Source organism: Mustela erminea, chromosome 5 (assembly GCF_009829155.1).
Source record: "Mustela erminea isolate mMusErm1 chromosome 5, mMusErm1.Pri, whole genome shotgun sequence".
NCBI classification, from domain to species: Eukaryota; Metazoa; Chordata; class Mammalia; order Carnivora; family Mustelidae; genus Mustela; species Mustela erminea.
The window spans coordinates 103,479,851-103,768,208 of NC_045618.1; the positions used below are offsets into that span (position 1 = coordinate 103,479,851).

General features: G+C 40.4%; 3 protein-coding genes and 1 pseudogene across 8 annotated transcripts; 1 reads left to right on the forward strand and 3 right to left on the reverse strand.

The window, feature by feature from the left end:
* Nucleotides 1-3,410: 3,410 nt before the first annotated feature.
* FBXO34 (F-box protein 34) lies at nucleotides 3,411-138,476 on the forward strand. Of its 6 annotated transcripts, XM_032344293.1 has the most exons (3): nucleotides 110,848-110,864; nucleotides 128,111-128,115; nucleotides 135,231-138,476. In XM_032344293.1, the coding sequence occupies exon 3, from the start codon at nucleotides 135,241-135,243 to the stop codon at nucleotides 137,377-137,379; it is 2,139 nt and encodes a 712-aa protein (XP_032200184.1). In that variant the 5' UTR covers nucleotides 110,848-110,864; nucleotides 128,111-128,115; nucleotides 135,231-135,240; the 3' UTR covers nucleotides 137,380-138,476. The 6 variants fall into 6 exon arrangements, with proteins under 6 accessions (XP_032200181.1, XP_032200180.1, XP_032200185.1 ...); XM_032344290.1 differs by lacking the exons at nucleotides 110,848-110,864; nucleotides 128,111-128,115 and adding an exon at nucleotides 3,411-3,466; XM_032344289.1 differs by lacking the exons at nucleotides 110,848-110,864; nucleotides 128,111-128,115 and adding an exon at nucleotides 54,584-54,736.
* A 7,453-nt stretch (nucleotides 138,477-145,929) lies between these two features.
* ATG14 (autophagy related 14) lies at nucleotides 145,930-182,780 on the reverse strand. Its single transcript, XM_032344295.1, has 10 exons — nucleotides 182,505-182,780; nucleotides 169,596-169,658; nucleotides 168,142-168,184; nucleotides 165,612-165,693; nucleotides 162,354-162,591; nucleotides 159,435-159,664; nucleotides 157,582-157,699; nucleotides 155,888-155,978; nucleotides 155,724-155,809; nucleotides 145,930-148,889 (listed from the first exon to the last, which is right to left on the reverse strand). The coding sequence occupies exons 1-10, from the start codon at nucleotides 182,777-182,779 to the stop codon at nucleotides 148,583-148,585; spliced, it is 1,533 nt and encodes a 510-aa protein (XP_032200186.1). The 5' UTR covers nucleotide 182,780; the 3' UTR covers nucleotides 145,930-148,582.
* LOC116592288 lies at nucleotides 153,976-154,093 on the reverse strand (annotated as a pseudogene).
* A 1,856-nt stretch (nucleotides 182,781-184,636) lies between the features above and the next one.
* TBPL2 (TATA-box binding protein like 2) lies at nucleotides 184,637-214,050 on the reverse strand. Its single transcript, XM_032341713.1, has 7 exons — nucleotides 213,997-214,050; nucleotides 209,838-210,298; nucleotides 208,925-209,012; nucleotides 206,812-206,903; nucleotides 199,151-199,318; nucleotides 194,022-194,116; nucleotides 184,637-184,713 (listed from the first exon to the last, which is right to left on the reverse strand). The coding sequence occupies exons 1-7, from the start codon at nucleotides 214,048-214,050 to the stop codon at nucleotides 184,637-184,639; spliced, it is 1,035 nt and encodes a 344-aa protein (XP_032197604.1).
* Between the last annotated feature and the right edge of the window lie 74,308 nt (nucleotides 214,051-288,358).

A 288,358-nucleotide genomic window follows, 5' to 3' on the forward strand; every position in this document is an offset into this window, starting at 1 on the left:
GTTCAACTGACTGAACCACCCAAGGGCCCCTAGAAGTTCTTTAATATGTTATAGTAAACATTTTTCTTTAATGAATACTATCTCAATTAGATACTGGTGAACTGTCCTCCATAAAAATCTCAAAACCATTTTTCCAAGAAGAGGATTCTGCTGCTACCGTGAGCAATAGTTTTATCAATGAGGCCTTAAAAAAAAAATATGGGAAAGTACTGTTAAAATAACAAAAAGTTTTTTTTAAAAAAGCAGAATCCAAAACCATATAGTTTTAATCCAGTTTTGGAAAGTAAAATATCTATAATTATAGTGGCAGTCACTGTTTTGAAAGAGTTTTACCCATTTAGTCCTCACAAGAACCTTAGGAGGTAGCTAGGGTTAGGAAACTGAGCTACAGACAGGTAAGTGATGCGCCTTAAGGTTACCTGCCCTGGGTCACTCAGAGAAAGTGGACAAAGGGAAAAGGAAATGTCAGAATTCCAATAATTCTTAGATCTAGAGGGTATAATAAGAGGTAGTTCTCATTTCCTATTTTTGGTTACACAATTTCCTAATTTTTCTACAATGAACCTAAATTGTTTGGTAATCATAAAATTGTTTAAAAATAAAATATTCAAGTTTTATGGTCAATAAAATTGCTCAGTAAAGTAGCAAATAGGGTGCCGTAAGCCAAGTCATCGCAATCATTTCAATGAGCATGCAAAGAGCATTTTTGTTTTTAAGAGAGTGAGCAAACATGAGAGTGGGGGCACATGGTGGGGGGAGGGGCAGTGGGAAGAAAGAGAGAGAGAGAGAGAGGAGAGAAGAGAAGATCTTAAGCAGGCTCCAAGCTCAGTGCAGAGCCTGTTTCAGGCTCCATCTCATGACCCTGAGATCATGACTAGAGCATAAACCAAGAGTCGGTCACTAAACTGTCGGAGCCAAGTGCCCTGCAAAGAACATTTGTATTGACTCTGATGACATTTTCTTATGGTTTAAGTGGGGACATGAAATGATGTCAGAATGTTCCCTACAGTGACTGTAAAAATCCTTAGGTTTGCATTTTGAGTCTATTGCCTGGTGCACACATACTATATACAATGTAACTTTATACAAAACTTTTTCAGGATAAATCTAATACATATTAATTGAATTCTGACCTAAAGAAACAGAGAATTGCAGACTCAGCAGGACTGCTCCTATCTGGTTTTTGACTCCAAGTCCCCTTGAAAGCCATACTGCTGAGCCATGTTAAAGGGATAGCACTTCTTCATGCCTTGATTACTTGACAGATTTGAATCTACACCTCTGACCTCAATGTTTATGCTCTTTCTAGAATACCAGGCTGCCTCTCAAAATGATCTTACCAGTGTTTCTCTTTGGTTTCTTGTATTCTGAAAACAAAAGATGTTCATGCAATATTGAAGCAAATATCAGAGTATACCTCAGAAAACCTGCTGATTAAAATTATTTACCAATGTTTCATAATTAGCCAAGGACAGAACTGGAACATGAATGTGGGTATACTTTCCCCCCATTAAGTCATCATGAGTTACACAAATGTCTGATCTCTGAGGCCCTATCTGCACAGATGGAAGTAGATAGGAGGGCTGCCCACAGTCTGGCAAAACTCTTCAATGCTGACTCAAGGCACTTTTAATCATTTCTGTCCCAAAGAACCTAAAGTGTATCTTACTTGTAATGGCATCTAATTTCAGGAAGAGCTTTGAAAAACTTCATAATTCCTTTATGCTCTTAGGGACGCACTTGGAAGAAGTAAGAGATAATGCTCCTAGTTAACAACGATGAGGGAATCCCTGCAAAGGGGAGGGAACAGGGCTGATCAGGAGCCCTGAGATTAAATTTAAGGTGACCTAGCCTGCCCTGCAGCAGAAAAGAAAAACTGGAATCTAAGAAAATTGAGTTCCTTTAGTGTGGCAGAGCATTTGTGAATACAAAAAAGAAGGGATTAGTGTGGGGTCTCCTGATGGGATGGGGGCCACCAAATGTAGGGCAAACCTAGGTCTGGAGCTACTCCATTCCAACACGGTGGAGTGGAGGCCAGCAGCACAGAAGGAGAAAGAATTCACCCAAGGCAGAACAAAAGGAGATGGAAGTTTATTGAAAATACCTTAAGGAAGCAGCAGGCAGGATAGCAAAGTTGACACTGTCAAGAGGTGGTGGGGGAGTATGGGAACCTTTGGAATTTTTCTTTTTTGGTACCTGTATCTGGTGTAAGTAGACCATTGGTCAGCTAGGACTGCCCCCCAATGGGCCTGTTTGGATTCAGCCCAGTGGTCATGGGGGGGGGGGTGGCGACAGGAGGGGGGACACTGTGGGAGTATGGGGCTAGGGGTGGGGGGCTGACTTCTACTTTATTCAGGACTCCATTGTTCAAATTCATTGCCTAAAAGAGGCCTCTAAAAATAGGAGAAAAAAAGAACTAAGGATAATGGTGAACCTGTAAAATCTGCTTTTGTTAGTTATTGTCAAGGGCTTGGTGATGAGAAAATGTATTCTCTAAAAGCATACATACACCTGAGCTGTCCAAAGTGGTTGCCACCAACCACCTGTGGCTACTGAGCACCTGAAATGTACCTACGGTGACTAAGGACAAAATTTTTTAATTTTACTTAATCTCCAGTAGTTTAAATTTGATTCAGTTGTTGGGAAGCTTTTAGGTATATTTGTAACAACCTGGGTAGGTGGATATACTTTGCAACTCTAGATTTTATGATCTCTAAATACAGATCAAGCTTTCCCATGAAAATCTAAGTCCAAATTGAGATCCGCTGTACTGGATTTGGGAGCCATGTTACCAAAAAAATAAAATATATAATATAATATTTCTTTATATTCTGTGTTTAAATATTTTAGACAAATTGTGGATATATTGAGTTAAAACCCATTACTAAAATGAATTTCACTTATTTTTCTTTTAATGTGGCTATTAGAAAACTTTAAATCACCTGTGTGGCTTGCATTACCTCTCTGTTGGGAAATGCTATCATCGTTATGAGAAACATTGCCATTTGAAATATCAGTGACAATGGAATGTCTCATTCCTACTCAGAAGGTCTGAGCCCTGTGGGTTACTTTAATACAGGGAAACAGAATCCATTTCTAACCAAGAGCTTCAGATAAGAGGTTCTTCAACTGCAGTTTCCAAGGAAACAGGTAATCAGAGTAGAATATTCCTAGGAGAACTTCTAAAATGTTTCCAATGTAAGGCCAAGGCCATGTAAACAATGTTTCTCCCCTGGCTATACAGACCCTGTCCTTTGGAATGATTACTGACTTTTCTTTTCTTCTTCCCCCACCTTTATCAGTGATATCTGTTGTTCTGCTCTGTTCCTGTTGCCTCCAGAACAAAAACTGCAAAGAAACCTCAGTTGCTAAACTGCTCCTGCTTCATGACATCACCATTTCAGAGCCGATCCCCACTTGTCCCAGGCCCTTTTCAGAATCCTTCGGCACAGGCTCCAACTTTGAGGTAAGTCCCTTTCAAGTCTCTGATGCCCAGACATCCAGGGTGCTGGAGAGACCTTACGCTCTCTCTCTTGCAGCAGCAGGTAAGTAGCCCCAACTTTAACTACGAGTGTGTTCCTGGTGGTCTTCATCTGATGGACTTCATCTAGGGACATCTGAAATGAAGTCTTAAAATCTTGAAATTGGATTACCAAAAAGGAGAAAGAGGAATTATTCATTGATTCCAGAAAAATTTGAAATGTAAACAGTGGAAAGCAGTTGTAGAGTCTAACCAACCTGGGTTCTAGGCCTGGAGCTACTCAATTTCTATTTTTAGACTTCATTAAACATCAAAACATCAAAACATCTATTTCAGGGGCGCCTGGGGAGCTCAGTCTGTTAAGCGTCTGCCTTTAGCTCATGTCATGATCCCAGGGTCCGGGGACTGAGTCCTGCATCTGGCTCCCTGTTTAGTGGGGAGTCTGCTTCTCCCTCTGCCTCTCTCTCCCCCCCTGCTCATTCTCTCTCTTGCTCTCTCAAATAAATAAATGACCTTTTTAAAAAAATCTATTTCATAAGGTGGTAAGAATTTAAGGAAATACCCTACTTAAATTGCAGCTGGCACAGTGAACACTTTAAAATGGTAATTACCATTAGCTGCCCACAAAGGGGAAAGTTAGCAGGAGGACAGAATCCTGTGGGCATTTCTGTGTTCTCTGGACCAGCCCGGTTTCTGGCAAAGCAGGAAATGGGTGTGTGTGTGTGTGTGTGTGTGTGTGTGTGTGTGTGTATGGAACTTAATTCATTAATTAATCAATTTTCCTAAACAGTTAAAGCTAAAGGAAGGTAAAAGGAGCTCTAAACTTTCCTTTGGAATCAAAAGATGAAGGAATTGCTGATAAAAAAGATTCTCCTTTTCAGAAATTTGTTCTGCCTTTGCGTGTTTTATTTTTAATTTTTAAAGATTCATTTGAGACAGAATGAGAGAGAGAAAGAGAGAGAGAGCGAGCATGCACCAGCAGGAGGAAGGGACAGAGGGAGTGGGAAAGAGAATCCTCAAGCAGACGCCCCAGTGAGCGTGGAGCCTGATGCAGGGTTCACTCATAGGACCCGTTATTAGGACCTGAGCTGAAATCAAGAGTTGGATGCTTAACCAACTAAGCTACCCAGGTGCCCCTGCTTTCCCTTGTTTTAAAGATGCTTTTATTTTATATGCCTAATAAACTTTTAATGTTTAGTGGCTCCAGAGTCCCTGTAAACCAAGCCTTGGATTAACAGGCTACCACAATGAGAATAGGATAGTAGTAAAAAGAGAGTGGGCTTTGGCCTCATAGAGACATGGGTTTAAATTCCGGTTCTGCCACTTTTTCAATCCATAGGTACAAGGCTACATATGGCCTCAGTCAAGAGATTTACTTCTTCCTCAGCTTCCCTTTGATAACAATACTTTCCTCATGGAATTTTAAGATAGATTAAAGGATTTGACAAATATAATAACAATATCCTTGGATCTACCAACAGAAACTATGTGCATATCTGATTAAAGTATTGAGAAATGAAGAGCAAAGAGATAATGCTGTCAAAAGTTAGTGAAAATGGGGGCGCCTGGGTGGCTCAGTGGGTAAAAGCCTCTGCCTTCGGCTCAGGTCATGATTCCAAGGTCCTGGGATTGAGCCCCGCATCAAGCTCTCTGCTCAGTGGGGAGCCTGCTTCCCTCTCTCTTTCTCTGCCTGCCTCTCTGCCTACTTGTGATCTCTGTCAAATAAATAAATAAAATCTAAAAAAAAAGTTAGTGAAAATGGGAAAATTTACTGTTAATTGGTGACAACTATAAACTGATAGAGCTTTCTAGAAAACAAGCATTGAAGCTGTTTTCCAATCAGTCTCACTTGTGGTAAAGTGGGTAAGATTTTCCTCAATCCACAGCACTGTAAGCTTTGGAGCAGCATATCCCCCCCCCAACCCCCTAAGTCCATTTTGAAATTTAAAGAAAGTCAAACTCATTCAGATGTCTTTTCTCCTCCACTTATGGCTGCTTTCTTTCACCGATCATTAAAGGCTGTTGATTCTTCCCTCAGAACTAGTCTTAGAAAACATAGCAGAAATGTAAGAAATATTGATTGACATTTTTATTATGCAGATGTTCTATATAAAGTGACAAGACTTCATTTTTTATGCTGCTCTGAACTCATTTCAAAGTGATTGAAACCCCTTCTCATAATTTTCTGTAAAATCTAAGCACACACCTGCAAAATTATCTGTAAAAATATATAAATACAGAGTTGACAGATTGCAATTATTTAAAAGTTACATACATATTTTGACAAATCCTGGGTGGAACTGTGCAATATGGTGAGATTGGGTGGAGCTTTCTTGTATTTTAATTCCTACCATATTGTATTGATAGTTTTTGTACAATAAATTATAGCTTAAAAATTCCTGCAAATAGTTCAATCTAATTATATGTCCTTAAAGATCTAATTTAATGTTAAAATCTTCAGTTATTTTTAAAAAACACATCTATCTTAAAAACCCCACATCTTTCTTTAAAAGAAAATGCTTGCTGAATAATGTATTATATTTTATATACGTTATAAATATCAAATTAATCATTCTCTTCTTATTAGCTAGCTAAGCTATTTTTAATTTCCCTATTATACATAATCTTTCAATTAACACCTTTTAAAATGTCAAGTGTTGTTCAAGCTTTTCTTTTATATCTCAACATTTTTTCTTTATTTGCCTCGTCTTTACAATGGGAGAAAGAGCAACATAATTTTTAAAAACTATTTTTAAAAACTGAAGGAAGTAAAAATACCTGTTAAAGCAAAATGTATATATTTACATCACCATCTGTCATTTCCCACTAGTGGCACCTCCTTCTTTTTTTTTGTTTTTTAAGATTTTATTCATTTTGTGGGGGGAAGGGGCAGAGGGACAGACTCTCAAGCAGACTCCTAGCTAACTGTGGAGCCTGACACAGAGCTCAGTCCAGGGCTCAATGAGGGGCTTGATCTCCCAACTCTGAGATCATGACCTGAGCTGAAACCAAGAGTCAGAGGTAAGCCTCTGGCCAACTGAGCCACCTAGGTGGGCCCCACTGCTACCTCCTTCTGAGTGTGATCTCTTTCAGTGTGAAAGGGATCTTTAAAAAAAATATATATATATTTATTTATTTATTTATTTATTTGAGAAAAGGAGAAAGAGTGCAGGGGAGGGGGAGGGACAGAGGAAGAAGAAGAGAGAGAATCTCCAGCAGACTCCCTCCTGAGCACAGAGTCCTGCATGGGGCTCAATCCTGACCTCAGTTAAAAGCAAGAGTTGGACTTGTGGGGTGCCTGGGTGGCTCAGTGGGTTAAAGCCTCTGCCTTTGGCTCAGGTCATGATCCCAGAGTCCTTGGATCGAGCCCCGCATTTGGAATGGGAGCCTGCTTCCCCTTCTCTCTCTGCCTACCTCTCTGCCTATTTGTGATCTCTGTCTGTCAAATAAATAAATAAAATCTTAAAAAAAAAAAAAGGAGTTGGACTCGCTTAATTGACTCAGCCACCCAGGCGACCCGGTTTCTGATTATTTCTTAGGAGAGAATCCCAGATGGCGGTGCTTACTAAGTAACAAAGGCTTCAAGAATTTGGAAATTACAGAAACATTAAAGGAAATTGTTTGTGACAAGATAGAAAAATTCAAATACTGTCTATGTAAAGTGAGAAACATTTGTACAAAAGAAGACAAAGTCAAAAGGAAAAACAATGGAGTGGCAAAATGTTTGTAATTAATATGTTAGATGGAAATTTGTGATCTAAAAGGGAACTGATGATAAATTTCTCTGGACAATAACTAGCATCCCTTGGGTAAGTAAATATTTTTTAAAAATGAGAGCTAGGAATAAAGGAATTTTCCCAGTTCCTGAAGGAATTTGTACTCTGATACCTGTGTGAAGTCCAGTTTCTTAGTGACTCAGTATAAACTTTCTCATATTCAGGACCGATGTGTATGTGTTATACATACACATGAGATTTCGTGACTAAATATATAATGTAATTTATATTGATTGAGAGTATAGATAGGAACTGTCGTTTAATTTAACAGTGCTAGAATAGATTATTAGAAATAGTTTTACTGGATGATTTTTTTGTGACTCTGATAATGAAATGTTTGCATGATTTCTTCTTTTGAGAGCCTGTGTACTCATTAATACTGCTTTGTTCTCTTGTTAATTTTTATTAGTGTTTTTCCTTCCAGTTGTTTTCTAAGTGTTTCTTTTTGGGTAAACTATTTGTGCATCCATATAAAAACAAGATTTGTTTTATAGTGTGGATTACTTTTAGCAGGTGTTTATGAGAAGGAATTAACCAGCGAATTTTTAAAATAAAGGCCTAGTGTCCATAGGCAAATTTTAATGTGTGAGCTCTTTATTAAATATATCATAAATATTAATGAGACAGTGTGTTTAAAATAGCTTCATGTCTTTATTTTTAATTAATCTGTTTTTTTTTTTTTTTGGTTAGAAAAGAATTGCCTGCACATAATAAAGAAGTTAGAATAAAAAAGCTTAAAATGAAAAAAAAAGTCTCCCTCCTCTCCCCAACTCTACCCTCTCCACCAGAGTCCCTAATTCATTTCCTAGGAATCACTCTTGTTAATAGCTTCTGCTTTTAGTTTATCAATTTCATGTCTTATCAAATCTACATAGGATCTATCGATATTCTGTTATGAAAGATTAATTTGTCATGAACCAACTACTCTTCTACCTCTGGATTTTATTGCTTATATTTTCATATTTCTAAATGTCTTCTAGTGGCTGCCTTATTTACTTATTTACTTTAAGAACACATTTAAATGTTTAATTCTGGATTTCTCAAGTTTAATGTGGCTTGAAGACCCATAATGAAAAATGAGAATATTACCCATCTTTCTACTTCTATCTACCTCCTAATTTTTCTTAGCTTTTATTAATGTGTCTGAGTATTATTGTATACTATTAATTAATATTTTCTCTTTTCCATTTCTCCATTCAAGCAAGTAAAGGGCTCTGCATTCTATCCCTTCAGGGGAGACTTTGGACAGGAAGGAAAGCAGAATTAACTTGTACAATTTTCCCTGGCTTTTGTGTTCCATAAGCCTAAACTCACTGAGTTGCATTGGAGTTGGAGAAAGGGAGTGTGATGCCTTACAGAAGCAAGAGACGGGGAGAGGCTTCTCCTGGAGATTTCATGAGGGTGGTGGTGAGAAGCTGTGTGAGACTCAATGGTGCTGCATGGTGAAGCCCTTTGAAGGGGGGCAAGCTCAAAAGGGAGCCGTGTCAGGTATCTGGGAAGCACACTGGCACAAGCTTCCCAACCTCAGCTAGGACTCCCATATCACATGTGGAACCCCAAAAGAGCAGAGATCTGCTGCAGTGGAAACAATCATTTGTTGAGGCTCTCAGTGAACTGAGCACAGATTACTGATGACTGGAGGCCCCCCCTTCTCTCTGATGTTTTGGTAACTGTGTGCTTTGGGACCCAGGGAGGGCAGAGAAATCCCAATAATGTTTGTGTTTATGTTTCCCATCAAGCTGGTCTTAGAAGAGAGGTAGAGGGATAAAGGGACTATTCCCCAGAGGCAGACATTAAATTGAAGAGTAGAAGATAAAGTGATATTTCTTACATACTTGAATTTGTTGGCTGAGGTTTATATCCTGCCACATAATTTTTAAATTGCCAAGGTTTATGACCTCCATGCTACCCTGTAATAGAAATCTCCTACACTTTGGGCATTATTTGATACCCCAAAGTGAAGCCAATAAACCGCATGTATGATATTATGATTACATAAGTATTATTTACTATAAAGCAAATATTATGATTGGACTAATTTAGAAAGAAACCAAATCTTATGACATTAAAAATTTGTTGCTTAAGTGTGCCTGGGTAACCCAGTTGGTTAAGCATCTGCCTTTGGCTCCAGTTATGATTTCCCAGTCTGGGGATCAGGCTCCTTGCTCAGCAGAGAATCTGCTGCTCCCTCTCCTCTGCCCTCTCACTCTTGCTTGCTTTCTCTTTCTCAAGTAAATAAATAAATCTTGTTTTAAAAAAAATTGCTGCTTAAATCTTCCCTTTATTTTTTCCCCATTCTATTTAGTTGTCACCATTATTGTATAACCTGATGACTTGGGTTCCTATTTCTGTGCTGAAGTACTTCCTGTAGTAATTTTTTTCAGGTAGGGAGTATGAATGGTAAATGTTTTATTCCCAGATGTCTTTATTTTACCCTCATGCTTAATCAGCAATAAGGCTAAGTTAAAAAAAAAAAAACTCCCTTTGGACCTTTGAAGTAATTAGTCTACTTTCTTCTATATTCTTACTTTTTATCCACTTGCTCTAACAGATTAAGGGAAGTGAATTGAAGTCTGTATCTTTTAGTGTTTCTATTGTTTCCTTGTATCTTCTACAGTTTTTTTGCCTTATGACTATTGATGCTATGTTATTTGGTGCATAGATTTTATATTTTCCTTGTGAATTCTGCCTTTAATATTTTCTTTCCTGTATCTTATATAAAGTATTATATAGTATTAAAAAGTATCTTGTTTATAAAGTATCTTGTTTATAGTATTATAAAGTATCTTGTTTAATGCTTTTATATATTAAGTATTATAAAGTATCTTGTTTAATGCTTTTTTGGCACAAATTCTTTTTTTTTTTTTAAGATTTATCTATTTATTTATTTATTTGAGAGAGAGATAGTGAGAGAGAGCATGAGAGGTGAGAAGGTCAGAGGGAGAAGCAGACTCCCTGTGGAGCTGGGAGCCTGATGCGGGACTCGATACCGGGACCCCGAACCGTGACCTGAGCCGAAGGCATTTGCTCAACCAACTGAGCCACTCAGGTGCCCACAAATTCTTTTTTTTTTAAAAGATCTTATTTGTCAGAGAGATAAAGAGAGGGAGATCACAAGCAGGGGGAGCAGCCAGCAGAGGAAGAAGCAAGTGCTCTACTGAGCAAGGAGCCTGTAGCAGGACTAGATCCTAGGACCCTGGGATCATGACCAGAGCTGAAGTCAGATGCTTAACTGAGACTGAGTCACCCATGTGCTCTGGCACAAATTCTTAAGTTACTACAAGTCTGGCTTTGATTTTTCTCTCAGGCCCCAATAGTCTCACCAGGAAGCATCTTGAATAAATGACACTGAGAGTTGTTGTACAGCCAACTTTTCTCTTTGAATTTGCTGATGCTGACCCTGGATCTTGTCTGAGGCTTTTTAGAAAGAAGTGGTTGGCCTATGGTATCCTGAGATGCAATTTCTTATTTATTGATTTTTTTTTCAGGAAATTCAAACCCATTTGCTTTCTATTTTCTAAGTAGTTCTCAAAATTTCTGATATACTGATGATACTCTAATTGTTTTCTACTGATCAGGTTTTGTGCTTTTAAAATGATTTGTCTTTGGAATTTCAGTGGGCTGTGGGAGGGGGCAGGAGGAATCACGTGTCACAGTCTATACTTTGGTATGAAATCTTTCTTGTAACAGAATCTTAATCTCCACATTTATTGGAATAAAACACTTTTTAGTGCCCATCTATTTTCTTCTTCCCTCTCTTATTCTTCAACCTTCATTTGCATGCTGAAATTATTTAATCATTTAATTTATCATCTGTACACTTTTCCTTAATATTTACTAAAAATCTCAGTGCTGGATTTCTGTTTTTTCCCCCATCCTGAATATTTAAAACACTAAAAAGACCCATTTGACTGATGGGTATCTAGCAAGCATTCAAAAATTTCAGCGTACATTTTAAGGTGTTAGTGTTAGGTAGCCATGATAGAATGGTATAATTTTAAAGGGAATTATAGCAACTTGTAGTCAGAATATAGTACAATAATAAAAATATATATCACTAAATTCAAGAGCTTGAATAAATTACTTGCATGTAATTTTATTCTTTTTTTTTAAGATTTTATTTATTTGACAGAGAGAGAGACAGCAAGAGAAGGAACACAAGCAGGGGGAGTGGGAGAGGGAGAGGGAGAAGCAGGTTTTCCTCCAAGCAGAGAGCCCAATGTGTGGCTGGATCCCAGGACCCTGGGATCATAACCTGAGCCAAAGGCAGACACTTAACGACTAGTCACCTAGGTGCCCTATTCTTTTTTTTTTTTTTTTTAAATAACACTTTTATTTGCCCCAGAAACAAACTTCTTATGACAAGAAATCCTTAATCTCTAGATCACAATTTCCCAGTGGCACTTGAGAGGACCCAGGCTGTGTGTGATTAAGTGTTAAAATGAGTGATACCAAAAATGAGGGCTCTAGGGATTCAGAGACAGTGGTGCAGTGGATTCTAGAGCCTTCAGCTGGACCTTACAAGGGAAAAGACACAGAGGGCCAGAAGGAAGACAAAAAACATACACAGGCCACATGAGGGTAGCGAGGTGACAAATTCTAAGTTCAGGAGAATCAGTACAGCATCATTGCCCAAGTCCAGCCATGGCATCTGTATAATGATACAGGCACTCCTCTGAGATAGTGAAGGCTCCATTCCAGACCATAGTCACTTCCCTTTATGGAAATTGGCAAGAGGCAGAGCACAGGAGTCAGGCCTGACATGGGTCAGCAGGAAAGGACTACACGGTCTGGCTGGAGACAGAAGACTCTGAGATCATTCTCCCTCATGCTAGGACAGGGACCAACTCAGATCAGGCTCTTGTAAACAAATGATCAGATCAGGCCAGCAAAATCCTCTCTAGATACACCCAGGGTCAAAGAGGTCACGTCTTCCTCATCTTTGGATCCTAGTGTTGTGCTTTGAAGGACTGGGATGGGGGAGTCAGGGAGGAGGGTTGTAATTTTATTCTCATCCTTTCTACGCATTACCACCTTCAAGGCATTTCATAACTAGTGGCTAAAAGTATTTGTAGTAAGTCATTTTTTTCTTTATATGGTAAATATTCAAGCAGAAAGTTATATACTCAGTTTAGCTATAAATGATGTCATTATCTATATGATATTAAATCCTCCTTTTTGAAGATGAATCTTTTTTTTTTCTTTAATAGAAACATTAGCTCACCTACTTTAATGGTTGGCCTCATCAGAATCTGTGTAATTACTTTTCATTTTAGGAATCTAATTGCTTGAGTCCTTGTTTGAAAGAATCAAATAGCAGTAAACAGACTCACCACATGGTGGCAGCCAAAAGCCCGGAAACCAACATCAGGCAGGCTTGTATTAGGCTTGTGTCCAAAAACTTAGGCAGACAGCTGCCTTGTGGGAATGTAAGACAGTCCTATTAAAAGGCTGCTGGAGGGGCACCTGGGTGTCTCAGTTGAGCCTTCAGCTCAGGTCATGATCCCAGAGTCCTGGGATGGAGTCCCGCATTGGGCTCCCAGCTCCACAGGGAGTCTGCTTCTCCCTCTGACCTCCTCTCTCATGCTCTCTCTCACTCTCTCTCTCTCAAATGGATAAATAAAATCTTTAAAAAAAAAAAAAGGCTACTGGAAATGTTCTCTACCTTGATCTGGACAGTGGTTCCATAGGTATATTCATATGTAGAAATTCATCAAACTATTTTTTTCATCAAACTAGTTTTTCAAACTATATTTAAGGTCAGTGCATTTTCCTATATCTATACCTTAAAACAAAATTTAAGAGACCATTAATGACAACCATTTTACATAGGTCATCTTCAACTTCACCCTAGTACTGAACTCAACAATAAATTTCAGAGGGGAGTACTCGGTATGAGAAATTCCCCTAACCAGTAGAAAACTATTTTGTGACAGTTATTTTAACTTATAACAATAAATTTAAAGGATTCCAAGATTGTTAATTTAAGTGAAAACAGCACCATTAAGAAAATAGCACAGGGGTGCCTGGGTGGCTCAGTGGGTTAAAGCCTCTGCCTTTGGCTCAGGTCATGATCTCAGGGTCCTGGGATTGAGCCCCACATTGGGCTCTTTGCTCAGCAGGGAGCCTGCTTCCCCCTTTCTCTCTCTGCCTTCCTGTCTGCCTGCTTGTGATCTCTGTCTGTCAAATAAATACATAAAATCTAAAAAAAAAAAAAAGAAAGAAAACAGTGCAATGGATGGATAACTCGTGGGCATAATCACATTTTGAAACATTATTTAGCAAGGAGGATTAAGCATAGCTGCATAGATAAATCTCACACGCACGGTGTTGGGTGAAAGAAATCACAAAGAGCATTGCCTGGGTGGCTCAGTCGGTTAAATGTCTGCCTTCAGCTCAGGTCATTATCCCAGGGCCCTGGGATCGAGTCCCACATGTCCCATGTTTGGTTCCCTGCTTAGTGGGGAGTCTGTTTCTCCCTCTCCCTTCGCTTGTGTTTTCGCTCTCTCAAATAAATATATAAAATCTTAAGAGAAGTCACAAAGATAACGGATACATACATTTTTATATAAAGTTCAAAAGCAGTCAATATATATTGCTTATTGATGCATACAAAGGTAGCAAACCTAAAGAAACACTAGAGACTGATAATAAAAGGGATAATGGTTTCCCTCGAGGGGCAGGAGAAGGAAGCCGTAAGAGGAGAAGAACAGAGATGGCTTCTAAGGTACTGGCATTGTTCTGTTCTATTTCTTTTTTTTTTTTTTTTTAAGATTTTATTTATTTGACAGACAGAGATCACAAGTAGGCAGAGAAGCAGGCAGAGAGAGAGAGAGAGGAGGAAGCAGGCTCCCTGCAGAACAGAGAGCCCGATGCGGGGCTCGATCCCAGAACCCTGGGATCATGACCCGAGCCGAAGGCAGAGGCTTTAACCCACTGAGCCACCCAGGCGCCTGGGTGATACTTACACAGGAGTTTACTTTGTAATTGCTTTTTAAATGTAAAAGAGGCAGATTAAAAAGTGAAAATCGAGCTATCAGATATTTTATTCTCCAGGAATTCCAGTGATTTACCCTTTGGCAAACTAAAGTAGTCACCCGCACTTGGTATTACGCGTAGGGGTACCAGATTTAACAAATAAAAACAAGAAACTATAGCAAATAAAAGTATAGAATGCTTAGTTTGTGAATTTCTGAGAACAAATGACTTTCAGTGTAAATGTATCCCCATGGGGTATTTCGTCCCATGCACTATCTGGGACATACTTAGACTGAAAAATAATTCATTGTTTATCTGAAATTACATGTAACTGAGCATCCTGTATTTTGTCTGGCAACCCTAATTATGTGGCCAATTGCTCAGGCAGAAGCTGTTCTCTTAGTGGAGTATCCAGAAGAGGGTCAAAGGAAGAGGAGGAAGAAGGCTTTTTTATTCTTTGGATGAATTAATTTTAATTTTTTTTATTTTTTGGAAGAAGTATTAAAATAAACTTGTCTGACCCTAAACCCCTGTTTGAAGAACAGAGTAATTAAATTTGCTGAGTTTACCCATTATTGCAGTAGTTTAGGAATAATGAATCCACATGATATATTGCATAATTTCTATTAACAAAAAACAGCATCAGCAAATGTTTAAAAGAGGCATCAGTGTTTCCCGTAAAACTTGTGTGTCTCTCGCCGAATCAGTCCTTCTTCTGATCACTTTAGTTAAAGATACTGTGAAAGACACCTGAAAATGTTCATTCTGTGGCTAATGTTTTTCTAGTTAGTAGCCAATGATTAGGAGTGAAGTTGAAAGGCAGGTTGCTTGGTTTTGTTTTTATTTTCAAACATTCTGACAACCTACCATGGGCCAGGAAACCATCTTAGACTCAGAGAAGAGAATAATGAATGACACAGACATAGTCCCTTTTTGTGAAGCTCAAAGTCTAGGCCCTAGGGGATGATAGATTAGATAGATGGATAGATGATAGATAGATAGATGATAGATAGATAGATAGATAGATAGATAGATAGATAGATAGATAATGTGCACTTGGTAAAACGTTACCCAGCAATAGTGGGTACTTGCTCTTTGCTGACCAGCATTCCTCTTTATTTGGGGAATTCAGCCAGACCCCCTTCAGTATTATACGGTTTGGGTAGAATTGACCCCAAGTCAATTGCCAAAATGACAATACTTGAATAAAGGATGGGCATATAATCCAATTAGAATTGATGACCCCAGTATGTAGAAGCTTCTGGAAAAGAGAAGCATTCAGTCTTGCCTTAAGTTATGGTCACCACGTTGCTAACATGAAGGGAGCCATCCAGATGACCAATGCATCAGGTATGTTGCAGGGATGTCTGGGTGGCTTAGTTGTTAAGCATCTGTCTTCAGCCCAGGTCATGATCCCAGGGTCCTGGGATCAAATCCCCCAACAGGCTCCCAGCTCAGTGGGAAGCCTGTTTCTCCCTCTCCCTTTGCTCCTGCTTGTGTTCCCTCTCTTGTCGTCTCTGTGTGTCAAATAAATGAATAAAATCTTTTAAAAAAAGTTACAGATTAATTGCAGCTTCTTCTATACTGCCACTAATCCCATTCCTGTCTATCTTTCCCCAGAGGTAACAACTACCTTGAAGGTGATGTGCTTGTTTTTGGAGACTAGAAACCTGAAAACTCCTCATATGCATCGAAGGTTTAAATATTTTCTTGTCTCCCAGAAAGAAAAATAAAAGGCAGCAATAACAAATGGACTGTTAACAGTTGTTCTCAACTAAGTCTTCTCAACTAAGAAACTGCAGGCATATTTCTAAGAGATGTTAATTTCACATTATTGCAATAGGAAGGTTTGCAAAGTTCCCATGAGAAGCTGTTCACAAACTGTGCCAGCCTTCTGATTAATGTTGCTAATAAAGAACAGAGGAGAATCTGCCCATCAAACTTGCTTCAAATGAGGTCACTGCATTTTTGACAGGGTGTGCTAATACTATAATTTATTTTTAGCCCAGAAGAGGTTATTTTTAAAAAGGCCATCATACCTCTTTCTGCTCACTTTGGAGCAGACATTGTTGGGGTCAAAGACCTTGTGTCCATTTCCATAACAAGTGAGCTTGTGGCAGTGAGTGTGTTCAGATCCCCTTGGACATATGAAAAATGAAGAAATTTCATAAGTAGAGTGATGAAATCAATGTGGTTATGCCTGAACATTGTTGCAGAAAGAAAAGACTGTTAAACATTCTTTGAGTAATCTCTAGTCTTTTGACTGAAACTTATATCTTCACTGTTAATTTTTAAAAGGACTCAAATTAAGCTTTGCCTAAACAAGGGAGTCACCTGTGATTTTGACAAGCACCTTAAATAGTATACTTTTATGGTTTTTACATTTTTTTAAACAGATCTATATTTCTTTAAAAATTGTCTATAATATAATTTTGTAAAATTGCAAAGTTTATATAAATTTCATGATACTGTGCATAGCATTCTGCAATTTGCCATAGTTGTTCCAGTGTGACTTCCAAATTTATCCATGTTGATACATATAGATTGATTTTTTCATTTTAGCTAGTGCATACTATTCCCTTTCATGAATGTGTCTATTTTAAAATTAACAAACATGTAGATTATGCACCTTTATTTCCTCTAGTAAAAATAATGCTGCATTGAAGGTTTCTCCTTGTGCACACGTCTGAGAATTTCTCTAGTGTATCTGTCTAAAGGGGACATTGCTCGACTCTGAGTCCTGCGTACCTTTTAACTGCATGTTGCCAAATTGCTCTTCAAAACAGTGTATCATACAAGTTAGACTTTCCCCAGCAGTAAATGACTGTTCCTCTTAGGAGGATTCTCATATCCTTTCTGTCTCTGGTATTTTTGCTTTGGGTTTGTATGAATTTGAGTAATAGCATAATGTACCAAACTCTTGCCTTGTGGCCTCTGTGTGGGATGAGTGTGTTCTCATGTTTAGAGGGTGTTGGGGTTATGATTAGTTGGGGCAATGAATGGTAATTGTTGCTTACCTTGGAAACACGGTGATGCTGTTCATTTTGTTTCAAAATGGTAAAGCTGAAACAGAAGAGCACTGATAGTCCAGGAACCTAGCAATCCTGCAGCACGATTCTACCCAGATCATACAACACTTTGCCTTCTGCATATTAAGAGGGGCTAACAGTAAAGTTATGTAAATTTTAAAAAATTGTGTTGGGGAAACCGTGCTGATCACTGTGTGTAATAGACAGGTGTTTGTTCATTGAGAGGTTTTCCCTCACTGCACAGAACTGGGTTATGTAATTGTAGTGTTAATAACTGTATCAGTCCAGGGGCACCTGGGTGGCTCAGTCGTTAAGCATCTGCCTTTGGCTCATGTCATGATCCCAGGATCCTGGGATCAAGCCCCACATCAGGACTCCCTCTCCCACGCCCTCTGCTTGTGTTCCCTCTCTCACTGTCTCCATCAAACAAGTAAAGTCTTTAAAAATAAAAAATAGAATACATTTTTTAAAAATAACTGTATCAGTACAGGGTGAATTGTTAATCTGGAGAATTCCAGGGTTAATGTTTCTCTTTCCCCATCTCCCTCGTCCTACTTCTGAATAGTATTCACATTCCCTTCCTTATCAGATCAAATCTTAAAGTTTCAGGGAAGTCCTAGATATAACAAAGTTCAGGCTAAAAATTTTTGTGGCCTGAGCTTATCCATGGTATTAAACTTTCTTATACCATCCCAGCTAAAAATAAACAAAAACTCCAAACCAGTAGGATAACCAGATGTGACATCTGCTGAGCTGTCCTGTATAAATAAGCTATAAATTACAGAGTGAACAAGGAATTTGGCAGGTGTGGTAAATCAGGAATGGCTTTGTGACATAAACTGGTATTTTTCCTTCTGGAACAATTGGAGGCATTTTCTTATTTTACATGTTCAATCTTATTTTTTTTTTTTATAAAACACATTATTTCATAGCAGTATAAAACCCAACAACAGTTTTTGATACTATCTCTGGGTGTGTGGGGATTTTTTTCCTTTCACCATCTAAATGTCCCTAAATGGAAAATTCTTGCCTCAAGATGTACATTCTTCCAATTACATGTGAAATTTTTTTTTGAAAAGAGCCCAGCTGCTTTAGGAAAGTTTAAATTCTATGTAAGCAAAATCATTTTTAAAATTTATTTTTATATTTTTTTAACTTAAACAAAATTTTTTTTAAAGATCTTATTTATTTGAGAAAGAGAGAGTGAGAGAGAGCATGAGAGGGGAGATTGTCAGAGCGAGAAGTAGACTCCCCATGGAGCTGGGACCCTGACGCAGGACTCAATCTGGGATTCTGGGATCATGACCTGAGCTGAAGGCAGTTGCTTAACTAATTGAGCCACCCAGGTGCCCTAACTTTTAAAAAATTTTTAAGTTATCTCTATATCCAATGTGGGGCTCAAACTCACAACCCTGAGATCAAGAGTTGCGTGCTCCACCAACTAAGCCAGCCAGGCACTCCTTGTTTTGTTTTTTTTAATATTTCACAATTTTTAGGGGGTGAGAAAATCCTTAATCCCCTTTGGCCATATCTGAGGGTTTTTTTTTTAAGATTTTATTTATTTATTTGACAGAGAGAGAGAGAGAGTGCAAGTAGGCAGAGGGGCAGGCAGAGGGAGAGGGAGGAGGAGGCTCTCTGCTGAGCAGGGAGCCCAATGTGTGGCTTGATCCCACCACCCTGGGATCATGACCCAAGCCAAAGGCAGCCGCCCCACATACCTGGGTTTTTAATGAGAGTTTAAGGAACTCAAATAAATCTTCACTCAAGACACATGGAAAGACATTCCTAGTTTACAAAACCTTCTCAGGCTCTTAGGGTGCTGTATTTGTAATGTCAGTTCTCTCCACAGCTATGTGTTGACAACAATTGTGTTATAGTATCTCCCATTTATTATTACTTTAGGCTATTTAATTATTGGAGGTCACTGTTTCATAAATCTGTACCTGCCATTCACCTACCATCTGACTCCCTGATTGCTGACTCCTACCTTCCACTTACATCAGCTCTCAAGTGAAATGGGTAAACTCAGACTCAAAGAGGGAAATGTCTGTTGCCTTAGATGATAGAGATGCCGGGTTTAGAGCAGCCTCTGGGGAAGCAGGAATTTGTTTTGAGAAAGAAGGCCAAAGTTCCTTAAGGCAACTACTGTCACGGCCTGCGAGTAACATTCCATGGGACACTTAGATTGGTTCAAGATTGACTTTAATAACTATTTTTTTCCTGAATGTTCAGACTCCATCATTATTAACCCATTGTCTTTTGTCCCCTTTATTACATTCTTTTTTTTTAAAGATTTTATTTATTTATCTGACAGAGATCACAAGCAGGCAGAGAGGCAGGCAGAGAGAGAGGGGGAAGCAGGCTCCCTGCCGAACAGAGAGCCCAATGATCCTAGGACCCTGGGATCATGACCTGAGCCAAAGGCAGAGGCTTAAACCACTGAGCCACCCAGGCATCCCCCCCTTTATTACATTCTTATGGAACTAGTCAAAGATTTAAAAAATCTTTTTAGAGAAGATGAAGTTACCTATAATTATTAATTCAGTTGCTTAATGACTACTTCGAAGAATACTACTGGACAAGTCCTGAAGCCTAGAGCAAAGATCTGGATTCAAAGAGTAACAACTGGTATAGCAGTGTTTCTTCTTTGTAGTTCCTACTAGATGCCAAGTAGCCAATTTATTAGCTTAAGAAAGTACTTTCCTGCATTGTAACTGTCAAGGGGTGAAAATGTTGGCTAGAAGCATTGGCTGAGCGGTGTGCCTGCTGTGAACTCTTCTATGTATGAAACGTAAGTGAATGATCCTATTATATCAAAAAGGCACAAAGTCTTTTATGCAGTCAGTAGCGATCAAAGGCAAAAATTTAAGAAAAAAAAAAAAAAAGGGCGGCTCACTCAGTTGAATGTCTGTCTTCCGCTCAGGTCATGATTTCAGGATTCTGGAATCAAGTCCCGAGTTGGGCTCCCTGCTCATCCGGGCGTCTGCTTCTCCCTCTGCCTCTCCCCCTGGCTTGTCTCTCTCTCTTTTGCTCATTCTCTCTCTCAAATAAAGAAAAAGAAGAATTTTAAAAAGACAAAAATCATTTAATGTGACAATATATGTATTAAGATACAAACTGAATTAATTACTTGTTCCTCTTTTGGATACTGCCCTGAGTAATTTTTTTTTAATTTTTAGATGCATAGTAACTATATTTTGAAGGAAAAGGAGTGTAACATAAACTTTTGAGTCCTGAAAAGAACAAACTCAGTCAATACATTTAATTCCTTAAGCTGCTTGTAACATCATCTTCAGTGGTATAAGAAAAAATCCTCTTTTTCACATCTGGAACTTACACATCAAACTTTTTCAGTAGTATGTGTCTCTCTGTACTCACTAGGAGCTCCTAGCAGCTGGTGCTTGGTATTAATCTCTTCTAATTAGAGAAGCATATGCTATAAATTTATCATTCCGAATGAGAGCAAAATGTTTCATCAGTTTCTCTGATCCTTCTTGCTTTACTGTCCGTTAAGCACTGCCTGACGATCATGCAGCTTGTCATACAGGGTATGGGGTGATAGAATAACATGGGAATGGAAGGTTTATTGCTTTGATTGGAGTCTAGGCTTCTAACTAGCTGTGTAACTTCTGACATATTACCTAATCTCGCTGAGCCTCAGATTCTTTATCTGTAAATAGAATTATTCCGGTTATCTCACAAGACAGTTTCGATGATTAGATGAGATAATACGTGGGAAAGTGCCACAAAAATATCTTTTTTTTTTTTAAAAAGATTTATTTATTTATTTATTTGACAGACAGAGATTCCAAGTAGGCAGAGAGGCAGGCAGAGAGAGAGAGAGAGAGAGGAGGAAGCAGGCTTCCCACTGAGCAGAAATCCCGACACGGGGCTTGATCCCAGGACCCCAGGATCATGACCTGAGCCAAAGGCAGAGGCTTTAACCCACTGAGCCACCCAGGTGCCCCACAAAAATATCTTTTAAAAACTTTAATTATTGAAAATTTCAAATGTATGTATGTATGTATGTATGCATTTATTTATTTATTTTTAAAGATTTTATTTATTTATTTGACAGAGAGAGATCACAAGTAGACAGAGGCAAGCAGAGAGAGAGAGAGAGAGGGGAAAGCAGGCTCCCCGCTGAGCAGAGAGCCCAACTTGGGGCTTGATCCCAGGACCCTGAGATCATGACCTGAGCCAAAGGCGGAGGCTTAACCAACTGAGCCACCCAGGCACCCTATTTTTTTATTTTTTTTTAAGATTTTATTTATTTATTTGACAGACAGAGATCACAAGTAGGCAGAGAGACAGGCAAAGAGGAGGAAGTAGGCTCCCCGCTGAGCAGAGCGCCTGATATGGGGCTTGAACCTAGGACCCTGGGATCATGGCCTGAGCTGAAGGCAGGCTTTAACCCACTGAGCCACCCAGGTACCCCTCAAGTGTATTTAACGACTGAGAGAAAGGTTGTACCCTTATTACCTAAGACTCAACTTCAACAATCATCTGCTCATGGTCAATGATGTTCATATATACTCCAGTTGGTGCTCCCCCATCCCCAAAAGGAATGGTGAAAAACAAATTCCAGATATCATATCTTTTCCGTCCTTGAATATTTAAGAACGTGTCTCTAAAAGATAAGTTATTTTTTTATGTTTTAATTTTTTTATTCTTTTAAGGATTTTATTTATTTACTTGAGAGAAAGTGAGAGAGAGAGCAAGAGAGGGGGTGGCTCAGAGGGAGAAGCAGGCTTCCAGCTGAGCAGGGAGTCTGATGTGGGACTTGATCCCAGGACTCTGGGATCATGACCCAAGCCAAAGGCAGACACCTAACTGACTGAGCCACTCAGGTGCCCCCAAAAACATTTCTTTTTTGTTTTTTTTTTTAATTTGAGAGAGAGAGAGAAAGTCAGCATGAGCAAGGAGAGGGCCAAAGGGAGAAGCAGACTCCCTGCTAAGCAAGGGGCCTGATGCAGGGCTTGATCCCAGGATCCTGGGATCGTGACCTGAGCCAAAGGCCGACGCTTAACAGAATGAGCCACCCAGGTGCCCCTTAAGCTTTTATTTATTTAATCATTTAAATAATCTCTGCACCCAGCATGGGCCTTGAACTCTCAACCCTGAGACAAGAGTCACATGCTCTTCTAACTAGCCAGCCAAGAACCCTAAAAATGTTTAAATTATTTTTTAAAACATGACTGTCAAATCATTATCATATTTAAAAATGGACAAATATCCAGTCAGTGTCCATTTCCCCAATATGTCATTAATTTTTTTTTACAATTATTTTGTTTGACTCAGGATCTACATAAGTCTCCATATAGCATTTGGGTGATCTTTTTGTCTAATCTACAATTGCCCTGTTTGATATGGTAGTCACTAGCTACATGTGACTCACTTTAAGCATAAACTAATTAAAAGTGAATAAAATTAAAAATTCAGTTCCTCAGTTACAAATAGCCACTTGGAGAGTGTAGATATAGAACATTTCCACCATTGCACACAGTATTATGGGATAGTACTGATCTACAAGTCTCTTTTCCCTCTGTTTTATTCTTTAAAATTTAATTGTTGAAAAAAAAACAAGTCATTTGTCTTACAGAATTTCCCACATTCTGGATTTTTAAGTTGAATTCCCATGGTGTCATTTCACATGTTCCTCCATCCTCTGTATATAATTGATGGTTAGAGCTAGTGACTGAAATGTTGTTCACCTGGCTTGTGAGCTCAAGTTCAACTGTGTGACCTTGAGCACATAATCTGACCTATGTAAATATCAGTTCCCTCATATGTAAAATGTGAACAATAACAGTCCCGATACTGAAGGGCAGTTGTGAAGACTAAACAAGATCATTGATATAAAGTGCTCAGCCTGGCGCATGGTACATAGTATGGATTAAGTATATATTAGTTATTACTTGTGTTATTATACTTATTTTTAATCAGTGATTCTCAAATAGTAGTCCATGCCTTGGCTGCATCAAAATACTCTATAAACTTAAAAAAAAGTTCTAGAGATTTTAGTTCAGGAGGTTTCAGTGTGGTCCAAGAAAAATCTGTATTTGTAATAAGTTCTTGATGATTCTGATGAAGTTATGACTTTAAAAACTGATGGTTTTGTGATATGTTGACTTGACCAGGCAGAATTTCAGTCCCCAGAATTTCTGTTCTAGTATGCTGCCTGTTAGAGTGGATGACAAGAGATCATCTCTTGCAAGAATTGGAGGAGGGCAGGGAGGCAGCAGTCATTTTGTAGCATGCACATATCTTCTCCTAGTTATTCAGTCCAACATACTTTAGGTGCTACTGTAAAGAGATTGTGTCATTGTAATTAAAACCCCTAATTAGTTGACCTTAAATTAATCAAAATGGAGATTATCCTTGTTAACCCTGACTTAAATCAATTGGAAAGCTCTTATAAGAGGGTTTAGGGCATAGTCCAGACCAAGCTGGCTTCACTGGTGAATTCTAGCAAATATTTTTTTTAAAAGATTTTATTTATTTATTTGACAGACAGAGATCACAAGTAGGCAGAGAGGCAGGCAGAGAGAAAGAGGGGGAAGCAGGCTTCCCGCTGAGCAGAGATCCTGATGCGGGGCCTGATCCCAGGACCCTGAGATCATGACCTGAGCCGAAGGCAGAAGCTTAACCCACTGAGCCACCTAGGTGCCTCTCTAGCAAACATTTAAAGAAAAATTAATACTGATTCTGCACAAACTCTTCTAAAATATGGAAGAGGAGGGAATACTTTGCAATTTATTCTATAAAGCCAGAGTTAACATGCCAAAATAAACACATCACAAGAAAGCAAAATTAGAAAACAGTATCTTTAATGCGTATAGATGGAAAAATCCTTAATAAAATACCAGCATACTGAATCTAGCAACATATAAAAAGGATTATATACCATGACCAAGAGAGCTTTCTCCCAGAAATACTAGGTCACTTTAATAAGTGAAATGAATGTATCATTAATAGAATAAAGGGCAAAACCACCTAACTATTTCAATAGATGCAGGGAAAGCATTTGATAGAAATCACTGATTTATCCTAAAAGCAATCAATAAACCAGAAATAGAAGGGAACTTCCTCAGCCCGGCAGAAGACATCTACAAAAAACTTTCTCTGGGGAACTCATGCTTTCCCAGAAGGGAAGGTGGGGAGGTTTGGGATAGCCAAGTATCTGGGTCTAGGCAGGGAGACTGTCTTCTCAGTGGGGTTCAGTTTTAAGAAGTCCACCTGCTCACAGGTGTATGAAATATTATCCACTGTAGTCTTTATTAATAACAAAGGTGATACTTTGCTGGCTCAGTTGGTGGAGCTTACAACTCTTAATCTCGGTCATGAGTTCAAGTCCCATGTTGGGTGTAAAGCTTACATAAAAAAATAAAATATAGGGCACCTGGGTGCCTCCGTCTGCTGGGCATCTGACTCTAGGTTTCAGCTCAGGTCATGATCTCATGGGTGTGGAATCGGGCCCCACAATGGGCTCTGTACTCCGCGGGGAGCCTGCTTGAGATTCTCTCCTTTTTGCCCCCGCCTCCCGCTCCGGCACTCACTCTCTCTAAAGTAAATAAATAAATCTTAAAAAAAAAATAAAAAATTAGAAATAAAAATAAAAATATTTAAAGGTGACACTTTGCCTCCCGCCAGTCCTTAATGTTTTAAACTTTATATTCTCAGCTGATTCAGAATTAGGGCACGAGAGAGGGATGGTAGTTGTTGACGCCCTCAAAGACTCCAGCATGAAACAATGGAAGAAATAATTTATTGAAGTTTTAGACATGCACAATAGTAATCCCTGTAGTAATGATTAGAGTCTTAGACTTATTTTAAAAGTTGGAAAAGATCTAGAGATCATTTAGCAGCTAGATTCTAACCCCAGAGATTAAGAAATGTGTACAAGACTACCTAGTCCTCTAGTGACATATCAGAACTAGTATCCAAATTTCCTTCAACCTGCCACACTTGCCACCACACCCTGTTGCTTCCTTAATATGTGGAGATAAAACGTTTTTATCATCTGCTTCCCCGAAGATCAGAATTTTGTCATTGCTATAAATGAAGAAATAAATGCAATTAAGTTAAACAATTTTCCCGTGATAATGGGACTTATCAAAGTAGCCCTGGAAATGAGAAATACTCCTCTAATTTTAGTTCAAGGCTGTGCCGATGAGATCATTTTCTCTGTCAAAATGCCAAAGTGGAATAAATGGATGAGTGGTACATCGTGGAAACACAATTGCTATGGCAGAGTTTCCGGTTCACATGTTAATTCAACTGGTGATCTCTGGTTCCTTTTCCAGCATGATGTCATAGTATGTTATGGTATTAAAATTTCCTCCTGAAAGAATAGAAGGAAGTGAGTAGAATGGGGTGTTACTGCCTAACTCCAAAGCCTGTGATCTTAATTAACCATGATGTTTACTGCCTCCCCAGATCTGTAAGGTACAAAGGTAAGTGTTTGGACAGTAAGATGAAAGTTTAGGTGAATTCTAAATGTAGGTAATTTGTGGTATGTGTGAAAGTAATAGAACCAAGCACTTGGCTCTTAGAGCTTTCTTTAAATAATCGTCCCTGCAGTTCTATTGGTGGAAATGCAATCACGTGAAAGATACGCATTAAACCACCAAAATAACAGCGTATGTGCTTTATTAATCAGGCCATTACTGTTTAATTTTCTACAAAATCTACAAATGAATTTGACTTTGCTTTTCTACAACAATATCTTTAATCTTATATGCTTTCCACATTGAGAAATCATTCATTCATTCATCAAGTAGTTTTTGAGTGTCTATTGTGTATCAGGCACTGTTTTAGGTACTGGCGGGTAGAGTTATAAATAGAACTAGGTTCCTGATCTCACTGAGCAGAGGGCATTATAAAACAGTAACATCCTTTATTTGTTGCTGTTAGAGATAGGCATAATTCTACTTAATAAAGTTGTTATATTAGTGTTTTTAGAAAAGAAAAAATCAGTTTAGAAAATAAGCAATGATAACCTCTTCTTAATGCTTGAAATTACACACACTGATTAAAGGTCCAAGGATATTAGACAATAAAAATTTCTGCTTAACACTGTTTTCCTGACTTGACCATTTAAACTTTTCTTCCTTTCTCTTTCTCTCTTTTTTTCTTTTTTTCCATTTCTGGAATAGTACCTATTAACCTCTAGTGGAATTAATATTCCAAAGAAGACAGTTTTAGAAAATGACAGACTGTAAGCGCTCTTTGTGTTGTTTCGTTTTTATATATGTTCTACATTTCTGTGTCAGTTGTAGTTCTTATTTTATATGGTTACATTTTGGAAGACACAAATGGACCTGAACTAGCTTAAATACATAATAATGATCAACTCTGTTATAAGGGTGTATCTACTGCATGTACTTCTTTCTTACCATTTTCAGGTTGATTTGTCTCCTAAACCACTGTAACTTTTTAATACTTTTAAATTTTGGTTTTTTTTTTTTTTTTTGACAGAGAGATAGAGAGCACAAGTAGGCAGAGCAACAGGCAGAGAGAGAGGGAGAAGCAGGCTCTCTGCTGAGCAGGGAGCCCGACGTGGGGCTTGATCCCAGGACCCCAGGGTCACGATCCGAGCCAAAGGCAGATGCCTAACCAACTGAGCCACTAGGTGCCCCACTTTTTAACACTTTTAAATTAAAAAATAAATAGAAACACATAGAAACAGGAAACTAAACAAATGTAGAGCTTAGTGAATAATTGTACGGTGAATACCCTTGTAGCCACAACCCATGTCAAGTAACAGAACTTTTCCAGTCATCTCGGGAGCCCCCCAAAAGCCCTAGACAATGCACAGCCATCCCTCTTCCTCCAAAATAACCTTGATCCTGACTACTAGCAATCACTCTCTCACATTTACTTACACTACAGTTTAGTCTTGCCTGTTGAAAAGAAAACACCTTGTTATTTTTTCACATTTCCTTTGATCGTCACATTCTCCTCTACTGTTTCTTTTCCTTATACTTTATATGTGGTGGAACTCCCCTGTGACACAGAGAATTTCTTGCAGTCTGGGTTTTGCTGAGTGCACCCTCGTGATACGGCTCAACATGATCCTGTGTCTTTCGTGTGTCTTAGGAATTGGCAGGTGGAGCCAGAGTCCCATCAGGTTTAGATTTGATTCCTTTGTGTTCTTTTTTCAGAAGTCTGGTTTTCACTCCTTTTCTTTTTCTTTCTTTTTCATGCTAGCAGCCATTGATCCTCAATATTTAGATTTATTAACTGAAGCTTGCAAAAAGATGATATTCTGTTTCTACCATTTTGCTTTCATGTATTACTTTCAGATGCATCCCATGCATCCCAATGAAACAGTTTACTACAGAAAAGGCAGGAAAGATGTTTGAGTTTTTCCCTTTTATTTCCCCAGGTTTTAAAAAGATGTATTTATTTGAAAAAGAGAGAGAGAGTGTGCACAGGGCAGAGGGGCAGAGAGGCAGAGGGAGAGAGAGAATCTCAAGCAGACTCCGCACTGAGCATCGAGCTGAAGGCAGGGCTCAATTTCACAACCCTGAGATCATGACCTGAACCAAAACCCAGATTCTGACCCTCAACTGACTGTGCCACCCAGACACCACTCCCCAATTTTTTTTAAAGATTTTATTTATTTATTTGACAGACAGAGATCACAAGTAGGCAGAGAAGCAGGCAGAGAGAGAGGAGGAAGCAGGCTCCCTGCTGAGCAGAGAGCCCGATGCAGGGCTCTATCCCAGGACCCTGGGATCATGACCTGAGCCGAAGGCAGAGGCTTTAATCCACTGAGCCACCCAGGCGCCCTGTTCCCCTGTTTTTGATGCAACAAATTGATTCCCTGTCATCTTTCACAGATTTAGATTTTTAAACTATTACAATGAACTTAAGGACTTAAACATATTTGGGGAATTTCAATCCACTGCAGTTCTTATCTTTCTTTTTTTAACATTTTATTTATTTATTTGACAGAAAGAGACAGCACAAGCAGGGGGACTGGCAGGCAGAAGAGGAGGGAGAAGCAGATGCCCCGCTGAGCAGGGAGCCAGATGTGGGACTTGATCCCAGGACCCTGGGGTCACCAATTCTTATCTTTCTTGAAGCTCCAACTGTCCCGTCTTTGGCTGTTGGTACTCTCCAAATTACCTCCTTGGATGTGATCCTAATAGTTTTTTTAAAATAGCTTTCTTGATAGCTGATATGTTGAGATATTCCATTTTCCTTCCAGACCTCAGTTCCTGGAATCAACCACTTCTCCAAGGACCCCGATCTCTTTCGATGGCATGTATTTCAAGATCACAATGTAATTGCTGTTTCTAAGCCTCTTTAGTGGAAGTGGATATATATATTACATGATGAGTTCATACTAATATTTCTGTTTTAAATTCAGAACTACCAGGTTTGTACTTAACCTCTTTTGTGTTATATCTTTATCTCCTGTCTTTCATACCAACAACCCTGTTTCCCAAGGTAACAGGGAATGGTAGAGTTAGAATAGTCCCTATTTTTCATTTACTTCTTTCCATATGATACCAACAATAGTCCAGAATTATAACACTAATACTACTACTGATGGTTAATATTACTAATATCACCACCAATTACTAAAAAAATTAAAATATGTGTATGCTATCTCCATTTCTCTCCATTTTAAAAATGGTTGTGTTGTGTTTGTACCATGCTGTATATGATTTACTTGGTGAGAACATCTAGCCATTGTACACTGTAATCTCCTCCTTTTTCAACTGTTGTCTAACTTCTGCAAACAGCTATATGTTTAATAATCACCTCTTGTCCTTATATTAATAATTCTGTAGTCATTTTGGTTGGCTGAAACTCTCTATTCAATTTCTTAGGAAGAGCACAGATGAACAATATTTTTTGAGATTTAGCAAAAATAATTTGTACCTTTTATACATGCAGGTCAGCTTTGCAGGATATAAAATGTTTGGCTGATAATTTATTTTTCTGAATCTTGTAAAAACAGCCCTTACCTTTCTTCTGGCGTAATGGTTGCTGTTGAAAAGTTTGATGACAACCTAGTTATTTCTCCTTCGTAAGTCAAATGCTCTTTTTGCCTCAGTACCCAAAACTTTATTTTTTTAAAGTCCAGTAATTTTAGGGGCGCCTGGGTGGCTCAGATGGTTAAGCCTCTGCCTTTGGCTCAGGGTCCTGGGATCTGGTCCTGCATTAGGCTCTCTGCTCAGCTGGAAGCCTGTTTCCCTCTCTTTCTGCCTGCTGCTCTGCGTACTTGTAATCTCTCTCTGTCTCTCTCTCTCTGTCAAATAAATAAAATAAAATCTTAAAAGAAAATAAAAAATAAAGTCCAGTAATTTTAGTAGAATATATCTTGGTCTTGGTTGTTCTGATCAATATTCTCAGGTACATAAACTGCTATTTCAATATTAATTTCAAATCTTTTTTTTATTCCAGAAAACTTGTTGTGAATTACAGTATTTGTTTTGTTCTTTCTGTTGGTTTTCTTCTTTGGACCCCTTTTGTCTGCATGTTGATCTTCTTTGACAATCTTCCATATTGTCAACTTTTGAATCCCTTTTTAGTCTCTTTAATTTAAAAAACATTAATTTTGTTTTAGTTTTAAAATTGTCCTTTTTATCTTTTATTTCTTATAAGGCATTATTTGTCAGTGTGTGTGTGAGTGTGTGTTTTGTTTTTATTTCTTCTAGTTTAGCATTTATTTCTAAAATGATTTTTTATTTTCAAATTCTCCTTTGAGAATTATTACCTAATTTGTAAATTTTTCTAATTATGATTTATGTTGTTTTCTCATGTCTTGTATTGTTTATTAAAATTCATTTTTAAATACTACAATTTGTACTACCATATTTATCTGTTTCTTGAGTATAGCCTTCTAATGTGCTTTTGTTTCTTTATAAGGATGCTATTCTTCTCCTTATTTTACTTATTTTGGGGGGGGCAGTAACAGTGAGATTTGACCTTGATACTTCTCTATTGCTTGCTCTTAAGTAAAATTAGTTTTCCTGAACTTTCTGCAGGAGGCTTGGTTCAGTCAGATAGCTTTTTAAAACTTGACAGTGATGCTACTTCATGTTTTTGTATAATATTTTAAAAATAGGACTGTTTGCTTTTTTGAGATTTTCTTTTTTTTTAATCTTTAACTTTTTTTGGAGATTTTTTAAAAAAAGATTTTATTTGTTTAATTGAAATAAAGCAAGACCAAGAGAGTGAGAGAGTGAGAGCACAGAAAGAGAGGGAGAAGCAGACTCTCTGCTGAACAGAGAGCCCAACTTGGGGCTCGATCTCAGGACCCCAAGATCATGACCTGAGCAGAAGACAGCCACTTAACTGACTAAGCCACCAAGGTGCCCCTCTTTCTGAGATTTTTCTGACCATTTCCCTCAACCACTCCCCCCTCAACCATTTTTGGTATGGATCTTCTCTTTACTTCTATGTTGTCCCTGCCCTGTTCAATTTTTATTACATGGCCAGTAGTTTCTTCTCAGAGCTACGTCCTAGAAGGGCATTTTGGTTGGTCAGTATTGATAATTCATAGGGACGAGCCTATTCCTACCCCTTTGGGTCTTATCAGGGCTCCCTTGCCCTTATCTGTTATAGGAATGGGCAAAATCATCCCAGGTATAGTCGTTATTCTCAGATTGACCTAATGGGCTTTCTAGTAAATATCTGTTTCTTTTTGGGAATCTTCTGTTCTCAGGTCCATCAAACATCCCATTGATTCTCTCTCTTCTGCCTTTCATAAACTCTAGTATCATGGCCTTGTGGTTGTTAGTGATTTTCCTCCACCTGCTTATATTTGTGATTTGTGGAGACACCTTACTATCTTGTTTTGTTGTAAATGTTATCCATGAGTTTTTAACTTTACTTTCTAATTTATTTGTTTATATGTTTATTTGTTTATATGTAGGGATTTGAGAAGATCCAAACCTTATGTTGTCACTTTCTAGATGCTGACTATAATCTTCAATGAACTGAGAAATGATTATTTTTATATTATATATTACTTTTTAAAAAAATACAATTTTATTTATTTATTTTTAAGATTTTATTTATTTATTGACAAAGACAGAGAAAGCACAAACAGGGGGAGAAGCAGGCAGAGGGAGAGGGAAAAACAGGCTTCTCGAGAGCAGGGAGCCTGATGTGGGGCTCAACCCCAGGACCCTGGGATCATGACCTGAACCTAAGGCAGATGCTGAACTGACTGAACCACTCAGGCACCCCAAAAATACGCTTTTAAAAATTGTTCCAACCTTACAGAAAATTGCAAGAACAATATAAAGGATTTTAGTTTACCCTTTACCCAGATTCTCTAATCAGTTATTAGCATTTTACCATATTTGACTTATCATTCTTTCTGTCTCTTTCTCTCTCTAAATTATTTTGTATAGCATATAGTAAAATCATTAAAGTCAAGTAATTGGCAAAATATTAAAATAAAAAAATTAAGATTGTTACAATACTACCATCCAATCCATTGGCTGCATTTACATTTATCTAATAATATGCTATGTAATCACTCTTTGCTTTTTAATGCAGGATCCAATTAAGGATCATGTGTTGTATTTAGTTGTTACATGTCTTTAGTCTCTTTGGAGCAGCTCCTTGGTTTTTCCCTGTTTCTAATGACACTGACTTTTTTTGGAAGACAACAGGCTAGTTACTTTGGAGAAGTTCTCAATCTGAGTTTACTTATTCTGACTAGGTTCATGTTATTCATTGTTTGGGAGGGATACCATAGACATGATGCTATGTTCTTCTCAGTGTATCATCAGGGAGCAAATTAACAAATGTTAATTTGTCCCATTTCTGTCAGTGTTGACTTCTATCACTTTGGTAAGGTGTAAAATTAATTGTAAAATTTGTAAGTATTACATTGTTATTAATCAATGAGTTATTAATATGTTTTTTTTGAGAACTACTTCGATATTTTGTTAATATTTTGTTTCTCAATACATTTTCACTCACTGTTTTAGTGTCCATTGTTGGTTCTGCTTGGAGTCAGCTATTACTGTAACGGCTGACAAATGGTGGTATTCTAAGTCCACCATTCATTCCTCAGTCATTAGTCGGCATTGTACTATGAGGTAAAGCTTTCTATCTTTCTTCTTATTTATTTATTCACATATATTTATATCAAGATGGATTCATGAATTCCTATTTTATTCAATGGGTCATAATTTGTTATAATTTTTCATTTTATGTTTAATTGTCCCAGAGTTAGCCAATGGGAGTCCTTCAATCTGGCTCTTGTCCTTCTAACATGTCCTTATTGTTCCTTGAGTACTTCCTTTCATACTCAACAAGATGTTCCAGGAACATGTTGTACTTTCCTTGTCCCAGTTCTAAATTCAACTATTTCTCCAAGGAATTCTAGATCCTTTTAGTGGAGAATGATATTCAGAAGCTACCATCTGGGTGTAGGTGTACTCATTGCTACTAGGGGATCACTTCCTGTGGGTCTAGTTTTCTCCCTTTCCACATTGATAATTGGCAGTGAGAAGTCTGGCTCCCATTATCTTTTTTTTTTTTTAAGATTTTATTTATTTATTTGACAGAGATCACAAGTAGGCAAAGAAGCAGGCAGAGAGGTGGTGAGAAGCAGCCTCCCCACCAAGCAGAGTGGCTCGCATAACTACATTAATGTAGTTACTTCATCTTCCTATATGTAACCAATCCCCTGACCTACTAGCTGCCTTGCAGATCAAGACCCCCACCCTCCTACTTCTCCCCATTGAGGCTACTGTGTGGTGGAAATGAAGACTTTCTCAATGGGTCAGGTCCATTACTCTTCCCATTATAACTTATAAATTGCATCATCCAAGCAGATGAGACACTTAAAAAACTCATTTCTACTCTTTACAAAAAAAAAGAGTATATATGAAATTTGAGACTCTGTGTATGTAATTTATTACAATTCTAAATATTTTACTTTGCTGTAGAAATTAATGCCATAAATATTACAACTGGAATCTTTATGTGAAATTTCTGTCTTTGTGTTTAGGAGTTTGTTATGGCACAGTGGGAATATTTGCTCAGCTACTTTCTGGATGCACATCTAACAATTTGATAAATAAGACCTGCCTAGCAGGGAAGAAAACAGTGAGAATTTTTTAAAAAATTCAATTAACCACAAAACTCAGTTTCTTGTGTTTAAAAAGTGTTCTTAAAAAACTAATGAAAGTCTCACATATCATTTTTACCTCAATAAGTGTATTTTACAAAATTAACCATGTTACCGTAAGCCTCATTATAATTAATAACAGTTTCATCTGAAGGAACATTATTGCTCACAAAGCACTTACCAACGATTATTTCAGGTCATCTTTTTCCAGTTTGGTGAAGTAGTTGATTTTTATCTCAATTTACAGATATCATCACAGTCTTCTAGAAGTTAGGCAATGTGTCAAAGATTGTGCAACTCTTAGATGGCCAAAATGGGGTGTAAACACTGTTCTTTTAATGCATAATTTATTGTTTCCTTTTCACTATTTCAATCCTCTGAATTGGGATTTTTCCCCCTTCTCACCCCTGTCCTGTTTGCCAGATTACACATGGATAATTACTTTCCCAAATAATTTATTCATTAGTCATGTAGCCTGAGATCATTCAGTCAACTCCAACAGATCTTATTTCTTCAGAGTAGCAGAGAGTTCTTGTCCTCAATATTCATTTTCCCTTTATTCCACAGTAATGGAATGGTTAGCCTGGAAAATAGTCACCCAGGATAAAGTTAATTCTTGTTATAGATGTGTTCCTTTGCCCCTTCTTTGTCACTTCCTCCATCTTGCTCCCTGGAGCAGAGATCCTCCCTTGGATAATGAAAATTAGGGCCTGCACCCAAGAAATGTCCCCAGGGTGGTGGGCTAGAAGGAGACTCCTGGGTCCCAAGGACTTTCTTTGCTCACTTCTTCACTTCCTGAAATGCCTTGCCCTTCTTAACATAGTTTAATCTCATTTCTCCCTTAAAGCTAAGCTCAATTTCTACTTCCTTAAAGAAGTAGTTTATAAGGTGGTGGATGGAGGTCTCCTTTCCACCTTCTTTCTTTTCCCTCCTTCCTCTTCCTTCCTTCCTTTCTCTCTCTCTCTCTCTTCTTTCTTTCTTTCTTTCTTTCTTTCTTTCTTTCTTTCTTGTTTCCCAGAGTCAGATACATGTCTGGCCAGCTAAACAGAGGACACCTAGTCTTTAGCAAACCTTTCAGCAAGTTCAGCAAACACCTATAAGATGTTTAGCCTTATCCCCGCACAATCTAATTACTGTACAGAGACCACAACCTGAGGGCAGGCCACTAAAAAGGACTCTTTTTTCTCTTCCCATCTCGAGTCTCCAGGTTTAAACCCCAACCCCATCTGGCAAGAAACCTGACCATGTCAAAACACTGGCATTTGGGATGCCTGGATGGCTCAGTCGGTTAAGCGTCTGCTTTCTGCTCAGGTCACGATCCTGGAGTCCTGGGATCGAGTCCCGCATCGGGCTCCCTGCTCAGCAGGGAGTCTGCTTCTCTCTCTGCCCGCTGCTCTCTCTCTCTCTCTCTGTCTGACAAATAAATAAATAAAATCTTAAAAAAAAAAAAAAGAGAGAGAATGAGAACAGGGGAGTCACTCTGTATCTCCAATTCTAGAAGCAAATATTCCATATATTCTTTCAGAATGTGTGAACTTGACCTGTCTCCAAGTGGTAAGACTTTTTGGAGACAACTACAGTACCATCTCCTTTCTAGAATTTGAGTATGATGTATCAGAGTCCTGGTTGGAAATAAAAAGCACACTCAATGGGCTTAACTGAGGAGTTTAAAAAGGGACTATTCCCAGTGGAAACCCATAGGATAAGGGAGTAAAGGGCATGGACGTCATTTTTCTAAGACACAGAAAACAGGATGGAGAATAATAGACAATAGATCTGTGGTGAGGGGACAAACCCAGAATACCTAGCACAATGGAGCTGTAACTGTTCTCTCTTCCAAATCCCATAGCATTTACTGCTTATACTCTCATTTCAATTTCCAACAAACATTTCCTGGGTGCTTTGGGATGATATACAAATTAACCAAACATGGGGTCCCTTTAGAAACTGAAATCTGGTGGACAAGCACTGGACACAGAATTCACTATAGTTTTGGTGGGTGCTGCATGTTTTCACACTGCAGGTGCAGAGATGTGTTCAGGTTCTTTCTTATGATGTGAGTTTTGTATCAGGTTCTGTATAAAAATAGAAGGTTGGTCCAGACACTGTGGCAAATTCTAGTGACGACGCAATGGGTTTTGCAAGAGTTGTCTCGGAACCAGGTGGTTGTGGCTCTTGGTTCCCTGCTCTTGTTCCTTTCCATTCTTGTAGCCCCACTTTCTCTGCTAACTGTTGACCTCTCTGTATGTTTCACTCTCAGATTGTATTGTCTGAGAGGATTAAATTGGGGCAGTTTGTCCCTCTCTGTCCCTATTAGAAAGGGTTCATCTATAAGCCACTTCCAAGGGTACCTATTTTTAATATGCTCCATAATAGATGATAAGTTATGCCTGAATAGCCAGGTCATGTGACACAAGTATGGGAACTGTAATGAGTATCCATCATTCATGGCTGTTCAAAATTTTCTGAGCATTCTCTCCCCATAATTGTAGTTCTTCACGGAGGAAATCCTGCCTTCCCCACGTAGAACCGTTTCCCTTCCTCAGCTTTCCTTCTGGTTAGGGTGCAGACATGTGATGTGGATTCTGCTCATCAGATTTAAGACTTTCAGAATGGAGGGGAAGAGGGAGAATTTAGAGTATATATTTTGCAGGTGCAGATCCTGGCAAAGATGCTATGGTTGGAGCTTGTGAGTGAACCAGAGAAACAGAAGAAAAGAGCATCTGTATCTGCTCTTACTCTATGTCCCAGTTCCAAACAGCCTTTTGTCTCTCTGAGGATGAGAACTTCATAGGAAGAAAAGAGAAGGCCATCAAGGCAGTTGTGGACATCTAATAGCCAAGGCAAACTTTATAAAATGTAAAAGGTCTCTTGTGCCTCTCCCATTGCCAAGGGATGACATGACTGAGCTTTTCTGCTGTCATGGGAGGAAGATGAGAGATGGATAGGGCGAGCTAGTGCACAGCTGGGTCCAATCTTCATCAGCTGATTCCCAGCTGACCCTTCGATACTTTGAGCTTGTCTAACCCAGCTCAGTCTACATCAGCTGACCCCAAAGCACATGAGCAAATCTAGGCAAGATCAGTAGCCCTGCCCAGATCAGCTGACCCCTAGGTAACCTTGAGACATGTGAACAAAGGCAGCTGAGGTCAGCAGACCTACTCATTGCCTCCCTTTTAAAAAATCAGCCAATTCCCAACCGACTTACAGTTTAATTGTCAACAAGATTCAGCTGGACAAGGCCGGCATTCCCCACGCACCCGTTATGCTCAAGGACCAGGCTCTACGTTGAAGAGATGTTCACATGGCCCAATACTCCTGCCACAGGGAGGAAAGCTCCATCCAGCACCCAACATCCCCTAAGATTCTCATTCTGAATAACAGCACCTTGAAGGGCCTCTGTGTTATCCAACATTTCACCACTATGTGCAGGAGTAGTTTGAATGTCATACATTCGTTGCTCACAGGTGGACTGCACAGTCTTGAAATGTGAAGACCTTGAAAATACCACTTGCTTCTTCCTTAGTTTTTAAAGGTAAAGTTAACAAAGTTAAGTTGAAACCCATTGTGGGTTCAGTAACCCCTATAGTATCCCTTCTCTCCCCCACCCACCCCTACCCACCCCCACTGCCACACACATGCAGAGGCCAATCAGGTATAAACCATGAGGGGAGCTGAGAATGGTTTTTTGTGACCTTTGTGGGCAGGACAAGGCCTCTAGGTTCTCAGAATTAAATATTTATTTAAGAAAGGGAGCATGATTGACCAGGGTCTTACGGTCTCCCTTCCCCACCTCCATTGAGGTCTGTGCCTGTTGCTAACAACTGTTTGGTTCTGGGCTGTATGCTCACCAGTGTTCCCTGTCCTCCCAGCAGTGGCCTGGCATATTTTTTTCTTTAAATAAGATTTCATTTATTTATTTGAGAGTTAGACATAGTGACAGAGATAGCAAGAGAGAGAGCACAAGCAGGAAGCAGAGGAAGAAGCAGTCTCCCCGCCAAGCAGGAAGCCTGATTCAGGGCTCGATCCTAGGACCCTGGGATCATGACCTGAGCTGAAGGCAGAGGCTTAACTAACTGAGCCACCCAGGTGCCCCAGAGTCTCAGCATCCTGAACGGGTCAAAGTAATAGCCATGATGCTCCATGTTACGTTGGTCCTGGAGACACTGTGCCAAGTGGTGGCAGCACAGACAGGAGACAGCAGATCAGACCCAGATCTTCATGGATTGTTGTGGGAAATGATGTATTTATATTCATAGTCATATTTTTAACTATTAAAATTTAACTTTAGGGGCACCTGGGTGGCTCAGTGGGTTAAAGTCTCTGCCTTCGGCTCAGGTCATGATCCCAGCATCCTGGGATCGAGCCCTGCATTGGGCTCTCTGCTCAGCAGGGAGCCTGCTTCCCCCTCTCTCTCTGCCTCTCTGCCTGCTTGTGATCTCTGTCAAATGAATAGATAAAATCTTAAAAAAAAAATAAAAGCTTACTTTAGATAAAGAAAAAGAATTGGCCACTGGAGTTTGTGCCCTTCTGTAGAAAGATAAACCAAGTTTTTGACAAGCTTAGCTTGGTTCAGTAAGAATAGAAAAGGCTACGTGCTGTATGATTTCAGCCACAGGACATTCTGGAAAAGGCAAAACTGTGGATACAATGACGAGATCAGTGATTGCTAGGGGCTGGGGGGAGGGATGGATAGGTGGAGCACAGAGGATTTTAGAGCTATGTATTCTGTATATACTACAATGGTGGATACATGTTATTATACTTTGTCAAAACCCATAGAACGTATAACATCAAGAGTGAACCCTGAGTGAACTGTGGACTCTGGGTGATAGGTCCATGGAAGTTTATCACTTGTAATAAATGTATCACTTTGGCGTTCCATGTTAATAATGAGGCTGTTGTATATGTGTGAGAACATGGGCTATATGGGAGCTTTCTGTACTTTCTGTTTGATTTTGCTGTGAACCTAAAACTGATCTAGAAAACAAAGTTTATTAATTAAAAAAAATCTTTAAACTACAGAGAAGTTGCAAGTACAATGCAGATAACATTTGATCTTGAACTATTTAGGAGTAAGTTCTTTTTTTAAAAATTTTTATTTTTTATAAACATATATTATTAGCCCCAGGGGTACAAGTCTGTGAATTGCCAGGTTTACATACTTCACAGCACTCACCATAGCACATACCTTCCCCAGTGTCCATAACCCCACCCCCCTTCTCCTAACCCCCCTCCCCCCAGCAACCCTCAGTTTGTTTTGTGAGATTAAGAGTCACTTATGGTTTGTCTCCTTCCCAATCCCATCTTGTTTAATTTATTCTTTTCCTACCCCCTTAACCCCCCATGTTGCATCTCCACTTCCTCATATCAGGGAGATCATATGATAGTTGTCTTTCTAGGAGCAAGTTCTTAACCTGTTGCCCCACACCCACAAATACTTAGGGGGTATATGGAGGACATTCTACTACATAATCCAGATATCACCTTCAAAATCAAGAAATTAACATTGATAATACTACCTAATCCTGAGACTCCATGAAATTTTATCATTTGTCCCTATAATATCCTTTATAATTCAGGAAAAGAAAAAAAAAAGGATTTAGAGGCCTTGAATCAACTTTGAAGGATGTCACATTTGAGGAAAAATAATCAGAAATATAAAAAATGGAGACCACTAATAAAGGACTGAAAATTTCCATCTCTCTTCTTGGGCTTAAAATAAAGATTCTGAGAAAGGAACTAAATGAAGAAAAAACTGTTTAAAAGAAGTCAAGCTGATGATTGACATTATAAGAAAGATTCATTCTTTAGAAGATGCATCAGAACACATAAGATTGCAAGTAGCTACAACCAAAACAGCCTTCAGAATACATGACAAGAGTGAAAATCAACTTCAGAAACACTAAAAGATGCGTTGAATGAGAGATCTGATATTCGGGGAAGCTTAAAACTGTACTCACACAAACCCCTGAAGAATAGAAGGGAGAGTAACCAAATGAATCCAACAGAAAGAAAAAGTCAGAAAATGCTCAAGTGCACATGGGACAGGTGCTAAATCGTAAAGAATGTTGCAGCAAGCCTCTGGTGAGTATGTGCTGAAGATGGGACATGGGGCTGCCCTTCTTGGAGAAGAGAGCAGAGATGGTGGGAACTTGAATCTGGATATAGCGACTGCATTAGAAAATGACCACCTCCTAGAAGATGAATGAAAGGAGAAGATGAATGAAGAAATGAATTGAAACAGCTGAGTCAAATATTTATTTAAAATCTCTCAAGGAAAAAAAAAACCCAAATGTCACTAAATTAACTAAAGGGGATAATTAATGCATTGAAAGATCATATTAGAAGTCTCCAAATGAGTGTCATTGCATTTAGGGGGGAAAAAAAAAAACTGAAAGGGAGAGGTCAGAGCTCTGGCAGAAATTTCTTCCTGAGTTGCATCAAGAAAATGAAATAAATTTTCACCAAATAACCAATGTGGAGAGAATTTACCCTGTGAAGATAGAGGAGAACCTTTTAAAACAGAGATGTGAAGATCACCCATGAGTATGGAGAGTGGAACACCTATAAAATAGAAACAAAAATTCTTCCAGAAAAATTCAAGAGAATTTCTGATTTACAAAAGCTAGTTTACTTCCCCATGAAAGAAAGGCTCATACTAATGGTTGTTGAGAGCTCAGCTGGCAGAGATTAAACCTTGATAATATAAGAAGAGAAATATATGCATTGAGAAATTTGGGGGGAAATCCTTATGTTCCTTACATTCCAAATGAGATGTTTGGAGAGGCCTGAGATCACTAGGGAATCCTTTTGATGACCAGATTCCTTAGGAAGAAGAACCATTTGTGATGTTGTGGAGATCCACAGTCCCAAGTTCTATATGGACTTGATGCCATTCTCATGGAGTCAGGATTCCAGAAAAAGGATCCTTCCATCAGATCAATTCCATCAACACAGATCCCTTAAAGGAGAAAGACAGAGCTTGTCCTCGTACTCCTCACACTGACAGAAGCTCAAGATCTTTTTTATTGTTGTTCAGTATCCACCTGAACTGGGAGACTCTGACCCAGGTAATTTCTCTCTTATCCTCCTGTTAGGGGTGGGTTGTTGTAGACGGGACAGAGGGAAATTCTTGTGAAGTAGGTTCCCCGCTTTTCCCCTTATTCTGGAAAGTGAGGCTGAAGGTTCTCAGGAATCCCTTCTACCCTCCTCCTAGGGACTTCTGACCCCAGGACATCTTCTGTTGGCAACAAGGCTAGACTCAGTCTCTTGTCCATGTAGCCTAAAAACAATGTGAATCACCTTCTGAAATGAACCTCCATTCCTTAACCCTACTTCTGAAGACCCAAGACTACAGCTTGGTGCTTTTTTTCACTCAACTACAGTAAATCAGATTTTTTTTCTTTTAAGTGATTATACAGTGACTCAAATGGAAACTTGATAGGATTATAAATTCTTGGGATAATGTATGACAGTTATAGATTTTTTAAATGTGATCTTGAAAATTAGTTGCCTAGTTAGTAGTCCAGTGTTTTTGTTTTTATTAATAAGTTCAGTAAAATAAATCAGAAACACATGATGTTTTATCTTCTAAAATAAACTTTTTTGGGGACACCTGGGTGACTCAGTTGGTTGGGCATCAAACTCTTGGTTTCAGTTCAGGTCATGATCTCGAGGTTGTGAGATCCCATCTGCCTAGGGCTCCCTGCTCAGTTTGAATCTGCTTGATTCTTGCCCCCCTCCCACTCCCTCCTCCTCTGCTCCTTTCCTGGCTTGTACATATGCTCTCACTCTCTCTCCCTTGCTCTCAAATACATAAATAAATAAAATCTTTAAAGAAAACAAAATAAACCTTTTCCCTCTTTTGGTTTTGTTGTTTACTTGATTAAACAGTAGCTTGAATGAAACTTAATAGGAGTATAATTCTTAGATAGCTTTTTTAAACACACACTACATAAGGTGCGAACCTTGTTGTGGCGCTTCTTAGGCTCCTTTGGTTAAGCCTCTGACTCTTGATTTCAATTAAGGTCATGACCTCAGTGTTGTGAGATTGAGTGCCACATCTGGCTTGCACTAGGCAGGGAGTCTACTTAACAGTCTCTCTTTCCCCTTTCCTCTGCCCCTACCCCTCTAAAAAAAGGTGTGTATCTTGTTAGTAAACTATTTCCATCTTCTTTGATTTCTAGATAATGTATCATGTTTTGTGTTGCTAGTTAAGTGATACTGAATTTTCGCTCATTTATCTTCTCTGCTATATGTTCAGTGATTATACAATTGCTCAGATATAAGCTCAGTAGGATTATAATTCAAAGGATAGTGTTTTTTAAATGTAGTTTATTTAAAAATGACTTTTACAAGTGAATTTTTTTCTTTCTCTTCTATTTCTAGAGGATATTAGGATAATATTTCAGCTGTTTCTGTTTGAAAAGTCTCCCGTAACATGTACTCTTCTGACAGTGGTCACAACCAGAGACCAGCAATAAACTCAAAGTTTATTTCTATATACCGAACACTGAAGTTACTCTCGTTATAAGACTGATATGTCTAAGTAAATTTTTATTTCAAAAATGAGCTAATTTTAAGTATTATTGGTAAAGTAGAAAAAAATAATAATTCTATTTATGAGACTGATATTTTAAAATAAATTTTGGTTTTTAAGAACAGTGGAACAAGCGAAAGCTGATGAATGATAAATCACTGATGTTAGTTTTTCCTTATATTCTCTGAGGAATTGAATCTGTGATGTGTAAAAAGACTAGGAATATAATGTATTGCTTTCTTACCCCTTCACTATAACTTCCTCACCCCAAAGGTGGTTCTGGAATGGGCACCCAGAAGCTCCTGAGAGCTGACTGCACACACCTCTTCCCATTAGCTCCACATTAGCTAAACTTGGCTTTGGTGGGAGTATTTGAGCCACAACAAAGGCACACACACTAGCTAGTCAGAGCTCCAGGAGTAATCCAACCTCATCCCCAAGAGTCAGTTTGCCGACATATCCCTGGCTCTAGGGCAGTAATTCTTAACCTTCCCTGTGCAACAAGATCACAAATGCCTCGGGTCCTCTTCCCAGAGACTACGATTCAGTGGGTCTGGGCTAGTACCTAGACATCCAACTGTTCAAAAGCTTTCTAAATAATTTTAATGTGTGCCAAGCTTCAGAACCACTGCCTGTAAATACTTTCAATCAGACTTTGATCTGTTTATTGTGGAAGAGACCTTTAGATGTTACCTTCATAATGATTCAAGGAAAAATAAATCGACCTCATTAAGTTCTGAGTTCTTATCTTCTGGGGCTTCTCTCCCCCCAGGCAGTAAACAATAGTAAGTAAAAAAGATTATAGACTGTCTGGCACAGAGCTACAGGCATTTCATAGCTGGAAATCCCTCCTGAGTATATTTGGGTGTTAATAGCTCTTCTTACCATGGGGTACTTAATAATGATCACAGAATGGTCTCTTTAGATTGGATGCTGCTTTTGACATAGGTCTCTGGCACTAACTCATTTGAAATAAGTGGCGGGACTTCTTTTTCTCATAAGATTTTTATATCTAGGCAAAATAAAATGTTTGAATTATTATTCAGCTTTTTGTTTAGAGCTTTGCTGAGTAAACAGAGAGGAACAACATATTTGAAATTTATATGAAGCATAGGGGTCAAGAATTGGGTACTTGATGTGGTGACCAAAGACAATGGCTTTGCCACAGCTCCATTAAAGACACATAATGGAATCATGTTGGTTTCTCTATATGTATGCCTTGGCTTCTAGCATTCTCCACTGCGCTGGGTCATTGAGTGGTACTGCTCTGTAACAGTTTAGCCATATATTTCTGTGCCTTCTTTGTGTACAGATCTGGAGGGTATGGAACCAACCACAAATTCATTAATGCAATTTAGTAATTTTCTAGAAGATTCACATCATTTATCTCAGACATCGGTGTGCCAAATTGCAGTCCAGTTCAGGATAAAGTCGAATGTGTTAACTTGGGCCATCAAGGTCTCTAGAGAGAACCTGTAAGTCATTTCACGTGAACCTTTGGAAAGACCAGCAAGATCCATTCCAACAGCATCCCGGCCACAAAGACTAGTTCTAAACAACTCATAAAAGGATCACAGAGCTGTGACTGTTGGAGAGTGTCATGTGTTTTAAATTAGTTTCACTTATTAAAGTTGACAAGTTTGGTCATTCAAATATCATTGCACTTGATGAAAAGGTAACTTTCCCTCTGAATGTTTTGACATAGTCACCAAACTGTTCTCAGAGATCATCTATTCACTGATTCACTAAATCTTTAGCATGGGTCCTTAAAGAGCTCACAAAGAAAGAAAGTAAGGCCTGTATATAAATCACATTAAAATGTCTAAAGTGCGAGATGGCTGGCTGGTTCAGTAGGTGAAACTTTTTTTTATTTTTTATTTTTTTAAGATATATTTATTTGAGAGAGAAACAGCAAGAGCAGGGGTAGGGGTTATGGGAGAGGGAGAAGAGTCTTTAAGCAGACTCCCCACTGAGCACAGAGCCAGCCAATGTGGGACTCATTCTCATGACTGAGATCACAACCTAAGCTGAAACCAAGAGTCAGATTTTTAACCAACTTTACCACCCAGGCACCCAAAGGAACATGTGACTTTTGATCTCGAGACTGTGAGTTCGAGCCCCATGTTGGGTGTAGAAATTACTTAAAAACAAAATCTTTAAAAAATAAAGGAGGGATGCCTGGTGACTCACTGTTACGCATCTAACTTTGGCTCCAGTCATGATCTTAGGGTCCTGGAATGGAGCCCCTCTTCCGGCTCTGCATTCAGCGGGGAGTCCGCTTGTCTCTCTCCTGCTACCGCTGCCCCTGTTCAAGCTCTCTCTCAAATGAATAAAATCTTTAAAAATAAAATGTCAATTTAATAGCAAAAGTGCAGCAAAGTACCATGAGATGATATGCGATAGGGGTGAGTAATTCTGTTTACTTTTAGGGAAGAATATTATAATATTCTGATGATATTGTGGTAGGTGGATAACCTGTTTGTGTGGACTATGGTGTTCACCTCTTCTCTGGACAGCTTGATAGCTACCCATGTATAAGAACAAGCGTGGAAGCATAAAAAATGAAAATGACCAATTTCATTCGTTTTATGGTTTGTGTAGCTTTTTGAAGGAAGGAAGCCTCAGCCGATAATTTTGGAGCTTGAAAAACATCTCTTTTTCTGTGATGTTCCAACAGGGCTTCTATTATCAGAGCACAACTTCCTCCTCAAAGCAGGAGACTGGGAATCAGAAATGACAATAACACATATGTAAAAACACAGTGAGGACATGTTTGAGACGTGTTTAGTGAACTTAACTGTTACCACACGTATGAATCACACGTGGGTTTTATTCAGAGTTGAGGCTGAGAGCCTCGCTGAGCCTAGAAATGTAAAAAAAAGGCAATGCACGCTGCCATGTGAAAGTAGCCTCTGAGTAGCAGAGAATGAAGGAAATGACTTAAGGGGAGAGGGCTCAGACGTGCACTCAGGATGCGGAGGCTTGAGTGGGAGTACGTGAGGATCAGGAGAGCCTCACCGAGAGGAGTCCGTGATCTTCAGCTAGTGATGCCTGTCAAAGTCAAGCTGTTTGCTAAGAAAGTCAAGATATATGGGAGGAGGAGACACAGAGAGGAGAGAAGGAACGCCTACAAAAGCTAGAGAGGTGTAGCAACAGCAAAACCAACATATGGTAAAAGCCGTGGGAGCAATGAAGCCTTAAGGAGCTTGGAATCAGAGTGTGGAAATGCTGACTTTAGAGTAGCTCTGAACAAGGAGGAACAGTCAGATGCCCCTTCCTTTTACAGGGTCATCACTCTACCACCTTGAAGGCACACTTTGGCTTTGTTGAGGGGAGGGACATTAAGAAAAAGGACAAAACAGGTTTATTTTTTTAAAAGGAGAATTTATTTGAGAGAGAGCGAGCATGAGAGAGAGAGAGAGAGAAAGAGAGCATGAGTAGGGGGGAGGGGCAGAGGGAGAAGCAGGCTCTCCACTGAGCAGGGAGCTCCCTGTGGAGCTTGATCCCAGGACCCTGGGATCATGACCTGAGCCAAAAGCAGCTACTTAACTGCCTAAACCACCCAGGTGTCCCAATGTACTTTAATAATACATACATGTATTACTTTTCAGATCTTGCCGGAGGTGTCTTGCTGGAGGCACGCATACACACAAAAATTACACATAGCTCAGCAGTCTCAGAAGGGGGCAAGAGGGGAGGTGTGGTGAGAAATCAGTGGGATTCCGTTAGAGCAACAGTAAACTATAGAGTGGAGGGATAGAAAGCATGCGGTGGGCATTCAAAAGAAGCCCAACCACTGTACACGTTTCCAGGGAAAATCCAGTTTGAATACACTACTTAATTGATAAATGATTTTTGTAAGGAAATGCTGGTAACTGAGCTCTGTACTTTTTGATAAGCATCTTTGGTATTTCAGAGCAAGACTGGGCATGAAAAGCATAGCTATACTTGGTAGAAAATGTCAGCAAATCATAAAACTGCAGAAAAAGTTACTGGCTTTCTTAAGAAACTCAATTCTGAGCAAAATCGATCCCCTGGACCAGGTTAGCAAAGCTGATATAACTAGGTTATTTTAGCCTGGCTGTCTCTCCTCTGCTATAGCAGGAGCCTGTGAATTAGGTATATAGAACTTAGGAAAAATAAGGACAGACTGGCTAGTCCTAGGAAGACAAGCTCCCTCAAATTAAATTTCAGTGGTTGGAAAATGTCATTTTCTTAAAGATTTCAAGGTGTCATAAAAGTTCTCTTCCTTTATTTAAAGAATACAAATATATTCATTGACAAAGATTTTGTTCCCACTGATTTTTACTTACTTCTGATATCATTAGTTTGATTACTCTGAGAGCATGGTAAAATAAAATTATTTTATAACAGACTATTGTAAAGCTTGTTCCCAAAGAAGTAGGTTAATGTCTTCACCTGCCCATTTTATTTCCTATACAGGCTCCCCAAATTTATATGTGTGTGCATGTATAGTGATGAAGATGTTTTCAGTTACTTTCCTATAAAATAAATGACTTAGATGGTTACAACATTGATTATCTCACATAACAAGGGGACTCAAGGGTAAGTCAGAGGTGCAGTGATGACCTCAAGGATGTGGGTTACTTACACCTTTCTGCTTGGCCATTCTTTTATGCTCTCTTCAGCTAACAACTCTCATGGTCCCCAGACAGAAACTGTAGTTCTAGACACTGCACACAGACATAATGACATCTAGCCGCACAGAAGGGACTCTTTCTTTTTGTACGTTTCTCTGTCCCATTCTTGGTAAATATGGTTCTACTTAGGAAAGTAATGCATTGCAACAGAAAATGAGTATCTTCCTTTAATGGTAAGAAAAACCTTTCCAGAAGTATATCAGTCGATTTCTCACTGCATTTTATTAGCTAGATTTGCATCACACCCCCTGAACCAATCCCTGAGAAGGAGATTGGGACCACACTGATTACCTTAGAGCAAGGTCTCTGAACCTTGGCACTATTGGCGTTTTGGAACAAATAATTCTTTGTTGTGGGGGACCAGCTGAACTGTATATTATGGGATATTGAGGAGCACCTCTGGTCTTTTCCTACTAGATCCAATAGCATTTCTCCCAAGATGTGACAATCAGCAATGTCTCCAGATGTTGCTGAATGTACCCTGGGAAAAAAAGTCATCAATCACCCTATTGAGAACTACTGGTTTAGGTCAATCATAATTCACTCCATGAGTCTGGGCTCTCTTCCCCTGAAGCACAGAGAAGGCCTGAGATCAGGATTCTGTTAACAAAGAAGAAAAAGGGACTTGTTATTTGAGAGGTAGTCAGTGGTCAGGGACACCCTACCCCACCCTTTTCCTTTCTTGCCATTTTTCAACAAACAGATCAAGGACTTATTGAAAATATGAAAGATAGAAGGATGAGTTATCTGGTATTACCCAGAGAATGCTCATTCCTGTCTAAATGCCAAGAGATAATACAAATATCCTTATAACCAATTGGTAATCTAGAAAATATAATCAAGGATAGTGTGTGTTGAAGCACCCAAATCGTGACTGGTAGGTTGGTTGGGTTCTATAGGTCTCTGACGTTCTTACTTTTGGTTCTGTTCTTAAAGCACCACCTTCGATTCTCCCTTAACTCAGGTCCTGTTTATGATGTGTAAGACTTTCTACTCTTGTAATTTTTGTCATCCACTGATGTTAAACACTTGCATCCTGAGTTAATTGTTTGGGGAGAAATAGTATGAATATTTTGATTAATTCAACAGCCATCTATTGAGTACCTTTTTTTTTTTTTTTTAAAGATTTTATTTATTTGACAGACAGATCACAAGTAGGTAGAGAGGCAGGCAGAGAGAGGAAGGGAAGCAGGCTCCCCGCTGAGCAGAGAGCCTGATTCAGGGCTTGATGATCATGACCTGAGCCGAAGGCAGAGGCTTAACCCACTGAGCCACACAGGCACCCCTAATAAGTACCTTTCATCAGGCATAAGCACTATGAAGGAAAGTGACAAAGCTGAAATACCATAGTTAGAAAGCTGAGGAAGCAACATCTCAGCCAAGAAAAGGGGGAGAATGGAGAGAGATTGAGGGAGGGGACATGTCTGATTATATAATGGGGTGTAGGAAGGAGTTCTGATTTTATGCTAAGGTCAGCCAGAAGAACTGATGGACTTGGGGATGCTGTGTGTGTGTGTGTGTGTGTGATGAATTGTTTTCCTTTTGCTTGTTGTGTTTTTGTACTTGGAATGTAGCATAATTCTTGGCTAGGTTTAATTTCTTCTGTGCTATAATAATTTGTGGGATATGCAAACCTTCATTCTCTTTTTGTGATTCCCCCCCCCCCCCCTTTCTCTTTCTTAAGGCAGCATTGTTATTCGGCTTTCAATCTCCCAAGCGGAGTTTAGACCTCGTTCTCTCAGAAGCCCCGCCTCTAGCTTTAGACCTGATGTAGCTTTAGACCTGATGTTCCCACATGAGTGGCTTCAGGCTATAGGTCTATAGCCTTATCTGGATATAAGACTTTTGGTCTTACTCCACTGGCTACGGAGAGAACATCTCCTGGGGAAAATTTCACTAGGAAAACTCTTCTAGGAGCAGTGAGATACTCTATTTTTTTCTGCCCCACTTTCAAAAACGTCTTCTAGCTCTCATAACTGCTGGAATTAAACCATTCTTAATATAGATCACTGCTGTCCTTGCAGAAAATTAGTTCTAGGATTTAAAAGAGATCATTGAACCATTACTTATTGAGTAACTTCTGTCAGACACTGGGCTTAGCATTAGGATATGGTAATGAATAAAGTCCAGTCTCCATTCTTTTGAAGCTGCCCGTCTGCAGGGGATTATAATAATAATTATTTTAAAAAATAGTGTAAATTGTGTAACACAATTTTTGAAAGGATGGCTAGGGACATCCTGGTTTGAAGAGGCTCTACCCACTTCCTCATGTCACCCCAAAGGAAAATAAAATCTAAGGAAAAATTAGACTTGATAGGGAAATGATTCCCCAGCTTACCTCCTTCTTTCCCTCAAGACCCTCCTGAATATAAATTCCAGTGTTTCCAGTGTTCTGTGGAGACTTCAAGCCAATACCTAAGATTGTGTCAGGGCTAAGCAATTGCATAGAGAGGAGAAGAACCTTCTAGGCTGAGGGACTAGCAGGCCCAAAGTCCTTGAGATGGAACAGAGATTGCCTGATTTGATAGAGCTAACAAAATGCTTTCATTGTCTCTTGCTGAACTGCATTACTTGGATTCTACAGACTACATGGAGTTTAAATAGAGGAGCATCTAGAATATACTGTTTATGTATAGATTTCTAGTAAAAAGTCAAACGTTAAGAAGGGACTTGGAATCCCTTATGGCCGGGTATCAAATCTACCCACGTGTTAATTATGAATATGAAGAGTTTGGCGGGGGAATTGCCTCTTTTATATGCTTCAGGAAGTGGGATACACAGAAATTGCTGTGGACCATAGGGTTGGTGGTATAGAAACCGTCATCTGAAATGTCAAGGGTACTGAAAACAAGGAGAGCTTCTAAGGGCAATAGCACAGGGGAAGGAGAACTTGGGACCTTGACTGGGTTTTGCCATGGCATTTCACTGGAGGAGACTGTCAGTCACCACCCTGCATTTCTTTTACTTCCTTTCATAAGCATGCAGGGCATCATAAAGTAAGCTATTCTAAAGGACTTTTTTGGAGAAATTAAAATTATTTAAAAAATCATCTGTGTATCTATCAATATGGCTCCCCCTCAGCCCTGCCCCATAAAGAGTCTCTTGGTTTTTAGCTTTTATCAGATTTTCATGGGGCCACAGACCTCCCCCACAAAAAAGGATAAGTAATAGGGTTTTCTGATTTCAATATTCAACTTTATGTATATCTCTCACAATCTACAACTCAATTGTGAGATATATTCATCTGTTGGCAGCTGCCTTTGTTCTTCTGGTTCTCCTTAGTTGTTCTTCAATGTATCATGAATGAAGTCATCCCTCATGACTGAGTAGCCTCTGCCCAGCTTCCCAGTACCACCTCCATGCTTCATACATGCATATGGGCTCAGAGCTTTAAGCATGCTCCAGTGACTTTTCCTTAGGCCTGTTTAAGTGCATGCCTTAGCTTGGTGAACTTGAAAGCACTTTCCCTTTTTTTTCTTTTTTTGACAGAGAGCGAGGGAGAGAGAATGGGAGTAGGGGGAAGGGGCAGGGGTAGAGGAAGAACGGAGAGAGAGAATCTTAAGCAAGTTGCATGCCTAGCATGGAACCCGACACTGGGCTTGATCTCACGACCCTGAAGCCATGACCTGAGCTGAAATCAAGGGTCAGATGCTTAACCACTGAGCCTCCCAGACAACCTTCTTTTTTCTAATTTAAACTTCATAATAATGCAGTTAAGTAGGCAGGGAAAGGCATTCTAACACCCAGTGACCTAGTTCTATAGTGAAGATGGACCTAGAAGCAAAGTCTAATGGAGTCTGTCTCTGGCTTTCTTTTTTACTGCAGTGGAGGCTGTAGATTCGGTTAAGGATGAAGAATTTGGGGGAATGGAGGGAGATGAGATGGTGTTTTTCTTTTAGAGGTAAGAGTGAGCTTGTTAAGGAATGGGTGGAAGGTTCTGAGTTTTATTTTGTTTTGTTTTTTGTTTTTTTATCTGAGCAGAGAGGAATAATGAAACCAAATGAAACCAAATAATGAAACCAAAAATAATGAAACCAAATGGGGCTACAAACAGCCCCATTTGATTTAATATGTTTGATGGCTTGAGATAATTGTTTTAATCATTGCTAGAATAAACAAAGTTGTATACAACATATTTAGGACTTTTCTGCCACTCTGCCATCTCAGGCCAACTTCATCTTGTTCCTCTTTCAGCTTCTTATCACTCACTGTGGCCTCACCGTGCCACACTGTTGCCTTTTTTGGGGAACTCCCTTAGGAGAGTGTATCATAGGGTCTGTCACCTGATGTACTGCACTGGCTCTGGTAGCTGTGTTTTTGGGGATCATTCCCACTGTGTAAATGGAGAAAGAGAATCAAGGGAGCAACTAGCCTAAAATGGTTTCACTGCCCTCTGACTTAATCTTATTTCCCCCAAACTAGTCCTATTCGAAGTGTGGCCCACTGGCCAGCTTTAGGATGAGTCTGTGATAAGAACAGAAATTAAGGGGGTGCCTGGGTGGCTCAGTGGGTTAAAGCCTCTGCCTTTGGCTCAGGTCATGATCCCAAGGTCCTGGGATCGAGCTCCGCATTCGGGCTCTCTGCTCAGTCGGGAGCCTGCTTCCCTTCCTCTCTCTGCCTGCCTTTCTGCCTACCTGTCTGTCAAATAAATAAATAAATAAGATCTTAAAAAAAAAAAAGAAAAAGAACAGAAATTAAGAATGGGTGCCTGGATGGCTCAGTCAGTTAAATGTCTGACTCTTGATCTCAGCTCAGGTCTTGATCTCAGGGTTTCGAGTTCCAGCCCCATGTTGAGCTCCATGCTAGTTATGGACATACTGAAAAAACAACAACAATAACAACAAAACTTTGAAGAACAGAAATGGAAAATAAGAGTTTTAGAAATTTTACTGGCAATTTGACAGAGTAATTTTCCATGTGCTGAGTTTAATAATAAAGAATTTGGACTTTTATTTTGTCTTTTTTAATTTTCATTTTTTAGTAGTTTTATTATATTTTACAAAACAGTTCACAGTGTATTAAGAAAAAACGCAAGCTGGTCATTAACCACAGACAGTTTGAGAAATTAGACCACAGAGTCTCTAATAGGACTTTTGAAAATGAAGGTGTGCTCTCCACATACAAACCATTGTCATTTTAGTTTGATGATCTCTCTGTAATGCTTTGTCATTTCATTGTTTTTAACTCATCTGAAATTCCCCCAAACAGTACAGTGACATGGTGAAAATGCTGGAGTCTTTACTAAATTTGGCTCTATGCCACCTACAATCCTGGGCAAATGGTTTAAGTTTTCCAACCCTGGCCTCCTCATCTGTAATATGAAACCTCAGAGAGGTGTTTTTCAGATTAAACAAAAGAATGTATGTAATACACAGAATAGTGTGGATCAAACATTGTCAATGCAATAAATGTTGGGTATTAATTAGCTGTAGTAAATACTATTATAAAGTGGTGATCATACTTATCTACCATCATGAGAAAAGTACAGATTAACATATTATAATTACTCATTAAACATGAAACCATATCAAGTACAAGATCTTTTGTTGGAATGAGGATATAATCTTTGTCCTCTAGCAGCTTAGAGTGCTGTGAAGTGTGTAAACCTGGCGATTCACAGACCTGTACCCCTGGGGATAAAAATATATGTTTATAAAAAATTAAAAAAAAAAAGAATCTAGCAGAGGATATTAAATACACACATTGAAGATGTGTGTGGAGTAAAATCAAGGCCATCAGAGGAAAAAATGAAGGAAATCAATTTTTTTGATTCCTCCAAGGAAGCAAAATGTTTAAACAGGACAGTATTTGCGATGAACCTGAAAGGATGGATTTACATTTTAGAACTTTGAATCAAATATAACACAGAGGGCGCCTGGGTGGCTCAGTGGGTTAAGCCGCTGCCTTCAGCTCAGGTCAAATATAACACAGAGTAGTTTCAAATGATCATGATATATTAAGCTAATACTGATCAGATATTAAATCAGACATTAAGTTTGATGTCAATATGTACAGTATGATTCCTTCCCAATTTAAAAAAAAAATTATTTGTACAGGGATGCCTGGGTGGCTCAGTGGGTTGGGCCTCTGCCTTTGGCTTGGATCATGATCTCAGGGTCCTGGGATTGAGTCCTGCGTGGGGCTATTTGCTGGGTCGGGAGCCTGCTTCCCCTCTCTCTGCCTGTCTCTCTGCCTACCTGTGTTCTCTGTCAAATAAGTAAATAAAAATCTTAAAAAAATTATTTTACAGATAAAGGCCTAGGTGAAGAAATTAAATGATTATTTCTTGGAGGTGAGATTATGGGAAAATATGTTTTCTTTATTCTCTTAATTAAAAAAATTTTTTTGATATTTAAGTTTTTTTTTTAAAGATTTTTATTTATTTGTCAGAGAGAGAGAGAGAGAGAGCACACAAGCAGGCAGAGTGGTAGGCAGAGGCAGAGAGAGAAGCAGTCGCCCTGCTAAGCAAGGAGCCTGATGCAGTACTAGATCCCAGGACCCTGAGATCATGACCTGAACCAAAGGCGGTGGCTTAACCCACTGACCATGCAGGCGTCCTGATATTTAAGATTTTATACATATGTATTTTATCAGAGTAGTTTTATAATTGGACAAAACCACTTTTTTATTTTTTATTTTATATTTTACAAAACTACTTTTTAAAGGGCTGGCTCAAATCAAAGCCGCTAGTTTAAGTATAACTTGGTACAACCTTTAAAAAATCATTTTGGCAGTTTGTATTAGTAACTATAAATGTATGGATACACTTTTACCTAATGATTCCATTTCTGACATTACTCTTAAAAAATCTACATTCATGAATGTCTTGTGATTTCTTTGTAATGGCAAAGAGAGGGGAATAAGTTATGTCCAAGAATAGAGAATTCAGTAAATTTTTCATGTCCAATTAATTTTATTCAGCTGTTAAAATGCTTATGAAGCTTACATAAAATATGAAAAACACTTATACATGTGAAAAAAGAGGACTCCCCAAATTGTGTGCACTTTATGATAACATTGTAAAATAAATACACACAGGACAAAAAGTCTAAGAGAAGATACACCAGATGCTGAGAGTGGCCATGTTTATATGAAAGGAATTTTTCTTTATTATCCTCATGTTCTTTTTGTGTGTGTGTGTGTGGGGGGGTTCTGTTGTTGTTGTTGTCCTCATGTTCTACTATGCAGTTAAAATTATTTTTACAATGAAGGCAATGATCATTTTTTAAAAAATGATTTTATTTATTTGACAAACAGAGATCACAAGTAGGCAGAGAGGCAGGCAGAGAGAGAGGGGGGAAGCAGGCTCGCCGCTGAGCAGAGAGCACTATGCCGGGCTCAATCCCACGACCCTGGGATCATAACCTGAGCTGAAGGCAGAGGCTTTAATCCACTGAGCTACCCAGGCGTCCCAAGGCAATGATCATTTTAAAGCCTGGGTATAAAAAGTTTCCTCACTGGCACTCTGATTTGAAAGTACTAAATTAATTTAGTATTACCTATTCTACATATTCCTTTATAATTTCGTGAGCTTCTACAGACCACATTTCGAGGTTGTCAATCTCAAAAGTTTATCTATGTGCGGTAGTCCTGCCATGATGAAATCCAGCCTTCCAAGCTGGTAGCAGAACCAAAATTGGAACCCGAGTCTACGAGGATATCTTATAGCATTTAATACCATTTGTAGCTCCAGATCCACCCATGAGTGCTAATAAACGGGTCCTGGCTGCAGACTGAACACTAGCCATTGCTACCTTTCTGGCTCGCCTGCGGGTTTGATTCCTTTCGCTACAGCACGTCCCCGAGCTTTCGCTCTTCTCCACCACTTGGGGGCCCGCAGTACTTCACGGTTTTTAAGTCCCTCAGTCTTTCCGTCCCCAGCGGCCGAAGTACCGCAGAATGCCCGGCAGAAGTCGCTGCAACCCACCCCCCCGGTACGGAGGCCCCTCCCCTGGCCAACCGTCGATTGGGCCGGCGCGTGACGTCACGCCGTTTTAGCCAAACAAATGGGTTTCGGGGCGAGCGTTGGGCTCCGCCGCGCCGCGCTGGGCGCTCGGTCCGCCTCAGCTGTGGGGAGCGAGCCAGGCCTGCAGCTGCCGCCGCCGCATCGGGGTGTGCAGCCCCGGGCCAGGCCCCGGCCGGGGCAGGAGCGCAGGTGGGTTGGGGCCGCGGTGGGGCGTGGCGTGAGGGCAGCGCGGTCGGGGTCCTGCGGCGGCGGCCACGGTGGCCGCTCCCCGCCCCCTCCCGCCTGCCTGCGCTCCCGGGGCGCGGGGCGGGTGGGGGCGGGGGCGCCGCCCGCGGGTCCCGGGCTCGCGGCGCGCTCGGCGCGTCTGGGGCAGGGGCGGAGCGGCCCGCGCCTTCTCCCGGGCCGGCCTCAGCCAGCGCTCTGGCCCGGCGCTAAACGCCCCCACGGGCCACGGAAGGTCGAGCGGGCCGGCGGGCGACAGCCGGGTCCCCGGTCCAGGCTGAAACCCCGGAGATCACGGATAGGCCGTGAGGAGGCGCTGGACCTGCTCTCTCAACCTCCGTGACCCGTGGTGGGTGAGAAAGTCGGGCTCTGGGTGGGGGTCGCGTCGCCCGGTCGCGCCCGCCTGGGCTAGCCACCCTGTCGGTTCCGCCCCGGCGCAGGTGAGCTGACGCCTGCCCTTAACCTTCCTCCGGGATTGGGCCGGACGGGGGCTCGGGAGCTTCTCTGGCCTCGGAGCAAGCGCGAGTCGACTGCGGGTCGGCCCCAGTCAGCCATGAGGTCATAGTGCTCTGGGTCCTCGTGTCTGTGACGTCAGAGGTTTCCAAGAGATGGGCTGTGATGTCACAGCAGGCCCCGGCTTGGACCTTGGCGCGCGGAAGGGCGGGGAAGACCGGGAGGGGAGAAGAAGGAAGTTCAGTCTTCTGTCGACGCCTGGAATCGCCGTGGATTTGAATCAAAAGTGGTTCGATACCAACATTTCATAGTTGTAATAGTTGTCAAGTTCTTTAACATCATTTCAAGCAAGTATTCTTGGTACAGTTCAATATAAGACACATTTGATATAGAAAAATCTAAGTCCGGAGGTTGGGGGGCGGGGGTTGAGTGTGCATCTGCCTTTCAGAAAGCTGAACTTAGAGTTTGATGGTTTGTGATTGGAATTGCTTTAAAAATGGAACCAGTTGGAGTGCTGATAATGCAGTTCGCCTCTCTCTCTTTAGCTTGGAATTATATCCGATATCTGCTTGTTTGCATTTTTGTTACAGTGGCTGGGAAAAGGGGGAGCAGATCCTAAATGAACTTTTTCTGTTGCGGAGGAGCGGGGAGGGAGATTTGATTAATCCAGTATTATTTTTAAGTAGCCATTACCTGACGATTTAATTGATCTAAGTTGGGTTTGTCCTGTGCTATCATGGATAATTGAGGGTTTCCTATGGTTTTAACTCAACAAGCCGTTTTCTTGCTTTCCTACTAACACTGGGCTATGACAATAACATATCCCAGGATGGCTTGTCTGGACAAGTAACTAAAATTTTGTGTTTATTGCTTTCAAATATGAAACTAACAATTTCATTAAAGTTCCTTGTCTGTGAATACTGTGAGTCGCTTGCCATTACTAACCCTTTTCAGGTATTTCAACATATCAATATAATTTTTTCCTCTCTGTAGGATCATTTAAATAGAATCTAGTTTGAAAGGTAGTTGCCTTAAAATTGAAACATAATTACAATTTAGGGTGGTTAGCAGGAAGTTTGGGTAGGAGTCCTCAGTCCTTCCTTGTTGACTTTGACTTGAAATGGTAGTTTTTCGTTGCTAATACTTCCTCTTCTCCATTTGCTCTTTAAAAGTGATCGATAAGAGATTGTCTCTATGTATTTTGCACCAGCATGCTGGTGGAAGTTATGCTGTGTCCATTGACACAGGAAATGAAAGCAAAAATTTACCCTCATTAATTACTGTTGGATTTGACTGAAAGTTCACCAAAGAAGGCTTTTTTTTTTTTTTTTTAAGATTTTATTTATTTGACAGAGATCATAAGTAGGCAGAGAGGCAGGCAGAGAGAGAGGAGGAAGATGCGGGGCTCGATCCCAGGATCCTGAGATCATGATCTGAGCTGAAGGCAGAGGCTTTAACCGACTGAGACACCCAGGCGCCCCGAAGGCTTTCTTTTAAATCTCATTTTGATCCTCACTCACTATACCTTGGAAATTTGACAGCATTGTGTGTACCACTGAAAGTTGTTATTTTTTTCTTTTAAGAAATTAGGAATTATATGTTAATATGTTGTTTGAAGGCTCTGAAGACAAAATTTGAGTGTTTGGATCCTCATAACTGATAGTTACAGATTTAAAGCAAAACTGCTGATAGTGAGGGCTTTAGTCAGCCTACTCTAAGAGGAAAGGATCATGGCAAGATACTATGTAATGAAATTGAAGGAGGTTCAGAAGGACACTTGCTTGTGTCTTTTCCAAGTAACCTTTCTGGGGCAGGCTATGTGGCTCTGTGTAAATTAAATGTACTTGTGTATATGGGAAGGGATGAAAGTCCAACTAAATGTGAGTTGAAAGACATATAAATGATGATAATAAAATAACCACTCCCTGGCAGTGCTTTTTTCCCCTCTATTGTGTTTAGTAGTTATGAATTTTTTTTCCCTAATGGAAAATGAGATAATAGGTGGAGAATAATGTCTTTAGTGTATTCTGATGTGACTGAGGAACAATAACAGGTTTTTAAAAGCCAGCTTATGTATACAGTTTTATAACTACTTAACGAGCCATAATTCTTCTGAAACATTTTTTTACAGCTTGTTTCCATCTTTGGCAGGATGTCTAGGAAGTAGCTTTTACTTCTTATAAATGGGAATTTATTTGAAATTGGGTTTATTATTATTTTAAAATGTTTCATTATCATATTCGGTTACTGCATTTGAAAGGACTAAATCATTCATTAGTGTCTATGGCATCTTTCAGACAGGTAAAGCAAATATGAGGAATGAAAGTGCTGTATTTTTTGAATTTTCCAAGTTCTTTGGAAATTCTATTAATTTAAATTCCTGTGCAAAATTTCCTTTTTCCTATGCAAAATTTTTACATTATTTTCTAAACTTAAATTTATGCTCAGTTTAATTTGGACAGTTTGGTTAATCTAGTAATCTAGTAATCTTGTTTTAATATTTGTTGGGGGAGAACATACTAATAGTTAGAGACATCATTTCGTGTTACCTTCCAAAATTTGCAGCTGTTTAGAACCAGATACTTGAGGGATGCTACTATGGTATAATGAATGCCTTCCTTGTTAAGTCATGTGTGACAAAGGCAAAATTCAGTAAATGCATAATCTACAGTCCTTTGGAAACAACAACAAGACAGAGCAAATTAACTCCAAATGCATTTAAGTTATCTGGAAATTGAATTCCTGCCATTCCTTGTCTTTGTATAATTGAACTTCTCTTTAGGTGATGTTTATGGTATTTTGAAGCTGATGAATGTATTGTATTATCTAGGAGAGTACTAATGATTAAGATGTAGGTGTCTCTTAACATTAGCTGAAAGAGTTTATCAACCTGTCATTTCCAACTCCCATCTTCTAGTTAGCTCTCTCCACAGAGGAAACTCCAGATCTTCTCCTTTTAAATATTCAGCTTCAGAATCCTAGCACATACATTTCCCACCCTCAGGACAATGTGGGTACAAATATGAAACTAAGCATTAATATGTGAGATTAAATATTATCATGAGGCGTGGGTTTCATTCATCTAACAGACATTTTTTGAGTACCTCTGTACCAGGTACTTAGCCAGGGACTGTGACGTGCCATTTTGTCCTTGCTGCAAGGGTTCTTGACCTTGTTTTAATATTCCTTTGCCATGGAGGGCCATGGGTTTGAGGAGCCAGAATTGGGCCAAGAAGGTGAACCATTAACGTTATGCTAGGTTGGCCAAAGGTCTCATCTAAAGGTCAGTCTAAGGAGGTATTTAGGGGGTGGCTGGGCGGCTCAGTTGTTAAGCATTTGCCTTCAACTGAGGTCATGATCCCAGGGTTCTAGGATCTAGCCCCGCATAGGGCTCCCTGCTCCGCAGGAAGCCTGTTTTTCCCTCTCCCATTACCCCTGCTTGTGTTCCCTCTCTCGCTGTGTCTCCCCCTCTGTCAAATAAAATCTTTAAAAAAAAAAAAGGTTTTTAGAAACTCAGGTGAAAAGAATGGGAACAGATTGTCATACAGGCAAAGGGTCTAGATGCCACGGATTTTGATTATTCTAAAATGAACGGAACTTAGTGAGTGAGCACTTTGTTTCAGTGAAGAACGAGCACTCAAGGCCAGAACTAGTCTGTGTAGGCAGTCTAAAATTAGAGCTAGAGTGAAAGGGTAGAATCCAGACTTCCCACTCTGAAGCATGTATATGTGTTTTCTTTCTTCTCTAAGGTTGTTCCTTTGTCTTTTGTTTTCATTCCTGTCCTTGACAAAACTGCAAAATATATGAGCCTCTCGCAGCCTTCATTTCCACTTTATTTTTATTTTTTTAAAGATCTTATTTATTTATTAGAGTGAGCAAGTGAGAGAACACAAGCAGGGAGAGTGGCAGAGGGAAGAAAAGCAGGCTCCCTGCTCAGCAGGGCTTGATCCCGGGACCCTGGAATCATCACCTGAGCCCAAGGCGGACACTTAATGACTGAACACCCAGGTGTCCCTTCCCTGACATTTTATTATGAAAAATTTTAATCACAGAAAAGTTTCAAGAATTTGTTGAACAGTTGATTCTATAATTTATAGATTCTATAATTTATAATTCATATTTTGCCATATGTACTTATCCATCCATCCTACCCTGCCTCTCTCTACCTCTGTCCTTTCATCAGTCCATCTTCTGTTTAGTTGTATTTTTACCCCCAAATACTTAAGTGTGCCCATCCTGAACTATTTGTTTACTGAATCTTTTTTTTTTTTTTTTAAAAGATTTAGACCACAAGTAGGCAGAGAGGCAGGCAAAGAGAGAAGGGGAAGCAGGCTCCTTGCTGAGCAGAGAGCCTGATGTGGTGCTTGATCCCAGGACCCTGAGATCATGACCTAGGCCAAAGGCAGAGGCTTAACCCACTGAGCCACCCAGGCGCCCCAATTTTTGTTTTTTTTTTTTTAAGAGAGTGCATGAGCAGGGGCGGAGGGTGCAGGCAGAGAATGAGTGAGAATCTTTTTTTTTTTTTTTTTTAAAGATTTTATTTATTTATCACAAGTAGACAGAGAGGCAGGCAGAGAGAGAGGAAGGGAAGCAGGTTCCCCACTGAACTGAGAGCCTGACGTGGGGCTCGATCCCAGGACCCTGGGATCATGACCTGAGCTGAAGGCAGAAGCTTTAACCCACTGAGCCACCCAAGCGCCCCACGAGTGAGAATCTTAAGCCCCACACAGGGCTGATCTCAAGACCCTTAGATATGACCTGAGCTTATATCAAGCGTCGAATGCTTAATTGACTGAGCCACCCAGGCGCCCCTCTTAATTGTTTTTAAGGTAAAATTTATATTAAGTGAAATGTACAGATCTTTCGTATACCATACCTCTAGCTTGGATGAGTTCATCTTTGTGACATATAACCCTGTCAAGGTATTAAACATTACTGTCACTAGAGAAAGTTCCTTCATGTACCTTCCAAGTGTTACTTACACCACTTTATTCTGAAACTACCTCTTCAAAGGTCCTACTTTGTTAGGTGGCATTGTTCTAGGTGTTCAGAATATAAAGAAATGAAGAACACAGTTTCTGTTTTCTTTAAGCTTATTATTCATTTTGGGTTTTAGTTAGGTGTCAGTCTCTGAAAAGGGATAAGTAAATGTTACATGTATTTAGAGGAGGCAACTGGGATTGCCAGAGAAAGCTTCCAAGGTGTGGGTCTTGAGTGGGGCCTTTATTTTAGCATCCAGAGAAGAGTTGGGTTTTGGCTTGTGTTTTATTTAAATAGAGCATATGATTTGAAGTTAGAAGTTACTGTATTAAGGAACAGTAGCACTCAAGTGTGGTTGGGGCCTATTTTGGAGTGAGTATAAACAGTATTTTATACCCAATGATAATTTTTGAAGAAGGAAGTAATGTTTAAAAAAAACAAAAAACAAAAAACCCAACAGATTAGGGGCACCTGGGTGGCTCAGTTGGTTAAGTATCTGCCTTCAGCTCAGGTCATGATCCCAGAGTCCTGGGATCAAGCCCTGCGTTAGGCTCCCTGCTCAGTGGGGAGTCAGCTTCTCCCTCTTCGTCTGCCCTTCCTCCCACTCATGCTCTCTCCTTCTCAAATGAATAAATAAAAATCTTTTAAAAAGACAGATTTAATTCTTATCTTGTTTGTTATCTCTGGTATTTAATTGTGTAGATGACTTCTTCATTTTTTGAGTTCTCTCCTTTCTTGGTTACTTGCCTATCTGGCTTCTCAGCAATGCTGGCACTTCTTTCTCTTCCAGATTTAAACTGTTGAAAGCTTTTTCTTGGCTCTATATTGTGCTCTTTGTTATCTGACCCTTAGCTGTTAGGGCTTCTCAATTATAATTCTTTCCAGGTCATGGATACTTCCATATCCATAAGCTGTTAACTCTTGTTAGGTTTCTGAATGCTGCTTTTTGTATATCCCAGTTTACTTTGTACTTGTTCAGGAGTCTGTAGCAACAGTATTTATTTAAGTAGTTGTAGTAGATAGGATTTATTGAGAAAGATATATTCTTTGGCTGAATGAACAGACTAGGTAGAGCTTCTAGGAATAAACCCCAGAATGACACTACAGACTTCCTGCTGAGGGAGCCACTGCAAGCCAACACTGCCTTGTTGAATCAGAAAGCTTCTGCCACCATACTTGGTGGAAGTTTAACTTCCTGGAAAAAAACATAGTTTAACTTTCTTGGCCAGAACTATCATTACATCTTATTTTTTGCCTTATGTTTCTTATGCAGGTATGTCTGCTTAGCTGCACTTAGGACAAATGTGAAATCTTTGTTTTAAGGGCATCTGGAAAATGTAGTTTTTAGTTGTTCAGTCTCTGTAAAACAGGAAATCTATGTGAGAATGGATTAGGGTAAGTACTGAGTGACACTCAGTTTGTGGAAATCTAAACTCATTTTCCCCAGATTCCCTCAATGTAACAAAGTCAAGTTTTCTATAATTTTGCTGTTTCAGTGCAAAGACCATGCATATTGTTCTAGTTTCCTGAGATAGAAGCTATTGAAATCAAGTGTACCATTTAGATTTTCATGTTCTGGATATAACAGGAAAACCAGCTCAAGTTTGCTAGCTCACAATATTGAAAAGTTCAGAGGTGAAGCTTGATACACTTGTATACTTGTTTGTGATCAGAATCTATTTTTCTCTTTTTTCCTTTATTTAATGAGCTATGCTTCTGATGTGTTTGTCCCTTTGTGGTCCCAGCATGTTTGTCAGCAGCTCAAGCTCTAGATCCAGAGGGGGGAGGGATGAATGCTTCAGAAGCTGTAGGGGCAGGGGTCTTGATATTCGTTCCTTCCTCCACTTTTTTGGCAGTCTGAATCCTATAGGACTCCTTTCATATGTTATTTTATTTTGTTTTATTTTTATTAAAAAACCAAATGGTTAAGAGTAACAGTATTTCATTGGTGGCCTTCAAGGCTGGCCAACCTCATCCCACCTTGTGGAGGGGATGGGGCACCAGTGGCCTCCCACTCATTCTGCACCTCTTATGTCACTTTACCATGCCAGACTGGAGTCAAGTTCAACAGGGTCATCTTTCCATGTTCCCTTGGCTGTGGTTTTACTGTATAGTAGATAGGGACATTGGGACTCTTGTTCCTGAACATCACTAATTATTAGATGGTGAGGCATCTGGCTACCTTGAGAGAGTCATAGTTACTCCCATGATTTACCCAGGCTTCACTGAATTTCTTCATTTTGACATTTAGAACATTGGCCAGAAATCACAACATGTCAATAGCTGCCAAAGGCCTTCACTTAAATTAAGTACATAGGTCTAATAAAGAGCAGTTATATTAAAATACTGTTATCAAATTATTTTTTAAAAACTGAAAGCTAGTATGTACTTCTTTGTTAAATAGTAAGATTTATTGAGTCTAATAATTTCCAGGTAGTGATGAACATTGTCACTATTTGTGGGTGTCTGCAACCAATGATAATGTAAGGAAGCTGTTATTTCTGCTGGTGACAGAGTGACTGGTGTTACTGATATTATGGTCTGTTGACTGGATTCACAAAAGAAGGACATGGTAAATTTCAGTTAAATTCAGTGAAGTTGAAGATACCTTTCATCCCTTTATCTGAGTTTACAGACACCTTGAGTTCTAGAACCTAAACCTTTTAGGGGATCTGTCCACTTGAGTTTAAGAATTGTAGCTAAGAAGAGACTTTCTCTTCCCAGGAGCCCCAGCAAATGTTTTATGCATTTCATTGACTTTGGGTTAAATTGACATTTCTGAACTAACCACGAAGGCCAGATAAGATTTGGTTTAGCCAGCCTGGACCTACCCCTGGAGCTGAGGTTGGGGTCATTGCTACCTAAACAACATGATGGCTTAGCTTTTTTGTTCTGAGGAAAATTCAGGGGCTACTGAATGCTGAGTAGCAAATAGTAGTTATCCATTATGTCATCTTAATTCATCCCCTCTCCTTTGCTCCCATAGTCAACAAATAATTAAATTTTAGTGAATCTTTTAGTTGGATTTGTCTTTCCCTTGATCGGTCCCTCTGCTAACATCCTAAACTACCAGAATGGGGCATATGGGATAGTCCACTGGGTTGCAAAAAGAAAAGTACTAGAACCTCCAGTTAATTTTTCATCCTTTTAGTATTTATTTTTGTGTTTGTTTTATACTGTATGTAAAATACAGAAGTTTGGTAGTACATATATATATATATGTAAAATTTAGAAGTATGTACATTTATGTGGGTGCATGTTAAAATTTTTCAAATCATGGGAGTGGTCAGAAAAGTTGAGATAACCATAGAGCAGTGCTGTTCAGTAGAAATATAATGTGAGCCACATGTAATTTAAAATTTTCTAGATTACCACATTAAAAATGGTAAAAAGAAACAGCTGAAAAGAATTTTAATAATGCTGTTTAACATAATATATTTCATACAGCATGATTTCAACAGGTAGTTAATTATAAAAAATTACTGAGATAGTTTGCATTCTTTTTTTCATGCAAAGTCTGAAATTTGATGTTCATACTACATGTAAATATCATCTCAGTTAAGGCAGGTGATAATTTCAGATGCTCAAAAACCAAATGTCTCTAGTGGCTTCTGTACTGGATAGCACAGATTTAGACCAGTGATCATTCTAGGTTTAGATTTCTATAATAGTCTCTGTAGTTTTCGTAAATTCATTATTTACTCTCTTCAGTCTTTTTGTACACTTGTTGGGTTAATTGAACAAAAATCCCATTGGAATTTTACTTTTCTGCATCACATTTAAAAGTAGCTTTTGAGACTTTTCATAAGGTGATTCATCCCATCTTTCTTCTTCACATGTTTCTAGGAGTGCCTGCAACAAACCTGGGGTTCAGTTAGGTAGTTTCCTGAGCTGTGCCTTCTCTTCCCATTTCTGCAGATGTCCTCATCCATTATGAGGATCCCGTTTCCAGAAAACCGTGGACTGTCCAGTCCCTCTGCAGTCTGTCCGGAACTCCGCTGTGTGTAATGAGTGCTCAGGCGCACCTTAGCTCTTCATCATGTACTGGCATTTCTTGCTTTTGTTTCATGAGTATTATTTGTCTTATCTCCCTTACTAAATACTAAGCTTCAGATCTTATGTCTTCAAATTGTAGACACATAGTTAAAGGCTTAGCTTTTCCCCCTCATCCCCCCACCGCCCGTTTATTTATTTATATCTACACCCACTGCAGGGCTCAAACTCACAATCCTGAGATCAAGAGTCACATGTTCCTCTGACTGAGCCAGCCAGGTGCCCCATTTCCTCTCATCTTTAAGGGGGATTTAAATTTGTAGCTTTAAATTTTTTGAAATTCTGTTTTGTTTTCTACTCTGCTGGTTAACTTGGACACCTTCTAGCAAATTCAGTTGTAGGAGTTTGTGTATTGAAGTACTCATTTGGTTTTTAAAAATTAGTTAATTAATTAATTTTGGTTATAAAGTAGTCTACTTGAAGCTGTAAGATCACTCTTGGAGCTACAGTAAGGAATTATTGATTAGCTGGAGTTTCTGGAGATGAAATTTTGAGTTTAATAAGGAAGTTTGAAAGGACACATTTGCTCTATTGTCCAGGAACCAAGAGTGGCAAACTTGTTTCCTAAGTAGGCCAAGAGATTTTATTTCAAGTTCAGTCATCAGGATTATTCTCTGGAGGTTTGTGGTACTTTCTGCACAGTAGTCACTTTAGCCCTAGGAGATAGGTTTCTCTAGTTCAGGCAGTCTTCTGGTTGAAGAGCCCTACCATTCATTACAATGCTTTAGCTCATTTGGAATACTACAAAAAGAATGACTAAAATGGATCCTGAAAATAATTCTGAAGATCATATGTAGCTTTATGTTTTATGAATCCTGTCTTTCATTTGATATTTTGCCTGTGTTATATTTAACATGTTATATGGTTATCTTGGTAAAATAGCTATAAACCAACATTTTTAACTTTTAACAAGACCTATTTGTTTACTATTCATTTACTAAGAAAAGGGCAGTATGTTTAAGATGCCAGGCATTATGTTAAGCACATTAGTTAACTTCTGTCACTTTTTCTTTTAGCCTCTTTTACGAATCTTGTATATACTCTTTGGCAAATAGCCAAAAAATGGTCTTGTCTTGTCTTTTTTTTTTTTTCCTTAAGATTTTATTTATTTGTCAGAGAGGGAGTACAGGCAGCAGAAGAAGCAGGCTCCCCATTGAACAAGGAGCCTGGGATCAGGACCTGAGCTCTAGGCAGATGCTTAACCAACTGAGCCACCCAGGTGTCCATGGCAAGTAGGAGTCTTTTTAAGAATATATTCTTTTGTCTTATTTAACACCTTGTAGGTTTTCCTGTCTTTTTGGCAAATATTAAGTAAAATTGTTTTTGTTTGGATATTTATTTATTAAAATATATTAACTTCTAGAAAGTTCACATTTTTTTTTAAATTAGCAGGAGGATATGTTTTCCTCAAAATATAACTTTACATATAAGTTGCATATATCTGTAAGACTGTAGTATAAAATATTTTTACCTTTAAAAATTACACTTAAAACATTTTAGAGCTACTAATTTTCTAAAAAAAATTGATGGTCTTGAAATTTAAAAGAAAACTTAAGCTATGTTATTAGTAACTGTTGTATTTCTGAATTGAAAAAATGAATTGTTTCCCCCCTTCTTTACTTGATCTAGGGGCTTAGCTTTTGCATTACAGATCTTCTAAGTAACCCAAAATATCCTTGGGTATATTACAAAAAAAAATTACGTGATTCTTAACTGTAGTTATCTTTTTTTGTGAATCTACCTTGTCTATCCTGCTTAAATTTTTATTATCCTCTTTTAGGAGAGAATGAGGAGTTGTAAAGCTTTTAAGAATTGTTGCTTTATGAATATCTCATGGATTTCCCCTCTTTTAAGGGGCATTAAAAACAAGGGCAGCCTGCTTCTTTAAAAGATATAATTAATTTTGAAGATTAAAATCTGCTTGCCAGCTCATTTGTTGTACTACTTAAATATTATGATTTTATGTTATTAAAGGTCTGTGCCCCCCCCCCCCCAGTGTTTCTAAGGATTTCTTTTACCAAACACTTGCTAAATTTTTCTCTTGTTTAATGGCTTAATGGCTGTGGTTTAAATACATGTTACCTCTTGACCACAGTCCTGTAATTCAGTGGGAATTCCTTTAAAAGTCTTAATTGGTTTCTTCAGTAAATACCTTTAGGACTAGTTTGACAATTACTAATCTTTTTTCTGTAGAATCAGGTAAAAATTTTTTACATTGCTAATACCAAGAAAAAGGTAACAGGATTAAAATACGCAAATTTTCAAAGTGTTGAGAAAAGAAAACCAGGGAAGGTCAGTTTGATAAATTTCTCAGAAATCCTCATTTTATTTCAATTTCTAATCTGATTCACAGACTTTCACAGTTACTATTTGTAACTCTTCGTAATCTATACTTGCCCAGTAAGAAAGAACCTTTTGTATGATTGTTACAGTTAGTCAGAGGAAAAAGCCTGTTGGCCTTTTTGATTTTGCTAGCTGCTTTTGTTTGTTCTTACTGAAAGTAGATAATGAGAAATTAAAAGATAAATAATATATTTCCAGCAGTAGAATGACCCCAAGGCCTCCCTTTTGGCTTAAAATGTTTTCTTGTCTTTTTTCTTTTTTCCCTCGAAAGAAGAGTAGTCTCCTTGCCTTTTTCCTCCTCCTAACATATTCTTTTCTCATTTTTGTGTCTAGTGGTTTCCTGATTTAGTCCAGTGTGAGATCTTTTTGAAGCTAAAGTTAATAAAAGTTCAAATAAAGTCTGCATATACCAAAATTTCAAAAAATTTAAATGGAATATTTAATAGGATTAATGAGCATTAGTTTTTTGGATAGGTAATGTGTTCATATGGTTCAAAATAATAAAAGGTGCAAAAACTTGAGTTTTCTCCTCTCTCCTATCTGTTGGGCACACCTTTCCCCTCCCTACTTTTTAAAAAAACGTTAAGTTGTAGAAGATTCTGTATACTATTACCTTGCCTTTTTCACTTGATTTTTGTCTTTTATGTATTGTTATATGAAGAGTGTATTAGTGATAGAAAATCTTAACTAGCAGTGGGTTAAACAACAAAGTACTTCTCTTATTAAAGTTCAGATATGGGATTTACTGCTGATAAAGCACTCATGCTATTTCTTGCTCTTGTTTTGAGACATGATGAATACTGTAAAATGCACAGATATTAAGCAGACGATTTGATGAGTTTTGACAATTGTATATAACCAACCCTGCAGTTGAGAGCCAGCCCCTGCCCTCTAGCCTATCCTCATTCCTTACTCTACCCCTTGGGTCTTTCCATACTATTACTACTCCACTGTTTGTTGTCCATGCCTTAATTGTCCTGGTGGATCTTCAGCTATTGGAGCCTCTTCCACACTACAAGATACAAGAAGGGGCAAAGATTACATGCCAGCCTTTTTATTTGTTATTTCTTTCTTTCTTTATTTTTTAAAGATTTATTTATTTGACAGACAGAGATCACAATTAGGCAGAGAGGCAGGCAGAGAGAGAGGAGGAAGCAGGCTCCCCAGTGAGCAGAGAGCCCGATGTGGGGCTTGATCCTGGGACCCCGGGACCACGGCCTGAGCCAAAGGCAGAGGCCTAAACCCACTGAGCCACCCAGGCACCCCACATGCCAGCCTTTTTATAGGAAGATTTTAAGAAGCTGCTACTTCACTACGTTTCCAATCACGTTTCAGTAGCCATACTCATAAATACAGGCATGCCTTGTTTAATTGTGCTTCACTTTATTGCACTTTGCAGATTTTGCATTTTTTACAAAGTGAATGTTTGTGGTACCCAGTGTTGAACAAGTCTGTCAGTGCCATTTTTCCATCAGCATTTGGTCAGTTTGTGTGTTTGTGTAACATTTTGGTAATTCTTCAATATTTCAGACTTTTTTTATTATTCTGTTTGGGTAATTTGCAGTGAGTGATCTTTGATTGTAATTGCTTTGGGGTGCCATGAACTGTGCCCATATAGGATGGTGCCCTCAGTAACTGTTGTGTATTCTGACTGCTCCACTGAGCAGCTAGCTGTTCCTCTTTCTGTCCTACTACTTGGGCCTCTCCCTATTGCCCGAGATATAAGGTAGTAGAATTAGGCCAGTTAATAAACCTACAGTGGCCTTTCAGTGTTCAAGTTAAGGGAAGAATTACATATCTCTCACTTTGAAATCAAAGCTAGAGGGGTGCCTGGGTGGCTTAGTGGGTTAAAGCCTCTAACTTTGGCTCAGGTCATGATCTCAGGGTCCTGGGATCGAGCCCCACGTTGGGCTCTCTGCTCAGCGTGGAGCCTACTCCCCCCCCGCCCCCCGCCTGCCTCTCTGCCTACTTGTGATCTCTGTCTGTCAAATAAATTAAAAAAAAAAAAAAAGTTTGAAATCAAAGCTAGAAATGATTACGCTTAATGAAGAAGACATGTCCAAAGCTGAGACAGGCTGAAAACTAGGCCTCTTGTGTCACACAGCCAAGCTATGAATGCAAAGGAAAAGTTCTTGAAGGAAGTTAAAAGTGCTACTCCAGTGAACATACGAATGAAGAGAAGACAAACCAGCCTTACTGCTGATACGAAGGAATTTTTAGTGGTCTGGATAGAAGATCAAACCAGCTACCACTTTAAGCCTAATCCAGAGCAAGGCACTCATTTCTCTTCAATCTGTAAAGTCTGAAGGAGGTGAGGAAACTGCAGAAGAAAAGTTTGAAACTAGCAGAGGTTGGTTTATGAGCTTTTGAAGCCATCTCAGTAACCTAAAAGTGCGAAGTAGAGCAACAAATGCTGGTGTAAAAGCTGCAGTAAGTACTCAGATGACAGAGCTAAAATGATTAATGAAGGTGGCTTACACTCAATAACAGATTTTCATTGAAAATGAAAAAGCCCTATATTGGAAGAAGATGCCTTTTAGTGTTTTCGTAGCTAGAGAGAAGTCCATGCCTGGTTTCAGGTCTTCAAAGGACAGGTTGACTTATTAAGGGGCTAATGCTAATGATGACTTTATTATTTTTAAAAAGATTATTGATTTATTGATAATAATATATAAATTTATTTATTTGTTAATGAATAAATATATATATAGAGATATCACAAGTAGGCAGAGAGGCAGGCAGAGAGAGAGGGAAGCAGGCTCCCTGCTGAGCAGAGAGCCCCCCTCATCTTTTTTTTTTTTTTTTAAAGGTTTTATTTATTTATTTGACAGATCACAAGTAGGCAGACAGGCAGGGGAGAGAGAGGGGGAAGTAGGCTCCTTGCTGAGCAGAGAGCCTGATGTGGGGCCCTATCCCAGGACCCTGAGATCATGACCTGAGCCGAAGGCAGAGGCTTTAACCCACTGAGCCACCCAGGTGCCCCCAGCCCTCTCCATCTTGATCCCAGGACCCTGAGACCATGACCTGAGCCAAAGGCAGAAGCTTAACCCACAGAGGCTTAACCCCTGTGCCAAAAACCAAGAGTTGGATGGTCAACTGACTGAGCCACCCGGGCGCCCCCTAATGATGGCTTTAAAGATTTTATTTATTTATTTATTTGACAGAGAGAGATCACAAGCAGGCAGAGAGGCAGGCAGAGAGAGAGAGAGAGAGAGAGGAGGAAGCAGGCTCCCTGCTGAGCAGAGAGTCCGATGGGGGACTCCATCCCAGGAACCTGAGATCATGACCTGATCCGAAGGCAGCGGCTTAACCCACTGAGCCACCCAGGCGCCCCTAATGATGGCTTTAAATTGAAGCCAGGGCCTATGTACTATTCCAAAAATCTCAGGGTCTTTAAAAATTATGCTAACTCTATTCTGCCTGTGCTCTATTAAATGGAATGACAAAGCCTGGGTGACATGACAGCGCCTCTGTTCATGACATGGTTTACCCAATAATTTTAAGCTCACATATTGAGTGAAACCTACTTCTCAGATATTGAAATAGCACCTCTCATTGGCCACTGGAGAGCTGTGATGGGGATGTTGTTTTCGTGACTGCTAACACAACATCCATTCTGTGGCCCATGGATCAAGGAGTCGTTTTGATTTTCAAGTCTTTTATTTAAGAAATTCATTTTGTAAGGCTGTAGCTGCCATTCCTGGGCAACATAAATTGAAAACCCCCTGGAAAGGAGTCCCCAGGACCCTGGGATCATGACCTCAGCTGAAGGCAGGTGCTTAGCTGGCTGAGCCACCCAGGTATCCCTCTGCTTTGCTTTTTAGACCTAACACTATTGCATACTTAATAGACTATAGTATAGTGTAAACGTAACTTTTGTATATACCAGAAAAGCAAAAAACTCAATTGATTTGCTTTGTTGTGGTATTTACTTTACTGTGGTGGTCTGAACTGAACCCGCAGTATCTCTCAGATATGCCCCTATTTCAAAGTAAACTGACAGGAAGATAAGTGAGTAATGTGTTTTTCAGGAGTTCCTCTTTTAAAATGTAGATTAGGACACAGGGTTAAAGTGCGGTAATTTTTTTTCCCCCTCTTTCTCATATCACATTCCTTAGCGTGTAGAAACATGTTCCAGCTAATCTTTAAGTACCCATTAACTTAATTGGGGACAAAGAAAGTAATCAACCAGTATATTCAATTCAGTTCCTTTTTTATAATATTCCTGTGTTTCTCTTTCTAACCTTTTATTCTCCAGTTGCTGTGTGGGCTCAGATAAATTAGGTAAAATATACTCTGCTAAATTGTAATTTTTCATAGAATAATAAGTGTTTTTTTTTTTTTAAGATTTTATTTATTTGTTAGAGAGTGTGCTGGGGGTGGGGGCAGATTATGGAGGGGTAGGGAGAGAATCTCCAGCAGATTTCCTGCTGAGCACAGAGCCGAGGAGGGGGTCTGTCCTACACACTGAGATGGTGACCTGAGCCAAAAACCAAGAGTTGGATGGTCAACTGACTGAGCCACCCAGATGCCCCAGAATAATAAGTGTTTTTAAAATATGTTTTTATCTCTATAAAATAAACTTCTGGTTGTAACTCGAGGAAAAAAAATCATAGTAATTTTCCATACAACCAGGTGGTATTATGAGCTAGCTGTACTTAATTTTGAAGTAGGAAGTAGCAGGATGCCTGGGTGGTTCAGTCGGTTAAGCAGCTGCCTTCAGCTCAGGACAGGATCCCTGGGTCCTGGGATCAAGCTCATATCGGGCTCCCTGCTCAGCGGAGAGCCTGCTTTTCTCTCTCCCTGTGCCTGTCACTCTTGCCTACTGGTGCTCTTTAGCTCTCTGTCAAATAAATAAATAAAATCTTTAAAAAAAAAAAAAGCCCACACAAGGTGGGTTTTATATTAAAAAAAAAAAAAGGGAAATAACATTCAAAAAAGGATTGTATACATATGTTTTCCCAAACTACATGATCTTTTTTTTTTACTTTTTTAAAAAAAATATTTTATTTATTTGACAGAGATCACAAGCAGGCAGAGAGAGAGAGGAGGAAGCAGGGTCCCCGCTGAGCAGAAAGCCCGATGTGGAGCTCGATCCCAGGACCCTGGGATCATGACCTGAGCCAAAGGCAGAGGCTTTAACCCACTGAGCCACCCAGGCGCCCTCATTTCCATATACTTAATGTAGATATCCAATTTCACTGGTTTCTGGCTTAACTTTTTTTTTTTTTTTTTTTTTAACCAGTACTCTACTTTTTTGGGGGGGGGGAGGGGGGTTGGGAGAAGGGGGTGGGATTATGGACATTGGGGAGGGTATGTGCTTTGGTGAGTGCTGTGAAGTGTGTAAACCTGGTGATTCACAGACCTGTACCCCTGGGGATAAAAATATATGTTTATAAAAAATAAAAAATTAAAAAAAAAAAACTACATGATCTCTTAAGAGAGCAGAGACCTTTTACTCAGCTATGGTAGCATACAGCATTTGCATTTTTTTCTCTAATTGAAGTGTATCTTGGGAAAGTGGCAGAAAAATGATTAGATTCCCAGTAGCAATGTATTGGTCCTTCAGGGGCAGGGGGAAGAAACTATTTATCTAATATCATTTTTTAAAAAAGATTTTTAAAATTTATTTGAGAGAGAGGGAGTGAGAAAAAGAGCACACAAGCAGAGGCAGAGGGAGAGGGAGAAGCAGACTCCCCTGCTGAGCAGAGCCTGATGTGGGCTTGATTCCTAGGATCCTGGGATCAGGACTTGAGCCAAAGGCAGACACTTAACCAACTGAGCCACCCAGGAGCCCTATATAATGTTGTTAGTACTTTTGAAATTTTCATCTATTTAGGTAAAGAAATTTAATGGGCTAATATCTATGTTCTAAAGATAGAGACTTTAAAGAGACTTTCAGTATAATATCCCATTTTATCTGGAGGTAAGTTTTTGTGAATCTTTTTTTGAGCAATGAAGCCCTAAGAAGTTAAAGAACAGGAAAAAAAAGATTTCCTTTACTTGATAAGCGGCATTTGTAGTCTTCCTTTTTGTAGTCTTCCTGTAGTCTTTAGTAGTCTTCCTCAGGCCCCTTCCTGAGGTCTTCATACTTAATTAATTAATTAATTTTTAAAAAAGATTAAAAAAATTTATTTGACAGAGAGAGATCACAAGTAGGCAGAGAGGCAAGCAGAGAGAGAGAGAGAGAAGGAAGCAGGCTCCCTACCGAGCAGAGAGCCCAATGTGGGACTTTATCCCAGAACCCTGAGATCACGACCCAAGCCGACGGCAGAGGCTTAACCCACTGAGCCACCCAGGTGCCCCAGGTCTTCATAATTTAGAACAGAAAGTGGTGTGTCTTGTTTTTTCCTGTGTCCTTAGCATAAAAGTAGTGTCTAGTACATGGCTGGTGTTCAGTAAACATTTGTTGAATGAATATTTATGAATTGATTTCTTTCTTTTGGTTTTGCTAGCACACATTTTTTGGGCAGAGAGGGAGATACTGTTCAGAGACTAAATTATAATAGCGGACGCTTTTGCTTATTTGTTAGGTAGTGGTGGTGGTAATCAGGTATGCATGTGCTTGCCTTAGGACTTGTATTGGCTTTTTCCTGTGTCTAGAACACTGTTCTCTTAGATATTCATGCCTAACTTCCTCCCCTCCTCTGAATCTCTTACATTTTGCCTTCTCAAGAAGCCCATATTGACCACTCCGTTTAAAATGGCAACTGCTCCCCTCTCACTGTACTTCCAACTTTCCTTATCCTAGTCTGTTTCTTCCCATAACAATTCTCTCCTTGAAACATATACTGTATAATTTACCTAAGATTATTACTCTCTCTCTCACCACCAGTGTTCTTGTGCCGTTAGGGGCTTTAGATTATTTAGAGTATTTCAAGTGTATCACAGGTGCTCAGCAAGCATTTTTTGAATGAATGAAGGTAGGACAAAGGTATTTAAAAGTACTATTCCCATTACTTAAATGTTTTGCTTTTGGGGGCGCCTGGGTGGCTCAGTGGGTTGAAGCCTCTGCCCTTGGCTCAGGTCATGATCCCTTGGCTCAGGTCATGATCCCTTGGCTCAGGGTCCTGGGATCGAGCCCCGCGTCGGGCTCTCTGCTCAGCAGGGAGCCTGCTTCCCTTCCTCTCTCTCTGTCTGTCTGCCTCTCTGCCTACTTGTGATCTCTGTCAAATAAAGAAAGAAAGAAAGTTTTGCTTTTGAAGACCACTGTGTTCCATTATGATACCAAGGCAAAACCTGTGTAGGTTTAAGAACTATATTCTCTAGGTGGAAAAGGGACCGAGTTTTAGCTTTGCTGAAATACATCACCTGCTTCAAGCCTCTACCATCATTTTTGGTGAAGTTGTCATGGCCTTTAGTGGTGATTCAGTTAAGACAGAATCTCTAGGTTTGAGTGTGTTCCACTGTGTGGGCTTGGAGCATCTATTTCCTACTGGAGGTGGCTTTCCACAAAGTGAGGAATGACAATAGTAATACTTTCCTTCCTTCCTTTCTTTGGAGTAGGCCTTCTATTAAACATTTTATGTGAATTTTGTCTTTATTAAGACCCTGTGACGAATGTCTTCTTGTCCCCCTTTACTTGGGAAAACTTCAGAGGTTTTAGAGGTCAAGAGGTTTGCTTAGCCATAAGTTTGTTGAAGTTGGAATTCAAATCTGAACAGTACAACGTGTAGAGAAACTTCACTACCCAAAATGTTTTCCTGGTGAAGAGGACCTTGTAGTGAAGAAGAAATTAGAAACAACTTAGTGGAACCCTGATGTCCCAGAGACCTTTATCTTTATTTGCTCCAGCTTCGCATGACTTCAGTTGATTGAATGAGGCCACTGTGATTGAAACAGTAGTATTATGTTAAAGTTAATTAATGCAACTTAAATAAAGTGTATTTTAAATAAAACCAGGATTGACTCCTAATCAGATCTTCTGTTCTTTGAATTTGGTTTGGCTTAGGAACAATTAATTTTAATTTGCCTTAAAAACAACAGTGATTTGTGGAGGGTGAATTAGAATCTACAGTTGCAGGAAATTATGGTTAAGGATACATATTCATATGCTGAAGCCAGTAATGTGCTTCAAGTTGTAAGACACTATTGTGTAGGTAAAATCATTTTATTTAAAAAAAATGCTCCAGAGCAAGACATGAACTACTACTTTTGGAGATACATTGAGACATTTTTGACCTGAGATGATCACTGGGGTGATATTTCCTTTTTAGGTTTCTAAAACTGTGATGAGAACGTCCTGCTGAATGAGGTGCTTTTCTTGATGCTTAGTGGGATAAAATACTGACAAAAGCTTTTTCTTTTTCTTTCTTTCTTTTTTTTAAAAGACTTTATTTATTTATTTGACAGAAAGAGAGATCACAAGTAGGCAGAGCAGCAGGCAGAGAGAGAGGGCGGGAAGCAGGCTCCCTGGTGAGCAGAGACCCTGATGTGGGGCTTGATCCCAGGACCCGAGACCACAACCTGAGCTGAAGGCAGAGGCTTAACCCACTGAGCCAGCCAGGTGCCCCTCAAAAGCTTTTTCTTAATACTTCTCTTTGCCCCTTTGAAGTAGCCAGCAGAGGCTCCTTTTTTGAATGCATGTTCATGGTGGGGAAAAAAATACAAGGGTTCAGAAGAGTTTATGATGAAAGCAGTAATCCCCTTTCCTTACCCCCTCCTTGCCCCAGTTCCCCCTCCAGTGGAACCACTTCAGTTGTTTCTATGATTGATTTATAATTCCCCTTGTTAATAGGCTTTTTCCATTTCTTGCTTTACCAATTTTAAGCATTATTTGTTGATGTTCTTCAGTGATCGTCAAGATGTAGCTCTCATATACCACCTGTCAAGAATTACTAGGGATCTGAGATTTTACCCTACTTGAAGCTAACAAGTTAGCCTACTGCCACAGTTTCATGGATGCTGGTGGAAGATTCTACAGAGTTAGAGATGAAGTACAGTTTATTATTCATAACAGTAACCAGTAGCCAGAGTATCAGCATTCATTTGTGCCCATGTCCTGAGCCTCAGTTCCCATAGGGTGCTGCAGAGAGGAGCACATAATACCTATTCACATAGTGGGTTTTGTTACTGGAGAAAACTCAGCTTAGAGATTTCAGATATTTTATTATAGACAGTCAGCATGTTTGCTCTTTGTTCCAGAGGGAGACTAAGCATGCCAGCTTTTTGTTCTTGAAGAAAACACTTCCTGTCTTGCAAGGCTGTATGTTATATGAACAGCCTTGAAAATCCAGTCCAGAACGATGAGCAGACAGTGTCTTGCCTGAAAGATACAGAGACCCATTACAGATTATTTCCCAACACCTCTATCCTATTTCCCATCTTCTTTCTGCTGTAGCTCTGTCATCATTTTTAGCTCTCTTGTTACCTTGGTAAATACTATGTATTTATTTTTATTATACTAATAGTAGGCGATATCTTTTGACTTCCTGCTTTGAAAGAGGAGTATTTAAGAGACCTTGTGTGTGTTAGAAAACCAGTGCAGTCATAACTGTGAAAGAGAAAATTGGTTCCCAGAACTGAGAGTCCTGGAGGATAGAGTTGAAGAGCTGCTCTCTTGCTGTTACCAGTCTGATTTTCTCCTTTTAACTTTATTTTCAAGACCCTCCACACTGTCTACCACTTACCCACCTGTACAGATTCTAGGCTTTGTGTTTATTTCCAGACAAGTTGCAGCAAAGCAGAGAAAATGGATTAGAATAGTTAAGAGCCTGGTAAATGTGTGTACTCTTACAGATTGGTATGGGGTCAGCCCTGTATGTGTCATGTGTATTAGGGGTGGGGAGAAGGTAATTCTCCAAAGAGAAAACAGAATGTCCTCCCCATATCAGAATTCTCAGTTGTATTCTTTTGTTGGGGCAGGTATTACTTACTTTTATAGCTTCCTTAATTTTTTCCATTTTTTAAAGATAGTGTCAAATTTCTAGTATGTCTCTTTTTCTTAGTTAACTTCCTTGATACCCACTATCCTCCTGCTCTGTTCTGTGTGCTTTGTTTAGAATTGCTGCTCAACTGACATTTTGTGGCCTGCCTTCATTATACTCCTATTTCCCTTATAGTCCTCTTTCTTGGTTTTATTGCCTGTTTTGCTAGGGTACATACTAAGGTAAGATGTGTGGGAGGTAAATTTTGAACAATTCCTTGTCTGAAAAAGTTTTTATTCTTAAACTGTTGTTAGTGTGTCTGGGAATGGAAGTCTAGGTTGAACATAATTTTCTGTCACAATTTTAAAGCATTGCTCTCAGTTGTTAGTATCCTTCATTATTGATGAAAAGTCCTAGGCCAGTTTAATTCTTGTTTCTTTGTAGATGAGCTGTCTTTTCTCTGAAAGCTTGTAGTATTTTTTTAAATCTCTGTTGTCTCAAATTCTCCAGTACTATGTCTTGGTTTGGGCTTCTATTCATTTGAGCACTGAGTGGACCCTATTAAGGATGTTATGAAGACTTCTATAAATCTATGAACTTATTCATCTTTTGTGGAAAATTTATATTTCTTCAGAGGAAGCTTCTGAATTCCTTTCTCCTTTCATTCTGGAATTCTTTTTTTAATTTTTATGTTTTTTTAATTGAAGCATAGGGGACACACAGTGTTACATTAGTTTCAAGTTTAGAACATGGTGATGCAACATCTCTGTGTTAAGCTGTGTTTCCTACTAGTGCACCTGCCGTCTGTCTCCATGCAGCACTGTTACAGTACCATTGACTGTGTTCCCTGTTCTTTCTGGAACTCTTGCTAATCATGTGCTGACCTCCTGGACTGATGCTGTGTTTCCTTTGATCATTTTTTGTCTCTGTTTTTGTCTACTTTTAAAATTTCATCTTCACAACTTCAAACCTTCTGTTGCCTTTTTAAATTGTTTTTTATTTCCAACAGTCTTCTCTCAATCTTTTTTGCCTTTTCATAGCATCCTGTCTTGCTTCATGGATGCAAAATTTCGACTATTTCTGAGGATCTAAGTTAGAAGGCTTTAAACAAGATCTATTCTGTTTTATGAATTCTGTTTCTTCCTTTGTCACATTTCTTTAGCTTTGTGTTTCCTTATCTCTTTCATGATACAGATATTTGATTCTGATTTAACCAAGCAAGCGGAAGAATGAAACAGTATAAAATGGTTGGGATCTCTGTACCTACCTAGGGTCTGTCAACTGGTGAGCTTTGCATTAGGGTAAGCAGTTATGGGGCTTCATTATTCTTGATGAGTGGTGCTAAGGCCTATAATAGCTGCTGTTAATTCTCTTCAGTCGGTTTAATTTTATTGAAGGATCTGCCAGTTAAATTATTTTTTAATAATGTAAATCTCAAAAGATTATTAGGATTATGAAGAGAGTCAATGATTCAGGGTCTAGAAATATTCAAATAGTCATCTTTCCTATGTTTTAAAGTGAAAAGTTTTGAGATATATAGTAGTATAGCAGAGAGCAGCCCAGATGTTGGAGCTAGACTGGTTGGGTTCAAATCTAGTTCTGCCACTTAGTTATAAGTTACTTAGTGTCTCAGTGCCCCACTTTTCTCATCTGTAATATTCAAACAATACTAATACTCACCTGGAGCACCTGGGTGGCTCAGTTGATTGAGTGGCTGACTTGGTTTTCAGCTCAGGTCATGATCTTGGGGTCTTGAGGTTGAGCCCTGTGTTGGGCTCCGTGCTCTATGAGGAGTTGGCTTGGGGATTCTCTCCCTCTCTCTCTGCCCTTCCCCAACCCTGAATTAAATAAATCTTAAAAAAAAAAAAATACTACAGGGGGACACCTGGGTGGCTCAGTCAGTTACTTTGTCAGTTACAGAACATCTGCCTTCGGCTTGGGTCATGATCCCTGGATCCTGGGATCTAGTCCCACAATGGGCTTTTTGCTCAGTGGTGAGCCTGCTTCTTCTGCCTGTAGCTTCTCTGCTTATGCATGCATGCTCTCTCTCTCTTTCTTTCTCTCAAATAAATAAAATCTTAAAAAAAAATACTAGGGTGTAGTTATGAGGATTTATTTAAAAATACATGTTAAATACTTGGCATATAGTGAATTCTCAGAAGGTGTTTATTTTCCTTTTCACTCTGCCAGTAATAATTATGTAATTTAGGTATGGTGGTGATTGCCCACAGCAGAAATTTTGGTAGGATTAGGTGATTTTAGAATCTGTTTTTCTCTTAAGAACCTCAAAAAACACTTGGTATCATTACTTAAGTGCTGAAATGTGTATGTGCAAATGTTTTCATAAAAGTCTTTGAAAGGTCCCCCAAGGATCTTGCTAAAGATAACTTGATAAGAGAAGTAGTCTTGGAGCACAGCCAGAAAACTAGGAATGAAAAAACACTATTTTCATGCCCAGAAACCTCTCTGTACAATCAGAATCATATGTGCTCAGGATGTTAGGGAAGCTTTGTTCCCATACAAAACACACTGACAATCCTACTTCTTGGACTTCAGAAAATATTGAAAGGTTTTTTATAAATGGATGTCTAGGGCAGGACTGGTAGGAGGAAATAATTCTTGAAAAAAAATTGTTTTTCTTCGACTATGCCCCCATTATGTTGGAACACTGTGAGACTTTCCTCACCACACTCTGCTGACTGTTTGTGAAATTTGGATGAATTAAATAAGAGAAAAACTCTTATGTGGTGGTTTCTGTCTCCCTACCCCCTCCAAACTTGACCCTTATTTGAACTGGGGGAGCTTTAGTTTGAAATATTTATCTTGGTTTTTTTTTTTTTTTTCCTCTCACTTCATGGAGGAAGTTCTTGGAATCTATTATTATTCCTGTTGTTATTTACTTTTTAAAATGCTAACACATAAGGAGAGTCAGTGAGCCCCTATATATTTACCAGTTAGTTTCAACATTTTGTCCCCATTTAAAAACAATTTTAAAACAAATTCTAGACATCATGTCATGTCTATCATATACTTAGGACATGTCATGTCCTAAGTATATTATGTGTCTTTTGAAGAGATATTTTTCCCCATAATGACAATGTCATTATGTTACCTAACAAATTGCTGTGATGCTTAACTTCTGAATTTTACTCTCCATATTAGTATCATCAAATTCCTTATATCATCTAAAACCCAGTTATATTCAAGTTACTGGTATCATTTTTAAGTGACCCGTTTTTTTTTTTTTAAATTTACATAAACATTTGTTTTTGCAAATGCTTGACTTTAACTTAACATAGAAATTTTAAAACACGTAAAAGTAGATGAAATCCATGTAATAAACCCCCATGCACTATGACCCAGCTTTGACAATTATCAATTCAGTGCCCAGTTTTCTTGCATCTTTTCTTCTACTTTCTTCCTCCTGGGTTATTTTCAGACACATCCCAGATATTATTTCATTTGTACTCTAGATAGTGTATCTCTAAAAGATAATGACTCTTGGGGCACCTGGGTGTTTCCATAGGTTAAGCATCTGCTTTCGGCTCAGGTCATGATCCCAGGATCATGTTGGGCTTCCTGCTCAGTGGGGAGCCTGCTTTTCCCTCTCCTTCTACCCAGGGCTCCTCTTGTTTGTGCCCTCTGTCTCTCTCTCTGTCTAATAAATAAGTAAATAAAAATCTTTTTAAAAAAAAGATAATGACTCTTAAAATATATGTATGTATATATGTATTTACCTCCTCCAATTCCTTAATATCATCAGCTATCCAATATTCAAATTTCCAGTTATCTCAGATGTCATAGTTTATTTATTTTTCAAATGTCATAGTTTTAATCAGGATCCACATAAAGTCACTACCTTCCTGCTGGTTGGTAATAATTTTTAAGTCTTTTTTAATCTAGAGGTTCCCCCTCACTAACACTCTTTTTTTCCCTCTCCTTTGCAATTTTATGTATCAAAGACACCAGGTTATTGGTCCTTTAGAGTTTTTGAGTCTGGATTTTAATGGTTACATCAATGTGGCTTAATTTAACATGTTTTTATGTCCTCTCTATTAAGCTGGTACATCACCATTGAGCATACTAAATATTCTTGTAATCTGAAGATAACAAAGGTTATTATTTTGTAATCTTAGAATTTGATTTAATTACTATATATAATACCACTCACCATTTAAAGTGTGGCCTTTTCTGTTTGGTGAAACAGTATTTGTAAGGTGAGTTGATAGCTAATTAGAAGTTGTAAGCCAGATTCCTTAGCACTGCAGTGGACTACTCTTCACATAATGAACAACATGAGAAGAAGCCCTGTAAGCAACATTAAAAAGAGTTTTGTTTCCTACTGTTACGCAATATCTCATATACTTCGCCTTCTTAAATGTGCAGATACTTAACTTACAGTAGTTCCTCATAAAATGAGGGCAGCATGTTTATCAGTGGCCTTTGGTGGATCTTGAGAGAGAAAGCATCTAGCATAGTACTAAGTATGGAAGAGACCTTTGAATGTTTATTTTCTTTTCTTTAAGTGTGGCCGTAATTGTGAGACTCTTCTGTCTTCTGTAGAAAGTTTTAGGTATAAGACTGGTGCCAGGAAAATCATACTTGGTCTAAAGGGTTAAGTTGGGTCAAGAATAGGTTTGTCAGAGTGAACCAGGGTGTACAGTCTGAGCCACTTAGTTACGTATGTATGTGTGTGTGTGTGGTGTGTTTATTAATAAGACAAACGAATTTGTTCAACTAAAGCAAACAACCGAATAAAAAGAACCTTTGTCCTTTATTCCAGTTGCAATTTTTGGTAGCTTTTGTTCTTTGATTTTCTGACCTATTCCAGGCTATTTTCGAGCTATCCTGTTATGCTCAGGTTATAAGAAATTGACCATCTTAGGTGAAAATGGCAGAATTCTGTAGCCTTAAATGAACTTACTGACTCATCATTTGCCTAGTGCAGCACCTCTTTTCAAGAAAAAGTAATTTGTTAAGATTACTGGGCTAGGGATACAAGCAAAGCATTATACTTTGGAAGATAGCGGCTGTTTTAAATCTTCGTCATTCTCTTTTGAAAATACTCAAAAGTACAAAATAGCACCAAAGATGAAAGGTGCAAGGTTGCTTTGATATCACTGCAGAATTGAGTGTCTCATTTGCAAACACTTGTAAGTAACATTATATCATATAATGGGCTTTTCTTATTAACTTGTTTGAATATATTGGTGTTTTCTTTTTTTCCATCTATGACTGGTTCACCAGTGTCTCTGTGAATGGCTCTGTGAACAATAGACCTCACTCACTGGTTTGTGTTGTCTTATCCGTGGGCCAAATTTGAACTACGGATCCATGATTCCAGTGATAGACCTATTTAACAACTTACACTCTTCCCTTTAGGAATCAGCTATAAGGATCTATATCAAGGGATATTTGGCAAAAGTAGGAATATAACTTTGAACCTAATTTTTGTAAGTTTACATTAGAGAGACTTAAAATTAAAAAAAACTTTTTGTTAATAAAACAGCTTAAAGTGTTGATTCTGTTCAGAAAAGACCTCAGATGAGCTGAAATTCAAGTGTTTATAAAGATAGTTCCCTGTTTTTGAGTGTTCAGAGCATTTTTTTTGCTAAGCATTTTACATGCCTATGTGTTAAGGACACAAAATTATTGTTGTCTAATTATTATTAGACCTATAGTGAGGTGTTTAAAAAACAACAACAACACAAAAACAGAACTCCCCAGGAGGTTCTAATCTGCAGTTAAAGTTGTGAACAAGTACTTCAGGAAGATTCACAGGGAGCTGGCTTTGGTCTCTGGGTGGATGGTTATGCTTCTTGGAGAGAAAATATGGAAAGAAGGGGGCTTAGTTTATAAACGTCTGATTGGGCTGGCAGTTGGAAATAGGATCGGAAGCCTAGAGGCAGTCAGTTCTAGAGTTGAGGTGTGGGAGAATTATTGGCAACAAGATGATGTTCAGAGTTACAGAATTAGGCAAAATTGCCCTGGGAGAGTTTGCATGATGAAGAGAAGACCCAGAATCCTGGAGAATCTTGAAATGTTTTGAGTGGGTGGAAGGAGAGGAACAGGCAAACAGATACGTAGGTATTCAGAAAAGAAGCAGAAACAGTAACGGAGTGAGTGGTATTGCAGAGGCCAAGATAGAAGATAGGGTCAGGTTATAGGGAGCAGAGGTGCCTGGTATTTTGTGGGTGCTCATTAAATACTTGTTGCAAGTAGAATTTAGTTTTAGAAGTCATAAATTTCCACTGAATCATCAGTAAGCAGGTTACTGGTGACCTTGGTAATTAATTGTAGTAGCATTTCTCCTCATCTGTAGGCTCCTCTCGTACTCCTTTGTAAGTTCCTTATTCTCTGCTTAACTATCAGAGTTTTGTAGGGTTTTGATGTAGGCCGTTGGTTCTCCAGTTATGGTTCCCCAGACCAGAAACATCAGCATCACCTGGGAACTTGTTAGACATGAAAATCCTCAGTCCCTTCCCAGTCCTACTGAATCAGAAACTCTGGGGATGACTCCCAGCCATTTGTACGTCAACAAGCCAACAAGCCTTCCATGTGATTGTGATGCTTGCTCATATTTGAAAACCAGTATCTTAAGACCTTTTCTCTGTCTATGCTTTCTTCTTAGGCATTTAGTTTATTATATTATCATAGCTTAAGTTACCGTGCTTTGTGCCCAGACTTCCAAATTTACCTCCTTGGTTAGTTCTTCTGAGGACCAGGTCCGCAGATCCAGTTGTGTGTTACTCATTTTGACTTGGCTGTCTCACAGTTTTTCCAGCTCAACTTGTTGAAAAACGAACTCAGAATTTTTCTTCTAACCATTTTTTTAAATTAAATTTTTTTTATTAACATATAATGTATTATTCCTGGACTCAGTAATAGGTACTGTCATCCATGCATGTATTTATCCTAGAAACTTAAGCTTGATTCACTTTCTTACACAAATACTAACAAGTTCTAAGCACATTTCACTATACTGGTTTAGGAGTCATACACACAGACAAATGAAATGGCGATAATGAGTAAGTGCCCTCCAAGTTAAGTCCAAGATTTAGGAAGTGTCAATTCTCAGAGCTGCTAATAAGTGATCGGTCAGCCTGCCTTAATGACTGATTCCAGAGTTTAACGGTTAGTTATTATTATAAAACATGGTCTCTAAACTCAAGCATTCATCTCCTGTTCAACCAAGTAAACGTGTATAAAAGTATAATATATGTGGTTACTGTTACGGGATTGAATATACTGTTGCAGGATTGAAAGCTATGTCTATTGTAATCCGTAGACAATTTCCAGGAAAAGATGGGTTATGAAGTGTTAGTGTGTAGGACTCTGGGGCATGAATGTTTTGATTCAAGTCATGGTAGCACCATTTGCTGTGACCTTGGGCAAGTTAACTTTCCTACCCAGTGCCTCCATTTTCCTATCTGTAAAATGGGGATAATAACATCCATACCTCAGAGTTATTAAGATAAAGTGTATTTGAGACTTTGGAGTATGCAGTGCCTGGCACTTAGGTAAAGGTTCAGTAAATCTAAGCCATGTTACTGCTGTCTCTTCTACTTCATTACTCGACTCCAGCCATTTTTGTACTATTTTAGCTACTAGTAGCTATTTAGACATACCATGCACTTGGATGCTTTAAAATGGTTATGTGGGGGTACCTGGGTGGCTCAGTCGATTAGTGTCTGCCATTAGCTCAGGTTGTGATCCCAGAGTCCTGGGACTGAATCCTGTGATCCAGAGAGCTCCCTCTCTGCTCTGCAGAGATCCTGCTTCTCCCTCTCCCTCTGGCCCCCAGGCCACACCCCACTGCTCATGCTCGTGCCCTTTCTCTATCTCAAATAAATAAAATCTTTTAAATTAATTAATTAATTAAATTGTGGAGAGGGGGTGGAGAGAACAAGCAGGGGGAGCGGCAGGCAGAGGGAGAAGCAGTCTCTCCACTGAGCAAGGAGCCTGATGTGGGACTTGATCCCAGGACCCTGGGATCATGACCTGAGCTGAAGGCAGGTGCTTCACTGACTGAGCCACCCAGGTGCCCCATCAACTGAATAAGTGAAATCTTTGAAATGCTTATGCATTCAGATGTCCATTTAATCTTCCTCTGATTCCTCAGATTAGATTAGGGATCCTTTTATATGTTTCTTTAATACTCTGTGCTTCTTGGAGCACCCAATTGGCACAGTTGGTTAAGCTTCTGACTCTTGGTTTTAGTTCAGGTCCTGATCTCAGAGTCATGAAATCAAGCCCTGCCTCGGCCTCTGTGCTCAATAGATTCTGCTTGAGATTCTGTCTCTCCCATTGTTCTCTCCCACCCAATGGGCACTCTGTCTCTCAAATAAATTAAATCTTTTTTTTTTTTTTTTAAGATTTTATTTATTTATTTGAGAGAGAGAGACAGTGAGAGAGAGCATGAGCGAGGAGAAAGTCAGAGGGAGAAGCAGACTCCCCATGGAGCTGGGAGCCCGATGCGGGACTCGATCCCGGGACTCCAGGATCATGACCTGAGCCGAAGGCAGTCGTCCAACCAACTGAGCCACCCAGGCACCCCTCAAATAAATGAAATCTTAAAGAAAAATACTATGTCGTCTTCACAGTGCTTTGCAAGCATTTTTCGTAACAGCTTTATTGAAATACAATTCACATACCACACAATCCATTTAAAGTGTATAGTTCAGTGCTCTTCACAGAGTTGTGTAACTGTCACCAAAATCAATTTTAGAGCATTTGATTGAAGTCGTGAGAGTACCACTTGCTATTATGAAGATAGCAGAAAGATCCCCTGTACTCAGCAGCAAGGACTTCACATACTCTTCACTCCTTCCAGGAACTGCCAGCCACTAAATCTATTTTCAGCCTCTCTAGTTTTGCTTTTCTGGACATTTCATATAAATAGAATTATATATGTGGTCTTTTGTGTATGGTTTCTTTAACTTAGCATAATGTTTTCAGGGTTCACCCATGTTTTGGTATATACCAGTACACCATTTCTTTCTATAGCTGAATAAAATTCCATTATATGGATGTAAACAGGTGGTTTATATTCATTCATCAATAGATGGACATTTAGATTGTTTCTACTTTTTGGTGGTTAGGAATAACGCTGTTGTGAATGTCCATGTACAGTTTTTATGTGGATGTACGTTTTCATTTCTCTGGAGTATATATGTATCTAGGAGTGGAATTGCTGGATCATGTGGTAACTCTGTGTTTAACCTTTTTGAAGAACTGCCAAATTGTCTTCCAAAGTTGCTGCGTGTTTTACATGTCTAACAACAGTGTCTGACAATTCCAGTTTATCCATATCCTTGTCGATACTTCTCATCTCTTTGAGATTCTGGCCGTCCTAGAGGTGTGAAGTGGTAATCTCATTGTAGTTCTGATTTGCATTTTCCAGATGGCCAGGGATGTTGGGCACCTTTTCTTTTTAGAATTAATTAATTAATTAATTTGAGAGAGAGTAAAGAGAGCACAAGCAGGGGGAGCAGCAGAGGGAGAGGGAGGAGCAGATTCCCCACTGAACAGGGATCCCAATATGGGGCTCCATCTCCAGACCTGAAGATCATGACCCTAGTGGAAGGCAGCTAAAGTTTAACTGATTGAGCCACCCACGCACCCTTGTTGGGCATCTTTTCATGTGTTTATTAGTTATTAGTAGATCTTTGGAGAAATTATTCATAATCTTTTCTCATTTTTTAATTGGGTTGTCTTTTTATTATGGAGTTACAAGAATCCATTATATATTTTAGATACTAATCCCTTATCACATATATCATTTGCAGGTATTTTCTCCCCTTGTGGGAGGTTGTGTTTTTCACTTTCTTGATAGTGAAAATACAGAGTTTTTCATTTTGTCTGTTTTTTCTTCTGTTGCTTGTACTTTGGGGTGTCCTATCTAAGAAACCATTGCCTAATCCAAGGTTTATTGCCTAGTTTTTTCCAAGAGTTTTATAGTTTTAGCTCTCAGATGTTATGTAACTATTTTTCTGTCTTCTGTCTTAGAATGTCAGCATCATTGGAAGGCTGGGGTAGTATTTGTCTTATTTATTTGTTCCTTGGGTCTCATTTAAGGTTTAGAAAATACTAGGTGTACAGTGATGATTGTTAATGATTTTGGAAGGTCAGACTTTAAGGAGCTATTATCAAAATGTTTTAAAACATCTAACTTGAAACAGTGTTTAGTTTTTTGTTTTTCTTTTAAAGCTGGGAACTGAAATATTTTGTTAATGTTGCCAGGAGTTAAATTAATACCTCAGATTGGGTTTAGAAGACTTTAAATAGTGTGTTTATTATGATTGCCTTCCCTAGTTCTCAGAACTTGCTTGTTTAGCATTACAAAACTGGGCTTTGTAGCAGAGTATTTAATGCATTTGCTTTTAGATTTGGAGAATTTTGTTTACTCTACTTGAAAACATCATTATTGATTCCTAAAGAATAAACCAATGAACAAGACCTGTGTTTCTAAACTTCTGTGTTTCCTTGGGATAAACAAAAATTTTATGCCACATTTTGAGAATCTGACACCACCCTCAGTAGGGGCTGATGAAAAACAGAACTTTTTTTTTTTTTTTTTTTTTTTGGTTATTTCCACAGTGAAGAGGATTTTGTGAAGTTTTCCTAACAAGTGATATTCCCCTTCCTGTAATACTAGTTTGGAGTTAAGGTGGCATCTGAAATGAGGGCTTTGACATATATTAAATTCAACTACTGTGACTTCCCTGAATAACATAGACTTTGTCACTGTAAAACTGAATACTTAAATCTTTTGAGGGGAAGAATGGGCATTTTGTTAATGAGTGATTTTGTACCTGACTAGAGTCATTTTTTTGTTTTTGTTTAGTGGATTGATGCTGTAATTTCAATATGAGAAGTGTATAAGATAGTGCAATAACCAGATGTAGGTACCTTGCTAGATTTCAGACAGAATCCTGGAGGTGAATGTTTAGGAGTAAGCTAAATCATGGGAGGGAAATACCACCTCATTTAACATTTTTTAAAAACTGTGAATGTAAGAAGACCTCAGGAACAGGTATTTATAAAGAATATGTACATCGGGGCGCCTAGGTGGCTCAGTGGGTTAAAGCCTCTGCCTTCGGCTTAGGTCATGATCCCAGGGTCCTGGGATCGAGCCCCACATCGGGCTCTCTGCTCAGTGGGGAGCCTGCTTCCTCCTCTCTCTCTCTGCCTGCCTCTCCACCTACTTGTGATCTCTGTCAAATAAATAAATAAAATCTTAAAAAAAAAAAAAGAATGTGTATATGTTTGTATATATTAAACAAACTTAGAATTTTACATCAGAAAAATAAGTCAACCAATCTGATTCTTGTAAGGATACACAAAGGAAAAAATAATATTTGGATTTATTGATGAGGTTACAGTGACACTTCTGTTGCTAAAGTTATGAAATTGTTTAATATAAGTTAGTATATGTCTCAGTTCTGATGAAATTGCCTTTAAGTCTGTGTTTATGCTTGTGAATTGAGTTTTTACAATGGTAGTCTCATTCTATTATTTGAAACTTAAAAAAAAAAAAAATCTGCCAGCATTGAGTGCTGTATTTTTTATGTTAGGAATAGATTATCTCTAATACTTGAAGCACTAGCCCCAGTCTCATCAACACTACCACTGTCAATCTTGTCCATGAAAAGATCTTTCAGAATATGTAAGTTTGGGTACTGATTAGACATAATTCTAAATCATTGGGTGGTGGGAGGTGGTGGTGTGGAAAATTTCAGTGAATTTTCTATAGTTCAGTCTCCTCAATTCTCACCCACCAGTTCATTTTATTGTGAAGTTGACTAATTTTTTTTGAAGGATTTTTTTCTTTCATCCATAGCAATTAATTTCGAAACAAAAGCAACAGGCAGAGTATGCCAAACTGCAGCTTCTACAAATGTCAAGGGAATAGCCGAGTTCCTGTACTTCAAAGTAGTGAGGGTGGGTGAGGTGTGGGGGTTTGATTGAAATGAATGATTTATTAGTCTTCTATGTTCTGTTCAGTTAAGCTCTTTTTCTTTTGACCTTTAAGTATGTTCCAAATTCTTAAAACAGATTAAATTTTCTCATTTATATTTTATTTTGTTTTAAGAATAATTTATTACTTATATAATTTAGAAAAGGTTTATAGTACTGTACATGTTTTTCCTTATTGTGTATGACCATATCCTCCCCCACCCCCAGAAGGGGCGCTATTACACAATCCTTTTTTAGAGATGAAGAGAAAAATGGGAGCCAATTTACAAAAATTTGATTTGGGCATGCTATTTTGAGACATGAGATATGCCTCTCTCTCTCTCTCTTTTTTTTTTTTTTTGTAGTGCTTTCTTGCCTCACGCTCACCTAATTTGCCAGATATGTTTAAAAGTATGGCCTCAGAAATTAAAGAGTATACTTGCGATGAGCACAGGGTGATTCATGGAACTGTTGAATTACTATACTGTAAAAAACCTGAAACTAATATAACACTATTATGTTACTGACTAGAATTAACTTAACAAAAATAAAATAAAATAAAATAAAATAAAATAAAATAAAATAAAATAAAATACGGCCTCAGTCTTAATAATGATAAACCATTTTGTTTAAACTCACGATAAACTGCAAATAATTTAGATGGCCAACCCATTTTTATTGTTATCTTTCTAGGTTCGGAGCTCTCTGTGAGACTGGTTTTTCAAAATACATTTTTAAGATTTATTAAAAATATGGGTTTTACCTACTTTGTTCTTTGTAGCAAAAGTGATCATGAATGGTTCCTAGCACACTAAGGCAGTGGATGCTCTACCCACTGAGGAAGTGCCCAAGAGGAGCTTAAATCTTTGGGATTCTTTTAAGAACAGCTGGTCTGAGAAGACACTCTCCTTTCAGCTCCCCTTTCGTTTTAGTTTGAGCAATAGATATCTCTACATTAGCAATTAATTGACCTAAAATATAAGTTCTAATTAATGTATTAGAATTGCATGTGGAAAATAGTTTTCAAAAATAGAACTTTTAAAAACAAGCTATTAAAATTGTTTTGTAAAAATTTTCATTGAATTAGCTCAGTAGTGGAATTTCTCCCAAGACCTGAATTTTATCCACCATTTTTTCTCCACCTGAATAAAAGTACTGTGTGTATGTAAAGGCCATGTTGATGTGATTATAAAATCATGTCAGACTGATGTCTTTTTCATACCTTTTCTGATTTTTGCCTTGAAGTCAGTTCATAAAGGATTAATGTAATTAATGTAGATTGAATAAAATATTGATAAACGATAATGACAGATCAAGTGCACATTTTAAACCTGTATAAGAGCAAGAGAATACTCCTACAAACCAAGGGGTTTTTTTTGCTACTTATTGCCAACAGTGTATTTCCATTTCTCTTAAATGTTTGTGAAGCACATGGTTTTCCCTAGAGTTGCAGGGCTTATATTTAAAGGTTTCTACTTAGTTGTTTCTACACAACATCCTTTTAAAAATTATATTAGGTCACATCTAGGATTCAGTGCATATATTTTAAGTTTATAGATTATGGAAGGAAATAATCATTGTGCTTAAAAAGAGTCCATATTTAGGTGCACACTTGGGTGGCTCAGTCAGTTGGGCTTCTGCCTTTAGCTTAGGTCATGATCCCCAGGTCCTGGGATGGAGCCCTATGTCAGGCTCCGGGCTTAGTGGGGAGTCTGCTTCTCCCTCTCCCTCTACCCCTCACCCCCACCTTGTGTGCTCTTTCTCTTTCCATCTCAAGTAAATAAATAAAATCTTAAAAAAAAAAAATCCAGTCCATAGTTAGGACTTACTAAATGGAACCTTCTTCCCCTAGGCTTTTCAGATAATAAAAATTTTTATTGTGTAAAGGAGGAAGAGAATTTAGCATCTGCATTAGGATCATTTTTTCCTATATCCTATTAGCTAATTCCAAGATTGTTTAATATGGTATCCACCCATTTCATTTGGCTGCAACTTTTGCTTTCATGAAAGTAAGACTGATTGTTCTGAATTGCTGTGTATATGTGCTTTGGCACAGCATGAAGGTACCCTTAATAACATTGCCATTGTCTTTAAAACAGCTTGCAGTTATGACTACAAATAAAAGGGTGCGACAGGAGGGCATAGCAGATAATGGTTCTTTTTTCCGCCCTGAGTGTTTAACAAATCTGCTTTGTACTATGAGCCTTTTGTGTGCCCTTGGACTACCTACTGTATTTTCTGTATATTGTTCCTAGTCAACTAAAGTGTTTGCATATTTGTCACTGTAACTTTGACATGTCTACAGTTGATTTCTTTTGTGGAGGCAAGCAAAACAAAATGTGTGGAAAGAAGTGGGTGGCCTTGCCTCTCTTAGCATTTATTTTTTCACCTGCATGTTTAAGTTACCTGTCTGAATTATTTTGGGTGACTCTTGTCCTCCTAACGTTTGTTTATGTTGGTCTGTTTAGAAATTTGGGAATGGTCTTTAGTTTTAATCCTTTTCCTTTTTCAGTGCATAGTAATACTATCTGCTGTGTGTAATTTATTTTTAAACAAGAATTTTCTGTTGAAAAAGTTGCTGGCTATTTGAATAGCTCTGTCTTAGATTGCTGAGAGATTCTGTACTGACCATTAAGGAAGGGTATTATTTCTGTTCTGCTTTATCTTTTGTTAGGGAACTATGAAGTGACGAAGGAGGAGAAAACAAATATCCATAATGTAGAAATCAGAAAAGCTTGCTTACTGCTTTGCAAGGTTATCTTTGAATCTTCTTCTTTTTTTTTTTTAAGATTTTATTTATATATTTTATAGAGATACAGTGAGACAGGGAACACAAGCAGAGGGAGTGGGAGAGGGAGAAGCAGGCTTCACACCGAGCAGGGAGCCCCATGCAGGGCTCCATCCCAGGACCTTGGGATCATGAGCTGAGCCAAAGGCAGCCACTTAACAACTGAGCCATCCAGGTACCCCTATCTTTGAATCTTTTATTCCTCATTGGCCCCTTTAAGAGAAGAAGACTGACATTTAATGGCTTTCATGGCAGTCATATATGGTTGTTAGCATTTATTCCTGTTTTGCTGATTCAGAAATGGAGGATCAGAGAAATAAGTATTCACCTAGAATTGCAGGCATATAACTTCTAATAGTGCGACTCCAAAGCCAAAACTTTTTTTTCTAAGCGTATCATTTTATACTTGAAGTGGCTTATTTTTAGGATCAGTTTTACCCTTTGGGTGATCCACTTAGTAGCATAAAATATTTAATGCATAAAATAAATCAGAATTCAGTGATGCTTAAGGTATACTAAGAAACAAGAATAACTTGTCTTTGATTTCTTATGGAATTCACTGGTAATAGCCTTACCTTTAAAGGTACTGCTGCTGTAGTACTTTAGCATGGATTTTTACATTTGATTTTCACATTAAGGTTTTTTCATGTTTGGATTATAATTTTCATTTTATAGATGCTGAAACTGAGATTCAAGCTTGAGGTAAGTGCTAAGTATTGCTAGATGTGAAGTTCAGGTTTCAGAAGAAACAGTGATTTACTATAAACAGAACCCAGTGATTTGGAATCAAGATACTTCAGGCAGTAGTCACAGTTCCTCCTTAGTTTCCTATCTTTAAAATGAAGAGGTTGAACCAGGTGATCTGTAAATGCCTCTTGAAATGCTCCAGAATGATTATGTTTTAAAAGCCATAGGGTCCATGAACTTGAACGAGAAAAATGCTAGATACTTGTTTTTACTAATCTCTAACTGAAATTTACATTTCCTTTAAACCACAGCAAATAGGCAAGCAGTCCCTGTGGCTTTGTGAAATCACAGATACTTTTATCATCCTGCTGTTGTTGCAGATATCTTGAAAATATCATTTATGTTGATTGTAATTTGGAAGCTATGGTAGTTAATAGACTTGCCATTAGAACTTGTTTTTTTAATATATTACAAAAGTAAGAATGTATTTTATACTATATGAATTTTTTAAAAAAAATGATAACTGTATTTTAATGTAATTGGATTTCTTGAGATGGGGTCCGTGATCAAAGGAGCGAGACTGATACAAAGCAAAGGTCAAGCAAAGCTTTATTTCGCCCCAGCACCAAGAATCAAACTGACCAGTCTGGGCCGTCTCTTACGGAGAGAGCAAACCCTCCTAGCCTCACAGACTTTCATAGAGCAAAGGCCATGTGGTTGAGCCTGGCCCCACACAGGAGGTCAGTGAAAGAGAAAGTTGCATAGTCATGCTAGGTCACACCCGGGTGGCCAATTGAATTACAATTCACCCTATAGTAGCTATTTGAGCTAACCTTTCACCTTGGTCAGAATTGGCACCCAGGTTTGGCGCCCAAAAGGCGGGGCCCACATTCTTTGGTAGTTAGGGAGATAGTATGTGCGCTTTACTGATTGGATGTCTCCACCTGGCCTGACTCATCCTCGTATTTGGGCTCTGTTATCAGGGACTGGTGGACCATATTTTACTGGTTTCCCAGACTTGCTTTTAAGTAAGTTCTTTGGGGGAGGGGGGGCAGCGTCAGTTTAAGTTTTACTGCACAAACAACAAAATGTCTCTTTAACCGAGATGGAGTCGCTCAGGCTAAGTAGTCCCCTACACTTGGTGTGTATATGTTTGTGTGTTTTTGCTTTAAAAAAGTTAACAGGGGTACCTGGGTGTCTTGAGTCAGCTGAGTGTATGCCTTGGGCTCAGGTCATGATCCCAGGGTCCTGGGATTGAGCCCCACATCGGGCTTCCTGTTCAGTGAGGAGCCTGCTTCCCCCTCTTTCTCCCCTCCACCCCACCCTTGTGCTCTTTCACTCTCTTAAATAAATAAATAAGCAAAATCTTAAAAAAAAAGTTTATAGTTTTCATATACTGCCAAGGGAGTTTATGGCATGAAAAGGGTTAAGTACGCTTGAACTGCATGTTCTCCTCAGTGACTGCAGGAGTTACATGGTTGATGTGAAAGAACTTTTGGATACTTATGGGAGAGACTGTATTTGGCGGGGGGGATCATCTCTATATCACTCTCTCAGGTTTCCGGATTGATGGATTATGTGATTTTTTTTTCAGTAACACAGGGAAGCTAGATAGAACCAAAATGTCAATGATAGAAATAAACTTAAGATCATCTCTATTTTGGGTATTCATTTTGCAGTAATTAAGTTTCTAAGTAGTTGTTCCATTTGAGGGATATAGGAAAAGACCTCTTCTTTGAGTTTATCTGCTCTTGATATTCCAAGCAAGGACTAGCTTGCCAAGAACAAAAGTTACCCACACAACACATGTACTGCACAAAATAGTTTTGAAACAGAAGGTGAGTTCAAGTCTGTATTACCTTAGAAACATTAGGATTATTAGGACATTTGCTGTTGAGTTTTTGTGGGTGAGAGAGAGTGCATTTGTATTTTGCTCGCCTTGTTTGTTTTGCTTGTTGGGCTCTTAGTAATGTATGTATTAGTATGAGGAAGGAAATTCTTCATGTTAGTAAGAATCAGGAATATGCACAAAATTCAGTACTGTAATTGGAACACAAAGCCTGCTGGAGTTCTGTCCTGGAGTCTGTTTTTCCATTTGAAATGCATTTATCTTTGGGTAGGGTGGGATATGCATTCTCGAAGTTACAATGAGTTTCCAGATCCTTATCAGTCAGTATTAGGAGTGACTGTTTTTAATAGTGATAATGAGGCAGCTATTCCCAGGGGGAGACTTAGTCACTGACAAAATTGTCAGGACCCTGAAATAGTTTGGGAAAACTCGGGATGGAAATAGCAAGCTGTCTCAAAAACAAAACAAAAGACTCAAGCTTCTTTTTTTGGGGACAGTGAGCTGGGGTAGGTGGAGGTAGCAAGAAACTAGATGAACTTCCCTAAGTCTGCAGGCAATCTAGAAGCCAGAGGAGATTAGTATTATTTACCTAAAGCACTCTAGTGTGAACAAGAAGTTTTGAACATCATAAGATTAAAGTGGTTAACAGCCATTAATCTGAAATTTTTTCTGTGTACATTGGCAAACTTTAATTTGACTTTGAAGAAAAAAATTCTCCTGGTAGCAGCTTGTTCTAGTTGCCAGTTTGAGAAAAATTTGGTATTTTATGCCTGATATTTTACTGGTGTTAGGTGGGGTGTGTGTGAGGGGAGTCTGCATGATCCTGAGGCCACACTGACATGCCAGCGTTTACTAATTAATAATGAAGACAAGATAATCTTTGTCATGATTAGGCAGGATGAAGATGAGAAATGTAGAACAGGTCTTTATATATGTCTAGCCTACCTTAATTTTAAGTGCAAAAGGAATCTTTTTCAGATTCAGATTTCTCCATGGCTCCCTGCCTGCCAACATAACAAGCTGTAAAACCTTGTTTAGTTTTCCTTAAATCCAGAAATGGTTCTATACCAAATCCAAACAAACCAAATCACTCTTAAGGGAATAAGTGAAAACATGTGTAGCTAGCTGCCTTGGCTGGCCTACATACGTTTGCAGATTGGCTTAGTTCTCTGTGCTAAGCAAATTCCTTCTTAAACATCCTGCGATGACCATGACCATCCGCGGCATTCATTGTGAAGGTGAACAGAGGATGTGACATTTATTTACCTGAACTGTGTTTCGCAAACTCTGACCATAATAACTTTTCTAGCTAGCTAGACAGCTGACAGCTAGCTAATAGCTGACCTGACAGCTATGTAAGACAGAATAAAATCAAATGCTCTCCAGTTGTGTTCAAATAAAACATATGGTATATTACAATTTCTGTGTACTGAAAACTTTTTAATTTAGTGTCAGGCATAGTAAAGGTATGAAAGAAATTGAATTTGTTGCCACCTTAAAGTCACATTCTAGAGTTAATTATGTTTATTTGAATTTTTCACAGAGTTAAGTGGAAAATCTCTTTCTGGTGTTTGGAAAGAATGTAGGCTTGCCTAGGGAAACCCACTGTGAGATATGGGGTCATTTGGTATCAACTGCTGAGCTAACTACCTTCTGGAAGGTAAACCACCACCTTTTCCTGAGTTGTGCCAGATTAGGTATCATGTGACCCAGCAGTATCCTTAACTAGTAGTTAGAGTTACAGATGATTTTGAATATTAGGTGGTGTGGGAAAACAAAGGCAAAAGAAAAATTAAATTTCTGTAGCTCTTACAGCCCATAGACAGGTTCTTGAAACAGGCAGAGTGATACTCCTGTAGGAACTCAGCTGCCTTGATGTTATTATTTTGCTAAAGGGCAAAAAGGATTCTTAATGATGTATTTTTTTTTTTAAAGATTTTATTTATTTGTCAGACGGAGATCACAAGTAGGCCAAGAAGCAGGCAGAGAGGAGCAACCAGGCTGAGCAGAGAGCCCTATGTGGGGCTTGATCCCAGGACCCTGGGATCATGACCTGAGCCAAAGGCAGAGGCTTTAACCCACTGAGCCACCCAGGCGCCCTGGCAAAAGTGATTCTTAATCTTAGCCTGACCCCCCAGGATCCTTTAAGTCTACTTTAACATATAAAAATTCCTTTGGAAACTTCCTTTATCTCTACCTCCCAAGATATATTTTTGCAGGCATCCCCCAAGCATATGACCCACTGATAAAAATCTGAAGGGTCTCATGACTAAGGTTTTATTAGATAGCAATAGATGACCTTTTCCTAACAACAGCTAGCCCCTTCAAGGTCCAGGAAACCTTACTTCCAAAATTCCTTAGAGACTTAAGCTATCCCTATCCCTCTCCGAACTTCAAAGTATATAATCAGCCTCTCCTCATGACCCCAGTGCAGCTCTTCCTGCACATGGATCCTGTCCCCATACTTTAATAAAACCGCCTTTTTGCTCCAAAGACATTTCAAGGATTCCTTCTTGGCCATTGGTTTCAAACCTTAACATCTTTCCTACATCATTAGACAGTAGTAAGATGCTTAACTTTTTACATTTTTTGTAGAAAATTTGGAAAAACTACAACAAATGGAAGGAGAAATTTGTTGAGAATACTTGTAATATGAAAGGGGAGTCATGATCTAAAACATTCTGAAGTTTTTCTGCTTGTTTTTCTCATGTTTTTATTTTGTATTTTTTATTAAAGTTTTAAATGTGCATAATGATGTAATAGCTTTATAAGATGTGTTTTGAAAGGCAGCAGTTCTCCCCCCACTTCATCTCCCACTCTCCCTCTCTAGAGGCATACGTTTTAATTTCTTGCCGTGGATTCTTTTTGTATTTATCTCTGTGTTCCTGTAGAGGAGGAAGATTTTTTTTCCTACTACCCTTCTAGGTTCTCCAACTGGGGCCCTGTAAGTTGAACTGACAAAAGACAGATTAACAAGAGAAAAGCATACAAATTTATTTAATAAAAGGTTTATATGACACAGGAGGCTTCATAAGGAAATGAAGACCTAAAGAAATAGTTAAGCCTGAGTATTTTTATACTACATTTGATGGAAGAGTGGAATGTCATAAAAATGTGATCGTATTAAAGAATATAAACTAAGGGTATTAAACTGGAGAAACTTAGCAAAGCCATTTCCTTTGGCTTTCTGTCTGTATCCCTCCATCTTCACAGAAAGGGATGTTTCTTTCCTCCAGGTATAGGAAGGATATCTCTTACTTGAAGATCTTAGGCCCTGCTTCAGGAGAGAAGGGAAGGTCAGAAAGTCCTTGCTGCACCTGCTGTTTCTCACATTTCTTCAGTTTAAAATACTCAGTATGCCAAGGCATCATATTTGGGGGTAGCAGGTTCTGAATACTGTCATTCAAAACAGCATGTTTGTATTCTGATTTCTTGATTTCTCAGCTTTAGACAGTATTTCTTGATTTCCCATTCTGCCAGGGTTTAGTTCTTCTTTGACTTCCCCAGATACCCTTTTTACTTTTTCTTCTCTGGTCCTAATGTAGTTGTTTATAACTTGGGTTAAATTGATATTCAGTGTGTACACAGTTAAGACAGAACATGTGGGGTGCTGGGGTGGCTCAGTTCATTAAGTGTCTGCCTTTGGCTGGGTTCATGATCTTAGCATCCTAGGAGCTTAGCCCCTCATTAGGGTGGGGGGTGGTCCCTGCTCAGCATGGAGTCTATTTCTCCCTCCCCCTTTGCTCCTGCCCTCCCCCGCCCCCGGCTCATGCACACATGCACACACCACACACTGTCTCTCTCAAATAAATAAAATCTTAAAAAACAAAAAACTGAACATGCTATTCACAGTTAAGCCACAGAGTAATCTATGAAAATTTGTACTTTTCTATACAACTTTTGGGTTTCCCTGAAATTTTAATTTTTTTTTGGTTATTATTTACATTTAATTTGAAACTACTCACTAATGTAGTTCAGATTGTATCTTGTCCATATTTCCTTTCAGGAAGTTCTGACACTTCAGATATTCACTTAGTTTCCCGTATTCTTAAAGATGTGCTTCCATCTGGAGTGGTTGCCACTATTTTTATGCACAGCTCTTATCCTGGGACTTCCTCACCAGCGTCTTGGGGTTACATTTTACCTCTTTGTGTTGGATTTCTTGTTTTCTAGATCTCCTGTTTTCCTGTTTATTGGTTTATGCTTTTATTTTGGCAGAATATATTCTGATATATTAGGTTCCTGATAATTTATGTGATTGGTTCTTTTCTTTGTTTCTCAGTGTTGGAAATTGCACAGTAAGGTGACTTAGTGTGAGTTTGGTTCTGTCCATTGTGCTGAGTACTGGATGAACCCTTTAAATCAGGGAACTACTTTGTTCATGACTTTCTCCCCACTCTCTTTATTTAAATTCATTTAATTACTCTCTACACCCAGCGTGGGGCTCAGACTTATGACCTCCAGATCAAGAATTGCATGCATGCTCGGGTGCGTGGGTGGCGTACTGGGTTAAGCTTCTGCCTTCGGCTCAGGTCATGATCTCAGGCTCCTGGGATCAAGCCCCCCATCTGGCCCTCTGCTCAACAGGGAGCCTGCTTCCCCTCTCTCTCTGCCTGCCTCTGCCTACTTGTGATCTCTCTCTCTGTCAGATTAGTAAAAAAAAAATCTTAAAAAAAAAAAAAGAAAAGAATTGCATGCTCATGGGACGCATGAGTGGCTCAGTCCATTAAGCATCTGCCTTTGGCTCAGGTCATGATCCCAGAGTCCTGCGATCGAGTCCTGCATTGGGCTTCTTGCTAAGTGGAGAGCCTGCTTCTCTCTAGGCCTGCCACTTGTGCTCACTGTTATGCACTTGCACTCTCTCTCTCTGACAAATAAATAAATAATATCTTAAAAAAAAAGAATTGCATGTTCTTCCAGCTGAGCTAGCCAGGCACCCCAATTTTCTCCCCTACTTTTTCCTTTTTTTCCCTCTTATTTTCTCTTGAACTCTGTTACTCAGGTATTGGACTTGCTGAATTGATCTTCCAGTCTTGTTTTGCTATTCTAATGAGTTTTTCATTTTGGCTGTTGCATTTTTTAATTACCAAGAAGGCATGGTTTTGCTCACTTTCGCTTAGTTTTTTTCTTTTCTTTTTAAAGCTTACTGTTCTTTACATTTGTGATACTTTCTTTTATGTTTCTGAAAATGTTCATGCTGTCTTTTTCCCCAGAGTTTTCTTCTGTTTGCATAAACTCTGTAAGGACTAGCTCTGTAATTTGCAGGGCCAAGTACAGAGGGACTGTGTCGGTCATTTACTGAAGAATTTCAAGACAATAACAGTAAAGAATTAAACCTAACACAGAGCTCTTCTAAGTGCGGGGCACTCTGACTGTGTAGGTCACACACCTATGAAGCTGACCCTGCTCTCCCTTCTAACTTGGTTTTTCTGTTTCATCTTTTTTATGCCAGAGAGGCCTTACAGTTCTTGGCTTTTGCTGATATTTAGTAGTGGGATCTTAGAAAGCCGATTGGAAGCTCTGAATATGTAGTAGGACTTAGCAGTTGTCAGCTTCACCATAGGAAGATCTGGCCAAACAAATTTTTTTTTTTTTTTTTAAGATTTTATGTATTGGGGCGCCTGGGTGGCTCAGTGGATTAAGCCGCTGCCTTCGGCTCAGTTCATGATCTCAGGGTCGTGGGATCGAGTTCCGCATCCGGCTCTCTGCTCAGCAGGGAGCCTGCTTTCTCCTCTCTCTCTCTGCCTGCCGCTCTGCCTACTTGTGATCTCTCTCTGTCAAATAAATACATAAAATCTTAAAAAAAAAAGATTTTATGTATTTATTTGTCAGAGAAGGAGAACAAAAGCGAGAGTGAGAGAGGGAGAGAAGAGAGAAAGCGCGAGTGCGCATGCAAGTAGGGGGAGTGGCAGGCAGAGGAAGAAACAGGTTCCCACTGAGCAGGGAGCCCAAAGTAGGACTGGATCCCAGGACCCTGGGATCATGATCTGAGCCAAAGCAGATGCTTAACTGACTGAACCACCCATCAAAATTCCCCTGAACGAATTTTGATTGAGAATTTGTCATTTTCTTTAAATTTTTCCTAGACTAATTGGTAATATTCCCCTGACAAGTCTCTCCTAATCTCCCATGCCTGAAGATGAAGGCCTGACTGTCAGCCTTTTGGGAAAGGGTATTGATGGGGAGCTAGGGTTGGTGACTAGTATTGGCACATCAGAGACAATTCTTAAATTTTTAGGAACTTTGTGAGTCATTTGCTAAATGTAACAGTTACTAAAGATTAAACAAACTTAAAATGAAATATTATATTAATCACATCAGTAATACTAAAAATTCACCACCTCCTAATTATTTTTTTACATTTTGTTATTACGGAAGCTCTTGGTGTTATTTACATCTAATTTATATGGTGGAAATACTGTTTAATGATAGGTTACCATGCATGTCTTCTGAACTCTGCCTATAGCGGTATTTTTTAGCTTGAAGCAGCCATGGTAAGAGTATTTATACCATAAAAATTTTAGCAGATATTACAAATAACTCCCCTTGTTCCTCCCCTGACACCCCTGCTCCCCCCAGGTAGTTGTTAAACATTTACTTTTACCAACACAGCGTGGAAAGGGATCTAGTACATATATTAACTTAAACTGCCTTCATCTTATCTGGTGATTCCTTAGTCCATATAACTCTTTGTTTTAACTCTCTTTAGATTACCTTCAGCCTATTTTAAGAGTGAGGGAAGGGCATTTGCCTGCCTGTCTGAAAGACTGCATCTGGGAATTTCATTTTAGGAAGATTTTCTGTTAACCCTTCCCATTTTATCTTGCTTATCCTTTTGGGGGAGTGTTCCCTGATGCTTACCTTAGGATTCAGTTTTCTTGGGTCTTTGAGTCCTTTACCTTTTAGCCATTTATATTTCAGCTTTCCAAAATGTGTGGCTATAATCTCTAGTACTCTTTGTACCTTTGGGTTTGTATCTTAAAAAAAACCAAACAAACAATACACTACACTACACTACAATACAATACATAGGTGTTTGGGGAAGGATCAGCAAATAGTGTTGTGTGTTTAGTCCACCATCTGGTATTACCCAGAAGTCTGGGATATAATTCTTGAAATAAATAGGTACATAACCTTAGCAATTTAAGGGTGTTCTGAATAGGCTTAGCCAATCCCCTGCTGGTTTGCAAGTCCTATAAATACAGTCAGGAAATAATTCTTCTGATTCTAGGAGATTTTTTCTTTTCATAAAACAGGAAGTAACTATAAGTAGGTATTAAATCAGATGACTTGCTGTTAGGTTTTTATGTGGATGTGTGGGGGCGTAAGGAAACACATAGTGCAGTATCAGGTCACATAGTTTGGTTTGAGGGTACTTAATCATCCTACGTCTATAGCGATTCCGGTTGTCCTTCAGTGGCTGGATCTGGTGACCTGGTCATCTAATCCACTCTGAAGCAGGCAGACGTTGATTACTCCATCATCTAGTGAGTCTTCTAATCTTAAGACTCTGTCTCCACTTGTAACCTCTTCTGCTCAAATTCAGTGCCCTTTCCCCACATTAGATTTGATGTAATTGGGTTGGTTGGACTCTCCTTTCCTTTAATTTCATACCAGGCCACTTCATAGTCCATTGAGATCCCCCCTTGTCTACTGATGGTTACCTGAAAAAAAAAAAAGCCCTGGCTTTTTCTTTTTGTTTGGTTGGATTTTTAAAAATCGTTTGTAGGGGCACCTGGGTGGCTCAGTGGGTTAAAGCCCCTGCCTTCGTCTCAGGTCATGATTCCAGAGTCCTGGGATCAAGCCCCACATCGGGCTCTCTACTCCGCAGGGAGCCTGCTTCCTCCTCTCTGCCTGCCTCTCTGCCTACTTGTGATCTCTATCTGTCAAATAAATAAAATCTTAAAAAAAAAAAATCGTTTGTAATTTCTGATCTCCTGCCTAGGAAGAAATGCATCTCTTTCTCAGGATTGGTCGAGAGGATTAGGTTAGGTTTTTTTCCATATGTTATGTGCTCAGGACCAAAATTCTATGGAGAGCCTGAAAAGGTTTTTTTCCATGTTTTGAACTTTATTCACTTAAAAAAACTTACATGAGTCTAACTATTAAATCATCATCACGTTTTTAACAAATCACCGTAGGGGAAAACAATAGAATACTGTGAAATTGGGACTGTCTTGAGATACTTAGGTCCTGTGACTAGCATGCATACCATACTTACCACACCATAAATGCAAGCCCTCAGAAATGGACTTGGATTTACCTTGGTGTTGCCCACATCATGCATGTGAAATAGGAAATCTATAAATGAGGGACCTTGTCTGCATGGTGTGGGGAGAATTATGGTAGCACTGTGGTAGATTTAAGAAAAACTCAGTCGGCAGTAGGCTTTGTCAAGATGACAGTGATTGCCTGCTGACCAGCAACCTCAGAAGAGCTCCTTTCCTCAGCCGTAGATGGTAAAGCAGCGAGCCTTAAGGTATAACTGAGCTGCTCCCACACCACTCAGGTTTTGAAATGTCCTAAGCCAAGTGGTAGGGTGAACTTTTCACCAAATTTATCAGCAATTTCTTTTTTCTGCCTCCTTTCACTTAGGGGACACTTAAGTAAGTTTTAAGGTGAGAAAGTTTAAAAAATTTTTATGTACAGTCATGGTCTTTATTAAAACTTGTTAAAACTGGCTTGCTGTGGAAATAGCAGATGGCTGTGATAAAATGGGAACACGTCTAAAAAGAAACCAGTGCAGATTAAGGCATAATTAAAAATATCTTTTATATGATTCACTAAAATGTTTTTCTTTTGGGCTGTTAATATTGTGTCCTCTTTTTATTCATCTTTGACAAAACCACGGAATTTTTAGAAGGACAGAAAATGACTAGTGAAGGCTTTGAAATTTCTTCTTTTAGAGATTTTTAGGACTTGGACTTTCTAAAGTCAAAGAATCTTGAAAATAAGACAGTTACTTGTAAGAGCAAGGCTGATACTGTTTTTTTTTTTTTTTTTTTTTTGCTTTTTTTCTTCAGTGAGTTGTCAAAATATGGGTTACTTATCAGGAATACCTGGTCCTCTTGTAATACAAAGAATATCAGAAGGATTTTATCTACCGATGTCTTAAAATGACAAAAGTTTTACATATATCCCTCACTTCTCCTCCCACTAAAAAGAAGAATAGGTATTTTCCTTTATTTCCTTTGCACCATTGCCCAAAGTAGGTATATATGACCTTTTGGAGGGATAACTTGTGACATTTCTAACTGGTCCCAGTGCTTACCTCAGTGCCAAGACCCAGTAGGTGTTTAACATTCATTGAATGAAATGAAGCAATACTGATTCCAATCTGGTGTGTTTCCTATCCATTCTCTATAAAGCTGCACCAGGGATCTGTCAAAAATACTGAACCAACCATGCTACTTCCCCCTAAAAATCCTTTAGTGTCCCTCAGCTACTTAAAGTTTGCCTCTCAGACTTTTTTCCTTCTTAAATTGTTTTTGGTATTATAAAATCAATGTATATACTGTGGTCAGAAACCCAAACATTGAAAATAGATTAAAAAAAAAAAAAAAGTCCCTAACTCTCCTCCCAACTGACCAGTTTGCTGGACATTAGTGTATTTTTCTGTGTATTTGCAAATTACATATAGTCTTTTCAGTTTTGTTTTACACCAATAGTATTATACGAAAATACTGTCCCCTCTTTCCTTTTTCCTTTCCATTGGTTGGGTGAAGTTTTTAATATCATGGAAATTAATCCTTTGTATATATTACAAATACTGTTCTCCTAGTCTTTTGCTTATGTTTTAACTTTATGGTGTCTTCTCCACAAATAGATATTTAGAATTTGTATTTAGTCAGATATGTCAGTATTTGTATATTTAAGGAAGGAGGAGTTACTTCCCACTAAGAATTTAGAATAATTCATATTTGTCAGAATTGGATTTTACTTTTTTTTAAAGTAGGCTCCACTTTTTAAAGTAGGATGTGAACTCACAACCCTGAGATGGAGACCGGGGCTGAGATCAAGAATTGGACACTTAACTGAACCACCTAGGCACCCTTGGATTTTATATTTTACTCATTCTGGCACTTTTAAGTTTTTATGATGAAGTAGGCATCTACCTTTCACTCAGATAATCCAATTTTCTCAGTTTATTCAAACATCCTGCTTTAATCATTTAGAATGTTGTTTTCTTGATCTATTTATTTCTGATCTCTATGCTGTTTTGATTACTCTAGCTTTTATGTATGTTTTGGGAATTTTATTTTTCCCACCACAAATCTTATTGACTGTTCTCTTTTAAAATTTAGATATAAATTCCATGCCATAAGATTCGCCTTTTAAGAGTATACAGTTCACTGGTGTTTAGTATAGTCACAAAGTTGTGGAACCATCACCTAATTTTCATAACCCCTTAGAAGAAACTTCACACCTGTCACTCCCTACACTCCGACCCCTTGTCCCCACTTTCCAACAAGCCCCTAGGCAACCATTAATCTACTTTCTGTCTCTGTAGGTTTCCTATTCTGGACATTTCCTGCATATGGATCATAAGATATGGGATCTTTTGTGTCCGGATTCTTTCACTTAACATACTATTTTCAAAGTTCATCCATGTCTTAGTATTGTGATGAGCATGCTGTGAAGGTGCCCTCAGAAGCTGTGTCTTTCCACAGTGTCGGCTTTATTCACTCAGGAAGCAGGGTTAACATAATTATAAAGCAGGTTCAGGATTCCAAACTCAATGACATTTCATCACATGATTCACTTGGCTTCTTACAGGGCGCACAAAGCAGAACACAGGTCACACAACAAACATGATAACACAGGGGGCAGAGAGTTAACAAACCAAATGAGAAGTCTGCCTGAGCAGTCAGTCCGTGAGCACACAGTTGAGGTAAGTAAGGCCTCTGTCCTGTCTGGGTCAGCCCTTGGCACTTACTGCTTACAGTGTTCAAGGAGTGAATGATCTTAGTTTGAAGGTCAGTCAGGCAGAGCCTTTGGTGGCAAATGCCTTTTTTAAGTGATCAGACATAGAAGGGTCCATGTTTGAAGAATCTGACAGTTTGCTGCAAAAATTCTCTCTTTTTAAAGGGATTTAATCAATTTTGGACCCTGCAGATCTCCTCTGCTTCTGCTCGTTATCAGTTCTGGGGTGTTGTTAACTGGTACTTTTCTTGGTGATACCTCATAGCTATAGTACCCTTATCTGCTTGTGACGTTGCTTGACACAGTCCCCTGGTTGATACAAGTGACTCCATCTTGCTTTCTCCTGAGGGGTGGGCAGAGGGAGAGAGAGAGAATCTCAAGCAGACTCCCTGCTGAATGCAGGGCCCAACACGTGCCTTGCTCTCATGACCCTGTGATCATGACCTGTGCCAGAATCAAGAGTTGGATGATTAAATGACTGAGCCACCCAGGTGCTCCCATCTTGCTCTCTACAAGTGCTTGTACCATCACTTTATTAATCTGTCGTATGCAGATACCGTAGTTTATCCAGTCGTCCACTGATGGACATCTGGTTTGTTTTCACCTTTCACTTTTTACCTGTTTTAAATAGTGCTGCTATAAAATTTGTGTACAACTGTTTGAGTGTCTTGTCTTCAGTTCTTTGGAGGTATATCCCTAGGAAGAGAGTTGTTGGGACGTGGTAATTCTTTGTTTAGTGTTTTTTGTTTGATTTTATATTTTGATCTTTTGTCTGTAAGTTTTTGAACTATTAGACCAAGTAATATTTAATTTGATTTTTAATAGGAAAACCCCATAGCCTGTAGTTTGCAAGTAAGGAGAGATTTTTGTCTCTTCCCTTTGAATATTTTAGTTTCTGTTTTTTGGTAATGTGCTGGCTGGCATCTTTGTTTTGTTCCTGGATATAGGATGGGAATCTTTTTAATATTTTGCTATTGGATATGCTGTGTTCTATAAATTTATGTTAGTTTCCTTTTATTAAGGTCAAGTTTTCCTGTTTGGTAAGAATTTTTTGAAAATCAGGAATAGGCGCTGCATTGTTTCCTTTTAGGAATTTTATTGCACTGTGGCATCTTTCCTTCAAACTGCTAATGGGTCAGGAGCATTGGGCTTGTACTACTTGGTTGACACGTGGTCAAGTGGATTTTTCTTCCCTTCCAAACTGATGGTTGTTACACATACACAAAACTCATTGTAGGAGATTAGTAGGAGACTAATGCAAGTGAGAAAACTAATGTGTTTTGTGTATGTGTGACCAATCCGAAAACCAGTCTAAGAACCTCAGTTCTGGAAAATCTGTAGCAGCGGCAAGTTCAGCAATGGTATAGAGCTGTTCATGTTAGAATATAGTCCAACATTTATTTCCTTCAGTCCATTTATTTCGCTCATTTTTTCCTGTAAACTAAACAGTTTAAAATCTTGCTATTCAGAATCAAGAAACACACTCCTTTTAAGTGTTTATAAATATATTCCATAATTGGTTCTATTCTCCTCTCACCTTGTTCCTGATAAAAAATAAACCTACAAAATGCTTTGAATTTTAAGCAAGTGGCAAATTGTCTCTGTTCACAGGGTGCTCATCACCATAGTAACAAGAAGCCAACTCATTTTTGAAGTGGGGCAGGATGCTGGTCCATCGCTTTTCAGAAGGACCTAAGACACTCCAAATACCTTTTTTGTAGATTAAACAACGGGCCTGCTCAAGGTGTGTCTAAATATCTTCAGCAAACACAAGTCACAGATGAAATAGTTTGTAGAGGAAGTAAAATCCCCATTTAAGGTTCTGTCACATTGCAAAGACTCCAAAACAAATCTAGATGGGCTTTACTTTCTGCCTGAAAATTATCAAGTGGCTTCCTCTTAAGGCTTATTAATGCACCCTTCACCTCCATGTCATACATGTTGAAGACAGCTGGTAGGGAAAGTCAGGGGGACTTAGGGAATTAAATGAGGCAAAGGTAAAAAGTGAGTTTTAGATTGGCCCAAATTGTGTGGGCAAGGGTCACAGATGTAATCTTTGATTTAATTTACGTGGTTAGATTTTGAATTGCCTTGTGTTAGATCTTGCTATGGAGAAAGGTTGTTTGGGATCTAAATCTCAGAGATTTTCCTTAAGTGTGTTTAAAGCTGTATTTAAAGCTTAGTTCTGGGGAGAGGGTTGGTGGAGAGAGAAAAATAGATCAGGATTTGAGATTGGTCACCTGAAACATCTACCATGACTTTTGGAGGGTGTCAGAAAACAAATCCACATTTTCAGGTAGCTAGTAAAATATAGAGGGCTATGTAATCCTTTAGATTATGAATAGAATTAGAGAGTTCAGGTAAATCAAAATATGATCTATTGAAGGGAGTCTGGCTGGTTCAGTTGGTATAGCATGCGACTCGATCTTTGGGGTTATGAGTTTGAGCTTCACGTTGGGTGTAGAGATTACTTAAGGATAAAATCTTAAAAAAAAAAATCCATTTTGGACTAGCCAAATAATATGGATAGTGATGGCAAATAAAGCATTTTTTAAAAAGTAAACCACTGCACCCATCATGGGGCTCGACGTCTTTACTCCAAGATCAACAATCACATGCTCTACTGACTGAGCCAGTCAGGTGCCCCTAAAAAAGCATAAGTTTAATAAATTGCTATCAGGAAAAACGGCAAGTTTGACATTCAGGATCGAAACACTCCTACTTATACAAACTCTGGGGACATTTTGACGTTTAGAACATTGAAGTTCTCCTGAAACAATTGGTGAGATTTTTATTCAACAAGTTTTGTCTATAATATACTCTTTTAGGCCTCATAAAGCAGTGAACAGAAGTCTTCTTGAGCTGATACTCAGTCAGAGGAAGATGCACCAACATGGATACATGTCAGGAGGGAGGGAGCAGTTGTTGCAGAGAATGTAAAGAAAGGATAAAAGGAATAGGAATGTGGGGACTAGCACTTCTTTATGTGGATATTCAAGGGGTGCCTCTCTGAGAAGATGACCCTTGAGAAAAGATGGAAATAGTCAGTGATACAGTAAATACCTGGGTGTTAAAAAACAAAATTCATCCAAATAAATTTGAAGATCTAATTGGCTTTATTAAGTGATTCATGAATCTACAGCATCCTACCTAGCAAGTAAAGGAGAGCTCCAAGGATATGTACAAAATGGAAGGTTTTTGTAGGAAGAAGGGTGGAGCAAGAAGGTTATTAGGAAAACAAACAAAAAAAAAGGTTTTGGGCTAGATCTCCTTCCCTTAAAGGGAAGGGCAAGGGGTCTGATTATGCTGATTACTCCATCTTCCATTGGGGGACTGGAGTGGGTCCTTGTGACAGATTACTTCATTTCTCCTAATCAGAAAATTCCTGACTGACTGGATAAGACTGCATTTCTAGGAGAGGTCAATACTGCAATTAGGTCAGTTATTACTTCATTTGGTGACTTCGCCTAGCCCAAGTGATGCCATTTTGGGCCTGTGGTTTTATTTTTAACAGGGGTTTGGTGCAGAAGAAAATGATAGATGGAATTTCCCTTTTCCTTTATGGGATTACACTGGCTGCTGGGTTTGAGAGTGGACCAGCAGGAGTAGAATTGAGAAAACTAGTGCAGGCAAGAAACCATGGTGGCTTAGAACAGAATGGTAGTGGAGGTGGTGGCTGGTACAAGTTGACCTTTGAACAACATGGGTTTGAACTGCATGGGTCTGCTTATCTTATTTTTATAGTACAGTACTGTAGATGTATTTTCCCAATATTTTCTTTTCTCTAGCTTTATTCTAAGAATACAGTATGTAATACATACACAAAATATGTGTTAAACAGCTGTTTGTTATTGGTAAGGCTTCTGGTCAACAGTAAGCTGCTAAGTTTTGGAGGAGTCAAAAGTTATACTTAGATTTTTGACTGTATAGAGAGGGGAGGTTGTGCCCCTAATCTCCCTCATTGTTAAAGGGTCAGCTGTAGTTGGAGTCTGAGTATATTTTAGAAGGAAGAGCCAATGGGAATTCCTGGTGTGGTTTGTGAGAGAAAAATGCGGTCAGGGATGACTCAAGGATTTTGGCTTTGGAAATTGGAAAAATAGGGTTGCTGTTTACCAAAATGGGGAGGACCGAGGAAGGGTGGTGGTGGAATGTGCACAGGGAATCAGGATTTTGATTTTGGACATGTCAAGTTTGAGACATCCAGGTGGAGATTTAATAATGTACAAACCTGGAGGTCTGGCCTCTTGGGCTGGCCCCTTGGTGCACATTTAGGTTGTATTTAGAGCCATTAGACTTGGATGGAACACTTTGCCGTTTCTGGTCTGTCTGAGGAGCCCTGGAACATCTTAGTGAATTCACATGTGTTGCTGCAAAGTATTCTAAAATTTCTAAGGGAACAGTATGGATGGTGTGTAGACTTGACATGTATTTAAAAAAATTTTTTTAAAAGATGTTTGACATGTGTGCTTGTGTTTTTTATATTTCTGTATTTCAATATAAGCTGAGTGCAATTTTTTTTTAAGATTTTATTTACTTATTTGAGAGAGCAAGTGAGCACAAGTGAGGGGAGGGGCAGAGGGAGAAGGAGAAGCAGACTCCCCACTCATCCGGGAGCCAATGTGGGGCTTGATCCCAGTAGCCCCCAGATCATGACATGTGCTGAAGTCAGATGCCTAACCAACTGAGCCACCCAGGTACCCTCTGAGTGCAGTTTTGAATGTACACTTAGTGTTTCTAATAAAGGCAAACACAAAATTCACATTTTATTAAAATTATTTCCCAATCAATCAGCCCCATATAGGGGAACTGATCGTACTTAATTAGAAATTTCGGGAGGGTGGGGTAGAGATTTTGCCCTAAAAACTATAGAGAATCACTGCATGGCAGCCTAGGAAAGGGCTGTTGGAGATTTGTGCAAAGGGTCTTTAAGAAGCAGTTTATTTCTAAAATTGATGCATATTTTGAATTTTCTCTTGTATTCTCTTCCCATTCTTAACATTAGAAATGTTTTTAAAATTAATTCCATGGAATAACATTTACTGCAAGAATGAATGTTCCAGTATGTTCTTCTCTTTAAAGTCAGTATACTATTCAGTTTTAAAATGTGAAGACTCAAAATTTGGGAGAGCTGGATGGTAATGGATGTAGTCAGGCATCTTTAGAAGGAACCTTGATCTAGGGGTGCCTAGGTGGCTTGGTCGGTTAAGTGTCTGAGCTCTTGGTTTTGGCTTATGTCATGATCTCAGCCCCATTGGGCTGTGTGCTTGAGATTCTCTTTCTCCCTTTCCACTGCCTCTCCTGTCCCCTCGCTCTCAAATAAATAAATCTTTTTTTTTTTAAAGATTTTTTTTTTTTAAATTTTTGTTTGAGAGAGAGACAGTGAGAGAGAGCATGAGCAAGGAGAAGATCAGAGGGAGAAGCAGCCTCCCCATGGAGCTGGGAACCCGATGTGGGACTCGATCCCTGGACTCCAGGATCATGACCTGAGCTGAAGGCAGTCGTCCAACCAAGGACGAGCCACCCAGGCGTCCCCAAATAAATAAATCTTAAAAAAAAGAAAAGAACATGGTCTCATTAAATTAGCAGCTGAAGAGATTTAGAACAATTAAGGGAATTAGCTCAAGCTCAGAAGATTATGAATACCTAGGAAGTTAAAATCCATTTGACCGTATTACAAGAAAGTATTTAATAAACCGAAGTTGATGAGGCTTTAAGGAGGAGCTTAAAAAAATTGTAAGCTATGCTTGTTCTGCCTTTAGGAAGGCGTGGAGGTCCTGAATTTTCTTGTGTTGAGGAAGTTCTTTTTAAAAATTTTTTTTAAATTTTATTTATTTGTCAGAGAGAGAGGGCACAGGTGAGAGCGCAGGCAGAGGGAGAAGGAGACTCCCTGCTGAGCAAGGAGATGGATGCGTGACTCATCCCACCTGGGATCCTGACCTGAGCTGAAGGCAGACATCTGACTAAGCACCCAGGCGTCCCAAGTTCTTTGGTTCTTTTTTTTTTTTTTTTTAAAGAATTTATTTTATTCATTTGACAGAGAGAGATCACAAACAAGTAGGCAGAGAGGCAGAGAGAGAGGAGGAAGCAGGCTCCCTGCTGAGCAGAGAGCCCGATGCGGGACTCGATCCCAGGACCCTGAGATCATGACCTGAGCCGAAGGCAGCGGCTTAACCCACTGAGCCACCCAGGCGCCCCTCAAGTTCTTTGGTTCTTAAGGGGGTATAATTAGTCATGAGTCAAAAACTGTATGTACATAAGGATTCATCATAACTTGGTTGAACTATTCCTTAGGTTATTTTTCTTTCTTTGCTTTTTTCACTTGTAACCCAAATCTTCTGATTTAATAATATTGGTACCAGAAGAGGAGACAAATATGAATGAAGGACTCAGGTACTCCAATTTCTGAAATTGGAATTTTGATCCCCATTATGACTTAATAAATCTACACTAATTTTTAGTATAAGCTAACCTTTAGAGCCTTGTCAGCTCAAGAGTTCGGTGATAAAATTGGGTTTTCTGGTCCTGTCTAAAGACATGGCTAGATGGTCATCTCATGGTTCTTTGATTGATAATTCCCACAGTAAGGAGGATTCTTTTCAGGAAACCAAATAAACATTACACTTTCTTTGTTTCTATTTTATTTTGAGCACGAAATAACAAGATCGGATGATCTTAAAGGATGTTTAATCAAGTTTTAAATTTCTTGATGCCTTTGAATTGCTTCCTTTCTAAAATTTTAACATAATTCTATTCAGTATTATTTTGGATACTCACTGAATTTTTCTGTTACTGGATTTGTGGGATATGGGTAGAAATGTGATAGTGGAATAAGATTAAAATACCTGTGCAACTTTTATTTAGAAAAGGCATTTTGGGACTTAAGTCTTTGTTTAAGACCAAAAAGAAAGTTTACAATAATTTGATTTTCTGATAAAATTTGCCTTTTGAGCCTTCCCATTTCCTTTTTTCTAGGGCCATGCTAGGAAAAATGTTAATTTTAATACTGCCTTTTTTTTTTTTAACTTTATAGCTAGCCTTTATTTTTGTGTTACATTCAAAGATAATGCTTTTCCTGTTTGATTTGCCTGTTTTTTGTTCCTCTACTGATGTTTCTCTTTCCCCTTGCCATCTTCCCAAATAGGAACCTATAAGAAGGCACTTATCTGTAGTTTTGATTTGTATGTTTCCTGTAATCATGCAAGAAATTTAGAGCTGAATTGTATCAGATAGCTATGATATTAGTCTTCTCTTTCCATCAAATTTAATTTTAGTGTTTAAAACTTAGGAAATACTGTACTCGTATGCTACCAGTGAGTGACCTAAAGAATAATGTCTTGATTTTTAGTGTGATTCCTAGGTGTTCTTCCTTTCCCTTATATTGTCTCAAAATCTCTTTGAAGTTTCTTTGTGTCTCTTCATAAATCTTCTAAAATTCGTTTCAAATTTATGAGTATTTCAGGAATGGTGTGAGCACACACCAGGATCCGATTCAGTTCCAAAAGAGACCTTGCTTAATGTGCCATTTTGTTTCTATTATACTGATGTTCTTTTTTTTTTTTTTTAAGATTTTATTTATGTATTTGACAGCGAGATCACAAGTAGGCAGAGAGGCAGGCAGAGAGAGAGGGGGAAGCAGGCTCCCTGCTGAGCAGAGAGCCTGATGTGGGGCTGAATTCCAGGACCCTGGGATCAGACCTGAGCCAGAGGATAAGCCTTCAACCCACTGAGCCACCCAGGTGCCCCTATACTGATGTTTTTATCCCATTTCTAGATTTGTCATGTAAATGGACACTCATATTCTTTCTAATGAGTCCCTATTTATTAAGAATTTTTTTCACTTTATTATGTGGTTGACTGTAAAACAGCTTTCCAAATCTTTTGCATCAAATATATTATTTATGTATGATACATATGCTCAGTACTTCCTTTTCTCTCTATAAAGAGCTTTTATGTACATATGCTTTATTGTCTATTTTCCAGCTAGAACGTTTATTTAATGAGGATGAGAATTTTTATATTTTTTCACTACTGTATCCCTGGTCTTTGGAAGAGTACCTGGTACATAGTAGATGCTCAGTAAATAATGAGTGAGTGAATGAAAGATCGAATTAGTATCTTAGCTCCCAAACTGAGATTTGAATAGAAGGAGAAATGATTGCTTGAATGTTCAAATTAGAGAGTGGACATTATTTTATACTTGTGATGTGAAATGCAAGAAAATTTACCAACTTAAAGGATTGGTGAAAACTCCCAGGAATAAGAAAGGCCTGATCTCTTTAGGCCCCACAGATAGTTGCAAATTTTTTTTTTTTTAATTAAGTAGGCTCTGTGGCTTGAGCTCATATGGCTTGAGCTCATAACCCTGAGATCAAGAATTGCATGCTTGGGTTGCCTAGGTGGCTCAATTGAGTAAGCATCTGACTTTTCGACTTAGGTCATAAGCCTAGGACACTGGGTTCGAGTCCCACTTTGGGCTCCTTGTGCAGCAGGATGCCTGCTTCTCCTTCTGCCTGCTGCTCCCATTGCTTGTGCGTTCTCTCTCTCTGACAAATAAATAAATCTTAAAAAAGAGAGAGAGAGAGAGAGAGAGAGAGAGAGAATTGCATGCTCTCCTGAGCCAGCAGGTGCCCCAATAGTTGCAGTTTGAGTGCAGTGTTAGTGTTGCGGATTTGAATGAGGGTAGGTTTAGAGATCTCTACCTTCTGTGTTTTAATCAAATCTCTGTTGCATACACTCATAAATATATTAATAGTTTTTCTTACGCTACTCTCATCTTCTTTTGCACTGAATAATTTCAGATCTGGAGCAGTATTTTAAAAATTTGAATAACATGTGAATCCCATCCAAAGGAAATTTATTGAAACCCTTTAATATAGATAGAATTATAACGTTTTTACGTTGCATTATTATGTAGTTACTAGTAAACCCTGTATGCTTCTAAATCTTATACAACTCCAAAGAGAAAACAAATACATAGCATATATAATACTTGAGTATTATTTTGACACTATTTTGAAGTCTGAAAAAACTTGGGTGGCTCAGTGGGTTAAGCCGCTGCCTTCGGCTCAGGTCATGATCTCAGGGTCCTGGGATCAAGTGCCGCATCGGGCTCTCTGCTCAGCAGGGAGCCTGCTTCCCTCTCTCTCTCTCTGCCTGCCTCTCCGTCTACTTGTGATTTCTCTCTGTCAAATAAATAAATAAAATCTTGAAAGTTTGAAAAATTAAATTGATTACAGTATAAATGCTGACATTCACTCTGCAAATTCTTTTGTGTCTGTCATATTTTATTTATTTATTTATTTATTTATTTATTTATTTATTTATTTATATGACAGAGAGATCACAAGTAGGCAGAGAGGCAGGAAGAGGGAGAGGGAGAAGCAGGCCTCCCACCAAGTAAAGAGCCCGATGTGGCCTCAGGAAGCTGGGATCTTGACTTGAGCCGAAGGCTGAAGCCCAACAACTGGGCCACTCTGGTGCCCCACATATTTTAAAGATACTATGATAACTCATCTCTACTTTTCTCCTTTGGGTTCCTGCTAAAACCTTTGTTCACATACCGGCTTTCATTTTGCCTTCATTAAATCAGGGTTTCAAGCACATTGGAGTATATTTGTAGGTGTTAAATAATTATTTTCCAATTGAATTCAGGAACTGAAGAATTTCCTGTTTGACTATCCTTGGGTATTTAGTATTTTTCTCACCTATACATTTTACTCAGAGCAGAAGAATTATAGTAAATGTTATTCTCCTGGAGGGCATTGGTATATGAAATACTGAATGAACTGATATAAAGGGTCTGACTTATGCATGAACCTGGGGTTAGCACTGTCACCTCTCCATTAGATTCCAGTTAGGAATCTAAATTCCATACAGGTTAGCTTCTGGTTTGCCTCTGGGTGATATTTAGTTCTTTACTAATGACCGTAGAAGGCTTTTTGGATACAAAGCTCTTTCTCAGGTTGTCTTTTCCTTTGCTTTCTAAAAGTTGGAGGGAAATGTTTTAGATGGGACTCAGTTCCTAAAGTAAGACATGTTACAGAGTATTTTCATAGGGAGAATTTGGTGTACCTCTTTATTTGAATCTTTTATAACTTAAGATGTAGTGTTTTGAGTTTGTAGCATATCAGAAAATGCTGACCTTTGAAGTTACGGCTGCATCACTGCTTGATTTTGAGCAAGTTTCAGTTTCTGGCTTTTATCTTCTCTTCTGACCGTGGTTACAGACTGCAATACAAAAACACTGAAGGTTATAGGTTTGTGGTGATATGTGGACCACAGCGGGGGAGGCGTAAAGAGACTGGGGAGAAAGGAAAGAAGGAGCAGCTGGTACAAAGGACCCAAGATGCAAATGATGTGAGGAACAGAGAGAGGGCCATATGAAATGTTTGCAAAAGTGCTTTGTTAGGTACAAAACATTCCTTACAGCTAAGGTGCTGGTATGTTTAGGGAAGATATTTGTTTTCTTTTTCCAGTGGGCTACTGTTTGTTCGCTTGTAAGACCATCTTGCCTAGGGCGTAGGATCCTGTTTTGGGGCTGGCAAGAGCTGGACCCATGAGTCACAAATTCAGCAGTCTGTGAATTACAATTAGTTATTTATACTAACAGTCTGTTTCTATAAGATTAGCAGTAGGAGAGAGAGGAATAGGCTTACTACTAAATATTTGGGGGTGAAGGAGTTTTGTATCATTTCTAATTCTTACTAAGTTTGGCTATGCTATTTGGTATGTATAATTTTGCCACCTATTAGCCCAGCAGTGAAATCTGATCTTGGGTACCAGGTTCTTCTCTGTGGTTTGGTTTGTTTATAATTGAAGTACCTAAAGATTCTGGGTATGAACTCTGCATACTTGATAATTAATTTAGAAACAGAGAATTTAGGATTTTCTGTTGATGTAATTAATAACAAATTGTGGCTTTACAATTAATGTATGTATAACTGTTACACCAAAATAACCAAAACATGATAATAGGACATAGTTTATGTTTTTAGTGCCCTTTAAAGATGAACGTATTTTTAAACTTCTTGGTGTCCTTATTCTTTCAGGTTTGGGTGTGTACGAGTCTATTTATCAGAAATATTTTAGCACTAATGTTGGTTTGGCATTTTAAAAAATATATATGTAAACATGGCCCTAGACAGCTGTGTTTAATATAGTAAAGAATCATGGGGAGACTTTACGGTGTTTCTTGTTGGGACTCAGTGTATGTGTATTTTGGTATTTAAAGGATGTGGTTTGGGGCTTTGAAAATGAGAGGGAGGTTGCCTAACTCATACCTGAATGCGTGGATATCTCAGTTGTTCTGTCTTAGAGGTTATTAGCAACGTGAAAGTTATTTGTACCCTGGTGAAACTGACAGAACTAAGTTAGAAACCTTTTGTGAGAGTATTTGCACATGCCTGGTGAGCAGGATTTTCTTTAAAATCTGACATTGCATCAGAATGTTTTAGGTAACTAGGGTGCTGGAAAAAGGCTGCTGTTTAAGCCAAACTACTTTTTGCTTTGCAGAAAGGTAACCAAGATTAAGAGTGACCATGACCTGGAGAGTAGCCTCTATCTTTCCACCTCATCCACCTCCCGTTTCTGAGCTAGCAGTGCACTAGATCAGGAAACAGTGGGTGGAGTTGCTTAATTGCGTCAACTTCCTGGGCTGCCCAACTACTCATGTTCCATTTAAAAGATTGTTGCTGATTGGCTGGTTTCTTTTAAATCTTTAGGTTTGACATTGATTCACTCTAATGAATGCTTTCCAAGCACAAGGCACTGCGCTGCATGCTCTGTGAGAGCTACAGAAAGGAATATGATTACTCATACCTTTCACTTTACAGTATAGTAGGGAGAGGAAGACAAGATAGACAATGTTAAGTGTCCCAGGGGAGGCATATAGCAGCCATTCTGTAATATTGATGGGTGAGGGTGGGGCAGGGGATGAGACCTGGGCAGGGTGGGCCCCAGCTGAGTGAGCAGTTTTCAGTAGTTCCAGTGGGTAAAGAATGAAAAAGATGGTGGTAATGGGTAGGGAAAAAAGGCCAAATAGCCACTGTGAGGATGAAGGGAAAAATACAAGGAAGAACTAAGGCAGCAGCTGTTAATTAGAAGCCCTGAGATTTCCCAAAATTCTGTGCGGAATTTTTTGTTTGCTCTGGCCTTTTTTCTTGGGCAGAGAACTTTGACTTTTTCTCAGATACTGAAGTGTCCAGAATCAAAAAAGATGGAGAACCACTGCTAAGTTATCAGCCTTTGATGACAGAAGATACTGAGGCTTTGTAGAGAAATTAAGTCATGGGGTGTACAGTTTTTTTCTTGCAAGAGGTAGGATTTGGAGGAACGAGTTTATGAAATTGTTTCTGGAGCAGGGCAGGGATTGCTTTGTCCAACTGGGTGTCCCACCCAGCATGTCTGGTGGATCCATTAGATTGTGTGACAGTGAAGGATAGGTGTTTTGAGTTAAAGGAGTTTCCTAAGTCATTATTTCCCCCTTTATTTGGAGACCAGATGGATGTAGATGTGGGCTGCCCAGATGCTGTTACAGAACAATTCCAAGTGTTTACTTTTCATGGAGCTCCTCTTATGTGTAAAGCGTTCTGTGCTTATCCCGTTTGGGGGGGGGTGATGTATAAAATACCGTACAGGCATCCTTCCCTTAAGGAGTTGATGGTATGCAGTGCTTATCTTTTGGCTTTTTGTTCAGCTTGGATCTATGTTTGTTCAGTTAATCTTTGAGTCTGATCATTTCCTGGGCAAAAAAAAAAACAAACAAACCAAAAAACTGATTTCTATTAAAATGGACTCAAAATGACTTTGGTCTGTGACTTAATTTTCCTTTTAAAGAATGGAGAACAACTGGGATTTGAGGGTTTAGAAAATACCACCATAAATACACTGTACTCATAATTGGGAAGCTCTGCACAGCTGATTTGGTGACTTTGGGCAAATCATTGGACTCTTCTTACTGTTGATTTTATATCAATATGTGCGTATACACACACAGCTTTAAAATGTTATAAAGTGCATTTTATTTGTTTTAATTTTTATTTTTTAAAGATTTTATTTATTCATTTGAGAAAGAGAGAGAGACAGACAGACAGACAGAACACAAACAGGGGGAGAGGCAGATGGAGAGGGAGAGGGAGAAGCAGACTCCCGGCTGAGCTGGGAGCCAAACATGGGGCTCAGTCCTAGGCCCTGAGATCATGACCTGAGCCAAAGGCAGATGCTTAACTGGCTGAGCCACCCAGGTGTCCCAGACTTAGTTTTTATTTATTTATTTTTAAAAATATTTTATTTGTTTATTTGACAGACTGAGAGAGAGGGAACACAAGCAGGGAAAGGGGAAGAGGGACAGGCTTCCCGCTGAGCAAGGAGCATGATGTGGGGCTCGATCCCGTAACCCTGGGATCATGACCTAAGCTGAAGGCAGATGCTTAACAACTGAGCCACCCAGGCGCCCCCCAGAGTTAGTTTTTCATTTAAATAAATAAATGGTCCTTTAGGTCAGTGCTCTTTAACCTGAGTCCATGGACCCTGCTGAGCTTTAGGGAGGTGGTTTGTGAATCTCCTAAAACAGCAATCATGCCAGACTTTGTGGATATATGCCCCTTTTTCCAGGAAGATTCCTTTGCTTTCATCAGAATTTTAAAGGTCTTATAGTGCCTGCAAAAAAGATTAAAAACTGTATTTTGTACAGATGAGATTTTAATTAATAAGAGTGGTAACATTTTTTTCCCTTCTAGACATATTTTGCAGGAAGACAATTTTCCAGGAGTTAATTATTAGAGCAGTGAATATTCTTGAATGATTTGAAGGGTTCTCTTAAAAAACTTGGATTGTATGAAGATAGGATCAGAATAGTATATTTTTCTGTTCTTTTTTTAAAAGATTGTATTTATTTATTTGACAGAAAGAGATCACAAGTAGGCAGAGGGGTAGGGGGAAGCAGGCTCCCTGGGATCATGACCTGAGCCGAAGACAGAAGCTTAATCCACTGAGCCACCTAGGTGCCCCTGTTATTTTTCTTTTATGTGATCTTAAAACATCAAGCCTTAACCCCTGAGTTTCTTACATTTACCCCATTGTTATGGGCTGAATTGCAAGCTGCTCCCCTCTTCACATGTTGAAGTGTTACCTGGGAATGTGATTGAATTTGCCAAGAGGGCGTGTGTGTGTGTGTGTGTGTGTGTGTGTGTGTGTGTGTTTAAAAGATCTTATTTATTTGAGAGAAAGAGAGAAAGCAGGAGCAGGTGGAGGGGCAGAAGGAGAAGCAGGCTCCCCACCAAGCAGGGAGCCCAGATATATATACAATACTGGGCTTGATCCCAGGATTCTGGGATCATGATCTGAGACGAATGAAGGCAGAAGCTTAACCAACTGAGCCACCCAAGTGCCCCAGGAGAGAGGTTTTTTACAGAAGTGATCAAGGGGACGCCTGGGTGGCCCAGTCATTTATGCGTCTGATTTTTTTTATCTCAGCTCGGGTCTTGATCTCTGGGCTTGTGAGTTCAAGCCTGCTGTTGGGCTCCTCACTGTGTGTGGACCGTATTTTTTTTTTTTTTTTTTTAAGTGAGTAAGTTAAAAGAAGTAGACAGGTTGGGCCTTAGTCTAATTTAACTGGTGTCTTTAGAGAAAAGAGGAATTTTGAACATAAGAGAAAGACACCAGAGGCATGTGTACCCAGAGGAAAGATCCTACGAGGATACAGTGAAAAGGTAGCCATCTACAAGCAAAGAAGAAAGGACTTAGGAAAAAAACAAAACAAAACAAAACAAAACCCACTGTCACCTTGATCTTGGGCTTTTAGCCTCCAGAACTGTGAAAAGTAACTTTTCTGTTGTTTAAGCCATGCAGTCCATGGCTTTTGTATCACAGCTCAAGCAAACTGACACACTCATGATGAGGTGGTAGTTCAGTGTCAATAAGAAATGCAGCAAGGTTACTATTTCTTTTTGCCCCAGTGCATTTATGGGGTAATGATGAGATGTTGTGTATAGCTTCACATAATCTAGTACTGGAAAGAGATGGTAGGATCTATGAAGTCTAAATATAATCGATATTAATATTCTTTTGGCCTTATTCTTGATCATTTTGTAGTTTCCCATATGCCTGTGGTTATATTTTAATGTCATATCTTCTGTTCTCTACCACTTCTCATTCGTTGGAACTAATTTTTTTTTTTTTAAGATTTTATTTATTTATTTGACAGAGAGAAATCACAAGTAGATGGAGAGGCAGGCAGAGAGAGAGAGAGGGAAGCAGGCTCCCTGCTGAGCAGAGAGCCCGATGCGGGACTCCATCCCAGGACCCCGAGATCATGACCTGAGCCGAAGGCAGCGGCTTAACCCACTGAGCCACCCAGGCGCCCGGAACTAATTTTTATAATTAAGTCTATTATAAATCAATATGAGAGTAGTGCTGTATGTATTCTCCTGTGTGTTTTCTGTACAGTCATTCCAGCTCAGCCTTATTCTCTGGTAATATCATCTGTACTACAGCCTCTGTTCCAGACTGTTGTATTTGCATTCACTTTTTGAAGTTTCTCTTTGCCAGAAATAGAATTTGAGTGCTCCTAGTGATGTCTGCCTTTATTCTGCACATTTTTAAATTTGCAAATTAATCAAAAGCAAAGGGATCCATATATATTTCTCGAGTTTGCCAGGAGGTCAGGAATTCTGTCAGTTGTCTTCATGCTGAAGCCCCAAGGTCTAGTCTAACACTTAAAGGGAAGTTAAGTATTTTAATAAATGAATAGTTTTATTTTAGGTAGGTTATCAAATTTGGGCACCCAGAACTGAACCCATAACCCAAATTCTTCTTCCTCTCACAGTTGGACTTCAGTCTTCATGTCTGACATTGAGAATAAGCTTAGTGGTAGGGAGTGCCCCATCCCTGTGTTCCTCATTGGCTTCCCGTCCTCATTTCATAATGTGGTAGGTAAGAGCATACTTTGACTCCTAACTTCGAACATCCAGACTTCTTGATGTGCTTGCTGCAAGCTTCTTAACCTCCCTCTGCTTTAGTTTTTTCATGTACAATGAGAGATAATAAGGGTATGCACTTGTTAGGTTTTTAGGGGGATTGTGAGCTTTGAACAGTGTTTGGCACAGTAAACATTTTAGAGCTGTTAAAGCTATTATTATTTTAGAAGTGAAAACAGATTTTTCGCATCTCACTTATTTGTATCTTTTATCTCTATGTCTACATTTCTTTCTTTCGCTTTAAACAACAGAACTTTTGCCCATAAAACTGGCATGATTTTCCCTGGTAGTGGCAGTGTAAATTAGCTCTACTAGAAAGTGGTTGGGCAAGGTATACCCAGTCATAAAAATAGTCACACTCTGACTCAGGAATTCCACTTCTGGGAATCTTCTGTGCCTAAGAGAGTGCATCTGTGAAGTTTACATTATAACCTCCAGGGTTGGGTGGAATAGTTTATTAAATTCTGGCACTTAGACATTTACAGTTGATTGGTTTCCAGACCATGTAGTAACATGGAAAATATTCGTGATGAAAAGTATAACATTTTATGTATAATATGATTACAGCCATGTTAAGTAAATACATACTTCCAGGAATTTCAGAGGATAAGACATAGAAGAGCCCTTTTAACCCTCTTGACTTGTCGGATTCCAGATTTATGTAAAGCTGGTCCTGAAGGCCCAAAGTTTACCCTGTAATTGAGAGTTCTATATACCTTGTTTGTAAACCACTATCTTTCCTGTTTGGCTTTAGCAATTCCAGGCTTAATCAAATTCTGCAGAACTGAATGGACATGGGGATATAAAGGTGAAGACAGACCCTCTGTATACTCAAGGGATAGTTTATATGAGATTTAAGACAAGTGCATAAACTCTGGTATGTGATTTTTTTGTCCAATAATAAGACAGTTTGGGCTCCTGATGCCTAATGATTTGTGCATGTGTGTTTGTGTAGTGTGTGTGTGTGTGTGTGTGTGGGGTATAGTATAGATTTGTCACATTTACTTTTTGGGAATACTCATTTTTAACACCAGGATTTAAGTTGGCTTTGGTAAACTCAAAAAACAGGCCGTAGAACAGCAACTTTTCCAGTTTTCTTTTGACCATAAGCCTCATTTCTTTGTAAAGTGTACTTAGAACAGCCAGTGCATAGACTGCCATTTCAGTCTGGGTTCAACAGATCCTAGGGGAATGTGATAGAAAGAAAAATAATTCCTAAACAGTTGGGCACAGGGCTGTGGCTTAGGCTTTATTTCTTCTGTAAATACCATGGGCCCTGTTTCTGAAGTAAGTCACCCAGGATTGCTGACAGAAGTCTTTATTTTATTTTATTTTATTTTATTTATTTTAATTTAATTTAATTTTACTTTTTTGGTGTCCCAAGATTCATTGTTTATGCACCACACCCAGTGCTCCATGAAATATATGCTTTTCACATATTTTGTCTGCATTGATACTGCAAACAGTTTTGGTTGGTGCATTAATATTTGTTACCCTGAATTTTTACTTTTTTGCCTCTTTTTTTATTTCCTGAGGGATAAGCCATTTTTAAATTCATTTACACATCAGGGGCCAGCCTGTGCCCAATAGGCTGTCGTGGTACTTTGCTCAAGATCAAGGCCCAGCACAGGGTATATGTATGTTGGCAGACTTGTGGTGTGCTGTTGCATATACACTTTAGATTTTGTGCTGTTCTCTGATTTTTCATATCAAACTTTATTTGGCATCTGATGGATTGTTGAAATGTGTTTGTGGTTGGCCTTAAAACCTTTAAAATTTATTTCCTAGGAGAGTTGACGTCTTTACGTCCAACTTATATTTGGTCAAGTAGGATATATGTTAAAGCTCTGTTCAGTTCTTTGAAAGGACTGCATTACTTTCAAAGAAAGTATTGCCTTAAAAATATGTTAAATTTATATAAAATGTATATATGGAAGAATGCTTTCAAAGTAAAAAGTATCAGGTCACTCAAGGAATAAAATTTTGCTATGTGAGAGGGTAGAGATTTTCTTTTCCAATGTTTTCTTTAAGAACTATTAGAATAGGAAAATAAGGTTTTAACAGGAAAGCTAAATATCTGAAAATCTATGGAGGTGAAATTTTTATGGTAATGCTCAATTTACTTTTCAGTATATAATCAGTGATTGGGGGGCACTAAACTTTATTGGGTTTCATTGGATTTTGATGTTCATTCTAGTGGGAGCTACCAAATTGTAAATTTCTCATCAGTTCAGGTAACAATGAATTATGATACACCAGGGTTAGGTGTTTGGCATTATGTCACAGGAGCAATAGGAAATAACTTTGTAAACCATTAACTGGATTAATATAAACATGGTAAGCTTAATAAAACGTAATATTTCAGTTTGTCTCTATCCGCAGCTGTTACTTAGTAAATGAGAATAGCCTGAGCAAGCGTTCTTTCCTCTAGCCTCCTCTCCGCCTTTTTCTCTACGCCAGGAAAAGGGGAAAGGAAGATCCATGTAAACTGATCACTCAGTATTTTGCAGTACTGTGAAACTGTTAGGTATTTATTGCTTCTGTTGTGATCACAATAGAAGAGCAAAGTAGTAAGTATTGGCTACCCTTCCCAACTTGTAATACTCCTTTTTGGTATGTTTTAGATAATTTATTGTCCCATCAGGCTTATCATACACTTTTGTTTTGGGGAAGTTAGCTTTTTTAAATTTTTAAATATTTCATTTATTTGAGATAGAACACAAGCAGAGAGAAGGGTCAGAGGGAGAGGGAGAAGCGGACTCCCCACTGAGCAGGGAGCCCCCAGGGCTCCATCCTGATATGACCTGAGCTGAAGGCAGATGCTTAACTGACTGAGCCACCCAGGCAACCCCTTGGGAAGTTAGCTTTGTTTGGTCTTTAATCATGATACAGAATCTATATTAGATAACCATGAAGCATGTATGTGCTGTATTTCCTGTTCTTCCTCACTGAGTACTTCAGCTCCTTGCCACTCACCAGGGACATCACTGGAACCCACAGCAAGCAGGGATGGTGTACCCGGCGAGAGGTCCTATTCCTTGTGACCCCAGGTGATGACTGAGCCCAGGGTTGATCGAGGACTTCTGGTAGCAACAACATTGTGACATGAGTAAGGGTCTATCATCCTTAGAGCTGTGGCTTGAGCATCTTATTTTTGTTCATTTGATTTTTTTGGTGGGCGATGCAGTATCAGAGTTTAGAGGGAGTTATGTTTTCTTGATTAACATGATTTTCCGGGTTGTTGCATCCAGGACACAGGGGGAACTTCAGCCTTAAACTTTGTTTCTGCTCCTACCCCCAGATCTCCAGGCAGCAGGGGGAGGGTCTGGCTACCCTCTGCCCAGCCACCCTATTGTAAGGAAACTCCATCAGAAATTCAACTGGCTTCCAAACTGGGGGGAAAAAATTTTGAATTCTAAGAATGGTGAAAGCTGTGAGCAGTGAGTTCTGGAAAACTATGCACGTGCTTCCAAAAGCTAATCTCTTTATTGCTCCGTATCTTTTAACAGACAGTAAAGGATTTTTCAATTAAATTGTGCACTGTTAACCATCTAGCCCTCCCCAGGTGAAGTTCAAAGATCCCATGAAATGGCTTTAGAGATGTTCCTTGAAAAAAAGGAGTGAACTCTCTCCCCCCGAGAATGTTAGTCCCCCACCCGCAATATTTTGGAGGTCAGTTTGAGAATTACTGTCTTTTCTGACTTAGTTTGTTCAGGGTTTTTGTTTTGTTTTGTTTTGTTTTTGTTAAGAAACTCAGTGGGAGTTGGATGCATTCTGTCAGTGTTTAGAGGCCTATGAAGGGAAGTCGTTTCTTATGCTTCCACCTGTATTCACGTCCTCCTGGTCTTGGAACTTTTTCTACTTTAACAGCCATAGAAGTCATTTCTACATATTTTAGATTATATGGCTTCTTATGTGATATGGTATGTCTGCTTTAATTCATTACAGATCTGTGTTGAGATTTTATGTGGCACTGAAGAAAAACTGACCCAATTTGAAAGATAAAAAGCTCTTTGAATAAATGCTGTGAGAATTATTCAATTTTATTTGTGTCATAATTGGACCTAGTTTTTTAATATTTTTTGTTTGTTTTTGTAGCAAGGAAAATAGATCCAGGAGACTCTTACCTAATTCTCACCCTAATTCCACCACTATCTAGTTGTGGGGCTTCAAAAGTCATTATAATAGCTTTATTGCTTCATTTGCAAAAACAGAGATTTCATTATGTATACATGCAGTGTTCTGCTGGATTTGCTAATCATAAAAAGAAGTTGGTTTTAAGATGTTCTCTGAAGCTTTTTTTTTTTTTAAGACTTTTTGAGAGACTCAGCAGAAGCAGGGTGGGAGGGAGAGGGAGAAACAGACTCCCTGCTGAGCAGGAATACCCATGCAGGGCTCAATCCTGGGCTCAAGCCTAGGACCTGGAGATCATGACCTGAGCCAAAGGCAGATGCTTAACTATCTGAGACACCCAGGCACCACTCTCTGGAAGTTTACATTTTTTTTTTAATTTTTTATTTTTTAAAGATTTTATTTATTTATTCGACAGACAAAGATCACAAGTAGGCAGAGAGGCAGGCAGAGAGAGGAGGAAGCAGGCTCCCTGCAGAGCAGAGAGCCTGATCCAGGACCCTGGAATCATGACTTGAGCCCAAAGCAGAGGCTTTAACCCACTGAGCCACCCAGGCGCCCCACCTTTTACATTTTTAAAGAAACAGTGAATATACTTACTGTATACTTTTATCCACTCTAAAGGTATCATGGGAATGGTCTTTCAAGGACTGGTCTATTTTAATTCCTCTGGCCTTTTTAAGTAGGTTCCATGCCCAATGTGGGACTTGAACTCAGGATCTTGAGATCAAGAGTTGCATGCCCTACTGACTGAGTCAGCCAGGCACCCCTCCTCTGGCCTGGCCTTTTGTAAAGGAAGAGTGGCTCTTACTATTGTTTTTCTTTCTTTTTTTTTTTTTTTAAAGGCTTTATTTGAGAGGGAGAGACAGAACATGGGTGTGTGGAGAGAGGGGCAGAAGGGGAAGGAGAAGGAAAGGGAGAGAATCTTAACCATACTCCGTGCTAAGCGTGGAACAGGACATGGGGCTTAATCTCAAGTGGGTTAAGACCTGAAATCATGACCTGAGCCAAACGTTTAATGGGCTGAGCCACCCAGGCACCCACCCCATTACTATTCTAGTAAAAGTTGACTCCTTTTTGGAGTGCATTCCTGTATCTTATAATGAAGCGGAAAGAAACAGGAAATATCTTCTAACCTGTTTTGATAGGCAAAGCTATATACTAAGAGTGACAAGTTAGAAAACAGGCATCTGCTTTTGATTTTTAGGCTTCCTGTTAGCACTAAGCCTATTATTAGCAGTGGGAGAAATCTCATCCCTTCTCCTGTTCTGATCCCATGTTGCCATTGTCATTGGTCAAGTCCACCGCCCCCAGACTAAAGTTAGTATGATTCTTTAAACTTTGGGATGTATCCAAGCACTTTTTTCTTCAAAGTTAAATAAATTCTCTTCCACGGTTCCATTTTGGGATTGTATACTTTGTTTAAAGGCGAGAGTTTTTCTAGCTTTTTTAAAACTGAAAACAGAAGTTAGAGTCTAAAAAGGGGGCGCCTGGGTGGCTCAGTAGGTTAAGTGGCTCAGGTCATGATCCCAGGGTCCTAGGGTTGAGCCCCACTTCGGGCTCCCTGCTTAGTGGGGAGCCTGCGTCTTTCTCCCTCTGCTGCTCTGCCTACTTGTGCTCACTCTCTCTGTCAAATCAATCAGTCAATCTATTTATTTAAAAAAAAAAGAGTTTAAAGGAATACTGGAATTATTTGAAAACAATTTTGGCCTTCAGTGGAGGAAAGTTGTTCAAGTTTTAATTGATTCGTTGTTATATCTCACCTTATTCCTGGAAAGGATTAAGGTGACAGGTGCATACAAAGACTTTCTCCTTCACAGCCATGCTTTGTGAAGGAGTTGCTAAGGTTCACTTTATCACCTTCGAGTCACAACTTCACCATGAACTTCTGGCTCTGCCCTACTCAACCACTGTAGTTCGTACAGGGGGACACCAGAAATCCCCTTCAGTTTTTCTTGGCCAGACCTGTGTCAGTCTGTCTACTAGATACCTGTCTTGCAGACAGCACTTTTTTTTTTTTTTTTAAGATTTTATTTATTTATTTGACAGAGAGAGATCACAAGTAGGCAGAGAGGCAGGCAAAGAGAGAGGGGGAAGCAGGCTCCCTGCTGAGCAGAGAGCCCAATGTGGGGCTCGATCCCAAGACTCTGGGATCATGACCTGAGCCGAAAGCAGAGGCTTTAACCTACTGAGCCACCCAGGTCCCCGCAGACAACACTTTTTAAAACCAAACTTACCAGGGGCGCCTGGGTGGCTCAGTGGGTTAAGCCTCTGCCTTTGGCTCAGGTCATGATCTGAGGGTCCTGGGATTGAGCCCCATGTTGGACTCTGCTCGGTGGGGAGCCTGCTTCTCCCTCTCTCTCTGCCTGCTTCTCTGCCTGCTTGTCAAATAAATAAATAAAATCTTTAAACAAACCCAAACAAAACAACCAAACTTCGCTCTCTTTCCCTGCTCCAAAATGCTTAGCCACCTTTTTCACTGTCTCAGTAAAAGGTGCCACTCTTCATCCAGTTGCTGAAACTATGAGCTGAGGACCCATCCTTGATACCTCTCCCTCAACCTCCACTTAAAACCAGCAGCTAAAGTTCCTGTCTGTTGTTGCTTATTAATCCATTTACTTGTTGTCTCTCTGCTCACAACACCTTAGCTGGACTGACTGTTCCTCACTTACCTCAGTTTCCTAAAAGCCTCATCTACTTTTGAACCTCTTAGGACTTTGTGTATCCTCTTTTAGGGCTCAGCTTAGAAAATCAGGGATTCTCTGACCTATTTATTTCTTTACCCTCAAGACTAAGCTTGGTATTGGTGGTTCCATCTCGTCCCTTCCTACGCCCCTTCCATATGGGTATTGGCCTCCCCACCCCCATACATGGGCTCTCCCAGCACCCGTACTCTCTTCATAAACACACATCACATTCTACTGTAATTGCTTATTGACTTTCCTGTCGTCTTAAGGGCAGTGATTATGTCTTACTTACAAATTGCACAAGTAATATCCAGCCCAGAGTGTTCAGTAAACTCCTTATAATCAGTAGATAGTCGGAAATGGGTGGTGGTTAGTATGAAAACAATGTTGAAGCTGTTATGTTAGTTTTATTTTTCTGGTTGCTTTAAAATTTGCATCTTAGGTGCTATGGTTGGCCTTCATCTACTACTGGGTCCTATAGTGGTTCTGTGCATAAGCTCCCAAAGTGTGAAGTCTGGTAGGGCAAAGTGGGAGTGAAGCTGATAGGTGGGCTGGGTAGGTTCCACTTCTCATTCCATCAGTAAAGAGGTTAGGCTTTCTTATAAGTAGCAATCATGTAGCAGAGATAGGATGGCTGCTTAAACCAGGGCACTTGTGCCATAAATGAAGAAGAGGTAGCATTTTATATATTTATCTATCTATCTATTTATTTATTTTGGGGGGCTGTAACTTTTTAAAAATTAACATATAATGTATTATTTGTTTCAGGGGTACAGGTCTGTGATTCATCAGTCTTACACAATTCACAGCACTCACCATAGCACATACCCTCCCCAGGGTCCATAACCCAACCACCCCATCCTTCCTATCCCCCTCCCCTCCAGCAATCCTCAGTCTGTTTCCTGAGATTGAGTCTCTTATGGCTTGTCTCCCTCTCTGGTTTTGTCTTGTTTCATTTTTCCCTCCCTTCCCCCATGATCCTCTGTCTTGTTTCTCAAATTCTTCATTTCAGTGAGATCACATGATAGTTTCCTTCTCTTCAGTTGACCTATTTCGCTTAGCATTATATCCTCTAGTTCCACTGATGTCCTTGGAAATGGCAGGATTTCATTTTTTGATGGCTACATAATATTCCACTGTATATATGTACCACATCTTCTTTATATATTCATCTGTTGATGGACATCTAGGCTCTTTCCATAGTTTGGCTATTGTGGACACTGCTGCTATAAACATTGGGGCGCAGGTGCCCCTTTGGATCACTACCTTTGTATCTTTGGGGTAAATACCCAGTAGTATAATTGCTGGGTCATAGGTTCGCTCTGTTCTCAACTTTTTGAGGTACTGCCATACTGTTTCCCAGATTGGCTATACCAGCTTGCATTCCCACCAGTATAGGAGGGTTCCACTTTCTTTGCATCCTCGCCAACATCTTTCATTTCCTGACTTGTTAATTTTAGCCATTGTAACTGGTATGAGGTGGTATCTCATTGAGGTTTTGATTTGTATTTCCCTGATGCCGAGTAATATTGAACACTTTTTCATGTGTCTGTTGGCCATTTGAATGTCTTCTTTGCTGAAATGTCTGTTCATGTCTTCTGCCTATTTCTTGATCATATTATTTGTTCTTTGGGTGTAAGTTCTTCATAGATTTTGGATATGAGCCCTTTATCTTATTTGTCATTTGCAAATATCTTCTCCCATTCTTTTGGTTGTCTTTTGGTTTTGTTGACTGTTCCTTTGCTGTGCAAAAGCTTTTGATCTTGACAAAGTCCCAGTAATTCATTTTTGCCCTTGCTTCCCTTACCTTTGGTGATGTTTCTAGGAGGAAGTTGCTGCGGCTGAGGTCGAAGAGGTTGCTGCCTCTGTTCTCCTCAAGGATTTTGATGGATTCCTGTCTTACATGTAGGTCTTTCATTCGTTTGAGTCTTTTTGTGTGTGTGGTGTAAGCAAGTGGTCCAGTTTCATTCTTTTGCATGTGGCTGTTTCCAATTTTCCCAACACCATTTGTTGAAGAGACTTCTTTTTTCCATTGGGCATTCTTTTCCTGCTTTGCCAAGATTAGTTGATCATAGAGTTGAGGGTCCATTTCTGGGCTCTCTATTCTGTTCCATTGATCTTTGTGTCAGTTTTTGTGCCGGTACCGTACTGTCTTGATGATGACAGCTTTGTAATAGAGCTTGACGTCTGGAATTGTGATGCCACCAGATTTGGTTTTCTTTTTCAACATTATTCTGGCTATTTGGGGTCTTTTCTGGCTCCATACAAATGTTAGGATTATTTGTTCCATTTCTTTGAAAAAAGCTGATGGTATTTGGATAGAGATTGCATTGAATGTGTAGATCACTGTAGGTGGCATAGGCATTTTCACAGTATTTGTTCTTATAATCCATTATTATGGAACATTTTCCCATTTTTGTGTCTTCCTCAATTTCTTTCATGGGTGTTCTGTAGTTTTCTGAGTACAGATTCTTTGCCTCTTTGGTTAGATTTTTTCCTAGGTGTCTTACAGTTTTGGGTGCAATTGTAAATGAGATTGACTCTTTGATTTCTCTTTTCTTCTGTCTTGTTGTTGCTGTATAGAAATGTAACTGATTTCTGTGCATTGATTTTATATCCTGACACTTTACTGAATTCCTGTATGAGTTCCAGCAGTTTGGAGTGGAACCTTTTGGGTTTTCCACATAAAGTATAATATCATCTGCAAAGAGTGAGAGTTTACTTCTTTGCCGATTCAGATGCCTTTTATTTCTTTTTGTTGTCTGATTGCTGAGGCTAGGACTTCTAGTATTCTGTTGAATAGCAGTGGTCATAGTGGACAGCTCTACCGTGTTCCTGACTTTAGAGGAAAAGCTCTCAGTTTTTCCCCATTGAGACTGATATTTGCTATAGGCTTTTCCCATATGGCTTTTATGATATTGAGGTGTGTTCCATCTTTCCATCTCTTTGAAGAGTTTTGATCAAGAAAGGATGCTGTATACTGTCAAATGTTTTTTCTGCATCTATTGAAAGGATTGTATGGTTCTTGTTCTTTCTTGTATTAATGTATTGTATCATATTGATTGACTTGCAGATATTGAACCAGCCTTTTAGCCCAGGAATAAATCCCACTTGGTCATGGTGAATCATCCTTTTAATGTACTGTTGGATCCTGTTGGCTAGTATTTTGGTGAGAATTTTTGCATCCATCTCCATCAGAGTTATTGGTCTATAATTCTCCTTTTTGATCGGGTCTCTGTTTTTGTGATCAAGGTAATGCTGGCCTCATAAAATGAGTTTGGAAGTTTTCCTTCCATTTCTATTTCTTGGAATAGTTTCAGGAGAATAGGTATTAATTATTCTTTAAATGTTTGGTAGAATTCCCCTGGGAAGCCGTCTGGCCCTGGGCTCTTGTCGGTTGGGAGATTTTAATTACTGTTTCAATTTCCTTACTGGCTACGGGTCTTTTCAGGCTTTCTATTTCTTTCTGGTTCAGTTTTGATAGTTTATACATCTCTAGGAATGCATCCATTTCTTCCAATTTGTCTAATTTGCTGGCGTATAGTTGTTCCTAATATATGTTCTTGTAATTGTTTGTATTTCTTTGATGTTGGTTGTGATTGCTCCTCTTTCATTCATGATTTTATTAATTTTGGTCTTTTTTCTTTTTGATAAGTCTGACCAGGCAGTTAACAGTTTTATTAATTCTTTCAAAGAACGAGCTCCTAGTTTCATTGATCTGTTCTACTGTTCTTTTGGTTTCTCTTTTATTGATTTCTGCTCTGATCTTTGTTTTTTCTCTTCTCCTGCTAAGTTTAGGCTTTATTTGCTGTTCTTTCTCCAGCTCCTTTAGGTGTAGGGTTGGGTTGTATATTTGAGAACTTTCTTGTTTCTTGAGAAAGGAGGGGGAGCATTTTAGTGACTTAGTGATTTGATATGGTTTGGGGTGGGGAGGATCTTTAATTGACCCAACTTTCTGGCTTGATTCTAGGTACTTGATGCTTTCATTAACTAGTTGTGTTGATTTTTGAGATTGTTTCTGACATCCAGCAATGTCTGTGAGGCAGGCAATAGGATATGAAGTTTGGGATAGCACACCACTGGCGAGTTGTCAGTATGAACTACAAGACACACTTACATATGTAGCCTGAGTAATAATGGTCTAGAAAAAGAAGGAGCTCTGCGGAACATGGATGTTTAAGGCTGGGGAAGAAGAGAAGAGAGCTGGGAAAAATCAGTGTCAAACTGAAGAGTTGGTGTTAAAGAGGAAATTTGGCAATAAAAAGGCCATTATTTTTGTGTGTGTGTGTGTGTTTTAAGGAAAACATAACAAGTAAGAAAATGGGCTTATCTTTTTTTTTTTTTTTTTTTTTAAGATTTTACTTATTTATTTGACAGAGACACAGAGAGAGAGGGAACACAAGCAGGGGGCGTGGGAGAGGGAGAAGCAGGCTTCCCGCAGAGCAGGGAGCCTGATGTGGGGTTCTATCCCAGGACACTGAGATCATGACCTGAGCCAAAGGCAGACGCTTAATGACTGAGCCCCCCAGGTGCCCTGTAAATAGTTTGTCTTTAACCAGCTGTTAGCATAGATGTTTCGGTACATGTTACCTGCAGGGCTTTCTGTTGGACAGTTCTTCCTCAGCCAGGAACTCCAGAACTCCACTGACACTTCTTCCACATCCAGAACTCCACTGACAGTTTTACAGCAGATCTAACAATGACCTTTAATCCTTTCCAAGTTAAATTTAATAAAACCAGATGGTAGAAATTCTGGATCCAATCCCAGAAGTTCTGAATCATTGAGCCCAGGGATTTTAATTTTTTATAAGGATATTTCTGATTGTCTAAGGAACACTCATGTGTAGGTAGGTGCTAGAGCCCTTCATTTTGTTTAATTGCAAGAGAACAGGACTTTATTATGGTGAACATTAAAGTACAATTGTGATGGAGAGATTGGCAACCATGGAAACCTGGCTGGAGCTTTCCACAGCACTGGTCTGTTTGTGGGGGTGAGGTGGGGGTGGGCACAGCGCCACCATCTGGTGTAATATGTTAGAGATGGAAATCAGCTATCTTACAGGTTTTGTGGCAGATGCCCCTGGTGCCCTGCAACAGACTCTCCTGGTCTACACTGATTTCAACCCAGACTCAGGTTTCCAGTTTCTCACTTCACTCTAAGTCTCACCAACACTTTTGTCTCTTTTCTGCTTCAGGACCTTCAAGCCCAGCAAAAGAAGGAGGGAGGCTGATATTCTGTGCAGCCTTTAAGTACGGGACAAGAGCCCGTACCTAATTGTTGTGCTTCCTTCAGGGGTTCCACAGACTTGTTCCCCATGCCCCAGAAGTCACCCTGTTTGTATCCAATGACCTCACTGGCTTTTCTCCTTCCCAGTTCTCACGTCTGTTCCCTGGGATCATCTCCTATTTTAATACTGCTAAAACCCTGTCCGCTAGCAATGTGTCAGTTGAGCTGACTTAACAGGTTAATGAATTCAAACAAAGCCTTCCATAATTACATTAGTTTCTTCTTAATGTCCCTCCCTATCAATAATAGCACCTAAAATAATGTGTGGGGGAAGAAGGCGAAGAGAACATACTGTGCAGTGCAGAACGGCACACACATTGCTGAAGTTTAAATTTATTCACAGACACTCTGTAATGAGATCATTTTGTGAGAATTTATTGGATTTTTCAACAACCTCCATTTCTTTTTTCACTTAGAGAAGAGTTGAAGGGAATATGAAAAACCAGAAAATCATTTACACAGAAAGTTAACACTAGGTATTTCTTTTTATTAATTAATCTGCTTTTTTAATATGTATTCATCTTGTTCTTGAATTCTCAGTGGGTCTTTTTGTAAAACATAAATATACAAATGATAGAAAACTAATAAAAATGCTATACTGCAGGAAAGGGGGGACATCACAGATTTAGGATAGAAATTGGGAAAAGTCATCAACAAACCAGTCTAGTCTATATCAGGGATATCTATGAAAAGATTCTTTGTCTTGAATGCAAGATTTTTCTTCACTTCGCTAGAAGATATTCAGATTCTTGTTTCTTCTTTTAGCTGAGCCCAGACTCAAGAAATTAAGAGTTGAAAGGTGAAGAAACTTGTCCTGGATGATCACTTTCATCCTTGACAACTAGAATTAATATCTGAAAGCAATTATCATAGAGGCTGACATGTTACAGGCACTCACTAAATGTTATAAGGTGAACAATAGAGGAATATGACAAGTTACCGAATTTGTGTGTCCTAGACTGGTGTCTCCACAGGTGAGAGTAGGGAAACTCTATATGCTTAGACTTGTGGGGGCTTTTGCGCCAACCTTTGATTGTTGATGTTTATTTTATAGGTTTATTTTGTAGGAGGCCAGGCATCCCTACAAAACACTTTTTCTCAATTCTGGTAACAATGACTATTTTACTGTAAAAATTGATGAGATCATTAGTTATTTTAGTATTCTAACCCCTCTGTCAACATTTCAAGTCAGACCCAGAGAGGAAATGACTTATCCAAAGTAAACTCACAAAGTCTAGCTAATTAATGGTACAGCAAGGACTAAAACACACATGTATGTGTGTAATCACATGTAATCATCTTTCTAATTTATAAGATGGCTCCCATCTCTTCCAGCCTTGGTCAGGGAATAAAATGGCATTTGAACTAGTTCAAAATGGCTTTTAGACTTAATCAGGATTATGGGTTCTATATTTAAGGCATTTGGAGGAAATTTGATAGTTGAGCTTATATAAATAGATGATTTAGAAAATCAAGACTAGAGGCAATCAGGGACGCCTGGGTGGCTCAGTCAGGTAAACATCTGCCTTCGCCTCGGGTCATGATCCCAGGGTCCTGGGATGGAGCCCCGCAGTGGGCTCCCTGCTCAGTGGGGAGCCTGCTTCTCCTCTCCCTCTGCCTGTTCTGCCTGCTGCTTCTCCTGCTTGTGCTCTCTCTTTCTGACAAATAAAATCTTAAAAAAAAAAAAAAAAAAAAAAAAGACTAGACACGCCTGGGTGGCTCAGCTGTTGTAGTATCCAACTCTGAATATCAGCTCAGGCCATGATCTTAGGGTTGTGAAATCACATCTTGTGTTGGGCTCCCTGCTCAGTGAGATTTGGCTTGAAATTCTCTCTCCCCCTTCCCTCTGCCCATCTCCCTGCTTACGCATGTGCATTGCACTTTCTTGCTCTGTAGCTCTCTCAAATAAATAAAATCTTAAAAAAAAAATCAGGACTGGTAGATGGGCAAAGTACATAAACAGGTGAAAAATTATAAACATCTAAAATAGTCAATAGTAAGAGAAAAGCTTAGAAAGCAGCACAATATTTTGACAGACTGCAGCCAATAAAATGCTAGCTGTGATGACTTAGAAATAGTGTCAGTCCACTAGGGATTCTGGCCAGTTCTTTTAATCTTTTCCTTCTATACTGTACCTTGTATTTGGAAGCTTTCAGTAAGTTATTTATTTTTTTTTAACATTTAAAGGACCAATTTTATGTAAGAATGTTAACTAATGTCAGTTTCTGAAATTCACTGTCTATTCAGCCTCAAATTTACCAATTTATTTTCTGGCCTGTACACCACAAAAAGTGGTTTGCTCTTGTTATTCTTGATCTGTATATTAAAAACAGGCTGAAATGAGAGTTGGTATGGTAAAGATTTAATGACCTGACAAAATGTTTCTATTACTAGCTAGAACTCTCCGAGATTACATGTTAAAAAAAAACTTTTCGAAGAACAAAGGTACTATTTTAATCAAATACGTATTTCTTTCCTGTAGAGCCTCTGTTATGCACCTAAAGCCATACTGGAAACTCCAGAAGAAAGTGCGACCTCCGGAAATCAGCAAGGAAACTCCGAGAACTCCTATGAGCCACGAAGAAGCTATAAATGATGAAGAATGCAAAGCTAGCTACATGAAACCAAGTGTCTTTCCTTCACCCTCTCTTGGTAAAGCATCATCTCGAAAGCCTTTTGGGATTCTTTCTCCAAATGTTCTGTGCAGCATGAGTGGGAAGAGTCCTGTAGAGAGCAGCTTGAACGTTAAAACCAAGAAGAATGCACCATCTGCGACCATCCACCAGGGTGAAGACGGGGAAGGGCCGCTTGATATCTGGGCTGTTGTGAAACCGGGAAATACCAAGGAGAAAATTGCATTCTTTGCAGCCCACCAGTGTAGCAATAGGATAGGATCTATGAAAATAAAAAGCTCTTGGGATATTGATGGGAGAGCTACTAAAAGAAGGAAAAAATCAGGGGATCTTAAAAAAGCCAAAATACAGTTAGAAAGGATGCGGGAGGTGAACAGCAAGTGCTACCTGCCCGAGCCCTTTGCGTGCGGCATTGAGCACTGTTCTGTGCATTATGTCAGTGACAGTGGCGATGGCATCTATGCCGGGAGGCCTCTGTCAGTCATCCAGATGGTCGCCTTCCTTGAGCAGAGAGCCAGTGCCCTGCTAGCTACTTGTACGAAAAACTGCCCCAGCGCGCCTGCTGTGCTGAGGCTTCCCGGGCCGCCCAGAGGCGTGCTCCCAGCCTCCGAGCCCTTTCCTGCTCCAGGAGCTTGTGAGGAATCCACGGAAAGAGGAAGTCCTGAGGTCGGCGAGCCGCAGAGTGAGCCAGTCCGTGTGCTTGACATGGTAGCCCGGCTGGAGTCCGAGTGCCTGAAGCGGCAGAGCCAGCGCGAGCCTGGGAGCCTCTCAAGGAATAACAGCTTCCGTCGAAATGTGGGCCGGGTGTTGCTGGCGAATGGCACTCCGGCTGATGGAGGCAAAGCTAACAAAGGCGCCTTGGAGGCACCAGACACGCAGGTGAATCCTGTGGGGTCTGTAGCTGTGGACTGTGGCCCCTCACGAGCGGACCGTTGTTCTCCCGAGGGGAATGAGGCATGGGACAGTGCTCCCCGGGGCTGTCCCCCGCTGCCAGCAAGTGTGAATTTCCTCACAGACAGTGCGGAGTTTGAGCCAGATCAGCACAGTGCTATGAAGAACGGCAGTCGGTATGATGTGGAAATGACAGAGGAACTTGCCGGGTCACCTTTTCCTCCTCACACCTGCTCTCAGGCCACGGAGTCGCGCACCGATGCTGTTGATTGTATGAGCGGAGAGCTCGTGCCGCTTCCGAGCCAGGATCCCCAGCAGAGAAAGAAGGAATCTTTGTGCATTAGTATCACTGTGTCCAAGGTGGAGCAGGGCCAGCCTTCTAGTTTAAAGCCCTGTGAAGACCCACTTCCAGGGATGTTGTTTTTTTTGCCACCTGGTCAGCACCAGTCAGACTGCTCCCAGTTACGTGAAGGCACAAGGGAGTCTCCTGAGGCCGGCCGGCTTCGAGATGCTGCGGAGGGCGACAGCGCCTCTGAGGACAAAAGTGTTTCCGCTGATGCATTTGTCCTGCCAGCCTCTCCTGTGGAAACTACGTTACCGGTGCTTGAGACATCCAGTTGGAAGAAGCAAGTGTCTCATGACTTTCTGGAGACCAGGTTTAAAATCCAGCAGCTTTTGGAGCCTCAGCAGTACATGGCATTTCTGCCCCACCACCTCATGGTGAAAATCTTCAGGTTACTTCCCACCAAGAGCTTAGTGGCTCTCAAGTGTACCTGCTGCTATTTCAAGTTTATCATCGAATACTACAACATCAGGCCGGCAGATTCCCGCTGGGTGCGAGATCCTCGATACAGAGAGGACCCTTGCAAGCAGTGCAAGAAGAAATACGTGAAGGGGGACGTGTCCCTGTGCCGGTGGCATCCCAAACCCTATTGCCAGGCATTGCCCTATGGGCCAGGGTACTGGATGTGCTGCCACCGGTCTCAGAAGGGCTTCCCCGGCTGTAAACTGGGGCTTCACGACAATCACTGGGTTCCTGCTTGCCACAGCTTTAATCGGGCAATCCATAAGAAAGCGAAGGGGACCGAAGCTGAAGAGGAGTACTGAAGTCTGGAGAGGTGACAAAAGGACAGATTTTTAAAATGGCGAAACACCACCTAGATCTACCATTCAAGTGAATGTTGCCTCTCAAAGCCCTCACTCCAGGAGAATCTGTACTTCCTCCAGCAGGACGGCCATTGATTGCTCAGGCATTTTTTTAAACTCTTGCTTTATGAGCTCTACAAGGAAACTGGTCTCATTGTTTTAGAGTGGCGCCTCCCTTTGGTCCAGGGTGGTATCCCACAATTTGATTCACTTGCCTGTGAATATGCCTGTTCTCCCAAATCAAATCCACCCCCAAAGGATGAAGACTTGCCACCATCGAGGACATTCAGAAGAGTTCATTGCAGACTATGCAGGCAGTCCCCCGAAAGGGGTTCCAGAAATGTTTTAAGCACTGGCACCATATTTGAAATAAGCAAATAGCATCCTATGGAAATAAGAGCAGCACTCTTGGATGAAAAGTGTGCTTACAAAGGAAAAGTCAGGCACCTTACCTTAGCCCTTGTATGCTTGATCTGTGAGATTGAAGTTTGTGGTTGGAGATGGATTTCATGCCCTGTGGTGTTTACAGTGTATATAATGGTTGTGTTTTCATAGGGCTATGAAAGTGCACATTAAACCCGAGCGCCTTTACCTTAGATGAGTGCTTTTGGCCCCTCTGTAAATAACACTATTAAATCCAGTTGTATATAGTGGACAGCAGACTGAACATAATCCCCACAATGCAGCTAGGATAGTGTTGCGGCTACAGTTGTGTGGTTTTTTTTTTTTTTTTTTAATTGTCTCGTCTTAAATTTGTACATCCTGTATAAAATATGAATGTTTCCCAAATAAACTATGAATGTTTCCTGTATAATATATGAATGTTTCTGAGAAGAAACTCTAAAATAGTTAAGAGGTTAACCTGTTGAAGATACCAAATAATGGTTTAACTGGACAACCTTATAATTAGCATAGAGAACAATCCTGTTATATTTTAGTGATCCATCAAGAATGAGAAGATATTATATAGTCAGATTATAACATTCTTGTCTACTTTACTCTTTGTCTGGTTACAAATTTTTTTTTTTAACTTCAATAAAAACGCATCTTAAATGGAACCGGAGTTGATTTTTTTTTCCCTCCTTTTTTGAGGTAATTAATAATGGAGAACTATGTTGTGAATTGAATCGTAAGAATTAAAAAAATTTTTGAGTTGTTAGGGGATGGGGGAGAGAAAATTGTTTTTCTGCTGCGGAAAAAAGACCATCTTAACGTTATGAGCTTACATTTTTGTAACACTTTATGCTTATTTTGAATTTGTTGTCTTCCCAGTACCTGCTGCATCTCCTGTTGGAGGATGTTCTCACAGCTTGTCTAGGCATGACTAGTTAATCACTAAGAAGTCAGTGAGGATATGACCACCTAAATCTGTGGTCATGTAATGCTGGGTGGGGATGGAAGGTATTGGGCCCCAGAAGCTCCTGAGAAGGACCTAAAAACTAGGTCGTTTTGAAATCCGGTACCTATCAGAACCCATCAGGTTCCCGCTGTGGAGAAGCATGATGAATGTTCCAGGGGGGAGCTGAGGGGGAAGTGGTGAGTGCAGGCTGTCATGGCCCCGAAGGACAGTTAAAGGTTGAGTATGCTCTGGCTAGGTCAGCCAAGCAGAGTGGGACAGAATGGTGCCAGGTGGAGCAAGGGTCACCTGTGGCGGAGGTGTTGGGTGGCCACGGAGCGGCTTCCACGCTGGAATCCGCCTTGGGCTCTTCTGCCGCTTGTGCCCCTTATCGGTAGGCAAGCTGCTCCTCCCTGAAAAGGCAGGATACTAACACTGAAAAGTGTCTCTCAATGGTCTGACCCTGTCAGGCAATGATAAGGATGCCTCTGACCACACTCGGCCAGAGCCTGTGACCCACAACAAGGAGAGGCTGAGAAGAGCTCACCTCTCCGTCGTGGTGTCTGTGCCCTTCCTCACGTCTTGCCCCAGCGGAGGGAGGTATGTGGGAAATGCTTTTCAGTTGAGTGTCCTGGGCTGAAGTTTCCAGTGCCTGCCCTCCTCCCCTGTGATTTGCTTTAGACTGGCAGTCTCTGCACGCCTTCCTGCTAGCTTTGTCATGGCTCATGACTTAGGATTAAAGCAGATCTGCACGCACAGGATTTCGAGTACAGCTGGGCAGGTGGGAAGCACCGGAAAACACCGCTGGCATTGTTACTGGGTGTCGGGTCTACCTTTGCCCAGGTAGGAGCACAGCATAAAAAATTGTTTGGTTGGTTTTCCCAAGTCAGCCATTCCGGATCTGGTTTTCGCATGGGACACAAAGCCATAACTCAGGGCTGCCTGAAAGCAGAGGAAGGGTAAGAATGCCCCAACCCCATCTTGGCATGTGATCCTCAGGAGCCTTGGAAATCAATGACGATGACCTCCCTGCCTTTTTTTTTTTAAAGATTTTATTTATTTGACAGAGATCACAAGTAGGGATAGAGGCAGGCAGAGAGAGAGGGAGGAAGCAGGCTCCCCGCTGAGCAGAGAGCCCGATGTGGGGTTCGATCCCAGGACCCTGAGACCATGACCTGAGCCGAAGGCAGAGGCTTAACCCACTGAGCCACCCAGGTGCCCCTGACGACGACCCCTTTTGAACATTGCGGCCAGACCCTGTTCCCAGTGCTGTCAGAGAATGATGGAGGATTTTAGCAGGTGGCACCCCCTCCCTGCTCTTGCTGTAGACTAGTGTGACTTCTCTCTTCGGGGAAAGACGCTGTGCTTCAGAGCCCCCTAGTGCCAAGCTTCTGAAAACAGTCAGCCTTGCAGCACTCCCTGCTTTCCTGCACTGCTGTAGAATCGTAGACTTGCAAGAAAGGAAGGAACCATATGGACACCAGGACTCTAGCCTCCTACCTGCCCTGGGGACCCAAAGAAGACTTCCACCTTTCGGCTTTTGTTCAGAGGCTTTGATGTGCCTGACCTAGTTTTCCTGTCCTACCATTAGAAAAAAATCAGAGAAGTCTGGAAGTCAGAGAGCCCTCTGCCCCTGTCTCTGGGACAGTTTGGCTTTGTCCCCTACTCAGCGGATGACATCAGATATCCAAGGCAGGGAGGAATTGGAAATGGGAAAAGGGCAAAGGTAAAAAAATTGTTTTCAGGCCTTATCAAAATGACTCGCATTAAAATGGCCATGTGAAAGGATCCTTCCAAACTGACCACATACCCCGCCTGAGCATATTGTTAGCTCTGTGTTCAGGGGCACCTCTTCTGGGAGTGCCCTGCCCTACCCCACCCACCTCACTGAGCTGCCGTCTGACGTCGGCTGCCACTGTCCCATCTTGCGCGTCGATCTTGCTCCTGACTACTCTAGGTTCAGAGCGAGTAGCTCCGTCCCGCCATCCTCTCTGTGCCTCACACATGGTACGTGCTGCTGGTGACCGTCTCACTGTGATGGGTGCTGGTGAGTTCTGATGGCCCTGAGTGATGCTGTAATTTTCCATCTGAAGTATGAGAATGCCGAAGTGGGGAGGATTCTAGCTGGTCCCATGGGGGCGTTCTTGGTTAGGGACGTTCGCACAGCAGCCCCGAGTCTGCTGGGTAACTGTCCTGCATTTGATACGATCTGGCCTCTGTTGCCGGTGGCTCTCCTGACCACAGGATGCTTTGGGCCTTGTGGCTGCAGAAGGCTGTGGGCTGATGGTTATGCATGATCTAGGAGCTCTGTTTCTGGGCTCTGTTCAATTATCCCTTCTAACTCGGACTTGTAAGGGCGTCTCTGCCTACCTGTCTGGACTAGCCTTGGAGACTTTTTATTACATGGGTATTCCCAGGCATCTTCCACACCTTTCACTGCCTTCATTCTTAGCAGACTGGCAGTTTATCCTCTCCTTTGTCCCACAGAAAGAGCGTACCTCAAAACCAGAATGAAGCCCGTCTGCGCCAAACTTCTGGCTCTATACGGCGGGCGGCACTAGTAAGACTCTCCCTGTCAGGTACCATTGAAATGCTTGGTCTCCTGTGCACATTGCCTGGCATTTGGAGAAGCTGATCTTTTCTATCCCTGTTTTCCCTCTGGGTTCAAACGAGCTAGTGTTGCAATCTTTGTGAGTTGGTAAAAGTACCTCTGTGGGAAATGTGCAATCCCTTCTATTGACGTTCATGCTGTTCCGGAGTTTGTGGCCATAGCTGGTGTTTGCACAACCTCATGGGAAGAGCAAACATCCTTGTGGTCGTGCTCCCTTGGGTGACTTCCAGTGTATTTATGCCTAAGCAAACCCAGTCAGGCAGCACCCCTATTCTGGGTGGCTCATTTGACTTTGGTGTTCTCTTAGAGGAGCAGAGCCACTAGTGTTGGTAGCTGGGGAGTCATGAACAGAGAGGTGACCGTCTCTTAAAATGCAACGAGCCTGGTGAGAGGTGATGCTCCTCTAAAAACCAAAATGAGCCCCCCTCAAAGGCCCTCCTGTTCACGCTTTAGTGAGCAGAGAAAGGCCTCAGGACAAGTTGGTTTGGGGACAATCTGTTTCAGATTCTCTTTGGAACAATGAAACACAGCAGGAATTAAGTTCTAAGGTTGGCATTTAGGGGGGAGATGGGATATGGCTGAATTACTCTTGGAAATCCTTTGAGTCCATCACCCAGTAGAGAATGATCTAGGCCCTGCATGGTGGTGGGAAATGTGTAGGGCTTGAGAGAGGAGGTGTTCTTGCGGAGGCTGAGCTCAGCAGAAACTGACTTGAGGAATGGCACAGCCCATCTCCCAGTTCATCAGGGCAGTATCACCTGTGCTGCTTAAATGACTTCCTTTCTGCCCACCACCCCCGAACAGTTGATCTATGAACTGGCATCTTCAGGTGTCTATTAAGTAGTATGAAGAGCATGATGCAGTTCTTCAGAAAGTCACCACTCAGTAAAATGTGGAGAGCAAGTTTGTATTTGTGTCAGTCTTCGTCTGGTAGGAGGTGAGATGTCCCATTTGCTCAACAGTTTGCAGTCCAGTGGGAGTAGGGGTGAAGCCAGGCCTGGCCCACCAGTCTTCCCCATCCTGGGACTCAGCTCTTGGCTTTCAGTCTGGTCATCCTCAGCAAGCCTCTGGAGGCAGCCGGGCAGGGTTTTCCTGCAGGGCACGGAGCCTGCCAAGGACAGCTCTTGCATTTCAGCCCCGGCTCACTCCTCCTTAAGTAGAGGTGGTAATGACACTGCCCCAGGACGCAGCTAGGACCTCTCCCACTCCCTCTTTCCCGGGGCCAGTAGTCTTGGCTTAAGGCCCCTCAATTTGTTCTGGTCTGTGCTCTGCAGAGGGTCTCAAGAGGAAACGGAGAGGGGAGAGGGGCACACCCAAAATGAGCGAATTCAAGGAGGACTTATTCTAAGGGTGTAGGTATAGGGGCAAGCCTTCTCCAGTATATTTGTGGCTCAGGGCAAGAATACCAGTGTGACCTTTTGCAGATCCCCTCTTCTCTGGCTCCCCATCTTTTTTCACATTGATTACATGTTGAAATAATATTTTGGGGTATTTTGAATAAAATATAAAAATTTTTACCTATCTTTTTAATGAGACTAATAAAATTTAGTCACATGCAAATTCCATTATTTCCACTGGACGGTGCTGATTCTGATTCAGGGGTGTCCAAACTCCTACATTTTTAAAATACACATACACAGAGACTCATTTATAATCCCATCTTTTAAAAAATGTTTATTGGAGGGTAGCTGACAATGTTTTATTAGTTTCAGGTGTGCAACGCAGTGATTCAGCAATTGTATACGTTACTCAGGGCTCACCACAGGTAAGTCTACTTACCATCTGTCACATACAGTGCTATTGCAGTATTCCTCCCTGTGCTGTACCTTCCGTTTCTGTGACTGCATTTTAAGTAAGCTCTATGCCCAGTGTGGGGCTTGAACTCACGACCCTGAGTGAGTTGTATGCTCTACAGACTCAGTCAGCCAGGTGCCCCTGTGACTTACTGACTGGTAAGTCTGTATCTCCTCATCACCTTCATCTGTCTCATCCATCCCCTCTACCTCTCTGTCAACCACCATTTCTGTGTGTTCATTTTTTCCAGATCCCACATATAAGTGAAATCATGGTATTTGTCTGATTTCATTAATGTAATACCTTCTAGGTCCATCCATATTGTCACAAAAGGCAAGATCTTGTTCTTTTTTATGGCTGAGGAATACTCCATTGTGTATACAGACCGTACCTTCTCTGTTCATCAGTTAGTGGACATCTGAATTGCTTCCATATGTTGGCTATAGTAAATAACACTACCATAAACACAGGGTACCTCTATCTTCTTGAAACTAGTGTCTTCATTTTCTTTGGGTAAATACCCAGTAGTGGAATTACTGGATCGTATGGTAATTCTATTTTTACTTTTTGAGGAACTTCCATACTGTTTTCCACAGTGGTGCTACCAATTTACATTTCCACCCAACAGTGCCCGAGGGTTTCCTTTTCTCCACATCGTCACCAGCACTTATTTCTTGTCTTTTTTATGTTGGCCATTATGATTGGAGTTGAGGTGATATCTCATTGTGGTTTTGATTTGCATTTCCCTGAGATGAGTCATGTTGAGGGTTTTTTCATGTGTCTGTTGGTCATCTGTCTGAAGATTTTAAGTAAGCTCTACACCCAGTGTGGGAAACTCACAACCCAGAGATCAAGAGTTACATGCTCCACTGCCTGAACCAGCCAAGTAGTCCTTTCCCTGTCTTCTTTAGAAAAAATATCTATTCAGGTTGGGATTTGGATTGGGTTTTTTTGTTTGTTTGTTTGTTTGTTTTTGGTGTTGAGTTGTATAAATTATATTTTGGATACTAACCCCTTATTGGATTTATCATTTGTTAATGTCTTCTCCAATTCAATAGGTTACCGTTATGTTTGTTCATAGTTTCCTTTGTTATGCAAAAGCTTTTTATTTTGGCGTAGTCCCCAAATCCCATACTGTGTATGTGTTCTTTGAGTTTTATGGTTTCGTCTTGCATTTAGGTCTTAACTCCATTTTGAGTTTTCCTGTGTATGGTATAAGAAAGTGGTCCACTCTCAGTAGCTGTCCAGTTTTCCCATTTAGAAACTGTCTTTTCCACATTGTATATTCTTGCCTCCTTGATAACATAGATGAATTGACCATATACAGGTGGGTCTATTTCTGGCCTCTTTATTCTGTTCCACTGATCTGTTCTGGTGCCAGTACCATCATATTTTAAGTACTACAGCACTGAAGTCTATCTTCAAGTCTGGGGTTTATGATACCTTCAGCTTTGTTTTTCTTTCTCAAGACTGCTTTGGCTATTCAGGGTCTTTTGTGGTCCATACAAATTTTAGGATTATTTGCTCTTTTTTTTCCCCAGGGTATTTTCTCCCCAGATCCTCGGAGTGTGCTGTTGGTGGCTTTCTCTCATTGAGCATTTCACAGCTGAAGTTTAGAGGACTTCCCCAAAGCCCACTCCATTTCGCTGATGTAAGCTTTAATGACCACTAAGGACAGAGCTATCATTCATGCTTCCCGTTTGGTTCACCCTGTTTCCTGCATCAGTCATGACGTAACTCTGGGGTATGCACTAGACAGGAGTGTGTTTTTAAGTGTAGAAGGGCAGTAGAAGGTAGGTAGGAGGAGCTGGAAGGGCAGTAGCCCTGAAGCACATGCCCTATTTGGGAACCCTTCTGTTTGCTAGCCTTGGTTCCTCCTGCTGCTGGACTGCAGGCAACAGTTCTGCCGTAATCATTCCTGGTATCCCTGTCTGCCTGCAGGTGGCCCCTCTATAACCTGAAAGGGGTAGAGGGCAGATTGGAGGGGGTGATTCTCCAAACTACTTGGTCCTCCTCTCAAACGAACAGATCCCCTCTAACCTCCGGTACTTCACTTTCTCTCTTGTCCTGAAAAGTCTGGGCAGACTCCAAAGGCAACCTCCTCACGGAGCTGTCTTTAAGGCACGGTGTCACTGTAAAGCAATTAGTTCTTCTCAGCTTACCAGAGACAGACCATTATTGTTAATCCACCATAAACTATAATTTGGGGGATTACCAGACCTTTTTCCTTACCTAGCAAAAAAATTCTTAAAAAATTACCCTACAGGGTGCCTGGGTAGCTCAGTGGGTTAAGCCGCTGCCTTCGGCTCAGGTCATGATCCCAGGGTCCTGAGATCAAGTCCCGCATTGGGCTCTCTGCTCAGCAGGAAGCCTGCTTCCCTCTCTCTCTCTGCCTGCCTCTCCGTCTACTTGTGATCTCTGTCAAATAAATAAAATCTTTTAAAAAAAATTACCCTATAATTTGTATAAATTATTCCAGAGTTAAATTTCATTTTTGTAGGGGCGCCTGGGTGGCTCAGTGGGTTAAAGCCTCTGCCTTCGGCTCAGGTCATGATCCCAGAGTCCTGGGATCGAGCCCCACATCGGGCTCTCTGCTCAGCAGGGAGCCTGCTTCCTCCTCTCTCTCTGCCTGCTTCTCTGCCTGCTTGTGATCTTTGTCTGTCAAATAAATAAATAAAATCTTTAAAAAAAAAAATTCATTTTTGCTACCCTCAGTGTATCAATAGAAATGAGTAATCAGAGCTTGAAAAAGACACACATATTAGTAAAGTACTGTTAAAAGATTTATTGCAATAATACAATAAAAGTTTAGAAAACATTTGTTATGACTCAAACTGGTTTGGAAGTCGCAGAGTATGGGAAATTCCTGCAACATTACACCACAAGGAGATTCTCAGACACTGTGGTTCTTTTAAAAACAGCATGGCCCTGAATGTTCTTTCCCAAATTATTGATACATGAATCCTTAAGTGAATCCTGTCCACATACCCAATGTTAACATACAGTTTTTCCCTTTAATTTACAGATGTGCAAAACTTCTCCTATAGTCCATCCCAAAAAAGAAGTCTTTAATACACCATTTTAAGCAGTCTATTTGGTGCCTGTAGGTTTTTATTAGTATTACCTTGTTTCAACAAATCATTTTATATGGAAAACATGACCCAAGTTCTATGGCTTTTGTTTAAAAAAAAAAATACCAGCTTCAGTTTTTTAAAGAGCTGTTTACATATGGTTCTGGCACCTACATGAAAGATTTTAATGAGCAGCAAGGAGAGTAGGAAAAAACAGTGGTTGAAATGTGTATTTAAGAATATTTACAGAGTGGATCCAGTGCAAAATAATGAAAACCAAAATATCTCAGCAGTGTAAGCCAGTATGTTGGTGTTCCAAACCACTAAAGGGTTTGATCATTTAACCCTAAATAAAGTGCCTCTAGTTGATATAAAAAAAACAACAAAATATATTCTATCAATCCCTACTTCCTGTATCCTTTAAGTTTTGTTGACTTACTCTTTAGACAGGAGTTGTGATCTCTGGTTTCTATTCTTTACCGTAATCTCACACTCATGGTTTCTTCAGCAGCCTACGGGAGAGAAACCATGATAACTGTGCATCTTTTATAAGTCAATCTCTATCCCCAAGCCCCAAATCCGTCTTCCATCTTCTCTCAGCTTGAAACTAAACTCTTCTTGAGGGTTTGAAGTGCCTAGACAACCCTAACCTCATGGGATTTTAAGTTCATTTGGTATTTGTTCAAGTCTACGTACCCATTCCCTATGAACTTCCGACCTGGGTGGTACTACGCTAGCTCAGCCATCACGAAGCTGAGTACTGACACCAGCTACTAAGAACCCACATGGGGCAAAGCCAACAGTTACCTCCCTGAGTGGAAAATTCATAGAGTCAGGGAACTTGGAACTCCTGGATAGGAATAAACACCCTTCTTCTGCAACTCTACCAAACGTTAAATATACCAATAGCAAAAGCTATATAGCACCTCGGATTCGGAGGCAAAGTATCAACTATAATAATTACAAGAAGAAAAGAAGCTAGGGTAGGGTAGGTCTCTGAATGATTTATCTGAGGTACGGTCATGCTAATCACACTAACAAGATATGGTGATAATGCCTGTTAGAAATTTTTCCATAGGATTTCTTTTTGTAGTTGTTACATAGGAGTTTTTGCAATTATTAAAAATAAAAAACTACTTACACATCTGTACATAATGCCTCTCTACAGTTTTCTTGTGAGATTGTCACTAAGAGAATGACACGACGACACATTAGCTGAAAATGATCTCTTGGTGAGGGAAAACTCTGTCAGAGAAGAGTAGGATCAGCTGTGATTCGCTCTGCATTTCTGAGTGAAGGGAGTGTCCCTAGAGCAACAAAGACCTCTAAGAAAGCAAGCAGGATGGTTTTCCCTGGGAAAACCCGCCACCTACTGAATCCCTTAGAAAAAAACTGGGACACCAGAAGAATGACCAGAGGCCATTTAGTTAAGTGGCTTTTAACCTGTGCCCAGGCAGGCATTTAGCTTACATAAGGGAACCACCTTAATGACTTTTCACTCAAAAAAATAAGTTCAATTTCAAAATGCACATAGTATAGATGGTAGAATTCAATAACCTAGGTGAGAATGAATTTAATTCCTTTCAGAATATAAGAATATAGTTTTTAAATCTCCAGCCATACTTGCAGCTGGGATTTCTTCTGTTCATGGATGTGGGTCCAAAAATAAAGACCTTCATTTCTTTGGCGTGTGGGAGAAAGAAAAACAGGAATGTCTGACAAGCTACGACAGCAGCAGCATGAGTGAAATAACTTTATACTAGCCCCTCCCCATAAGCCCCTCCCAAACAAAACCAACATCCTTGACCTAAAAAACAAACATTGACCATATTCTAAAGAAATCAAGTATTTCAAATTGCCTGCTGGTGCTCCATACAAAAAATGATGGCATAAGCACAAACTCATATGAAACAGTTTTTATCTTTCAAGTCCTAATCATCAAGAATCACTGGCTTGTGATTCAACTTCTAAAACATAAAGTGTTCAGGAACAGTCTGGGCATCACAAGGACCAAAGTGTCAGCCTGCCTCTGCAGGCCCAGTGGCCCATGACCAAAGGGAGCCCAGGTGAATTTTCTGCTTCAGCAGACCAGCACACACACGCTCGTCTTCCACCGACACGGGTCTGGGCAGAGGGACCCCTGACCTAGCTGTTCTAGCATAAGCGTGTGGGTCACCCCATCGGCCATCTGATACATAGAAATGCTTGTCCTCCCTGCTTCAAAAAAAAAAACCAACAGTTTAACCTCTTTTTGTTCCAGGCACTATCTTAACGGAACACACAAAGTTTACTCGAGCGTAGCGGAAGAACAACTTTCTTGACACAAACCCGGTGCACTTCGAACGGTGCGCACTAGCGGTGTCCAGTGTAAGCCTTAAACCAGGAGGTCACCGAGGCGGCGGCGGACGAGATCATCCCGCCCGCACTGCTGCTCGCGATGGGCGGGGACACCTGGCTGCTCTGGCTCTGGGAGCCCTCCACGGGCTGGGAAGGGATATCACAGAAGCGGGGGCTCGGCAGGTTCTCCCAGTCCGTGCCCAGGTCTGTCTCCTCATCACTGACGCGCTCGTCGCCGCTCTCGTCTGATTCCCCAGCAGCGCTGGGGTCCACAAACTCCATGGACTCCTCCAGGTCAGCTCGCACTTCAAAGGGTCCCGACCTGCACGAGCACACAAGCAGCATTGTGACAACAGTGACACAGGCCTGCCGGGACCGAGGAGGTCCAGAGCCTGCACTGTACCCCCTGGTGGTCTGTAAAGGCAGATATTCACCCAGATAACTGCCCTGGGAGGAATGCACACCACCACGCGCCCACACTGTTCCTCGGTCCCCCGGCTCGACTGGTGGAGCTCCGGGACGCACAGAGACCAGCCGTCCTGGTCCCAGGGACGACTTCCTCTCTGAACAACTGCAGGATCCACGCATCTCGGGGGGACAGTCCCACCAACAACCGTCACTTGCTGTATGCACTGCTGTATCACTTGGTGGCACAAGTAATAAATGGTATAGAAAAAAAAAGTACAGCTGTTCTCTGCCTTATGGAAACTCCTCATTTCTACGTTCTTAGGACTCAAAAGAGCTAAGTGGCCCAGCTGTATGCATGTTAGCAGTGCTTCCTCGGACTGCTGCCAACAGCAGGCTCTGCACACATTTTCAGACATGATCACAGTTTTCTAGGGGCGCATTTATAACAGAATGAGCTATAACTATTAAGAATATAGTCATCTGGAATAATGCATATTTCTGCACTGTACTTTAGGAGAAAACTATTCCCCAAAGGTCCCTGATGACATCATCCTCTCCAAATTTAATAACCCTTCTCAGGCCTCACCCTCTGGGACAGCTGCTGCTGACCGCTGTGGCACCGCGTCAGCAAACCCCACCCAGGCCCGCTGCTGCTCCTCCCCCGCCCCCTTCCAAGTGCCCGTCCGCCCCTGCCTCTGGAGAGCCCGGCTACACTCGCTCCGGGCAGGCAGTCCTCCCACAGCCCCCGGCTCTTCTCCCAGGATTTTCCTGGAGCCAAGGCCCTCCAGCTGCCCCTTTCTCTCCACCATTGCCCCCACGATAAGGACATATGCCTCTGATAATGACTTTGGGGGAAATGATAGGGGTTAGCAAAAATAAAATGAGATATCCTAGAATGGGTAGAGCTTGCCATTTTAGTCTGTCTAAAATTCTTTATGGCCTTAACAATGACAAAAGCCTAGCACTGGCCTCCAGTGTACCTCACCAGGCCTGCACCTTCCAGCTCACTTTCTCCTGGGTCAAGTAGCCTTTGTTCCTCCAAGACAACCTTGCATCCTGGCTGTACCAGCAATAGTTAACAGCGAACATTTCTGTCCCAGGCACTGTTTTTAGGGCTTTACCTTAAATTGGAAGATGTACCATGGGGTCTCCCCTTGGTCTCCCTCAAGCAATTTACATATCAAAAAGCCCCTCTGACCAGGGGTTCCCAAGTCCTATCTAGCCCAGAAGTCCTTACTTTGCAAGGGCTGAAGGCATTAAGAACCAAGAGCCTCTCCCCGTGACCCCCTGCAGCTTTTCCAAACAAACCAACAACTGGCATCTTCTCTGAGTGTCCCTTTCCTGTCTCCTTAAAAAGCTCTCCTTACAATTCCTCTCTTTTCTCTCTTTCCCTCCCCCACCCCTTGGTAAACAGGTCTACTCCAAAGATTTTCTTCCGAAGACGCCTCTCCTTCCTCCTAGCTTCGTGGCCTGCCAGAGCTCTGCACGTGAGGGCTAACCTCTCCGGCTCATCTCAGGTTATCTGAGCCAGGCGACCCTTCTTAAAACAAGGCAGCTGGGCTGCTGCCCTCACGCTCCTGCCTGGTATCACCCAGTAAGTCCCCCCTCAATGCTCCGCACGTGCCCCAGCTCAGGTCCTCTCTGCAGCAGCACCTCCTCGAAGCAGCGTCTGCTTGCAGCCAGCGGCAGCCACCTCTTCCCTTCCGGCGTCACCTACGCACAAATGTTCACAGCACAGCACCTCAGCTAGGTTCCCTCTTTCCCTAAACACAGCGCCTGCTCATTCCGTTCTTTGAGCTTTGTTGTCCAAGGGCCTCAGCCCCTAGCGCCACATGAAGCCTGCCTCCCTGCTAGCTGGGAGGCATAGCCTGTTTTCTGTTTCTCTTCGATGTTGCCTTACCTACATGGCACAGGACTGCCACTGTCCCCAGACCCCCTCTCAAAAGTTTTCCCAGGAGACAGACAGGAGTGATATTGGGTGGGGGGTGATACTCCCTCCAGGCAGAGCTCCGTGGGAAGTCACTTGGGACTCCAGTTCTCTGCTGGAATCCCACAGGGCAAAGTCTGGTGACATGCAGCAGACACTCAACGAAGTATTTCAACTGAAAAACCACTGGATGATCCCCAAAGTGGCCAGGTGGAGCAATTTTTGTTGCCCAGCATATGCTGAGTCAGACACATCACACAAAATTAGCAAGACAATGAAATCTTTTATACTTAATGTCACCAGGGAATAAAAATTACTAATTTTCTCAAGATGCTGCAGGGCATTATTCTTATCGATTAAGGTAACAAAATGACCTTTTTGGTTTGAAAACTCTCTTTTGCAAAATATTTCAAAAATATTACTGGACAGATATACAACAACAAGAATGAGCTCTTTGTAAACTACACAGTCTGGATGATAATGATATTAATGTAGGCAACATCACAGTAAAGACTGAATCCAATAAGAAAAATCAACCAGTATTAAACCCAGGGGGAAATTCTGATGAGCACAATAACTGCATGGTCTCAAAGTGTCTCCGCACAGACTGCTGCTTAGTTGCAAGGAAGGAAAAAAAATCTAGGAATTAGTGGAGAAGGTGGAAAGCATCGTGACTGGGTGATCAAATTAACATCACCACTGAGGGACAGATGGTCACTGTGGCCCCGAGTGTCCAGGAAACACTCCTGGCCCAGGCAGTATTCTACCTCAAATGCTTGGATTCTTGGAATCTCACTACGAAGAAATACCAAATTCAGAAAGAAAGTTCTAGTAATATGAAGGGAAAAGTGTTAATGTCGTAAAAGACAAAGTAGGCCATGGAAACGTTCCAGATTTAAGAGGTTCAAGAAACATAGCAACTAAATCCAGCACCAGACTCTAGGTTGGATCATATATGGAGGTGAAAGTGCTGTACAGGACATTAATCTGGTCCACAGACAAAACGTGCAGATGGGCAGTGGATTAAACTACTTTATCAATGTGAAATTTGCTGATGTTGCTTAAAAGGAAAATACCCTTATTTTTAGGAAATACAGATATAAGTATTTAGGGGTCAAGAGCCATGATACATGTATGTAACTTACCCTCACAGGGTTCAGGAAAAAAAATGTGTGTATGTATGTCTTTATGGAGATTATACAAATGATAAGGCAAAACAGTAACAAGGTGAGTCTGGGTAAAGATATATATGTCTTTGTACTACTTTATTTTTTGCAATTTTGACTATTTTTGCAAGTCTGAATTTATTTTGAATAAGATTTATGTTGGATTCTGGATGGGATCCTCACTTCAGCTGGTCTCCATGGAAACAGGAAGTCCCACCCAGGTTCCAATATCAGTCTCTCTACAGCCTTGACTCTGACTGAGGCAGGTCTGGAAGGGGACTTCTGAAGCTCTAGCTCCTGGACTCCCGGCTCACGGACGACCAACGCGGATGTAATGAGCCCGTCTGAGCATGTACACTTCACATACATCACACAGACCCCTACCCTAACTGGAGAGCTGACTCAAGGGCAAGCCCAGAGAAAACTTCAGACCCTCCAAAGAAATCCACCCCTAGTAGGAGAGAGCCTTTTTTTTTTTTAAGGACAACCACCAATACTGGATATCATCCATCCTTTCCATTTTTGCCTAACTGATGGGTAAAAAGCTGGAAAGCTGTTTTGAATTGCACTTCTTTATTCTTCACTGAGGCTGAAGACTTTTTTCATTTGGATACTGATTACTTGCATTTCTCTTGTGTGAACTGCCTGGATTAATCCTTTGGCTATTTTTCTATTAGGTCTGCCTTTCTTTTACAGACTTGAAATTTTAAGTGGTCTAGATTTTTAATCCATTGTCTGATATACAGGCTGCAAAACATACTGTTGCTTATCTTTTAACTTTCTGGTATCTGGTTTTTTCCAGAGGCATTTAGAGTTTTTACACAGTAAACTATGTAACTCTTTTCCTTCATGGTTTGGGGGTTTTGTGGCTTGCATGGGAATTCCCTCCCCACCCTGTGATTATAAAACACTATCTTTTCTCCTCGCTATTTTATAGGTTTTTTTTTTTTTAAATAAAATTAGGTATTTTCTATCATCTGGAATTTATTTTTACATGCGGAATGTAGTATGAGTCCAGCTTTGTCCCTGTATGAATACTCACTGGCCCGCTGCTATCGATCTATTATTATCTGGTTCAACATGCCGGGCCTTGTCGTGGTCCCTCCCTGCAGGGACAGGGCCCGTCTCTGGACTCTCTTCTCTGTGTCTAGTTGCTCCACCTACCTGCATGCTAACAGCACCTGGTTTAATCACCTTTATGCTATGTTTTAAAAGGGGCCAAGCCCATCCTTTACTATTCTTTTCCAAAATTTCCTTGCAGCCTGTGCTTCTAGCTCAACTTCAGAATTAGCTTGTCAAAGTTCCGTGAAATATCTGTTGAAATTCTGATCAGGTTTCCTTTTGGGGAGAAGGAGCATTTTTATACTACTCAGCCTTTCTCTCCAAGAAAATCCTGAGGGTGTTCCCTGCCTCAGGCTTTCTTTCATCCAGGCCCACACCTCGTGCACTGCCCAGCAGAAATTCAAGAAATAGATGTCGAACCATTTTTTTCAAGTTTCCTATTTTCTATGGTTTGCACATGTTTTGTAAAGATTATTCCTACGTAATGTACAGTTGGTGTTGCTACAGTAAAGGGGAGCCTTTCCTCATTCTGTTATCTGACTAGCCGTCAGCACATTAGCAAGCAAGCTCTCCCGGATGGCCAGTTCAACCATCTGCAACAACGCCAACCTAGTTTCTTTCTTCCCGGCATAAATAGACCTTACTTCTTTGTAAAACTCTTCCGCTTCGCCTAGGCCTCCAGAACGAAGTGAACATAGCAGCGACAACAGGCCTCCTCTTGTCCTCACTGTAGAGGTATGCCTTTATTAAACATCCACATAAGGAACATGTCACTGAAACAGTCTTTTCTGTAGGCTTAAGGCAGATATTCTTAATAATTTTTTAATTTGCAACTAATTTTCTTTAATTATTCACAGGAACTGAATTTTATTCACTGCTGTTCTGGCATCTATCAGGTTGATCTTATTAAACTGATAAGAACAGATACTACACTTGATCTTAGCCAAAAGGCCGAGAAGCGATCAGGTTGATCTTATTATTATTATTATTTTTTAAAAATCTGTTTATGTGATTAAGTGGTGTGTACTGGTTAAAAGCACGAGCATCTACCACTTTGTGGAGTCAGATGTGGGCTGGGACTGGCTCTATTACTCTGACTGCCTCTGTGATCATGAGAACGAATTACTTGATTACGCTAAGCTTCAGTTACCAGCCAGCCCCTTCTGTAAAATGAGAATAATTAGCACACCTATGAAATATTGGCTCAATAAACATTAGCTCTTATTATTAAGGATTAATTTCCTAATGTTTAGGGGCACCTGCGTGGCTCAGTGGGCTGAGCCTCTACCTTCAGCTTGGGTCATGATCTCAGGGTCCTGAGATCGAGCCCAGCATCAGGCTCTGCCCAGCGGGGAGCCAGTCCCCCCCCACCCCCACCTCATTGCCTACTTGTGATCTCTCTGCCAAATAAATAAAATCTTTAAAAAAAAGTTCCTAATGCTGAACTCTTCCTAATGTTGAACTCTGAAATAAAGTACAAAGAGGATGGCAAACAAACCCACAGAAATCAACCACTAAAACTGGGGTGGATTTCTAACAGGTTCTTGTGCTTTGTGAACTAATGAATGGAATTTGAAGCAAGGAGCATGAACTCCCTATAAAACGGCACAGAATTCTAGATGTGTGTGTGCAGTTCCCCAGAGAGTGCACAGCTTTTTCCACAGGGTTCTAAGTCCCAGGTAAGTTACTGTTTTAGGTGGGGGTGGGGGGGTGCAGAAAACACAAGCCAGTGGCTAAGGGCAGATTCCCATGGAAAGTTCCCTGCCATGGGGAGGAAGCCAAGCACCCTGGCCGGAGTAAAGACCCCCCCCCGAACCTTGGTTCCAGCTGTAAAGGCAAATGAACGATGGGAAGGGGACTCCCCAGAAGAACATCCCTGCCTTTTCTTTAGCTTCTTTCAAAAGTGCAAATACATTAACTAAGTCGTATCTCAGAAATGTAGGGACAGACTGCTAAGAGCATGGAAAAAGGATATGTACTCAAGAGGGGTTACCTGAATGGTTCTAAAAAAAAAGCTTCCTCTACGTTGGGCTGAGGCCCTAGAAGGATCCCAGAGACCAGCCCTAGTTGGTCTTTTTTGTTACTGACTCTCGTTCTTAACCTAATGGATTTTAAACTAGTTCACCCCTGAAACTTCTAATACCCTTTATCTCCAGCTGATGGTGGCCAGAGAGACAAAAAGATGCCTGGGAAGAACTATTATGGTGGCAGGAGGCATGAAAGGAAAGGCACAGGAAAAGGGACAGACACTACAGAGTGCTGAGAAGAAAGGGACATGGAGTCCAAGAAATAGCTTCTGGTCTTCAAGCGTGGCACGAGGCGCCCCCCTCCGGGAACATCTGGGGTCTTCTATTTCATTTTAGGTGTTAAAAATGTCTGATATTAATTTTCCAAGAAATGATTATGTAAGGACCATAAAGGCTCAAACTTGACTAGCTGCTCTGCCCTTCTGTACAGGACCACATTATTTTTGTGCTTTGTGGAGACTCTGGGGGGGAGGACCAGGCCCCTGGGCTCTGCCGACACACACAACCACTAAGCTTTGAAGTACTCACAGCACTACCACTTAGAAAAAAGCAAGAAGCATTCTTACCTGCCCAGGTGTTCAGAGCTCGGACTGACCAGGTACATTAGGTTCCTGAGAGTATGCAGTGGTTGTAACTGATCTAAGTTTACATGCTAGAAAAAGCAAAAAACTGATTAACATTTTCAACCAAGTAACACATTAAAAATGAGCTCACAGCGTATTTTCCATACCTGAGAAAAGCACAGGTAAAGAATATTTGCATTCAGTTTCTTCACTGCTCGAGTAAATTTCTGTCTACTGAGATTTTCCCCACAAAATTCACTGGAAAACAAACATACAGTTTGTAAAATTGTATCTTTCCAAGGAAATTCTATGGTAAAATGTCTATTTGGAAGAGTGTATTTTACACCACAGTTGAGTATAAAACATACCCCACATCCTTTGCTTCTTTATAAGTTAGACTCAACAGAGACTTTCTAAGAATGAACTACTGCCCTCATGACGAGCGATTCCACCACATCTATAAAAATCACGAATGCATATTCCCTCTGACCAGCAATTCCACTTCTGAAAAGTTACTCAACACAAATACCTGCACACTAATGAAATGACAAATGTACAAGACTATTCTGTGAACAGAATTAGGGGACTGGTGAGATTGTGGCACACTACACCGAGAAACCTCGGCTAACTGTCCGCTCTGTGCAGAATGACAGCTGGAGGCTCACAATGGCCCCATGAGGCCCACCCAGTTTTTACCCCCACCTTCTTCACGTCCTCGCTATCCCCAGGGCTTTCTCTTGGTGCCAATGGACCCACGTGGTCTGCTCCCCTCTTTCCTTCCCTCAGGGTCACAGGTGATTGCACACGGGCCCACTCACATACTGCAAGCCCCTGCCTCCCCGTCCCCTCTCCTCCACTCTGCTTTTGTGTCCTCCACGGGCTTCATGACCGGCGGACACACAGCTCATTGATTATCTGTCCCTCTGTTAGAATGAAGGGCCAAGAGGGCAAGGATTAGGTTTTCATCACCACTGTACCCTCTCAGTGCCCAGAAAAGGGCTCAAATATTTGTTAAACACTCAAAAAGCAAGATCTAAAACACCCTGGCAACTTTTATGTTTAAAAGGGGAGAGAGATGATAATACATATTTATTTGGCTTGAAATGTAAGGATGACTCAACAGTGGTAGAAAGGGCTGAGCAGAACTTAGAACTGAGTATGCTGTAAATGTTTACATTTTTTTTTTTTTTTAAAGATTTTATTCTGGGGAGCCTGGATGACCCAGTCAGTTAAGGATAGGACTCTTGGTTTCAGCTTGGGTCATGATCTCAGGGTTATGAGACCGAGCCCCGTGTCAGGCTCCCCACTCAGGGCAGAGTCTGTTGAAAGGACTCTCTTCCTCTCCCTCTGCCTGCCCCACCCCCGGCCCCTGGATGCGCAAGCTCTCTCTCAAATAAATCTTAAAAAGAAAAAAAAAAATTCATTTTTAAGTAATCTCTACACCCAACGTGGGGCTCAAACTCACAACCCAGAGATCAAGAGTCACATGCTCCCCCAACTGAGCCAGGCAGGCACCCTTACATTTTTTTTGAATTCTAAGGCACTTGATTTTATTTTATATTCAGGTGTTATGATTTACCCAGTTCTTACACAGGAGCATACCCTCTGAAGATCCTAGTTTTTCCTTCAATTACTTTCACAAGTGGGAGAATTCTCCGTGGTCTTCTCGAAGACTTCATATGCAATTTTAAGATAATGAAACAAACTTGCACAGTAGGCTTTGGAAATTAATCTCAACATTTCCCAGTCGTTTTTCTGGCTTAATAATACTTAAATTCCTATTTTTGGTTTAATTAGAGTAAGTCCTAATAGGAAAGCGAGATCTGTGATAAAGAGGACTTCGTCACCTTCGATTACTTGCCTGTTGCACAGCTTTTTAGGAAGATTTATGTCAAGTATATGAGACAAGATGTTGAGCAGCTGAGTCGCGTAGCACAAGGCGGCGCTGATCGTGTAAGCGGGGTTACTGTGCTCCATGTCTGAGGCAGAGAAACAACCATACACAGCTTTAATTTCGACAAAAAATACCAGGGAACCTAGATTTTATGATCTGTAATTTTATCATTACATTGTTGATGGTTCTGTTTTGCTCCTAATAGACTAATAACACGTTCCTGGCCGCACATTAACGTTTCATCACTTCTGATTTTTGCAGTGTGGAATGTAACCCAAGCAAATGAGCCCAGACAGACCCAACATAAATGAAATTGAAGTCTGAACTGCTTGGACCTGATAATGTATTATTTATTAGAACAGTAAATGCCCAACTTAAATGTCACCTCCTCAGAAAGGCCTCACCTAGGCTACACCTGTCTTGGTGACATCACTTTGTCTCACCAGCACCTGGCACCGTGCGTGACAGAAAGCACACACTCACTATATATTTGCTAAATAACTAAATGAACAATTTTTTCTCCACCAAAGAAAGCTACCAGAGTTTTAAAGGGTTTTTCTATTGGGCAATTTCTATCTCCGTTTTGGGCTGCTAAAAACAAGCTCTTTACAAAGATACTACAAAAACGACTCTACTGGATAAATATACTAATTAGTGAGGTCTTTTATATAAATAAAGCAGTAGCAGCCCCCCAAAAGTGAAATACCTAAAAATGGATATAACGTGGAATATCCACATTACATACAATGGAATATGACCTAGTCATAAAAAGAATGAGATGCTAATTCATGCCACAAAATGGATGAACCTTGAAAACACTACGCTATTCAAGAAAAGCCAGACACGGGGCGCCTGGGTGGCTCAGTGGGCTAAAGCCTCTGCCTTCGGCTCAGGTCATGATCCCAGGGTCCTGGAATCGAGCCCCGCATCGGGTCCTCTGCTCAGCAGGGAGCCTGCTTGCCCTCCTCTCTCTCTCTCTGCCTGCCTCTCTGCTTACTTGTGATCTGTTAAATAAATAAACTCTTTAAAAAAAAAGAGAAAAAAAGAAAAGCCAGACACAAAAGGTCACACATTATATGATCCCAATTCTAGGAAATATCCAAAATAGATACCTCTAGACCTACAGAAAACAAAATTATGGATCTTCCTCGACTTAGGATGGGGTTATGTCCTGATAAACCCATTATAAATTGGAAATATCCTAAGCTGAAAATGCATTTAAGGCACCTAAATAACTACCACCATAGCTTCACCCAGCCTGCCTGACCCAGGCCCAGAACACTGACGTCAGCCTGGGCAAAGTCATTTACTTATAAGAACATGCTGGACATCTCACGCAATGCACTGCATGCTGTACTGAAAGTGAAACATGAAACATTATCGGTGTCTCTACTGGCTGTGGACCCTCACAGCCGCAGAGCTGCTCGGGGGCCTCGGGGGCTTGGCACCCTGAGAGTACACATGCACAGCACCGGCCCAGGAAACGATCCAAATTCAAAATTCAAAGCGTGAACTCTACTGAACATGAATCGCTTTTGCATCATCATAAAATCAAAAAATTGTAAGCTGAACCATCATAAGTTGATCTCATCTGTAGGGGCTGCCCAGGGCAGGGAGCAGAGGGGACAGGGGCATGACAGCTCCGGGCCCCGGAGCTCCCGTCTGGGGTGATGCCAGTGCTCCGGATACCAACACACAACACAGCAAATGCTGTGCCGCGGGATGGTTCGCTTTACAGCTGTTAGTCTCGTTACGTAAATTTTACCTCAATTAAAAAACATACGTACTTCTAAGTTTTCAAAGACTATTCTGATTCTCACCAGGCCCCTGCGTGGTTTTCTTCTCTTCCACCCAACTGTAGTAGGCAGAGTAGTCCCCGTTGTTGGGAAGGCTAATCCAAGGCCCTGTGATGCTAATGCTGGTGTCCCCGTTGTGATCGTCACAGACCCATCTTCCCGAGAGGTAAGTCGTCCTCCGGGCTTCGGCAAGCTTGCTCACGGTGCTGGAGGTCATGGCACTGTCGCTCTCTGAGGACACATCTGCGGGATCTCTGAAAATCAGAACACACACACAGATTTCAAGGGAACGGGTTTCAAAGAGCATCCAAGTTACCCGCCTGACCAGCAGGACACTGAAAGATGCACACGCGAGGACAGGAGTTTAACTGGAATATACAGAGGTGAGTAACTCTGTCAGAGATGAAGCTGAAACCGCTGTGGCACAGAAGGCCGCACCGATGTGAGAGGGTGGCACCTGCCGCCTCACTATCAGGTTCTCGAACTATTTGGTCTCATGCTTACACACTTGCAATTTTTGGAGAACCCCAAAGAGCTTTTGTGATGGGCAGATTATTGATATTTGCCTGTATTAGAAATCTGAGAAAATTTTAAATGATTCATTCATCTGGAAATAATAAACCTATTATGTTAACACAGTATATTTTTATGAAAACAAAACCAAAAAAACTGCTGTACTTTTCAAAACAAGAAAAGTAGTGAAGAGTGGCTTTGTCTTTTAACCACTGAAAACACAAAGAAAACAGCACTGGTCAAGACTTCTGAAAATCTCTTTCACACTCAAGTCTTGCAGTAGTTCTTTCAAGTAAAAACAGTGTCCTATGCACACACCAGCTCGCCCCGCCTGCAACTCACTCGAGTGCTTTTTGATAAGCTGGCTTCGGCCCTTCAGAACGGAGCAAAGGAGCTTCTGCCCACTTCCCGTTTCATCGTATGGTCTACTTAAATGATGTGTAAACAAGGATCAAGACAATAAAATTTAAATAAAAATACGATTTCCACTGCTTCATCAAGAGTGTCCTTGACGTGAAATGCTTTTCTCTCAGAAAATGCAAGTACACGGTAGAATAATACAACAACAGGTGACACAGTTGGCGTCACTGCTCAGACATCTGTCAAGGCAGCAGTTTTGACCCACAATGGCTTCTGGGGCATCAGTGCAAATGTCTGCACCATGAAAAAGGGAAATGCAGTGTTACTATCCACACAGAAATACTTGGGACAGTGTGGATGGCGCTCTGAACTGAGGGCCAGGCGAGTGGGAAGGCGCGAGAAGTCAGCAAGCCCCATCAGGGGTGGGGGGCAGGTGTGTGTGTGCGTGGGGGACAGTGTGTGCTCAGTGGTGGCGCAGAGACAAGACGATCCCTGCCGCTGGGTCGGTGTCAGTGTAGGAAAAGTAGGTGAGAAAGGGGCAGACTGGGGAGGGTGTCTGCGCTGCATTACGTTGAGGTTCTGTTCTCAATTCTTTCTCCTCCAGCCACCCCATGCCTGTGGGGCGAGGGCCCTGGCAGTCACAGGGAGGGGAGCAGGGCCCTGCGGCCAGTTCTGGGCGACACTTCTGCTTCTTCCTTCTTCCATGTAACAGGTTTGAGAAATGTGAATGGACAAGAAACCTTTTTACAGAACTAACTTCAGAATTATGGGCTTTAAAAAAGTACCAGCATATAGTATCATATACTGCTATAAAAGATTTAAGAGCACAGAGAAGAGAAAGTTTAAGTTTTTCTCCATGTTTTCTCTTCTGCAAGTTCGCACTCAGCTGCTGGTCTCCCTGGTCTCCTCCGAGCTGAGACAGTGTCTTAAGACCGTGTCTTTGTTTACTGTTTTAACACTGATACCTTAGTCCATCAGAATCTAATTTAGCACTGGGGCTGCCCGGCCAGCTCAGCTGGAAGAACACACGACTCTTGACTCTTGGGGTGAGGAGCTCTATGGGTGTAGAGATTACTGAAAAAATAAACAACTTAAAAAAAAAAAAGATTCTAACTTATCATAATGTTTCTGTTTTATGAGCTTTTTCCTCCCCCAAAGGCCTGGTCACCTGTTTTATACCCTAACTTCTCCCCACGGACCCAAAAGGCTACCTTAGAGTCTATTTCTGAACTTCCTATTCTGCTCTATTTTGAATCTGCCTTTTTATTTTTATATTTGCCTACTAATTACTAATTACTATTATTACTAATGAAAAATTACTTGGTAGAGAGCAGGGTTTCAAGCCAGAAGAACAATGAGACCTCTAGGCTTTTAGGAAGTTAACTCGGGCAGAGGCCGAAAGGATACAGTGAAGTAGAGGGAGCAGACAGAGTAATGGTCCTCACGAGTCATAGTCCACGGACCAGCCGGGGAAGGATGCTGGGCAGTGGGGGCAACCAAAAGAGACAGGAAAATCCTCAACTGGAACAACCTGATGGTTAGTGAGAAAGCAAATGAACTCCTCCGTAGCAGTTTTCAAACATCAATTATCATCTTGGGAAGTTTAAAAAAAAAAAAAAAAAAAGATATTACGAGATAGGCTGGGGACCGGATGATGTGTCCTCTGGAACCTCTATTTTTTAAAAGTTCCTGAGTGACTCTGATGAACATGCAGGTGGGGAACCACGGTCTTATCCATCCGATGACTCCTGAGGGTAGCCACGCACTAGAGCCTAAGACTAAACTCACGGTCTTCACTGCTTGCCAGCAGCTAGTTACCAGGAAAAGGCTAAGTCAATAGGTCAGTCAACAAGTGAGGGCCCCACTTCTCTGAGGGCCACCACCCTCCACCTTGGCAGCCTCCCCAATTTCATGAGGCGTGTACTGTTTGCTGAAGCAGATAAGACTTCAGTTTCATTACCAGGAAAGCCAATGACCCCAGAATGAACCCGATAAATGAGGTGCTGCCATATTTGAAATATACTTGCTCTGAAACTTGATCTATTCCTAGAGTCGAAAGACTCACTGTACCTCACACTAGTCTTTACTTCCTCGATTGGAAAAATGACAGAGGTGAGCTCTAATATATGAGATCGCCGAAGTTTTGCCAGACGCTCATAATGACTTCTTAAGTCAATGGTTTTTTTTTCTACCAGGTCACCAAGTCTGCGATTGTGCCTCTGAATCTTCTCCTTTTTCTCCTGGTGCCGCTGTGCCCGAGTGTAGAGCTTCTGGTTCTTTTCCTTGGTTTTGAGAAGGCCTTCAGAATCTGAAATAAATCACACCCAACAATTAACTCTATAAATAGCTCCTGGAGACTGCAGAACCCACCTCCCAAGGGTAAGCATCTTCCTGTGGTTTAAACCAAAAGCAAAACCTCCATCAGGTTAACTACTTAATGTTCACTAAGTGAAAACTGGGAGTTCAGCTTATGTAAACAAATGAATCAAAGGGGCCCACCACTGAAAGGGCTCTGGGTCTCCATCTGTAGTCATCATTTCAAAGAATCACTCAACAACTATCAAGTTTACCTGACTTACGGTAAGCACTGAAGAATAACCATGGCGGGCAGAAAAGGTATCAAATCCAGTTTGAAAAACTTACTGGCTATCTGGCTATCTATTAGGCACTTCGCTGCAGGCCTAAGGTTTCCCGCAATTTTATTTCCCCTCACTTGTGCATTCTCTTTACCAGTCTTGCACAGTGTGGATGTTCTAATGTTTAAGTCACTGGTTCCATCACGCTTATCTTCCAGCAAGCTCACTCATTTTCATATGGCTACTGAGCTCTTTACAAGTGCTCATATGAATGTCTGGCCAAGGCCCCCGGTCATGGTGGTCAGATTTTGTAAGAACAGTTTCCAACTTGTTATCATGACCCTTCCCAGGTGGCAGGAGATCACCAGTCACCTAATCTGCACTTGTGCAGACTCAGCACTCAAGAGTTTCATTTGTCCTTCTCTCCATGCCATCTCTCCCTAAACATAAAAACACTGATGCTATTTCTGTCATCTACTGTTGCTTGTCTGGATAAGTAACTTTATAATACCGATCGACTCAACCTTAAAGGTTCATACAATCCACTTCCTTATCTATACCATATAACATATCTGTATTATTCTGTATCATGACACATAACACCAAAAGATTCTGGAGAAATACTCATCAGGTTCTACAATTTATAATATATGACCTTTTCTGAATATATGTGATATTTTTAACAACAAAAATTTTTAAGAAATACTATTTGCTGAGATACGGGATACGTCTAAGGACACAGGGTTTCTAAGAGGACTCTCCTAAAATCTGACAACCATTTACGATGAAGGATGAGGTACACTAATACAATGTAAGAATAATACAGATTGAAATGTACAAGAGACTCACTAATGGAGAGAAAAAGCCAATATTCTGTGGTTCTGGAGTGAACTAGTAATTATAACTGAGTACCAAGCTTCCTGTTAGCGAAGGCGAATGGGAAATATGTATTTAAGAAATACTATTTGCTGAGTAACAAGCTCTTCATCTGTGGACTGGAGACCATGCATAGTTTCTGGAATTCATGAACTCCCCTAAAATTGTTTGCAGAATTGTCTGAGTCTCGTCTAAAGGGTGGCAACTAGACTGCATTTATGTTCTAAAGAGCAGTGGTTCCCATCCCTTGGTAAGTCATCAGTGCCACCCAGAATAGTACTACTCAAAGTGTGGCCCCTGGATCTGGGCCCGTCAGTAAACTTTCACCAGTCAGACAAGAGAGGTACAGAAATACAAAGTAAGCTCAGCAACATTTCTCTTTGACATGGCAATATGACACGGACATACCATTCAAGTGCGCAATCATTTTCCTAGCATTTTATGGTATTTTACAAAAATACTGGGATCAATTTATGACAGATTAGATATCAGAGAGGGAGAAAATGGTCTTTTACTACAGACAGTTTGAGAACCACTGACCTCGGCCCCACGCATGAGACTTGAACTTCCTACGTCCAAGGTGGGTCCCAGGATTCTCTCTCTAAATTGTACAAGCATCAACAGGTGACTGAGGATTTGTAGGGATGGGAAGCACTCTCACAGGGTCCACTGCTCTAGGGCCAAATCTTTTCTGTGGTGGTCGTTTTGTTTTGGGGAGTTAGGAATCTGTGAAATTCAGCTCATCAAAGACTTAAACTTGCTCATCAGGCGAGGCACAAACTCAGTGAATCCAGCAGTTCCAGGAGGGTCACAGACACCTGGGAGCACATGTGAGCATCACGGGAGGATGGGGAGAGAGGGGTCAGTCACAGGCTGCTACGCTGCTGCTGAACCAGAGCCTCCGGAGGCGCAGGCAAAGCTCGGTGGGTAACCGGCTGTGTGTGGTTCTGAGCAGCTCTTCCCTACGCGGCCCTCCTCTCCGGCTGACTAATCCTGTGAAACTCCACAGGAGCCCTTTATGAGGACAAACATTTTCAAAGGAAGCTTTTGCTCTATTACATACCACTATAAAATACTTGCTTCTGAAAGCACAAGCAGACAAGAAACGGAGTCATAAGGCATGACGGTGACTCACTCTGAACTTTAAACAATGATCTTCAGTAACAGACAGGATACGTCTAAGGACACAGGGTTTCTAAGAGGACTCTCCTAAAATCTGACAACCATTTACGATGAAGGATGAGCTACACTAATACAATGTAAGAATAATACAGATTGAAATGTATATGAGACTCACTAATGGAGAAAAAAAGCCAATATTTTGTGGTTCTGGAGTGAACTAGTAATTATAACTGAGTACCAAGCTTCCTGTTAGCGAAGGCGAATGGGAAATATGTACTCCTTAACCTTTTTAATTGAGAAGAGTACTTTATTCAAAGGTCATTATATTTGTGTGTATGTGTGTATATAAAATACAGGTATTTGTAAAAATATTTACTTAAAATTCTTTTTTTTTTTTAAAGATTTTATTTATTTATTTGACAGAGAGAAATCACAAGTAGACAGAGAGGCAGGCAGAGAGAGAGAGAGAGAGAGGGAACAGGCTCCCTGCTGAGCAGAGAGCCCGATGCGGGACTCGATCCCAGGACCCTGAGATCATGACCTGAGCCGAAGGCAGCGGCTTAACCCACTGAGCCACCCAGGCGCTCCTACTTAAAATTCTTATACAAATGCTTGATAAGAGAAGCAAGCAGGAAACCTTTCCAGGTTGCTGTTGCCTCCCCCGCCCCCACTTCTGTCTCTCTAGCTTATGAAGCCAATGACATTCCACACTAGCCCTTTATTAGGTCTAGAAGAAGGGGGACAGATTACTTACTTATTTTCATTTCTTCATTCCCTTTACATATTGTTTGTTTCAGCTGTTCAATCCTCATCTTGCAGGACATTATTTTCCATCTCTTAAAAAAAAAAGTATGCAAAAAATATCACAAATGTTGGTCTCTTATGAGTAATAGGATTATCAACCTAGGATCACCATTATTTTGAGGCATATCTTAGAAAACATAATGAAGAAAAGACCAATATATTTATTATAACTTTTGTGACTACAGTCGATTATGAAAAAACAAAGTGTTATTCTGGTTCAGTGCAGAAGCTGGTTGGAAATTAAGACAGAGAGAAAGAAATACACATAGTTCTTTCGTGTGTTAATGAGGACAGAGAAAAAATGGCAAAGTATATGCTCTGACCAATATACAGCTAGTGACCACATGTGGCTATTAAAAGTCATATGAAATTCAGTTCCTACTCAACACTACCCACAGGTCAAGTGTTCAACGCCACATGTGGCTAATGGCTACCATACTGGTGGGTTTAGACACAGAACATCTGCATCACCACAGAAAGTTCTATGGCTGCACTGCTCTAAACTCTTCATGCTGTTTACTAAGGAGAACATTAACATCACTGTATTATCTAACTAACACAATACACAATTATTACTTGCAAAATAATCAAAACTTCAATAAAAACAGAAGGTTTTCTCCCCCAAGACAAAATAAAAGATCAGTAAAAATGCAACCTGGTAGTCAGTTAAAAAGTAGGATTACCTATTCTATAATGCCTCTATAAATGTGGATAATTAAAAGCTTGAAACAGCATTCAAATATTTACGGTGTTTAATGCCGGCCTAAGGAGCCTGACAGTACAAGACAGAGCAGACTGCAGAGCTGCCGCAGGTATGAAGTGCCACCCTCCCTGGAGGGACACTTGAGAACAGACCCATGGGACCCCGTGGACTGACTCAAAGATGAAACAGCCAGAAGACGTCCTCACTTGTAAACAGTATTAGTCTTCAAGAAGCAATACTGACATTTTTGATAGAAAAATTAGAAAAGAGTACATGGAATTTAGAAAAATGGGGATGGGATTCTTTATAAATAGTCTTTTCCCAAACAGTGTATTTTGTTTTGGTAACTCCAAGTATTTAAAAATTATGAGTGATGCTTATTTTGAAAAAAAATTAAACATCACAGAAGAGAAAAAATAAAGTGATCACAAACTGGACTCCTTCAGGGGTAATCTCAATTAAACTTTGATATGTATCTTTTCAGATTTTCATTTTTTAAAATTTTATTTTATTTATTTTTTTTAAAAAGATTTATTTATTTCACAGAGAGAAAGATCACAAGTAGGCAGAGAGGCAGGAGGAGAGAGAGGAGGAAGCAGGCTTCCCACTGAGCAGAGAGCCCAATGTGGGGCTTGATCCCAGGATACTGAGATCATGACCTGAGCTGAAGGCAGAGGCTTAACCCACTGAGCCACCCAGACACCCCTCTTTTCAGATTTTTTGGATTTCAGATTTTTCAAAACACACACACAAAGGGAATCATACTTTATCCTAGCCTATTTTTTGTTTGCTCTATCATTAGAAAACTCTAGGATATCAGTCCATATTAATACGTATGGACTGGGGATTCTTTTGAACAGCTACACAGTATCAGTTATCTCATCATGTTTAATGAGCTTTTAAGATATTTATGGATCACTACCCACACTCTGGTCAATCAGTTTCTTTATCCATTAATCTCTGCATTCATGTATTTTCTTAGGAGGAAACCTGCCGAAAATACCACATGTGTGAGAAAAAAACCATAAACACCCCAACAAACCACCAACTTGTCCTCCAACCAAATACATCAATGTATACTCACACCAACACGGAATAAAAGTGTTATCAATCGAACTCCTTATTTTCTTTTTTTAATTAATTGTTTTTATTAACATATAATGTATTATTTGCCCCAGGGGTACAGGTCTGTGAATCGTCAGGCTTACACACTTCACAGCACTAGCCATATCACATACCCTCCCCTGAACCCCTTATTTTCATATGCTATACTCATTTTTTCCCAGTTATGTTCATTTTGCCTAGAGTTTTCAACATACAGAACTTTAAAACTTTTATGCAGTCTGTGAAGATGTTTTCCTTTATGGCTTATAAAAGTCTGTTCATCAGTAGGTTACACTTATAAATACTCTCCCATATTTTAATATTTTTATGAGTTTACTTTTCACATTTAATCATCAATCTGTGTAGGGAGTGTATGTTTACAATGAGTAAGTTTTTCCAAAAAGGATAGTTCGTCATTCTTGTATTCCTATGTCAATATCAGACTTTGTACTTACCCTTTATAATGGCTCTATAATTAATTGCCAGTACTCTGTGTTTGGCATCTAGATAAAATATTTGAGAGCCCACACTACAAATATATTCAAGTAGAGGGCTGCCAAAAAATGATTAAAATAAAGTTAAATTCAAAGTGATATTCTAAGCACCACCAACTGAAAAGCATGTAACGTCAAGTATAAAGAATATTATTATTTAAATACTTCTTACAGCTTACCAACTGATCTGTTATCCATTTTCCTTCCATAGCTTTTAACACTCTGCACAGAGAAAAGACAATAATAAATGTTGTGAAGCTCAAAAATGTAAAATCAACATTTTTTTAAAGTAAGTTCTTCTTTTTTTTTTTTTTAAAGATTTTATTTATTTATTTGACAGACAGAGATCACAAGTAGGCAGAGAGGCAGGCAGAGAGAGAGGAAGGGAAGCAGGCTCCCTGCTGAGCAGAGAGCCCGATGCGGGGCTCGATCCCAGGACCCTGAGATCATGACCTGAGCAGCTTAACCCACTGAGCCACCCAGGCGCCCCTTAAAGTAAGTTCTTAAAAATGTCTGGAAATACCAAAGTGAGACTCAAGCACTTAATAACGTTTTCCAGGGGGTCCCTGGCCAGCTCAGTCAGTGGAGCGTGCGACTCTTGATTTTGGGGTTGTGAGGCTGAGCCCCACACTGGGTGTAGGGATCATTTAAAAATAGAATCTTTAGAAAAATAAAAAATAAAAATGTTTTCCAAATTCCAAATTCTCTATTTTTTTCTCATTTCCTTCTCTTTGCACTTTTAATGCTGCCGAGAACCTTTCTGTAAACATTTACAATTTCCAGTAATAGCAAGAGCCTTTGTCCTCAGTCATAATCAGTAATTTCTATCAGTCACATTTATTAACAGTAACAGTTACAAGAGAATTCATAATGTAAAATGTGATGCTCAGTTCCCAAAGAAATGGCACAAGCCGGCATCTGTAAAAATCTGTTCTGTGGAGTCCAGTGTTCTATGGAAGAAATAAAAGTTTCTGTGATTAGGTTAGAGAAATGACTTAAATAAATCTAAGCAGGGTTCTGTAACACAGGGCATCTTAGAAGATTTAATCTGCTCACAGATGTTTTCAGAGACCTGGGGTGCATCTGGAGAACAGCGACTAGGTCAGTTTGGGAGAGAAGATTCTACGGACGATGCTCAAATCAGTGGGTGGGATTCGTCAGGGGAGCAGATTCCAGGGCCTTCCCCTCAAGACAGCAGAACAGCTGAGGGTAGAAGATCGAGGATCTGCATTTTAAACTGTTACCTCAGCTAATAAATTCTGATGGTCTTAATACCAAGACCACGCTTAGGAAAACGCTGATCCAGAAGAAGAAAGATAAATGGAAGGCGTGACGTCTTAGAGGAACTACCACTTGTCTGCCTGCTCTAGACCCACTTGCCGCACATCAGTTATCCGGGCCAGGGGTCTTGCTCATGGGTCTAGTCACTGAGTGCCTGCTGCAAAGGGACTGGGCCTGATCTCAATGATTTCCAGGAACTTGAGAATCTCTATTTTGCTTCTCCCAGAGGCACTGTTCTTCCCCACTTTGAGACTGTGTCCTAAATTCGACAAGTCAGCCGTCCATGTGTCTGCATATCATAGCACTGAATTAAATCACACGGTGACAAGAGAAAAGCAAAAGGGAAACTCACTCTTTTTGAAATTCTTCTTGCTTGCTCTTAAGTTGGCTTAACCTTTCTTTCTTGTCTATAAACCTGTAAGAAAAAAGTGTAATATTTTATTAAATGTTCATTCTTTCCAGTTCAGTAGATTATGCAAATTCCTAAGAGCCAATCACTTCCACACTCTTCTGGAAATGCCAGGGTCCTGACGGTCAACACGCATCTTCTCAAGGGGGTGTGCACACAGCTGCTTACGCCATTTGCTCATTTTAAAATGAAGTTCAAATTCTCAGCTTTAAAATACTTGCATGGGTTCAGGGGTGCCTGGCTGGTTCAATCAGTAAAATTCTTTCATGGTTTATAAAATATGTCTAGAAGCCACCCCCTCACCCCACCCAGATTAAATTATCTTCCAAAACAGGCACATCAGAGCACTAGAATGAATCTGCGTTCAAAGAAATTGAGGCTTCTCACATAAATATGATTTTAATTATTTAGTTTAATTCAAACCTTATCTTACCTATAAATTGGTTACTTATAATTTTTCAAGTACACTGTTGGTTTTTTTTTCTTACTAATTTTATTGCTGATCCTTATGGGCTAACAAGTTACTGAGTACAAGTTATCAAAACGAAGAGATATCACATTGTAGTTCATTTTCTCTACAGTCTTCTCCTCTTATCCTTTTCTTCCTGTTACCTTAACTGGGGTTTAGTCCTTTTTTCCTTTGTGCAGTTTAAGACAAAAACTTAGATCATTCATTTTAAGCCTCTCCCTTTTAATTATAACCATATAAAGTTATACATTTAGTATATTGTGTTAGCTAAAGTATTGTGCTGGCTAAACCCCAAAGTGTCTGATAGGGTATATTTTCGTATCCTTTAGTTTGGAATTCCTGATTTTCCAGTAATTCCCTCCTTGACCTTCTAAAGTTATTTAGAAGTATACTGCTTAATTTCCAGATAGAGGGCTTTTCTAGGTAACTTATTGTTAACTGTTTTCCACTTTCTGACGTGGTCACAGAATATACTCTGTGATATTTCAATCTTTTGATTTCAGAGTATCTTAGGGCCTTGCATCTGGTCTGCCCTGGTGAAAAGTATCCTGTGTACTTGAAAGAATATGTATTCTATGGTTGTTAAGTACTGTGTTCCAGAAATGTCAACCAGCTGAAGGTGATGAACACTGACATTCAGATCTTCTAGATTTGTGCTACTAAGAGAGCCACCGGTCACATGTGCTATGAGTACCTAAAATGCGGCCTGTTGCTTAACAGGGATCTGCATTAAAAAAAAAAAAAAAAAAAAAAAAAAAATATATATATATATATATATATATATATATATATATAAAATATATGACTAACATCATGCAGCTGACTTTTAAACAAGCTAACAGTGGCTCGCTATTTAAAAAACACATGATAATGCCGTATGCTATAGTAACATAGTATGGTGTCCAAGATTAGGTTTCTGGCAGTCTCCCAAATTCTTAGCCTAAATGAAAACTAAAAATTTAACAGAATAGTAACAAACCTAGAAATTACTTCCTTAAAATGGTCCAGACTAATAGCAGTCTAAAATATTTCTAAAACCCCATTTTTGAAACATTTCCTAAGATACCTACTTCAAAATGGAAGGGATCAATAGATGAATGGATAAAGAAGACATGGTAAATATGTATGATAGAATGTTACCAAGAAAAAAGAATGAGACTTTGCCATTTGGGGCCACATGGATAGACCTAGAAGGTATTATGCTAAGTAAAATTAGTCGGTCTGACAAATACCGTATGATTTCACTTATGTCTAGAATCTAAACAAAACAAACAAGAAAATACTGAACTATATATAACTGGTGGTTGCCAGAGGGGAGGTAGGAGAGGGGAGAGCAAAATAGATAAAGGGGATTAAGAGGGACAAACTTCCAGTTATCCAGGAAATAAGTCACAGAGATGGAAAGTATAGCATAGGGAACATAATCAACAATATTGTAATAACACTGTATGGTTATGTGACAGATGGTGACCACACTTACTGTGGTGAGCACTGAGTAACATATAGAAGTGTCAAATTACTGTGTTGTACAGTATGCCTGAAATTAACACTCTAAGTTAATTATACTTCAATTTTAAAAAGAGAAAAAAAATGGGAGGGATAAAATATTCTAATTATGACCTACCATTTAATAGGTAGTCACTGAAAATGTATAATGTATGTTAAACAAACAAAAAAGCAATCAAGTGGTATTATATACTTGTGTGACTAAATTAAAATAAGATTAAAAATTCAGTTCCTGGGTGGCCCAGTGGGTTAAGAGGCTGCCTTTGGCTCAGGTCATGATCCCAGGGTCCTGGGATTGAATTCCCCGTTGGGCTCTCTGCTCATGGGGGGAGCCTGCTTCTCCTCTCCCTCTGCCTGCCACTCCTCCCGCTTGTGCTCTCTCTCTCTCTCTCTCTCTCTCTCGTTGTCAAATAAATAAAAAAAATCTAAAAAAAAATTAAAAAAAAATTCAGTTCCTCCATTCGACTAACCACACTTGGCTAGCACCTATGCTGGGAGTATCTCACTGAGCAGCATAGATACACAACACCAGTGTGGTAAGGTAGGAACTGCATGAAGCAGCAGAACACTCAGAAACCAGTGTGGAACTGAGACAAACTCATAGATTCATCCATGACTTTATCGGGCAACTTACAACAAAACAACTGTCAGAAGATTAATAAATCTAATTATATATTCTGCAGCTGTGTATTCTTGACATACTGTTACGTGCTTCCATCTCCACATATCAAAAGTGAGAAACTGATGTGGTATTTACTTCTACCTCACTGATGCAGTAAGGTGATTCACGTTCTGATAACCTGAAGGAAGTGATGAACTCACAAGACTCATCAAACCAGGCAAACAAAGACTGACATGGAAGACAAAATCTTGTTTTTAGAGGCTATAAAAGCTCTCTCTCAGATCTGTTCTAGAAATGCCACTCGGCACTACAGTGAACTGGGATGACAAACAACAACCCCATCCAGCTTTACACTGAGCCGGTTCTCTTGGGCTACATTAAAAACAAACCAACTTAAAATGTAAACATACAGTCACCAGCAGGGATAATAAACAAAAGATAACCATTCCTACTGTATCAACCACGTCATGAGTAATGGTATTCTTCATGAAGGAGATTAAAAATAGGTGGTGTTCACAAAGCTAAACAGCAGATGAGGTCAAGGAATGTGGTGAGTCAGCATTTCGACAGCTCATCTGCACACTCATCCATTCTCTGCATTCTCTGTCCCCCTACTCATGGAAAGATAAATTCGTTCCACAATTCTGTGCTTTCTCAATAGGGTTTCCAAGAAATAGAAAGATTAATGCAGTCATCCGATTCAAACTAGATTTTCTTTAAAGCTTTTATTTACTCATTTGAGAGAGAGAGAGAGAGAGAGAATGGAAGTGGAAGGGCAGAGGGAAAGGAAGGAGACTTTGCACTGAGCAGGGAGCCCGATGCGGGGCTCGATCCCAGGACCCTGAGACCATGACCTGAGCCAAAGGCAGATGCTTAACCCACTGAGCCAACCATGAGCCCCCAAACTAGGTTTAAGGATACATATTTTACCAAAAAAAAAAAAAAAAAAAAAAAGGTGGGGAGGAAAGGAATATTTTATGTACTATCTTCCAAAAGTAGGGTTTATCACATAAAATATCTTGTGTCCTTTTCCATGTCGGGACATACCAACTAATTCCATTCTTCAACAATACACAGAATTTCAGTGAATGAACATCCTATAATTTATTTATATGAACTCCTATTGACGAACATTGGCATCACTTCCAAATTTTCACTATTATCAGTAATGTTATAAGTGAACATCCTAGTGCACAAATCTTTAAAAGCTTTTAGGTTTCTCAGAAATTCCTATTAATAAAAGAAACTGCTGGGTCAGGTATTTACATACAAAATTCTGGCAGTTATCTTTAAATTTCCTCAGAATCATTTCATGTAATTTACAACCCCACCAACAGTGAGTATCTCACTCTCTCCAAATTGCACACTTTTTTGTCTTTGCTAAGCTGACCAGCCTCCCCCCTCCTCCCCCAAAGATCATAATCCGTCTTTTTGCTTTTATTTCACTATTAGAAATGTTGAATGCCCTTTCCTATCTTATTGGCTACTTACTTTTCTTTTGTTGTTCCCGTGTCTCTTGTTCATTTTTCTGTAGCTTTTTTAAGGATTATTAGGAAAATTAGCCATTTTTCTTTCCAACATCTTGAAATTAATTTTTCTCACTTTGCTTTCTGACTAAAGTGTGTTTCTGCTCTACAGAACTTTTCAAACTTTTATGCGGATACATTTAGCAATTCTTTTGCTATTGTCGAATGGCTCTAGTTTGGGGCTGATTCCTGAAAGGAATCTGCCAGTGAAACTGTACGAGGCTCTGGGGATTTTACAATACCAGATTTTCTCTCCCAATTTAAAAATGCCTTGTATTTACCAAAAATCCTCAACATGTAGAATAGTTTTTTCCCTAAACAAAGTACTTCCTTAAATGGACTTTGTCTCCTAAATTCTCCCATACTTTGCAACTATGATCCTCCCCCCCCCCCCAATTAAAAAAGTACTCCCTTGGGCAAACCTGGGTGGTTCAGTGGGTTAAGCAACTGCCTTTGGCTCAGGTCATGATCCTGGGGTCCTGGGATTGAGCCCCACATTGGGCTCCCTGCTCAGCAGGGGGTCTGCTTCTCCCTCTCCTATCTGCCGCTCTTCCTGCTTGTGCTTTCTCTGTGTCAAATAAATAAAATCTTAAAAAAAAAAAAAAAAGAAAAAGTACTCCCTTAAACTAACTTTTAAACAGTTCCCCTGCAGTGGAGACAGAGGAGAATAGGGGTTGGTGGTCCCATAGTACGGGGGTGGTCCCAGCATCGGCACACAGCCCAGCTCAAGGCGTCATGCCTGTCTGGGCTGACTTGGGGATGGGTTAGAGCCGGCCCTGAGAAGGGAAAGAAGACATGACAGGCAGAGGGAATTCTGCCGTTTCACAAGACAAAGAGCTAATTTGTCCTGCATGAAAGCATTTCAACACAGCAGGCAGGGTAACAGGGTTAGGGGCGTGCTGCTGCTGAGGCGTCAGCTAGGAGTGTGAGCCCTCTCTCTCCACACTGTTCCAGGGCCACAATCACAGGCAACTGAGTGGCTCTATCCACAGGCTGGATTATTCACACAAATCTGCTCCATACCACCAGTAAACCAGCACCAGGCTGTGTACTCTATCAGGGATCCCTTTCATTAATTCGGCTATTAAGTCTAGGTGATAACATCCTCATAACACCCACAAATTGAGTACTTACTATGTCCTAAGCATGTCCTTTCCTAAAATAACTAATCTCTCCACCTGCTTGCCCTGTCCTTGCTCTTATCCTAGCAACATAAGTTTACTTTGTGCCTAAGAATATGGCAAGAGAAAAGTCTAAGAGACAAACACTAATGGATTTTAAGAAAAGCAGGAAAGAAATAATAACGTTTCAAATGTGGAGTTGAGAGCCTTAAAAATATTAAACCCTTTGAACCAGTTAATGCAGTTCAAAGAAACAGATCAGAGATGAGGAGGAAAATTTATATCTGAAGGCACCAATCATGAAATCGGTCATAATAGCAAAAATTGGAAACAACTTTGATGTCCAATAGGACAATTTATCAAATGATACTATATTGCCATGCAGGAGATTATAGTATTTTTGAAGATATGTTTATGAGATGTTGAGTTAAAAAAAAAAAAAAGGTACAACACACTATACACATGGCATGTATATATTTTATTTTCCAAATGAAAAAAATCTGTAAGCACACACATACACATGCAGATCAACAAGTCTGGAAGGAAATATAACAAATTATTAACAGAGCTGCAAAAATATGGGTAAAATTATTCTTCTTTAGGGATTTCTGTATTTTAGTTTTCTACAATAATGACATGTCCAACTACAGTCAGAAAAAGAAAGATACCAATCAATCAAAATTTCTCATGCTTCTCCTCAGAGGATCATATATACCATAAAAATATATACATAATCCCTTAAAAGTACTTAAGTTCTTGGGTCTCCTGAGTCAGGTTATAGTCCTTGGGGTCCTTAAATTTAAAAGGGGGAAATAAGTACTAACAGTTTTTAGGTTGAAAGTGGAGAAGATTCCCCATATCTGATTTAGGCACAGGTTTGTTAGAAGAATTAATGATAATTTCTGGTTCTAGAAATAAGGCAGTGAGAGCACAGATCTCTCTCTTATGTAAGCAGAGACGGTTAGAGAACTAAATATTTCTTCAATTAAGATACTAACATGGGGGTGCCTGGGTGGCTCAGTGGGTTAAGCCTCTGCCTTGGGCTCAGGTCATGATCTCAAGTCATGATCTCAGGTCCTGGGATTGAGCCCTGCATCAGGCTCTCTGCTTGGTGGGGAGCCTGCTTCCCCTCTCTCTCTCTCTCTGCCTGCCTCTTTGCCTACTTGTGATCTCTGTCAAAAAAATAAATAAAATCTTAAAAAAAGAAAAAAAAGGATACTAACATGGTAAGAATTCCTAGTCATCAAATTTTTCTTCCTTAAATTCCTTAGGCATACAAGGGTATGCCTGAGGAAGGTTTACAGACAAATGCAATATGAAAAAAAACAAGAACATGATCCTTATCAGGATGGTTCTTTTATCATGTTAGACTACTTAGAATATGAGAAAATAGGATAAAAATATACTCTACTGGCAGGAATGAAGGGTAAGTCATTAAAAGAAAATAGAAACAAAGCACTGCTTAGTTTCCTCACCCGTAAAACAGGAACAAGGCTTATCCTACTTGGTTACAAGGATTAAATAAGATAAATGTGAACATTAAGGCATTAAGGTACAGGCAACTTTGTACATAACATACGCTAGTTTCCCTTTTTCTTCATTGCAATGAGTGATTTTTGTACTTAATATCACTAATGTATTAAACTGAACTACATATATAAAAATATAGTTCAGAACTGAAAGCGAGTTTAAGAATTAGCAGAGAGAGCCCAGGAGTAAATAAAGATACAAATACTCTGTATTTCCTCATGTTAAAAATAGGTTCATAACTCATGGGTTTGAGGTAGGGAACAAATGAGATCATAAATGTGAAAGCCTTTTACAAATTCTAGAAGGCATAATGATAAGAGTAGCCACTGATACCGACTGAAACAGAAACTCCTATCTTCTTAGCAGACGTACATATGTTGGTATAAACACAATTACTAAGCTTCATGGGATGGCAGCTGAGATCCTTCCTGAAGGACACAGTCAAAAAGAGAAGAGAGGTTGACAAACTGAATAGGGTATTCAAATGTGGGCTTGGAACTGAATTCTCAAGACAGTAGATTCTTATAGGCTACATCAACTGACAACCAAAAAGATCTGGAGAACAGAAATATCTGAAGAATAATTCTGGGTGGAGATGGGAGGGCACCTGTGTGGCTCAGTCGGTTAAGTGTCCGACTCTTGATTTCAGCTCAGGTCATGATTTCAAGGTGGTGAGATCTGGCCTGGGGTCTGGCTCTGTACTCAGTAGGGAGTCTGCCTGAGATTCCTTCCCCCTCTCTCCCTGCCTCTTCCCTCGCTCTCTAAAATAAATAATTAAATTAAAAAAAAAAAGAATAATTTGTGGACATTGGATGTGTCGTCCCTTTGAAATCTTTAATAACATTTAAAATTTTCTGCTTGTCTTATATCCCACCACCCAATTTATTTAGCACCTGTATTTTTCTGGTAAAAGTGTAACATATACTCTTAAAAGTCCTAAGTGAAGATAATTCTCCATCATTTCTGAAAACCTACTTATAAAAGCAATATTCACATGCTTATAAATGTCTTTCTTTTCTGATCCATGAGTTAAAATAACTGGTTCCTAAACCAGCAGGTGGACTTTTGGGGATGCTACAGTCTCTGATTATCCTCAGATTATGTTCCCCATCTCATTCCTACACTTATCATTCACTTTATGGGTTGAGTGGCAAGATTAGTTTAACTTGTCAGTTATCTACTGGGTAACAGTATTATTTTTGGTGTCAAATAAATGTAAATCCAGAAAATTATGTTCCAGTAAAAAGCGCTGTAATTTTAAAACGTTAATCAAAATTCACTTAAGACTGTGTTGGAGGGCTGCTTAGTATCACTCCTCTTCATCTCTTAAAGAAGTATACAAGAGGCAGATAAAAATCAGAGAAGAAAGTGGGTATTGTTTTAGGAATGGGGCCAAAGTGGGAGATGAGGACAGGAGAGTGTTGGTGAGGATACCATTATTATAAATCTTCCCACTGAACAACAATAATAAAATATTCATTTAGATATTTTTCAATCAATCTATCTGCCAAACTCGTTCAGTCCACAAAATTATGTGAAGACCCATGTTCCCTATTTAGGAGTCAAAGGAACTAACTATTGTGAGGTAGACTGTTGATATCTAATTTTCTCTGAACTGCTAAACTATTAGAACCTTTACATTCAGCTAGTCTATTAATGAAGACTGAAAAAATAAATTTATAAGAACTCTGATATACATCATTGCATCCAAGATCCACAGAGGCACAGCTAATCCGGCTAATTTACCAAAAAGAAATCGGAGGTTAAACAAGGGTTTTCCAACCGTGCTGTAGTGTCCACATTCTATATCTAAGTGTTTTCCCGAAGCTAGTGAGGGGCTTCTTACAGAGTATGAGAGACTGAAGGCAGCAAAGCAGAGAATACAAAATTTTTCATAAATACTGAGAACAGGGGGTGCCTGGGTGGCTCAGTGGGTTAAACCTCTGTCTTCGGCTTAGGTCATGGTCTCAGGGTCCTGGGATTGAGCCCTACATCGGGCTCTCCGCTCTGTGGGGAGCCTGCTTCCCCCCCTCCCTGTCTACTTGTGATCTCTCTCTCTTTCAAATAAATAAATAAAATCTTAAAAAAAAAAAAGAAAGAAAAATACTGAGAACAGGAGAATATTTCAAAATCAAGCTATGACCTGCACAACTTAAGGCTTATTAGTATTAAGTGTAATGCCTGGAGAGTAAGAGACCTTTCTCCTCTATAACTTGCCAGGGTATTTTGTGCAGATAGCTGTGCCCACTGAGAGCACATTAAAAATCATTTCACAATTAGGACAGTGGTCCTGGGTCTTAAGAGATTCTTACATCCTACTAGATATTGGGCACTGCTCTGCGGAACAACAACAACAAAAAAAAACCCACAAAACATTCCACTTATTAAGGAATGCACAGTTGGGAAAGGGGAAAGATGGAGAATGAAGTGAAGTGGGCTGGGCAGAACCCTAAAGTTTCTTTTTTATCTCTAAAAATTCTGGATGATTCTGGTATTTGCTCTTCATTTGTCTGCTTGGTCAGAAAAAGAAGTCCATGATTGCAAACCCCTCTTCTGAAAATTCACTTTAATGTTCAGATTTAGCAAAAAATTTTGATCTCAGTTTTGAAAGTGGTATTGCCTTTGCCACTCTTTCAACAATATGCCTACCATGTGCTACCCACGGCTGCCACACTCAGCACCAGTGATCTGACTGAAAAAAATCAGAATCCACACTGTCATGGAACTGCATTCTGGAGGCAGGTATCTTCCCTGAATAAATAACATCATGTATCATGCTCAGTACTATGAAAGAACAGAGTATTGCAACAGAAAATGACGACATGGCGGAGGGGAGATGGAAGTGGGCATATATCTTACTGAAGGTCAGGGCAGGTCTTGTTGACTAAGTTACATTTAAGGTGAGAGTTGAAAGACAAAGTGACAATCGGAAGGGAAAGTGTTCAGGCACAAGGAACAGCAAGGGAAAAGGCCCAGTGGTGGAAAAGTTTTGTATATTTGAGGATCTGATAGGTTTCTGACTACAGAGAAGTATGAAGGAACATGGCATGAATTTATTTTCTGAGCACTTAATATATGCTAGACATCATGCTAAGTATTTAATGCACACTCTTACATCATCATTACCAAACCTATGAAGTTAGAGTTTCCCTCCCCATTTTCAAAAGGACCTAAACAAGCATAGGAGAGATTAAGAAACTTGTTCAAAATCACATAGCAAGTGGTGGAGTGTGGATTCAATTCAATGCAACATGAATCCAAACTTACAGCCAAAGTTAGAAGATAAGCAGAAGACAAATCAAATAAAACTTTATATGCCACAGTAAGGAGCTTGAATTTTATTCTAAGTGCAGTGGAAAGCCACCAAGAAATTTAAACAAAACTGTGACATTATCTGATTTACATTTCTGTGGCTGCTGTGTGGAGGAGTTATATGGGTAAATGAAATGAAACCAATAAGTCATCAGGAAAGAAATGGTATTTGTCTGGACTAGAAGCAAACCAAACCGAGACCTATTTTGGAGCAAATCAAATTAGCCTTGCCAATGACTTAAAGACATGGGATAAGAAAAAAGGGAAAGTCTAGAATAACTCCCAGGTTTCTGGCTTTAGTAACAAATAGATGATGATGGATAATCATGAAATAGCTTAGGATCAGACTAAGTTTAGGAAAAAGGGGTAGTGTCATTCAATCATTCAATAAATCTTTACTAATTCTAACATGAGAAGGTACAAGAGAGTACAAAACTGATGTAGTTCTGTCTTCCTATAGCTTCCACCACTGGAGTGTGGGGGGGTAGATAAATTGACATGTAAACCATAAGAGAATGCTAAGTGCTATGGAAGACAACAAAACAGGTGGGAAAGAAGGTTACAATTTTAATTAAATGGTTAGAGAAAGCTTCTCTAACATATGAGTTGAGGTTTGAAGGATACAAAGGAAGCAGCCCTGAAGATTTCTGGGAGAAAACAGCTCTTGGCAGTGTGAGTAAGACTGCACTGGCCCTGAGGCAGGAGTGTTCTTCATATGTTTGAAGACTGGCAGGGAGGCCAGGGTAGTACAGCAGAGTAGGTAAGGGAAAAAAGAAATCAGAAGGGAACAGACAATATGGAACTTCTGTTAAGGATTTCACCTTTTTTTACTTTGGGTAAAACAAAAACCCTTGCAAGATCAAAGATTTGTAGAGTAGAGGAGTGGTGTTACTTCAGCTGCAAGATGGAAATTACACTATAAGGGAGCAAGGGTAGAAGCAGAAACTCAAGAAACAATATTCCTCTCGTGGATCAAACCAGGAAATAGTGAAAGGGTCAGATTTAGATAGGTTTTAAAGAGCAAACAGGATTTCTTGACAGAATTAGATATGGTGGTGTTAAGAAAGAAGTCAAGGAAGGCTAGGAGGTTTTCTGACCTGTATCAAAGAACAATATAAGTCACCATTTACTGGGTAGGGATGAGCATGGGAGGAAAAGATTTATCATGGAAAACCATGAGTTCAGTTTGCCATCTTAAAATGGAGATACTTAATTACAAATTTAGAAACAGATGTTGAGTAGGCAGCTGCTTACTGGATCTCAAAGAGGTCTGGGTTGGAGATACAAGTCTGACAGGCATCTTTAACGCATGGCCATTATTTAAATCATGGCAGCAGATCTGGGAAAAAATAGAGATAGAGGGGCGCCTGGGTGGCTCAGTGGGTTAAAGCCTCTGCCTTCGGCTCCGGTCATGATCCCAGGGTCCTGGGATCCAGCCCCGCATCGGGTTCTCTGCTCGGCGGGGACTCCTCTCTCTGACTGCCTCTCTGCCTACTTGTGATCTCTGTCAAATAAATAAATAAAATTTAAAAAAAAATAGAGATAGAGAACTGGGGCCAGAACCAAACCTAGATAAACTCCATCAGTTAGACCCTGCCATCTCATGCCTGGTAGTCTTATAGTGAAACAACTGGTTTAATTTTTAAAGCTATCACTTATTACACCAGCAATTTCTAAAGCCATCAAGAGCATCAATGAGACACAGTAATGAACTAAAAAATTACCATACAAAACTCAAAAGAGAAACTGCATTTATGATGAGAGAAATACTAGGAACTCAAAATGTCTCCAAATATAGAGATTGTACAATCCTGTAGTTAGGTACATGATATACGATATACTCAGGCTGTCTGGATTTTAATTCTGGTCCCTGTGCTTATTATCTGTGCGATCAAGGCAAGGCACTTACTGTGCGGTGTCCTCAACAGTAAGTTGGAGATAAAAACCTACTGTCTTGTAAATGAATACTTGAACTTTCGCTCTCAAAAAGTTACCTTACTGTCAATGACACTAAACAAAAGCTGAGATCCTGCGGTTAATCACACTAATTTTTCAATTATCTTAACCAGAGACCACTAGCTCTGTGTTTAGTTTCAAAACAAGGCCAAAACATGCTTTGATATTTAATTCTCTTAACTAAAGGCTTATGGCTCTCAGCCTGGATTTTTAAATAAAGCCAAAACATCGCCAAATGCCTTAATATCCAAAGTGATCTTTGGAGGCATAGAGGGGGAAAGAGAACAACTAGCTAGTCCTATTGAACACATCAGAATAAACATGTCTCCTAACAAGGTCCAGCTGTGACATAGGGCACCATGGCCCGAATCCTCCTCAATCAGTTATCTGATTCTCTCCTGGTCTCTCCTCTAGAGAATGAACGTGCTTTCGAAGATAAAGAAAGGTTAAACCCAGCTTTTGAATGAAAATCCAGCAAAGTGCCGAGAATCCAACCCTATGACAGCAATAGGGGAAAACTCCTCCAGGGTCACCATCTATCCCTTACCTTTAGTACCCAGGAGCACCGTAGGGTTGGACTCCTCTCGGGAGGTGGGTGCTGGGGGGAAGGGTGCTGGTGGGGAAACCACAACCTTCCCTCTTCTGGTCCCCACCCCCGACCCCTGGGAGCAAAGCGGCTACCCTCCCCACATTCCCTCTCCTCTCGCGGGGCTCCGGGCCCCGGACCCGAGCCCCAGGCTCTAACCTCCATTCACAGAGCAGTAGGAGACACCCAGGGAAGAAACAATAGAGCCGTAGCGGCTGCCGTACCTCTCCCGGTCGCGGCCGTCGAAGTAAACGAAATCGCCGTTCTGGACGCACTTGGCGCAGGTCAGCCGCCGGCGGGTAGTGTTGCACAGCGGACACCGCTCGACAGCCACGTACAGCCCCTCGGCGTCGTCCACAGAGTCCACCAAGTCCCGAGCGAGCGGCCGGGGCCCGCAGCCAGGAGCCTCCGGCGCCCGGGCTCCCTTCCCACTGGGAGACGCCATGATGGCCTGAGAGCCGAGCCAGTCACGTGGGATTTTGTTTTCAACCAGGTGCATCCTGGGCGAGGAGGAGGGGCCTGGGGAGGCGCCGAGAGCGCGGGCGGGGTCCGACGAGCCCCTTGCCCAGCCTCTCCGAGCTCGCGGCCGGGAGGGCGGGTCGCGCTGTTGCTCTTCCTGTCTGCGGAGGGGGAAGCCTGCCCGAAGCGTGGATGACGTTAGAGGAGCGAGTCAGCCAAACAAAATGTCATCATCCGTTTCTTCACGCCAAGGCTACAAGTTAAAGCCTCAAACTCGTGCAAGAAATAGTAATATGGTGCCCTAGGGATTCTGGGGAAACGGGAACAAAATAAGGGAATTTCTTTAATTCGCTATGGGTGGTTTTAAATTTGCTGCAAGTACAGCGAAGTCGGGTGAGGGGGCTGGGTCGTGGAGAGAGGCAGTATTTGGGCTCACCCACCTCCTTTACAGGTTTGTGATTTGGGTCAGATTCATAACTTCTCTCTACTTGCGTTCTTATCTGTTAAATGGAGATCCAGCCCCTACCCAAAGTCGGGAGGATGAATCATACGTTTAACCGTACTCCGATAGTACTCTACTGATAATAGCGAACAAGTGGAAACAACCGTGCTAAACGTGGAAATCAAAGTTCTCTTTCTGAAAACTGAATTTTAAATTAATGTCCAACATTCTTCTACTCTGGGCCATGCTCTGAGAAAGAATGTGAACTAGGTAGAATTTAACCGAATTCGATTACTCCAAATTACTTTCTGTGGAGGTAAACAGGGTGCGTGGGAAGATTAAGGTAGAGTAATTCGTGTTTGAAAATGCCTCCAAACTACAGAAGGAAAAAAGAAAAGTGTGCCTATAAGTCAGTTTACCTAGACCAGTGACTCTCTAGGATTCTTCTGGTAGGCTGTCAAGTGATAACTGCCTTGAATTCTCTAGCTGCTACTTCCCGCCCAGGTATCACACCCAAAGATTCGCAGCTACCTCAGAGGCATAAAGCGATGGAAGGGGAACACCACAAACTTGGCAAGTCAGAAACTGACTCTCCCTCCTCACAAATCGGTTTCCTCATCTTGGTGCAAGACGTAATAGAATCCCTGACCACTTGGGAACCAGAGTCATGAGTCCTCTTAGCCCCATCTCTCCCTGAGAACCAGCCCATCTCCATCAAATTCTGAGGATTCTGCAATCTAATTAGGTCTTGCATCTGAACCCTTTGCTCCATCCTCCCAATCTGGTCTATTGTAATACCATGACATAGAATTTTAAAGGCACAAGAAAGCAAGAAGTCCCTAAGCTGTTTTAGCTTACGCTAAACCTGAATGGTTCCCCAAAGTTTCTTTTAAGCAAGAAGAATAATTTCCTCTGATCATTTCAAACAAAAGGATATATAATTTGTCTTAAGGTTTCAGACTTTCACGTTTCACTTTTATTCTGACAGGATCCTTCATAGTGCCTGTATAGTGGCCAGGACCATCCCTCAATATTTTAAAAGGCAAAAAAATAGACACAATTTCTATCCTGCCAGATGATGTTGCAGATATTATCTATTCTATGCAGTTATCTGAAACTTCTGTATATTCCTGTGTATTTTCAGAGAACACATTAACAGACTAAATCTTTCACAAGAGCAGAATATTAAATTTTAATGATTAAACATCATTAACATCATTCTAGCAAGGCCCTAAATCTCTCAAATTCTGAAGTGTTTACTTTTTCCATTTTTAAAATAACAACACGTCATTTTTGAAAAAGAAGTTTCTTCAGTTCTTAGGCATGGGTACTCCCATAGAATCATCCTTTAACAAATAGAGTCAAAATCTGCGTGGAAAATCTACAATCCAGTGGTTTGCGCTGGGCTTATGCACACACTCAAAACAGTATAATGTGAGATGCTGAGTGACTTGCTCAGGCTTTTTTAAAACCCTTTAGAATAGGATAGATGTTTTCAAATGCTTCATAGATCTCAGAACGTTCTTTGGCACCTATAAAGAAACCCAAGTTGATACAATCTTTAATATAAAGACAATACCCAAATTTTCTTAGGACTAAAATTTCATTGTCATCTCCAAGTACTTTAATACAAAGACATCTCCTTAGGTTTACTTGGGAAGTTACATTTTGGTAAAGACAAAAGAATTTGCTGGTGACAGCCATAACCCACAAACACATACTCTAGATCAGAGTTTTCTAGTACTTCACTACATGGGAGTATCAGTTCGTCTTTTGCCTCACAGAGCACAGTATGAAATATGGGGCTGTTATCACTCAGCATGCCATGAACAGGACCACAGAACATGACTTTCATCAGGACCTGTGGACACTTAGCTATCAGCAAACGGGACTTCCTTTGATCCACTCAAATCTAGTTAATATCTTGATTCCCTAATATTGACTAACAGGGTGAGACAAACTACAGCAAATGTTTTACATTTCATTGTATGAGAAGAGATTATTAGAGGAAGAAAACTGTACCCCTGTCACTCCTTAGTGACTTAAGTTTCAAGGGATCTTTCATTAGAACTGCTGTAGGGATTAAAATAGATAAAAACATGAATTAGACATGGTCTCTCCTCTTGAGAGGTGATCAGTCAGATGTTCATCTCTCCCCACCACCCACTGCCACTACTTCCACCTTCAAGGTTACACAGGTACACTGTACAGAGTGGGGCGGTACCAGGTTATAGACCGGTAATACTGATGTTTAGATGGATCTCTCAGCTAATCAGGAAACTACTGCCTGATACCACTGGCAGGAGGTTAAGGAAAAGAATATAAAAACAGCATGAAGAGAAATAGAAAATAGCTTAAGCTGATAAAAGACTCTTCCTTGAGAGCCATAGAGCTAAGGCTCAGTAAGAGAGAAATTGCCAGTGAGAAGTGGTTATCTGGTTTAATCACAAGACTAAGAGGAGGGGCGCCTGGGTTGCTCAGTCAGTTAAGCATTAAGCATCGCCTTCTGCTCAGGTCATGATCTCTAGGTCCTGGGAGAAGCCTGCATCCAGTTTCCTGCTCAGCAGGGCATCTGCTTCTCCCTCTCACCCTCTCACCTTATGCATCTACCCCCACTCACGGTCTCTTTCTTTCTCAAATAAATAAAATCTTAAAAAAAAAAAAAAAAAAGATGAGAGGAAATCACCAAAAGGAGGATCACCAGATTTGAGAATCAGGTAGAAATCCCAATTCAGAATCAAGGATGAGCTGTAATAATAATTTTTAAAATGGAAAATAAAAAAGTTTTGGCAAAGATACGGAGAAATTAGAACTCTCGTACATTGGTGGTGGGAAGGTAAAATGATTCAGCCACTGTGGAAAACAGTTTGGCAGTTCCTCAAAAATGTTAAGAATTACCATATGACCCAGCCATTCTACTCCCGGGTATACACCCCCCAAATTGGAAACAGGTACTCAAGCGACGTGCATGCAGACACGTATTCATGGGAGCACTATTCGCAAGAGCCAAAATGTGGAAATAACTCAAGTGCCCATCAACAGATGAATGGATAAACACATTGTGATGTATACATACAATGGAATATTACTTAGCCACAAAAGGAATGAAGAATGAGGTTGTTATACATGCTATAGTGTGTGAACCTCAAAAACATTATACTAAGTGAAAGAAGCCAGACACGAGAGGTCACACGTTGTAGGATTCCATTTATATGAAATATCCAGAATAGCTAATTCCAGAGACAGAACGCAAATTGGAGGTTGCCAAGGGCTAAGGGGAGGTAGGCAGGGAGAGAAACTGCTTAATGATATGGGAATTTCTTCTGGAGTAATCCAAATGTTTTGGCACTAGCAAGAGGTGGTGGTTGCAGAAACTGAGTGTACTAAATGTCACTGAATTATTCACTTTAAAATGGTTAGGTTTATGTTATGTGCATTTCACCTCAAGTTTCTAAAAAAATGTTAGAGAGTCAGTAAGTCCTTATAAGCTTAAATTTCTTTGAGAGGTTGGTGAAAAGTTACTTACTTGGGACCCCTGGGTGGCTCAGTGGGTTAAGCCTCTGCCATCAGCTCAGGTTGTGATCTCGGGGTCCTAGGATGGAGCCCTGCATCAGGCTCTCTGCTTGGTGGGGAGCCTGTTCCCTCCCCACTCCCCCACCCCCACCTGCCTCCCTGCCTATTTGTGATGTCTGTCAAATAAATAAATAAAATCTTTTTTTAAAAAAGTTACGTATTCATCGCTGATGAGTTTACTATGTGTGAGTCTCTGCCTTCAAAGAAGATGTGGGGTGGGGGGAAAGGATGAGGAAGACGGTGCGTTACTGACATGAGTAACAGAAACTCTGTACCTTGAGGGGTAGGAAAAACTCCATAAGCCTCAGATTTTTATTACAGGATGAATATTTTAATTTCTCAAGTGATCGTTTTTGTAGAAACCAGTGAGTTGGGAAAGCAGTAAGTGAAATACCGTAACAAAAAAATCCTGCCTCTGGTTTGATGGACCTTTTCTGCTTCTAGGTACATTTGAATGCGACAGCTTTCTTATTAGGAGACAGTGAAGTGAAGTAGATCTAGCAAACACCCACCTACCCATTCAACCTCCAATCCCACCCACCAAAATCAGCATTCCTTTTATATTTAATTAAGAAACAGAGGGTCTAGGTCCAACATTCTAGATAACTATGTACTTCAGTTTTTCGTAACACTTAAATCATACTTAAGAGGATTTTGATGTCCCTGTTTAGCATTCTGGCCTCTGCTAGAGAGCAGAAAACACCCATCGCCCAGGAGGAAACAGACACTGAGAATGATCATTATTTTATATCACAGAAAAACTTTTGTAGACACAAAAGGGCTTTATGGGAATTAACTAATCCAATTCCCTTCATTTCCTTCATGGGAAAACAAGGCCCACTAAGATGAAGTTCCCCTGAATCATGGACAGCAGCCATGGATGAAGTCCTCAGTATCTAGTATCCCTTCTAAAAGTCAGAAAATACTATGTACAGAAGAATGATACTCAACCATTCTCTTACACCATACTCATGTTAAGACATGAGGCTGGAATCTATCAAAATCCTAGAGAAGAACATAGGCAGTAACTTCTTCAACATCAGCCACAGCAACTTCTTTTAAGACATGTCTCCAAAGGCAAAGGAACAAAGGTGAAAATGAACTTTTGGGACTTCCCCCAAGGTCAAAAGCTTCTGCACAGCAAAAGAAACAGTCAACAAAGAGGCAATCCACAGAATGGGAGAAGATATTTGCAAATGACACTACAGACAAAGGGCTGATATCCAAGATCTATAAAGAACTCTCAAACTCAACACCCAAAAAACAGATAATCATGTCAAAAAATGGTCAGGAGACATGAACAGACACTTTTCCAAAGAAGACATACAAATGGCTAACAGACACATGAAAAATGCTCATCATCATTAGCCATCAGGGAAATTTAAATCAAAATCATATTAAGATACCACCCTATACCTATTAGAATGGCCAAAATTAGCAGTACATGAAATAACAAGTGTTGGAGAAGATGTGGAGAAAGGGGAACCCTCTTACACTGTTGGTGGGAATGTAAGTTGGTGCAGCCACTTTGAAAAACAGTGTGAATCCTCCAAAAATTAAAAATAGAGCTACCCTATGACCTTGCAATTGCACTACTGGGTATTTACCACAAAGATACAGATGTAGTGAATAAAAAGGGGGGGCATATGTACCCCAATGTTCATAGAAGCAATGGCCACAATCGCCAAACTGTGAAAAGAGCCAGGATGCCCTCCAACAGACTAATGGATAAAGAAGATATGGTCCATATATACAATGGAGTATTACTCAGCCATCAGAAAGGACGAATATCCAACTTTTCTATCAACATGGATAGGACTGGAGGAGATTATGCTGAGTGAAATAAGTCAAGCAGAGAGAGTCAATTATTATATGGTTTCACTTACTTGTAGAGCATAAGGAATAACATGGAGGACATTAAGAGAAGGAAAGGAAAAGTGGGTTGGGGGAAATCAGAGGGGGAGACAAACCATGAGAGACTGTGGACTCTGAGAAACAAACTGAGGGTTTTGGAGGGGAACAGGGTGGGGGGTTGGGTGAGCCTGGCGGTGAGTATTAAGGAGGGCACATATTGCATGGAGCACTAGGGGGTGGTGCACAAACAATCTTGGAACACTGAAAAATTAAAAATTAAATTAAAAAAAAGTCAGCAAATAAACATAGCCAGCATTTATAACTGGGTATTACAATGAGGGAATTTGGTCCCTTTAGTCAAATACTTCCTCACCAAAAATAAGTATCACAACTTTATAGGAACTGCCATTGGTCCTGTAGTCTTAATAATCTATAATCAAATATCTCAATCTGAAGCACCAGGCTCCAGCTAGAGGACTCTAGCTTTTACGCAAACCTGACCAGTCTTTTCCTTTAAGTAATAACGAGCACCACTGTGGGGGATAAACACCATTCCTCACCATGGTGACAGAGATGGAAACTCTGTGGCCTGTGCAATAAAGAAGGACTGGCTCTGAAATCACTCTGGATGGGCTTGAATACCAGCTCTACCATTAACTCGGTTTGAATATCACAGGCAAGTTGTTCAACTTCTGAGTTCCCATTTCCTTACCTGTAAAATAGCCTTCTCAGAGGGCTGCTATGAGTTTTATGAGTGAACATTTGTAAAAAGTCCTTTGTAAGCCATCCCATTTTATAAAATCTAAGCCATTATTATTGTCCTAGAAGAACAGGCTTCAGGATCAGGGATGTCGGGACAGCTGGCCCAAGCACACATGGTCTAATGTAAGAGCCAGTTCTCACACAGTCTGTGTCCTTCCCCAGGGCTGATTCCTGGCGGGGACTATGGGGACTGCAGGAGATTTGCTTTTCCATCCTCAGCACCTAAAAACAGTATGGGTACCTGATGGGCACCCAAAGTTGATGAAATATCTGCCATCTGTCAAGAAGGTTTATAAGCTCATCCCTACCCACTTAGCCAGCCCAAACATCAATTTCCAATACTGCTTGGATTTTCCAATTCTATTTTTACGCCAAGTCATAACTACGTACCTTATTTTCCCTATGATACCATATGTGTATGCACACAAGGGAAAAGGCTTACAAATTGCAAGAGACGGCATTAAATCCTTCCAAGTATACACTTTACAGAGTATACTAACTTGCTTTATTGGGGGACTCCCAGTAATGACTGGCAGGGGCATGCTCTCTCGGGCCTACTCGCTAACAAGAACTGCGGATGTCTAGCTGATGGACAGTCCCCTGAAGTAACAAAGACCCAGATTCTTAAGAATTATGCTGGAGGGAAAGAAAGAACTGTGAAAGCATTTTAGATGCTAGACTAAAGCCTCTTTAGATGTCAGATTCCCATCATCAGGACAAGGCAGCACAGCAAGACTCCAGTCTTCCAATGCTAAGGGGGAAACGAGTGGGCTTTCACCAAGGGAGCACCAGCTAATGTTTATAACACATTCACCGTCCACTGGTACTGTTCTTTGGCCTGCTCACACAGAGCAGGTAGTTTCTCTGGCCACCTGCCTTTTACAGGTGTGGAAATCAAGGTGAACTTAAACTCACCCAAGGCCACACAGCCAAGAAATGGTCGAGCCTGGATTCAAAGCAGACAGTTGGTTCCCAGAGCCCAGCCTCTTAGCCATCACACGTGCTACCTCTCACCACTAAAAGCATTTCTCTTTCCTTAAGCTGATGAGGAAGAGAAGGGAAAAGGTGACCTCAAAGACCACAGAGGCGTCTGCACAGATACCTAAGGAGCTGGGGGACAGGATGAGTACAGGGAGGGTGGGGGCTCCGGAGCCAGGCTGCTCAAGTTCCCACCCGTGCCGTAGCACATACAGTTGTCTGACATTGTTAATGACTTCTCCACTGGCCCCATTTTCCAGGTGAGGAAACTGAGCTCCTCAGTACAACCTCATAGAATTAACTAGAACCCACATAAAAGCTCTTATCACGGTGCCTGGAACGGACACACCCAATGTATGTTCACTTTACGGTGTCTGACCTTAGAAATGAAAGCTGACATTATTTGCTGTTCATTGTATATCATTCCAGCAGATCCTAGCTATATTAGTTTTACTGTGGTTTGAGAAAGAAAAAACCTAGGTCCTAAATATCATACCAGCTACAGGAAAACAGCATGGGCTTGGGAAAACAGAGTTAAGCTTGGCTCAGGTCCCGTTGCTTTCTGCTGTCAGGGGGCACGATGCAGTAGGGCGGTAGGGCTTCTTTGCCATCAGCTTACTTAACTATAATTAGAACATTCAGATGTAGCCTTGGACATGGTGGCCCCAGCTTGGCACCTCAGGGAGTAAGACAATTTTACACGGATAAGTTATTTTCAGAGGCCCTGAAAATGGCACATGATACAACGGTTTAGAATTGCACTTACGGTAGGTGTGCTGGTGTTCTACAGTGCCTACCTAGGGAAGGGCTGGGATCCATCATTTAATTACAGCAGAACGCAGAGTGCATTTGTAATTTCAGTACTCTAACATTTTCTAGGCAAAAATTATTAACCCTTGTTGGGACCTTTCAAAACAGCTCTGCAGTCTTGCTGTGTGGGCCTCTAGGAGTCTCCTGGACACTCCACGTGACCATCTCCTGCTAAAATACTAGAAGCAAGGCTAAAGGGAGGCCTCCTTGGTCCCTTTCCTTAGGTTTATACCCAAAATTGGGTCCTTGCATTTTTAAACCCTTTGCAGGTGAAAAGTCTAGATATGCAAGGATAAGAGAAAAAGGAATATGTGACTCAAAGTGTGAAGCAAACATAACCTAAACCATGGATTCTAGAGGAAGTGCTTTTAAGACAGTATAGTGCAAGCAGGGAAAGATCCCAATAGATAATTACTCCTATTTCAGTATCAAGACATCGGTTGTCTTTTTCTACATATTGTAAGCAGAAGTTTGGACTTCAGTTAATACAACTCATTCCTCCCTTCACAAAACTGATGATCTGCACCTCGCAAGAATGAAGAAGTTCAGCTTTGTTTGTTCTACATGCTGAACTCATAACAAGCTTTCAGGGAACGGTACTGCACTGTCTTTGGCATTGCACGTAGACACCACTTCTGTCACTCGAAACTTGTAGCAAATGTGTACATGCAAGTTGTTTTCCTTTTTCCTTTTAATTGGGGTAAGCAGGAAAGCTGGTTTGAATTAAGGATATTTAAAGGGGCTTGTTTTGTGTATCTATACTAGAAACTTAGCCTGTGTTTGTCAACGGGCACTTTTAATAAGACTGATTAATAACGACACATAGCAAGTAGGTGAACGTGCCCTTCCCAGGATCTTCAAAAGTTTGTTCCTTTCCATAGGCTGTACGCTTGTTCCAATATTTATATTATTCAACTTACTTGGCATACTTTCCCCCACTTCCTTCAGGACAGATAGGAGTAAACTTTATGTCAGTCACTTGGAGGTCTTGATTATTCTAGACTCTACATTCACGGTATCTGAGAAGCTGTAGGTTTGCTGTATTTGAAAGGTTCTTGAATTCCAAACAAGCTTTCCCCACTTCAAAGACTAGTTATTTGTTACAGTAAAACAAACAATGAAACTTTGCTGGGAGTTCTAAAAGAAGACTTAAAAGCAGAAATTCCATGTTTTTGGATGCTGAGTGATAACTTCATATAGAAATATAAAGGTCAAATGGAGTCATCATGAATTAATAATGAGACTGATACATCGTAGGAAGCTGGCTGGCTGGTTGTTTGAGGTTGGGCGTAATCAGAATGGCCTCCTGCCGTACGAGGTCAGCATTCATCTCGATAGAGAATAGTAAAATGTGTAAGAAGTCAGACACAATTAGATAAAAGAAGCAGACTTCATGAAGATGGTATGGAAAAGAGTCTTAACAATTTACCTCAAGAATTTTAACCCTTCTCTATGTAAAAATAAACCAACTGGAAAAAGCTATAAGTGTAACAAAGAGTAATTACTTTCAATATTATGGTGAACTCCTATAAATCCTTACGGGAAAAAATAATTTAAAAAGTAAGTAGACAGAAAGAATTAAGTTATGTACACACTCTACAAAAGATAAAATGCTATTACTTGAAGAGGTTTTAAAAAATCATCAATTTCTATTTCTGATTACCAGTGAGGTAAGGCAGTGAGATCATTTTCACTTACAAATTTTCTTTTGTGCCATTTTTGTTTTGAATGCTACTGAGAGTTTGTAAAAGATACTTAAGCAGGAGCACCTGGGTGGCTCAATGGGTTAAGCCTCTGCCTTCGGCTCAGGGTCCTGGGATCGAGTCCCACATTGGGCTCTCTGCTCAGCAGGGAGCCTGCTTCCCCCACTCTCTCTCTGCCTGCCTCTCTGCCTACTTGTGATCTCTCTCTCTCTCTCTCTCTCTCTGTCAAATAAATAAATAAAATCTTTTTAAAAAGGATACTTAAGCACATTGCTGGTAAGAACATATCGTGGGAAAGCACTATACTGCGTATCCCTTTAAAAAAACAACTTGGTAATTTGTACTCAGAACCTTAAGAATAGACCTATCCTTCAACAAAGTTCCACTTCCGAACATCCACAGTAATTATTCTCCACACATAAAAATAGCCAAATGTCTGTGCCATTATAAGCAGCAAACAAAGAAGGAGCATTTAAATGTTTTACAATGAAAAATAAGTTTGATATGATAATATGTTAGAGCAGAAGTCAGGAAACAGACGGCTAGTCCTATTTTTGTATAGCCTATGAGCTAAAAATGGTTTTAAATTCAATCATTAAAAAAATGGCTGGGGGCAAAACAAAACAAAAAACAAAGAAAAATATTGCATGACCCATGTAAATTATACGAGTTATATTAAATTTACATTTCAGCATACTTTCTTTTATGTAATGTCTATAGCTACTCTTGCACCGAACATGGCAGAGTTCCACTGTTGCAACAGAAACCCTATGGCCACAAAGCCTAAAATATTTAGTGTTTGGCCCTTTACAGAAAAAAGGTTTGATGACCTCTCTGTTAGAACACTGTGCAGCTGTGAAAAGTGTTCTTGAAGAGTTTGTAACAATGATTGAAGCTACGTGGTATAATGGTTAATAAAAATGCAGGATGTGAAGATAAGCATATATATCAAAAGGACGTAAAAACATGAAAAAATTATAATTTTTTGGGTATTGAGACCAATGAGTGATGGTATAATCCTTCCTGCTTTTTTTTCCCCCAGGTGTTCTACAATATTAAGACTTACTTTATAATGGTGAACAAAGCTATTTAAAAGGAAAAGCAAAGCAACATGTAGCTACGGAATTTTATGAAAGTCAGAAAATAACCTTAGAACTTACCTGTCAACACAACTTTTCCAGATACAAAGATAAGCAACACAATCCGTGGTTTCACCATTCTATAAATAAGGCCAGGAAACAGTTCAGGTTCATAACTGTTCAGATATAAAAGGAAAAAGTTAAAAATAGTGCTATTCAACTACTTTCCCAAAACATTTGAGACCCAGCATGTTAAAGCTACTCTACCAAAAACTTTTGGCCATCTTAATAAAAATAGTCTGGAGTGCCCTATGCAGTTCCTTGTGACGATCAAGAACAGAATTCATCTTTGATCATAACATTTTTTCAAGTGCAGGCCATGCTAAGCTAGAAACTAAGGTAATGTAGGGCATCAAATTTAATGTATTAAGATCCTGTTGGTTAAAAGAAGTCTATCGATAATAATACATAAACACACTTTCTAAATTTCTTAAATTATCCAAGTTTCCCAATAATGAGCATATTTTCTATATATTTATAAACTGCTAAAGATAACAATTTTAGAACCTATGAAGTTTTCCAGACCACCATCATTTATCTCTGGACAAGTGCTGTAAAGAAAACTAAACTACCCCAACACTTAAAAATTTAGGATTTGTAGGGCGCCTGGCTGGCTCAATTGGAAGGGCACTGGACTCTTGATCTCAAGGTCATGGGATCAAGCCCCATGTTAGGTATAGAGATTACTGAAAATAAAAAAATTTTAAAAAAAGAAACTTAAATTTAGGATTTGGTCCTATAAATAGTAACTCACTCATATTTACTACTAAATGGAGGAGGAGGAGGATAGGGCTAAGAATTGCTTTAGTCTCCCCCATAGAGAAGTAGAGAGACTCTTAGAAAGGCTTAAGGAGACTTCAAAAAAGAAGTCAAGAGTTAAAAGGAAGCTGACAAAATAAATGCAATGGCTAAGAACAGATAAGGAAAAAAAAAGAAGAAATCTGAAAAATGAAACACAACACACATAAATCTTTGCTTTTAATGGGTGAATCAGGACCACACAGAAAAAGTCTCTCTGTTTCATTCTGCAATGAGTAAGACCCATACAACAGATGTGAAATCTCCTACTGGTACCAGAATGATGCATTACAGTGGGGAGGCTACCCTTCTGAAACATATGGAGTTGGCTCTGGGTAGACTTGTCTTCCTGGGATGTTACTCTTACTACAGAAGGCCTGTCAAGACTTTACCCATTTACCACCTCTCCATTTAGTAGTAAATATGAGTGAGTTACTATTTATAGGACCAACACGGGAGTCAATGATACTGGCTGGAGCCCTGGAAAATTTGTATGGGAGCAGAGGTTTGAACCAAGAGAGTGAAAGCTAGAGACACAGAAGGAATGCTTCCATTTGATCTTCCAACAGAATCTTAGCATTTTTAAGGGGAAAGAGGTGGGGGTGTGCCTTGTTGGCTCAGTTGGTTGAGAGTCTGTTCTTGGTTTCAGCTCAGATCATGATCTCGCAGTTGTGAGATCAAGCTCCACATTGGACTCTACACTCAGCAGAGTGTCTGCTTGGGCTGCTCTCTCCCTCTCCCTCTGTCTCTCCCCCTGCTTGTGTTCGCTTTCTCTCTCTCCTCTCTCTTCCTCTTGAAAATAAATAAATAAATAAATAAATAAATCTTTTAAAAGAAGAGGGAAAAGAGAAAACAAAGTCTTCGGTATGTAAGTGATGGCAGACTGCTGTTGGCTTTCACAACCATAGTTTTAAGATGCCAGCACAATAAACTTCCAAGGAGACACTTACTTCATTTTATTTATCCTCTGCCTCATTGCAAGAGAAAGTTGAGGCAAGGGGGGAAAAAAGGAGATTTTAGAGAGGGATGGAGAATTTTGTAAGTTCAAGAATAACAAACTTTTGCCAATCTCTTGCCAACCCAACTTCAACTCACCATTCAAGTCCTGGCTTAAATGTCACTTCCCATGAGAATTTCGACCTGCACACTCCCCTGACCCTATTGTATTAAATATCCTGTTTAATGGTACCATGGCACTGCAAGGGGTGCCCACCTTGGAGTTACTGTGTTATCTTTAGTTACCATATTGTCTTTAGCTTTTCGGTCTTCCCTTTTAGACAGTGAGCTCCATGAGGGCAAGGAACAGTGGCCGTATTTTTTTTTCTTCTTTTTTCCTTTTCCCTTTTTGAGGTAAAGAGAGTGAACCGGCGTGGGTTCAGGGCCTGGGAGGGTAGGGATGGGGGTTGGGAGGGGGAGAGGGAGAGTAGGCTGCATACTCAGCTGGAGCCCATTGCAGGGCTCAACCTCACAACCCTGAGACCATGACCTGAGCTGAAATCAAGAGTCTGATGCTCAACTGACTGAGCCCCCAGGTGTCCTGGACCCTGGCTGTACTGACTATCATGGTCGCTGTAGCATCTGCTCCATGGTAGTCTCCTAGGTATTATTCACTTAAGAAATAGTTATTATCAGGATAGCTTGGATTTAGAAACTGAAGGAAGGGAGAACAATGCTCAGGGAAAACTGGAAATAAATACGGTGTAAACATACTGACATCCCCCAGTGACAAGGGGATACTTGTGGTATCAGATGCTACTACACAAACTTGTAGAACCAGGGGAATTAAAGGAACTTGAGGTTTTAACATAGGCTAACTTTTTTTTTTTTTTAAGATTGTGTTTATTTGAGAGAGAATGAGCAAGCACGAGCAGGGTAGAGTAGCAGAGAAAGAGGGAGAAGCAGCCTCCCTGCTGAGCAGGGACCCAACATGGGGCTCAATCCCATGACCCTGAGATCATGACCTGAGCCCAAGGAAGATGCCTAACTCATGGAGTCACCCAGGCGCCCCTTGACATAGGCAAACTTGACCTAATAATTACAACTGATGTGGGCCATGGTTCCCCACAGTTCCAGACACTTAAAGAGAGGCCTCTTTTTTTTTTTTTTTTTTTTTAGAGTTTATCTTGTCAGAGAGAGAAAAAGTAAGCACAAGTAGGGGAGTGGCAGGCAGGGGGAGAAGAAGACCCCCCACTAAGCAAGGGGCCCGATGTTGTACTCTATCCCAGGACCTGGGGAGCATGACCTGAGCTGAAGGCAGACACTTAGCCAACTGAGTCACCCAGGCGTCCCATGAGAGGCCTCACTTTAAAGACACAAACCTGTTGGGAGAGAAGTGTTTTAACGCCCAGTGTCATCAATACACACACTGGAGCTGTAATCCATAACGTAACAGTAGAGCCTGAAGGGCAAACTTTTGGAGCAGGCAAAAGTAAGACTAGAAAGATAGTGGGAGGGATATGATGCAGGCTTTCTTGCTAAATTTTTTGAAAAGACGGATGAGATCATAAAACTGTTCCAGAATGAAGATAGAGCAGTGATGGACCCCTCCAAGTGGCTAAAGTCAGCTCATATGATGAACTCTCATCTTGCCCTGCTCTCCATTTTATCTCTCAGAACGTGGCAGTAGTGACAAGAGGCACTCCTGCTCTAGACTTAAACCCGAGCTACAAAGACGACAGTGTTGGAGAAAAAGAAATGAAAGGCACCTTGGGAGGAACAGCACAGATCATTTTAGAGCCCTTAAGAGCCAGAAAGTGGAGAGCTCAATCTGATGGAGACAGGCAGAATTCAGGCAGAGATCTTTCATACATTCAGAAAAAGTGGGTTTGGAGAAGAGACAGACTGGTGGCCCATGGTTGAGAATCTGGAAGAAAAAATAGCTTCTGTGTTGAGATACTCTTAATAACAACGGTTATGAATTTATAAACCATCCCAAGATTGAAGAAAGAAAAAGATCCCTAAAGAGGCAATATTTCTTGCATGGGGAGCTTTGCAGTGAGCTCAACAGGCACCCAATAAGCACATATTGAAAGAAAAATTCATGCAGGGAGGAAAAAAAATACAATCAAGGGGAAAATAAACATTGCCTAAAGAATATCACCAAAGCCAAATCTCAGCATGAACTTGGATTTAAAAAAAAAAAAACTAGGAAAAAACAATGCAATTTTTAACAGCTGTTCAGAGCATGTCTCAAAAAGAAGGCCAGCGAGTGTTAGAAAAAGCTCTGCTGCAGGACCCCTGCTCACTCTGTTCATAGGAATGACCACTCCAGGGCAAAGGGGAGGAAGAAGGGAGCAAAAGGACAGAAGTTGAGGCTAAAGAAGGAGAACGTTAAGAGCGTCTGTGATTCTGAACAGCTCAGTGGCCTTGGACTGGTATATGTGCCCCAGGGTGGTGGGGCCCCAGGGCTGACCCATTCGCCTCTGTCACTGCTAAGGGCCCGACAGGCTGGGAGAAGCATCAAAGCAGCTGAGGGGAGAGGACCCCAAGCCTCTGCTGGTGAGACAGGAGGTTACGTGGGAAGCAGAAGCCTACAGAGGCTCCCTGAGGAGCAGGAGTCCACTAAAGAAGAAACTGGAGAAGGGGCTAGAACACAAAACCCCTGGAAATCAACAGGACAGTGGACACTCGATAGACTTGCCTTCACAGAATGTGCTAGGCCACTCTTTCCTTCATCCTCTCCAACCCTCTTCCCCATGCCAGCTGTCAGCCATCAGCCCCTTCAGACCTGCCTAACCCGTCTCATAAGCCTTCTCTTCTGGGGTCCCACCCTGCCCCCAAGGCAGGTGTGCCTGTCTCGGAAATCTGCGCAGTAGTGAATCTCAAGCCTCTGGTGAGCAGGACTGACACCACCTGTGAGCTTGTTAGAACTGAAAATTCAAGGGGTGCCTGGGTGGCTCAGTGGGTTGAAGCCTCTGCCTCGTGGTCCCAGGGTCCTGGGATAGAGCCCCACGACATTGGGCTCACTGCTCAGTGGGGAGCCTGCTTCCCTTCCTCTCTCTCTCTGCCTACTTGTGATCTCTGTCAAATAAATAAATAAAATCTTCAAAAGAAAAAAAAAAAAAAAAAGAACTGCAAATTCAAGCAACATCTGGGACGATGCAGCCCAGGTAGCAAAGTGTTTTCAGAAAAGCGGGCCAAGTGATGACTGTGCAGTTTAATTTTGAGAACCATGTTTCAGAAGACTGGACACATGCAGTAACCAGGAAGGAGTTAAGCTCAGCATGTTAACCCTCTCACCTACAGTCATGAAAAAGAAAAACTCCATTTTCTCCAAAAGACACACTATATATGGGGCCCATAACACAACTACCGTATCTTTGTAAACTCAGAAAGTTACAGAAAGGTCATACCTACTGAACTGCTGGTGGGTTAACACCAGACCTTCCAGCCTGATGGCGAATCTCACATCGCAGCTTCCAACCATGTTCTGAACTTTAAAATCGAGGAATCTGGCTGGGAACCCCAGCTTCTGCACCACACGAGCATACTTCCTCGCTGCAAGTCGAGACTGCTCCTCACTGGGGAAGGACAAGTGTGTTTAAAGAGATCTTCATCGTTCTATCCTCTATACTGCTTGAGCTGTGCTCACACACTTCCCTGATTGTACTTTTAGCTTTTTTTAGTACTAGGTCTATCTTTCAGTATATCTACAAACCTGTAGATGTGGAGGACACAGCCCAGCCTCCCCTACTTGTGTCCTTAGCACCTAGCCAAAGGTATGGCACAATGGTCAAAGCCAAGCCATATACACGTTTGCGTCTTACTTTGACATCTCTCACATACAGCGTATTTTTCTCCTTTACTTGTTTTAAATGCAATTAGATAAAATTAACTATTCCCCTGGTTCTCAAAGTGTGTGCAGCAGAGCAGCACCACCTGAGAACTTGCTAGAAATGCAAAGTCCCAGGTCCCAGCCACAGGCACTCTGGGGTTGGGGCCCAGCAATCTGTATTTTAACAAGCCCTCCAGATAAATAAGGACACATGCATTTAAAAAAAAAAAAAAATCAACATAAGAAAATAAGATTAGGTGGCAAAGACAGGATATTAGAGCTTCAATCTTTATGCAAAAAACTACATTTAAAAAAAACAAACAAACAAACATGAAAACATCTTGAAACCGGACCAGTTTTGCTTGGGCTTTCTCACAGAATGTCACTCAACATACACCCAACATGAGAAAGAAAGAAAGTCATTCAACTTTGTGGCCATACTCTTCTGAGCATTTGTCTTGCTCCAACCCTAAACCCAAGTCACAGAAGGTGAAGTTCCACGAAGTGAAGCTTTATTTGGCAAAACAAAACAATGAGTGGCAAGGGATGAAAAACAAGGGCAAAACCTGGTGGGTGAACCGTGTGAACTCTACCTTCTCTTATGGGTTGCCCCATCTTTACTTTGAAAACCAAAAACACCTGATTTTAATTAATGAATTAACGTATATTAATTCCTTCACATATTTCACTCCACTCCACGTTGCTTTTCCTCACCCACTTCCAACTCCTGAGATGTCCCTCGCAAGGTCATGTCTACAAGTTAGCACCGAAATAAACGGTTTCCATTTTGAAAACATAAAGTCTACTAATTGGCCCATTACATTGCCCATTGCGCTCATGTTTATAAGGCCAAATTTTAAGAATTTGAGTGGCCCTGTAGTTTCGTGAGATATTAGCTGTGAATAGGACATTGAAATTCCCATGCAAACAGCTTGTGGTTAGAGTCTGCATACATGTTCTTGTATGATCATTAGGAAATAAAGAACCTTGAACGTCACCACCAGTGGTGATAACCACAGATTACATTTAACACTTTTGTACTCTTCCTGGGCAAAAATAGCTATCCTTCACTTGCAAACTTTGGTTATTACAGCTAAAAAGAATAGGTTTGTATATCCTTTTTTGGAGAGAATTCTGACAGCTCACAGACTAATCAAAATTTCACAAATCTCTATCCAAGACTCAAGAACCAAATAGATTTGACTAACAAGTATTTCTTATTACCTGAACTCAGTATTCAAACTTTCACCATCAGATTTTGGGAACCAGATAAATTCAGATTGGGAAAGATACTCATGAATATGTATGTAATATAAGCATATTTTAAAGTGAAAGTTGGATAATAGACTTATAATTTATTTCCTATTCCTCTATAACTTAAAACAATGTTACCATCCTTCCAACTTGATATGTGTGTGTTTTAATTGCTTAATATAATTTTATTTAATAACCTATTCAAAACTTTATTACTCAGTATTTGTGTCCCATGTTTTAATTTTTATCCCCTCCCCCCATTTTACACAATGCTGAAATGAACATCCTTGCAGATACCTTGCAGGGTTGTCCAAGAAGGACTTAAAAATGGTAGATCTCTAGGTCCAAGGATGTCATATCAACATAGGAGAAAGCCCAGAAACTTATCCAGATACGTGTAAAGAATTTAATATGTAAAAACAGGTAGTGGGGGGAATGGATTAAGAATGGACTCATAACATAAATGTACAAATCCTCCACAAAATATTAGCAAACCACATATAATAATACATTAAGAAGATCATTCACCATGATCAAGTAGGATTCATTCTGTCGATGCAAGAAAGATTCAATATTCACAAGTCAATCAACATGATATACCACATCAGCAGAATAAAGGATAAAAATCATTTGATGTTTTAACAGATGCTGACAAAAATATATGACAAAATTCAGCATTCATTCATAATTAAACTCTCAACTTGGCTTTAGTGGGAACATACCTCAACTTAATAAATTCCATATATATGAAAAACCTAACTATGGGGAGCCTGGGTGTCTTAGTCATTAAGCAGCTGCCTTCGGCTTGGGTCATGATCCCAGAGTCCTGGGATCAAGACCCACAGGGGCTCCCTGCTCGATGGGAAGCCTGTCTCCCCCCTCTCTCTTCTGCTCCCTTGTGTGTGTTCCTCTCTCACTGTCTCTCTCTGTCAAATAAATAAATAAAATCTTAAAACAAAACAAAACAAAACAACCTAACTGACAAAATACTCAATGGTGAAAAACTGAGAGCTTTTCCTCTAAGATCAGGAACAAGACAAGGATGTCCACTATCATTACTTTTATTCAATGTAATACTGGAAGTCCTAAACACAACAATCAGGCAAGAAATAAGAGGTACTCATCCTGGTAAAGAAGAGGTTAACTGTCACTCTGTGCAGATGACAAGATACTATATATAGAAAATCCTAAAGAATCTATAAAGAACTCCTCAAACTCAACACACACAAAAAAACAGATAATCATATCAAAAAATGGGCAGAAGATATGAACAGACACTTCACCAATGAAGACATACAAATGGCTATCAGACACATGAAAAAATGTTCATCATCACTAGCCATCCGGGAGATTCAAATTAAAACCACATTGAGATACCACCTTACACTAGTTAGAATGGCCAAAATTAGCAAGACAGGAAACAACATGTGTTGGAGAGGATGTGGAGAAAGGGGAACCCTCTTACACTGTTGGTGGGAATGCAAGTTGGTGCAGCCACTTTGGAGAAGAGTGTGGAGATTCTTCAAGAAATTAAAAATAGAGCTTCCCTATGACCCTGCAATTGCACTACTGGGTATTTACCCCAAAGACACAGATGTAGTGAAAAGAAGGGCCACCTGTACCCCAATGTTTAAAGCAGCAATGGCCACAGTCGCCAAACTGTGGAAAGAACCAAAATGCCCTTCAACAGACGAATGGATAAGGAAGATGTGGTCCATATACACTATGGAGTATTATGCCTCTATCAGAAAGGATAAATACCCAACTTTTGTAGCAACATGGATGGGACTGGAAGAGATTATGCTGAGTGAAATAAGTAAAGCAGAGAGAGTCAATTACCATATGGTTTCACTTATTTGTGGAGCGTAACAAATAACATGGAGGTCATGGGGAGATGGAGAGGAGAAGGGAGTTGAGGGAAATTGGAAGGGGAGGTGAACCATGAAAGACTATGGACTCTGAGAAACAACTTGAGGGTCTTGAAGGGGTAAGGGGTGGGAGGTTGGGGGAACAAGGTGGTGGGTATTGGGGAGGGCATGTATTGCATGGAGCACTGGATGTGGTGCAAAAACAATGAATACTGTTACGCTGAAAAGAAATTAAAAAAAAAAAAAAAGAAAATCCTAAAGACTCCATCAAACAACTACTAGAAGTAATCAATTCAGTGAAGTTGCAGGACGCAAAATACCCAGAAATCGGTAGCATATCTATACACACACACAAAAAAAAGTAGTAAAAGGAGAAATTAAGAAAACAGTTTCACTTATAACTGCATGAAAAAGGATAAAATATAGAGGAATAAACATAATCAAAAAGAGGTAAAAGACCCGTACTCTGAAAACTGCTAAACATCAATGAAAGAAACTGAAGACAACACAAGTGCAAAAAAATATTACGTGCTCATGGATTGAAAGAATATTATTAAACTGTTCATATTACCCAAGCAATCTATAGATTCAATGCTATCCTTATCAGAATACCAATAATGTTTTTCACAAAATTAACCTACTACTAAAATTTGCATGGAACCACAAAAGTCCCCAAATGGGCAAAGCACTCTTAAGAAAAACAAAGCTGAAGGTAGCACAACACCAGATTTCAAGATACACCACAAAACTGTAGTAATCAAAACACACAAACAGGCACAAAAACAGACCTACAGATTAATGGATGGAGAATCCAGAAATAAACCCATGATTATATGGCCAGTTAATCTATGACAAAGAAGATAAGAATATACAACAGGGAAAGGAATCAATGAATAAATAATATATAAATAAATAAATAAATAAATAAATCATTCAATAAATGAGGCTGGGAAAACTGGACAGCTACATGTAAAAAAAAGTAAAACTGGACCACTTTAACACTTTTCACAAAAATAAACTAAAAATGGATTAAAGACCTAAATTTAGACCTGAAGCCACAAAAACATCCTAGAAGTGAATATAGACAGTAATTTCTCCAACATCAATCACAGCAACGTTTTTCTAGATATGTATCCAAAGGCAAGGGAAACAAAAGCAAAAATAATCCATTGGGACTACATTAAAATAAACCGCTTTTGCACGATAAGACACACCAAAAAGCAACCTACTGGATAAGAGAAGATATTTGCAAATGACATATCAGTTAACGGGTTAATATCCAAAATATATAAAGAACAGATACAACTCAACACCAAAAAGCAATCCAATTAAAAAATGGGCCTAGGACCTGAACAGACATTTTTCCAAAAAAAGCATAGAAATGGCCAATATACACATGAAAGGATCTCAACATCACTCATAATCAGGGAAATGCAAATCAAAACCACAATGAAATATCACCTCATACCTATTAGAATGGCTAAAATTAAAAAGACAGTAATAACTGTTGGTAAGGATGGAGAAAAAGGAGCCCTTGTACACTGTTGGTGGGAATGTAAATTGGTACAGCTGCTGTGGAAAACAGTATAAAGGGCCCTTAAAAATTAAAAAAAAAAAACGATTAAATTCAATAATTCCACTATTGGGTATTTACTCAAAACAGAAATGATAATTTGAAAAGATAAATGTACCCCCATGTTTACTGCAACATTATTTATAATAGCAAAGATATGGAAGCAACTTAAGCATCCATTGACAGAAGATAAGGAAAATGAGGTCTATATACACAATATATTATGCAGCCATATAAAAGGATGAGATCGTGCCATTTGAGGTATAAGGGCCCTCGAAGGTATAAGGCTAAGGGAAAAAGTGAGACTGAGAAAGACAAATACCACATGATTTCACTCACAACATGACAAATACCACATGTTGTTCACTCAACAACAGCAACAACAAAACACAAACAAAAAGCAGAAGCAGTCCTATACATACAGAGAACAAACTCATGGTTGCCAGAGGGGAGGGTTGGGGTTTGGGCAAAATAAGTGAACTGGAGTGGGAGATACAGGCTTTCAGTTATGGAATGAAGAAACCAGAGGAATAAAAGGCACAGGAACATAGTCAACGCCATTGTAATAGTGAGGACAGGTAGTAGCTACACTCCTAGGGAACCTAGCATAGTGTCTAAACTTATTGAGTCACCTGAAACTAATGTAACATTGTGTGTCAACTATACTAAAAAACCATATATGGATTCTTCAATAAATGTATCAGGTCACTTACTGGCCATTTGCAAAGAAAAATATATAGTGAAACAAAATTCCAGGCCAGCTCTGCCCAGTATGGTAGCCACTAGCCACTTGTAGCTAATTTTTAAAAAAAATTCTATTTATTTATTTGAGAAAGAGGTAGATTGAGAGAGAGAGAACACAAGCAGGATGGGGAGGAACAGAGGGAGATGGAGAAGCAGACTCCCTGCAGAGCAGGGAGCCCAGCATACAGGCTCACCCAGGAGCCCCCGCACGTAGCTATTTATATTTAAACTTAAATTAAGTAAAAAATTATGTTCCGGGGCGCCTGGGTGGCTCAGTCGGTTAAACATCTGCCTTCGGCTCAGGTCATGATCCTGGGGTCCTGGGATTGAGCCCTGCATCAAACTCCCTGCTCAGTGGGGAGTCTGCTTTTCTCTCTCTCTCTCTCTCTCTGTCTCTGTCTCTCCCCCAGCTTGCTGTCAGAGAAAATCTTTTAAAAAAAGAATAAAACAAGCAGTTCCTCTGTGTATTACCTATACTTTAGTTGTTCAACAGCCACATGTAACTGGTGGTTAGCACACTGGAGAGCACAAATGGAAAACATTTCCATCACCTAGAGAAAGCACTCATTGAATCAAAACATCAACATCATTTGCCAGAAAAATGTACAGAGGTCAATATTTGTATAATGTAGTGCAAGCAGAAGCTTTCTTCCTAAGCATGAAGCCAAACATCAAAACTCTGAAGAAAAATGGGACTGTACACACCCAAAAATGTTAATTGTAAAAAAATAATAATAAAACACCACTAACTGTAATTTGGGAAATAATATTTATAGTACAAAATGGTGGGAATACTTAGAAACAAAGAGCTGACAAAAGAGCAAGAACTCATAGACGATTGGGCAAAAGACACGGTAGGCCGTTTACATGCTTATGCAATATTCGTCTCACTAGCAAATCAAAGACATGTAATTAACACTTTTCTTCTTCTTCTTTTTTTTTTTGCCAAACCATTTGGCAAACTAAAAAAAATGTTAACACCCAGTGTTCTTGGGAGGAAATGAAGCTCAGTATATCTGTAGAGTGAAGACAAATTCACACAGCCTTTCAGGAGGACAATTTACTACTCATCTTCTAACACTTAGAGGAACGAGCAGCGCTCCCACTGCAGTTTGATGGTGAAAGGCTCTGTATCAGCACAGGCCTTCCTCGGTGTGAGATCCAGGAAAAGGGAGCCTTTTCAGAGTTGCCTCCTGAGCTAATGCTCAAGATAATGGGCAAGGAGTACCTAATTTGCCACCTTTAAGAAGTTCTATCCAGGGGCGCCTGGTGGCTCAGTGGGTTAAAGCCTCTGCCTTTGGCTCAGGTCATGATCCCAGGGTCCTGGGATCGAGCCCCGCATCGGGCTGTCTGCTTCCTCCTCTCTTTCTCTCTGCCTGCCTCTCTGCCTGCTTGTGATCTCTGTCTGTCAAATAAATAAATAAAATCTTAAAAAAAAAAAAAAAGAAGTTCTATCCAATTACCTGCAATAAGGAAAATATACAATAACTATTTCTCCAGGCTTGTAACAGGTTTCATCACTATGGTAGTTTTTAAGTGCATCTTAAGATCAAGTTCTAACAGACCACCTACGTCCCCTCGGTTTAATGGGGGAACTGCAAAATGGGACAGGAGTCGGTATTACACAACTGAATGTTTTTAACCCCCAATTTGGCATTTCATGCAATGAAATGCATTTCATGCAACTCTTCGGCAAAGTATTTTGCTCCTCCTAGGTGTTTTGGAACATAAATTCTATCCTTCCCTGTTTTATACACTGAATTATTTGTCTGAGAATGTTTGGAGAGTGGTTCCGCATACCTTTTGGCTCCCGTGCAGACCATTTTTCCAGAGCTAAATATGAGGGCGGTTGTTCTGGGCTCTCGGATCCTCATTATGACAGCAGCAAACCTCTATACACAGAAGTCAAAAGGACAATTAGCCTCTGCTAGGATGTAACACTATTCCAGCTGAAGAGTTGAACTGGACATAAAAGAGTCTTGAATAAACGGAGATCAGATGGGAAAGTGAAACAATGGTCTCCCCGCGCTAAGGTAAACAAAACAAGTACATTCTAAAATGTACTTAAAAAAACCCAAACAGGTAAAAATAATAACAATAAAGCTAAAATTTAAGTGCCTGTTCTATTTCAAGCCTGCTACCAAGAGCTTTACAGGTTTTGTCTCCTTTAGCTAAGGATAGAGCTCAGCTGTGTCCATGATCATCACAATTTAGTGCATAAGGAAACAGAGTGGTTATTTAATTTTCCACATTACACAGACAATGGTAAAGTTGAGACTGGAAGCCATGACTAATTAGATGCTGTGGTTTTTTACTTGGAAATACCTCCTTTTTCTTTCAAAGACTATTTGGGGAGGGGAGAGTATAAAGTATGTTATAGTTTTGCCAAAACTCTAGAATGTATTAAAAAAAAAAGCCAAACTATAGAACAGAATATATATATTGATAGGCATGCTGAAGATGAAGGACACATTGATTTTCAGTTCTCAGTGTGATGCCATGCCCTGCAGCATGGGCAGGCTCTCTGGAAGGTGCTGCCAGGGCTCTCTGCCAGGGCTATTGGCCTGCCATACTGATATGTCATCAAAGACTTGCTACTCCTTTTGGTCCTACCCAGGCGGCCCCTTCTGTGTTCATCTTCCCCCAGCAAGCTGGGAAGGAAACCAGGGTGAGTATTCTGTACGACTGCAGCTTCCATGGGTTGGAGGGGGTCCACAGGACCAAGATGGGACTGGCAGTTTCAGATTTGAAATGAGGACAGTGAAAGAGCCTTGAGTCAGCACTGCACAGAGCTGATTAAATCTGGTGAATGTTTTCCAAGTGTTTAAGGTAATACTCTAACCTGGTATGCATTTTTATTAAATTCTGAACAGAGCTTAAGTGCCAAACCAGAATTTCTCTGGCTGTCAAGTTCAAGTTTGGATAGATCCTATATACAAAAACAAAATGAGGGAGAGCAGAAGATGATGGACAACAAAATATGCTTAAATATGCTGACTTAAAAGTGTGGGCAATCATGGCAGTGGCCATAAGCATCCTAGCTTATCACTGTGTTTCTGTGCTCATCCTGGTCAAATATTTCCAGAAAAAGGAAATATTTGGCTAATATTCAAGTACATGTAAATTCAGAAATCAGCAAGAATACTCCCACAACAGCAAAAACGACTTCATCCATAAATAGTTGATGCTCACAAGGTCCTCTGTGTTCCTAGAAATACGACCTTTTCATCTAAGGCCGTAAATCCTCCACCATCTGAGACAGTGAACTTTTCCCTAATAGAGACAAGGCCTTACTCGTCTTTGCATTCATAGGTACAGAGACCAGCCAATTACTAAATGTTGACTGAATGAACAAATCTACTTCTTCGGTTAATAGGCCATTAAAATTGGATGCTTAGCCTTGGCAGGACACAATAGAGTAAATTTTATTAGACTTTGAGAGAAAAGAAATACCTGAATCTTAGATCAGAAAGTAGAAGCTTGAACATCACACTTGAAACAATTTACCTTTCTCAAGTAAGGGAAATTATAAATGGAAAAATATGTAGCAGGCAGGTGGGACAGCATTTAGGAAAAAAACTATGAACTCTGATGGCATTTTAAAGAAGGGTAGCATTCCCATGGGCTGAAAGGGGTCATACTGAAAAATCTTTTTGAATGACAAGGGGAAAACCTTAACTTTTAGGAACTGCTCAATCACTGCTTTTATTAGGCTTGGAGAATGAGGTAATTTTTTAGAACTTCAAAGCAGACAATGAGGCAATTAACCTCTTGAGTTGTCAAAAGTTTTGCCCTAACAAAATTTTCTTTTTCCGTTTTAAAAACAAAGACAAAGGAATGAGTCAATAACATGATCGTATGAAGTAAATCTAAGTAGAAGCTAATTGTTGAAAGGAATACAGAGAAATCTCACCTTTGGGTTATACTCTGCATTTTTTGCGTGCAAAGCTATTTTCTTCAGATCCAATTTACAGGCCAGGTTTACAGTGGAAACTATATTCCTGATGAAATAAGTCATTTTAGGAAATTACATAAGACATAACAAGTAAAAAAAGAATTAAAATGTATTAACTTCCTCATTTTATAGATAGTATATTAGCAACTTCCTAGGAGAATTAGTCTTAATGTGAATATACTATAACGTGATAAACCCTAGTAAAATGTAAAGATTCCAAAGCAAAGCACTAAAAATAGCTTCTAAAATGTCACGACTAGCTGATGAAAAGCAAGTTTTAAATCTTTTTCAAAACCAGGCCTCAAAACAGAAAGCATAATTCTAAATCAATTTTCAAACTGAATTCAAATTTTACATCTTTATATTCTGTTTATCCAATCCCAACCACAATTCTCAGCAATCACAGTGCTGTAACATAAACAATACAACCCTTCGAGAATATATATACTAGTCTTAAGTCTCTCTTAGGAGATCAAGAACTAGTACTTCATTTTACAGATAGCCAAACTGTGTAAAGCCACAAGAATGGACAAAAGAGTAATTAAACCTGAAATGCTCTTCCCTACACTATTACTCTGAAATTCGTCATCATTACATTTGGAAACTAAAATGTGTACCTGAGAGTATCACCCATTAAAAACACACACATACAGGGGCACCTGGGTGGCTCAGTGGGTTAAGCCTCTGCCTTCAGCTCAGGTCATGATCCCAGGGTCCTGGGATCAAGCCCCACATCAGGCTCTCTGCTTGGCGAGGAGCCTGCTTCCACCTCTCTATCTGCCTGCCTCTCTGCCTATTTGTGATCTCTGCCTGTCAAATAAATAAATAAAATCTTTAAACACACACACACACACACACGTAAACAACTTACTGTAGCTGAGGCACAATTCCAGAACATTCTGAAACAGGGGTCATTGGTGTCATGGGTGTTATGGACACCAGAGGCATGGAGTTTGGTTTCTCAAGAGAAGGCTGGACTGAGTCAGCATCACCAGGATGCAGATGTGAGTGGGAATTCGATACATTGCTGCTGCTTATTAACCCCAGACCAATGTCCTGTTCTCTGGGTAATGACATCTTCCTTGGCTGACTTTGAGTTTTACAATTTTCTTCAATTTCATGCTTGCTTCTAACGACACTCTGGTCTTTATTTTCTTGGGTAAATTCATCCGGTAGGAAGCTAAGATCCACACATGAGAAATGGCCAGAGGTTTCTTGGACTACTTCAAGATGTGAATTAAACACAGTCTCTGGATGGGATGAATTAGGGATGTCCACAACATCAGGTGTGACTGGGCTGAGCAGTGGCGACCTGGGCGCAGTGAGGTCATCCTAGGCCATTCCCAAAACAAAACGCAAGAAACAGAACACCAAGTCACACCAAAGGGATACCACTATTGCTAGCCAGCAGGGTGTTCAAGAATGCAAGCAGTCCAAGACAGCTTATGTTCATTCCTTGTCTCTTTCTATAAAGTACCACTAAAGTTATATTTCAGAGTTTCCGCATACTTAATAGAAACAGGAAAGTCGATCTTAAAATGCAGAGAAAGCATTTTTCCAAAAAATGTTTTTCCTACATTAGATCCATAGTAAGTTGCCACTCTAATTTTGTAATAAAGGCAACTGAGCAACTACACTCTAAATTGTGTGTACTCTGGGTCCTCTTTCTGCCCTTTCTGTGCCACCAGAATGATGTACATGAATGGCCTGGCAGGTGCTCTTAGAAGCATTAACAACACTGGGAAGAGAAACAATAAGGCCAGGTTCTTATTAAGCCCTGCTCCAAAGTCATCGTCTGGTGTCTGTGATGATGAAGCCTGGTTACGTTGGCAAATTTGAAATCGCTGATGATCACAGAGCTGGGAAAATTACCGTGAACCTCCCAGGCAGGCTAACCAAGTGTGATCAGCCCCAGATTTGATGTACAACTCAAAGATTTAGAAAAATGGCAGAATAATCTGTTCCTGTCCTGCCATTGTGTAGACAACCTCAACTGGCATCACGCATCATGAAGAATCAAGACAAAAACACACAGGAGGGAAAATCCTGGGATTCTTTTTCTAGGGATATAATATATATATGCAAATAAAATGCCACAATGGACAAAATAAAATTTTAAAAAATAATGTGGACTTTGAATAGACTTATTGTACTCCTTGATTATGAACTTCAGTTAAGTCTTTTTTTTTTTTTTTTTTTTAAGATTTATTTGAGAGAGTGAGCACGCACAAGCAGGGGCAGCGGCAGGCAGAGGGAGAAGCAGACTTCTTGCTGAGCAAGGAGCCAGATATGGGACTGGATCCTAGGACCCTGGGATCATGACCTGAGCTGAACGCAGACTCAAATGACTGAGCCACCCCAGTGTCCCAAATTAATTCTGAGTGGGTTATTTTCCCACTCTATCTTTTTTTTAAAAAGAGTTTTTAATTGAGAAAGAGGGGACGCCTGGGTGGCTCAGTTGGTTAAGCAGCTGCCTTCGACTCAGGTCATGATCCCGGCGTCCTGGGATCGAGTCCCACATCGGGCTCCTTGTTCCGCGGGGAGCCTGCTTCTCCCTCTGACTCTGCCTGCCACTCTGTCTGCCTGTGCTCACTCTCGCTCTCTCTCTCTCTCACTAAATAAATAAAATCTTAAAAAAAAAATTTAAAAAAAATGTAATTTAATTGAGAAAGAGAATGGGAGGGGCAGAGGGAGAGGAAGAAGCAGGCTTCCCACTGAGCAGGGAGCCCAACCTGGGGCTTGATCCCAGGACCCCAAGATCATGGCCTGAGTCAAAGGCAGACGCTTAACCGACTGAGCCACCCAGGCACGCCTATTTCTTAGAGCCTTAAATTCATATTTTATAAAGAAACAAGTGCCGGGGTGCCTGGGTGGCTCAGTGGGTTAAAGCCTCTGCCTTCAGCTCAGGTCATGATCCCAGGGTCCTGGGTTCAAGCCCCATATCGGGCTCTCTGCTCAGCAGGGAGTCTGCTTCCTCCTCTCTCTCTGACTGCCTCTCTGCCTACTTGTAATCTCTGTCTGTCAAATAAATAAATAAAATCTTAAAAAAAAAAAAAGATGAAAGAAAGAAAGAAACAAGTGCCTTGAGTGCTAATCAGTACTCCACTGAAGACCCAAGGTTATTCCTTCTAGTCAAAGGAGATAGAAGCAAATATTCTAGATTTGTGAATCTACAATAGGAAAACAGTCATTGAAATTTAAATGGCAAGAACAGTTTAAATCAATGTATTGTACTTTCAGTCTGGGGAAGGCTGTTCAGCCTCCATTATCATCAACTCAGGGAATGAGGTGTGCAACTGAGCAAAGCAGCTTCATGTCCAATTCACAGGCTTCCTTATTGGGGAAAAAAAAAATCGATTACCTTGAAATAAATGTTACCACCTGCGTTGCCCAGGCTGTAGACCTAGATTCCAGATTTTGAGTGCTGCTAGCAGGAAAACCTCATCCCTTAGAAAATCTGACTTCTGACAACTGGTTGTTTGTGAACACCTCACGCTGGATCCTCATGACAAAACGACCTCAAGCGAATATAAAATGTCTGGCTAGATCCTACTGAATTGTTCTATTACTCCAAGTCCAGCAGATGGCAGGGGTGACTAATTGTTCAAAGAAAACACTTCTCAAAAAGAAGGCAGCTATTCTCTTGAAAGAAGATTTTGGACAAGATTTTGGTCTGTATTTCATTCTGAATTATATAATTCCCCCCCACTTACCCACTCCACAGATCAGCTTTACGAAAAGTGAGGTGGGGAACAGCCAGGATTCCTCTCCATGGTCCCACTGGCCTCTCCTATACTGGTAAAAGAGTCTCACCAGCCAGTTCACAATATCTGCAACAATCCCTGTCTCCCCTCTTTCCCATCACAGCATTTGGGCAGGGAGGCGGCACTCACCCAAGGAAACCCAACCTCCTCCAGGAATCTAAGGCAGTGGCAGCAAGGTATGGGATGTTTTATAGCAAAAGCAGCTTGACAGCCTCCTTTTCAAGTTCACCGTAGGAACACACCTTACAGGATGTAATTACAGCATATTCACTGCATCTTTGGCCGTCTATCTGCAGAAATGTTTCGTTAGACTGTTTTTGCAGAACCGTCAACTCATCTTTCCTGCGTGGGCTTTCATTTGCTATATTAAACGCAAGGAGGCTTCGCTATTTCTACTTTGGTGCGAATCCTTGTCTTTTTAAAAATCCCCCACACAGGGCTCAGTGGGTTAAGCCTCTGCCTTCGGTTCAAGTCACGATCATTGAGCCCCACATCGGGCTCTCTGCTCAGCAGGGAGCCTGCTTCTCCCTCTCTCTGCCTGCCTCTCTGCCTACTTCTGATCTGTCCGTCAAATAAATAAATAAAATCTTTAAAAAAAAAAAAAAGAAAAGAAAAAGAAAGAAAAGAAAAGAAAAAAAATCCCCCACACAGAAGGCTGCACTTTTTTCTTTTTGAGGACTCCTTGCTCTCTACAATACTTGACTCTAAGGATTTTTTAAATTGTAAAAACAAACAACTTAAGAATCGTGAATTGAAAGAAGCCACAGGTGTCTTCAGTTCAAATTTTGAGACACCCCCGCCCCACCTGTCCCTAGAGACTTTTTTTTTTTTTTTTTTTTGAGGCCTGTTCTTGGCATGGGAGGCTGTCACCCGTTACCACAGCTGCACGGGATAGTCTGCCTAGGTTTGCCATAGCACAGCAGAGACATTTGGAACCAGCGGTCCCCACGGGAGACACAGAAACGAACTCTCCATGTCTGCATCTTTATAACGGAGACGGGGTCTTCTAACCATGGCTCTGGAGTCACACCACACCGGGTTCCACTCCTGGCTGGCACCCGTGGCGAGTTATTTCCCCTCTTGAAGCTTCGAAGCTTCTATTTTTCAACTTAAAGACGAGGACCAACCAGCCCACCTTTGCAGTCGCTAAGGAGTTCAGGGCCAGATAAAGAAGGCAAAGCCCTCGCGCTCAGGTGTGGGCGCGCTCAGCCATCCGGTAGGGACGCGCTTTGGCCCCAGGACAGTGGCAACGGCTTTCGCGCTCACCTGGGCGACACACTGGTCCAGGTAGAGCTCCAGGTACGTCTGCTCCTCCTCCATGGGTGGAGGCCGCAACGTTAGAAAGGCTGAGAACCGAAAAGTGCCGAGTCGAGTCGAGCTACAGCGGAGCCCGACCGAGCGCACTGGGTATTTATTAGCCCCGCGGGTGGGCGGGGCGGGGCGGGTGGGCGGGGCCGCAAAACTGAGCCCCCGCCCAAAGGCCTTTGGGAAGATGGAGAGAATGGGGAGCATGCAAGGACACTGGAGGGAAGAGGCCCTTCTCTAGGATAAAATCACCGCACTCCGCCCACAGCTGAGCCCCAGCTTGGCCCGCAAATCTGGAGATTTCCTTCAGTCCCTGCAAGTGCTTCCGTGGCCTGCAGAACAGAGGTCTGAGTGTTAGCAGCATAAAAAGTGAACACGTGGGACGAGGAGGAAACGAAGGATATCCTCAACCCCTTTTGAAGGGATTTTTTTTTTCCCTCTCTCCTGAACAGAACGAGGGGGAATTTGAAACACCCTTACCCAGTCAAGTGTAGTACTTTTACGCTGTGATTGCTTCTCACCTTCAAATCCCAGGTGTTTCTTCTCCGCTCACAGAGAATTCAGTCTAAAACCACATCGAGTCTGAAACTAATATAACACTGTATGTTAACTATACTGGAATTGAAATAAAATACGTAAAAAAATAAAGCGACGCACAATGGAATGTGCGCTGCAGTCTGAGGCAGCTCAAGCAGGTCCTACACAAACCAAATGTTCAGAGGTGCCTCTTTCTTGAAATTGTTGTTTTAATTTTCAGTGCCTCTGCTTTCCTGAGAACTTAAATGTGCAGATGGTTCTATACATAAAATTGACACTTTCTATGTAAGATATTTCAAAATGTACACGGAGACGCACATAAATTATGTCTTTCCTGTTAGACTATACCCTCTGAGAGCAGGAATTTTGATTACTCATCTTTGTGGCTCTGTACCAAGCTCAAAGATAATCCATCAAAATTCGCTGGTGAATGAAACTCAAATGGAGCATGGGGTGGCCCCTGCATGTCTTAGTGGGTTAAACAGCAGCCTTTCTCCCAGGTCAGGGTCCTGGCCTAGGGCTCCCCACTCAGCAGGGTGTTGGCTTGTCCCTCTGCTCCTCCCTCTGCTCGTGTTTGTGTGCACGCTACTTTTCTGGCTCTTGCTCTCACTCTCTGTGTCTGAAATAAATAAAATCTTTTTTAAAATGGAGTATGGGAAACACATCATGGTAGAGACAGATGGTTCTCACAATCAGATCACAATAGAAATCTTACAGAATTTCTAATCAAGAACAAGGAAACGCTTTGATAAAGCTGACTTTTATATAATGGTTTATAATGACATGGAATTTTTGTTACAATTCTGCCCACAAAAAATGTTTAGCATAGTTCCTGCCTGGTCACTGAGGTACTAGCTCTTGGTTTTGTTATTAGACTCTTAGGTCTGAATTGTGTTCTCTCTCAAATCCATATGTCAAAGCTCTAATCCAATATGACTGGTGTCCTTCTAAGAATAGAGAGAGACATCAGACAGAGATGCATGTGCACAGAGAATAAGGCCATGCAAGGACACAGCGAGAAGGCCACTATCTGCACGCTGAGGAGAGAGGCCTCAGGAAACCAAACCTGCTGACACGTCAATCTTGGGCGTTCATCCTCTGGAACTGTGAGAAAATAAATTTCTGTTGTTTAAGCTACTCACTGTGCTATTTTGCTGTGACAGCCCTAGCCAACTAATGTGTAGAATCATAAAGTGTCTCATCATATGTAGTGGGCAGAATTCTGAGATGGCTCCCCAAATTCCCACCTCTCTGATGCATGCACAGTTTCTCCCAGTTATTCAAACACTAATCTAGGTGCTACCATGAAGGGATTTTGCAGATCTAATTAAGTTCTGAAATCAGTCAACTTCTAGAAAGGCAGATTATCCTGGGTGAGCCTGACCTAATCAGGTGAGATTTTAAAAGACACGAACCCAGTTCTTATTCCTCATGTGGGAGATTCAAAGCATGAGAAGGAATTACAATGAAGGAGATTCTCCACTGCTGGCTCTGGAGATGAGTGGAGCCATGCTGCAGTGAAAGTGGGTGACCTGTATTTGCTGACAGTGGCCCACAGTTGACAGCCAGCAAGAAAATGGAGACCTCCTCCTATAGCTTTAAGGAACTGAATTTGGCCAACAACAAAGAAAGAAATTGCTGAAAGGAACTCAACCTGTTCAATATCATCATTTCAGCCTTGGAAGCCTTGGAAGCCCTGACCAGAGAACCCAGTCATGGCATGCCCAGACTTCTGACCCATACAACTGTGAACTTATAAATGGTGTTGTTTCAAGCCAACAAACTTATGGTAATTTTTTACTCAGAAATAGAAAATGAAAAAAAGAGAGAAATGGAAAAGGAATACATCATAAATTATAAATAAGAAGTAGGGACACAGTTTTGCAGTGATCTGTAGTGCAAATGGTAAAGCAAATGAATAAAATGTTAACAATAAGCAAATTTGGGTAAAGGGTTCATGAGGGTTCATAGTACTACTTTTCTTTTTGTAACTTTCTCTAGGTTTGAAATTATTTCCAAATCATGTTTCAGAATAAAAGAGACATGACTGTTTAGGTGAATATTTTCAGTTGTTTTGTTGAGAGTTAACTTGTCCAAAATCTTCAACTGTTTTATTTATGAGAATCAAAGATTGATATGGTTTGACTGAATAATAATTAAATGCTAGAATTCACTGAACTCTTATTATGTGCCAAGCACTCTTCTAAGTGTTTCAGACACGAACTCATTTAAACACAACAGCTCTTTTATTCCCATTTTACAGTAGAGAATACTGAGGCTCAGAGAGATTAGGAAACTTGTTCCAGGAAATGCCGCCCCATTCAGAGTATTTGACTCTTGAGCCACATCTATGTATTGTCTCCCATCAAAGTCTATGTATGCCATTTCAAATTAGTAGTTTGTTTTCATTTGAACTGTGTTTGTTAATCAGTTTCGATTCTGATTTTTTCTTCAGATTTTGTAATATTTTGTACTTTGGCAGAAAAAGAAGAAAAAGGAAAACAAAATAACCTTATTCAAAAACTTTAATCTATACTTTCTTAATTACTGTTGTGAAGATTAAATGGATTAAATGGGAGTATGGGTAAACTTTTAGGAACCATTTTGCACCTATAAAATATTGTTTTTAATGTTTTTAAGAGAATAATATCAAGACTTAGATGGACCACACCAATAGTTGTTATGAAAAGTGTTTAAGAGAGGTCAGCTCTTTGGAAAATAGGCCTTTACCTTTACCTCTTATTTTAATAGGCCCTGTCCCTCATCATAGAAAATATTAAAATAAAGCCATATCCCACATTAAATGTAATTTATAAATCACTAAGAGTTGAATTCCTTTGACCAGTTGATTTGTCCCATTTTGCAGACATTTAATCAAATTTACTAATTCAGTTTTGGAATTTAAAAACATTTTGGAGGGCGCCGGAGTGGCTCAGTGGGTTAGGCCTCTGCCTTCGGCTCAGGTCATGATCTCGGGGTCCTCGGATCCAGTCCCGCATCAGGCACTCTGCTCGGCAGGGAGCCTGCTTCCTCCTCTTTCTCTGCCTGCCTCTCTGCCTACTTGTGATCTCTCTCTGTCAAATAAATAAATAAAATCTTTAAAAATAAAAAAAAATAAAATAAAATAAAACAAAAACATTTTGGAGCCAACAAATTATCCCCAGCTCTCAAACAATCAAGAGTACTGGGCCTTAGCCTCTAAAATGCAATTGCCTGCGTGGGACCAGATAATCAGTCTCAGGCAGGAAAAAAAAAAAAAAGAGATGGAACTTCAGCGTTGAAGGAATATTGGGAAACATGTTTCACTAGGGGGCGCTCTTTTCTCTCCATAAATATCTTCAGGTTTAGGACACAAAGGACTTTCAGAATGAGATTACAAAGGGATCCACGCATTCCCTAGATGTTAAAATAAAAAGTGGATATTTCTCCGTGGCAGAAGACCAGGGGGTGCTTCCAAAAGATAAGATTACTCACTGTACCATCAATTCAAATACATTTATACGTATTTATACAAAGAGATTCAATTTACAGTGGCTAAACCAACTGAAAGTGCGAGTAGAGTAATCCACACCCCACCACCTTGATGAGGGTTATATATGAGGGGCAATTTGGCTGCCTAGGAAAAATCTGAAAGGCAAGCATTTTCATGAATGTGATTAGGTTTCTCGAGGCCATGTTAGGAGAGCATATTTTGAATCCGTGGCCATTTTGCTAGACGCAGCCTTCTTTTTGTCTTAGGAGCTGTGGACGTTCATTGAGATTAATCTCTATATTGAGCTGCCAGCTTCCTGACAGGGATTTTTATACACAAGAATATGAAGGTGGGTTTGAGCAGTGCCTGAAGGTCTTTTCTAGATCAAAACTTAATGAATTGTTGTCCTTTCAGTAATCATGGGACATAGAAATATCCCACAATAACTCATCCTTACCCTTCTCGCTGGAGATGGAGCCTAAGCGTCAGCATCTGGGAAGGAGCCTGTGGGATGGCTCCATCAGGAAGGTGCTGAAGCATTGTCATGAGTGACCTTCTTAGTCACTGTAGCCGTGCCTCACCAACCTCGGTCCCCTGGAGATCTCAAATGGTAACCTCCCCGTGCTCCCTCCCCGGGGATGCTATTGTAGCCCTTCTATTAGGTGAGGCCCTGCGCTGAAAGTAAAGAAGACTTGCTGTATTTTCACTTTCCCAGGAACATGGTTAAATCTCATGTAAAATTAAAGCCAAGAATTAAAATTTCACAAGCTCCCTTTTCTCTTTTGGATTAATCCCGATTATTTTCTTTCTGCATGGACCTCTACCATCAGAGGGATTCTACAATAATGAACACATTATTTTTTAAAGCACGGTATAAATAAGAAGTGTTATTCACGCACAGCTTTGGCAGCCCTTAGGTGAACATGAAGCTGAGTACGGCAGTCCTGATTCTGAGCAGGAGAGAGGTGCTCCACTGGTTCTCAAACTGAATGCCTCCAGGGCAGCCTGGCCCCAGAGGACAGCTGCCTGACCCCTGCCATGCACGGTCGTTTAGGTTTTAAAGCAAATGCTCAGGAAACTACGGACAAGGATTTCAGCTTCCTCTTCCCACTGAAGTGAACTTTGTACACACCTCCCTAAACTGGAATCTTTGTACATGCCCACACTTGCTTTCTGTGTCATTAGCGTCAAGTTGGGAATGGCTCTCTGATGCCGTCTTCCCCACCCTGAGAATTAACATCTTAACACTGAAAATCTGAATTCTGATAGACATTCTCATGAAACTTGAAACACGTTTACATTTACTATGTAAAGTCAAGGACCGTTCCCAGGTTGCAGCTGTTTGCCCACCTGTGAAGGGTCGGCCTCCATGTTTCTAACCTGGGAAATGCAAGAAGACTTATTTATTTCCACTCAGTACTTCGATATCGAGTGGGCCTCTGTTTTGAACTTGTGGGGAGAGAAAAATCTGCCTTTCCCATTGTGCACATGTGTTTTCAGGGGCAGGAGAGTACAGTGTGTGAAGAGCCTGAATCTGAGACTTAGAACTCAGTTCAAATCTTTGTGTAATCACGCCCAAGTCTTGTGACTTAAGGCAGGTTATTTAGTATCTGTAAGCCTTACCTTTCTCCCTTGTGAAATGGAGCTGACCCTAGGGTCACGGTCAGGATTACATGAGATGATCGGTAGAGCACTGAGTACAGTGCCCAGTTGGTGGAGGGTGGTGTTGCTAGAACATTCTGCAGTGAGCGGGGAGTGCCTCGTAGTTCTCCTTCCTGATAGTGAAAATCTTCTGGAAACCTTCAGAGTATTCTAAAACAAAAGACAGAACCCTCCACCGAGAGCCTTTAAAAGGCAACTTTACAGAGTAGCCCACGGGATTACGTGCGAACCTCATGCTGGGGGTAGAGAAGAACAGGCAGTACCAGTGAAAGCTTCCACAGCTCCTGCGAGGCCCTCGAGGGAAGCAACCTTTGGGAGCGGGCTGGAGGCTGAAGTGAGTCAGCACACCCACCCAGTTCCTGATAGACGGCTCCCCGGGGCCACTGAGTCACTCTTCCCTTAAGCCAGGTGTCAGCCCCTCCCCCACTACTTTTTTCTTTCTGTTTCAGAGTCAAGTTAATGCTAAGAGGTATAATGGAAATAATATAATATAATTACCATGATGACACATCTGCAAATGATGTTACTTATGAAAATGAATTCTCCTTCAGATACGCTGTACTGACTCAGAAGGGCCACTGAGGGACAAATCTCCAAGTGGTGCTTCTTTCTAAGTCAGAGGTAGGAACTGTTGACAGAAATGTCTTAGGAGTGACCAGAAAGGACTCTCCACCTTCACGGAAGATACCACTGCTGATAGGGGAATGCGCAGGGGACTCGCTCCCTTCATAACATTTCTGGATGCATCTCTGAGTTACTATCTTGTATCTTTTCCCTTTTTTTTGAGATGTACTTATTTATTGAGTGGGAGGACATGAGTGGGAGGGGGAGCAGAGGGAGAGAGAGAATCCTCAAGCAGACTCCCCACTGAGTGCGTGGAGCCACCTCAGGGCTCCCTCCCAGGACTCTGAGATCATGACCTGAGCAGAAATCAAGAGCCCATTGCTCAAGCAACTGAGCCACCCAGGCAGCCTGACTATTTTATTTCAAGAGAACTTATCTGCCTTTCCCCGCCATCCCAAAATGTTCACTCATCCATTACTGTGCACGAGATACTCCTTAGATCCCATCAAGGATACAGAGATGGCGGTCTTTAAGTAACTTACAGCATGGCAGGGAGGACGATAAGCAACAACAGTAATAAGGACAGTGATAGTAACCACGCTTATTCAGCACTTACCATGACTTCCTCCGTCCAGGCCCTCTTTAAGCTCCTTAAAACCTCTTTTTTTAGTGCTCATGATCACTTGGCATTAGGGAAATACCAGTCAAAACCACAGTGAGATACCACTTCACACCAGTCAGAGTGGCTAAAATTAATGGCAGGAAACAAGAGGTGTTGGCAAGAATGCAGAGAAAGGGGAACCCTCCTACACTGTTGCTGGGAATGCAAGCTGGCACGGCCATTCTGGGAAATAGCATGGAGGTTCCCCAAAAAGTTGAAAACAGAGATATCCTATAACCCAGCAGTTGCACTACTGGGTATTTACTCCAAATTACTACAAAGGTAGTGATCCAAAGGGGCACGTGCACCCCAATGTTTATAGGAGCAGTGTCCACAACAACCATACTGTGGAAAGAACCTAGATGTCCATTGACAGATGAATGGATAAAGAAGATTTGGTAGAGACATACAAAGGAGTATTATGCAGTCATCAAAAAACCAAATCTTGCTATTGGCAATAACATGGATGGAACTAGAGGGTATTATGCTAAGTGAAATAAGTCAGTCAGAGAAGGAAATTATCATGTGATTTCACTGATTTGAGGAATTTGGAAAACAAGATAGAGGATCACAGGGGAAGGGAGGAATACTTGAAACAAGATGAAACCAGAGAGGGAGACAAAAATTAAGAAACTCTCGGTCTCAGGAAACAAATTGAGGGTTGCTGGAGGGGAGGGGGGTGAGAGGGATGGGGTGGCTGGGTGATGGACATTGGGGAGGGTATGTGCTACGGTGAGGGCTGTGAATTGTATAAGACTGATGAATCACAGACCTGTACCCCTGAAACAAATAATACATTATATGTTAATCAAAAAAATCTTTTTTAAAAAATCAAAACAAGGTTATAAGTAGATGTAATTATCATCTCAGTTTTAAAGACGAGGTAATGGGGACGCCTGGGTGGCTCAGTTGCTTGGACGACTGCCTTCGGCTCAGGTCATGATCCCGGAGTCCCGGGATCGAGTCCCGCATCGGGCTCCCAGCTGCATGGGGAGTCTGCTTCTCCCTCTGACCTTCTCCTCGCTCATGCTCTCTCTCACTGTCTCTCTCTCTCAAATAAATAAATAAAATCTTAAAAAAAAAAAAAAGACGAGGTAACGGAGGCCTGGGGAGTTAGGCAACTCAAAGATAAGCACTGCATGCAAACACGCAGTAACAACGAGCTGAATTCTGCTCTGTGTCCTGGCAGTTTATGAGGGAGAGATCGCTTCCTGTGGCGAGGCATCAGAACCTAATGCACAGAGGAGGCACGGATAGAGCAAAGTCTTGAAGGGTGTGTAGGGGGCTGACCTGTGGCTCCTCCAAAAGACACACCCTCCCCAAACCCTTGAATGTAACCTTATTTGGAAAAAGGTTATTGCAGATGTAATTAAAGAAGTTGAAATGAGATCATCCCAGACTTAGGTTGGGCCCTAAATTCAATGATAGGTGTCCTTATAAAAGAAACACAGAGGGAGATGTGAGGGGCACAGGCACCAGGAGAGGAGGCCCTGTGAAGACGGAGGCAGAGACTGACAGCCCAGGAAGCATCAAGGATGTGGACAGACATCAAAAGCCAGGAGCAAGGCCCAGAACAGACTCTCCCTCGGAGCCTCCTGGAAGAACCAACCCTGCCAACACCTTCGTTTTGGACTTGTGGCTTCCAGAGCTGTGTGAAAATAAATTTCTGTTGTTTTAAGCCACCCAGTCAGTGATAATTTGTTCTGGCAGCCCCGGGAAGCGAGCACAAAGGGTCAGCGAGAATCGCCCGGAAACACTGGCTGGAGCAAAGGCACCGAAAAAGGAAAAATACGGAGGTTTGAGTGTGTCTATTTTGGTTTGCTTGAAGTATAAGGACCCTGAAAAGGAGCTGGCTTTTTAAGATGAAGGTCATAGTATGGAGACTTTGAATGTCAGGTTAGGAAATCTAGATTTTCCTTGATTAGCAAAGAGGGATGCGGTGAGCGATGTATATTTAGAAAATCAAGGTGTCCCAGAGCTGGCAGGAGGTAACACAGGGCTGATTTAGGTCAAGGGTTGTGGGAATGAAGAGAAGGGACAGCAGGAAAGGATCTTGTAGGGATCCAAGAGAATTAGTGATCCACAGATCTTCAATCTGGCTCCTGCTAAGTAGCTTGATTCATATCTTACCTGCCATGGTGTAGCCATTTTTGTCTTCTGGGATGCCTGACACCCACACCTTAAAAGAGTTGTCCCAAGTCTTTTGGCTACCTGTCCAGTTGGATTATTAACTTGTCCTGGCTTCTTGGTAGTCAGGTTGAGCTCTACGTTGAGGGCTTCCTTTTCCTGAATCTTAGAAGAACGTTTCTTTTACCTTCTCTGGCCCTGTTTTTCCTACGTGAGCTACGCCTTTAGAAACTGTTTCAATACCCTTAGTCACCTCTTCTTGGCATCCATTCTGCCTGAACTGAGGGCAGGAGGCAGCGTTGCAGAGATGTGGGGCCATGGGGCTGGCCTCTCTCCAGCATCTTATTACAGATCCTGTCTCACCATTCGATGCTAAGTGTGATGGAGAGGCGGCATTGATCAGGCTGTGACATCTGGAACAGATACAAATCTTAGAGCCATGTCAGAAGTTGGACGCTGCCAGTGCCCTGGAGACCTCTAATGGGGTCTGAACCTTCAAGCCTCATCAGCATCATATTCCTTTTGTTGGTTTCCAAATCACACTGACTCTCTTTAGCTGGCTTTAGGATATTGGGCCAGTGGGAGGGAAAGAGGAGGAATGGCGCCCACGTAGGGCTCACTCATCCTGCGAGGCGCTTTGCCTGTGTTACCTCATTTCCTCTTCATGTCAGAACCATGAGGCAGGTGCTGACATCCTCTTTTTTGGAAATTGAAGCTCAAAGCAATTAGGTCACACAGTGACTGGTGCTGCCAGGATTCAACGTTTGGGCTTTCCCAGATACCACACTGCCTTCTACATAGGAGATTAGTTTTGTCCATGCCCATAGGATGGTACGATCAGTTTGTGGCATATGTACAGAATTTGCTTGATGCGTGCTGGGTTTTGACTTCAGGACTTCAGGACATGATTCTGTACCATCATGTCTCCCCATGTCTCCACTGACCTAACACTTCCAGGATACAGGTTCAAGAATGTTTGAGAACCTTCTAGGCTAATGAACTTGTGCTGTTTCCCAAAGGAACCGAAGTGTGGTTTTGCATCAGGTTACAGTTTGCAGTTGTCCGGTTTCATCTCTAGGTTTGATTGTATTGGAAAGAATGAATGAAATGGTTCCTTTTATGTAACCTCAATCTCTACATTGGTGTGGGCAAAGGACATGGCTTGGACATGGGTGGTGCCGTCTGCAGTACCTGTTCCCATCCTCTAGTTTCCAAACCCAGGCTGATATCCTCAGGACTCCAAGCCCGCCACCCTAACCACCTTTATTCAGGCTGCTTTTGTCCCATCTTTCTCCTGCCCAACCCCAGAAGGTACTTCTCCCTTCTTTCTGCAATTCCAGTCCTAAACGTTGTTCGTGGCTTAGCACCAGATCGCTGCCTTCAGTAAGCCTCTCCTGGTCTGCTTTCCATCACTGAGTTCCTGCAGTCCTTTTGCTTTTATGGAGCTCTTCCCCAGCTTTCTTTTGGATTTTGGGTCTGTGCATTATCTCTTTAAAGGATTACAGCCTCTTAGCATAGGGAGTTCGGGTTTCCTTTTGGCCTCAGGGTGCGTGGCAGAATGCTGGGCCTACCAGGGGAGTGTGGGGAGGAGACATTAATTATTGACTGAGTCTGTAAATTGCAGATACATTTCTAGAACACAGATTACCTTATAAAATCTGCACCGTATATAGAATAAATACCTTGCTACGTATAGAACAAAGTACAAATTTCTGAGCCTGGCATTAACAACAACAAAAGCAAAGAGCAAAATATAAAACAAAACAAAATAAAATAAAACCTCTCCACTGTTAGCTTCCAAACTATACTTCCAAGCTCTGCACAGCACTAGGTCGCCGTTGCTCTTACAGTTCCCACAGGTGGGAACATCATTTCCAGACTCTCTGTTCTGGAAACTCTTCCCAGCCTTCTGATGCTGCCTTCCGTGTGGAGCCCTCCTTGATCCCCCAAGACACAGCAGAGACCGTTTTTCTTCCACATGCCTGTACCATGTCACGTCCGTCCAATTTGGCCCATTTTTTTACTTAACCTTGTCCTATATTTCTTTGTTTATGTCCCTCCTGGATTGCACACTGCTCGAGGAGTGGAAAGCTGTTGACTCGCTTTTGCATCCAGTTAATGCCTAACGCACAATAAGCAGTCTTTCCTTAAGGCTGGCTGTGCTTGGTGTAATTCCTGTCTGATAAGAATCTGCAGCAGCTCTAATGCTTTTCAGCAGCTTGCTCGCCTGTAGAGGAGCTAAAAGAGTAGCTAAAACCCAGCGGGAAGTGCACCTGCTCCTTCTTCCACACCTTTCCTGGTAGAAGAGACCAGGTTCTTAGGTCTGTTTCTGATGCTTTAGCTGACCTTCCTTAGCAACCTCTCTCTGCTGCGGAGGGTGGGGGCTGGAAATCGTCCCCAATTCGAGTGCGCACATTGCCTCAGAGGCAGGCCAGGGCCCCTGTGTCTTATGAGTCAGCAGGCATTAAACCGAGCTCATCTCTCCTGCTTACTTCTAAAGCCCACAAAGCAGCAAACTCATTATCGCTGCACAGATGATAATGAACGTCGGGCCAAGGACAGAGCAGTCGGGACTATGGCGCAGGGCTGCTTTTTCTCAGGGATGGTGCAGAGAGTGATTTTTCTTCACTCTCTCATGACTTCCATACTACTCACTGACAGTGAACCTGAGACACCCCCTTGACATCATTATTGTGGGAACCAGATGTCAGCCACTAGATGTTGCTAACTTCCCCGGCTTGCTGAGCTCATCCGGTTCTTTATAATTTTGTAAAAATTGTCTCAAATCCCCACCCTTTATGCAGTAAGTAGCCCAGATGCTTTGCCAATAGCTCTGAGAATTTTTGCTGGCAGGATGTCTGGAAGGGACCTGGGTTCCCTCTGCCTTACTCTCTGCTTGCTCTGTTTCCTGGTCTTTTTTCTGCCTCTTGGGTGCCCCGTTCCTTTTGCAGGGAGCATCTGCTTACTGGACTCCTAACAACCCCTCAGTCCCCAGAGTGCCACTTTTCACCCACTGTGTGTGCTGCAGACTTTACTGAGGATTTGGGCAATAGAGCAGTGTGTGTGTGTGTGTGTGTGTGAGAGAGAGAGAGAGAGAGAGAACATCCAAGCATGCTTACCCATCCTGTGGATTTCTAGGGCTGCTGTAACAAAGTAACATTGGCTTAAACAGGAATTTACAATCCCACAGTTCTAGAAGCTAGAAGTCTGAGATCCAGGTGTCAGCCAGGCTATCCTTCATCTGCAGGCACTAAGGAAGTATTCATTCCCTGCCTTTCTCTTAACTTCTGGTAGTTCCTTGGCTTGTGGCAGCAGAACTCCACTCTTCACACAGTGTTTTCCCTGTGTGTGAGTCTGTATCCAAATTTCCTCCTTTTTAGAAGGACACTAGTCACACATGAACAGGGGTCCACCCTTTTGCAATATGACCTTGTCTTAATTATGACAACCCTATTTGCAAATGTCACATTCTGGGTAAAGGCATGTTAGGTCTTGAATGTGTGAATTTGGAGGGGATATAGTTCAATCCATAACTGTGGGTGTGTGTGCGTGTGTGTGTGTGTGTGTGTGTGTGTGAGGGTTGGGGTGCTACATGACAGAATAGAAAGGCAAAGCACTTACAATTGAATATTTAACCACTTCAGGTTTAAAAATTCCTCAGCCATTCCATCCTCTGGGGAGCTTTCTGGAGTCCCCCCCACCCCCCCCACCCCCCCCCCCGCCTCCTGCCATGTGGCTGGACCCCTTCTGATGCTCTCCTTGAACCTCTCCCTGCTCTTTCCTGTTTCATTCAGTTACAACTCCAAAACTTACAATGCATTTCTGAAGCAAAACAGTTTAACTATTTTCCTCTCTCCAGAGGAAACCAGCCAGACTTGGCCTACAGAGCCATCCTGATCACTAAAAGCCCCATTTAAGATGTTTCTCACAAAGACAGGTCTCTGGTTGAGGAGAAATTCTCTGATCAGCTTTTTTCCCTCCCTTCATCAGTAAATTAAATGAAATCATTATTGATCTAAATATTTTTTGTGAACAAGTTTCTGTTTATATCTGGGTACATCCAAAAAAAGGCTTCCTGCACAAATTGAGAAAAAAACAGACATAAGGTGAATGTAGGTTGTGCCTCACAGGCAAGGGAAGGAAAACTTATTATATTTCCTTCTATGACAAGATATACTGATAACTCTGGCACCTTTTTCCTGCTGGGCAAGGACATGGTTTTTGAGTCCTCTATGGAGCTGATTCAGGCTATTGTTATGGGTCCATTAGAGTTGATGTGAGAAATGAAGCCACTTTGCTACCATAGTTCCAGACATTCTGTGGAGGGAGTTTTGTGCTTCTGCTGATTGCTTCTGTTTCTGTTCATTAATAGTTGCTGGTTTGGGGAAATGGATAGAGGTGGGGAAATGTGATTTCTGTATTAGTCAGCATAAACTGGGATATGCTATAGTAATGAATGACTCTCAAATCTTGGTATTTCTTGCTCATGCCACGTGGTTTTCAGGATCAGCAGAAGCTCTGCTCTATGTCGCCTTTACTCAGGGAGTCAGCCTCTATCTGGAACATTGCTGGTCTTGTGGCAGAAGGAAACAGATACTGCTGAACCATGCACTGCCTTTTTTTTTTTTTTCCATAGATAAAGTTTTATTGGAACATGTCTATGCTCACTCATTGACGTGTGGTCTGGGGTTCCTTGTGTGCAAAGCCTAAAATGTTTACCATTGACCCTTTGTAGACTGTTTCCCTGGCTTCCTTTGGTTTGAGGCATTTTTTTTTCTTTTAAATTTTTAAAATTAACATATATTATTTGCCCCAGGAGTACAGGTCTGTGAATCGTCAGGCTTACATACTTCATAGCACTCACCATAGCACATACCCTCCCCAATGTCCATAACCCAGCCACCCACTCCATACCCCCTTACCCTGGCAAACCGTGGTTTGTTTTGTGAGATTAAGAGTCTCTTATGGTTTGTCTCCGTCCTGATCCCATCTTGTTTCATTTTTTTCCTTCCCTACACTCCCAACCCCCCTCGACTTTGCCTTTCAAATTCCTCTTATCAGGGAGATCATATAATTGTGTTTCTCTGATTGACTTATTTTGCTCGGCCTAATACCCTCTAGCTCCATCCTTGTCATTGCAAATGGCAAGATTTTATTTCTTTTGATGGCTGCATAGTATTCCATTTTATGTATATACCACATCTTCTCTATCCATTCATCTGTTGATGGACATCTAGGTTCTTTCCATAGCTTGGCTATTGTGGACATTGCTGCTATAAACACTGGGGTGCACATGTCCCCTCGGATCACTACATTTATATCTTTAGGGTAAATATCCAGTAGTGCAATTGCTGGGTTGTGGGGTAGCTCTATTTTTAACTTTCTGATGAACCTCCATACTGTTTTCCCAGAGTGCCTGCACCAACTTGCATTCCTACCCAACAGTGTAGGAGGGTTCCCCTTTCTCTGCACCCTCTCCAAAATCTGTCATTTCCTTACTTGTTGATTTTAACCATTCTGACTGGCGTGAGGTGGTATCTCATTGTGGTTTTGATTTGTATTTCCCTGATGCCAAGTGATGTGGAGCACTTTTTCATGTGTCTGTTGGCCATCTGGATGTCTTCTTTGCAGAATGTCTGTTCATAGCCTCTGCCCATTTCTTGATTGGATGATTTGTTCTTTGGGTGTTGAGTTTAAGAAATTCTTTATAGATTTTGGTTATCAGCCCTATAAATGACATATATGATATGTCATTTGTAAATATCTTCTCCCATTCTGTCAGTTGTCTTTTGGTTTTGTTGACTGTTTCCTTTGCTGTGCAAAAAGATCTTGATCTTGATCTTGATGAAGTCCCAATAGTTTGTTTTTGTCCTTGCTTCCCTTGTCTCTGGCGATGTTTCTAGGAAGAAGTTGCTGTGGCTGAGGCTGAAGAGGTTGCTGCCTGTGCTCTCCTTAAGGATTTTGATGGATTCCAGGTCTCACATTGAGGTCTTTCATCAATTTGAGTCTATTTTGTGTGTGCTATAAGGAAATGGTCCAGTTTCATTCTTCTGCATGTGGCTGTCCAAATTTCCCAACACATTTGTTGAAGAGACTTTTTTTCCATTAGACATTCTTTCTTGCTTTGTTGAAGATTAGTTGAGCATAGAGTTGAGGGTCTATATCTGGGCTCTCTATTCTGTTCCATTGATCTATGTGTCTGTTTTTGTGCCAGTACCATACTGTCTTGATGATGACAGCTTTTTGTAATAGAGCTTGAAGTCTGGAATTGTGATGCCACCAACTTTGGCTTTCCTTTTCAACATTCCTCTGGCTATTCGAGATCTTTTCTGGTTCTATATAAATTTTAGGATTATTTGTCCTATTTCTCTGGAAAAAGTTATGGTATTTTTAAAAAGATTTTATTTATTTATTTGACAGACAGAGATCACAAGTAGGCAGATGGGGGGGGGGTGGTGCGGGGAAAGCAGGCTCCCTGCTGAGCAGACAGCCTAATGTGGGGCTCTATTCCAGGACCCTTGGATCATGACCTGAGCCGAAGGCAGAGGCTTTAACTCACTGAGCCACCCATGCACCCCCAAAATGATGGCATTTTGATAGGGATTGCCTTAAACATGTAGATTGCTTTAGGTAGTATAGAGATTGTCACCATATTTGTTCTTCCAATCCATGATCATAGAACACTTTTCCATTTCTTTGTGTCTTCCTCAATTTCTTCATGAGTACTTTATAGTTTTCTGAGTACAGATTCTTTGCCTCTTTGGTTAGGTTTGTTCCTAGGTATCCTATGGTTTTGGGTGCAATTGTAAATGGGATTGACTCCTTAATTTCTCTTTCTTCTGTCTTGTTGTTGGTGTATAGAAATGCAACTGACTTCTGTATATTGATTTTATATCCTGACACTTTACTGAATTCCTGTACGAGTTCTAGCAGATTTGTAGTGGAGTCTTTTGGGTTTTCCACATAAAGTATCATATCATCTGCAAAGAGTGAGAGTTTGACTTCTTATTTGCCGATTTGGATGCCTTTTATTTCTTTTTTTTGTCTGATTGCTGAGGCTAGGACTTCTAGTACTATGTTGAATTGCAATGGTGATAATGGACATCCCTGTGGTGTTCCTGACTTTAGGGGAAAGTTTTCAGTTTTTCCCCATTGAGAATGATATTCGCTGTGGGTTTTTCATGGATGGCTTTGATGATATTGAGGTATGTACCCTCTATCCCTGCACTTTGAAAAGTTCTGATCAAGAAAGGATGCTGTACTTTGTCAAATGCTTTTTCAGCATCTATTGAGAGTATCATATGGTTCTTGTTCTTTCTTTTGGTAATGTATTGCATCACATTGATTGATTTGCAGATGTTGAACCACCTTTGCAGCCTTGGAATAAATCCCACTTGGTCGTGGTGAATAATCCTTTTAATGTACTGTTGGATCCTATTGGCTAGTAGTTTGGTGAGAATTTTTGCATCTGTGTTCATCAAGGATATTGATCTTTAATTCTCTTTTTTGATGGAGTCTTTGTCTGGTTTTGGGATCAGGGTAATGCTGGCCTCATAAAATGAGTTTGCAAGTTTTCCTTCCATTTCTATTTCTAGGAACAGTTGCAGGAGAACAGGTATTAATTCCTCTTTAAATGATTGGTAGAGTTCCCCTGGGAAGCCGTCTGGCCCTGGGCTCTTGTTTTTTGGGAGATTTTTGATGACTGCTCCAATCTCCTTACTGGTTATGTGTCTGCCTAAGTTTTCTATTTCTTCCTGGTTCAGTTTTGGTAGTTTATAAATCTCTAGGAATGCCTCCATTTCTTCCATATTGTCAAGTTTGCTGATATATACTTGCTCAAAATAAGTTCTTATAATGTTTGTATTTCTTTGATGTTGGTTGTGATCTCTCCTCTTTCATTCATGATTTTATTTATTTGGGTCCTTTCTCTTTTCTTTTTGATAAGTCTGGCCAGGGGTTTATCATTTTACTAATTCTTTCAAAGAACCAGCTCCTAGTTTCATTGATCTGTTGTACTGTTCTTTTGGTTTCTATTTCATTGAGTTCTGCTCTGATCTTTATTATTTCTCTTCTCCTGCTGGGTTTAGGCTTTCTTTGCTGTTCTTTCTCCAGCTCCTTTAGGTGTAGGTTGGGTTGTGTACTTGAGCCCTTTCTTGTTTCTTGAGAAAGACTTGTATCACTGTATACTTTCCTCTCAGGACCACCTTTGCTGTGTCCCACAGATTTTGAGCAGTTGAGAAGTTTTAAAATTCTTCTTCAATTTCCTGATTGACCCATTCATTCCTTAGTAGAATGCTCTTTAGCCTCCATATATTTGAGTGACTGAGTTCTAGTTTCAGAACTTTGTGGTCTGAAAATAGGCAAGAAATGATCCCAATCTTTTGGTACCACTTGAGACCTGATTTGTGACCCAGGATGTGATCTATTCTGGAGAATGTTCCATGTGCAGTAGAGAAGAATGTGTATTCAGTTGCTTTGGGATGGAATGTTCTGAATATATCTGCGACATCCATCTGGTCCAGTGTGTCATTTAAGGCCGTTATTTCCTTGTTGATCTTTTGCTTGGATGATCTGTCCATTTCAGTGAGGAGGGTGTTAAATTCCCTTACTATTATTGTATCACTGTCAATGTGTTTCTTTGATTTTGTTATTAATTGGCTTATATAGTTGGCTGCTCCCATGTTAGGGGCATAGATATTGAATAGTATTAGATCTTCTTTCTGGACAGACCCTTTGAGTATGCTATAGTGCCCTTCCTCATCTCTTATTATAGTCTTTGGCTTAAAATCTTATTTATCTCATATAAGAATTGCCATCCCAGCTTTCTTTTGATGTCCACTGGTATGGTCAATTGTTTTCCACCCCCTCACTTTAAATCTGGAGGTGTCTTTGGGTATACAATGAGTTTCTTGTAGACTGCATATTGATGGGTTTTTTATCCATTCTGATTCCCTGTGTCTTTTGGTTGGGACATTTAGCCCATTTACATTTAGGGTAACTATTGAAAGATATGAATTTAGTGCTGTTGTATTGCCTGTAAGATGACTGTTACTGTATATTGTCTCTGTTCCTTTCTGATCTACTACTTTTAGGCTCTCTCTTTGCTTAGAGGACCTCTTTCAAGATTTCCTGTAGGGCTGGTTTGGTGATTACAAATTCTTGTAGTTTTTGTTTGTCCTGGAAGCTTTTTTATCTCTCCTTCTATTTTCAATGATAGCCTAGCTGGATACAGTATTCTTAGCTGCATATTTTTCTGATTTAGTGCTCTAAATATATCATGCCAGTTCTTTCTGGCCTGCCAGGTCTCTGTGGATAAGTCTGCAGCCAATCTAGTATTTTTACCATTTTATGTTACAGACTTCTTGTCTGTAATCCTGAGCTGCTTTCAGGATTTTCTCTTTGTAACTAAGACTTGTAAGTTATACTATTAGATGACAGGGTGTGGACCTATTTTTATTGATTTTGAGGGGGGTTCTCTGTGCCTCCTGGATTTTGATGCTTGTTCCCTTTGCCATTTTAGGGAAATTCTCTACTATAATCTGCTCCAATATACCTTCTGCCCTCCTCTCTCTTTCTTCTTCTTCTGGAATCCCGGTTATTCTAATATTGTTTTGTCTTATGGTATCATTAATCTCTCACATTCTCCCCTTGTGGTCCACTAGTTGTTTGTCTCTCTTTTGCTCAGCTTCTTTATTCTCTGTCATTTGGTCTTCTATATCATGAATTCTCTCTTCTGCCTCATTTATCATAGAAGTAAGAGCCTCCATTTTCTTATTGCACCTCATTAATAACTTTTTTTATTTCAACTTGGTTAGCTTTTAGTTCTTTTATTTCTCCAGACAGGGTTTCTCTAATATCTTCCATGCCTTTTTTGAGCCCAGCTAGCACCTTAAGAATCATGATGAACTCTAGATCTGACATATTACCAATGTCCATTTTGATTAGGTCCCTATCCTTAAGACTGCCTCTTGTTCTTTTTTTGTGGTGAGTTTTTCCGTCTTATCATTTTATCCAGATAAGAATATATGAATGAAAGAATAAAATACTAAAAGGGTGGCTAAGACCCCCAAAAAATGTATGCTAACCAAATCAGAAGAGACCCTAAATTGGGGGGAGAAAAAAGGCGGCTATAAAGAAATTTTAGAAATTTAAAATATATGTATTTATATTAGACTGGTGAATAGAACAGAGCCACCCACTTGATTTTGGGCATATTTTGGTCTCTTAGAAGAAATTACCTCCCAAAATTTTAAAGAAAGAAAAACTTGCATATATACCACAATAAGAGTAAACATGATGAAGGGATGGAATATGACTGTAATGATGAAAATTAAAAAAAATTCTAAAAAAGGAATTGATAAGATAAGTTGGTTGGAAAAAGAAAGTAGAGAGAATTTGCTCAGGCTGGAGAGTAGAACAAAGCCCTGTGCTAGATTTAGGGTATATTTTGATCTATTTGAAGAAATTGTATCCCAAAATTTTTTACAAGAGAAAACCCTATATGTACACAAAAAATAAAGTTAGATACAATGAAGGATAAAATATGACTATAATAACGAAGGTTTTAAAAGATTTTTTTTAAAGAAAGGTATTGTTAAGATAAACTAGTCAAAAAAACATTAAAAGAGGAAAGAGGAAAAGTTAAAAAATTAGAATAAGAAAAAAATAAAATTAAAAAAAAACTAAAGAATCATGGGGAGAAAGCTATGAATTCCATGCTTTACTTTCACCTCCTCTGGAATTCTACTGTTTTTCTTGATCACTGAGCTTGGTCTTGGCTGGATGTTCTTGTAATATTCTGGGGGAGGGGCCTGTTGCCATGATTCTCAAATGTCTTTGCCCGAGGCGGAATTACATCGCCCTTGCCAGGGGCCTGGCTAAGTAATTTGCTCGGGTTCACTTTATGGGAGCATTTGTTCCCTGAATGTTTTCCGTAGAACTCTAGAGGACAGGAATGGAAATGGCGGCCTCCCAATCTCTGGCCCACAGGAGCCAAGACCTCGGGACCGCACTCCTTAGTGCACCCTCAGAGAAAAGCGCTCAATCACTCCCATCTTCCTGGTCTCCAGCCCCTCTCCAAACTCACCCCGCCTGTGACTGAGTGTTTCTGTCTCTGGTGCACAGTCCCATTTGGATTCTACAAACCCAGCAGATTCCTACCTCCAGAGAAGGAAGGTGAGTCTCCCCATATCTGCCGCTTGTGGGATCCCTGCTCAAAGGGCAGTAGTCTGACTGTGCCTCGGATCACAGTTTAAGGTAACCGTGAGCTGAGAGCTCACTCCTTTACTCCGTCTCTATAGTTGGCTTCCCCACTCTGATACCTGTGAGCTCTGCTACACTCAGAGACCCTCAGTCCTTCTGTGACCCTGGGGGACCTGAGACCACACTGTCCCCGTGAGGGTTCCACCCTCACTTAGTCTCTGGAGTGATGTCCCTTAGTGGAGCAGACTTCTAAAAGTTCTGATTTTGTGCTCCGTTGCTCCACTGCTTGCCGGGAGCCAGTCCCTCCCTGCCGTGGTCTATCTTCCTGTCACTTTAGATTCACTTCTCCACATGTCCTACATTTCAGAAAGTGGTTGATTTTCTGTTTCTAGAATTGTTGCTCTTCTTTTCGAACTCCTGTTGGGTTTGTAGGTGTTTGGAACGGTTTGATAGCTATCTAGCTGAACTTCTGCGACCTGATGTCATCTCAGTCTGCTATTCTTCTGCCATCTTGACTCATCTTTTTCTTTTTCTTTTTCTCTTTTTTTTTTTTAGATTTTATTTACTTATTTGACAGAGAGAGACACAGTGAGAGAGGGAACATAAGTAGGGGGAGTGAGAGGGTGTGAACAGAGAACCCAGTGATGCATGGCTTGATCCTGGGACCCTGGGATTCTGACCTGAGCCAAAGGCAGACATTGCTTAATGACCAAACCACCCAAGGGCCCCCATGTACTGCCTCTTAAAGCTTCTACTTGTAAGTAATGCTTGTCACTTCCACTCACATTTCATTGGTCAAGGCTAATGTCAGTGAGGTGGGCCAAGTGTAATCTTCCCTTAGGAATGGACAACAAAAACATTAATTTCATTTATATCAGATACCTCCCTTTTTTATTGTTCTTAAATGTCTGGGGAATGAAGTGAAAGGAAATGGAGATTTTCCCTTTTTATCAAATTTTAATGGCTATTCTTTATTCTTCTTACTATATATGGTAGAAATCTTATTATGAAGGTTAAAGAATAGAAATACATATTTGATGTGATTAACATCAAGACCTTTATGATTCAGTATCTCTTCTTCAGCTGGGATATAATTAGTTTTAACAGAAGGCTGCTTAATGGTCAAAATTAGGTCTATTAATGCAGACCAAGATAATAATCTTAGTGGTTAAATCTGGACTCTAATTATCCAACACAATAGTATGGTCTTTTATTTACCTTCACAGCAGAATAAGGTAAATTTAGCAATGTTAATCTCAGGAACTACAGCCCTTTCAACTTTTTAAAAATATGTTGTACTCTTATACATACTTTTAATAGGAAAATAATCTTCCTATTGAAATACATTAGAGCAGATATAAAAATAATTATCACATGCTGTGGTAATTATTTACTTCATCCCATTAATGGAAGAGTTTCAGCATGTGACCTACAAAGCAGAATTGCTGAAGGATGTTTGGAAGAGCACTAGCTTAGAAAAATGTTAATAGATGTTACACTAAAAAAGGTGTATTAATTCAGGGGCTCAGGGAGTTCTTAGTTAAACACAGTAAACAGGTTTTGTGATGCAAGTTATCTCAGAATTTTAATGATGCATTATTAGAACCTGAGCCATTTATCTGATCATATTCTTCAGAACACACTGAAATGCTGACTCACAGCATTAGACTAGACCAGTCCCATTACAACCACTTTCTAACCTAACTCAAACTCTAATCCTTTGAGCCTTCTGCTTACTTCTAATCAATAGCCCTCTGATTTCTTTAGTTCCTTGTCTACCCATCTGACTCTGAACATTCATCATTTTAGTATCGTGCTTGGCCAATTATCTTATCTTAGTTGTACCCAGGTGAACCCCTTGTACCTAGGTGAACCCACCCAACTGTGGGTGAATCCAACTTTCTACTTCCTCTGAGCCCTGTTGGAGAAAGCTGTATGACCATTTACTTCAAATAGGCTCCTAATATCTGACAATTCCCTGTATTTCCTGTCAACTCAGCTTTTACTCTCCTGCCTCCTCGTGATACTATTTCAAACTCTTTCTACTTCCTGGATTCGATAACCAGCTCTCTCCATCCCCACCGCACGCCCTACCCACCTAGCTCTTCTGCAGAGCACAGAGGGCCTGCTGTTCCCAGTCTTTCACCTCTAGCTGCTGTCCTCATTCTAGCTTTCTTTCCCCCTTTTGGGAGGGTAGAAATGCTTCATCTCCATCCAAGGACCATCCCTCCACCTGTACTTTCATCCCCACACCCTTCCCTCTCCAAGGAACTTGTGCTATCAAATATGTAGAGTCAATCTTCCTTTTCAACTGGTTTGGCTCATCAACCATTGGCTTACTACATATGCTGTAGTCTTTCCCATTAGGGGAAGGAAGGGAGAAAGGAGATAAGGGAAGGAGCTAAGAAGAAAGGAAAGAAGAATATATTCAACATTATATTCTGTTCCAGCTAATGCTTCCTCTTCATGGCCAAAAATCTTACTGTTTCTGTTTCCTTTCCTCCCACTCTACTCAACCTGCTCCATCTATTTTTTGTAAATTTTAAATTGAGATTTCATATAAATATGGAAGTATGGATTAATCTTAAATATACAGCTCAATGAAGTTTTGTATAATTACATACCTCATGTAGTTACCACCCAGATTAAGCTATAAAGCATTTCCAGGAACAAAAGTAACAATACCCTCAATGTTTCATAACTTGATCTCTTCACTTAACCATACATCCTGTTCATTCCACAGCAATATATTGAGACCCTCTTCATTTCTTTACTACTGAGTAGTGCTTCATTATGTAGCTGCATCATCATTTATCAATATTCTGCAGATGCACATCTAGATTGACACCAGTCTTTTGGTATTCTAAATAGTGCTTCAATGAAGAGTTTTGTAGGCATCATTTCATATTTCTGCCACTGGAAGTTAGGTACAGATTCTTAGAAGTGGAATTACTGAGCCAAAGGTTAAATGCATTTGTAATTGTGTTAGATGTTGTCAAATTCTTCTCTGTAGAGGTTGTACCACTAGTATTCCCACCTGCACCGTATAAGGGGAAAACATCTGCTTTTCCACAGACTTGTTAACAACATGAGTTTAAAAATTTTTAAATTTTATATGCTTATCTTTTTAGTCTCTTTTTATTTTCTTTCAGCCTGATGTAATTGACATATAATATGTAGCACACAATTCGATGAATTTTACCATAAGTGTACAACTATGAAACCATCCCTACAATCAAGATAGTGAATGCATCCATCTCACCCCAAAGTGTCCTTATGCTCCTCTGTAATCTCTCTTTCCCTCCCCCCTCCCTTCTTCAAGCACAAGAGGTCTCAGCAATTTTATTCCCTATATGCCTTTTTTGAGGTATCTGGAGATGTGCCTTCCAACCTGAGGGAGAAAATGAAGACCGAATGAAAGAGCCCAGTAAACCCAGGAAAGAGAATATGTCAGCCTCAGCATGAAGGTGAGGGGAGGGCTGGTCTGTGGCCTGCTGCAATCTAGGCTTGGGGCACCAGCATGAGAGCAAGCAGTTTGGACTGGCAGCAGATCAGAAGACTCCAGGAGAGATGAAGATGAAATCAATCCAAAACCTGATATATCAAACGTGGAGTGAAGATTCAGAGACTTAAAGAGAACATGTGGCTGAAAATCAAGCAAATGAGCAAAGAGAGATCAGAAAGAAAAGGAAATGTTGTGATATGCCAAATGACCCAACTGTGTAAATAGTGAAGTTGATTTAATGAAAATTATGATATGAGTTTCTGTGGGGAGTGGTGGAATGGGAGGGACAGGGCTTGAGGTAAGGGTGAAAGAAGGCTAAACTCTTGCTTCCTGCAGGGCAAGGTGAAGGAGCATTCTTATAATTGAAAGATCAAGAAGGAGCAAAAGAAGCATGTTTCTGGGGTGCCTGGATGGTTCAGTAGGTTACACATCCAGCTCTTGATCTCAGCTCAGGTCTTGATCTCAGCATCCTGCATTCAGGCCCTGTGTTGGGCTCCACGTTGGCCAAGGAACCTACTTTAAAGAAAAACAAAGAAGAAGCATGTTCTCAGTAATTCCTACATAGCTTTCTAGCTTGGCTCGAGTGACAACTCCGCATGAGCCTTTCTCTGACTGCCCTTGGTGCTCTCCTTCAAGGAAATCTTGTGCATACCTCTATTAGGGCAACTATCATAATTTTTTATTTACTTTTCTGTATACCCATGAGATTGTGAGGATCTTGGGGGAAGGACAGTATTTTATAACTCCTTGGTTTGACACACAGGAAGTGCTGAATTCGTGAACAATACTACAGAATATTGTGAAAGCAAAACTGACCAAGTCTTGATAAAACTAAGAGGAATTTAAAGAGTCTGTTAAGGACCACTGTATATTGAAATTTAAATCAAATCATAATGATTTCAAGGCATTGACTCATTTTACTCCCAAAAGTCTCAAAATATTCCATTTTCCAAGGTAATGAACAGTTAGCATGCATGTATCTCTACTTAACTCTTCAGGCTACTGTGAATTTTTCTTAATGAGATTAAGTGCTTGGGACCCTTTCATGGGAACATTTATTTAACTTTTCCCATGCATTAATGGAAAGGTTTTTATATTCACATTTCTATTACCTCCTGCTGGGATAATTTCATAAGCCCTAGTTATCTCATTAAGAATAAGAAACCACTGTTTCCAGGAAACATGATGGGATATTAAATTGTGCTTAACAGTGCAGGTGTGTATTACTTTTAAAACTCAATATCAAACAAGTTGATTGATAAAATACATTCATTTTGCTGGAGGTAGAGAGCAGGTAGAAAAAGGAAGTTAGGCAGTGATTAATAAAAATAATTTTCTTTTTGCAGAACAATTTCCTTTACATTATGAGCTCCCCAAATGCATTGGAAAATACAGTTCAGTTTGCCACAATTCGACTTACATATAGATATTTTTCTAGGAGCACACCTACAATATAAACACGCCAATATGTTTTCCTAAAGCTACACTATTTTGAGCTATATGCTCCAAATGACAAAGGGATGGAGGAGGCACCTTTGACCATTACACTCAATGACCCAATGGGAAAATTTTCATTGCTATCTTCAAAGTTGCGTGTTTTTTTTCCATGCCCACAGGAGGATAGCTTCCAGCAGCAGACACAATCCCGAATGGACGGGAAGGTGAGGTTTCCACATACCAATGAGCGAAAAGACCCCCCAAAAAAGATAGTTTGTAATGTTGTAATGTTGTTGGGGTGACTGTGCCTGCCTCCTAAGGAGCCATGGGACTGTGGAAAGCAAGGAGATGAGCCATCCAGATTTCTCTGAGGGAAAGACTTGTTCCCCTGCTATGCACAGTTGTGGTTGGCAGGCAGCTTCCAGCTATCAGGTCCTCTGGAGCTGCAGAGAGCCAGCTCGCTGGGGACCACATCCTTCCTGGGTTAGCCAGTGATGGAGCTTTGCAGCAACCCTCCCACTGGAGCTCCCCATCAGGCTGGCTGAGGCTCTGCCAGGTTTGCTCTGCAGTGTGAGTCTTCCGCTCAATTCTGCTTCTGTTCTCTCTCTTTTTAAAACTTTTATTTATCAGAGAGAAGCACACACAAAGGAACAGCAGGCAGAGGGAGAAGCAGGATTCCCACTGAGCGAGAGTCCAATGGGGGACTTGATCCCAGGATCCTGGGATCATGACCTGAGCCAGAGGCAGACATTTAACCAACTGAGCCACCCAGGCTCCCCAACTTTTGTTCTCTTAACATTATAGGTGTTGATCCCTAAACAATACCTTGCATCCCAGACTCTACCTCGGTATCTGCTTCCAGATAACCCAGTTGGCACATGTGGCTCACAGTGAGGGGATGATGGACTGGGACCCAGCGGAACCGCTGTGCTGCCTCCTCTGTTGCCACTGGCACTGCCAATGGTACAAGTCAGTGCAACACTACAGTCACTCGATACAAACTGGACCACAAGAGACTCAGACCCCACAGAAATTAAGGTCAGGCTCACTTCATCACGTAAAAAATCCCCATCTGCTGAGATGCTTGTAGAATGCCAAGGAAACATGAGAAATAAATCATAAATACCAACTACAGTATTTATACGCCATTGCAAAGGGAAGAACAATTTCAGCAACACATGTTTTCTCCTCTGTTGTGTCATGCATATGCTAATGTACTTCAATTTTCCTTTCTTCTATCCTTTCCCCCGCAGTTACTTATGGGGCATATTGGTGGTCATTAACTTTAAATTTTAAATTGCATAATACAGACCGTCAATAAAGACTGTGATGGAACAAAAGAGAAATAGATATTCCCTGATATCCCAGACTTAAAGCTGGATCTAGCAACTGCTTAGGCTTTGAGACTTTTCTTTTACAAAAAGATTTCTCTTATGTATTTGAGAGAGACAGAGAGCCCTCTGAGGGGAGGAGCAGAAGGGGAGGAGCAGAAGGAGAAGGACAAGCTGACTCTGCACTGAGCGGGGAACCCAATGCGGGGCTGGATCCCAGGACTCCCAGATCATGAGCTGAGCTGAAACCAAGAGTTGGATACTCAACTGACTGAACCACCCTGGTACCCCAGCTTTGAGACTTTAAAGAAGGGCTGAATATAGTTTTGTTTGCATGAGTATACTTTAATTTTGTTAAAGAAAGAACATTTTGGGGACTATAAGTATGTGCAAAAAAGGTATATGTTGCTATTAGGCATTGAAGGAGTGGAATGTAAGAAGAGGAAGAAGAATTACTTTAATATCTCACATTTACTGAGCACTTGAATTAACTCATTTAATGTATTAAATCATTTAATCTTTGCGACAGCACTGAGAGTGGTGCTATTACTATCTCCATTTACAAATGAAACGGAGCCTCCTAAAGCTTAATTAACTTGGCTACAGTGGCAGAGCATTTGCATGCAGGCGTTCTGTGTATCCTATATGTGCTCTTCGTCTCCCTAAGTTCTAGCGTCTTACTTTACTATACAGGAGATGCATCAGTCTTTCGGGTCGCCCAGTATCTAAATCCTCTGTGTTTGGGAAATTCTCTTTGGGAGAAGGCAGAGCCTACCTGCCACTGCAAAGTTCCAAGTGCAGATATTTCCCTTCCATTTTCTCTTGCACCTTGGATGTGGACATGTTACTGATGCCATCTGGAAAATAACCTTTTAACCTTGAAAATAAAACTGTCAGGTTTTGTTTTTTTTTTTTAAATATATATAGCAAAGGTGGCTTTAGCTAGAAATAGCAGAGTATGGCACCTGGGATAAGTGGGCTGAACAATTCCACAGAACAAAGGAGAGAAGGTCTTTTATGGAGGAAAGGATGGATAGTTGCGAGGCCTGCTTCAAAAAAATCTTTTGAGATAAACTAGGAGTTCTATGTATAATGGCTTCTCATTGGCTGGGCTGTTGCCAGGGTGAGGAAGAAAACTCTCTTCTTCCTGTTGGGATAGTAAAGGTGCACCTCTTCCAGTTAGATTTGGATTGACTAGCATTGAGTGTGAAGGCTCCCCCTGCTGGCTTCCCAAATCCATTATTTTATTATTATTATTATTATTATTTTACTTATTATTTGTCAGAGAAAGAGAGAGAAAGAGCGAGCGACCACAGGCAGACAGAATGGCAGGCAGAGCCAGAGGGAGAAGCAGGCTCCCTGCCAAGCGAGGAGCCCAATGCGGGACTCGATCCTGGGATGCTGGGATCATGACCTGATCTGAAGGTGGCCGCCCAACCAACTGAGCCACCCAGGCGTCCCCCAAATCCATTCTATCACAGCTTTGCTTTTATTAATTTTCACAAGGCTTAGTGATCAGATGCACTTTCCTGTGGCTATTACAGCAAGATCAAGTTTCAAAAGCACCAGGGGCAGTGCTAGTGGTGGCCTTCACTGTCCGGTGCCAAGGGTGTTGGGGTCGTGAGTTACAGCTTCTGGTGCTTGGCAGCAGCCACAGGCTTGTCCTCACCAAACCAGCCTTGTATGATTTTTGGGTGTTTGGCTGTAAAGCTGTTAATGTTGTCTATGCAGCCTTCCCAGAAATTCTGTAGGTACCCAACATTCTGATTTGTGGCAACAGCCCTACGGTTGTGTAGCCTTATTTCTTAAAATGGAATACTAGCTTATACACACATAGTTCATGGCTCTATTCTGTAAGGCACTGTGGTAAGTGCATTGCACACATAATGAAGCCTTAGAAAATTTTAGGTCTTAGGTTGGACTATTATTCTCAATTAACGATGAGGAGACTTAGGTACAGAGAGTACTAACCTGTCCCAGGTCACACAGAGAGGTGATTCAAGCCCTGGTCGTCTGTCACCAGAGTTTCTCCTCACCACCAGTCATTTCACCAGGGTCCCCTCATTTCCGAATGGTTTTGATTCTACCGTCCCATAGATGGCTGGATTTTGTCCTCAAAGTTTTGTTTCTTTTTCAAGAATTGCTCCTAGGTATAGTTTTGTTTGGGTTCTCTCATGCTGGAGAGAGTTTATCTTTTGCCTTTAGATGAAGAGCAAACTTGCTGAGCATAAATTCCTAGGTCACACTTTGCTGTAGAACTCTGTAGGCATAGATAATTTTGGTGGTGAAATCTCAGGGTCACCATATTTTTCTCTCTTGTGTGTAACTTTTTCTTTTTTGCTTTGTATGTCACTTTTGCTTTTCTCTATATTGGTCTTTTTTCCTTCATTAGGGACATATTTTGACTTTGGGCATTCTATCTCAGTTTTTCCTGGGTTATGGTATGGCTTTTTGTCTGAAGACTCAAATCTTTATTCTGAACTAGTTTTCTCCTCTTGTTTTTTTGAGGAAAAAATTAAAACTCATTTGGTTCTATTCTTCAGAAATATCAATCATGTGTCTGTTAAATCTACTATGACTTCTGTGTCTATTATCTCTAATATTTTTTATATCATTGCCCCTTTCCATCCTTTTCTGGGGCTTTAAAAAACCCTGTCAATTATGTCCTTTACTATGTTTTTGATTGTGTTATTTCCATTCTCATTTCTCATGCAGTATTTTTTGAGTCATGGTTTTCTATTTCTATTCCAGTGTTTTTTCTTCCGAGTTCTGCTGGCTTGCCTTTTACCTTTATTGTTTTTTGAACTGTTCCTCTGTTTCTTTGGATAATTCCTCTTATGTATATGTTTTTATCTATAGGTCAACTTTATTTATTTATTTGCTTACTTACTTACTTACTTTCTTCCTCCAGTATATAGGCATAGGGCCTAGATGGTTTATTTCTGATCTCAACCGGGGGAACCTAGTCGAGGCAGGTGGTGAACAGTGACATTGGGAACTTTTTAGCTTCCTATAACTACTACTACTTCCTCTTTCCTAAGTGATCATATACTCTTTGTATTTGATACTTAAGAGGTTATTATGGTGTATAGTAAATCCCTTAAACTACCTCTGGAAAATCTGTGCTGTCTCTCAGCTACCAGGCCAGATTATAGAAATTATAACAAATTTATTGCTATCAGGGTCTCTCATTCAGCTACCCTTCTGCCACTTTACAGTATAGAATGGTGTCTCCCTAGGACCACCTACTGCTTCTCTCATGGACTCCCCATGTCCCCTCCACCTTGGTGCTCTAATCAAAGACTCTTTGGAACTGTCACTTTTTCTCAGAAATATCTGTATCTTGCCTGAGGTCCAAAGCTGTCAGTGTTCACCATCATTTCTGTTCAAATTTGAAAGTGGTTGATAAGTTCTGTCAACCTGTAATAATTCTGTATGGTGGTTGTTTGGAGTTGTAGTATTTCCCTGTTTAAAGATGAGATTAGAGGACGTCAGGGTGGCTTAGTCTGTTAAGTGTCTACCTTCAGCTCAGGTCAGGATCCTAGGGTCCTGGGATCGAGTCCCACGTCAGGCTCCTCCAGGAGCCTGCTTCTTCCTCTCCCTCTACCTGCTACCACCCCTGCTTGTGCTTTCTCTCTCTCTCTCTCTCTCTCTCTGTCTCTCTCTCTGACAAAAAAATAAAGAAAATCTTTGAAAAATAATAATAATAAAGATGAGATTAGAAATCCAGGAAAGGCTTACCTGGGAGGATCTGGATCAGGGTCTCTCATGAGGCTGCAGCTGTCTCAAGGCTTGAGTGGGGCTAGAGAATCTCCTCCCAAGCTCACAGTCATGATTGCTGGCCGGTCTCCATTCCTGGAGGCTTCAGTTCCCTACCACATGGGTCTCTCCACAGGGCTGCTAAGACATGGCAGCATGCTCACCCGGAGAATGTGATGAGAGAGAGAGAGAACAAGAGAGCATCCAAAATGGAAATCACAATATAATTTTAGAAGAGACATATGATACTTCTCCTATATGTTATTGGTCATGTAGATTAACCCTGGTACAGTGGGGCAAAGGACTACTCAATTTTGAGTAGTCCTGGTGTGAATACCAGAAGGTAGGGATCATAAGGACTATCTTGGAAGCTGCCTATCACAAGTCTATGTATGGGTATGAAGATGTATATGCACACATATGTATGAATGTGTGTATATAATATATATTACACACATGCACAAATCAATTAGAAGGATGTTTATAGCAATTCTAAATTTGAATGCACTTAGTTATATAGCTTTGCAATATATGAATCAGAAATTGATAGTACTACAAAAAGAAGACACTTAATCTCCTGTTATAGTGGGAAACTTAGCTCACTTACCCAGCAATAAACAGATCTGGTAGATGAAAATATCAGCAAACATAAGTTTTGAATAAGACAGTTAACAAGCTCAATCTTTTTTTTTAAAAAAAAGATTATTTATTTATTTACTTGACAGAGAGACAGATCACAAGCAGGCGGGGGTGGGGGGGCAAGGGCGGGAAGCAGGCTCCCTACTGAGCAGAGAGCCCAATGTGAGTCTTTATCCCAGGACCCTGAGATCATGACCTGAGCCGAAGGCAGAGGCTTAACCCACTGAGCCACCCAGATGCCCCCTAATAAGCTCAATCTAATAGGCACATATATAGGGCCTCATAAAACAGTTGGAGAATGGACATTCTTTTCATGCCACTCTGAACCTTATGAAATTCGATTACTTAATAGTCCACAGTTCAAGTATCAATAGATCTTAAAGAATTGGAACCACAATTTCTGGCCACAATGCAATTGAAATTCAGATCAATTTGTAAAGAGATGACCATGAAAATCCTGTATGCTAGCGAATTTTAAAGTGTACTTCTAAGTAATTCATGAGTCAAAGAAGAAATCATAATGGGAAACTTAAAATATCTAGAACTGAAAGATACAAACAAATGCTACATATAACAATTTTGGAGACTCAGATACAGCAATGAATAGAGGGAAATGTGTAGTTTTAAACTGACAATTTTTAGAAAAGTCCAAAGACCAAAAACTTATAAGCTAAGCAGCTATTTGAAAACTTATAAAATTAACAATATAGTAAACCCAGGAGTAGTAAAGTATGGAAATAATCCAGAATAGAGTAGGAATTAAAGAAATAGATAACAAAGGTAGAAAAGGATTAAAAAGTGTAAAATTTTGAAATGACTAATAGAGTTAATATATCTCTAAGTTTAGTTTTAAAAAAGAGAAAGAGTGGCACAGAAACACCATTTTGGGAATAAGAACTGGGATACAAGCCAAGAAACAGTAGAGATTAGATGGAAATTAAGGAAAAAAGTTCGTGACAATAAATTATAAAACAAATGAAAACAAATGCCTATGTGCCACAATTAACTAAAAAAAAACAAAACAAAACAAAAAAAAAACAAAGGATTTAAGGATTTTCTTAAACATGTGGAAGTTTTTATTTTTAATGAGATCCTCAGAAAGAAAACAACAGGTCCCAGATAATTTTTTTTTAAGATCTTATTTATTTATTTGACAGACAGAGATCACAAGTATGCAGAGAGGCAGGCAGGGAGAGGCAGACAGAGAGGTGGGAGGGAAGCAGGCTCCCCGCTGAGCAGAGAGCCCCATGAGGGTCTTGATCCCAGGACCCTGAGATCATGACCTGAGCCAAAGGCAGAGGCTTACTTAACCCACTGAGCCCCCCAGGAGCCCCCCAGATAATTTTGAGGACAAGTTGTAACAAACATTCAGTGCAATCTCTTCAAGAGAACTGAATGAACAAGAGCATTTATTTATCAAATGATTAATTTCAGAAGCTTATAGTAACTAGCAGAATATACCAGCAAAACACTTTGTGACCTCTTCTGTTAAATATTTATATAAATAAATTGAGCCAGTCTCAGCTGTTGGGCTTATCGTGAGCTCTGTCTGGTTCAGCTGACATAACTGAACTTACCTCAGATGATAAAAGTCCAATAGATCTCTACTCCAAATTCTCTTACTCATCTTTGTTAGTAACAGTGGTCATCCCTCGTAGGACCTTTTGAACTTTCCAGCAATCTCCTGAGAGTAGGTTGTTGCCGCAGCCGTAACAGAGTGCGGTGTCTGCAGAGTCCCTAAGCTCTTCCCTGGGAATTACAGATGGGAAGAACTTCTTGTATTTGCCCGTATCAGCACAAATTTGCCCCAGTTGTTTCCTTTAAATAATCTTACACGATATGATGGAGTTAGTTATAATCCCTCCTCTCTCTGAATTCAAAAGGGAAGTGAAATCTGGAATGCAATCTTTATGACGGAGCAGTTTAAAAGCAATATATGTAATTGACATAAAATGTAAATTCAACCCTTTATTTCTCTCTCCATTCTGCATGCTGTTGAAATTTAGACATTGTGCAAATCTGCCCACTAGTTTAGGATGCCTGAAAAATCATTTCACTTATCTCACCGTGACCTCTGATGCTCTTGCTGGTGTCCCAGGGACTGTCCTTTTCTTCCATGATCAAGTAAATGATCTCTGCCCCAGATGTCCATGAATCCCAGTTGTGAAATTCTTGATTTGTCTGTTTTCTCCCTTCTCGGAGTTTATCTTTTTACTTCCAAAGGAGGTGTCACTTCCATTCTCTTCTAAGGCCCTTTGTTTTTAATAGACCGCAGAATCTTTCCTGCACTTACTCGTTTGGGACCTACAGAACTATCACAGGCCAAGGGCGATTTACTCCAGGTGTTTTGCTCCCGTTCTCATCAGTTAACTGGGAACCACGATTCCTATAATTCAGGGTAGCTGTTGTGAACTGAATGTTTGCATCCCTGCCAAATTCCTATATTGAAACCCTACCCCGTAATGCGATGGTATTGGAAATGAGGCCATTAGGAGGTTATTAGGAGTAGATGAGGTCATGAGGGTAGAGCCTCCATGAATGGGATTTGCACCCTTGTAAGGGTCTCTGGAGAGCTAATGATCTCTGCTCTCTGCCTTGCGAGGCTACAACTAGAGGTCAGCAGTCGGCAACCCACACAGGGGCTCACAGCAGGACTCGACTTTGCTGGAAACTTCATCTCAGACTTCTACAGTGAGAACGAAATTTCTGTTGTGTATAAGCTACTCAATCTACAGTATTCCTGTTCAAACACCCAGAATGGACTAAAACAAAGCCTGTGGTACTGGCATTCCTTGGAAATATTGCAGGCTCCATTGCAGACCACCACAATAAAGCAAATGTTGCAACAAAGAGACTGAAATAAATGTTTTGATTTCCCAGGCCATATAAAAGTTATGTTTACATTATACTGTGGTCTATTAAGTGTTCAATAGTATATCAAGAAAGACAATATAATACCTTAATTTTAAAATACTTTACTGCTAAAAAAACAAAACAAAACCAAACACTAACAATTACCTGAGCTTCCGGTGAGTCATAATCACTGATCGCAGATCAGTGTAACAAATATAATAATGGAAAAGTTTGAAATATTATGAAAATAACCAGGTGTGGGGCACCTGGGTGGCTCAGTCATTAAGCGACTGCCTTCAGCTCAGGTCATGATCCCAGGGTCCTGGGATCAAGCCCCGCAACTCTCTGCTCAGCAGAAAAGACTTCTCCCTCTCCTACTCTCTCTGCTTATGTTCACTCTCTCGCTGTGTCTCTTTCCGTCAAATAAATAAACAAAATCTTTAAAAAAGAAAAAAAAAAAAAAGAAGGTTTTAAATTAAAAAAAAAAATTACCAGGTGTGACATAGAGACAAATAGTGAGGAAATGCGGTTGGAAAAATGATGCTGGTAACTTGCTCGGTGCGGGAGTGCTAGAAATCTCCCAGAATGAAGTATCTGTCAAGTGCAAAAAAGTAAAGCACAATAAAACAAAGTATGCCTATAATAAGGTTAGAACGACATGAAGTGCTTACCACAGTGCTTAGAACTCAGCAAACACTCAATGCATGCCAGTCATTTTTCTTACCACAATCCCCTTCCCTAAGGCCAATCTTCTGTGTATTTTAGGGATAAATAGATCTTTCCATTTTTTTTAATTCTAATTTTGATGAATTGGCTATTGACCTTATGCATTTGGTGGCAGGGTACATTTTTAGATTTTGATACATGAATACCCTTTGCGATCTCTGGGAGAATGAACATAGTAGTGATGATTTGTGTCTCTAATTGCATGCATACATAACCTCTCTGTGAATGAATACCAGGCCCTTGTGAGATATCTTAGCTATTAGTTTGGCAAAGCCTCTGACTTTAAGGACCCTCAGTAGTGAGTTGACATTTAAATCTGACAATTGATGATGCCACAAGAGACCTTTGCCCTGTGATTATCTTACAGACATGCACAAGGCAAGCTTTCTTACACTTTAGTCCTCTTTGGATCCCTTATCACTGCTTAGCACACTCATGGACTGAAGATTTTAGGTGAAAAATTTTTAAAGCTGGCTCACTAACAAAAAGAATGTTCAAGGGACGCCTCGGTGGCTCAGTCGTTAAGTGTCTGCCTTCAGCTCAGGTCATGATCCCAGGATCCTGGGATCAAGCCCCGCATGGGGCTCCCTGCTCTGCAAGAAGCCTGCTTCTCCTTCTCCCACTCCCTCTGCTTGTGTTCCCTCTCTTGCTGTGTCTCTCTCTCTCTGTCAAATAAATAAATAAATAAAACCAATCTTCAAAAAAGAAAAAATAATGTTCAAAATGTGTTATATTTTGCCAAATCAGCGTGATAATGGATAACTTGGTTTCTTTTCTTACTACTTATTTTTACTCAATTAGAAGACCCAAAGTCACAACTGTGGGTGGCTGAGGATAGCAGTAGGTGTTGGTTTTTATACCAGATAATTCTAGCTATTATTTGGCTTGATGTGGACCCTGTATTTTCAACCAGCAGCAGCCCCATCCCACAGCCCTCTGCAGTAACCTTTGCTACTGCTCTCATCAGGAGGCAAAGTCTGAACCCTAAGTATTAGTTTTCTCTTGCTGTGTAACAAATTACCACAAACTGCAGATTAAAGCAACACGCATTTGTTGTCCAACAGATTCCTTGTGTCAATAGTTCAGCGCATTTTAGCTGGGGCCCGGCTCCGAGTCTCACCAGGCTGAAATCAAGGCATCGGCCCCATGTATCCTCATGTAGAGGTTTGGCTAGGGAAAGATCCATTTTTACACTCTTGTAAGTTGTTGGCAGAATTTTCTTCCTTCTGACTGGGGGACTCACATGCCCCTGTTTTACCAGCTACAATTCTGGGACCACTTTTTGTTCCTAGATGCCACCTTCTGATCCTTGACTGGTGTCCCCACCATCTCAACAATGGAGAACCTCCCCTTCATTGAATTGTTCTTCTGAACTCTCTGACTTGCCCTTCTGCTGTCACTCAGACAAAAAAAAATCTCTGATTTTAAAGGGTTTATGTAATTAGGTCAGGCCCACCTAGATAATAGCTCTACCTTCAGGTCAATTGGTTACTGATCTTAATTATATTGCACATCCATTTGCCTTGTAACAAATCCCCTTTCCATGTAACATCACCATGGGAGCAATGGGGGCCTGGGGGAGCAGAGATCATGAGAAGCATCTTGGGAATTCTGCTTCCAACCCTAAATCTGGGGTGGCCTATAACGTGCTTTGTACAAGACAATTTGCTCCTAGGACTCAAAAATTCTGCAAGCTTCCACTTCTGCCCTCTGAATCGCTCCATCTTGGAACCTAGCCACCATGCTGAGAATGTTGAAGCTGGCCATGTGGACACCAAGGTGTCCCAGGGCCAGCCCAACTGATAATTACTGTTTCAAGCCTCTAGGTTTTGGGGTGGTCCATTATGCGGACATAGAAAACTATTTTTAGGACTCCATCAGATGCTAAGACTGTAGAATTTCACACTCAAAAAATGAAGTTTGAATATATAGGATTAGGAGAGAGGATAAATGGATTCCTCATTCTTTCTTTGGTTACAATAGAATTTGAACATGATTGATTCACTGTTGCAGCTTTTGAATGTGAGTTAAAATATGCTAAATAATACATCATTGATTCATCTCAAGAATGTCTGAAGAATCATCAAGAGTGAAAATTTGAGGTTTTAGCAATTGAACCAATTGTATGTAATTCAGTCTTCTAAAAATGTTGATATTTTATTCTCAGCATTAAAAATCTAGATGATTCTGGCGCCTGGGTGGCTCAGTCAGTTAAGCACTGCCTTCAGCTCAGGTCATGATCTCAGAGTCCTGGGATCGAGTCCTGCGTTAGGCTCCCTGCTTAGTGGGGAGGCTGTTTCTTCCTGTTCCTCTGCCTGCTTCTCCCCTGCTTGTACTGTCTCTCTCGCTCGCTCGCTCGCTCTCTCTCTCAATCTCTCTGTCAAATAAATAAATAAAAATCTTTTAAAATATAAAAATAAAAATCTGGATAATTCTTACACTGCTGACGGGAATGGAAGCTGGTTCAGCAGTCTGGGAAACACTATGGAGTTTCGTCAAAAGGTTAAAAATAGAGCTACCCTATGAACCAGCAATTGCACTACTAAGTATTTACCCAAAGGATATAAACAGTGATCTGAAGGGGCACCTGCACTCCAATATTTAGAGCAACAATGTCCACAATAGTCAAACTATGGAAAGAGCCCAGATGACCATAGACAAATGAATGAGTAAAGAAGATGTGATGTATATATACAATGGAATATTACTCAGTCATCAAAAACTGAAATCATACCATTTGTAGTGATATAAATGGAACTAGAGTGTATTATGCTAAGCAAAATAAGTCAATCAGAGGAATACAATTATCATATGATTTCACTCATACTTAAATTTAAGAAACAAAACAGAGGATTATAGGGGAAGACAAATAAAAGAAAGACAAAATAAAATAAAAAGAAATAAATAAAATAAAAGAAGACAAAATCAGAAAGGGAGACATACCATAAAGGACTCCTAACTATAGGGAACAAATAGAGTTGCTGGAGGGGAGGTGGGTGATGGGATGGGATACTGGGTGATGGGCATTAAGGACAGTACTTGATGTCATGAGCACTGGGTATTATATCAGACTGATGGATCACTAAATTTTATCTCTGAAACTAATAATACACTATATGTTAATTAACTGAATTTAAATGAAATAAATAAATTAAAAATAAATAAACAGATAAATAAATAAATGGATAAGAAAAAGATTAGTTCTGTCCAAGTAGTATGCAATAGAAATATTTTTAAACAAACATGGTTTACTGTTAAGATTTTTAGAAATCAAAATATTCATTCACATAATTTCAAACTAAAGTCAAATATAATAAAACTGTGGTAATGTTTTTTTTTTTAATTATTTTTGTTAACATATAATGTATTATGGGGTAAAGGTCTTTGAATCATCAGGCTTACACACTTCAGCACACTCATCATATCACATACCCTCCCCAATGTCCATAACCCAACCACCCTCTCCACACGGCTCCTCCCCCCCAACAACCCTCAGTTTGTTTTGTGAGATTGAGTCTCTTATGGTTTGTCTCCCTCTTGATCCCACCTTGTTTCATTTTTTCCTTCCTATCCCCCAACACCCCACTCTGCCTCTCAAATTCCTCCAATAAAATATTGGCTTTCTCTGATTGACTTATTTCGCTCAGCCTAATACCCTCTAGTTCCTTCCATGTCGTTGCTAATGGCAAGATTTCATTTCTAATGATGGCTGCATAGAATTCCATTGTATGTATATACCACATCTTCTTTATCCATTCAAATGTTGATTGACATCTAGGTTCTTTCCGTAGTTTGGCTATTGTGGACGTTGCTGCTCTAAATATTCAGGTGCATATGCCACTTCAGATCACTTCATTTGTATCTTTAGGGCAAATACCCTGAAGTGCAATTGCTGGGTTGTAGGGTAGCTCTATTCTTAACTTTTTGATGAACCTCCATGCTGTTTTCCAGAGTGGCTGCACCAGCTTGCATTCCCACTCAACAGTGTAAGAGCGTTCCCCTTTCTCTGCATCCTCTCCAGCACCTGTCTTTTCCTGACTTGTTAATTTTAGCCATTCTGACTGGTGTGAGGTGGTATCTCATTGTGGTTTTGATTTGTATTTCCCTGATGCCAAGTGATGTGGAGCACTTTTTCATGTGTCTGTTGGCCATCTGGATGTCTTCTTTGCAGAAATGTCTGTTCATAGCCTCTGCCCATTTCTTGATTGGATTATTCTTTGGGTGTTGAGTTTGAGAAATTCTTTATAGATTTTGGTTATCAGCCCTATAAATGACATATATGATATGTCATTTGTAAATATCTTCTCCCATTCTGTCAGTTGTCTTTTGGTTTTGTTGACTGTTTCCTTTGCTGTGCAAAAGCTTTTGATCTTGATGAAGTCCCAATAGTTTGTTTTTGTCCTTGCTTCCCTTGTCTCTGGCGATGTTTCTAGGAAGAAGTTGCTGTGGCTGAGGCTGAAGAGGTTGCTGCCTGTGCTCTCCTTAAGGATTTTGATGGATTCCAGGTCCCACATTGAGGTCTTTCATCCATTTGAGTCTATTTTTGTGTGTGATGTAAGGAAATGGTCCATTTTCATTCTTCTGCATGTGGCTGTCCAATTTTCCCAACACCATTTGTTGAAGAGACTGTCTTTTTTCCATTAGACATTCTTTCCTGCTTTGTTGAAGATTAGTTGACCATAGAGTTGAGTGTCTATATCTGGGCTCTCTATTCTGTTCCATTGATCTATGTGTCTGTTTTTGTGCCAGTACCATACTGTCTTGATGACAGCTTTGTAATAAAGCTTGAAGTCTGGAATTGTGATACCACCAACTTTGGCTTTCTTTTTCAACATTCCTCTGGCTATTCAGGGTCTTTTCTGATTTCATTTAAATTTTAGAATTGTTTGTTCCTTATCTTTAAAAACATTGACGGTATTTTGATAGGGATTGCATTAAATGTGTAGATTGCTTTAGGTAACATAGACATTACCAACATATTTCTTCTTCCAGTCCATGGGAATAGACCATTTTTCCATTTCTTTGCCTCTTCCTCAATTTCTTTCATGAGTACTTTATAGTTTTCTGAGTATAGATTCTGTGCCTCTTTGGTTAGGTTTATTCCTAGGTATCTTATAGTTTTGGATGCAATTGTAAATGGGATTGACTCCTTAATTTCTCTTTCTTCTGTCTTGTTGATGTAGAGAAATGCAACTGATTTCTGTGCATTGATTTTATATCCTGACACTTTACTGAATTCCTGTACAAGTTCTAGCAGTTTTGGAGTGGAGTCTTTTGGGTTTTCCACATATAGTATCATACCATCTGTGGAGAGTGATAGTTTGTCTTCTTCTTTGCTGATTTGGATGCCTTTAATTTCCTTTTGTTGTCTGATTGCTGAGGCTAGGACTTCTAGTACTATGTTGAATAGCAGTAGTGATAATGGACATCCCTGCTGTGTTTCTGACATTAGCCGAAAAGCTTTCAGTTTTTCTCCATTGAGAATGATATTTGTGGTGGATTTTTCATAGATGGCTTTGATAATATTGAGGTATGTACCCTCTATCCCTGCACTTTGAAGAGTTCTGATCAAGAAAGGATACTGTGCTTTGTCAAATGCTTTTTCAGCATCTATTGAGAGTATCATATGGTTCTTGTTCTTTCTTTTGGTAATGTATTGTATCACATTGACTGATTTGCAGATGTTGAACCAACTTTGTAGCCCTGGAATAAATCCCAGTTGGTCATGGTGAATAATCCTTTTAATGTACTGTTGGATCCTATTGGCTAGTAGTTTGGTGAGAATTTTTGCATCTGTGTTCATCAAGAATATTGATCTTTAATTCTCTTTTTTGGCAGGGTATTTGTCTAGTTTGGGGATTAAGGTAATGCTGGCCTCATAAAATGAGTTTGCAAGTTTTCCTTCCATTTCTATTTCTAGGAACAGTTACAGGAGAATAGGTATTAATTCTTCTTCAAATGTTTGCTAGAATTCCCCTGGGAAGCTCTCTGGCCCTGGGCTCTTGTTTGTTGGGAGATTTTTGATGACTGCTCCAATCTCCTTACTGGTTATGTGTCTGTCTAGGTTTTCTATTTCTTTCTGGTTCAGTTTTGGTAGTTTATACATCTCTAGGAATGCCTCCATTTCTTCCATATTGTCAAGTTTGTTGATATATACTTGCTCAAAATGTGTTCTTATAATGTTTGTATTCCTTTGATGTTGGTTGTGATCTCTCCTCTTTCATTCATGATTTTATTTATTTGGGTCCTTTCTCTTTTCTTTTTGATAAGTCTGGCCAGGGATTTATCATTTTACTAATTCTTTTAATGAATCAGCTCCTAGTTTCATTGATCTGTTGTACTGTTCTTTTGGTTTCTATTTCATTGATTTCTGCTCTGATCTTTATTATTTCTCTTCTCCTGCTGGGTTTAGGCTTTCTTTGCTGTTCTTTCTCCAGCTCCTTTAGGTTTAGAGTTATGTTGTGTACTTGAGACCTTTCTTGTTTCTTGAGAAGGGCTTGTATCACTGTATACTTTCCTCTCAGGACCACCTTTGCTGTGTCCACAGATTTTGAACAGTTGTGTTTTCATTTTCATTTGTTTCCATTAATTTTTTTTCAATTCTTCTTCAATTTCCTGATTGACCCATTCATTCCTTAGTAGGATGCTCTTTAGCCTCCATATATTTGAGTTTTTTCCAACTTTCCTCTTGTGACTGAGTTCTAGTTTCAGAACATTGTGGTCTGAAAATAGGCAGGGAATTGATCCCAATATTTTGGTACCAGTCGAGATCTGATTTGTGACCCAGGATGTGATCTATTCTGGAGAATGTTCCATGTGCAGTAAAGAAGAATGTGTATTCAGTTGCTTTGGGATGGAACGTTCTGAATATATCTGCAATGTCCATCTGGTCCAGTGTGTCATTTAAGGCTGTTATTTTCTTGTTGATCTTTTGCTTGGATGATCTGTCCATTTCAGTGAGGAGGGTGTTAAATTCCCTTACTATTATTGTATCACTGTCAATGTGTTTCTTTGATTTTGTTATTAATTGGTTTATATAGTTGGCTGCTCCCATGTTAGGGGCATAGATATTGAATACTATTAGATCTTCTTTCTGGACAGACCCTTTGAGTATGCTATAGTGCCCTTCCTCATCTCTTATTATAGTCTTTGGCTTAAAATCTTATTTATCTGATATAAGAATTGCCATCCCAGCTTTCTTTTGATGTCCACTGGTATGGTCAATTGTTTTCCACCCCCTCACTTTAAATCTGGAGGTGTCTTTGGGTCTACAATGAGTTTCTTGTAGACCGCATATTGATGGGTTTTTTATCCATTCTGATTCCCTGTGTCTTTTGGTTGGGACATTTAGCCCATTTACATTTAGGGTAACTATTGAAAGATATGAATTTAGTGCTGTTGTATTGCCTGAAAGGTGACTGTTACTGTATATTGTCTCTGTTCCTTTCTGATCTACTACTTTTAGGTTCTCTCTTTGCTTAGAGGACCTCTTTCAAGATTTCCTGTAGGGCTGGTTTGGTGATTACAAATTCTTGTAGTTTTTGTCTGTCGTGGAAGCTTTTTTATCTCTCCTTCTATTTTCAATGATAGCCTAGCTGGATACAGTATTCTTGGCTGCATATTTTTCTGATTTAGTGCTCTGAATATATCATGCCAGTTTTTTCTGGCTTGCCAGGTCTCTGTGGGTAAGTCTGCTGCCATCTAATATTTCTACCATTTTATGTTACAGACTTCTTGTCTGTAATCCTGAGCTGCTTTCAGGATTTTCTCTTTGGCACTAAGACTTTTAAGTTTTACTACTAGATGACAGGGAGTGGACCTATTTTTATTATTTGAGGGGAGTTCGCTGTGCCTCCTGGATTTTGATGCTTGTTCCCTTTGCTGTATTACAGAAATTCTCTACTATAATCTGCTCCAATATACCTTCTGCCCTCCTCTCTCTTTCTTCTTCTTCTGGAATCCCAATTATTCTAATATTGTTTTGTCTTATGGTATCACTTATCTCTGGAATTCTCCCTTCATGGTCCATAGTTGTTTGTCTTCCTTTTGCTCAGCTTCTTTATTCTCCATCATTTGGTCTTCTATATCACTTATTCTCTCTTCTGCCTCCTTTATCCTAGAAGTAAGCACCTCCATTTTTGATTGCACCTCATTAATAGCTTTTTTATTTCAACTTAGTTAGATTTTAGTTCATTTGTCCAGAACAGTCTTTTATTTATCTGGAAAGAGCTTCTCTAATATCTTCCTGCCCTTTTTGATCCCAGCTAGTGCCTCGAGAATCCTCGTTCTGAACTTCAGTTCTGACATATTATCAATTTTCCACCTTTTCATTTTATCCAAATATGAATATATGAATGAGAGAATAAAATATTAAAAGGGTGGCAAAGGCCGCAGAAAAGTGTACACTAACCAAATCAGAAGAGATCCAAAACTGGGGGTAGAAGAAAGAGGAAAAAGAAATAAAAATTAAAAATAAAGAATTTTTTATAGAACAGAGCTACCCACTTGATTTGGGGTGTATTTAGTTCTCTTAGAAGAAACTACCTCCCTAAATTTTAAAGAAAGAAAAACATGTATATACAAAACTAAGGGTAAACACAATGAAGGGATGGAATATGACTGGTTAGATAAAAAATTTTTTAAAAGTCTAAAAAAGGAATTGATACATTGGTTGGAAAAAGGAAATAAAAAGAGGAGGGAATGTGCCCAGGTTGGAGACTAGAACAAAGGCATGTGCTAGATGAGGGTAAATTTTGATCTATTAGAAGAAATTGTAACCTAAAATTTTTTAGAAAAGAAAAAAGTATATGTATACAAAAAATAAGGTTAAATACAATGAAGGGATGAAATATGACTATAATAATGAAGGTTTTAAAATATTTTTTTTAAAGGAAGATATTGTTAAGATAAACTAGTTTAAAAACGTTAAAAGAAGAAAGAGGAAAAGTTAAAAGGATAGAATAAGAAAAAATAAAATAAAATAATTAACTTTGCAAGACTAAAGGATTGTGGGGTAAAAGCCATGAATTCTATGCGTTGTTTTCCTCTAGCTCTGGAGTTCCATGGTTCTCCTTGATCAGTGAACTTGGTCTTGGCTGGGTGTTCTTGCTGATCTTCTGCAGGAAGGGCCTGTTGCAGTGATTCTCAAATGTCTTTGCCAAAGGTGGAATTGCACTGCCCTTACCAGTGGTCCAGCTAAGTAATCTGTTCAGGTTCGCTCTTGGAGCTTTTGTTACCTGAACACTTTCAATTCCACTTTGGAGGACGGGAATGAAAATGCCGCCTCCCAATCTCCAGCCTGGAGGAGCCAAGAGCTTGGGGCCCCACTCCTCAGTGTGCCCTCAGAGAAATGCAGTCAATCACTCTCATCTCCCTGGTCTCAGGCCATACTCCAAGCTCACCCAGTGTGCAACTGAGCATTTCTATCTCTGGTGCACAGCCCTATCTGGAGTCTCCAAACCCAGCAGATTCCTACCGCACTCTTCCTGCCAGAGGAAGAAGGTGAGTCTCCCCAGGTCTGCCACTTGTGGCATCCCTGCTTGAAGAACAGTGGCTCGACTTAGCCTTGGATCACGGTTTAAGGTAACCCTGATCTGAAAGCTCACTTTTCAGCTCTGTTTCTGTAGTCAGCTTCCCCACTCCAATTCCTGGGAACCACACTCAGACACCCCCAATCTTTCTGTGACCCTGTGGGACCCGAGACCACACTGTCCCCACAAGGACTCCACCCCTGCTTAGCCTCTGGAGTGATGTCCCTCAGTGGAGCAGTCTTGCTGGGAGCCAGCCCTTCCCCCCATGGTCTATCTTCCCGTTGCTTCAGATTCACTTCTCCGCACATCCTACCTTCCAGAAAGTGGTCGATATTCTGTTCCTAGAATTGCTGCTCTTCTCTTCTATCTTCTGTTGAGTTTGTAGGTGTTTGTAATGGTTTGATACTTACCTAGCTGAACTCCTGGAATCTGATGTCATTTCAGTCTCCTACTCCTCCACCATCTTGCTTCTCACTGTGGTAATGATTTTTCAAAAATCTGGATAGTTGACTTAATGCCTGAAGTTAGTTCAGATCAGTTTCAGACATATGTTTTGCTCCTCCTGAGATTTCCTTGGATGCCACACCTGAACCCTTAGTTACTTATTTTACCTTAGCCACAACTGAAACCCCCCAACTTCACTGTGGTCCACTTGGTTCTGCTTCTTGGGTCTGACTAGTCTCTCACTGAAATCTGGGTCACTCCCCTTGCTGCTATCCTGCATCCAAATCAACCACACTTGTTCCTGGGAGTTCCTGGTTCCTCCCTTCATTTCTAGATCTGGACATACACCGTACCACAGACCATGGGATGTACCTTCCCAAAAATCACCAGAGGAGCTTGTATTAGTCAGGGTTCTCCAGAGAAAGGGAACAATAGGGTGTGTGATCACTGAAACCAATTGATTAAAGCTGTCCTTGTAACATATTTACAACTTTAAGAATGCAATGATTATTATGCATGAAATGAGATTCATGGGAAAATTATATTTAATTAATTAACACATTTGACATTTTAAGTGTGGGTTTAACAGTTTATTAGATTTTTCTTGAGTCCTTAAAGTATGATAAGTTTCAGATAGCAAAAGTTCTGAGACCACCACGTAGAAATTTTATTTTTTTATTTTATTTTGTTTTTAAAAGATTTCATTCATTTATTTAGAGAGAGAGAGAAAGCACACACACAAGCAGGGGGGAAGGGAGAAGGAGAGAGAGAGGGAGAAGGAGAGAGAGAATCCCAAGCAGACTCCACGCTGAGCATGCAGCCTGACATGGGGCTCAATCCCACAACCCCCAGACCATGACCTGAGCTGAAATCAAGTTGGAGCTCAACCAGTTGAGCCACCCTGTCATCCCACCATCTAAAAACTTTAAAGTAGGTGTTCTAGAATCAATAAAACCTTCTACAATGATGAAAATGTTCTATGTCTATGCTTTCCACTACAGTAGCCACTAGCCTCATGTAGCTATTGAGCACATGACATATGGCTAGTGTGACTGAATTTTTTATTTTACTTAGTTTTGATTAATTTACATTGAAAAAGTGGAGCATAGAACAGGGTTGAATGGCTCTAAAACCCTTCACCCACACAGAGTCTAGACCGAGAGAGTTATTATGTGCATTCCCCAGCTGCCATCAAACAGCAGAGCTAGTGGGTAGATGTCTCTCAACTGAAAGCTAGTGAGACAGGCTCTGTTCTAGAAATCTATAAGTGAGTGGGACTGGCTAGCTGTGAATAAAGGTTTAGTGGGACCAAGAGGCGACTGGGTGGCTCAGACAGTTAAGCATCTGCCTTTGGCTTAGGTCATGATCCCAGGGTCCTGGGATCGAGTCCCACATCCAGTTCCCTGCTCAACAGGGAGCCTGCTTTTCCCTTTACCTCTTCCCCTGCCCCTGCTCATGCTTTCTCTTGCTATCTCTCTCTCTCTCTCTCAAATAAATAAGTAAAATACTAACAAACAAACAAATAAATAAAAACAAACAAACAAACAAACAAACAAAAGCCTGAAAAAAAAAAAAGTATAGTGGGGCCAAGCCTGGCCTGCTTGGTTCTCAAAACCTAGATGTGAGAAGAGAAAAAGAGGTGTAGGTCCCTATCTCACACACTGTCTTCAGAATGTTCTGGAAGGGTGAGGAGGGCCTTGCAGTGATTTCTGAGGAAATCTCCAGGTTTCCAGGGGCTTCCAAAGGAGTAAGGAGCCACACAGATTTAAGATATAATTTCTCAGGGAAGGAAGTTGTATGTAAAAGATCTCTGATTGGGAAGTCTCTGAAGAAACAACAAAAAGTTACTCATGCTCCTTGTCCTTGTTTTCAAGAGTCACAATTTTGTTCTGGTACCTAGTAGCCAGTGGCTTCAAGGTAATTGAAGCAAGAGGTGCATCTTGATCAGTATAAGCTGATTATGTAACCCCAACCCTAACTAGTGATTTCTCTAAGAGTGAGTCTTGCCTTAGTTTTAGCCAATGAGATACAGCCCAGAAGTTCCAGGAAAGAGTCCTTTTTACTGTAGGAAAGAAAGACAGAGGAAGAAAAAAGTGTTCTTTAAGGTAGAATCCCAGTTGAGAGGCTCGACGCTTATACAATTTGGGGGCCCTCTTTAAGAAAAAGGTCATAAAATTGTTGTAGTTTTCAAAAAGTATACAAAAATATATGATCAAGTGAATACATTGCAAGGGTACTTCCCAGAGCCTTAGGAAGTGCCTCTGACTATGAAGAGTTCTAAAGCTTAACCTTCTTTAGTTTCATGGTAAATCACCACTAGTAGCCTTTTTTTTTTTTTAAAGATTTTATTTATTTATTTGAGAGAGAGACAGTGAGAGAGAGCATGAGCAAGGAGAAGGTCAGAGGAAGAAGCAGACTCCGCATGGAGCTGGGAGCCCGATGCGGGACCCGATCCCAGGACTCCGGGATCATGACCTGAGACGAAGGTAGTCGTCCATCCAACTGAGCCACCCAGGCGTCCCTTTTTTTTTTTTTTTTTAAACATTGTCCTCATGGGACAACTGGAGCTAGGGCAATCACCTTGGGACCATGAGGAAAATTGAGACAAAGGGACAGCCAACACACTGGGTAAGGCACAGGACAAAGATGAAAGGAATCATGTTGTAATCACAAAACTTGCCTTTCTCAACCTTGCAATGCCTTTAAGGGCAGGCTTCTTTCATGAAAATTGATGAACATATTTATTATTTAGGCTACTCTTCAAAGATTTGTAGGCAAAAGCATCCAAACAAAAGCAACTACCACCTAGTCTCTCCATTGTTTCATGCACACACTAACACCTGCCTGTGCCCACACAAGTATGTGGACAGTGTAACCTTAAATATGTGAAAAGGAGGCAATCTCAGTCAAATTAAATTAGCTTTATGGAAAAATTAATTCACTATCCTAGTTTTTCTCATTAGCTGTATACCCAGGGGAAACATTACCATGGTATCTGGGAAGCTCTGGTCTAGACCAGTGCTACTCAAAGTGTGGTCCTTAGGTTACTGCCAGTCCATGATGAGATAAGTACCAAAATTGAGGGTAAGAATTTAGGAACTTTTTTTTAAAAGATTTTATTTATTTGAGAGAGAGAATACAGGAAAGAGAGCATGGTAGGGGGAGCATCAGAGGGAGAAGCAGACTCCCCACTGAGCAGAGAGTCCAATACTGGACTCGATCCTGGGAGTTCAGGATCATGACCTGAGCTGAACGCAGTCAGTTAACCAACTGAGCCTTCCAGGCACCTAAGAATTTAGAAACTTTTTATAGCACTTAGAGATTTGACAGAGTAATTTTATGTCGGTTGAATATAATAATTTAAAAATTTGGGGGCTTGGTTATTGTCATTATACTGAACCAATAACATTATTATTAATGAAGTTCATAATTTATTCATATTTCCTTAGTTTTACCTTTTTCTGTTTCCTTGGTCTTTTTCTGTGCCAGAATCCCATCTTGGATGCCACTCTCCATTTTGTTGTCATGCCTCCTTGGGTTCTTCTGGGCTGTGACGGTTTTTCAGACTTTGCTTGTTTTCGATGGCCTTGACAGTTTTGAGGAGAACTTGTCAGATATTTTATAGAATGTCCCTTAATTGAGATTTGTCTGATGTTTCTCTTATGATTCATGTCTTTGTTTTTAATTTCATTTTTCTAGTATTTTTTGTGGGCATATTTTACAAACGTATCAATCTGCAACAGATTAGAAAAACCCTTCTTACAGATAGTTTGAGAAGCACTGGTCTAAACCATTATCGTTCCAATCTTAGCATTTACAATTCTGAAACAATTTCTCCGAATGAAGTCATTGGGTTATCTTTAGATACCACTCTTTTTCTGAATCAAAGTATTAGAAGTGGGGGCTTTGAAATTTGAATCCTTTTTTTTAAAAGATTTTATTTATTTATTTATTTGACAGAGAGAGAGAGAGAGAGAGCACAAGTAGGCAGAGAGGCAGGCAGAGGGAGAGGGAGAAGCAGGCTTCCCGCTGAGCAGGGAGCCTGATGCAGGGCTCAAGCCCAGAACCCTGGGATCATGACCTGAGCTGAAGGCAGAGGCTTAACCCACCGAGCCACCCAGGTGCCCCTGAAATTTGAATCTTAAGAAAAAGTAAGATTTGGATTGCTAGAAGATGATCTTTTTGGCTATCTCTAGTGTGTCAGTAAATGCTTGATGGCTTAGAAAGCATTTGAAAGAACACAGACAAATGAACTTTCAACCATGAAGGAATGTAACATTTCTGAATCAAGACCTTTATTCAAGGGGTTTTTGTTAAATATAAGCCAGAAGCCCTAGAGGTATCATACTAATCCAAATATAGCCATAGTGACTACTCACCTACATTTTGCTTTGTTTTGCCTCCTTGTCAGCTGTTCTGTTTTCTTTTCCCTCTTCTTTGTTGATTTGACTATACCAAGTACTATGAGCCTTGCCAGCCAAAATGTTTCCTTTCTACCAATCACATGCCCCACTAGGTTATCATGGCCATCTTCATCTTTTTGATTTCATGTCTCCTCTGATATACTCATTTTGGTGTTATAAGGAGTCCCCTAAACCTTCCTTCTTTGGGAATTCTCTCTTTGATCCTTGTGTCTGGAAACCTTGTTATAATGAGCCTGCTTTTGGCTTTGATGCTAAAAGCTCCGTTTGGTATGTGTTTCCTCTTTGGAACTTAATTCTTCCAGTTGCAAGATGTGTGTTAAACAGTGTATATAGACCATTGTATGCCGCTTCCTTTTGTTTATTTTTGTAATTCATGGAAGTAGTGCCTGTTTTTGTTGTCTTTGTTTAATGTCACAGCCTTTAATTTTTGGTTTAAATCTCCTTCTTGCTTTTGAAGATTTTTTTTAAAAGATTAGTTTATTTATATTTATTTGAGAGCGGGGTGGGGTGGGGGTCAGGGGACAGCAGAGGAAGGGGGAGAGAGTCCCAAGCAGACTCCACGCAGAGCCTGCGGCGGGGCTCCAACTCACAATCCTGAGATCACGACTTCAGTGGAAACCGAGAGCCAGGCATCCAACCGCCTGTGCCACCCAGATACCCCGCTTTTGAAGCTTTTGACTTCATTTTGAAAGGCTAGTTCTAATTTCTTGCCTCACTTGTTATGGTAGATACAGCCATGCATTTAAGTTCATTTTGATTAGTTGTTCATTTAGTCAACTGAGTAGCTATGGAGGATTTTCAAGAACAGTTTCCCTTAAGACTCTTGAATCCATTTGAAACTGATAAGAGAGTCCTTGCCCAGCCCCACCCGAGTCTTTCCATCCCAGTTGCCAACAAAGAAGGATGAAGAAAAGCACACGTGTAAGACTCGCCTTTCATTCCTTCAGTGAACGAGTATGCAAGGTTCCTGTGCAGATACTGTTAGGAGCCCAGTACTGTGGGTCTTGCTTGGAAGGCAAAGCGCTCCTGTTTATTGTGGAAATTCAGGAATTTTTTTTCCTGTATATGTTTCTTTGGCACCATTTTATTTCCTTGCTATGGTTTTGTCCGTACTCGCCTCTGATCCTGAACTCTGAGTTTCAGATGTCTGTCACGATTGGTTTCTTTACTTCCCTTCCCATCTCATTTTAAACAACTCAAGGGAAGACAAATTATATATTATATATTCTCCTTGGGTCTGTGTAGCCAAATGTGATTTTGCCACATGGTCATCTGCTTGTTAAGTGTTCATTCACTCATTCTTTTATTCATATATTCGACAGATATTTATAGCGATGTTATTAGGGGGCATTGTGAGTGCCAGGAAGGAGTGCAGTGGTGAAGACGGACGGACACGATCCTTGATAAGAAACTTGTGATTTCTTGGGAAAGGGACACAGGAAATACATATTTACATACATTATTAAAGACGAAATCCTCATCAAAGCTGTGAAAAATAAGTAGGACCGCGATTACCCCAGTTTTGTGATTGGAAATTGGGAGAGGCAGAGGCTTTCTTGGGGAGTGACATTCAGATGGAGACTTGCGGGACAGGGCTTCTTTATATCAATAACTAATTAGAAAAATGCTTAATAAAAAGCACTGAGGATTGAGAGATGAAATTATAAAGATGGGCAAAAAAGGGAATAATCATGAACGCATCAATAATCCTCCCTAGGTGTCAGTTTCTTCATCTTTTTAAATTAAATTTTATTTTTAAGATTTTTATTTACTTATTTGACAGACAGAGATCACAAATAGGCAGAGAGGCAGGCAGAGAGAGAGAGGATGAAGCAGGCTCCCTGCTGAGCAGAAAGCCCGATGTGGGGCTCGATCCCAGGACCCTGGGATCATGACCTGAGCTGAAGGCAGAGGTTTTAACCCACTGAGCCACCCAGGCGCCCCAGTTTCTTCATCTTTAACGACAATGAGTGGTACTAGACCCTGCACAAGGCTTCCCCCCAGCTTCAAGTTTTAGTGAGGAGCTACTAACTTTCAGTGTTTGCCCAAGAGAAATAATTCTGACAGCATTATTACTTGGAATGTTTTACATGAAATGTACAAAAGAATTACTTCTGTGAATATAGTTTTGAATTATATGAAGATGTTTGCAAACTCTTGCTTTTATTAAGCCATCAGTAAATTTCTTATCCTTATTTATTCCCGTTTGAATTCACCAAACGCACTATTGCTTGAAAACTTGTACTCAAGAAACACTAAACTAATCAAGTGTACATTCAGGCAAGGGTAATCAGTTATGTAGTTAATTGTGTATATAAATTTCTTTTTGAATCCCTTGCTGTTTAAGACCTGAGATTTAAAACTGTTATTTGGAACTGGAAAGCAAAATTTAGTGCCACGCATTTGATCTTTTTTTTCCTCCTGCTCAGTTGCAGAAAAGTATAAGATACTAAATCTTGACCTAGTAGTACAGTTATAAAATGTCATTATTTTCCATATAATCCTTTGTGTGGGCGCGCACTCGCGCGCGCACACACACACACACACACACACTGGTCAAAGGGATATAAAAATACTGTTAAATGTATTACAATTTTGACTAGAAACAAAGCCCCTGGCAAAAGACTGAGAGAGTCTAAAGCATTTTGCCACTTTTAAACCTGCTCCTATTCCTCTCTTGATTTATGGCTGAAGCAGGAGCCGCCTTTACCGTATTGCATAGATGGCGTCAGCCTGGCTGTTCTCATCAAATTAATTAATAAAGATCTTAAATGAGTCATAATTTTATCTAGGAGTAATTTTGGCAAGATGACGACTTGGCTGAACTGTCTTGCTTCTCTTCCTCCAAAGAGAATATTAGTCTTGGAGTCCTGGCCACATTTCTGTAACGCATCCCTACGACCACGACCACTGGACAGAACGAGAGGTTTCTCTCCCCATTCTAAAGATGACAACACAGAGGAGAAAACCTCTGTTATACTTACAAGGGAAAAATCAAGGTACCAACTGTTTAGGTGGGAAACGGATTCGGGATCTGATAAGTCAATATTGGAATACTGCTTTAAGCGGTTATTTGCTGTGTAACTTCAGTGCCCTGTCTGAAAATGGAATAATGATTCTGTAATCCACATGCGAGTAGTCCTTGTGGATTTCTGCAGACTTTCTTAAGATCCAGTTCAGTACATTGACATTTCTGGGGCGGGGGGCAAATCTACATTGAAAAGTAATGAAGACCTTGACTGAAGGTTCCTCAGAAGCAAAAAAGGGGGGAGGATTACATTACACAACGCACAGCAAGGCTCTCTGAATCTCTTCCTAAACATTTTCACTTTCCCCCGGATTTCAGTGCCTACATCAATTTCCATATGCATTAGTTGGGGCATTGACAAGATACTATAACATAAAGTCCCCAAATGAAGTGATTAAAAAATGGCCTGTCTTTCTGTCTCTATTCCCTAACAGCTAGGATGTCAATGGCGCTATTCAACAGGGCAGCTCTTCCACCTTGTTATTCAAGAACCCAGGTTCTTCCTACGGCTTCATTCTGCTCTGCATTGATATCACATGTGTAATCAAATCAGATGGATTCCAGCGGGAGGGAAAGGAGAAGAGAACGTGATGGAGGGAGAGCTCTGGGTCGGAAGACCCAAGCTTGCACCTTTCACTTCTGCTACCATTTTATTGGTGATACCTAATCACTTGACCATACCTAATGGGGCTGTTTGCAAATTGGCCACAGCCCTTCACTCTGTCCCGTATCAAACCCTTTTCAGGGTAACTCTGCAGGTCCTCCGATCAAGAGGTAGGGTTTGTTTCCGCCCCTCTTGAATTATTTCTGCTATTAGATGTGATATTGTAACAAATAGTTAAGAGCCTTGACTCTAAGGGGACTTCTGCTTTCTCTCTTGAAATCCTGTCCAGCTGCTGTGTGAACTAATGAACAAATCCAGCTGGGCTGCTGCAGGACGGGAGACCATGTGGAGCAGTGAGGACCCATCCCAGCGGAGCCCGGCTCCAGTGGATGACCTATGGAATTATGAACGGAGTACATCATTGATCCTGGCATGCTGGGTTCTCTGGGAAGCTGGTGCTGAGATGGAGTCAGGAATGGAAAATACCTGTGAAAGGAAAAGGGAAGGAAGCCGGCTGTGGCTGGAGGAGGGGACAGGGGAGGGGCCATCAGAGCATCATGCCCCTGACAAGTCTCCATCAAGGGGCCCCACTGCAAAGATTGCCTGCAATCCTGAACTGGACCGAAATGGCTAGACTTTTATACCACAGCCTTGTTCTGGCATCGGGTGGGTGCTACCCTGAGAGGAGAACCACCAGTTTGAAGGCTGCCAGCCAACTCTACTTCATCCTGTCAAGCAGTGAGTCGTCCCTTGAAAAACAATCTGAGTGGTACATCTCTGGTTTTAGTCCAGCAAGCTTTAGGGTCATTTGTTATGCAGCAAAAGCTAACTGACTCATATAACTGCAAGGGAGGCTGGGAAATATAATTGAGCTGGACTACCTCAGCAAACAAAGGAGCTTCCTCTTTTACAAAAGAGGGTGTGGGTGTAGGCATGTGTGCAGGTGATCATGAATAGTAATAAATTGTTTGTCTCTATTCCCTATCTTGCATAGTTGTGAAAATTAGAGCCTAGTAGACTTCTCTGAGGTGGATCCAGGTTTTGTCAGGCCAGAAGCTTATATAATTTGGAGGTCTCCTTTTTAAGAATACAAAATTACAAAAACAAAATTAAGTATAATACCTTGATCCTTCTTTAGCTTTATATAGTAAACCTGCCGCCGGATGATGCCTGATGAATGATAGACATTGAAAAAAATTACATTATTATTTGTCCAATAAAAATGGCATCATATGGCCATTAATTTATTATCTAGTTTATTTGTATATATATATATAATTTATTAATTGTTATCTAGTCATCATTTGCACAAACAAGGTGTCAGCAGGTTCACGTAGGTGCAAAACTCATACCAACTTCGGTTTCCTTCTGAGAGGAGTGGGAGGTGTTCATCATGGGCAGGGGCCATTGAGTCCTTCTGTCCTTCCATCCCATGAACCACCTGTGACAGAGGAATCTGCAACAGGTCAGGCTCTAGAAGCTAAATATCCCAGAAATGCTCTTTCTGAGCCTCTTGTAGCTAGGGCTGAGGCACAGCACCAAACACTCAGGACACATACCCCAGACTCTGAGATGAAAATTACAGTGTGAAGAAGAAATCCAGCAGAATGCAGTCTGACAGATGTTTGGAGGCCCAGGGACAGCGTCTCTGGCATCAATGCCCGGTGGCCAGTGTCAGGTGGCCAGGGGCAGCCCCAGTGCTATGGTCCCTGCCCCAGTAAGAGTACAGATCCTGAAGAGCCCCTGAGGTGCCCAATATCTTCCAATAGATTTCCTTTCTTAAATCAGCCAAAGCAGGTTTCTCATGCTTTTGACTAGGACCCTGACTGACAGATAATCCATAGGTTTTTAATTTCAGCGCACACAACTGGCACCAGGAAATGTTCCCTTCCAGTTTGTGGATTCCTACATCTGTGTAGGACCTTGGGCCGCTCACGGTTTCTAAAAGTCTCTAAAATGTTGCTCCTAATACTGGGTTGGTGTGAGGCTTACTGTGATGGCCTATCTGAGAGCGATCTTTAAATTGTTAAGTGTTTAACAAGTGTAAGTTATTTTTAAATATAAAAAATGTCTGCCAAGCTCTTGCTCTAAACCTGATCCACTAATTCCCCCCTTTGGGTGGTTTGGGTAGTAATTAAAGTCAGTTTACGGGCTTGTACACATTCTTCACATAATTTGAGCCTGTTCCAACTTGTTTGTGTAATTAATTGGTGGCATTTCCCATGCTAAACGTACCTTTGTAATTTTCTTCTTGCTGCATGAGCAGTAGGAGTCGCCCATCTCAGCAACTCTTAGGTAGTCTTCAAAATTTGTGAAGAAAGAAACTTTCTCATTTGGGTTCTTAAGAAAAAAGAAAGTAAATTTAATGTGGGTGAAAATAATAATTGCAAGATTATTTATGATCCACAGGTCAGTCTTCGTGGTTTTCCATTCTTAGTTTGGAGATTCAGAGTTTTTCTTCAGAGATTTCTTTCTGGAATTTCTCTTGGGCAGAGACTTTGGATAAGATGCAGGAAGCCAATCTTGGAGAGAGAAGACCTATGAGTTTTTTTGTAAGTATTCCTGAAATTCTTTGTAAAACATTGTTTGGCCTATACATAATATATATTTAGGCAGAGACGTTGATAATACAAAGAAGAAAACTTTCTAAATCCCATTTTTGCTACTTTGGCATTTAGTTATCTGTTGTTTAGTTGTTTATTTTGTGTATAATTATCCATTGCTGCGTAACACACTACCCCAAAGCTAGTGACATAACACACTTCATGATGCACAGATTCTGTGTGGAATTTGGAAATTCAGACAGAGGAATTCAGGAGTTCAGAGTGGAGTGGCTGTCTCTGCTCCAGTGCCTTAGCTGACAGAACTGCTGGTGACTCACTAGCTGGGCTGGAATCATCTGGTGGCTTCTTCACTCACATGTCTACTGATGGAGCTGGAATGACCTGAAGGCTGGACATGGCTGGGGTTCTGACTGGAGTCTGAGCATCTAAATTCAGCCTTGCTGCCATGTGCATATGGTTTGGACCTTGCACAGCACGGCAGCTGGTTCTGAGAAATGTCTTAAGAGTAAACTTCTGGAGAGTGTTCCAAGAGAACCAGGCAGAAGCTCCATGACTTATTATGAACTGACTTCATAATCCATCTAGTATCACTGTCCCCACACTGTATGGGCCAAAACAGTCACAGGCTCATCCAGATTTGAGGGGAAGGGGACCCCACTGTCAGTGGGAAAAATAACGAAGAATGTGGAGGCCGGGTTTAAAACACATATCTTATAAGACCTTTTCACGTGGCCAGCACAGTATACTATATACAAACACACATCTACATTCAGATGCATTTCTAAAACAAAAGTAGAACCGCATTGTATATTTAATATAGTTTTATGTAAAAAGGAAATGAAAATTTTATTGAGATGATCGTTGATTTTCAAGAACTTTTAAATTCCAAGTTCTATACAAGGATCTTAAAATGATCACAAAAATACATTTTAGAGTTTCTTAAAAGTTAATTCAGTCAGGGGGTGCCTGGTGGCCTAGTCAGTTAAGACACAGATTCTTAGTTTTGACTTGGGTCATGATCTCAGAGTCCTGAGATCTCATTACCCCACGCCTCTGTCTCCATGCTCAATGCAGAGTTGGCTTAGGTTTCTCTTTCCTCTGCCCCTCCTCGCCACACGCGGGCACACACATGCTTTTTCTCTCTCTCTCTCAAATAAATAAATAAACCTTTTTAAAAAAAGGTTAATTCAGTCAGAAAAATAAAATTTTGGAAAAACAATATCCATCAAGAGTTAAAAATATATAGGTATAAATAAGGATAATATTTTTAAGTTTCAAAGCTATTGTTTGGTTTATTTATTTTTTTAAAGATTATTTGTTTATTTATTGAGAGAGAGAGAGAGAGAGCGCACAAGCAGAGAGGGTAGAGGGAGATGGGGAGAGAGAATCCTAAGTAGACTCCGTACTGCCCAAGGAGCCCAACATTGGCCTGATTCCACGACCCATAGACCATGACCTCAGCCAAAATCAAGAGTCAGCTGCTTAACTGACTGAGCCACCCAGGTACCCTCAATATTTTATTTAAAGACAAATATAGGACTCTAAACCCAGCATATGTGTTAAAAAAAGAAAAAGCACTAAATAAAGTGTATTTCATCTCATAATTTTTTTGAAGATTTTATTTATTTATTTGACAGATAGAGATCACAGGTAGGTAGAGAGGCAGCCAGAGAGAGAGGAAGGGAAGCAGGCTCCCTGCTGAGCAGAGAGCCCAATTTGGGGCTCGACTCCAGGACCCTGGGATCATGACCTGAGCTGAAGGCAGAGGCTTTAACTCACTGAGCCACCCAGGTACCCTATCATCTCATAATTTTTAAGATAATGTGAGTTCCATGTAAATCATGGTTTGACTCTTGTGGTCACAGGGCTATGGAGAACCTTCCCTCAATGTTGCTATGCTTCAAACAATCTGGGGCCTATTCACCAGTTGACTCTGATTAGGAGGTCTGGGCTGGGTCCTAAATTCTACATTTCCAGTTAGATCTCGGGAAAAGCTGCAGCTCCTCTCCAGGTCAATTTTTTTTTTTAAGATTTTATTTATTTATTTGAGAGGGAGATAATGAGAGAGAGCACGAGAAGGGGCAAGTTAGAGGGAGAAGCAGACTCCCCGTGACCAGGGAGCCAGATGCAGGACTTGATCCCGCGGCTCCAGGGTCAGGACCTGAGCCCGAAGGCAGTTGCCCAACTAACTGAGCTACTCAGGGGCCCCTCCAGGCCAATTTTTGAGCAGCAAAGGTTAGAACAGAGAGAAGACCTGAACAGAAATACACTTTGCATAGCTCCTATTCTTTAACTTTTTTAATTGTAAAAGAAATACATGTTCATGATATAAAGTCTTTGTATTTCGGACATATATAATCCCCTTAATGACCATTATCCTTAAGAGAATGGAAAATAATATTAATTAGCATTTATTTGTTTGCTTACATATGTATCTGTTTATTAAGCTCTAAGTGATTTACATGTATTTTCAGGCCTAACACTCAGACAATCATGTAAGGGAAATGCTGTTACTCTCACCATCTTCCGGATAAAGGAATGGAAATACAGAGGGCATAGCTTACTCACCATCGTAGCCAGAAGATGCCAAAGGTAGGATTGAGACTGACCACCTCGACTCCAGAGCCTTCCATCTGAACCACAGGGAAAATTTGCCTAGTCTGTTACTTTTCTTCTATGTGCATGCTAACATTAATAAATTCTAATCATAATTTTAAAACAAATGTGCAACTTTTCCCTGCATTTAATTAATTAATTAATTTATTCTGCATGTGAGTAGTTTATTTGGAAAAGAATTCCAAGAAACTGGAGTCAGGGGTTCTTCTAAGAAGGAGATTAGGAAGGAGATGAAAACAATGCAATGGTGAGTTAGTGAGCTGGATCTCACTCTGGGCACGTGGGGCTCTGTCCCACTGGAGACCCTCGACAGAACTGGAGGATATACCAGAGAGGCCCCAGGCAACAGGAAGGGAATAATCAATGGGGCCAAGAGAAGGCACTCTCTGGCTTTACCAGCACGTAGCTGGTGACATGTAGTAATTTTTAAATTTTAAATTTTTTAAAATTAAATTTAAATTTTTTGAGTTTAAATTTTAAATTTTTGAGAATTTAAAATGTAAATTTTCATGCATGTAATTAAAGATTTAAATTGAAATCAGTGTGTGGATTAAAAAAGTAAGTCTCTGACTTCTAGTCACCTAGTCCTCCTCCCCAGGGGCAACTTTTGTGTGTATTTTTGTGTGTTTCTTTTCAGAGGTATGCCATGTAGATGTAAATAAATCCTTAGTTCTCTCCCTTCCTTGAAGTTCTACTGGACTGTGCTTTTAAAAATTTCTTTCTAAACATCTCGATTATTATTTATGTATATGTTTAGAACTCCATCTTCTTTGGAAGGACCACAGTACTTTTTTAATGTCTGTACCATAATTTACCTAACCCTTCACTGATGATACTGATATTTTCAGTATTTTTTTTTAAAGTCAAGATGATTGAGGTAACATATGCAGTAGATTTCACCCTTCTATGTGTACAACACTATGAATTTGGGTAGATGCATAAAGTTCCATCATTCCAGAAGTCCAAGTACACCTTTGTGGACAGTCCCCAGCATTTCTTCCCAGTCCCTGGCAACCACTGATCTGATCTGTATTTTGCCTTTTCCAAAATGTCATATAAACGGAATCCTATAGGATGCAGCCTTTCAGGTCTGGTTTCTTTCACTGAGCACAACTGAGATTTATCTGTGTTCCTTATAACTGAGTTATAGTCCACTACGTGGATATACCACAGTTTATTCACTTACCGGTCATAAGATGTTGGGTTGTTTCCAGTTTGGGGTAATTATGGATGAATCTGCTATATCTGTGAGTATATCTGTAAGATACGTTCTTAGAACCACAACTGTTGGACCAAAGGGCTCAAAAGATTGATCGAGAGTGTCATGCAGCCTTCTGGGAAAGTGGAGCCAACTAGGCATGGCAGTGCGTTCCCCCCCATCCTTAAAAACACAGTGCGTTATTCAATCTCAGTACATGTTTTGAAGTGAAATTCTACTTTCTACAATCACTGTGCAAGTATCGACCTCATCAGTCGGTAGGGATCTAACTCCAAAGCTTTTAGGGTGGGGCTTGCTGCTTAGAGAGTGGCAGAGGATGTTAATTATTGGCTGATCATCATTGTCAATTAATGAAGCACATTATTATTCGCTTTGCTGTGTTCTTTGTATATTCAGGCATGTTTTTCTGTGAAGATCTCAAATGTTCTATTTATGCTGGCTAGGAATTCATCTACTGTGTTGTTGTTGTTGTTTAATTAGTAAACTTTATTTTTTAGAGCAGCTTTAGGCTCATTGCAAAATTGAGTGAAAAGTATAGACAGTTCCCATATTCCTCCACCCTGCTCTCAGAATCTCCCCCACTATCAACACTCCCAGCTGGAGCGGTACATGTCTTATGATTGATGAACCCACACTGATACATCATTATCACCCAAAGTTACCTTAGTGTTCACTCTTGATGTTGTACATTCTATAGGCTTTGACAAAGGTGTAATGACATGTATGCACCATTGTAGTGTCATATGGAATAGAGCCATTGCTCCAAAGAATCCTCTATGTTCTGCTTATTTATCCCTCCCTTCTCCCTACCCACTGCCAGCCAGTGATCTTTTTACTCTCTCCATAGTTTTGTCTTTTCCAGAATGTCATAGAGTTGGAATCACATAGTATGTAGCCTTTTCAGATTGGCTCCTTTCACTTAGTAATATACCTTTAAGTTTCCTCTGTGTCTTTTCATGGCTTGATAGCTTATTTCTTTTTAGCACTGAATAATATTCCATTGTATGTACCAGTTTATTCATCCACTCACCTGTTAAAGAACATCTTAGTTGCTTCCAACTCTCAGCAATTATGAAAAAAGCGGCTATAAACATCCATGTGCAGATTTTTGTGTGGACATAAGTTTTCAGTTCATTTGGGTAAATACCAAGGAATGTGATTATTGGATCTTATGGCAAGAGTATGTTTAGTTTTGTAAGAAACTGCCAAACTGTCTCCTAAAGCAGCTGTACTTTTTTTTTTTTTCCATTCCCACTAGCTTTCTTTTCCTGTTACTCCATGTCCTTGCCAGCTTTTGGTGCTGTCAATGTTTTGGATTTTGGCCATCCTAATAGGTGTGTCGTTGTGAGATAATAGAAAATACATGCACTGGCTTCAGCCCCTGCTTTCTGGCACAGAGCTTTGAAAAACCCTTGTAATTTCCTAAGTGATAAGAGCATGGGAGCATCGTTTGTTCTAATATTCGGTCTTTTACCCCCAATCCTGATACAAGACTTGTAAGTCTCTTGGCATTTCCTGGGTGATAGGAGTGTCTTTTGTTCTAATGAGGCAACTCTTGGTGGGTTTCTGGAAGGGGGCTGGCCACCAGAAAAACCAAGCCATTATTAGAAGCTTGTGATTTGCAGCCCCACAACCTATTCTCCAGGGAGGAGAGAAGGGCTGGAAATGGATGAAGGGTCGATCATGCCTAGGTGAGGAAGCCTCCATAAAAATCCCAAAGAGCTTCCAGGTTGGAGCATGCCCGTGGAGGTGTGGGGAGAGCAGTGCCCAGAGAGGGACAGACATAGAGAGGGACAGACATTGCACTCCCCTTCCCACATACCTCGCCCTGCGTATCTCCTCTGTCTGGATGCTCATATGTATCCTTTATCAAATCCTCTTACAATAAACGGGCAAGCGGTAAGTCAACTGTTTTCCTGAGTTCTTTGAGCAGCTCTAACAACGTAATTGAATCCAAAGAGAGAGTGATGAGGGGCACCTGGGTGGCACAGTCAGGTAAGTGTCCAGCTCTTGGTTTTGGCTCAAGTCGTGATCCCAGGGTCTTGAGACCTGTTTTAAGGCAGGGAGTCTGTTTAAGTTTCTCTCTCCCTCCGTGCTTCCCTCCCCACTCTCTCTCACTTCCGAAGAGAGAATGGTGAGAACCTCCAGTTTATAGGCAATCGGCCAGAAACACAGGTGATAACCTGGACTTGTGATTGGCATCTGAGGTAGGGTGTCTGTTAAGGTCTTGACCCATTTTTAATTTTTTACTTTCTTTATTTTGTTTAAAGATTTTTATTTATGTTAGAGACAGAGAGCATGCCTGTGTGAGCAGGGGGAGGGGTGGAGGGAGAGGGAGAGAGAATCTTTTTTTTTTTTTTTTTTAAATATTTTGTTTATTTATTTGACAGAGAGAGCCACAGCGGGAAGGGGAACACAAGCAGGGGGATCGAGAGAGGGAGAAGCAGGCTTCCTGCCGAGCAGGGAGCCCCATGCGGGGCTCAAACCCAGGACCCTGGGATCATGACCTGAGCCAAAGGCAGAAGCTTAATGACTGAGCCACCCAGGCACCTTAGGAAGAGATAGAATCTTAAGCAAGTTGCTCACTGACCACAGAGCCCAATGCCAGGCTTGACCCACAACACTGAGATCATGACCTAAGCCAAAACCAAGAGTCAGATGTTTAACCAGCTGAGCCACTCAGGTGTCCCTGGCCCATTTTTTAAAAGCAGGCTGTTTGTTTTTTTAATTGAGTTTTAAGAATTTTTTATATATTTCAGATCATAGCACTTAATTGGATTTTATTTTGCAAGTATTTTCTCCCGGTCAATGGCTAGTCTTCTCATTTTCTTGAGAAAATTTGATATTCAATTTATTCCTTTCTCACTTAACAGTGCATCTACTACTCGATTATTTTTTTAATATCAGGCTCCATTCTGAGAGCCGCTTGCTTGGCACATACACTCTGGGCATAGGCTGGCACTCAGGTCCAGATCACTCTCTTAAAAATACTTGTGGACATTCTTTACTGTAGGGCTGTGAAACACAGGAGGAAGATTAGCTACTTGAATCCATATTCTGGAATAACCTATGTACTGATATAGCTTAGGTATAATTATTTAGTATGTATAGAGTTATAATAATTTATAGCTAAATTAAATATGACTCCAATTTTTCTATTTTCTACATAGCACTTATCTCCAGCTCAAACATTATATTTTTGCTCATTTATATCGGTCCCTGTAATCTTAGATCTTCCAGTGAAATATAAGTGTAAGATTATAGGGAGCTATTTTGTTCACCACTGGGAGCCTAAAACAATACCTGGCCCATAGGAGGCTGTGTGTTCATATTTGATGAATCAATGTATGAATAAATTACGCTGGGGTCCTGTATCCCTCAGATATTGGTGAGACCTAAGGGAAATGTGTCTGCCTTGGTTCTGAGCCAATCTCTTGTCTGTTCAGATCTGCCTGTACCTGCCTTCAGATCTATCCTTCAGCCAGCGATGATCCCATTACTTTCTATTGTCAGAGCAGAAGCCGTCACTGCAGGGAATCCTTTGTTCCCATGTCTGGAATTGCTCAGAGTGCAGATTTCAAGTACAGAGTATCAAAGAATAGTATTTTTTAGGCTCTTGTTATACCATACTTGACCCTAATTCTGCAAAGTCCTTGCTACAGTTGCCAGGAAATGCCCAGGAATCCTGGCAGCCTTGCCTTTTGTAAGGGCTGTGGCAACTGGAAGGGTTTCAGCAGGAAGGGAACCACTTTCAGTCCTGGGCTGCCTGGGAAAGCCCCCCCGTCTGACTCCCTCCGCACAAGAGACTTCCTTTCTATTATCACCTTGGCTCTCTCCATCACAATGGGGTGAATCAAAAAGAAAACCCAACTGGGCTTGTTATTGATCTATGCCAGGAATACATGTGTCTGAGGCATAGGAGAAGATATTCATGACATGCTAACAGATTAAGTCTGATTAAGATATAAGGTTGATAATTAGGAAATGTGTTTTTAAAAAGTTACATTACACCAAAGAAGATATACAAATGGCCAATACACACACGAAAAGATGCTCAACATCAGCAATCATTAGGAAAATGCAAATCAAAGTTACAAGAAGAGAGGTGCCTGGATGGCTCAGCCGGTTGAAAGTCTGGCTCTTGGTTTCAGCTCAGGTCATGATCTCAGGGTCATGGTTTCAAGCCCTACGTTGGGCTCCATGCTCAGTGGGGAGTCTGCTTGGTATTCCCCTTCTCCCTCTGCCTCTCCCCGCCCTTTCTCCAAAATAAATAAATAAATAATTTTTTTTTTTTTTTTTTTAGATTTTATTTATTTATTTGTCAGAGAGAGAGAGAGATCACAAGCAGGCAGAGTGGCAGGCAGAGGCGGAGAGAGAAGCAGGCTCGCCGCTGAGCAAGGAACCCATGTGTGACTCGATCCCAGAACCCTGGGATCATGACCTGAGCAAAGGCAGTGGCTTAACCAGCTGAGCCACCCAAGTGTCCCTAAATAAATAGATCTTAAAAAAAAAATTACAAGGAGACAGCCCTTCACACCCACATTAGTACACCTTATAAATTTATTTTTTAAAAATTTTCAAAAGATTTTATTTATTTATTTGACAGAGAGAGACACACAGAAAGAGAGAATACAAATGGGGGAGTGGGAGAGGGAGAAGCAGGTTTCCTGCCGAGCAGGGAGCCTGATATGGGGCTCGATCCCAGGACTCTGGGACCATGACCCGAGCTGAAGGCAAAGGCTTAACCCACTGAGCCACCCAAGTGCCCCTATAAATTTATTTTAAATAAATTATGGTTTTAAATAAAGTACGGCTATAAATTTATTTTTTTTTTTTTAAGAAGGGGTTGGGGGCAGAGGGAGAAAATCTTAAGCAGGCTTCACAATAGCCGAAAGGTAGAATTAATTAATTCAAATGTCCATCAAGGGATGAATGGATAAACAAAATGTGGTCTACACATATAATTGAAAAGTATTCAGCCGTAAAAAGGAATGAAATTCTAATACATGCCCTTACATGAAGGACATTAGGCTAAGTGAAATAAGCCAGTCACGAAAGGAAAATACTGTGTGATTCCATTTATAGCTCGTACCTACAGTAGTCTAGTTCATGGAGAAAAAGTACAATCCTGGTTTCCAGGGGCTGGGAGAAGGGAAGAATGGGGAGTTGCTGCTTAATGGGTGCAGTTTCTGTGGGATGATGAAGACGTTTCAGAGTAAGATAGTGGTGATGGCTGCACAGTAACACGAGTGTACTTAATGCCACTGAACTGTGCACTTAAACACGGTTAGAATAGTCAATTTTATATTATGTACAGCTTGCTACCAAAATAAGACCAAAAATTTACATCATACACAGCTGGGTCTATCTCCAAATTAACAATGTAAATGAGGGGCATCTGGCTGATTCAGACGGGAGGGCACGCGACCCTTGATCTCAGGGTTGTGAGTTTGAGCACCACCCCCTCCCACCCCATTGGATGTAGAGATTACTAAAGACAAAAAAGGACATCTGCTTAAAAAAACACCCATGAGCATTTGGGGTGCCTGGTTGGCTAAGTCGGTAGAGCTTGTGACTCTCGATCTCAGGGTTGTGCTGAGATTACTTAAAAATAAAATCTTCAACAAAATGTAAATGAGAAAGAAGTAATAATGGTAGAAAACCCCTTTAATAGGCCTCCTGTTTGTCAGGCACTTTGCTAACACGTAGTCATTTTGTCCTGCCAACAGCCCATAATGAGATGGGTTCCATTATTATCTCTAATTTGCAGCTGAGGAAGTAGACGCAGAGAGAGGTCGAAGAGCTTGCAAAGCATCACACAGCTCGTAAGCGCTGAAGCCCCATCAGCCCTGGGCCCGCCAGAGAGACTCTCCTCCTTAGACACTGTGGCACACTAATATGCGTGCTAAGCTAACACAGGGGACCTCAGAGAGAAGAGAGAGCTCTGGCCCTCAACGAAAATGAAACAGCTAGCTGAATGCGATGCAGCTTTTTAATTTCCTCATTTGACAAGTCTGACTTTTGAGAGGGCTTGAGGTCTTTGAGCAGTGAGGAACAGATTATTCCAAGCCGTTCCTGTGATTGGACTCGCAGGTTGTTAAATACTGATGTGCACCCCTCTTGGGGATCCTCTAGGAGATGCTTAATTTCTGAATGACAACATGAGCATTTCATTCTGTATTGGCTGCTACACAAGAAATGGAGCCACTAGAAGCCAGCTGATTTCCAGAGAGGCAGAAAGCTCAAAAATCACAACCGAGAGTCATTTCATCCTTGGATTCTATGGCATTCTTTCATGGAAGTACCCAAAATCAGCCATGCCAGGCCATTCTGGCATGTGCAGCTCTGGAGGACATGAACTCTGGAGAGGAGAGCAGTCAGTGCTTGGAAATGTGCTGGAAACTGACCTCGAGGATTATGGTTCTTGGCTGTGCTTTGCTATGATTTCAGAGTCTCTCAACATAGAGTAGCAAAATTGAGCCCAACTCTCATATTTGAAATTACCTTACCTTATAGAAGTCATCACCTGTGAAACTTGTTGGGGTTTTGTTGCAATAATAGCAGTAATTGAAGCTTACTAAGTCCAGGCAATCTGTCAAACCAAACTTGAAGTATTTTATCTCATTGTCGCCTCGCAACATTTTAAGAGAGGTATTCTCATCCACATTTTATGGTTCAGGAGGCCCAGAAAGGCAAGGCCTGCCCAAGACCACACACCCACGAAGAGACAGGGACCGGAGGCAAACTGGGTCTCTTGAATCTGTTGCTTGCCCTCTTCCCTGCTTAGTCACGCTTTTTGTTTTATTGTAAAATGCATTTCCATTGATTCTCTGGTAGATAAAGAAGATAAGAAGTAGGATTTTATTAAGTTGAATGACGTGAAATGGCTGTTTTTGCAGGTCAAAATGGTAAATAAAATATTGGCAATTTCATGAATTCAGTCTAATAATTCATAACTGGCCCATTGATGAATTTTCTTTTTCATATCTTGGAACATGCTAATGGACAGATACACACAAAACTGTGCATTGCTGTTAAGTTTTGAAAACACAGTTGTCCCTTCACGTTGGGACCCTGAGACCATCTTCCTCCGTGTAAACTTTACAGAAAAGGAAGTTTCCACGGAAAGCAGGGCTACTGAGTAAAACCTCTGTTCTTTGTTGGCCAACATGTGGGCTGAGAAAGTATAGCTCTCTTCGGGGGGGGGGGGGGTGGTGATGGGACCTGTCTGTGATGGGGTGCTTCATGTTTGTAGTGTCTCTCCTCCCTACATAGCAAATCCTTGCATTATTTAAAGTATTAAATGTTACTTCTGAATATCTCTTGACTTCATTATCTTATAGGGTCATTATAATGTAAATACACACACTCTGTGTCCGTGTGTGTGTCTGTGTGTGTGTACATATACACAGTTCATTTAATGTTGATTAAGAAAACCACTATTTTAAAACAGTATATTTCTCTCTCTTCCTTCTTACTGATACCAAGGTAGCCTAAAACAGGCCTTTACAATAATACAATAGAGAACTGAAGTTTTTTAAAAGGGAAGAAATTCTGACACATATTGTAACATGGATGAATCTTGGGGACATTATGCTAAAATAAATCAGTCACAAGATAGTAAATATTGTATGGTTTTACTGCTATGAAGTATCTAGAATAGTCACATACATAGAAAGCAGGATGGTGGTTGCCAGGGGCATGGGGGAAGGGAAAGGCGGGCACTTATTGTTCAATGAGTGGAGAGTTTCAGTTTTGTAAGTAAGATACAGAAATTCCGGAGATTGGTCACACGACTACGAGACTGTACACTTAAAAATGGTTAAGATGGAAATTCTATGTTACGTGTATTTTACCACAGTGTTCATAAAAGATTGAAGTCCAGCTTTACTAAGTTTTCTTATTAGCACATGGGAAGGAGTGTGACTCGTCTATGAAAATTATTTTAGAATGCAAAAGTAATGGGGTACTGGGTAGCTCAGTTGGTTAAGCGTCTGCCTCTGGCCCTCTTCATGATCTCGAGGTCCTGGGACTGAGCCCTGCATTGGGCTCCCTGCTCGGTGGGGAGTCTGCTTCTCCCCTTCCCTCTGCCCCTTCTCTTGCTCTAAATAAATAAATAAATAATCAATCAATCAATCAATCAATTAATTACAATCTTTTTAAAAATGCAAAATTAAAGACAGCCATTGATTCCTCTTTTAAAGTAGTCCTTGAAGGCTACAGGGCTCTCTGAATAGAAAAAGCTAGCTGACAATTTTTCATTTAATGCCAGATTGACTACATTTTACCAACAAGCATTTACAGTTAGAATGCAGTGGTTGTATGTTCCTTCCAGAATAAACAAGTGTGAAACTGTAAAAACATATTGACAGTGGTTTACTTTCATCAGTTTAATGGCCTAAGGCAGCGTTTCATACTGTTAGATGGTTTTCAGAAGCACAGCAACCTGAATCCAAGACTTTTTATTCTTCTCTCTATGCCCCAAAACCTTAATCCGTAGTTTCATGCAAATAGAGACCAAATTTATAACTTACATTAGCTTCGATGCTGCTAACTGCATGTGCACCATAGGTATTTGTTTTTGTTTTGTTTTGTTTTGCTGTTGTTGAGGTGACAGGAAGTTAAGCCTTTGTTCTTAAAACGGAGAAGAATCAAGAATACTTCATGCAACAATTTGGCAACACTTGTCTTATCATGAATACTGTGCAAATGGGTGCTCAGTGAACAAAGGCACAGGTGGAAAGGGCGAGAGCTTAAGGGAAGTCACAGGTGTTTTACAAGAATAAGGTAATTATTATGTGTCAAAATTAAGGAGCTCAGAAAGTTAAATGCAATGGAAAAAAGAGCACAAACCTGGTATCCATAATTAAGAAGCTTCAAGATCAAAGAGTCTAAATAAGGCTTAAAAGCCTTCAAGGTAAACTTCTTAGGTCAGGACTATGGAATAGCTACTTTGTTTTTAATTATTCTGTATTTAATACCATGTATTTAATGTAAATACTGCATATTTATTATGGAGATACCTCCCTAAAGGTGGGCAGACTGGCTGTCCGTGAAAATCACGAGGCGAATTTTCTAGTTACCCTCTCGTGCCTTTGAAAGATTTTGATTTGTGCTGCTCTTTCTTTCTGCAAAATGTATTTCATGTGCTTGTGACCTTGTCCTTTTATTACTTCATTTTATTACTAGCCAATAACCATGAGTGATTAAAATTGTCTTTTCAATTGATCAGTTTTAAATAATGCATTAGCCATGACTACTCATTATTGAGTTAGCTCATAAATCATTTCAAGTTGTGATCAGCTCCTTATCAAACAAACAAGGCTTAATTTCTCTCCTCGTAAGAAATCCAGAGGATTATGGCAATTGACATCCGCTGAGCCTCATCAGTTGCTGTCAGACTACTGTCTGGGTCAGAATTCCTGGTCCAAAACCTCTTTGCATTCTTAAAGATTCTTGAGGATCCCCAAAGAGCTTTTGTTTATGTGGTTTATATCTATTGATATTTACCATGGAGAGAACTTACACATTTAAAAAATTATTTATTCGCTCATTTGAAAATAGTGATAAGCCCATTACATGTTGACATGTTTTTATGAAAAAAAAAAAACCAAAAACAAACAAACAAACAAAAAACTATGCTTTCAAAATAAAAAGAAAATCAGTGAGAAGATTAGTGTTTTGCGAATCTTTTTAATCTTTGGCTTAATAAAGAACAAGTAGATTCTCCACTCTTCTTCTGAATTCAATCTGTTGGGCCATGGTCATTTGTTGGAGGATAGAGGGAATTCTGGTCTCACACAGATAGACCTTGAGGACCCCTGAAAGGGAATTCTGGTCTCACACAGATGACCTTGAGGACCCCTGAAAGGACCTGAAGGATCCCAAAGTCCCTGGGCCACACTTTGAGAATCACTGGTTGGATGATTCTTTTTCTTCATGTTTGTTGTTTTCTGCTAAAAAGATGACTATTATACCTCTGATCACTGTTTTCAAAGCATCCCGAAGATGGAAAAGCACAGGGATTTCTCATAAGGCATTTCCTCTCGGTAGATTTCCCCTCCTCTGGCTAATCCTACTTGGGTAACTATAAAGAGACCAATCGTTAACCAAGGCGAGTGAAAAGATCATGAGTGATTTAGAATTGGGGCTACCCCAAGACTAAGGTAGGATTTACCATTCCTGGGGTTAAGAGCTCTGCCTCTGTTTTGGGTTACAAGATTTAGCAGATAAAAATACAGGAGGTCCTATTAAACTTGAATTTCAGAAGTCAGAGTACTGGCTTCAGGAGAGCTGTCCCTGTGAGATGGGCCTGCTGCTGGGGTTGACACGGGGGATGCAGGGAGCAGGAACCTTGAGGATGGAGCTCTTTCCTGGGCTCCAATGATCCAGGGGTGCAGAGAGAGTCCCTGTACTGAAGGGAGGGAGCCGCATGGCGAGGGCAGGGCAACTGAGCAGAAACCAAGGGGAGAGGCTGGTTTGGGCTGTCCAGAATGTTTGAGGAAACCTAGAACACTCCATAGAGAGGCTTGCCCCCAGTTTTTAAGTGCTGATGGGGTCCAAAGCAGAGGAAGAGAAGAAAAATAATGTCTCCCTATCCACATGCCTCCTTTCCAATCACTCTCCTTTCTAGGTCAGAAGCATCTGTATTTGCATTATCTAATGTTGAATTTACATTCACATATCTGCGGACTTTAACTGAAATTCTCAGTACTAACTCATACCTCAATAAGATCGTAGTGAGAAACAAAACCAAATGAACCACAATGCTTTTGGGGGTTTGATTTTCTTTTAAAGCAAACCCTTTCCCTAGGCAATAACCAAATGACAAAATAAATTCTTTTGACACTCTTTACTGATTGGCTTGCATAAATCATTACCAACTTAAAGAAATGGGCAGGAAGCTATTGTAAGAAAGCTTTGACAGGAAAAGGAAAACAAGGATTATGTCACCAGACATTGAATTTGTCTGTGGAAATAAGACACCATCCATGACAAAGTATTAAATCTCTCTCTTCCTTTTTTTTTTTTTTTTTTTTAAACTAACATCTCTGAGAGCCCAAAGACTCCCTCATTTATTCACTCAACAGCTATTGTGTCCTTCTCTATATCACGCCCTGTGCTGGTGCTGATACGAATATGAAGGGGATGCATAAAGAAATAACTAACAGCCCCCAAAAAACTAATAATAATTCTAAGATACTTTAATAGACAAAAGAATGGAAGAAAACATTCCTTGTCAAGCACCATACGAATGAAATGCTCTGTATCCAGGATCACATTTGATGGTAGGTGTTTGAGGTCGGCACTATCGTTACCTTCATTTAGTAGATGAGAACACTGAGCTCAGGGAAGTTAAAAGATTTGCCCAAGTCAGTGAGTGGAAGAACCGGGATTCCAACTGGTGACTGCTGGCAGGTTGAGGAAAGCTTCCAGTGAGTAGATGACCCTTGAAAAGCAGTTAGGTGTTTCCTGGTTGGAAAGATGGAGGGAATGGCGTGAAAGGATGGGTCAGTCCTGGAAAGAGAAGAACAGGCAAGAGGAGGGGAGACGGGAAACAGGGAGAGATTCTGAGGGAGCAGAGCCTGGCTGGGCATTTGGTGTGGGGAGTAGGAGAGAAGTCTAGCAAAAGATGCAGGGTCGGATGTGGGGGAGGAGAGGGGGTTGAGAATCTTACTGAGGAATGGCGGGTTTGTTTTCATCAGAGGGATTTAGGCAAGAGAGTGACAGAAGCAGATTTGCATTTCAGAAAAAGGACTCTGGCAGCAGTTAGATTACAGAGCGGCAGGAAATGATTTGTCTCCCTGGCTCAGGAGAGCAGGAAAGTAATGCCACTCCTGAGAATATAGCCTAGAGAGCCTCTCCAGTATCTGCTCAAAGAGACCAGCGCCGCACTGTTTGCAGCAGCAAAATTCCTAAACGTCCTTCAACAGAGAATAAATAAATAAATTGTGGTATCATCACAGAATGTGTACCATATGGTAGTTAAAGTGAATGAATTAGGGCAACACATGTCAACAGGAAGAAAAAACAAAATGGTATGAAAGAAGTGAGTTGCAGAGGGAATATATAGCAGGAGGTCTTTCATAAAGTTTAAAAACCTACAAAGCAATGCGCTGAACTGTTTACCAATGCATAAATATCTAGAGAAAGCACAAGACACACATGATAATAGCACATTCATGACAGAGCGCTGGGGAAGGAGGCACTTGGGATGGGGGCAGGCCAGTCAAGGTGGGCTTAAATATCTTTATCTTAGCTGTATTTATAGCTATATCTGTAGCTGGATATTTTCATTTCTTTAAACAAAATGGCAAATAAGGCAGTGTGGTAAGTGATCTAGAAAAGATGTTAGAGTTTGAAGCTGGTGGCCAAGAAAAAATTCTTGAGACATCTTTGGTGCAAAAAAGGTGATTTATTAAAGCATGGGGACAGGACCTGTGGGCAGAAAGCTGCACTGGGGTCATGAGAAGTGGTCCATTATAAACTTCCAAGTTGGGAGGGGGTCTGGGATAGCGTAAGTCTCTAAGGAATTTTGGAAGCAAGGTTTCCAGGTCCTTGAGCATACTAGCTATTGGTGAGAAAAGGTCATTTATTACCGTCTAATAAAACCTTAGTCATGAGACCCTTCAGATGTATATTGGTGGGCCAAATGCTTGGGGGTTTTGAGATAAAGGAAGTTTTCAAAGGAATTTTTATACGTTAAAGTAGACTTACAGGACGGTGGGGGTGGGCGGGGGGGGGTTAGGGGGGAGAGGGCAGCTCAGGCTAGGATTGCCTTTTGCCCTTATTAACATCAAGGCAGTTGAGTCCCTAGAGGAATGTCACTCTGCCTGTTTCAAGGACTTGTCAGTGGGCTGTAGGTAGTAAGGAAATTTAATAATTTTTCTTCTGCCTTTGTATCCCACATCATTAGGGATTTGATAAAACTGGTAGAACACAGTTGTTTGTTCTCTGGACTCAGTTGTATATTTGACATATAACATTAGAAACATTTAAGCTTAGATCCAAAAGCATACACCTTCTTCCACAAAAAGAAAGAAGAGAAATGGAAAGCAACAGGGTAGCCCAGAGAAAGGGGGCTGGGAGGCAGACCATTACACTGTCCAGGCAAGAGGTGATGGGACATGCAGTGACACAGTGGCCGTGAGAATGGAGAAGCCACGAGAAGTAGGTGATTATTGGTTGTGGGGAGTGGGAGAAAGAGTAGAAGCCAAATGACTCCTTGCTGCTGGCTTGCATTACTGAGTGGGTGGTGGGGCTGATTGCCAAGGGAATGTAGAAGAAACAACAGGTTTGGCTGGGGTGTGGTGTATGGTACCTGTTTCAGGCAAGTTCAATCAGAGCCTCTTCTTCCGGGAAGAAATGTCTAATGTGCTGTTGGATATTCAGGTCAGGAGTTTAAGGTCTGCGGCAGAAATACAAAATTGGTTATTGCCAGCATTTGAGGAAAACCATGAGAATAAATAATGCGACTATAAGTTTTATCAGAGGACTAAATACAGATGTATAATATGGATAACACTAAAAATAGATTTTAAATGAAGATGAGCTCAGATACGAGACGTATGATGTTTAAGTAAAATATGAAACCTGACTCTTACTCATAGTATTTCCAACTTTTAAAAGAAAGTAGTAATCTGCCTTTGACAAATTATACGTCTAAAAGCCAGAGTATGTGTTGTCTTAACCCCTCATCACCGTGACGAGGAACTTAATAACCATCCTTGAAAAGTCTATGGTCTCTCTGCTGGGTGGTTTAGAACCAGCAAAAAGGCATCACCAAATTACCAATGGGAAACTGACCTGATGTTGGTAACCTAGCTAATGTTCAGAATCACTCAGGGACCTGCAAAAACAGCGCAGGTTCCAGACCAATTGAACTAGAACCCCAGGGCAGAGGCCTGGGAACCAGCATTTCAAAAAGCCCTACAGGTCAGGCTGGTCCTAGCCAAGCTCAGCAGATACAGTATCAGCTTCTGGACAGCTGTCCTCTGATGTAGTGGGGACTGTCCACCTCCATTTGACTACTAATCCTCCCCTGGGACCTTGGGCAGGTGACATAACCTCTTTATATCTCAGTGGTCTCTTCCCTACAATGGGGATTAAGATAGCACCTACTCTTAGGGGAGTTGTAAGGACTAAATGAATAAATTTATACCATGTACTACAATACTGTGTGGCAAAACAGTGTAAACATGTAAGAAAAGAGAGTTTCTATAATTATTACTGTTATTAACATCTCTGACAAGGTTACTGGAACACTATAGTTACAACTATTTTTGCTAACTAAATATTCTAATAATTTTTTTAAAGAGAATAAAATTTTACACTTGAGTCCTTTGTACTGTCTTTGCCTCCCCCATCTTCCCCGCCTCTTGAAATAGTTGTCTTGTCTCTTTTATTTCTCTGGCACAGGAAATTTATCCTGAAGCTATTGGAAACATGAAGGCATATTTTATGCATGAACTAGTCTATGAGAGTTCTGGCATTCGATAGAGAATTGATTGGTATTCAAATGGCTCTTATTATTATCCAGGTCCTTCAGCAGACCCTGGGGATATTTGGGGTTTCTGGCAGTTTCAGAGGAAGTTTTTCCATGGTTAAAAAATTTACTGTAAAGCAAATTTTGTTTGTTAGACTTCACATCCATGCATGCCCTGAAGACTTAATTATATGGACTTCCTGAGGTAGATGTATTGTATCACAGCCACTTTTTCAAAGGGAACACTCTTGAATTATTGTAGTGCATATAGATTCCTAATGCAAACAGGTTCATCAAGATGAAAAAAACCCACATGTGTCTCATAGACATACTATTTACCAATCATCTTGCTAATTATCTCATACTAACCATACACCTTGGGTATATTTTATGAATAATGCAGACTCATTTTTTTAAAATTATGTAAGTTTTAGGTATACAGCATTATAATTCAGCAGAATAATAACAATACAGCATTTGTATATACTCCAAAATGGTCAGCCTGCAAAATCTAGCTACCATCCATCACCCTACCATAAGGATCCCCTAACCCCTCTGTCCAACTAGCAATCTGTTCTTTGTATCAGTGAGTTTGTTTTGTTTTGTTCTGTTTGTTCATTTTCATTGTTTTTTAGATTCCACATGTGAGTGAAATCATACAGTGTTTGTGTTTCTCCTTCTGATTTTTTTCCATGTAGCATACTACCCTTAAGCTCCATTCATGTTGTTGCAAATGGTGAGATCTCATTCTTTTTTTATGTCTGAGTATTATTCCTGTGTGTGTGTGTGTGTGTGTGTGTGGTTTCCATACCTTGGCTATTGTAAAGGATGTTGCGGTGAACATAGGGACGCATATATCTTTTTGAATTTGTGTTTTCATATTCTTTGGATAAAACCTCATTAGTGGAATAGCTGGATCATACAGTTCTATTTG

What these genes read in the sequence shown, in the direction of transcription:
- FBXO34 (XM_032344289.1), top strand. Translation starts at nt 54,588, where the DNA reads ATGGGTTTCGGGGCGAGCGTTGGGCTCCGCCGCGCCGCGCTGGGCGCT. An exon ending in CGGCCGGGGCAGGAGCGCAG is followed by an intron (nt 54,737 to 135,230) that starts GTGGGTTGGGGC and finishes TCTTTCCTGTAG; the next exon opens with AGCCTCTGTTATGCACCTAA.
- ATG14 (XM_032344295.1), bottom strand. Translation starts at nt 182,779, where the DNA reads ATGCACCTGGTTGAAAACAAAATCCCACGTGACTGGCTCGGCTCTCAG. An exon ending in GAAAACCACGCAGGGGCCTG is followed by an intron (nt 157,700 to 159,434) that starts GTGAGAATCAGA and finishes TCTCTGCCTCAG; the next exon opens with ACATGGAGCACAGTAACCCC. An exon ending in TTTACCTGTGCTTTTCTCAG is followed by an intron (nt 155,810 to 155,887) that starts GTATGGAAAATA and finishes TGCTTTTTCTAG; the next exon opens with CATGTAAACTTAGATCAGTT.
- TBPL2 (XM_032341713.1), bottom strand. Translation starts at nt 214,050, where the DNA reads ATGGAGGAGGAGCAGACGTACCTGGAGCTCTACCTGGACCAGTGTGTC. An exon ending in ACCCACCAGCAGTTCAGTAG is followed by an intron (nt 194,117 to 199,150) that starts GTATGACCTTTC and finishes ATATCTGAACAG; the next exon opens with TTATGAACCTGAACTGTTTC. An exon ending in TGGAAAAGTTGTGTTGACAG is followed by an intron (nt 184,714 to 194,021) that starts GTAAGTTCTAAG and finishes GTTTCTTTATAG; the next exon opens with GTGCCAAAGAACGTTCTGAG.